Here is a 267,710-nt window from a genome sequence, read left to right as displayed (position 1 = left end):
AACGTCATGATTTACAATTTGCTCCGAATCTCAAGAAAACAACTTTCAATGGAGCATGGATCAGGACAAACTTAAAATTAACGACTTACTACACAAACTAGTGGAAGTGTCATCTAAACAAACATTAATTATTTTCGCCTTCGTTAATATTCAGCAAATAAAAAAAGGTCCAAGATCGACCAAAGAAATTTTCAAGGAAGAATTTTCAGCATTTGCTGTTTTTGCACACAAGAGACATATCAATGTACAAAGTGGATATTCCATAGGTTTTGGTTTTGACCAAACTTCAGCTCAAAGGGCCAACCTTACATAACTACCTCTACCATCCTTGAACCGACCCTTACCATAAAATATTTTAGTATCTCTACAAAAATCACAACACTATAAAAAAACTTAAAACATAATCCAATATCAGTTTACTATCAGAAAGTACGTGGCTTGAGAACAAAACTGGATTACACTAACTCCATGATTCCTGATTCTGAAATAATTGTTCTGAGAGAAACGTGGTTGAATGATATCAATCATAGAACTTGGCCTTGACGTTTGTGTGATATACAGAAGGGACTGACCGGCTAGTATTATTTTGCGTGGTGGGGTTTTTGAGGTAGTTGTCAAGAAGATTCCTACTTGCCAATCAACAATTGTCTGTGATAAGCTAGGTGATCATTTATTGGTTATCCTACATTTTAAATGTTATAAAGACCATGCGACCCAAATTAAACGAAACGTTATTTTTTAGTAGAACGAAATTCATTTCTCTGCTTCTTGAGAGCATTGAAAGCAGCATTTTTGTTTAAATTAATCATGTTTCAAAGAAGAGCATTGATTTTGGTAGGCAAGACTTAAATTTGTTCCGTTTACAAACTGAAAATAGACTTTTCAAAATAGTATTCAAAACAGTGAACATCAAGTGGAGGTTCTGTATATATTTTCCTTTTTGTATAAACTCACACGTTACCCTAATACGGATAATTTATTAGGTTTTACAGAAAAACAATGGTTTTAGTGGGGGAGGCTAAAAATCCGTTTTGTTTACTAGCTGAAAATAGACTTTTCGGTGATGTGCACCACGCATTCCTGGTGAGTAATCCCCCATTACTTCAGACGATATTTGTTTGCAGTAAAAAAGAGGTACGTGTGTCTTTAAAGAAAACACAAAGTGAATTTCATGGCTAGACACGTTGTAAAAAAGAAAGTATAGGGATGTATTCTCTACAAATCTGTTTAATATGAACAAGTTATTAACTTATATAGAAATCAAGCGTTTTGATGCAGTGGACGAGAGTAAAAATCAAGTAAGGGTCCTCATACGTACGAAAATTTTTTTTTATAAACTGACCCGTTATCCTAATTATATAAGGATCGTCAAGGATTAATCACTAAGGAAAATTATGAATTTTAAAGTAGTGTACGAAAGTAAAAATAAGTGGGGGTCCTGTTAAAAAACGGAAAATCTATTTAGGGTCATATTTCTTGCTTCTTTTATTGCTCTATTCTTTTTAATCTTTAATGCTTAAAATATTGCTTTCGAATTTTACTACACTAAATGCGATAACAGCAATTAACAGAAACAACTCGTGCATACATTCTACAAAATAACGTCTACTGGTGAAAGCCATGCAATTCCGATCACCGAAAACTTTATTTATTTTTTGGTAGAAGAAAATGTATTTCTCGACTAGAAATGAAGAATGATGGAGTGAGTGCAGTGTTCAATCCTTAAAAAAAAAGTTCCTACTCACAGTAAATTGTTTTCCAACAATCCAGATTTCGAGCCCTTCTGAGATCAGACTTCTGCAATTCATGTCGAGAGACGTGGTTGTAGAAATTCTTCAACCTGATGATGAGCTAAGGGCTCGAATTCCGGATCGTTAGAAAACAACTTACTGTGAAAAGGAACTATCTTTTTTAAAAAAGGAACCTGTTTAGCTGCTTAACTTATACAAACTGACATTTTATCCGAATTAATTAAATAAGGAAAAATTTTTTTCGTAATGATAAGGTTGGCAGTAACTATTGTTAAATAGGTATAGTGTTTACTTATCTTCAAATCAGGTAAATATGAAGGTATATGGGAATCATAGGTTTTGGTTTAGTGGCCGAGAGTAAAACACGTTATGACCCTGCAAAACGGAAAATCCGTATAAACTATAAAAGTTAAACAATTTCAGGTCATTTTATTCTCTCTACAGTGAAAACGAATCAAAATAAAATTAACAAAAGATACACAATTTTTTCAAACATTTATTAGGTTTCGTGGTCCGCTTGACGAAATAAATTCTTTTTAATTAATGAAGGTTTTTGTTGAGATAAAAAGTCAGTGTGAAAAGCGGGATTTGAACCCACGACCGTCGGCTAAATACGCCGCTACTCTACCACTTGAGCTATCGTGACTTCGATCCACTCGGACACTAACTTCCTATCTCAACCCCACGGGAAGATGGTAATTTCATAAGGAATTTCACTTCATGGATGTTGCATCGCTGTTCTCAATTGTTGCAGTTCAACTGGCTGCGGATGGTGATCGAAAATCCTTCTCTGCAACGCACTGACATGTGCTCAATGGGATTGAGGTCTGGAGACAGACAATAGGGGAAGTGAAGAGACATATGGGAAAACTCCCAAATTTTCTAAACATTGATTAACAACTCTGCCTCTATGAGGTCTGGCATTGTCATCCAGAAATCAAAACTCCCTGCCAATGAGATCCCTGGTTTGTGGGATGTATTTCTCGATAATTTACAGAACATTACAGACTGCGGTGAGTTTGCTACAACAATATGGAGTACAGTTCGTCCTCCAGTGAAATTCGCAGGCCAAGCCCATTTCACCGCCTCGTCCAAACTGAACTGAAGGGACCACGAACTGGAGCATTTTACGCCTCCCTGTTTTCGGCCTCTTCGGCGCTCTTCGGCGCTCTTCGGCCTGCTATCACTATATAGTCAGAAACGCGACTAATTGGCAATCTTAACAGCATTCCGATTGGTGTTCTCCTTTAGGCGCTCGCTGCACCATATTCTTCTGAGTTACTAGAGGCGAGCTGTAGCTGCAGGTCGTCTCAAAGAAGAATACGATGTGAAACCAACTTCCCACTAACGATTACGAATCGTTTGTGTTTATGAAGGGCTTGCCAAACCATGTCTTACTTCATTTAGGATCTGGCGGGCACTAGTTGCACTAGCAACTTGCTTGGGCACTAGCTTGCAACAATGACAATACTTCTGTCCACCCATTGCGTCGTAATGCGCTGAGATTCACTACCAGGCCACCAATTGGTAATCTCACGGAATTGGGCTAAAGCCCGGGTCACCACGCTCTGAGAAACGCCAACTGCTTCTCAACAATCTCTACTTGACGATGACCTCAATGACTCATTCTCACAATAATAATGCGAATTAAAATGGAGAAAAGTCGAGAAAAAGTGTTTGTTTACAAAATGATCATCTTCATGTTGACTATTCTTATGTATATCCATTATTAACAATGGGGATTAACATTTGTTTGTTTTTGGTTTGTGTATTCTATTTTATTTTATCCAACGAACCAAAAGATTTCGGTTAATTTTATTACAATTAATTGAATAAGAATAAATTACAAATATCCCTATTCATTTTTGAGCAGTTAGTTTGGAAAAAGAAAGTAGATTTCTCTGCTTAACTTTGTTTTTGAAATGAATCTGTGTTCTAAATTGCTTAATAAATCTTTTTTATGTTAAAATCTTTAGTTTATTTTGTTTAAGAATTTGATTCTTATCAAAATGGAGTTGCGTATATAGAATATACAATGGTAAAGTAATTACAATTTACAATTCACTACTTATCTTTTTTTTAAGTAAAATATTATTTTGGTTTTATTTTATTTTTCAAGAGACGATCAAAATTTATACAATAATGATAATGTGAGAAATTTTTAAAAAATAACATGATATTTACACTGCATAAAGAAGATTAAATACTAGATATAAACAAACACAAAACCTTATATCTTTAATTCATTTACAGTGAGCGCATTTTCTATTTCGAGCAAACTTGTCTTTTTAAGTAATCCATGGAGATATCATAATAAAAACGTATGCGTTTTTTAATTGGTTTTCTGAGCTGTAAGCTACTAAGTTAGTACTGTAATTGAGATTCCAATTTGCGTGAGTAGTCCGGTGGGAAATAAATTTGCTGAATAGATTTCAGAAAAGGACAGGACAAAAAAAATGTCCATAGACATATTCTTTTATTTTGTTAAAACAAGTCTGACAAAGATCATCTGGAGAGAATTTGTTTTCTTGGCTCTAAAGCAATACTGATAGCTAGGTGTAGTGTTCTCTTTTTGAATGAAGGGTATAATCTTTTGTGCTCTAGTTTTTCAAATAATTTGGAGATTACTAGAAGCAATAAGATCTGTCGCCTGTATAAAACGTCGTGTGGTGGTTTAGCTAGTTTTGTCATCTTAGTGATCTCAGCGATTTTCCAGATATTAGAGACATACCTACGATTTTGTTCTGTGACGGATGAAATAATTTTTCATGTTTAAGTTTGGAAAGTTAAAAATGGTGATTATGTAAAACAATATTAGAAATTAAGATGGAGATTTCTATTTTTCTCTGGAAATCAGTGTCAATTAGGTGTACATGAAGGTTCGTTTGAAAACCTTTGATTCGAGAAGATAGCATCTATTCTATCTGACCAAAAATGCAGTTGTTGACTTTTGTTTAATCAACTTTTTTAGAAACAATGAAACAGACCCGATGGGATTTATAGCTGAAGAAGTTATAAAATATTTTTTCGTAATGGAAGACTATGGTATTTTGATTTATCTTGATTTCTTCCAGTCCGCCGTCTCTAACGCTATTTCTTTTCTCTACTATTCTTTTTGTGTTTTCAAAAATATTCAAAAAACTATCTTCATAATTGAAACATAGTCTATCAGCTTCTTAATTTTTTTTTCTGGCCGACTAACTACTAGGGTCACTGCCGGCACCTCATATATATAAGCTTCTCGCGTTTTTCTTTGTTTCATTTCAATTTTATCTCTATCTCATTCACTATATCTCTTCTTTTAATTTTGTTTCCTGCCGACCAAACAGAGGAGTGTCTTGTTGCTCGTTCCTACCACCCCACACGTGGTTTGTTAAAAATACTTCAATATCTATAAACTCACTAACAATACCCACTCACGCTAAGAAAATGATTACCTAATCTACAGTTGGCAGGGCTCAGAGTACAGGTGCATGACTGAGGTCCTGCCCCTTCAACTAAATAAAAAGTCGGTATGATAGTCATAATCCTACCAACTTCCTTCCATTCGTGCTAATAAATACATTCATCCATTAGACTAATTTCCTTTTGACGTACTTGTGAAGTACTCGATATTCCTTGACATCCACGTCCATTTACACAAAACATTCACGCTAATAAATACATTCATATTGGGAAGGTCGCAGCATCTCGGTAGTATTACTACAACCTTGATAGCGGTGACCTGTCCTTCACATCAAACAACAAATATATAATCACCTAAACTAATTTGGCGGGCCTGTGAGCTACTCGATATTCAGTCACAACCACACCCAGACAGACCTCATCACCCACGCTAATAAATACATTCTATAATAAATAAATTATAGTATGTAATTATTAATTATAGTTCCTAATAAATTCTGCAAAATGGAGATATACCACGTGTGGTTGGTTAAATGTATCCATCCGCATTTATCAATTTTAAGTACCTAATAAAGATTATCTTTGAAGTTCACTGTTATGCTTAAGAACTATTTCCAGATTAGATGGTAGGTCACAACGTTCTCGGTTCTCTCTTAATTTATTACATTCCTCTAATAGGTGTCGCACCGTTACGGGGTTTCCACAGAGAGGGCAGCGTTTTTAACTTCTATCCACTAAGAGGTGACCGTGCGTGAGACGGGTGTGACCTATTCGCAACCTTGTTAATATTATTTTGTAACGTTTTTCCAAATTCTCCACGGGCCATGGACTCACCGTGCTTTTATGTATTTTTAGTTTTTCATTACTTTCGTTCCAGCGAGTTCCATTTACAATAAATCGAATTTTTCATTTTTGTTTTTAGATCCATCGGGCGAATGGGGGACTCGGGGTCAGCTCCTTATTGCAAGATAAATTGATGTTTTATATTTATATGGCGTAAATTGTTTGGCAGCGAAAGATTCTAGTCCGATCAGAACATCGGTTCCCCCGAAAAGTCATGCGGCTTTAGATTTTGATATTTCTCAAAAGTTTCATCATACTGAAACGATTTTTCTTTGGGAGAACAACAGAAGTCAAACTACTGTGGCAAGCCGCAAACAATTTGTACTAAAATCACTAAGGAACGGATAATTTTTTTTAAAGGTCTACAATTTTGTCACATCCTTAAGTTGTAACTAAAATTCGTGTTTGTAACCCCCTGGCGTATAGCTGGTGCAAACAAACTGGTTGTAATATTGATATTGATTGTCAGAAAATGGTACTGATATGGCTTTTTGACCTATCTTTGAACAAATAAACGTCCTTGAAAAATTGGTTCATTTCTGTAAAAGTTTATAACTCTAAGCTTAAGCTGAAAGTACAGATTCTCTTAAAATCGTAATGCGTACCATAATTAAAACTTATCTAGTGCAATTGTAATAAAAAAAATAGGACCCTTTTAATCGAAAATTGATGTACTGTAGTTTAAGATATGTTAATATTTTATTGAAGTTAATAAAAACGGGATCTTTAACTTCGAGGTCTTAAACTTCCTGAGGACAAAACGGTAATGTGTCAAACACGGCCAGCTAACGTGGAAAAGCGATCTGCACTAGTGAATAGAAATGTGAGTCGTTTCTCCTTGTTGACACGTGCTACCTCGGCCACCATATTCACGGACATCTGTTCCGGTCAATGAGAAATTATTTTATTTGGAAAAAACATTTAGTTCAATACGAGAAGGAAAAAAGTCCAAAAATCATGTGGAAGTATAAAAGGAAAAACTGCTCGAAAAGTAGTGAAACGGTAAAAGAAGGTATAAAAAATACAATAATAATAAAGAGGACGAGGTATCGTGTTGGCAAAAATAGCGTATATCAACATTCAATTCTACAATCAATTTAGCACTTAAGATTAAAAGTAATTAAGTTACACTTATTTCCAACAAACGAAGTTAAATTCTCTAGAAATATTTGGTTTTTGAAATTTACAAAACGCACATAACAAGCCATTTTTTCCTTAATGAAAATGGTACAAAGAAAAATATCACATACTCTTTTTGCAGCATTTATATTTAGCATTTATCAATAATAATAATTTTATAGAAAAATGCTAGAGGAAATAGATTTTTTTATATATACTTTAGAATCGCACGGCCTGTCCTTAAAAAAAAAACCTTGTAGTTCAGGGCTGATGTTTACATAATGGTATGTTAACACAATATGAAATAAATTGTTCAGAATGAAAACAAACAAAAACTAATATAATCCAGCCAATCTCAGACAAAAGTAATGGCACAAAAAAGACAAAATCACGATTAAACGCCCTGGTTGTGCAGATTATTATAACAGATTATTTTATAGTTTATAAAAATTTTGAAGTTTAAGAAAATACTCTGTAAATGAGGTTATATGTATATTTGTATAGGAATTGTGCAAAAATCATATTGTAGAGTTACAATCATGATGAAAAATAGAAAGGATACTTTTGCTTACTGAATCAAACAGTTTGATAATCCTTATTTGTAGGCTACAATATAATACGAGTTAAATTGATTAGGTATAATTTTTTTAAACTGCATGCAAGAAATTGTACAAAATAACTGTTTAATATTAAGTACCTGAAAATCAGTATAAAGATTTATGATTATTTGCAGGTCAAGAGATGAGGTCTGGTGAAAGTCAAAGATAAAGATTTATCTTAACTAGATCTTTTATTTTTGTTTAGCAATATTTGAAAATTGTATTTTCATTTATCGGTAATTTGTTAAATTCATTTTCTATAGAAACTTGCCATACTATATTCCAATATGTCACCATCGAATGAGAACAGACGTCAATATTGTAGGAGGTTATCCTCTACAGGACAAATTGAACTAAAAAGTCCATAGTGGGTCTTTATTTGATTCTCTCAAGTGAGAATCGTAGGGTCTGTGTGAGAAGAAATTCGGCAGTGTTTACTGTGTTTAATACTGGATCCATAACGCTACCCTGAGGAACTCTTGGATCGTCCCAACGCTAAGGAAAGCAAGAGGGTCAAACCCCAAACACATAAGTATCGGTCAGCCAGATAGGATTTGAATATTAGAAAGTGCGTAAAGGTAGAATGCCCTTTCTTTTCCAGCACCTGATACCGAAAAAGATTAAAAGCCTGTTCCACATCGAGAAAGGTCCCTAACCAGCACTATATATTCCGCATAGGATCGATCTTCTGTATAATCCACAAAACAAAATTTAAAAACGCACCATTCTATTAAATTTTTTATAGCACCAGGAGATTTTACGTGAAAATTACCTTTAAACGGAGGTTACAAGGGGACGACCATGTTGGTATAACACCGATGTGTGTTGAAGTTGGTGACGTTTCACCAGCAGATACAATTCTCTCTCCATTTTTCGGAATGGTCACGACAAGTGAGTTAGTGGGTGTGTTCGGTCTTTAACGTATGTAACTTGTAATATTAATGTATAATTAAAGGTAATAATAAATCTTACTTCTGTTTTTCACTTTTGCCCCTTAACAATGTGCACCAAATTTTTTAGTGATTCTTCACACCAAATTATACGTCACTTCTTTTGAATAGGCCCTTGTTTCGACATATTTTTTTTAAAGTTGAAATTTTCCGTTTTTAATATTTTTATTTCCACTTACTTAAATCAACTATGTCAATATATAATTTTACGGCATTTGTTATGTAGATTGCAATAAAAATTTAATAAAAACTATCAAAATTTATCAACAGCCAAAAAATTTCTAAAAACAAAATATTTTTCAAGTAAACTTGTTCATAAATTTTTTTTCGTGATACTAATATGAAATTCCATTTCTAGAAACCCATAAATATAAATTGTGGTTTGAATTAAAATTTATCGGTCTTTTTCTACCCCTAAATTTGTTCCGCTTTTTAAGATGTCGAAATCTGTAAACAAAGTAAAAGAAAAAATTTAGAGGTATAAAACGTTCGATAAATTTTACTTAAAACAAAAATTTATGTTTAGGGGTTTCTAGAAGTGAAATTTCACATGAGTTCTGTGGATATTAATAAACTTGGATAGCGTTTACTATATTTTTAAAGCAATTTACATTATAAAAAATGCTGTATATATTCACATAATTGATTTGAATAAGTAGTACGCCGAAATAAAAATATTAAAAACGGAAAATCTTTACTTTTAAAATTTGGTTGGCGAAACCAGGGTCTATTAACATGAAGTGGCGGATATATGTCAGATATTTTGGAGTATAGAATCACCAAAAAAAATTTGGGTCCACCACGGTCGTCCCCTTGTTTAAAGGTCACGTAGAATGTGCTAGTGCAATAAACCTTTTAATAAAATGGTGCGTTAAGCCAATCAACGTTTTTTTGGTCAAATGTAATGTCCAATCTTTGCACAAACTTTGAAAGAACTTTTTATTATACACATTTTATACGGAAAACTCGGAATTTCATCGATTTGTTCTGGAGATATTTTAGTTTCCATTTATAACTCGATAATTTCCATTTATTTTGTTAAATGGTGGGTAAAATCCTGATGAAATAAAAGGAGAAATGTAATTGAATTAAATGTGAAAAATTAACGTTACGTTTGAAGAAAAAGTTGATCACCAGGTCAGCTTAATGCTCCAAAATAAAACTAATTAAATTTCTAACACCACCAACGAATTCTATGTGAAAAATTACATTCTAAACGACGCTTAGTTTTATATATATAAAATATTTCATAAATAAAAAATCTTACATAAAAAGATTAATGAATTGAAATAAGTAATTATGTCAATAGACCACTAAATATAATGTATATATATATATATACATCCGTTGCTAATAATACTTATTTGTTACAATTATAGTATTCCTCTATTAACAATTGGAGTCTTCAAAATTCTGTTTTCATTTGTAAAAAAGAACCGTACTGACGAAATTCAAATTTTTAGGTTTTATATTATAGCAATACGTAACACTTTCATAATAAATTGAACACAATGTTAACAGTATTCTCTAGATTTGTGCCAGAAATCCGATTAAACCAGTGATGCGAGAATTTTTCTCGATATTCCAAGATATAGTTTTGAAAGTAAACATTTATCCCACTTCAAAGTCTATTTATGCGTGACATTAGGTTATTTTAAAAATGTATTAGCCTCAATTTCAGTCTCATTGCCAGACCGTAAAAGTGCAGTCTAAAACCATCTGTCCGCAGCAGTGGGAACTACGTCCGTTGAAGTAGTAGAGAATTCCTCCAAGAGTAGAAAACCTCCCAGAAGAAGTAATTTTCAGACAGAATAAAAATCGTCTTAATTTACGAAACAATCCCGATATTAAATTCTCAGATGACAAAATTTTACACCACAATAAGTAAAATTACTTGATAGTTTATAAATCTGCATATATTGGAATATTCTCTACTTGTAAACCTCAAAACGTCCTTTGAAGTAGTAAAGAATTCCTCCAACAGTTGAAAGCCGCCCAGAAGAAGGTATTTTCGGATAGAATAAAAATCGTCTTAATTCACGAAACAATCCCGATATTAAATTCTCAGATGACAAAATTTTACACCACAATAAGTAAAATTATATGATAGTTTATAAATCTGCATATATTGGATTATTCTCTACTTGTAAACCTCAAAGTACTTTTCATTGAATAAAAACTCGGTTTTATTTAAACACTTTTATTGGAAGCATTTTAAGTTTGAATATGTACAAGAATGGTAACATATAAGTCAATAATAACTATACCCTAAAAAACTTTTACATCTTTAATTTTTTTTCAAGACATTTTTGTCAATCAGCAACGGAATCTGCATACTGAGGGTATTAACTTAATATTTTTACTTTGTGTTGGACACAGATTCCTTTTGGAGAAATGCTCCTGCCATGATTCTATAGGACTTAATGTGAGAATTGATTATTATATTAAATAATATTAATAGATTGCGGAATATCTAAAATATTTTAATCTTAAATATCAGAGAGATTTTCATTTGTATTTAAGTCTTAATTTAAACAAAAATTTGCGTAGGTGAAGTTTACTGTTACTAAGTAATGAGTATCGTTACTTGCTCACAGATAGCTCTTCAGTCTCTAAAAGATATCCCTTATTACAAGTGCATATATAACGTCGAATCGCATTTATGATTAACTGTTAATGAGAAGTGTATACATTAAATCCAAATCAACGATTTCTTTGATCTATTTGACTTTTGACAGTTCCTGCCTACATGTCAATGAAATTCTGTATCCAGTTCTAACATATTTAAAGCTTGGAGGGATGGTGAAATTAGGTAAATACTTTCTGGTTGGTGCATCGTTTGTACATTTGAATTAAGAATGGACATGACCTGACGCTAAAGGATTTTTTCTTTAGAGCTTTTCAAGGAATCACGTTCATTTCATCCAATATTTAAGAAATATATTCAAAACGGAAAAAATATAAATTTAAAAATGAAACTCCAAAGTTTGGCTAAGACAGGCTTTTCCTTGATAAACTAGCTTATTAATACCAATTCCTTACAAACTTTATCCAAAAACTCCCAATATTCACTGAAAACAAAAAATAGGTTTTAGAACTTAAAAAATTTTACGCATTGCGTTTGAAAAGATAAAAATAAATTTTCAGTTGTTTTTACTATCTTTTAAGGAACATGGGGCGTCGATGGCCGCAACGGTTTAGGCGTTGACACGGCGCTGTAAAGTAAAGGTCCCGGTTTCGAATCCAGCGGCCCTGCATTCAAACCCGACATACTTACAAATGTTTTTTTTGTTTTTTTTTTCCAAAAAACACCGGCACCCTGAGAGTTTATATGACAACTGCTGTTGCAAACCCTCGTAAAAAAACACTTACAGCATTCAGTCCAATCACTTTATTGAAGAATTATAACTTAATTAAAAAATGTTATATTCTGCATAATTCATAAACTACTGAGCAATAAGGTTCGTAAGTTGAAGGCAGAAATTATATTGTTAACGCGTGAAAAAGATTTGTGCAATTTTAAAATTTAAACATTTTGATGTAAACCTATTCAATGATAATTTGATCGAAATATTATATTTAAAAATCAATGTTTTATTTCGCAATTTTTCGACTTTTATTTTGTCAATCTCCACACAGTGTAACCTAGAGTTTACACGGGTGAACATTGCATACCGGGTATTGGATATACATGGTATCTCAGAAAACAATTTTTTCACCGGAAAAAAGACGATGTTGTCTCCCCCGGTGGAAAAGGGGGTTGAATGACTAGTACCCGAGCAGCTGAGCTGAGTGATAATATTTCATAAGCGAGTAATTGTTGTGTATGGGGTAGTTTCGGGTAGCGGGGTGGCTCTGCGACAAAGGCAACTTAATGTGAAGAGGGTCGTATTTGCATAGAGGTAAGTCCACAAAAGGGTCCGCGTGGAGAACGCCCAGTCAACACTACATTATTTGCATAACCATCGCCAAACGGGGATAATTAATGGCCGTACACCCAATGGGCAAACATTTGATCCATTGTTATCCATTTTCTACGGTTTTATTAATTGCCGCCTCTTAAGTACAACGGGGTGGAATCAACAGAAAATAGAAGGGTTCGATATGTTTTATGTTTAAAAGTAGAATTGTAAAATTTTGCAGGTAACATGTGGACATGTTCTTTGTATTGGTTTTATATATTTTCCGATGAGTTGAATAAAATGTTCCGAGCCAACTGACTAACAGTGCACTGACCAAGTTCCAGGATGCCGCCATGCGTATCTTATGCGAACCAATTCACCCGGTTTTTCTCACCCTCATATCTCTGCATCCTCTTAAGATGGGCTTTTGAAATTTGAAACGTAAATTAAGCTTAGGTCGCTTAGGGAAATGAAAAATTTGAGCACTGAATATCAAGCCTTTTCGAAGGAAAGAATTTCAAAATTTGCATTTTCGTTACTGAGTGACACTACTTCCCGAATAGCTAGAAACATGAAATTCGGTAATCCGACTTCATAGTTCCGCTATGTAGTCTCACCATCAAAATTATAATGTTCTTCCCGAATAGCTAGAAACGTGAAATTATATGGTTTATATAGGAAGTAAAGGAAAAAATCTGAAAATAGCAATTTTCTCAAAATTTACGCCATTTTAGAAGGGAGAGATTGCTCTTACCATGAAAATTGTATAAGGCTCTTCCCTTATAGGTAGAACCGTGAAATTTGATATAAAGGTAGGGCAGGGGTATTGTAAGTAAAGGGAAAAATCTGAAAATTTGAAGTTTCATAAAACTTATGCCGCATTACGGGGGGGAGGAAAGTTCTAAATGCGTGAAGTCTCGTGCTCCATCTATTTAAAAAAATTAACTTTCATTTCAACGTTTCACGTTCAAATTTTTGCTCGTTCAAGTACTTGATAAGAACAGGTGGTTTTAGTGACCCATACGTCCCCCGGGAATGAATACTATTTTTAATAAATCGTGTTTAGATAAAAAGATAAATATAAGTAATAAATTTTAGACACTTCTATGATCTGTGCCAGATGATTAATTGAAAAGACTTACTAATTACGGGAGTATATGAGTACACGTGACAACGCCCAACGGGTTAATCTCTCGGATCCCTTGGCCAGCTACTGAATGAGCAATGAGGAATCTGGAACTTTTTTCTTTTATTATGAGTGCTCTACTTTCCCTCCTGTGTGAGCAAACATGGTCCTTATATTTTAATCCTCATTGAGCAATTGTCCAAATTAACCGGTAAAAATAAAAGAACTGGATCGCTCATAAAACTTAAAAGTAGGAGTGATGTGAGGTTGGCCACAATGTAGACATCACTACTGCTTTGATAGACTGACTTTTTTACTTTTTTGAGAGTAAGTCTGAAACTTCACGGTTAGGTTGTTGTTGGGATATGTTTCGTGTATACAAGGACTATAAGACCTCTCCATTCATACTTCAAGAGGACCATAAATTTGTCATTTTTAAGAGATAGTTTCTTTTTTCGATTCTATACATGTTCAAGAATTAATTTTTAGTTTTGATTGTTTCACTCCCAAGTTCTACCACAAATATGGTAAGTTCTACCATCAAATACAACGTATATAATAAATACGACAGTATACATTTGATTACATGATTACACCGTGCGTGCGTGGTGTGTGTGTGTGTGCGTGGTGTGTGTGTGTGTGTGTGTGTGTGTGTGTGTGTGTGTGTGTGTGTGTGTGTGTGTGTGTGTGTGTGGTCATGTAGGTACATATTATTATTTTTTTGTATAATTATAATTTTATACACTTATATTTTTTACACTTTTGTGTGAGAAGAGGTAAATCTCTTTCTTCGTATACAATATTAAAGTGAAAAAATCGTAGAAAGGATAAAAGAAAGCAAAATAAAATTTAATAAATGCATAATAATCATTATACATACAGACTTAATAAAGTTGCCACTATAAGGGTTTGCAACACTGTACTACATCCTTCCTTCATTGAAAGCAATTCCCTCTCTGTATATTCTTCTATACAAGCTGGTGTTCCCCAGGGTAGCGTTCTGGCACTCACACATTACCAGGTGTACTCAGCTGACATTCCATTTACAGACTATACAGAGATCCTCTCAAGTAACTCAGATCCTGTCATTTTCACTGGAAACCTCGAACAACACGTCACACTACTACTTCATGTGTAAAGAAAAGGCTAACATTTAACACAGACTAATATACCAACATTACCTTTACCTCCGTAAAAAGATTTTCCCTCCAGTATACTTAAATAATGTTCCCAACTGCGGACAAGGTGCAGCACCTCGTACTGTACATCGTCAAGCGCTTGACGTGGAATCTGCAAACACGACTGTACCGTAAAGAAGTTATAACAGTACACAGTAAGGGCTCTTACACACTTTTTGACATACGTTCTGATTACCTCACAAAACTAAAAGGCTACTTTAGAACACTGTATTTATGCTGATACGGACTTATGGCCAGGAAGTGTGAGGAACAGCCAAACATTTACCGCCGCATCCGAATTACCCGATCCTTAATCCTACGAAATATCCTTGATGCTCCATTTTATATATCGAATATAACCACACAGTCTTTAAATATTCCTTTCGTTCTCGTTGCCGCAAATTTTACAAAACCTTTCCAGCTACCGTAGAACAGCACATCCAAAAAGTCACATCCCAATAAATTCCCTTACTGACTGAAGAAACGATGATGAAACTTAACGTCATTTGTTAAGGGCAGAAAACAGAAATTGTAGCAATATGACAATTTAATACGTTGAGTTATTAGTGATAACTTTGAATTTAAGGCTATGCGGTCTGAGCACTTTCTTCTGTAAAGAACCCTTTTGTAGTCAGATATGGAATCCAGTGCTTTTGGCTGCAGAGTCTCTCTCTGAATAGAATCTTTGCCAATTCTGGTGGTTGTTCATGCTGAGAGGGTAATTACTATTTTTCAATTATTTGACGTGGTTGAGGAAGGTTCTTCTCAGGGAAATATATTCTGTGTGCTATTTGAATGCCAGGAGGATCATCATTTCCTTTGTGAATGTCCTGTGCTGGCCGAATTTCGCCAACTGTACATGGTAAGTTGCTTTCTCGCTGGTCTAGCAATTGTCAGAGAATACACAAGCCCTCAGCTTTGTAAACTTTTTGCTTGCTTTTGGGAGAAAGGCCAGAGAATACAGCTAAAACTTAATAATGGAGGACGACATTGGGTTGTGGGATGTGCAGTCATACAGACAACACAGCGTAGTGCTCAATTCTTTAATTTGCCAACGTTTCGATGGTTTTTCATTATTTTTCAAGGCAACTACTGGAATATGATTTTTGTGTCGTTTTCTGGGCGTTGTCTTGAAAAAAAATGAAAAACCATTCGAAACGTTGGCAAATTAAAGAATTGAGCACTATGCTTTGTTTTCTGTATGACTGCACAATGCACATCCCACAAGCCAACATCGTTGAATATAAATCATAAATAAAAGATATTCATAATGGAGTTTAATTATAGTTTTGTTGCTCTAATTAGCATATTAGTTTTTGTTTTAAATATTATTTCCTACATTAACTTTGTATTACTGGGTGGAAAAAATACGATAGCTTAGATTATTAGTTTCACTTATCTATTTTTTTGTTAATTAAAATTGTCTTTAATATTACCACCGTAAAATAAATTAAAGTAGACCAGCGGCGTATCTAGCCGAAGATCTGGGTTCGAATCCCGCTCGTGACATTGACTTTTTATCTCAACTAAAAACCTTAATTAATTGAAATATATTAATTGGTCAAGCGGACCACGAAACTAGTGAGTTTAATAAGTTTAAATGAAGTATACCTTCACTAAAGCTCCCCGTGGCCATTTCATTTGTCGCGAGAATCAAATAGATTACACGACATTTGAAAAATGGCAAAAAGGAGGGAAAATTCAAAAGGTGGGGTTGAGATGGGAAGTTAGTGTCCGAGTGGATCTAGGTCACGATAGCTCAAGTGGTAGAGCAGCGGAGTATCGAGCCGAAGATCGTGGGTTCGAATCCCGCTCGTGACACTGACTTTTTTATCTCAACTAAAAACCTTAATTAATTGAAAGATTTAATAATAAATGTATTTGTCTTAGATTTAAGTAGAAAGAGAAAGGGTAATTTCATATTCTATACTTCACTTCATATTCTACATTTTTGTCAGCTTCCTGGGTGAACTAACAAACAACATTCTGTATTGTACAATTGTCGTTACTATGTGTTGGGATATAGACACGAAACCATAACGCTTCAAGGGCAATTAAACAAAAGACGAAACCGGTACAGTGCCCAAGAGGAAGAAAGCCTGTTTTACATACTTCCGTTGTAATGAACTGAATATGAAATACCTAATTAAAACATTACGGTAGTCGGTACACACGAAAATTTTTCAACAGATAATTTTCTTAACAATTGTCCGTTTTTATTATCAAAATTTGAACGTGTATTAAATTTTCATCCAATAAACCAAATTTTGTGTTTTCACAATGTGTTTTCTTACATGGTGTGTAAGCTTTTTTCGACGTTACTGGCAGGAGGCGACCGTTGCACAGTGACGATTTCCCCACCTCAGCCGTTTATTGTCATGGGTGGAGAATCGGATTTTTTTACCCCTTCGCACCCGGAGGGGATTATTCCAGTTTAAGGACTCGTCAATTAAAGGGTTTAAGGAGTTGATCGGACAGGATTATACCTGTTCGACGCCCACTGACTATGTGCTTAATTGTTCTCTTTATCCTCATTGTTACGGATTTCCTCCTAAATACATTTCTTTTTGAGATGTAAAAAGAACGTAGGCGGTCGTAATGATCTCCAGTATGGCATGTTTTTAAGGTGTCTGAATCAGTACTTCGGTCCACTCAAATCATCCTAGTGATCATATCCTGCAAATTTGTTTTATATTTGGCGAGTTCTGTGTTTTTTATAGTCAAGAGTTCTTGAATGATCTGTATTTTTCAATTTACTGTGTATTTATGTAAATATTTAAACATTAAAGATGATGGGTAGAAAATAAAATGTCTTTTCCACAATAGGCATTTATTATAACAAACACGTTTCGGTCTAATATAGACCATCTTCAGTGCCTTTTTTATATAAAGTTGTTTGACGGTTTTATGTAAAGTGGTCCATTCTGGACGACTATGGACTTGGCGAATAGCCTGGCAAGTATTGTCAAGAATCATTCTTAGTATTTCTATTGTTCTAATGCATTCAGAGATTGTTTCGATATTCGTTTTTTGTCCCTTTTTTCGTAACTGCCCGTTAACAAAACCCGGCTTCCCAAAACGGACAATACCGACCTTTTAACGAGCCATAGATTAGAGATACCTTTGTAAAGTCTTCACGCTTCTCTACTCATGAATTTTAATTTAAGCCAGGAGCTTTTTGCCACCCATTGTCGAAGCTTGAGGGGATAAGGGAGGAAAAGGCGGCGAGACGTAAACTATCCATTACAGCCAATACAAAAGGGCAAAGTTTTATCTAAAAAATTCCTTCCGAAGCATTGTTGGCCGACCTACCGAATACTTAAAAATGTTACATGTTTTTCAACATAAAGATAGAAGGACAAATAGTACGTCATTGTCGACAATCATCAGAAAAATTGAATTGGAACTTGTACACAAAATGAAAAAATAAAACGTAATGCAACCTTAAAGATTTACTTTTTAAATATTTATTAATAAAACTTACCTAACTTTTACTTTTTCAAGTTTTTTCATATTAAAAAAATTATTATTAAAGAAAATAAATATTTTGGTCGACCCAAGAGTGGTTTGACAAAAAAAAAATTAACTGGTTAAATGGTTAAATTATAACTCATTAGCACACTGTTAATAAAGAATTCAAGTTAAGAAAGAAGTTAATTCTTAATTTAATAAATTATCATCTTGAATGTCGGCCACCCCACTTCAACCCTTGGGTGTTGACGAATTCTTTTTATTTCATAACCAATATCGTTCTACTTCGTATAATCAGGACGTTTTACATTTTTAATAAACAGTGGCAAAAATATAAGAACTAAATTTCATATTCTTTTGTGTAAAACTTAAAACAGTCAACGATACTCGTGTAAAAGGTTTTTTGTTTAAGGTTTTAAATCCTAAAATTATAAAAAATAAAAACAACCTTATTTAACAAAAATATCGTTTTTTATATAGAAAAAGTTGGGTTGAAAACAAGTGTGTGAAATCGAAAAATAATATTAATAAAATAGCCTGTAACGGAGAGTTTAACGACCGATGTAACAAGAAGAATCACAAAGGTTTATTTTTATTATTATTTTTTTTTAACTTAAAATTATTACATGAATGAAAAAAATTACATATTTTGCCAAAAGTAGATACATTTTCCTATGTATGTTAATTAGTTAAGTGTCCGACTCATACTTGTCTTGCTAGCGGTTCTGGGTTCGAGTCTCAGCAAGGCCCATGACTTTTTATGTAATAATGGTATGAAAAATGTATTTCACGACACCCGACGGATATTACTACAATATTACGCACATTAAAAAATAAAATAAAAAAAATAAAAAACATTACGTGTATGGTTATTAGTGACCGTTAATCGATAATTATTCAGAAATCAGAAATTATTCAGTGAGATGCGGTCTGGTGTAATGAAGGTTTCAGATAAACATTTCCTTTATCGTGCCAACGTTTCGATCTTTATTTGAGATCATCTTCAGGGCTCAAAGTGTTTGTCTTCTGTGTAATTGTGCCCCTCAACGCACTCTCAACACGACACGCAAGAATGGCACAATTACACAGAAGACAAACACTTTGAGCCCTGAAGATGATCTCAATGAAGATCGAAACGTTGGCACAGTAAAGAAAATGTTTTTCTGAAATCTACATCACACCAGACCGCACCTGGTACCGGCAAATACCTCACGATTTCTGAATAATTAAAAAACATTACATTACAAACTTTTAGCGCTGTTAAAATAAATAATCAAAATCTACAGTACTCCAGTTCACTCTTTGTATAACCAGGTCTGAATAACAAGAATTGAACTTTGCTATCAAAGATGCTTCCAAAAATATCGTAGTACGCAGAAAAATAATCTTAATATCTGAAAGAATGAGACGCTGAACCAATCTGCATGCCCGACGCACACACAGGCTTGGGCCCAAAAGTAAGTGACCGTCTGTCAATCTCTCATGGCTTAATTCTTAATCGGGTGAGGGTGACCCTGACACTACTAGATCGATCTTGATACGCGAGAGCTTCTATGTCCTCCGGCAGATTGACGCTGCCACCTTCTTTTAATCATGTTTTTTAATGCACTTTTTGCGTCAGCGGGCCGGATTGCGGTGGTTAAGTCCGGAGGTATGGAGGCCTGAGCCGACTCGACTGCCTTTTCATTACCTTCAGACCGCAGTGGCCAGGTATGCAGGCAACAACTACCGTTTTGCCAAGACGTTCCAGTTCGTGGTATCTCTCCAATAAAAGGGTCGACGAAAAACCTGTCACGGACAGCAATAATCGCACTGAAGGAGTCGGTGCAGAATATGTAGGCAGAACCAACAACCCTCGAATCACCCCAAGCGCGTGCCACATTGCACAAGTTCTGCTGTGTAAACGCTACAGTGCGGCGCGAGCGACCACAAAGGATGCACCCTCGAGATGCACGGCACACCTTCGTCAGTCTTAGACCCGTCTGTAGCGACGAGCTTAAAACCGGCGTATCTCGATCCAATCGTAGCTCGGTAAAGGTATGGCGGAGTAGACGACTTGGCTTCCACGGCGAGATCTTCCCGAGCGAGTACGGCTGGGAGGAACAAGGCTGAATCAGCCGGTTCTCCAGCTGGAGTACTGTTCTAAGCGTCATCTCCGCCCTACGGCTAAATGCTGATATTTTTGTTGAATAACACATTCTTTGAATATTTTAAAAACACAATTTATTGAATCTCGACTACGCAGCTCAAGACGTTATATATATATATATATATATATATATATATATTTCTAAAAATTGCGCTTCAAAGGCGAAAGGGGATGAAAAATTGATTTCACTGTCAATTCAAAAAACCTGCAGATGTTTAGGCCAGATTTTCCTCTAGACTGGCCTTTTTTCCAGTAAAGCGGAATCCGATCCCTGCCCCTCTGATTGACAATGAAGAAGGCTCCTGGGGAAAAAGTGTCCATCAATTAATCCCAGATGCGCATTTGTTGAAAAAAAAAAGACCCCTCGTTTTTAGTGCGTCTTTTTCACACTGCGATCAATGGATGAATGATGGAGATAATGACTGGAGTATCTGCGGTGCAAGTGGTCGCGTGTTTGCTAACAAAACAGATCGGATTCGCCAAACCGCCGGCGCGTCCTCTTCCCGAATTATACGACACGTGCACGGCGCACGCCTACTCCATCCCCACAACTTTCACACCCGTTCACCACCAATTTAACAATCATTAGCCACTTACTTAATGTCATAATTCCACTCGTGTATTCCTAATACATTTTCCCATGGGTGAGACATTTCTAAATAGAGACGCCGTTCTGATCTGCCTTTCCACTTCACCATTTTATTGAAAAGGTCGTGTGGGAGCGAATGCCTTCTGTTCAACCTTAATCCAGATGTTGCACTAGAGATTATCACACTTATTAAAACGATCAAGAGCAAATAAATTAGTTTTATCCGCTTTTAATCGCCACTACCATTGAAAAACACGTTTTCCATTAGTGCATGTTCCAAATTATTCATGCTTGCAGTTTGAAAATGGCCACCTTAAATTAAAATCTAAAAAAATGGATCGTTATTAATTTTTTTAAGGCCCAGTTAATTTTATACTACTCTACATAAATATATTGTAGATGGCTTTTCTTACTGTTGTTAGGCTAACTTTTACTTTTACCAAAGGCACTACGATTTGTTTCTAATTTTTTATATGTCTCTTAATGTTAGTGACTAATTGTCAGCTTATTAACCCAAAGTTTTTTATTAAGGTTGTTTAAACTTTTTAACAGTCATTTTTTTATTTCTAAAAATATAATACCAATGTAATTATTTTTATAGTAAATTGTTAAACCAAGCATTGTTCATTTATAAAATAATACTGTCCAGATCTGTTGATTTTTAAATCTATTTCTTATTTACATACTTAACTTTTACTTACGAATTCTTTCTTGCCTTGGATATTAGAAGTAAATATTGATTTAATCATAAGAAAGACAGCAGATTGGAAATAACTATATAAATAAATGTGAAAGAGAGAAAGGGAGGGAGCGATGGAGAGCGAGAGCGAGTGTGAGTGAGAGAGGGTTGGAGGTGGAAGAACGGGCAATAAAAAAGAAAGAGCGAGGGAGAAGAAGGCGGAGGACGGAGAAATGAAAACACAAAGAAAGAACGAAAGAGAGAAAATTGAGAGAGGGAGAGAGAGAAAAGGTCGATGTATGGAGAAATTAAAAAAGAAAGAAACAGCGAGGGAGATAACGTTAAAGATGGAGAAATAAGAAAAGAAAGAGAGAAAGACAGAGGGAGGGAGAGAGAGAGAGAGAGAGAGAGAGAAAAGTGGAAAGATGGAGAAAATAAAAAAAAAGAGTGAAGGAAAGAGAGAGAGAATATTAAAAGCGGCGAAATAGAATTAAGTTCCTCTGATGAAAATTCGTAATCGCCCTAGGAAATCATGGCAAATCTCTAAAAATGACTAGGTTCAATTAACCACATTAATTTGCATTAATGATTAAAATAAGATGTATTTGAAAAATTAATTTACATTAAACGTTTAGTTAAGATTTACTTTTATTTTTTCTTTATTTATGTTGGAATGTACGTTGACGTAATTTGAATTGTATATCACGTTTTAATTTCAAGCTTTTCGTAGTTATATTAAACCAAAATGTGCTTATTTGGGAGACAAATATATTTCCATTGCAGGTAAATATATACATAATACATATTAGTATACATATATTACGTAAAAACCACATTAATAAAATGAACTATACCCTTTAGTTATCAACGGATTCCAATATTATTTTTCTAATGACTGTATTTATGTTGAATTATTATAAGATATTTATGAGATAATGTAATATACGGTGTGATGGGCCTTCAGGTTGGCCTTTTCAGACCAATTTATTCTGTTTTCTCGCTGTTTCAGTCCGTCAGGGGCGTTTCGGTTTCTTACTGTCACCAGTTGTGAGTAAATCAAACAAAATTATGAACATAGTTCCACCATTGAAGATGGCGAAAAATTAAAATATGTCCGAGCGATTATAAGAAAAGAACGTACTATAGATTTCTAGAAATGATAAATGGTGGAGTGAGTGTGGTGTCAATCCTTTGTAAAAAGATAGTTCCTACTCACAGTAAGTTGTTTTTGAACGATCCGGATTTCGAGCCCTTTAGCTCATCATCAGGCTGAAGGATTTCTACAACCACGTCTCTCGACATGAATTGCCAAAGTGAACCGTTGATACCTCCGCCAACGCGACGTTCCCATTAGCAGCTGATTTTTTAATGACGCTCAATTTGAACGTGCGAAACGCGGAAATTATAACACAAATAAATATTATAATAGTATATACATAATATTATTAAATTACTATTAAAATAATTAGTTTAATTATTTGGACGTTTGATATTATTTATGTACATATTTAAAATGGGAGGTAGATCAAAATCTGTTATATTATTAATGCATATATCACCATGTTCAATTAGACATTTTTTAATTTCAAATTTCTCAAACCAATCTAGTTCTTTCCTTTTGTTGAAACTATGTAACCCTCTTGTATTTAAATTTGAATTGAAATTATGTTTTGTTTCTTTCAGATGGTCCTTAAATTCCGGTGTTAATGGAAGTTTTAACATCCGGTCTATGAGCCAAATGAAACCAGCAGCCTCTTGGGACCATGGGTGGGAAGAATCCAATGGTATCATAGTGTCTGTAGTTGTGGGTTTTCTATGTACGAAAACACATTTGTTGGGTATATTGATGTTATTTAATTCTTCTATCAGTTCTAAAGAATAGATTTCTATTCCTTAAAACTTGTTTGTACCAACAAAAAATAAATATTTGGCTCGAAAGAAAATATTTGTTTTGAATAAAGGCTAGTTGAAAAAAGTTAAACTGAAAGTGGCACAGAACGAGAAGAGATTATCGCTGTTGATACGGTTCATCAACGCATAATCAACCCAGCGTTATATCTCTTTGTTATGGATTTTAATAAGAACATCATTCTACAAGAAGATGACGAGATGATAATTAGAGCAGCGTTTCGACACGGAAGGGGGTCCGTATCATTTCGTTTCTCCTTTGTATATGGCAGCCCGCGTGATCCGAACCCCCTAGGCGGAGGAACAACAAAAGACGCCCGGCAGCTGTGAGATCATTGTTATTTGCCGATTCTCCCCGTTTCTGGAACCCCTTTTGTGTCGGATTTTACCAGTTTCCAGGAGCCGCAGCCGATCTGGTCAATCGCCCGGATAATCTGCTGTATAAGCACAATTGTTCGCACTCGGATGTATCATATTTATTTACTCGCGTTAGCTGTCGATGTGGCTGAAAGCGTTTGAGGGATTAAATTGCGACAGACTTTTACGGAAAACATGTTCGCAAAATATAATAATTCTGAAATACACGAAGAACAACTAATAAGGAATCGATAGCACTGAATTTGATGAACTATGATAATAAATATTTAACTATAAACCTCATGAAAAACTTGCTTTACAACTCTGAATAGTAAAAAAATTATCAATATTTTATTCCAAGCTGCAATTTGGGTTCCAGGATATGGGGGAATTTCAAGGTGTAAGTCAGTCAATATACTATATAAAAATGACCCGGAAGAACAATATATAGGCCCAGATCCGTTTCTGGTATAAACTCAACATAAGGAATTTAAAAACTCTAACAGTATAGTTAAAACACATGCTCCTGTAAAATACCGCTTGAAAAACATGGGACGATCAACAAATCACCAACTTCCATAATATCGAGAAGAGGCAGAGATAACAGAACATAATATATACATTTCAATTAATTAATCTTTGAGTAAGTTATTGATTGAAATAAAAAAGCAGTGTCACGAGCGGGATTCGAACCCACGAACTTCGGCTAAATACGCCGCTGCTCTACCATTTGAGCTATCGTGAAAAATGGCAAAAAGGAGGGAAAATTCAAAAGGTAGGGGGGATAGGAAGTTTGTGTCCGAGTAGATCGAAATCACGATAGCTCAAGAGCTTCAAGTGGTAGAGCAGCGGCCTATTTAGCCGAAGGTCGTGGGTTCGAATCCCGCTCGTGACACTGACTTTTTTATCTCAACAATACTTACTTAAATTAATTAATTGAAAAGAATTTATTCGGTCAATCAAACCACGAAACCTATTTGATATAATATATACAGTGCAACTGCCCTGCAATAAGAAAAGGCTATGGTACCAACGACGGCCATACTTGAGCAATGGACCTTGAAATCGTACTCCAGAGAAAAATTCTGTATTTCATAAAAAAAACGTAATTTTTTCAGGAAATGCATTAGCAGAGATCGGACACGATAGACGAAACTTAAGTGCTAAGGGGGAGAAATCCCTAGATTCCGAATGGGGAAAAAAACTATGAGGATACATATATTTAGAACTACTTACAAAGTCACATTGAGAGGAGGAAAAGTTCAATGTTATCCTTATATTTCACGTAACTTCACTATTCTTCAGAAATTTTGAGATGTGTTGCCTTTTACGCTAACAGCATTAAGGATGAGATCCGTTGGACCAGGCTTGCGTACGACTGTTTTAGGTGATGGAAGAATTTACTGTCGAACTTGGTACATGTATGAAAAATTAAATTTTTTAACAGGATTCTTCAGTCGTTTTAAAGGGTAGTATTGGAAACTAATATGGAACAATTATAATTGATTTATTTTTGATTGAAAGTATTACGTTGGATGATGTAAGGTTTAGCAATTCCCCCAGTTCTATACCGTACGTTCAAATCGATTGTAGCAGTGGTTTGTAGATTGTTTGTTTGTTTTTCTTAATGATAATTTGTGTTATCGTCCCATAGACTCTAAATAGAACCAAAGATAACGATCGCATATTGGCGATAGGGACATTGCAATAAAAGATTGTGAAAGATTTGCTTCCTAATATCTGATCTTAATTTTTATTGTCAACATCAGTCTGCTATAAATGACATATGTTTCTGCAGATCTTAAGTAACTGCAATAGTGAAGTCAAGGATTACTGTGTCAGTGACAAAATCTGCAAGGAGAATGGTAGGTGTATTTCTATCATTTGCAGTATAAAGAATTTAAAGGATTGGTCCAAGCACGTTGCCCTGCGGTATTCCCGGCCAGCTAGCAAAAGTTAAAATAGTCTTATCCTAGTCGAATAACAGAACAGTGTTAAATATAGGGGATTGGAAGGACACGCTTTAAATTGAAGAGGTGATCCTTGTAACATATCAAGAAAAATTTGCGATATGCGCTCTCCTACGTGAAAGACTTCCTGGACTGTGGAATGGTGATAAGAAAAGCAGAAACTGATGAGAGAAGTTTAGAAGTTTTTATATCATTATTTTATGAAGAATCTTACCGAATATTTGCATGATGGGAACGGACGATATGATAAGCTTGTTGAACTGGTATGCCCAGTTTCGGATAAAGGAAATTGTCCGAATAATTTCAGAAAATGGGATAATGGGTAATGAAGAAAACACAATTGAGTTAATATAGAGACTTGCCTGGTGTTTGTCATTCCATAATTACTTCTACAATATATGTTACTACTACTTTTAATTTGTTATATTATTTGTTTGGATTTTTATTTTTGTAAGCCTTTTATTTGAAGGTGTCTTTTAAAGAATATTCTCATTTGTGCAATGTTTCGGCAATCCCTAACCATTCTTTTATTAGTTTACTGATATTTTAATTGCAGTTTAAAAAAAATTTAAGTGTATAAGATTTCTTTACAAGTGCACTTTTGTGTAGGACTGAAGACGTTTTCATTCTTTTATTCTTTTTTTTTTTTTCTAAAAAAGAAATACATACAATGTATTTGAAAAACCACGGAAGAATATAAATAAGAAAAAAGCCTACTGCTCCTTTATCCTTTCTAAAAAAATGTTTTTTAAACCAGTCGCTTATTATCTCCGTAGATCCTTTTCAGCCCTTAAGAAGTTAAGCGGCCGGATGGATATTTATTTACGCCAGGCCCAAAGGAGGCCGCCAGTTTTTACGCCTCGTTGGCGGTTTAATAATTTATACAAGAAACCCGAGAATTTTCCAGGGATAAATTTCCCCATTGATAGCACAATGGTTATATTTTCTGGGGAGCGAGTATGTTGACCTGCAAGTGGCGGAAGTAATCGGTCGTGGTCTGCCGGAGGGATCATTGGCCAGCTGCGACCAGCAGTCGGCACACATGAAGTCATTCAATGGCAATATCAATCAGATACGATAGATACGATTCGTTTTAGCCTAAAAGCAGGGAACTAATCAGATCGGCCGGGCCGCCCCAGGGATAACTACAAAACAAATCACACTTTTATAACTTAATGGGGTCCGTTTGTTCGTCGGAACACGGCACTAATAAGACACAGAATAACGTACGGATACTAATCTGGCGGAACAAAGCTCAACAAAAAATAGCTACCCAAACATTAGGCAGCATACAAAGACTAGCAAACCTATTATCACAGGGCAATGAGAAACCTCTACAAATGCATTAGAAACTCTGCTAAACCTACCTCCACTCAATTTATGAAATATTTATACAAGGAGAGGCTAGGAAAAGCTACTTAGGCTCCAGAAACAATTAAATTGGATAGGAACTAAACAATTCGGGCATAAACCATAATCAACAAAATCAGACATCCATTCTTAGAAATGGGGACTGACTATATGATCCCGAAAACATTCTTTACAACATCCTATAAAGTTTCAACGAACTATGAAGAAGAGGAAGAACACAGGAGAGCATCAAATACAATGGTATGGTATACAGATGTCTCCAAAACAAACGAAGGAACCGGATCGAACCAAGCCCAAAACATGAGCAATCAAACTCACTAGGGAAGCACACTTCGGCCTTTCAAGCAGAAATACATGTCAGCAATACTTGTGCCCTGGAAAATCTTAAAAAAGGTTACGCTGCCAAACAAATCCTCATAAGATCTGTTAACCAAAAAGCCATTTAAGCATTAGCAAAAAATAACATAAAAATTAGTCAGTGAATGCATCCAAAATCTCCAAAACCTGAAGAAACACAACAACCTGATGATATCTTGGGTGCTAGGGCACAGGGAAATTTTGCTGAAAAAGCAGAAGTAATCTGATTCTTGTCGAATAACAGAACAGTCTTAAATATAGGGAATTGGAAGGCCACGCTTTAACTTGAAAAGGTGATCCTTTTAACATACCCAGAAAATTTCTTATACAATGTTATATTACTCAAGAGAGAATACGCTCTCCTAGGGAAAGGCTTGCTGGACTGTTGAATGGTGATAAGAAAAGCAGAAATTGATGAGAGAAGTTTAGATGTTTTTATATCATTATTTTATGAAGAATCTTATCCAATTTTGGCTTGATAGGAACGGACGATATGATGAAGCTTGTTGAACTGGCATGCCCAGGCTAGGAAAAGCTACTTAGGCTCCAAAAACAATTAAATTGGATAGGAACTAAACAATCCTCCATCGCAGAATGGATCCAAACAAAACAAAAGAAGAAATGGAATCTCTAGCGGTGCTAGACATAGTAAACTTATGATGAAACAACCCTCAAGACTGGCAAAATCTCTGCTGCAACTGGAGCGGGCTAAACTCAGAGGATTGCTAGGACTACTAACCGGTCTCTGGTATCTGAGAAAACATCTACACAACATGGGTATATACCAATCGCATTTGCAGATTATGTTATGAGGACGAAGAAACAGCCACCCATATCATCTTCGAATGCGAAGCAACAGCTCAATGGAGATTTAACCTAACATAGGGGAAAAAACTTAGAGAATCAAATTGTAGGAGCGACAGTCAATGACCTGATACTTCTAAGAACAAGGATTGAGTCTACGGCACTGAAGTAAGGAACTAGAAAGGAACAATAAGCCAAAAGGCTGCAGTGCCTGGGGAGCACAAACCCCGCTTCCTAGTATCCATTTTTACCATACCATACTATTGTTCGTCCGAATATCTTTCTGTAGAGAAAACACACTTACGAGGAGACTCTTGGGTTATTAACCTGTTCTTTAATCTTTTCAATGATATTAATCAAGATTTATATCTGTTATAAAAACATTTTCGGGGTTCTCAACAGCAGAGGTCATACAATCTCTTGGGTTCCAATGGTTTCCTTTTGGAAGTACCTTAATCGAGTAATTATTATATTTTTACGTAATTATAATAATCTTGTTAACGACGCGCAAAAGTGGATATGATAGAAAAATTATTGTTTTTGTTTAAACTGGATGAAGTTGGATTTATTATAGTATCACGAAAAACAACTTGGTTAAGATTTTCTTAGAATATATATTATTAAATTTTATAATTTTGAGAATATATAAATTACTTTTTTATACCTGATCGTAAATTGGTACAGTAAATCGTACAACGTCGTAGATCCATGGATTGAGTTCATCACATAAAGCCGTCAGACGCTGTATAAAACACTTGGCTTGTTTGCTGTCACCCTGACAAGTTGGCATCTGGCTTTCATTAGCATTGGGCAAACAATTGATTTACATGTGTATTCGGTGTTGTGTATCAGAGTGCAAAGAGTCCGCGGCCACATGCTCTATATTTAAAACCCCCCGATTCATTCCGTCCTTCTTTTTTTCCATTCGGACGCCTCAAGGTAGATTGACGGTCACGGTTGCCGAGGGTGAAGGAAGTGTGACCGGTTCCGGAAGCAAATCATAACTGCAGATGTAAGCTTCTATTTCCACCCATAATTTTAACAATAACAACCTGATATATTTACAATTCTTTATAAAATACATTGCGTATGCTTTGACACTTAAAAATTAATGCAATTATTATTATTTTATAATTAATCTAAAATGAGACATAACTGAAAAAAAATCATGTTCCAACGTTCTCAACTTTTCTGATTGAAAGCTTTGTAACTCCACCACAAAGCATTTTCCTTCTCTTTTGATTAATTTTACTAAATCATTTTAACATCTGGTTTCAGAACCTTCTATTTTGTATTCATGGCTTTAGAAAGACCCTATCGGGTTTGACGTTTTCGCTTATTATAATAACCGAATTTTTTTAAATACTTTACCGTATATTTTACGGTATATTCCTATATCCAGGATTTTGATTTCCAACAAATTTTCTCATTTTGAACTATGTCTCGTACTTTAAATTTTTTTTGAAGGTTTCTGTTTGCACACTTTTGATTTATTGCTACTCTTTATATTCAGAAGCCGTCGTAAATGGGACTTAGGGCTACGATATCTAAAAATTGACCATTTTTACTTCAACTTGTATTTTTACTACAACTTGTATTTTTACTACAACTTGTATTATTTTTGGTTTTTATATCTTTCATTTTGCACACCTATATTGTATGACAAAATATCAAATATTGTAAAATCAGTTTGAGACATGTATAGTCTGTAATGTGATGAGATATTTTAATGTATATAGTTTGGCTACAAAGCATAATCAAGTTTGGATTGTTATTAATTGCTAAATCGATTTTTTGGTGAAAAACCACAAAATAACCTTATCTGACCTTTCTATGTTATAGTATAAATCTCAAAAAATCGTATTTTCCACCAAATCTGCATAATTTTCTTCCAGTCATTGGTGGGTTTTTGTATTTTGAGTCTTTTTATACGCTTGTATTATGTTAATGGAGGAAAGGAAGTGTTGGCTGTGTCTTCATTCTTCTTTGATGTTAGATCCGCTAGGCTTTTATGTCTTTCAGTTTTCACGGCTTGGAAAGGCGAATTATGCGAGAGGAGAGCTGCTAGAGTAGTGAGGGTGAGTTGGTATGAGAGTGCAGGGAACATTACAACAACACCTCTTTTTTTCAGAGTGGTTCATTCAGTAAAATGATTTTATTGTTTTGATTAGGTCGCGACCGTTTCGGCATGTCGCCATTTTCGTGTTGGTCTTGCCGTTTCGATTTTCTATCATTTTTAAATAATATTTTCAATTGGCAATGGTTAAAAACCTTCTTAAGATGGCGAAATGCCGAACGCGTATTCAAGTACATACTAGCAAAGACTTTTTAGACAAAAATGATCGGCAACGACCAAATTATAGTTCCATTCCTCTCGCTGACCACTGGTGAAATCTCAGAAAATAATTTTCTTAAATAGTTTACTTCATTTGTGTTCTTTTTATAACATAATCAATTACGTTGGTAGGTTTACTTAGACATGAAGGTTTGTTGAAACTTGCTACCCTGGCTGACAGTTTGTAAAAGCTCGACATAACTCAAAGCCAACCCTGCAACAATAAACATTTGGCCGAAATTAACTAGGGTCGTTCCGTGGTCGGTAATTCCATTAATGCATTTGTGGAAAAAGGGGAGGATTAGCTCCGGAGCTTACCGCGAGATATTAAGCAGAATGAGTGACAGGGATCTTTTAGCCCCGTCACCTCCAACTCACCCCGTCCCGACCCTGGCGAATCGGGCAAATCTTAAGCCCAATTAATGAAAAACCCCGACCACTTTTTTTGAAAAATTGATGAATAATTTATTGCTGTGCGGATAGGGCGCGGAGCGAGTGAGACGTGTAAACACAAAGCTGCGGCAATGGGTCTTCTAATCCGTAATAAGCTCGAGGCAAAAGCTACCCCGAGCCCCGAGGCTATTAGCCGCATAAATATTCATGAAACCGACCCTCTTGCTCGATTCACCCTCTCCATGGAATAATGGCTTCGTCTTCCATCATCCATCTAACCACTGCTTTGTACCTAATTTTATTTTCACTCTTTTGTACTCTTCAGTCCAAATCTCATCTGTCAATTATAAGATTAACCAAATAAAAAATATAGCTAATACTAGCCCGCGGCAGTAATATTGATTTTCATCAAACAAACTGCTGTATAACAAATCAATTTGATGTTTTGGGGACGTAAAACTGCTTGGTAGAACAAGTGCTATTTTTCAATGTAATTTAAGATAATATATTTTATAATCGACCATGGTAAGCTTTACTAAATCATATGTTTTTCATAGAGCTTAAGTTAGCAGATCGTTCTCATCATATGCCAAAGTTTTTGTTAAATATCAAATTTAAAATTTCCAACATGTGAAATGCAATGAAATGCCTAGAACACAAAGACAAGCCCAAATGCTAAATATCTAGTCCTCATGCAACTACTAACACTCAACGTATTACAACATTATTACTCAACAATAGGCTCAACATTAATAAATAAACAGAATCTTGGAGAGAACAAAATTTGTTTAAATATTTAATATTGGTATGGCAGGCCTTTGAGACAAGACTATTCTCAAAAAACAACAGTAGCCGATAGACGTAGAATTATGGGTACCTAAATAATTACATATTTACTTAAATTTTCGTCCAATAGGTACAAGAAACATTAAGGAACAATGTTCAATTCTCATATAAGATTCTATTTAATTTTTTTGGCTTAAATGGGACAACTAGCGTCAGCATTCCATGACCAATTGAGTCAATTGTTTAATTTAATAATAATAACAAAAGTAGGTACAACAAAATATTTAAAAAAAAGGTTGATCGCGATGTTGGCTGAACGCGCCAAATTATTGTAATAACGCCAGCGGATTCTTCTTGAAACTTTTCGAACTTAGCTATCTCAAAAAAAAAGAAAAACATTCATTATTCACATTAGTGCAAAATCTCACCATTCTACAAAATATGTTCATTAAATCTATCAGAAATAACGCGTATAAATATAATCTTTATAACAATATCATCTCCTAATAAAAAAACAACTAAAAATATATACCTAATCAAGTTTGCACATGGCCCACCTATTTCTTTACTATGAAGGTTTGACGACCCCCTGGTCTAGGCAGGCTGAGGCAACAGAGCATACCCTAAGCAAATGCCCAGAAATAGCAAGGAAAATGCTACGGTACCTATGAATGCCATTCTTGAGGAATGTAGATCTCGATACCATACATATTTCCGTATTTATTAAAGAAACAAAAATCTTGCACAAAAATCGTAAGCAGAGCTCGAGTATAATTTTTTTAAACAAACACCCAATTCTCCACTCATTCTTGCTCTCGAGTGGAGCTTACTATTTTCTTCTTGAAAATATCTTACATCTTCGGTATTGACGAAATTTCAATTTAAACTATCTTATATTTATATATAAGATATTTATATATTTTTTGTTATTTTAATATATACAGTTGGCTGAATTTTCACACTGTACTAAACTCATTAATGTAATATAAACGTAATATAATATTAAACCAAATGTCAACCTAAATTTTTTTTTACCTTAGCTTTTCCTATTAGTCAACTACTTTTTTGTATCCTCGATTCCTCCATATCCTTGCTGACCCCAACTCCAGCACCAGGTCCGGCGTCCCTGGAGACAGAGAAGGATGTCAGCGAAGACATGGAAAAGGCGCTTAAGTCAAGAAACTATTATACTTTGAGGATGTAGTTACGTTTTTCCGGTAAAATCAATACATTACATTTATAAATAAAACTTAAGATTGCTCTTTAAATTTCAATATTTTGTGAGTGTACTAACATTTTATAATTAAACGGCTTTTCAATTGACTGCGTTTGATATAAAGCATTATTAAATTCCCTCGTTCTTTTGCGAAACTGGAACAGATCATTATGACATGTTCCAAGTCATCTACCACATTACAAGTTTTGCAGAGGTCAGTCTGTCTTTGGGCGATTTTTAAACAACATATACCGTGGTTAGTTCGGATACGAAAAATATTAGAGTAATCTGTAATCTTTTGGTAAAATTTGCTTGCCGGGTTATCCTTCCAGTCAAGATGCCATTCAAAAAGATTTCCGACCTAAAATATTTTTGGTGTCGAGGATCGGTACTAAAGAATTTTGGATGCTTTATCTTTTCCCAATCTCTCGACAGTTTCATTATGCCGGGTCCGGAGTGCCCTTTAACCCAAAAAGTAAACTGATACGTAAATTATTATTTATGTGAGGTATTGGTTGAGATAAAAAGTCATTGTCACGAGCAGGATTCGAACCCAAGACTTTACGGTAAGTACGCCGCTGCTGTTCCACTTGAGCTATCGTGACAGTGGTAGGGCAGCGGCATATTTACCCGGAGGTCATGGGTTCGAGTCCGGCTCATGACACTGACTTTTTTATCTAAACCAATACCTTACATAAAGATTAATTAATTGAAATCGATGAAATTAGTGGAAATCGAACCACGCAATCTAATGGATTTAATAAATTATTATTTCGATTAATTATTTTTTTTAATGTAAGGTCTTAGTTGAGATGAAAAAGTTAGTATCACAAGCGGGATTCGTACTAGAATACGAAGGTCGTGGGTTCGACTTCCACTCGTGACACTAACTTTTTCATTTCAACCAAGAACTTACATAAAAAGAATAATTAATTGAAAAAAGTAATTTGGTCATTAGGCCATTAAACATATTGGACTAAATTATTATTTTGTTATTTCGCTTTTGTTTTCTTTATTTTCTGTTCTAAAATTATTTAGGCGATTCGCAATTTGTGAATTATATTCGTCAAAGACGATCCCCTGATCAGAATTAAACATCTTAAATTTTTCATGAGACAGTAAATCCTGGAAAAACCTCAGTTTGAACAGTTGATACTTTTCCGCAAATTGAAATCAAAAAGTACGTAAATTTATACTTTGCAATAATCAATTATATTATAATTTTTGAAAACCTGAAAATAACCATAGTAAGTATAATTTTGCTCTTCTGATGATATTATATTGTCTTATTAATTACAATTTGTGATTAACAATCACTGAGCAAATTCAAAAGGTTTGTTCCTTTTAGGCTCATTGGATAACAATTTCCTAATTCAATCATGATCGTTCATTAATTACTTCAGAACCTGACTTCTATATATGTGTTTAACCAAATCCAGCTTTGATTGTAGGGGGCAGGTTTCCGGAACAGGTGTCTCCCGGGGCGATAACACCTATTGTTGCCAGATGGACTCGCACGCGACCGGGCACGCGTCTCCAGGACACTTTCATAACCAGCTATCTCAATTATAGACACGAGTTCTTCATTTTCTATTACCCGTTTAGTCTTTTTTTTCTTCTGAATTAATTGACTGTTTCCGATCCGGCAGCATTTTATTTATTCTTTACCAAGTAATTAATAAATATTTTTAAAGAAAATATTTTAATTTGTGCAACTAAATCGTTTGTAATTTAAAAGATTCAATTGAACAAATGGTGTTTTTACTACATCGTTTACACAAGTTTTACTACAAAGTTTTACATTGCCGACTCCCATCTTATTGAATCCTTTTTTCCTCATGCAATTTTACTGTATAATCTTTAAAAATTTTGCTTACTTAAAACTTAGTTTATTTTTTACCAATGTAAGTACTCTCAAATGAAGCGTAATACATCCTTCTCAAGAGAGTAATGCATTACTCTCCACTGCATTCCATTTAAAATATGAAAGAAGAAAACAGAGAATTTTTGTGCTGTTTATTGGTGAAAAAAAACAAAAAACTACTAATTATCTCATAGTCTCTCTCTTAACCTTTCTCAACCTCCTTTTATTACTTTTTCCTATATATACTTTTTTCAACTGAATAAACAATAGTGTCAGCCAAGCGGGCTCTGTGAGAGCAGATCAGCCAACATTGGTAATCATTTTGATGGATTAATAGAATAGAATACCTTGGGGGCCAGTCATTCATAGCAACGTTGTCGGTTCTGGACGGATAAGTGTAGAGGGCTGTGGCTGTAGGGTTGGGATGGATCGAAAGTTTTGTCCCGAACTTTTGCAAGTCGGATCAGCTCGTTAACGTAAGTGATAAGTTCACTAATTTCGTGATCCGCTTGACCAATTAATATATTACAATTAATTAAGGTTTTTAGTTGAGATAAAAAAGTCAGTGGCACGAGCGGGATTCGAACTCACGACCTTCGGGTAAATACTCTGCTGCCCTACCACTGTCACGATAGCTCAAATGGTAGAGCAGCGGCGTATTTACCGGAAGGTCTTGGGTTCGAATCCCGCTCGTGCCACTGACGTTTTTTTATCTCAACTAAAAACCTTGGCCATTTCACTTTTCGTCGAGAATCCAGCGGGATTACACGACATTTGAAAAATGGCAAAAAGGAGGGAAAATTCAAAAGGTGGGGTTGATATGGGAAGTTGGTGCCCGAGTGGATCGAGGTCACGATAGCTCAAGTGGTAGAGCAGCGGCGTATCAAGCCGAAGATTGTGGGTTCGAATCCCGCTCATGCCATTGACTTTTTTCTCAACTAAAAGCTTTAATAAATTGCAATAAGTGTTAAAGTCGTTATGAGGTTGGTTTTGGTAGGAAAGATCGTATGCGCTAGATATTGGATGGCACGAAGGAACTCCAAGGATTTCCAAAATTGTCGCAATAATATCTTGTACAGAGTTAGTTGTTCTGACGTTCCAAGCCGATTTAGGTTCTACAAGTCTTTGAAGTTGTCAAAGACTTATGTTATGTTGTTGTCTCCTAAGTGTTAAGTAGCTGACATGAGTGGATGTCGGTAGTTCGGTAGCTCCTGGAAATCAATATAACACTGAATATGCTATGCACTAACACAAGCACATAAAACACTTTGGAACTTGTAAGAAAGTTAAATAAGCAAAGTAAAATAAGTCCTGTCATATGGGAGGGTTGCTTGACGTTCAAATACTTGTCGGGTGTTGTGGAAAGCAGAGCTATGAGCTATGACCGGATTCAAACCCAAAACCATTATCGTGACCACTTGGGTTCCGGGAGGCTCCGGCATATAAAATGGAATGCTGGTAATGTCAAATTCTTATAACAATCTTTCATAGAAATGTATGGTTATTAGTGACCGTTTGTCGATGATTATTCAGAAATCGTGAGATGCGGTCTGGTGTGATATAGGTTTCAGAAAAACATTTTCTTTGTCGTGCCAACATTTCGATCTTTATTGAGATCATCTTCAGGGCTCAAAGTGTTTGTTTTCTGTGCACTCTCAACACGAATTGTGATGTCGTGATGAAACTTTGGCAAGATAAAGAAAATGTTTTTCTGAAACCTACATCATACCAGACCGCATCTCACGATTTCTGAATAATAATCTTTCAACGAGCTAAAAAATAACTTGTCACATTTTATATTGTTAACTAGTTGATTTCTTTTGAATTAATTTTTATAAATATTTTTGTAATATTTTATCGATATCAATGGGGGGAAAATGTTGGACTTAACAACAAGAGAGGCATTTTTTCACAAATGTTTATAAAATATTTTGCCAGAATGCTTATGAAAGATGTTGATTGAATAATTTTAGAATTTTAAGCTTGCACTTGAGTCGCCAAATTATCGACGGTCTGTTAAATGAAGTCAGGAGGTATGTTAAAGAGGATCCCCCTTCAGAGACGGAACTCGGGGGATTTGAATGGGCGTAATTTATCGACCCATAGTCCCCGGTTTCGAGAGGGTGGAAATACGCAAAGACGGTTGATGTTTGATGAAACTTCAAACCAAGAGTGCTGTTTGGAAATGATCTAAGATATTAAAAATTCGAACAATTCCGAATTTTATTAAAGTTTCTTGGACCTTTTTGTGGATTTACATCGTGTAAGGAACCGTTTTTAAAGGTGTTTCTTTCCGAGATTTGACTATGCGGGATTCGTTATGAAAGTCAAGCAGAAAAGCGGAAGCTGTTGACTCGTAAGACAAAAAGGCGAGGGTCGCGACAATGGGCCCGATGTCAGGTCCTAAACGGCTCCCTTTTATAGTTTCACAAAACCGGTCTAGTTGTTTAAATGGCGATTTATTATAGCCGTGACAGGGCAGGGGGTGGCTCGACCCCCGCAAATGCACAATGACTCGCCCATCTGCCTCGCCAGTTAGGCCCTATAGTAAACACCCTCTCGCCCCACTTGATTTTATTACTCCTACCCGTCACACTGCCCCAGACAGTTCGGCACGGTTTGGCCCAACAGATATCACCTAAATAAATATTTGGCGCACACAGGGAGGATGGTGCAGGTTTCAGCCCTAAAATGAACCCTTGAAAGATTTAAACTTGAATGACAATGCATGTGCTGATTTATATAAAACCAAAAATATGCCAATTTTGAAGGTCTGAAGTTGATGAATTTTTCCTTTCTCGATTTTAATGGGTCTACTTCTCACTCTCTATCACTTTATCCCTCTCACACCTTTACATCGTCTAATGTGTCTTTCTTTCAATCTTTCGTTCATTTTCAATAATCAACTGCCTCTCACTCTGTTATTTCTCCTTACCTTTCTCTTAAATGCAATAATGTAATATAACAACACGCGATTTTTTCATTAAGCATAAAGTAAATTGAATAATTTTGTTAGTGTCGATAGATGGATGGAAAAACTTGATACAAGCCAAAACTGGCAAATTTCATCTTCATTCTGTTTGATTTTCTCTGTGTATTTCTCTTTGGTTTCCATTTTGATATTTTCTTCCTCTAAAGGTGTCTGACTCTCTCTCTTTCTTTCTTCTGCTTTCATTATTTTTCCTGCATTTCTGTTTCATTCTCTCTTTTCCTGTAATTGTTTCTCTATCACTTATTCCATTTATCAAATTTATTCCATCGAGTTGGAGAGTCGTGTAAGAGCTGACAGACGAAAGGAGGTGAATAAACTGTACAGGACTATTAAAATAGTAAATTGCTCTTTTTTCTTCAAAAAGCGGTATGAATCACAGATTTACCTTGCATAGAACATATACCTTGCATATTTATTATTAAGTAAAGTAATTCCTGACGAACAGGAAGTGTTGACGTCCAACTAACCATAGACCGTCGCTAAAGTGTGGTCGGAACCACTTTATAATAAATATGTACAATTTTCAAACTATTCTCAAACAAAAGTTCAATGGTAATGACATGATGTGCTTATTGTTTCAAAAAAGATGATAGTCCATGTAATACATAGATAGAAATAAAAATATTAATAAAATAAAAAATTGAAGGAATGGGATAGAAGTAGATAGAAGACAAAATACTTGACACTACTCTTAAGTATCTAAGGAAATTAATTAAGGTTTTTAGTTGAGATAAAAAAGTCAGTGTCACGAGCGGGATTCGAACTCACGACCTTCGGCTAGATACGCCGCTACTCTACCGCTTGAGCTATCGTGACTTCATTCGCTCGTGACACTGACTTTTTTATCTCAACTAAAAACCTTAATTAATTGAAAAATATTAATTGGTCAAGCGGACGAAAACTAGTGAATTTATCTAAAGAAAGTTTTTTATTTTTTTATATATACTGAAAATCCACATATTTTGGGGACATTTAAACTAACTTACTTTGTTGCATGCAATAGTAACAGCATTTTTAATCATTTACCAAAATATATAGTTCAATTAATTTTATTTCTCTTAAACAACAATTAATAAAATATTTTTAAAAATCGTAGTTAGGGATGGCGTCGTGACCTTCTCTATTAAACCATCCAATTAAATAAAAGATACTCCCAGCAGTGGTTGGTTTCTCTTCCCACTGCCTCCTGGTCCGACAGATCTATCAGATTTGTATTTTACTATATTATTGGCTCAATGTATATTTTGTACTGATAGCAATAAATAAATTACAACAACAAATTGTGGGCTATTTTGTATGATTTAGTGAAGTTATTGCCGTTTGGTTGATTGGTTTTATTTGGTTATACTGGTTTAGACTAATTGTGTTACGTGTTTTTTGTAATTAATTTCCTTGTATACGATGTGATAGAACAAATCAAGCAGGACAGAGTCTAGTTTGATAAAAAAATTATTTTATTTTTTACATATTTAATATTACTGTTTTATTTTACTACAAACAAAAGTCGGTTAGAATTATTAAAGGTTAAATTGTGCCTCGACTGCTTAAAATTACAGAAATTAAACAGTTAAATTTAATTACAATTAAAATGGAACTGGTTTTCTTTAGATTCTATTCAATTGCCATCTCGCCATTTACATGGTAAGTCTTTTGTCGTTCCTGCACTTTTTATACCTTTGTAAAAATTTACGAGGTGAAAGAGGTTTGATGGCATTGTCCTTGTTCAGTCGACCTCTGAAAGAAAACAAATTGCCCACTTTCCATGTTTGTTCCGGGCGGTTTTTGTGTTCTTCAGTTCGTTTTCTTTTAATGATGATCCGTGTTTTTAATTGATAATGTATACAAATCCATCACAATGACGAAAATAGTCTGATAAGAAAAGATCAGAAATGATAGACAGAAAAAAACATTGTAACAATTAATTTTCAGGGATGCATTCATGACGCATCAACCATTTTGTTATGGTTATATTTTCCTAAGAACCGAAAAATTTTACATCTGATTGAAATTGATGGATTTGAAATTAAAAAAAAAAAACATTCATTTTTTTCAAAAACATCATTGTATGTCAATGCGATTTTACCTATTTTTATTACTACATTATAAGAGAAAAAGTGGAACAATCAAGTCAGTCAGGAAACAGCTATAAATACATTGAATGTGTATGTTTTGTTAACTGCTATGTTTTGGCAAAAATTGTACATCTCATCAAACGTAAGATCGTTACATATTGTAAACAATTTGCATATATAAATTCATCGAACTTTTTATATTTACTTTTGCTTTTTTTTATTTTATCTAAGTTTTTTTATTATTAGAAAATGTACTTTAAAACCAACTTCGCACAGGTTTCACAAATGAACCACATTTTTTCTATTTTATTTTTCTTATATTGTACATTTACTACTATTGAATTATCTGTAATAAATAAGTATGGCTATGGAACATACTGACCTGTATGATCGTGAGCGGATAAGGGTATAACCTCACTAGTCACTCGATATCACTTCAGGTAAGGTTATATAGGACCGCATGATTTGCAATAGAAATAAATTAAATTAGAATATTATTGTTTATTTATCACAAATGTTCAGGAAATGGAAATTCCGGTTGTCCATTTTTTGGTATATTTCAGTTATTTGTTTTATTTTTTCTTTTTGTGTCCTGCTTCGAGTCGTTAACGTCTTCTCCTTGCCCCATATGTGGCTGTTTGCCTTTCTGCTCCCCGAACCTGGCCTTATTTTCTGACGATGATGGTTCGGAAACTATCTCACCGCACGCTTCTTCGTTGATCCTTTTGAATTCAGCGAAAGTTATTTTTCCGGTGGCGACATCCTCAATGCCCACCGGGAAGGGCCCTTCTCTTTTAGCGTTTTTATAGTTGACCTTCTGGTAGTGTCCGTTGAGTTTAAGGTATTCCATGAACGTGATGGTGCCATTGGCTACATCGTCGATGGTTCCCGTTTTGATTTCTTCCTTCTTCTCGTTGGGATTCGAGTTGGGCTTCTTCAACAAAGATTTGCTCGAGTTCGTGCTTTCAATTTTGCTATCCGCGTTCTGCCGGAGCGTTTTCGCCTTGCCCGTAATGCCCAATGTGTTCCTCGACCCTTTAATGTCCATTTTACGAAAACAATTACAAACGAACGTGTTGAACGACTAATATACTACTGAAATTTGTAATGATAAAACAATGAAGTCAGATGTTTTAAACAAAAACACGACTGCTAAAGACAATGAACGCAGGAAAGAGTTAGACAAAAATTGACGTCACGTGATGAACGGTTTCCTTTTGAGTGGATCGGAAGGACAGGATGTGGAGGCACGTGGACCTCGTGGTGGCACACAGTCCGACCGAAGGGCGATTATTCCACGATTTCACACCTCCGACAAACCCCAAACGGCGTGACGGCCCGATTTCCTTCCCGGATCAAATTGCCCTGTGTCAAATTAGCCACATCCAGGACAAATAACTCACGCCATTTGCCGGACAAGCGGCTAATTTGATGTATAGCCTATTTTTGACAAATTCACATTATAACTTAATTTTGATTGTTTAATTAATATTGATTATTCTATAACAAAAATAAATATATCGTCAACCATAAGTGATAATGTAATTAATTACACCCTTAAGGTAACACTTATCGCATAGATGTTTGATCGGATAGATCAAATCGATTAATCGAAGGACAAGGTTTACCGACTCCAAACTTATAATTTCTCTGAATTACAATTTGGTGTTAATTGAATCTTACTCCCTCAGACGATACTTGTATTTGTTAATAAAAACTTTTTTATTATATCTTATTATTAAATGAATCTTATTGACAGACTTTATATAATTATTGTTTTGAATATGGCATGTGATTTTAATGAAGATTTTATGTTCTTATTATCGCAAATAGGGAATTATTGTTGGAAACAATCCAGTTTTTTACGAACATTCTCAACAAATACTGTAGTCTGATGTGTCCAAATTTACAAATGAAAGAATTATTCTTACTTGGGCATAGGAAAATCCTAGAATAAAATATGAAACCTACCACCAAATCGTACTTTCCGTTAATGTTTGGTGTGGTTTAATTCATAATCAATTAACAGGTCCTTACTTTTATGAAAACATTTTAAATTGTCAATTATTTAAAGAGGTAGTAGTTGGAGGATGTGCCACTACCGACAGGTGGATATCTAGCCTAGCAGCCTTGACATTTCTTCATCGGACGTTTCCAGAAAGATGGTGAGAAATAGGAGGTCCGAATGTTTGGCGAACTCCTCCGGATTTGATACGTATGATATTCTTATTGGGTTATTGGAAAAATCGAGTTCCTCATTTCCCCGGTACAATCAAAAAATTAAAGCAGCACGTCAAACCAGATTCGAGATTCGATCACCTCGACCAACAGTTGGATTACAATAGTTAGTGGATTAGTTCAGTTAAATTACACAGCCAAAACAAACTTTAATGAGAACATTTTGTAAACAAGTTTTGGGAAGAGAAAAGTACTCGTGAAATTCTATAGCCAAAATATTAAACAGGTATGAATTCGTAATTTTCAATCAATTTTCTTTATTATTTTTTGGTTAGAAAAATATTGGACGCGATTTGTCAGTCAGGGTATGATTTCTCTAATACGCTGGACAAGAATTCATATTTAATTACAAATTCAATTTCTACGCCAATAATTAAGGAAGTGGTTTCCATTTAAAATTTTTGTCAAGCTTTGCTTGATTTTGAGAAATAGTCGTGAGACATGTGGCATTCTCTTTCAGACAACCTGTACATGATATTCAATATAAAACTGAAAGAAAATGAGAAAGGAGAAGAGAAAAGGAGAGAGAAAGGAAGAGAGAAAGAGAGAGAGAGAGAGAGTGAGAGAAGAGGTAGAAAGTGAGTGTCTACGCATATATTAGCCAGTGATTTAATCATTTTTATTATGTAAATGTAGATACATTTATCATCCAAAGCAGGTTTTTGTGGACATATTGGGAGAAGCTTAATAGGGCTAGCTCATGTAAATCGGATGGGATCGGTGGAAACAAGTGTGCGCATTATCCGGGCCATCGTCTCGAGTCGAATTAGCCGGTCGAATTGAACGAAAAGCATCCCGGTCCACTCGAGAAATAATTGTTTGGAGCGGGTACATTGTGTACAAAAGAGAGAAGGAAACTTGTCTGACTCGAGTGCCCTCGATTCCCCTTTGGCCAGGGCAGCCCCAATTGATTACATTGTTTCCACCGCCCCCGAAACCATGAGGGAATAGAATACAACCATAGACGGGCAAAAGAAGAAAAATGACGCAAGCTGTGAAAGCAGGCTCGGCAAACAATTTGTATTTTGTTTATTATTTAACATTTGGCCAATTTTCGCAGATGTCATTTCCACCCCTGACTCATTGAACTGACAGGTGCAACGACTATACATATAAAATGCGTGTATTTAATAAAACAAACATTTTGAAGAAGATTGCTCCATATTTCGATAGTCCTAAGAAATCTCTCTCTCTCTCTCTCTCTCACNAAACAATTTGTATTTTGTTTATTATTTAACATTTGGCCAATTTTCGCAGATGTCATTTCTTCCCCTGACTCATTGAACTGACAGGTGCAACGACTATACATTTAAAATGCGTGCATTTAATAAAACAAATATTTTGAAGAAGATTGATCCATATTTCGATAGTCCTAAGAAATCTCTCTCTCTCTCTCTCTCTCTCTCTCTCTCTCTCTCTCTCTCACTCACTCTTATATATACAGAGTGTTCGGCTACTCGTGTTACAACTTTGCCTTGGTTCAAAAGCGGAACCCAAAAGTCCAAATTACCTAAGGTCCGAATTTCAATAGTTTGGAATTTTTCTGATTTTTTAAGATTTCACGAATTTGCTTCAAATAAACAATGATGACTCCAAATTAATAAGTTTTAGACAAACTCGTTGATCACGGTTAGCATTCGACGTGGCATCGATTTATGAGGTTGTGAATGTAATGATATGGAATAATCCATACTGCTACATCAGCGCTTATTCTTATTCCTTAATTTCCCGGCATCACTGGGCAAATTTTTACTATTTGACAACTCGTCCCAAAGGTGTTTGATAGGATTTAAGTCAGGACTTAAAGGCTGGCCATTTCAAACATTGAATTTAAGCCCGTTCCAAATAGTCAGCGACGATCCTAGCTGTGCGAGGCCTTGCATTATCAAGCATAAAAATAAAACGTCGCCAGTTAGTGGCATATAAGGAACAAATTCTTTTGATAATACATCTTCAATGTATCATGCAGCTGTTAGAGAACCCTTGATGAAGATAAAGTTTGTGCGTCCTTCTATACCTTCTATAGAAATTCTTGTCTAAACCATAACACCACCACCTCCATAGCAGCTTCTCCGGAGTGAAAATATTGTATATCTATGATCTTCTCCAAGCCCTCTCTCGGCGGTCAGAACAAAACCTTGGCTCATCTGAAAACAGGATTTTAATCCAATCTTGAGCAGACCAATTGATGTGATTTCTTGCGAAACAACCGAGTTGTTATGTGATTTGCCAAAAGTTCTGGACCAGTGCCAGGCCTTCTCACATGTAATACATCTACTGACAGTCTTCGCTTCACAGTGCATAAACTGACATTAACATTCGTAACATGTTAAAGTCATTGCATGATCACAAAGCGGTTGAATAAAACAATCATCTCTCAGATATGAGACAAGATAGTGGCCTGATCCATGCCTTCTTGATTAACCTCCATTATGTTGGTAGCGATGGAAGACCCGTCGGACATATATTCTGGGAATGAAAAGCACCCTGGCATTTGCGCTTGGCTTCTTTCATTTTCCAACAGTGCTCTAATTCTAACCGAATCTTATCACTTGAAACCATCACTCAAACAAATTTGAAACTTAAGATGGAACAACATAAAAAACAATCGTACCGCCGGAACGTAGATAGAACATTTTCAGCAAAACCAACAAGGAAGAGATTGTCTATTCAAAGTTTTATTTACAACATTGTAAACACGAGTGTGAGATTTGTTTAATTTTCTTTTAACTTTCTATGAGAAGCAATGAAAACGGCTGGTAATTTTTTTCTCATAAAAAACACAAAATACCTGAAAGTTGAGTATTTTTGATAAATCTCAGAGAATGAACAGCAAGCACTAAGTTATTCGGTTCAAGCCAACAATAAGCAGGCAGTGCTTTAGGAGCGGCATTGAAAAATAAATGGGGCCGCTTGTTTGGGGGCCTTCAAAGCCGTTGTATCAATAAATAATGGGGAGGGCTCGGCGGACGTCGGAGGCTGTTAGCTTCCAGTTGGACGGACCACACATCAAAGGATATACGATACTTGTTATAGTTCCCTGACCTAATCCAACCCCCTCCAACATTGTCTTATCTCCCTGCCGTTTCTCCTTAATCTCCCTAATGCTCGCTCCCTGTCCTGGGACACACCTTTTAAAAATTTAGGGGAAGATGAAAGGGGAAAAATCGAATTTTGGGAACTGTTGGGCGCTTAGTCGGTCCCAAGAGCAAGTGGATTATTTTAACGATCATCAAGTAAATGCATACATAGTTAATAGCTTAATGTTACTTAAAAACCTTAAAAGCATAGAAAAATTAATTATCTTTTTTTAGTAAGGAAAAAATGGTAAATCAAATCATTTATATATATTTCAATAATTTATTTTTCTACTTTTGAAAACATAATTGCTGATTCATGTGTGTGAGTGGAAAGTTGTATATATATATATATATACATAGATAGAGAGTTAATGTAAAAAGGATGTCCTTTTTAAATGACCCGTCTGAATTTCTCGTGGATTAATGAGGCTCTAAAAAAAATACATAGAGAGAGAGATATATATATATATATATATATATATATATATATATATATATATAGAGAGAGAGAGAGAGAGAGAGAGATAAACATACAGAGAGATGAAGTAGCTGGAATGTGAGCGAACATGAGAGAAGGAAGAGAAAGATTGAATGTGAGAGAGGGAAAGAAAGTGAGGTAAAGAGGCAGGAAGCGAGAAAAAGTGAGAGAGAGAGAGAGAGAGAGAGAAGAGAGAGAGAGAGACAGACAGACAGACAGACCGACAGACAGTCTGACAGACAGACGGAGAAAGGAGTTGAAAGAGAGAGAGAGATAAATAGACAGAGAGAGGAAGGAGCTGGAATGAAAGTAAGAAAGAGAGCGAAAGTGAGAGAAGCAAGGTAAAGATTGAGAATGAGAAAGAGAAGCAAAGTGAGCTAGAGAGAAAAAGAGAGAACGAGAGCGAGAGAGAGAAAGTGAGAGAGAGAGAGAGTGAATTAAAAACTGTGGGCTATTTCTTGTAATTTTTTATTTATTTACAGTTCGGACTTTAAAAATGTTCCTTTCTAAAAATGTTCAAAATTTTTAAATTTATAGACGGGACAATTTTGTAATAAACCCAAAAATTATCACACCATAAGTGATATTTTTCCCTTCCTAAACGTTTCTTAACCCTGATTTCTAAAATGGTACACAATGTTTTTTAAAGATTTATGGACAACCGGATGCGTCGGTTTGGTTTGCTTAGTTTTGGTTCCTTCGCAAAAGGAAACAGCCACTTCGGAGGAAGAAGTCCATGCGTTAAAAACCAGGAGCAAAAAAGGACACCTACTCCACCGCAAAGAAATCCCAGACGGATGAAAAACACCTTTCTAACCGCTTCCTGGGAAGCGAATGCTTACATTAGGGTCTTTTGTTTTTTTACTTTTCAAATTGCCTTTTATGTTTCGAACCATCCTTAAATCTCACGCTCCCAAAAACTTACTTTCTTTAAGCTAATTGATCTGGTTAGTTGGCCATTGTAAATCCTTGCTTTGTTCTAAATGATAAAGACGTTAATCAGGGCACGGGAAATCATTAAAATCTTAATTCACAAAGCCAAACGTTCTAAAAACACAACCAAAACTAACAATCATGGTGTCATTTCTTTTATCCTCTAAATAGAGATTTTATTATCTAATAACACATAATTATCTTTATACCACATATGAGTATGTACATGTATATTTTTAATAGCGATATTTGAAAATTTTCTTTCCTACTTTTTTTAAGCTTTAATTTATTTACCTAATATTCTTACATAGGACTCCCATACTTTTCTAAAGAGAAACGCCATTTTATAGTTTGAGGAGTAAATACAAATTTACTGAATTTTCTAACTATAACTTTTCCTAACTTTTAACCCTATTTTTACATGTAACACCAAATTTCCTTTTAGATTAATCTTCTTTTGTTCTAGAATTTCCTTTTAGATTAATATTTTTTGTTCTAAAAAAATGTCAGTCTACTTACAACATAACTGCACAAACACCATGAAACATGTGAAATGGTAATTTTGTATCAACTTCTTCCTCAATCAAACCGTCCTTACATTACATTTTATAAAGGTCAAACCAAGTAAAATTAAACTATTTATGAGCTTTCCAACGATCTAATTTCAGAATAAGTATCTTGAGAGTCAATCGTATATTCATTTTTGTCGCGTTTTTCTTAAATTGAACGGAAATAATTTATCTTCTTTAATTGCGTATTCCGCGAGTTTTACCTTGGGGTAAAGTCCTTCGTTTGTAGTTTTGAAAAAGATTTTTTTCTCTCCAAAAGATCGTTATAGCACAGTTAGAAATGTAAAAGGGCAAAACCGTGGAGTAAGGCCAAGTGAAAGCCCAACTCAAGTCCTGCAAGCCATTTGACCTTTATAGTCAATTTGAGATTTAGTCTGATTATTGAGCGGTGTAACTGTTCAAAATTTTGACAATGAAAAAACACCGATCACCTTTGCGGGTTCCTTTTATTTCAGCGGAAAACATGTACACTGCTCAAGTATATTTTGAAATAAAGTTAGCTTACCATGTTAAAAATTTCATATATTTATTGGTCAACGTTTCGGAAGTATTACTTTCTTTTTAAAGACGCAACCTGAACTCCTACAAACGATAATCAGTTTAATTTTGTCGAACAATTTTTAAACAAAAATACACACCAGGCCTGAATCACGTATATTGTGAGACCTGGTGTGGGTATTTTTCTTTTTGACGATATTATAATTAGTTTTTAAATTAACATATGTACATTAAATAGGTCGTTTTTCTCTTTTATTTTAGTTTCAATAAGTGGCTTTAATTGGTGTAGTAACTAAAACTTCCGAAACATCGGCCAATTAAGATATGTATTGAATAAAAACTCTAAGTTTTAATAATTCCTAAAAAGCCATCAATAATTTTGATTGTTCGTGATACAAAGCATTCTAAATTGCTGAATTGCTGAATACAATTGACAAACATTTTGGTTTGTTCGTTGTTAAAAAGTACATATTTCTGAAAATATTTTTATATATTAAAACCTTGAGACTTTTTTTGGTTTTTTTGGTTTATATAATTTATACAGTTGTTTACAATAATTAATTTCTTATTTAAGGCCTATTCGTAATTCATTAAGCTTCTCGCATTTTTCTTGGTTTCATTTCAACTTTATCTCTATCTCATTCACTATATCTCTTTTTTTAATTTTGTTTCCTACCGACCAAACAGAGGAGTGTCTTGTTCGGTCCTACCATCCCACACGTGGTTTGCTAAAAATACTTCAATATTTACACACTCACTAACAATACCCACTCACGCTAAGAAAATGATTACCTAATCTACAGTTGGCAAGGCTCAGAGTACAGGTGCACGACTGAGGTTCTGCCCCTACAACTAAATAAAAAGTCGGTAGGATAGTCATAATCCTACCGACTTCCCTCCATTCGTGCAAATAAATACATTCATACAGTATGTACAGACTTTCTTTCATCCATTAGACTAATTTCCTTTTGACGGGCTTGTGGAATACTCGATATTCCTTGACATCCACGTCCATTTACACAAAACATTGACGATAATAAATACATTCATTGGAGAGGCCGCAGCATCTCGTATTCAGTCACAGCCACACCTAGACATTCCTCATCACCCACGCTAATAAATACATTCACACTGCAAAATGGAGATATACCACGTATGGGTGGTTATATGTATTTTTTTTTTTTACTTTTTATTTGTTTTTTACAACTGCATTCTTCGACGCAACAAGTAAAACGGATAGTATTTACATATAAAATTATTAACGGTAGCGTGAAAGCTTGAACAATTACCATCCAGTGATGGTAGCCGTTAGTTAATCAATACGATGAGCGAGATGTACTCCATCGTAGAGACCGATGTCAATTGTTAAGGTTGTCGCGGGGCCACCGACGCTTCAGTAGGTAATGTGGTGGATGACAGGTTTTGGACGAAAGGGTTCGGATGATGGAGTAGTTTGGAATGGAACGTTTTGCAGCGGGATTGGGCTAGCTCGGTAACAAAAGGGACATTTAGGTCGGTATGGATGGTGTGATTGGATACATAGAAAGGGGCTTGTACTATTGTTCTGAGGATTTTAGATTGAAGGGATTGGATTCGATTGAGATTGGAACGCTTAGCAGTACCGTAAAGTTCAAGACCTATGTCCAAATGGGGGCCAGGAGGGCAATGTAAAGTTTTCTTTTGTTTATTAGTGAGAGTTTTGATCGTCTGTCGAGTAGTCGTTTAAGCATGAAAAATCGTATATTACAGTCTGCGTTTAAGTCGTGTATGGGGGTTCCACGTCAGTCGTTTGTCCAGGAAGAGTCCGAGGTATCGTACATGGTTCGCAATTGGGATGGGGACGTTGTTGTATATGTTGTATATATGTATCCATACGCATTTATCAATTTTAAGTACTTAATAAGATTATCTTTGAAGTCACTGTTATGCTTAAGAATTACGCCAGATTAGATGGTAGATACCGTTCTCGGTTCTCTCTTAACTTATACATTCCTCTAATAGGTGTCTCACCGTTACCGGGTTTCCACAGAGTGGGCAGCGTTTTTGACTTCTACCCACTAAGAGGTGACCGTGCGTGATACGGGAGTGACCTATTCACAACCTTCTTAATATTATTTTGTTACGATTTTCAAAATTCTCCTCGGGCCATGGCCTCACCGTGCTTTTATGTATTTTTAGTTTTTCATTACTTTCGTTCCAGCGAGCCTGCCATTTACAATAAATCGAATTTTTTATTTTTGTTTTTAGATCCATCGAGCTAATGGGGGACTCGGGGGCAGTTCCCTATTGCAAGATAAATTAATGTTTTATATTTATATGGCGTAAATTGTTTGGCAACGAAAGATTCTAGCCCGATCAGAACATCAGTTACCCCGAAAAGTCATGCGATTTTTCTTCAGGAGAACAACAGAAGTCAAACTACTGTGGCAAGCCGCAAACAATTTGTACAAAAATTACTAAGGAACTTATAATTTTTTTTAAAGGTGTACAATTTTGTCACATCCTTAAGTTGTACTTGTTGTACAACTGGTTGTAATATTGATATCGATTTTCAGAAAATGGTACTGATATGGCTTTTTGACCTTAGGCTTACAAAAATTTTGAATTTAGTCCGGAATTTAGGCGGCCAGATCAAGGATATCAGTGATATTGATGAAATGTACAATATCTAAAAAACTTTTAATACGTATAACTTATCATATGTATTTAAAAACGCAAGCTAAATATGAAAATTTGCAATACATTCTTTGTAATATTATATAATTAACGATATATATTTGCAATTATCTACTATGTAGTGTTAAACTCTAGAATGAATTATTTCTGTAATAAAAACTTGTTTTTCTAGTCATTATCTCCAATAATGCACTATGTATATGACAAATATCCAAAAAAATAAATATATTTCACGCCAAGCGCTCTCCCAATGCCATGCTTATGGAAATTATTTCTTTTTCCTCTTCGAAACATTGTCAGCTAAAGATGAGTTGTTGAAATTAACCCAAAAGGCATCCATTAAAAAATATTAATAATACTAGAGCTCTTCAATAAAGTAGTAATAAATTACATGTATATGAATTTTTTCTATAAAAATTAAAATATGTTTAAATAAACTTGAGCCCATTTTTTTTTCATAAATGTAAGAAAAATTGTAAATAATTTATAACAGCGCATTCAAACTTTGCTTGTTTTATTGGTTCAAATACATCAATACATCTAAACCCGCTATTAATTCAGGATGTCAGGGTAAAAGTGGAATGTTTTATCTTTTACTGGAAATGGAATTAAGATTGGAATTGTGAAAGGTCACCCTTGACTAATTCCGCTTATTCGTCTTCTGGAACGCAGTTAGAAAGCTGCAGTTGTCGAAATTTCTGCAGAGGTGTTTGAGGGTTATTGCACATGACATAGCATTTGTTAGGTTCTGGTCGATTTAATCCTAGAATCAGAACCGGATAACATACCAAAAACCTGATCACTGCTGTTTTTAACTATTAAAAAAAGCTCTATTGATAAACTTTTGGTAATTAAAAAATTGTAATGATATTTATAACTGTACAGGATTTGTCGAACTTACCTACATTTGATTATTTTATTCCTGTCCAACTATTTATGATGTTTTATGTTTCACTCAATCGCCATTCGGCTTCATGCTATTTTCAGGGAGGAACTAACTTAAACCTTCACTAACTCACATAAAAAAACTACCACTACCACATGTCGGGAAATATATAAATTGAAACACCATAGCGGTTATCTTTTGAAGAAAATAACCAATGGAATTTCTTTTCGGACAATTAACAATTTAAAACTTCTAAATAATGATGTCGTCCAGAAGTTATCCAGATTGCATAGTTTGCAATTAAAAATAAATAATTGAAACAGGTATGTGATAGGAATAATTATTTAAGTCCCAGATTCGACTTGTAACAAGTGTGTTATTTGTTTGTCGGGCTCGCCAACTTTCTCACAAAGTAGGATTGATTAACGAGCTGATTGGATCCGGTAATTTCATATTCTGGTCCCACGATCCCCGCGACAATGGGTTCGCAAAGGCGTTAAACAAGTGAGCGCCCATGTCTCTGAAGCAATTTTATCGGGGTGTAATTGAGACATCCACCCGAGTTTCCCATGAAACTACCCGTGGAAATCAAATGTGTCACGGGAGGAAGGGATCACGCGGCCGACGCCAGCAGCGTCCTACGCCCCAATTTGTAACTGGCCATCCCCTAACGACAACCCCCTTTGTATAAAGCAGTGTGCTGAGGACGACTGTGAATTACTGCCAATAAAATTTACTGTCTGCAAAAATGCAATGTCTCTATTTAAAACAAAATAAATACTTGGATAAACCGTTTATCTATCGATTGGTGTTTAAAATAGTCTATAATATAAACTAGCCCTTCAAATTTAACTAATTTTTTCATTTTTTGCAAAGCATATAAGACCTACCAAACTACATGCTACATAAACTGTCTTTGTAATATACGTGTTAATTAATATAACTGTGAGTAAATTTTTCGATTATTTTTCTTTGTTCACTTTCCTTGTAAACTATTAATAAGGTATATTTTGTTTTTGTATGTTTTTGGCAGACTTCATGTAGGGACCAATAGCCATGCCAGCCAATGTTTCCGAACGATATACATGAATATATTGCATTTTTTTACCATACACATCTACATATTCTTTTCTTTCTCAGCAACGCTCTTTATACACAAAAATTGGCGATGTTGGTAAAAGTGGAGCGAAATCTGCACCAGTATTAAGCAATTAACTTACTATCAGTTGAAATGATAAATAAGTAAATTAGTGATTTGTTGAAAAAGTTGGAGAAAATTTCGTTTTTTCCGAAAAACAAAGTTTGAAAATAGTTTTTTCGGATTAATTTGAGAACCGTTGCTCCAAAGTAAAAACCGTGAAATCAGCATCTAAAAACATTTCAAAAACTTATAGTTGAGGTGGATTGTAAGAATTTAGCTGATAATCATAACCAGCTGTCCTAGAGAGTTAGATTAAACCTTTTTGGCTCATGAGAATCTAGTTAAAAAATAAAACTTTACATGTCTCGAGTTTTTCCCTAAAAACGCCCCAATAAAAACATATATGGGGTCAGAAGTTGAACTCACCTGATTTCATTTTTATAACAAGCTGAAATGTCTAATGGAAACAAAAAATAGTCGTCTGCTTTTCAGTAGGTATGAACATTTAAAATAAATAAATAAATAAAAACTGAGATATTTGTGAGAAGTTCTCTGGTGCTTAGCGGGCTGATGAACCTATAATTTGATAGTTTGGTCTTCCTGTTATTTATATTTATTCTGCCAATTCATCAGGTTTGTGTTTGTCAGGTGCCGCTTCATTTACTTTTAGAAACCTAGAACCAACACTGAAGTTGACGATAAAGCACCTAACACCCGAAAGCTGCGTGTATAGGCAAACTAAACTTTTAGTTCTGTCTGTCTGTCTCTCTCACTCNCTCCGTCTTATTTTAGCACTAAGACATAAATCTGGGCTATCTTGATATTTCCGGACATGGCTCCTTCATAATACATTGATGTTGAAATTAAACCACGACCGTAAATAGTGTTTCTGAATCACATGCGAACATAAGACCGAAAATGATCAGAGATTAAATGCCCCGTTGTAGCGAAATTCGATCAACTAATGTTATATTTAATAATTTTTTAATGAGTGATGGAAAATTTCTATCAATCGTACATAATTTTTACTTTTCCCGTTGAACCTCCTCTTATAAATCCACTTCGTCAATTTTACTCCACCTCCGGCGTACTTGAATTTATAAAAAAACAACCCCCTGCTGTTTCGAAATACACAAGAGCAAGGGATATTTCATAGGGGTAAAGTCGTTTCCAATCAATGCCCCTCCGATGGAATTGTAGATGCCGTAATTCACTCTTAATCTATTTAAGGAGAAACTGGGGATTGAAGTGAAATGCACTGAGTCAACTCGACAAAAATACATCTTTTTTATTATTATCACCGTTTTTCCATCCCTGTACATAAAAATAGATATACATTTCTCAAATATACATAACAAGCTAATAGAATGACTAGACGAAAATATTTTCTCTCAACTTGGTCAACACGTAGAGGCACATTTTTTATTATGTAGGTGTATCAAATTTTTTCCAAAAATGCAAACTATACTACTTGTTAAGAAAAAAATTACAAAAATAAGTATATATAAAATATTTTACATAAGACACGTTTTAAGAATCGTTCAAGTCTATGTTCGGGTCATTGATAAAAACAATCCATGAGCAAATGGAGAGCTCTCCATTTTCACGTCAAATGAATGAAAAGAATATTAAAATTGTCAACCAACCAATAAAAAAATATATAAAACACAATTTTTTCAATAAGAGATTTAAATTGAATAAAAAACAAAAAATTATGGTTAAAAAATAGTTAATCGTCTAGATTTTATACATGCTTAATCCAATTTTTGACCTACAAATTTTGTTTATAATCTAGCACAAATTACATTGGTATAAATATTACCGTAACAACGGGAAATGTTAACTTTAGACAATTGAGCTTACATTTATGAATTATGACGAAATATGATAGTATAATTTATATTATTCATGTAAAACGTTCGATTTATGATTATCTCGAGTAATTTTTCTTCTTTATGGTGAATATTTTTTGAAATTATTCCTGAATTATAAATGGTACTTTTGTATTTAGTTATTTTTATTATAAAATGGCACGTTTGGTACTTCTAGAAATTGTATGATAAACATTGTGCGCCATTCAATCGCTCAAAATGTAAACAAAAACAACAAGAAGTTTTAGGATTTTTGTAAGTTTAGAAAAATAATTTTCAACTGAGTGTTTTAAATTTTGAATAACTTTTCCTTTGCTGTTATCATGTTTTGTACATTTACTTAATCTAAATTAAACAATGTGTTTGTTTATGAATAACAGTTAGATTGAAAATTTTAAATATTGATTGTGTTTCGTTTTCTTATACATTTGTATGTTTATTATTGCACGAGAAAATAAAATAAAGAAAAAACAATCTATTTTAAAATATATGTATATAAAAAAACAGTTCTTTTCTTTCGTATAAAACAAAATAAAATAATAATTAAACAATTAAATAAATTTAAATACAAGGAAACATGTGCCTCGTATTGTTGTATTTTTCGTATCCGTAGTCATATGGTTGGTAGTAAGGCTGGTTCCAGGGTTCTTGCTCAGTGAGCCATTCGGGTTGCCTGCAGGACGAAAATTCGTAGACGGGGCTTAGTTTTTCGCTGTAGTCCATGCTGGAGCTTGTCTCGTAACACGGCGTGGACTTACCGATCGGCTCGAATTCGAACGGGCCCGGTGCTTCGGGGCAACGCCTCTGCTGGGCGAGGGCGCAGCTTCCGGTCGAAGAGGTTATCTGCAAGAGAAATCGTTGATTGTATTTGGACGAATGGGGTGGCGGTGATTAAAAATCGATATTTTTGTACTGGGTGGTCAAGGGATAAGCGTGGGGTTGTAAATTCTAGTTAAAAGTTCTAATAAAAAATGATTTTCCAACGGCATTTTTTATAGGATTTCGTAAATTTTTTATAATTCATCAAGGTAAGTTGTATTTTAAATTACTAAACAAACTATAGAATGAAAATAGAATAATCTATCTCTGATAGGTATCAGCAGTTTGACACACACATAGGAAAAAGTCTATCGTAATTCGTCTCGTCGTATTTTTGTGTTAGGGTTACAAATTTTGCTTTCAAGCTATTTTTATCATATTTTTACAATAATACAATATAAAAAACACGAACTTTTTATCAAACAATAATTGCACGGCTCTCGTTTAGATTATTAATCCTAACCACATATTTGTCAACCCAAGATGATGTAAAAACAATATACGTATATTAAATGCAACTGTTCATGCTGAAATAATTTCATTTTATCATAGTTGGCATTAATGGACGTAAACAGCGCGAAATGGCGGACCACGCTTGCCAATGTTCAACATAGTTTATAAGATTCACTAATTTCGTTGTCCGCTTGACCAATTAATACATTATAATTAATTAAGGTTTTTAGTTGAGATAAAAAAGTCAATGGCACGAGCGGGATTCGAACCCTCGATCTTCGGCTAGATTCGCCGCTACGCTCAACCAGTTGAGATATCGTGACCTCGATCCACTCACACAAAATAGCAAAAAGGAGGGAAAACTCAAAAGTTGGGGTTGAGATAGGAAATTGATTCCGAGTGGATCGAGGTCACGAAAGCTCAAGTGGTAGAGCAGAGGCGTATCTAGCCGAAGATCGTAGGTTCGAATCCCGCTCGTGCCATTGACATTTTTATCTCAACTAAAAACCTTAATTAATTGTAATAGTTTATAAGTAATTTATAATGATTATTATTATTATGTTAATTTAGCGAAAATACTAATATTACATCCATAAAATAATTTTTTTTGTAAAAATACATTAAAAAATTATAAGGCTTAAATCAAAAACGTTATTGTTAGGAAAAATTATTTCCCAAAATTACTACGTGTGATAACCTAATAAAATTTGTTTATGATATCTCAGACAATCCGGGTTAAATTGAGAATGTAATAAGTTTAACGTGAAGATACAAAAGAGTGCACATAACAAATTAAATTATTCATCACGCAGATACGAGAAAAACTTTTAATGTTTAAATTCATTTAAAGGACTTGTTTTATTGTTGGACTTTATGTTTAAACGGATAGGATAAGTTATGTTTATAATATACAAATAAAATGATACTTACTTTGTTTCCATTTTGTCCGATGCTCACAGTCACATTTCCCAGAGTTAGCGTTGTCACTTGCTCGGTGCCTCCTGAGTTCAGGGCCTGCCCCAGGGCCCAGATATAGTTATGGGCGAATCTCAATGTTTCGATCTTAGTGAGTTTCGTATCTTCGGGGAAAGTCGGAAGCGCGCATCTAAGCCTGTCGAGGGCTTCGTTCAACATGTGCATCCTGTTTCTTTCCCTGTCGTTCGCCTTGAGCCTCCTGTGACGTTTGATGCGCATAACCTAAAAGTCAAAATAAAATAATTAGACAATGAACCGGGAATTTTCAAAATTTGTCGATTACCTGTGTGGGGCTCCGGGCTCGCGTGGACCTCCTTTTCCCTTTTTTACCTTTTCTCGATTTCTCTTCCTCGGAGTCGTCGAGGACTTCGAGACCTGAATCGGCGCTAATCGAAAGTAAGTCTTTTTCTCCTTGAACCTAGAACAAAAGAGAAAAAGCTGTAAGTCTTGACAGTCGTGACCATTTTGTAAAGGGCGCCAACTATCCTGAGTATTTTCCCCAATCAGACATGAACCGCCTTGCACACGAATTTGAATATGATAAAAGAACATTTTGAAAGTTTCACATGTTGAATTCTCCCAATACTTTCAATCACTCAATAATTCAAATTATTTTGAAATCGCTAAAAGTTTAAATCACTAGACCGGTTATACGGCTCATCTTCCAACTCATTATTTTTTTTTGTGAAATTCAAAACTATTAAATTGAATAATGAGCAACTTATTTACCACATATATATTTTATGGTTGCAAATACAAAATAGAGCAATTGTAACAAAACTGAAAAAATGGTAAAAACAGAACATTATTCCAAATTCATTGTTAATTATTTTTCTTTAACCTCAATCACTGATTGTATTATAATTAACATTAAAACCATTTATTTAATCGCTGGTTTGTTCCATCCTTCAAGATAACAAGTGCAAAATTAATTGACATAACGTTCTAAGATCATTTAAAAATTGAATGCTATTCACATGGTTTTATCTCATACTATGTGAACATACAGCATTTATTGTTGAAACGTTAAATGTTACATTTATATTGTTCGGAAAAGATAGATTATTTAAGACACCACAAACAAGTATACAGATTTTATTCAGATTATATTTTCTATGAATGAGGGTATTAAATAATTTAAAAATGTTTCTTGATTCAATTATGGAGAGATTAATTCAATTTTTACAGTAATTTATGACATGTTTTTAGAAGATTGTACTACAACTTTGAATCTCTCTCTCTCTCTCTCTCTCTCTCACTCTCCCTCCCTCTCTCTCGGTCTCACTCACTCACTCACTCTCTCTTTCTCATTTTCCTTTAATAATTCACTCACTAATTGTACTACAACTTTAAATCTCTCTCTCCCTCTCTCTCTCTCTCTCTCTCTCTCTCTCTCTCTCGCTCTCACTCACTCACTCACTCACTCTCTCTTTCTCTTTTTCCTTTAATAATTCACCCACTAATGCTCGCACATTCACAGTACTATTCAAGAAATGTTATTTTCACTCAGCTTCTTTTTTATTATTCAAATGCACAAATGTTTTTATTGCTCAAATTCCTTCTAATGACCTAGGTAGGAAAGAAGTTTAATGAAAAATATCAAAAATTATGAAATTATTTTAACATCTACTGATTTGAACAGTGTTATTTTATAAACAAATAAATATTTACTATAATATAAATTGCAAAATTGGTCAAAATGATAAAAGGATTTTGTTAGAATTTTTAAACAAATGTAATAAAAATCATCACTATTCAGTGTAAACAACCGGCAATTAGACAGTAAGGTAAATAAATAAGTAAAAATTAAGACGAAAGCTTACTGCTCTAGTAATAACTAAAGGGTATCGTAAGCACAGTATAAAAAGCAATCCATTATTACATAGAAACATAAAAAAGTCAGCTTTTTCAATAAAAATGTATAAATAGCACTTTTTATAGATTCTGTTAAAACTTTGTTTTTTAAAGTTAAACCTTCTTTAATATATTTTACCGGTTGTCAAAACAAGGTGATAATAGTGATATTATATTAAAAACACATCAAATTTAAACGAATTCTCTGCAAATATTTAATGTGAGCAATTTGTCGTTTATGATACTAAAGAAGTATAATTATTAAATTAATTGAGAAAGTAAATTTATGAGTGGGTGGAAGTGATGGGGAAAAAATATGGACACAAGGCAAAAAACATTAAACTATGTGATATTGAAGGGCCGTATAATTATTACAGAAAAGTGTTGATATATATATAAAACGTTGAGAGGATACTATTTCAAATTCATGTGTAAAACGGAGATTAAAGCAGAATAATTGCAAATTATATGACGCTGATTTTCATTCAAACTCAATTTTTTTGTAATAGAATAAAATATGTTCAAAAATTTGAATTTTGTCCCGAAAAGTTTTATATATTATAGATTGTAATGATTGGATTGAGAAACTTGTTCGCTGTTATTATTTAATAGTGAAGAATAGAAAAAGCCGACTCACCATTTCTGTAGTAAAAATTTTTAAAAATATCGCCAAGTTGTTATGAACGAGGAAACCGGGACGTTGAAATACTGGTGGCTGGTGGCAAACTGGTGGCTGGTGGCAAACTGGTGGAGTCTCACCACCGGCGGGGGTTGTTAAGGGGTGGTTTGCCTTTTTGCTATTGGTCCGTTCGGTAACGCCCCGTCACCTGTACCGGGGGCAGCTGGGGGTTTAAAGCACACGACCGTTCGCCGTCGTTTATCACGCCCAATTAAATGCCGACCGTCTACGTCCTTTAAATACATTGCGGGCAAAGTTCACCTGTCATTTTGCAAGATTAGGGCCAAAAATGCGTGAATAATGGATATTGAGCCTTTACGGCTTTGTAAGCTTTTGAACTGCCGTAAAGCGGCCGCAAGTTTAAAGGAAGAAAGAAAAAAATAAGATAAAGAATACAAGCCGTAAACTACTTTCCAAGTATATTTTAGTTTATATATCCAAGTATAGTATAGTTTTAGTTATTTACAATGCTATAAGCTTAATAAAAAGAGACTGCATACAATTTGGTTTTATAAAATTTTAATATTTGGGGACCGCGCACTACTGGTTGGGAATCCGGGTCGTATATTTGCCACAGTAGCGGTTCGAGGTTCGAATCCCCGCATAACCTATGGCTTTTTAATTAAAAATAATATAAAAAAATCTTAAAGTGGTACTAGCCCCTGTATCGCGACTCCCAGGAAACCCCTAAAAACGTCAGCAATTACAGAAAAATTATCATTGGGTCAGATCGCCGAAACATACAAAATGCGAATAATTAAAATTAAAAGTAAAAATTGAATTTAATGGGTGGTCCGCTATAGCAGGCAAAAAATTTATATTTTTATTATATTTGAGTCTGTAGTATTCGGTTTTTTAACGATTAAAAGTAAAGTAATTCCTGCAAAACAGGGAAGCTTAACGTACAACCTCCCGTTCGGTGTCGCAGAAGTAGGTCAAACAATTTTACAATACTTCTTTCACACTCTTTCATATTAATTAAAAAGCCATGGGCTATGCCAGGATTTGAACCCAGCACCGTTAGCATGGCAAATACCAATCAGTCGACCTAATCTCTTCGCTAGCGGTTATTTAATTATTACCCCATTATGTTGTTGTAAGTTCGAATTAAATCGTCCCCTTCGCTTAAAACTTTCTGATTGTTGTTCTGATGTTTTTTTGGGTTGGCTCTACCGTACTCCTCAAAAAAAGTTTTTCCAAATCGTACTAATATACTATTTGAAAGCTAATTAAATAAAGCAGTTTTTGTTAAATTCGCAATTTTTTATGAAGCTTTACAACATAGTGAATTTGTTAAACTAAGATCATCCAATGATTACATTTTATAGGTTTGTGCATGAAGGGTGTTGATGGTGGGTGTTGGTGGTGAACTCACGTTGAACGGCACTGGCTTACTTATTGGTGTCCGGCTTTCCTTACTTTTCGAGTTCCTCACTGAAGATGGCGCAATGGCGAAACGCGTTTCAGTAATTTGATAAGCAGTAAGTATGTTGATTTCATAAAAGTAATAAAACATCGCCATATATTATGTTGTTGTCGGTTGTTAACTAACAACTGATGTCGGTTCAGGTCAGGGTTTAAGGTAAGGCAACTATTAAACAAATCGTCATTGGTAATTTGTTCATTTGTTATCTAATAAGGACTGATCTAAAAATAATAAATATAATTACAACAAAATAATTAACATAAAACAAAAATTTTTAAAAATTCACTTCGGATCATTTTCATTTTTCTCTCTCACTATCGCCCCCTCTCTCTCTCTCATTCTCCCTCTCTCTTTCCCTCTCTCTCTCTCTCTCTCTCTCTCATTCTCCCTATCTCTCTCTGTTCTCTCTCTTCTCTTTCTCTCTATCTATCTATCTCTCTCCTCTCCTCTCTCTCTCTCTCTCTCTCTCTCTCTCTCTCTCTCTCTTCTCTCTCTCTCTATCTATCTATCTCTCTCCTCTCCTCTCTCTCTCTCTCTCTCTCTCTCTCTCTCTCTCTCTCTCTTTCTTTTTAACGAACGTATAATATAACTTATGGTCTTGCAGTAATTTCTAATTTTTCTAGAAACAATCTTCTTAAGTACATGTATTCATGCACATGTAAGTGTTTATTCGCTATATCTGTAATGTACAATCTACACTATCATTCTAGAATTTATTTCAAATACTATATACTACTATATTTTAAATATTGCTATAAAAAAATATAAAAAATATAAATACTATTAAATATAATACTATATTTCTATTTCAATTACTACTACTACTCTCTCTCTCTCGCTCTCTCTCGCTCTCTCTCTCTCTCTCTCTCTCTCTCTCTCTCTCTCTCTCTCTCTCTCTCTCTCTCTCTCTCTCTAACTATCATTGCTTATCTTAAAATTCTTTTCAATTATTTATCGTAGGTTTTTTTTTGAGTGTTAGAAGGTATTATGCGCATAGAAGAAAATATAGGATGATTCTTAATGATAGGTAGTAACAACGACTTATTAACCAACTTGCACGTTTTTATCGATGTCGGTTCAGGTCAGGGTTTAAGGTAAGGCTACTATTAAACAAATCGTCATTGGTAATCTATGATGTCTGATGGAAATTCAGTGCCGGCAATGACTCGTAACTGACCCATTTTCCGTGCCGTAGGCTCACAAATCGCGAGTGCACATCTGTCCACTTCGGCTCCCCTTTCCATGAATAATTATCGTCGAGGGCCACCATTAGACGCCAAGGGGGTGGCAAACGTTTGATTAAAGTTTTCTCGGCCGGAACCAGATTTGAGGAAGGGCTGGTCTCATGGGAACCGATGTGTAATGGGAGACATCGTACCTGTCTTTAAAAACGTTAGGATGGGCTCCTCGTTTGGCGAACTAGGAGTGAAAAAAGGGAGCCCTTTTCAAATATCGCCTTACAATCAGCCCGTTTTCATTCTGTCTTACCGGTATATAGGCTCTTTCTTAGTAAAATAGTCTAGAAAAAACAAAGCTATGGATAAACACAGCTGTATGGAAATAGAGAAAAGGGCAACGTGAAAATTCTTAATATTGAATCAGTTCCCAGTCATAAGATTTCTTCAAGAAAAAACCGAAAGATGTTTAAACAGTACAAAAGTAATCACGTGAAGACCTATTACAAAATAGATATTTTTTGAAGAGAACAACATTTTTTTATGTACGTTTCACTTTGAAAGAATTATGCAAATACTTGTTTACCTCTGAGAAAGCTGCATTACAGAGACTAAAAGGAACAAAACATAAAGTTTAGTCAATTCAAAATATAGTTACTAATATAAAAATATTACGTAACACAACATTTGACAAAATTTTAATAATTAGTGAGATTGCGAAAACAAAAATTTGGATTTGGATTTATATTGTATCCTACGCGCTCTCTATATGGATCCAAGGAATTTCAACCTTCAATTATGTGGGACACATCGAGCAACCTTTCTCTGCATGCCGAACATATACGCGGGCTTTGCCTCAAAAGTAAGTGTCTGTGAGCCAACCTCGCATTGTTTATTCTTAAGCGGGTGAGGCTGACCTTTCTTCTACGAGTCAGATCCTCCCAGACCACCCATCGACAATGCTCTTGTTATGTGAGAGCTGCTCTGCCGATTCGTCCCACCAACGCTCCCACTTTTTTTTAAATCATGTTTTTTTAATGTATTAAAACTTGCGCAGTGGCAATATGTAATCAATGAAGTTCTAATGATATAGGATTATTGCTAGTTGAAATTTATTTCTTTGTTATTGTCCCTAACATCATAGAATTCAAGCGAAATGAAAGTTTTTTTAACCTATACAACACATTTTTCCTTTTGATTTTCTTCCTTCTTATTCCACTTTCCTACTGTTAGATCTTTTATAGACTTACTAATTATTAATTTATTACTATCCGCAATCTCCTTACTGGAAATGGTTTCATCCAGATCCACTGTAAGTTCTTCGGAAAGAGAGTTTCCCCAATCAATGCTAAACCCTTATTCTACAGATCCAGTGAAATGTTTTGAAAAACGATTGATTGATCAGATTTATTACTCTGGTGTAGATTTAAGTGAACATTTTTGTTATCTGCTTCTTTTTGTTTTTCCTATCCTGCGATTATATTCTTATGGTACAATCTTTCTGGTTTATTTCATGCAAAGGTTGCTTCGTTCAAAAAGGGGTAAATTTTGTGTGAATTAAAAAAAAAGTGTATCCTAAGCACCACATCAATTTATGCACTACTTTTTTTTAAAGTCAAAGTAAATTGGTACTTCATATTTGACGGTTAAGCGACATATCCAATGTTAACGTAAAATAGTAGAACCGAGATGTTCACCGTTGTTGATTTGTCTGTTGAACCCCACGCACCTTGAACGGCTTCCAGCCGATTGACCTAATCCGATGTAATCCAATAAATATTTATAGAAATAGACGAAAGCGACAGAAGTTCGATTTCACGGGTTGCGATTTCTACAAATCGGGCCAGCTGCTGCCAATAATCCTTTGATATCAAAATCGACCGATATCGGCAAGGTATAAATCTTTGATCTCCTCCTGGTTTTACCCGAGGCAGCCGTGAAATCGCCGGTGTTTGTTGTGCGGACGAGCCGTGAAAACGGTGTGCAAACAGGAGAAAAGGGTTGTGAATACAGCCTTTGAAAAGTAATGAAAAGTAAAAAAAAAAAAAAAAAAATAGAATGGAAGAAAGAAACGAGGGAGTCACGGTGTGCAAGGGTTGATTTTTCATTGCAGGGGGAGTTCATAAATGGACCCTTTCACTCTTTTATGCCGGGGTTCTAAAATTACAGTACGTCCACTAGGAAGTCGATAAACAATGTTGCAGGGTAGCTAAAAATATTCCAACTGAATTTTAATACAATAAAATGTTAATATTCAATTGTTTACGCAACATGTTTGCACTGTTTGACTAGAGTCCAACAATAAACAAAATAAATCTTTTGTGATCCCATTATCATAATCCTTCTACCAGACATAACAAGTATATTAAACTGATAACAATATCATTTTAATTAAATAACACTATTGCTAATAGTAACTCACAGACCAAATTCGACCAAAATCGTGATTTATGTATTGTATCTGCGTGATTTCCCCTTTATTCAAAAATTATTTTTGGAGAAAGAAAAATATTTTTTTCATGAAAATGTATAAAAAATTGCGAACGACGAGTTGCTAAAAGTTTAATTAAGCTGTAAACTTCTCTTTCGTATAACAGTCTGGAAAAAGCCAAAACCTGCCTGACAGGCCAACACAGCGAACGAATCAAAACGGGTTTTGGCTTAATAAAAGCACGGCGATGATAGGCAGACAATTAACGATCAAATAAAATAAGATGATTTTTTAATGAAAATTCTCACTTGTATTACTGCATTTTTTGAAATGTTTCCTCTATACAAAAATGTAAAAACGAAAATAACTAATTTTGTAATATTAATTATTCTTATCCAACCAAAATTCTATGTAATGTTTTACGCTGACAGAAATTAAATGTACATACCTGTTTTATACAAATTTTTTATATAAATTTCTTTAATTTTTGTACAGACGATACTTCGCCTATCGATGGGTCGAGGTGGCCGATTGGTTGGGCGTCCAACTTGTATTAGCCAGGCTAGAGGTTCTGGGTTTCAATACCAGCATAACACCTGGATTTATTTGGGATTAATTTAGTAAAAGTTAGAGTACAAATATTTCATGGTTTTAAAAGAGTTTCAGCCGGCGATACCCATTGGATAGTAGTTTAAGCCTTCTTGTATCTCAAGAATTGCATACTTTACTTTTTATTAATATTTATTGTGTACTAGTGAAAAGTATGATTTTTAAATAAAAATTAAAAAACAAATAAACAACTTTAGGTGAATGTTGTTTATTGGTTCTGATATATGAAAAACGTATAGTTTAATATCATTTGTATAGTTTTTGGCAGAGCTCAGTTTAACATCTAGCAAGATTTTGGTTGTTTATGATATACGACACTTAAATCGGTTAAATAATATTGAGTAAGTATATTTTCATTCTTCTTTTTCAGGAGCAATGTCAACTGAATGTACTGCACCCTTCAAAATGACAATTAAATGAATATAAATAACAATTTTTGGTAATTTAGGAATATATTGATCACAGTTCTCATCGTAATCATCATGCCAACTAATTTACTAACAATATTATTGGTTTCCAGCATTAGAAATATCGATCACTTTTTCACTCAGGTACACTCTAGATCAAGGTATGTTCTAGAAGAAGAAAGCAAATTCTGTTGTTACTGCCAAGCTTTCGACCTATCGTAAAGTCATCATCAGGACAAAACAATCGTCTACAGATTGACATATTTAAGTTTTGTTCAGGCGATCTCAAATTTCTTTGAAGACGGCTCCAGTCCCAAATTTGCAAAGGAGATGAGGTCACAGCCCCTGGCAATGTGCCAATCTGTAGACATATTTAGAAAAATACGTCCAAAGCTTGGCAGTAACAAGTGAATTTGCTTTCTTATTCAGACCATACCTTGATCAAGAATGTTCGTGAATATTGGTTGCAAATTACCAATTCTTTTCTTATACATACATAAAACATCAAAATTCCACTGGCATTCTCAACACGAATAGCACAATTACACAGAAGACAAACACTTTGAGTGAGTAGAAATATTTTGATTGAATATAAATATATTTTGCATTGTATAAATTCACTTTTCCACATCCTAAATGTATTTGTTAAATGCAAACAATGTTTGTAAATCCCAGGCCCTGAAGATGATCTCAAAAAAGATTGAAACGTTGGCACGATAAAGAAAATGTTTTTCTGAAACCTACATCACACCAGACTGCATCTCAAAATTTATGAATAATTATATACGTAATATACATAACTTATACATAATATATACATATTATTATATAAACGTAAATTATTAATTCTTATGTAAGGCATAGGTTGAGATAAAAAGTCAGTGTCACGAGCGGGATTCGAACCCACAACCACAGCTATCGTGACTTCGATCCACTCGGACACTAACTTCCCATCTCAACCCAACCTTTCTAATATTCCCTCCTTTTTTCCAGTTAAAAAAAATATCTCAGCCAATGCCTTAGACAAAGATTAATTAATCGAAAGATGAAAGATGAATTTTGTATATTATTAACTTACATCTTACTAACTGCAGTTTTACTTGCTTTCGTTTTGTATACCTAATTAAAGCAACATGCCGAAATATTTTTAATTCAAAAAATAATAAGGTCATAAAACTGTTATATTGAATAAATAAAAAAACAGACTAGCTACTTTTATAACAGTTCTTTAGTTTACCCAATGAAAATTTATAGTAAGGACCTTTTAATCTATGCGGTGACATTGACATGAAAATATAAATTTATTTAGCAGCAAGATTAGTTTTCACGAAAGAAACCCTTTTAATAAGCCTGTTAGCAACACGGAGGGTCATGAATATCAAACTGGTATGACCGTGAAAAGGATTAAATATCGAACGAGAGGGTCCGAAGAGCTGAATGGCCATACGATTAAGTTGCCAGTTTAAACTTCGATTTATATTCACATTCAAACCCGGGGACTTATTTGACAAACGCTTTGCACCACGAAGAAGTAACTTCGACTTAATTTCAATCCTGTAGAGAAATCGAGTAAAACAATTCCCATTATGTTTTTCCACAGGTTACACGAACAATACGGATTGATGAAGAGAAAGTAAAAGATAATGAAGGTCGGGAACGGCCTAATTAAAAGAGTTTATTATTAAAACTTATACCGTCATCATCAAGTACATGATAATAACCTGAGAGAACCTGAGAATAACGCTAGCTAGAAAGTTAAATTTAAGACATTTTGAGAATAGGTAATATTTTATTGGATACTTTTATGAAAAGCATATGAAACATTTATTTGTAACTAATGCGTAAAATAAACCAAAAAATGTATTTGGTTACTTTTAAACAGGCTGTCTTTAAGCATTTTACATTTTTATAAAGGAAGTACCTCGGTAAAATAGTACAGTAATGCGCAAAGAAAATATTTAAAAAATTGGAAATTTTTAACTGGCTGCCTTCATGTTTTCAACATTTTATTAAAGAGTCATCTAAATAAATTCGTCTTATATTCTATTCAGTTTGTACTTTTATTTTAAATATTTGTATTTTATCAGCTTAATATTAGACATTCCACCTAGAAAATCATTGGACTACATCAAGCGAATAAAATAATGATTAGTTTATCCAATGCGATTGGAATTTTCCTTATGTGAAATCTCAGCCAAGCTGGATTATTTCATCATGTTTATCATTGCGTATATATTTTCTTTATATGGGTCAGCTGAATCTGTTGAAATATAATTTTCCGTACAATCAATTTCAATAGACGTTTCGACAGTTTATACTTAACCGTCAACCACACCGTATTTTTGTTCTTTTACTTATTTTTATATAGATACATTTAGTCATACTAATTGGTATAAACGTTCCCATTTTTCATTTTTGTTTTAATTGCATGTAATTAAAGGGCTCATGTGTTTTAGATAATGAGAAATTATGTAGAATTTTAATAATGGATGTTTTTCAGTTTGTGTTCCTTAAAATAGAATAATTTGATTTATGTTTTATGTAACTTCTTTTTCATAAACTCTAAGCAAGAGTTTTATGGTTGTATATTTATGTTTCATTATAATGATTTCTGTTATTAAGTATTTATGTATACAAAAATTGTGAAAAACAATTTTCCACTGGTGAAAAGATTTTAATAAATTTTAATCAAAAATAATTTTATATAATTGTTTATATTTGACATGAACACATAGATTCAAAGTTGATTTATGCTAATATGTTTTAAAAAGTACAGAAACAAATCTTCATATGAAATATATATTGCGTGTAATTATAAATTTAAACACTGTGTGATACTTTTGCGTATTCCATCATCAAGTGCATATAATCTTTGAAATGAAATCCAATATTTCAAGTTTACAAATGACCGTGATTCTGCAATTTTGAATTTTTGAACCTTGGTTGCTTTTTCAGTTTTTAAAACAAGCAAAAATTAATATTTGAAATATTTAAATTTATTGCTCTTATTACAACAATTTTTTTGTGCGCATTGTTTTTCCCAATATCTCTAAAGTCTAAATTGTCTATAAACATATTTTTTTTCGTTTTTTTACTTAAAATCTATACAGTAATTGTGAAAAACAACAGTATGACAACGTGTGAACGATGTTCACTCATCCCCGACACTCAACGGGTAGTTTAAACACATTATAACAATTAACCGTCCTAATTGTTTAGTGAATTGAGCTTAATACCTAAAAGAGAGTGTGAGAATGTTCATGAATTTATTCCATTATTAATAATAATTGTAACAAGCAGGTGCGTAAATAAGCTAATTAACAAGCACTTTTCAATTTTTGATCACTATTCTTTTATTATAAAAAATATTCGATTAATCTCAATCGAATTGACTTTTGATTGTTAATTAAAAATAGCACGGTATGTTCAGCAGTGATTCTAGCGTGATTGACGCACCTGGCCAAGCACCCCTCGGCGATAACATCGCGGACAAGCACGTCCTTCTGGCGCACCTGTTACCAAAACACGACGTGCGCTGTGCTGAGTCACACGCAGCACGTGCGTGGCGGCGATCCACAATTTAGGACGGAAGGGGCTGGTAATAGACGAGTGAAACTGATCCGGTTCGTTCAAACGACCCCACAATCCTTTAAATTGGGACGTCGGGAGTCCTTCATGTTGGTAGAATCGCGGAAGCTACATTGTGTCAGCATGATTTCCCTTTATGTTATTCTTCAATAGAAAATGCATGTTTTATTAATATGTTAACGAGAGTGGTTTTGGAAAAACTAAGATCTATTTTCATAGATATTAGAAAATGTCATCAACGCCCATGTAGAGATCACTTTTCGCTCGGACGTCAACACCCATAAAGTTGTAAATTTAATTCATAAAATATAACATTACAAATTACAAAAACTAAAGAGAAACTCGATTATAAACAAAAAACCAACTGCACTATAAAACATACTTGCTGATTAAATTTCAACAGGCACAATATGCCTGGACTAAAATACACAACGAACAGGTTAAAATCTATAAATCTATGCCATTGATCATTAATATATATATCAACTATAAAACTATAGCTCTGGAGAATATAGAAAAAATTAGAAAACAAAGACATTTTAGAAACACAACTATTATTAGTAGAGAAACCTCCTACAGGAATAAAACTAAACTGGACAGACAGCATCAAAATAATGAAGGACTCATGGGTCCGAGAGACGTCATGAATAGGATGTTTGAATTCAATCAAAATTTCCAAATAAACCTAAGTTCCACAAAGAATGGGAACGAGAGGAAACACCTCCTTTTAGAATGACACCATCTTTTGGTACACAGACGGTTCTAGAAGAGAAAAGAAGAGGTAAAGTACAGGAGTATTCGGTCATGGAACTAAATTCTCAGAACCCATGGGAACATAAACTAGTATCTTCCAAGCTGAGGTTCATGCAATCGAGATTCAACTTGACTAAAGGGTCCAAAAAGAAGAACATGGCTATCATATCAGATTACAAAGCAGCCATTAAAGCACTAAGCTCAAAAATCATTTGTTCAAAGGTGGTGTTTAACTGCAAAACCAAATTAAACTTATTAGGTACGCAGAACAAAGTGAGCTTCTGCAGGGTCCCCGGACACATGGGAGGAGAAGGCAACGAAAAAGTGGACACCCTTGCAACGAAAGGGGCTCCTACACCGTTGATAGGACCCGAACCCTTCTGTGGCATAGGAACCCACACTATCAATGAGTACCTCAGACAGAAAGACAAAAAGAAAATGAAGGAACAATGGAATTCACTCATAGCACACAGACAAGCATTACAACAATATTAAGGACATCCCACAACATAGAAAATAACAAAACTAGTTAATGACCTCAGTACAAAGTTAACTTTATAAAACTACAACGAACCTTCAACAACAGAAATTTTAATATTCAACTAGGACGTACACAAAGTGGGCGGATACACAAGACAACTTGCGATCAAATCAATAACATGCACATTCTTTAAAAGCACAACTTAACATAAAAATAATACGAACTGTCGAACCCAATTACTAACGACAGAACAATCAACGAAAAGTCGACGATTTAATACAACAAAGAACACGGACAAAACTTGCACAAAGAAAAGTGTTTGAAAGAGGCAAGATTGAAAAAAGCACACAGGTTTACTACTGACTGTGGTGAAAGTCGAAATGAGATCATGAACATGCTTGAATTTTCGACTTCTACCTAAACACAAGTTCAATATATTATTTTCAAATTGACTATTGCTTTGACCAACCCTATATCATAAATATAGTCATGAATTATTAATTTTTATAGTGCAAGTGCGGATTTAATCTTACATAAATCGAAATCCAAAAAAATTCTAAATTTTTATAAAATATATTGCTTTTTTAGCACAATTATCTGACTCATAATTGGCTTGGAGCCCATAGAATATTCATAGAAAATAATGTGAAGAATAAAAAGGGGCGGCACTCGACGGGAAGGTGGACGAAAATATGTCTAATATCGTAAAATCAATGATATCCACCAAATAAATGATTTCTCTTTAGAGCTTGACTGACAACCATACAAAAGAATGTTAGAAAATCATAAATCAAAATCGGGTAACCAAGAAAAAAGCAGACTCTTATCTAGATGAAAATAATTTTAATAATTATTTTATTAAAGTTCTTGATAAATATTAAACTCTATTTATGTAAATAATTTGTCTGATAGGGGATTAACCATTGATATGAGTAATAAAAGCTCATTTTTAATGCCTGTTGACGAGACTGAAGTCCTGGTAACATTTAAAAAGTTAAAGAATTCTACTGCTAGCGAATATTATGGCATGAGCAATAACTTCTTAAAAAGTTTTGCGACCCACTTAAATACACCACTAATACATGTAATTAATCTACATTTTTTTGAAGGTTATTAACCGGATGTTCTAAAGCAGTGTATTGTTATACCAGTTTATAAAGACAGTGGTAGTAAAAACGAGCCACATATTTTCAGATCTACAACTTTCGTACCAATAATCTGGAAAGGTTTTGACCCTTTGTATCATATTAGACAGCTCCTTTTTTAAACTCAAATCGGGCTCTAGTGGACCAACCTCATAAAATGTGTAAACTCTAACTTGGAAAAAAATCAAAACGTACAAATTGCGGTCACTGATCTCAGTAAAGCTTTCAACACAGTGAATGATTTTGTTCAGTTTGACAAGTTACATACTTATGGAGTAAGGAGTGTTGCCCTTGACTTCTGTAAAGTTTCCTATGAAATAGATATCAGTGTATACAATTGGAAAATAATACCACTAAAACTATCAGTAGAGCATGGTGTGCCTCAAGGCATACAATTGGGCCCGCTCCCATTTATAATATTCGTAAATGATGTAAAGAAATGCATTGCTCCTGATATTGAAATGTCATTCTCTATCAATTCGCAAACGATTCACCTGTGGCACAATGATCACCTTGTTTGGGTAAGGGTAAATACCTTAAAAAAATGACCAAATGGCTTGAAAATCATGTCCATGAATGAACTCAAATCTAAAGAAATGAGTGTCCTTTAACATTAAAAGATATCCCCCTAATTATGTAAAATATAAGGTGGTCATTATTGATAGTCACTTATCATGGTGCCAGCACGTGAAGCATAGTGTCAGTAGGTTGTCTTCCCTTTGTTTTCTTATGTTAAAAATTCGGGATACCATCTCACTCGAGGTGATAGTCTATGTCGAACTTTACCAAGGAGTCATGATGATGGGTTGCTAATGTGGGAGAACAGGTCTCATGTAAAAGATATCCTCATTATTCAAAAAAGATGTGTAAGTATAATGTTTTACCTGAAAATAAAACGAGTCCTGTAAATTAGTATTTTGTAAATATAAAATTATGACTGTGATAAACCTGTACATTTATAGCACGTTATTGCATATTAAGAAAAACATTGTAAATTAAACTATGTAAATAATGTACATGGACATAATACTAGAGCGGTAAATATGTAGTCATATCTATTCTGTAAAAAGTCTAAAATTAGTAATTAATTTTGAATTTGTTGGAGTCAAACTATTTAATAAACTAACTGTACATATAATTACATACCTGCAAGGGTATTTAAAAAAAAGATTTTATAAATGGCTAAAAACAAATTTACAATCTGAATGAATTTTTTAACGGAGAGTTTGAAATAATGTAAAATAATAAAATGTAGATACTTAAAAATGTAAAATATACGTATTCAACCAAAAATATAAATCTTGTTCACGAATAAAATTATTCATTCATTCGTTATGCCGTTCTGAACGTCAAACATCTGTTGACTTTTTACTTTTTAACCCTATTATTTTTCTTTGTTTTCTAAAATTTTAATACTTTTCAAGAAAGCACCAACAAAAAGTGGCAAAAATTTTAAAAGTCCGTAACACATCTTAAGACATTCGAACACCAAGCCACTGTAGGAAATCTCAACGTAAAATTTTATTATCTATTCTGAAATAAAAAAGTTTTTTTTATAAAACATCTTCATTTGAGAGTACACTAAAAAAATTTCCGTGTCAGGATGCACCGAATCATCAACGGATCGGAAAAGAAGCACTGATCCAAAACAAAGTTAAAGAACCATTCCGCACAAGCGGAAATGGACCAGTCACGCCGCCAGGAACGGTAGAAAGTACAAAAAGTTTTTACTTACAAGAAGTTACAAATCTGGTTTTTAAAAATCGCATGGGGGTGAAGGAAAAAATATGTATATCATTGATCTTTTTAATTTTTGGGCTTGTTCGTACTTTCTCCTCCATTATCATAAAAACAACACAAAATAACCTGTGTGACTTTTCCGACTGTGTTTAACAACTTGTGATGAACTTTATAAAATTTGTCGATTTCTTTAAACGATGAAGTAAATGAAGTGCCTTTATTTGCATTGTTTTGTTTGTTACTGCTTTATCTTATATACAGGGATACTGCCGCTAAATGTCAAGAATTTCAGGTGTTTCTTCTCACCATTTGCAACAAAAAACTACCTATAAATCCTTGTCCAAATCTCAACGGGAAAGTAGTAATTTCAGGCTTTGGTTTTTTCGGCTTAGGTCCACTAAATTGCTTATAAACTTCAGAATTACCGACTGTAGCAAAATCTGGTTTAAGCCCCCTGAAAGAAGGTTAAACGTGCTATAAGGAAACTTATTTACAATGCAGAATTGATAAAAAATTCTGCTCGAAAATTTTCAGAAAAAACAAAAATGTTTACATTTGTAATTTTTAGAAAATGTTGGATTGATAATTATTAATAACTACAAACTCCTGGAGTTTTTCAAATTCCCTCAAAGGTTCCCCCTTCAATTAGCTTCTAGCGGTGTACCCGCCATTTTGGATTGTCCTTCTGGAAAGCCCAAAAATTATGCATTTTGTTGAGGAAAAAAACTGGTGTCGATGAAGGATGGCAAGTTCAATTTTCCAGGGTATCCGCTCGACTGTTGAATTACGTGTCAGTTCTTTATTGTTCATTGTTTTGTTTTATGTTGGTCATCATTATGTCCTCCTCAGGTCGGTGATTTAAATTATGCCTTTGTTTCCTAATGAACATCTTGCTGATTTGCATTTCACTGACGGTTACTGCAACAATAATGCTACTTCTGCAGGGAGAGACAGATACCAAGCTCGTTTTCCACATCGCAACGTTCCAGCAGTCGCACGTGCCAACTACTTCATCAGAAGCTGAGGGGAACTGGTTATTTCACATGTAGATCTACATCAATCTGCTGATTGTGTTCTCTCGTTCTTCGAGTTCCCTTCAGGTGGCACAAACCAGATTTTCGTACAGTCAGTAAATCTGATGTTTATAAGCTATTTAGTGGACGTAAATCGGAAAAAATACCCCAAAACCTGAAATTACTTCTTTACAGTGACATTTGTACAAGGGTTTATAGGAAGTTTTTTTATTGCAAATGGTGAGTAGAAACACCTGAAATTCCTGACATTTATCGCACATTTATTTTAGTCACTCTGTATAACAATAAGTTTGCTCAAACATTCCTAGATTTATGTTAATTGTGCCATAAAATAAAACACTAAGGCAATATTAATTTACGTTTCGTACGTTTATTATATTACTAATTAGGAAATATATAAACTTACGCAATTTTCAATTATGATTTTAAAAAAATGTAAACTACCCCTCGACGTTTTACAATCCACAAATATTTGCCAACCACTTTCATGAGGATCGGCGATAACGTGTTTTATCTCTTGTGACACATGTCGGCTATCCATGCCAAAATTGAATGATAAGTGACGCCGACGAGGAAAGAAAAAAAATGAATTAAAGCCTATTAGGATTGTCCATTGTCCGGGCTCCACTGATGGCGAGATAAAATCATCTTCATAAATAAAAGACACAAAAGTGAATGATCATAATTTCATAGCAATTCAAAACCAGTACATAATTTCAGTATGCTTATTCTGTTCTAAAATGGCGTTAGCTTTCAAAGGAATTGCCTCAAATAAATTTTACGTACCTTGACAAAGCCATTATATACATTTACATCCGTTTGCAGATGATACTCTTTTATATGTTAACAATGCCGTAGAAATATATTTTGCCATAGACAATTTTTATTATCTGATTATTGTTTTCTTAAAACTTCATAAGAAAGCCCACAAAGAAATAAGAACGTAGTGACCGAGTGGTTAGGGCATCGTATTGCAAGCGGATCTGGGATCGTAGCCCGGCATAGTCCAAGGATTTAATTGAAAATGGTATAAAAAAATACTGTAAATTGGGACCGTGCTGTATGACAGTAATTATTTTCCTGTTTAAATACAAAGCCCACGTACATCAGAAACATTGGCATAATACTTTGTTTAATGAAGTCATGACCTAATTTATTAGGTGTATGTACGTGTTAAACGGAATGAAACTGAAGGGTTACCGTGTTAGACTTCTGTGGACTGCAAAAGTGAGAAAGAACATTTCATATTTTAGGTCGTTTTCCATTTTATCTATTTATGTATTTCGTGTTCATGTATTGTCGTTATTATAAAAGACCAAGGGGTATTTATTGACAAAAAAATTGTCATTTCTAGAACATATAATATTCGGACTGAAAGCCTGATAGCACTAAAGCTTAAGAAATTGAGAGAAATTCCATGATAAATAACAATACAAAAAAACCTAATTATTCACTTAATCATTCTCACTTTCTGAGAGCAGGTCAAGGGCTACTGCTTCTTAAGACATCGAGGAGGATTATTGGGAAAACGTCAGGAGGTAGCTTTAGTAGAGTTGGAAGTTAGTGTGGAACAGTAACAGGACAGTTGTAGCAGGAGTTTGCAATACTTTTATAAATGGAACATCTAGGTCGTTATAGACAGTGCAATTGGAAACATAGAACGAGATGTTGACGAAGAATCTAAGAATCCGTGATTGTATGGTCTGTATTACCCGTATATTTGATGGTTTGGTTGAAAACTATTTTTCGAGCCGTATGCTGATATTGTTTCAGTGTTGATTTTTGTATTAGTAACTTATTGTCGAAGGAGAATTTATCGTCTTTTTGTAGCCTTTTAAGTAATCGGTATCAGTTCTATATTTTTAAGTCGGGTATTATCAAGTGTGTGTATTATTCCAGGTCAATTGCATGACTAGATAGGGTGAGGTTATAATATATTTAGGCAAAGTGATTCGACGGGGGGGGAAGGTTATGATTGAGAGTTTGTAGTGTTTAATATGATTCCCCATTTTTTGAACCATCGAACAATGGCATACAGTTGTGTCTGGAGAGTTCGTTGAGCTGTGACGTGGTCGGAGTTATTGAATATAATGGTAATGCGCATGTTAGTATAGCGGTGCCGGAGTGGGAAGGAATGTCTGCAAAATTTACTGAATACACTACTTACAAAGGAAAAATGAAAGGATCCGATCTATTTGATAATACTCCTTTTGAAGCAATCACTAAGACAACGAGGATAAAATGAATGTTGAAAAGCAGAAAAGTGCAGGTCTCAACGTTCCAAGAAAAAGTAGAAACAGTGGTGGTGAGAGTGTCTGCAAAGAGGAATCCTCTCACCCTTGATGTGGGATGTGGTTGTGTACGTCCTCATAGGCAAACTAAATGAAAACGGGTTTATACCCAATGCTATCCGAATAACATTGTGATACTTGTCAGAGGAAACTTTGCCTCAACATTAATAGAGCTCACCGAAAGAATACTAAACATGGTGGAACAATAGTGCTCGCCATGGACTCAGGGCATACCTCTCAAAAACTACACTGCTGCAATTAAAAAACCATGTTAAATACCTAAGAATAATCTTTGAAAATAACTTAATCTGGAGCCATCACTTGCAGCACCTCGTGAAAAAATTATTTCTCTAATGACCACAAGAAGAACTAGACAAATCTTGGGGACTAAAACTAGAAGTGGTCATTGCCTCTCAGTAATAAGGCCCAAAAGTTCTGTCAGTTTTATTATACATTTGTTAACTAGTTATGTACAATGAAGTAAATACATAATTAATCTTAATCTTAATCTTTATTTAATATTATCTACATTTAATATACTTGTAACTTAATATGCCATTAGCTTATACCTTTAAGAGTCAATGAGTCATAAGTCATTGAATCTTTGAGATTTTGGGTCTAGCAATTATTACTGTTTTTGTAATTTTGGTCGTTTCGAATCATCTGCCGTTTTACAGATACAAACAGAAAATATAGGCGGATGACAACGAGAGGAAAAACCAAAGCGCTGGTTCATCACCCAACAGACCTCAAGAAAAAATCTCACATTTACTTGTTTTTAGCAATAAATTCAAATTTAGTAAACTCGTTGAATGGTCAAACGTATCCCATGAAATAAAAGATTGAGATTATATTTTATTTCAATACTTTTCGTTGTAAGATAATTTTAAATAGATTTGGCAGATTTATCTCAAATTCAAGGAAGATCAAATATAATTTGATATTGTGACATATTTAATTGGAAACATCATGGTGTGACATCCACCGACCAAAGAGGTCCTGGTCGTGTCGAATCGCGTCCAAAATTTATTTTAAATGTCCCCGTGTCGGATTCTGCCTGGTGGCAGGTGTTTGTTGGTTTAAGGGGTGGCCGCCCCGCACCCTGCAGGCTTCACTGGGCCCGCACAAAAGGCGCACGTTTAATTTGCTGAACAGTCAGTCGGCCGGATTGGCGTAGGGGGCCCTCGAATCAATACCAGTAAATCAGGGCTCTGACTCATTCCGCGCCACCATTCCTCATCATCGCTGGATTGTCTGCCCAGGCCGAAAGCACACAACAAAGACCCCTGGAGGCAAGGGTTTTCATTATTTTCTTTTGGAAAAATTAAAAACCGTTCCCTGAAATGTTATGATTTGGGAAGTCGGACGAAGGTATATCAATGCACAGTTGGTTTCTTCTGAATATATTTTCTGCCCTCTACTGCCGAATGGCTCGATGTACTGCCTCACCCTATAGATAAAAAATGTTCTGTCCCTGGAAAATCGACTTGGTAAAAACAGTACTTTTCCTAAAGATATGATAGATCTCCGACTAAAATGAAGTTATAAAACTGACTTTTAAGACAACCCGTCACCATCAATGAGGCTTTCGTCCTTTACATTGGCTAATGCTAAAAGAGCTATGTGGCGGAAAAGATATCATTTAAGTAGTATTTATATGCTAGTAATTATATGTTTTAAAAGAAAATAATCGGTCAAATAATTAAAGAACCAATTTTGGAAAAGTATTTTGGTGAAAAGTTGAGACGGGTGGAACTATCTAGGTGGTCCGCAAATCATCCATATAGTCCGTATAGAACCGTATTGGTCCACGGCCTAAAAACTGTTCTATTTCACGATACTCAAACGCAGTTGATGGTAGTAAATTTTAGTAAATGAAAAAAATTATAATGTCAAATTTGTAGGGCAATAATACCGTACTTAAAATGAATGTTTATTTCTATATAATTGACTATGGTTTAGTTAATTTTTTTGATAACCTTATAGACTTCGACATTGCATATCATTAAGAGATGTGACTGAAATAATCTCTACACATTTAGTATTTCTTAATCGACTGGTCTTGTTTAAGCTTAAATACCCTCATTGTTTAAAAATCTATATCGCGATCTGAGTATATCTCAAATCGCCAACTGCTCCTACATTACAAGCACAATCCTTGATACTGTCATTGCACAAAATAAGGGATTACACGTGTAATCCGGCTGGAAAGAGACGTTTAAAGGGAGTTATTTAAATGACAATTAAATCTGAAAGTAGATTATCCCCGGATGCGATGTAATGGTTTGATAAGGGTGGGAGGGCGTCTTCTCCCCGTGCGCAGCGGACCCTCCCTTTTCAAAAAGCTCTAATGTGTCATAAGCGCCCTAAGCCCACTTCCCTTCCCACCTGTTCAACTCTCCCTTTTCTGGGGGCCTGCAGGACGTTTGTCGTTGATAAGGAACAGGGTGTTATAAATTTCGATCATATTTGTACGCTATTAGTAGTGATCATATTTATGCAATGCATTAGTAGTTAATTGTATTGAGATAAAAATGGTCGAGAAACTTAAAGCATGTTCATCTGGTTGGTCACAGCCCTGAGGATAGTCGTTAGGGATACGGTTTAAAAGAAAAGTATCCTTACTGTACTTATCGATCAAATCGAAAGAATGGTATCATTATTTTAAAAAGTATTGAAAGAAGAGTTAAAAAGGATCTAAAAGAAATAAATTGTCCGAAACAATTACTTAAAATACATTCTATTGGATAAGGAAGAATCTCGATACAAAGTGGGTCAATTAATTATACATGCATTCTGTGGGGTGTCGAACATGTAAATTGATTGTTACCGGTTATTTTGGCCGATGACATAAAGGATCTGACTGACCAAGGATTATCAAATTACCCGATAGGTAGTTAACTTAAATATTGTCTTACTGTGACATGCATTTTGTAGCACCTTCTAGTATTTAAAATAATCCGTTCATAAAGGACAAATCTTGAAGTAAAAATTCATATTTTTCGCTTACAGTCCGTTTCTTTTAGTCCATTAACAAATTTTTGTAGTGTCTCCAAAAATCTTAAGGGTGACTTCCAATCCTTCAGTATGCAATACTGCTAAAGAGCTAGTGAGATTTCCTCCTGCAGTTAGAGGGTGATGAATTGCATTTTGATCGTAACCTATCATTTTGATCTGTCAAACCTCCCGGGGTTGGTATATCAAAAACGTTTTGGCTTTTCGCCATCATCAGTGGGTCCACGTGATTCTTCTCTTTTTTCTTTAGTTTTTGTGTCTTTATTGGATTCTATCGGCGTTTTGTTGTTCGAGTCAGTCTTTGTGATCTTTGTTTGGTTTATCTTTTTAATTTATATCGTGTTTTGAATGGTGCAAACGATGCATGTGAATCGTTTTTAATTATTAATTTTTTTTACGAGGGTTTGCAACGGCAGAGGTTATATCACCCCTCTGGGTGCCGGTGTTTTTGAAAAAAGCCCATTTATAAGTATGTCGAGTTCGAATGCAGGGCCACTGGATTCGAACCCGGCACCTTTACCTTACAGTGATGAGCGCCGTGTCAACGCCTAAACCGTTGCCGCCATCGGCGCCCCCAATTGTTTTTAGTGTTAAATGTATTGTTTGTAAATTTCTAAGTTTTAACGTATTTTTTTGGTCATTTGTGCATGTTCGGAAGTAAGTTCATGCTTGTCTGACTCGTTTAGAGTTCGTGATGGTTTTCTGTTATGTCGTATATTTTGATAATCCGTCATTGTCCTTAAAAGATTTTATAGTTGTTTGTTTCTGTCTTTTATTTCTCGTCTTGTCTGACCGATGTATTTGTCCCCTACCCGTATGTGATGGCGTTTATTCCATTCTTGTCATGTTTATATGTTTATTTCAAATATATGTATATGTAATGTTCATATATATGTATATTACACACACACACACATATATTTTTTTTATCATGTCACGGATTGAGACGTATGAGTCAATTGTCGTAGTTACCGAGTGATAACACTCCTTCACTGTAACTTCTTCGTTAATTTAGACTGGAATGTTTTCTGAGTCAATTTCACTTTAATCGCCTTGGAGGGTTTTCTGATAGGGTCGGAATTAATACCTGATGAACTGAGAGATTATTGCGCATGTTAGAGATTAACTGCTTGATATAATTTGGTAACGGGTTTCGATTAGGTCATGTACAAACGGGATGTGAAGCCCATTAAGTAGTATAATATGAAGCATAAAAGGGAGTATTTAGAAATTGACGGGGAATTCTGGCATCAATAGACCGGAGATGTCGGGAATTCGAATCCTCAGCTCAACCACAGAATTTACAACAGGTACTGGTAGGATTTTTTGAACTGTTAGCCTTCGTTCTTTATTAGCCTTATATACGCATATATTATCAGCAAACTTAAATGATTTCCACTCCTGACGTGATGATGGATTTCAGATAAATTACATAAATTGTGAATAGACTCGGACTCAAAAGAACTCCCTGCCGGACACAAACCCAATTTAGTTCCATTTATGTAAAAGACGGGAGACTGTGCGTTATAAGATTTAACACATAATGACAAATTTCTTTAATATTACAATCTGGGAAAATATCGAATAATTGACTTCGTACTCTTCACTACTGTTTAAAAATATAGCTAATGTAGTAAAATTTGAAGTGAGAGCTGAATGAATATCAACTTGTATGAGAGGAAGTACTTAAAAATTAATTTGATAAATCAATTTTTTCAATATAAATAAAATTTGCATACTTCTATCTTAAATATTGTTTTAATTGTTAGGTGTATCGAATAACCGAGATCACGGTGTGGACTTGGGAAAAAAGCAATTTCAATTGTTACTGCCAATCTTTCCACCTATTTTAAGGTCATCATCAGGGCAAAACAATATTATAATATGTCTACAAATTGACATAATTCAATTTTAATAGACAATTTCTAATTTATTTGAAGGATGACTCAGTCCTAAATTTGCCAAAGAATATAACAGAATATTAATATTTATGTAAGGTATTGGTTGAAATAAAAAAGCCAGTGTCACGAGCGGGATTCGAACCCACGACCCTCGGCTAAATACGCCGCTGCTCTACCACTTAACTATCGTGACTTCGATCCACTCGGACACCAACTTCCCATTTCCACCTACCTTTCGAACTTTCCCTCCTTTTTGCCAGTTTTAATTGCTATTAATTAATTGAAAGAAGTTAATTGGTCAATCGGATCACGAACTATAATGGATTTAATAACAGAATATATTCAATTAAATTAATATAAATATTGATTTTGAACTGGGTATTAACCTGCGCAAAGTAAAAATAGTTTTTTTTTTTTTCTGATGATGTTATAAGATTTATATATAGCCAAAAAATTCACTTGACACCGGTAAAACCTGGAAACGTACTAGTTTAATAAAGTGATAATATATTCATAATTGGATTAGCAGCACTAACCTCTTTTCACATTTTTTTAAAAAACATTACCATTGTTTTTAGTTATTATTTTGTGTGAGCCCGTATAATTAATTGAGATTGTGATCTTCTGACCCATTTTTAAAACGTTTTCACACATCAGCCCGTGGAAAGGTTTCACGCGTTTCTCATGAATGGACTTTTTCCTGTAAGGGCCGCGTAGACAGGGGAAATGACTACACGATTTGAATAGGAAATCGGAAAGAATTTCAATCAGATTGTTTTCCCTTTCTGCAATCGGTCAAATAATTAAAGAACCAATTTTGGAAAAGTATTACTCAAACGCAGTTGTTGGTAGTAAATTTTAGTAAATGAAAAAATTTATAATGTCAAATTTGTAGGGCAATAATACCGTACTTAAAATGAATGTTTATTTCTATATAATTGACTATGGTTTAGTTAATTTTTTTGATAACCTTATANATACACACACACACACACAGAGTTGGTCCTTTTCACACAATCTCTCACGCTCTAATTTTCTATCTCTCGCTGTGATAAAAAATAGTGTATTGTTTTCTCTGCTTCTCTCAATATTTGGACGGCAATAGGTTTGTCTGAATCATAAAAATCTGATCATAGTTCATAAAGTTCAATTCCAAACAATATTTTATGAAATAATGTTTAAATAATAACCTTCCTTTCAAATAAATAATAACCTTCACTCTCTCACTCTCTCTCTCTCTCTCTCACTCTCTCTCTCTCTCTCTCTCTCTCTCTCTCGCTCACTCACTCACAATCAATCTCTATCTCCATCTCTTTTTTCTGTCTATCTCTCTATCTTTCTCTATCTATCCCTATCTCTCTCCTTTTTATCTCCTATCTCTTTCTCTAATTCTGCTTCATATAACTCTCTCTCTCTCCCTCTCACTCTCTCTCTCTCTCTCTTTCTCTCTCTCTCTCTCTCTCTGTCTCTCTCTCTCTCTCTGTCCTCCTCTTTCTCTCTCTCTTTATACTCAAATTATGTAAACTTTATTTGTATGTGCGAATGCTCGTTAAATGTAAGAAAGGTGGATGGGACCTTTGTGAGCTTATAAATAAAATAAGGAATTCAATTCATTCTCTCTCTCAGTGTGTCTATCAATCTCTTTTATTTTTCTCAGCCATACTATTTCACTCTACGGCTTCAGATAAAGGGGTAAAGTGATTCATAAGATCTTCTTTTACGTGGTTAAATAAAACTGTTTTCATCTTCTTTCTCTTAATTTTATTACGATTATTGAATTTGAACAACTCTTAATAAATAAATTTTAAAAAACAATTTTTTCCAGGTATTAAGTTTTGAATTTCAACCATTCCCACAATTTCCCAAAAAAAACCCCGCCATCTCAGATGTTAATCAAATATAGTGTATTATATTTGTAATGGTTAAAAAACCTATTCGCTTTTAGTGTAAATAAATGCTAATGGTAAATTTATATAAGGAAACGTTATAGTCAAGTAAAAGAAGTAAAATATTGTTTTTAATGTAGGTATGTAGAGATTTTTGCTTTCTATTTTCAATTTTGAAACATTCTGTAAGAATCGAAAAGGATATAAAGATTATGTCGCGTAAAATTGGATCACATGCTGAAAGGGTTTTAATCAGTTTGACGTGTGTAACATAAAATATAAATAAACAATATTCATGAAGTATTGCCTTAAGAAAATTTATTGATGCTTGTTCGCTACGATTTGTTGTATCAATTTGTATTTTGACTTTTTGATTTGTTTTCAAAAATTCTGCCATGATTGATTGATTCTGTTTACGGAAGGACCACTCTTCCTCCCGTGGTCTTGAACGATAAAACAGCTTGGGTTTGGACTCCGTGCGATTGGGAGAGGAAGAAGAACAAGAAGAAAGGGAAAAGAACGGGTTTATCATTTGTTGAGCCTTACGCCAGATGGCGCGTATCCTGGCCGGCCCACCTCTTCTCCTTGTGGGGACAGTTCGCGAAAGACAGTGCCAAGAAGGAGGTGGTTCCTTCGCATGTTCAGTGCCGACTTTGCATTTTTTCCTACGCCGATTAGGATTTCTCAGAGGATAACTACATGAATCACCATATTTGAATCTTGCCATATTATTTGTCTTATAAATTAAGGTAAACATCAATTATGTTAATTTTTTTAAATATTTCCATTGTATTCTTCCTGATAAAACTTTATATTTAAACAGTAACATTCAGCTCAAGAGATAATTTAAATTAAAAAACTACCTGTCTTCACTGGATCGATATGAGTACGTTCAGTCTGCTCAAATAAAAGGAATGTGACCTGGGGTTTTCGGGGAAGCAGGTGCGAGCAAAGGGCGTGGGCTGGCTAAGTGCCTAGACCATTGAGTCAGTCGATCCGGCATCTCGTAATTACGGCGGGGGAAATAGCATAAACGAGCATAAAACTGGTTGCGACCACTCCGGCAAAAGAATATAGGCCAGTGTGCTTTTTCAGGACGGGATACTTTTAGCTCTGAGTCGTGACGTTCAAAACCAGGATGGCTTGGAGGAGTCTGGGCGAAATAATACGACCGACGATCTTATTTGGGAATGGGTTCAGTACGAATAATATAAGAAATTCCTATAATTATACAATCGTTCATTTAAACCTTATTTTCTAAATGTCATCCGAGAGGTGTGAAAGGGACTTCCATAAATGTTTTTATTTCTTTGATATAAGTTCTTACGGACAGAAAATCGATTATGCATGTATAGTGTTATACTTTTATTTTTGGTTCTACTTACTTCTCATAGAAAACAACAGTTAAATTTAGTCTGAAATATCTCAAGAAGTATTTAAATCTATGGTAGAACAAAATCTTGCATTCCACATCAATTATTTCTACGTATGAATTATTTGCGGTATTTCAGTAGTGATATAATGTTATGATGCTAAAATATTTATAGAGAAATCCATGAAATGACTGAAAATTACTATTCTACGAGATAAAATCATATACAATATCTAATAAGAGAAAAGTTAAAAATATTATATTTTGTCTTCACCTTGCTACCTCGCTGTTGTTCAGTTTCAGAGTACATTCATTTTAATCTCCATTGATCTCATCTGTTCAATGTGATCCAATTTTATTATCATGTATTATTATTATTATTTCCTCATTTTTCAAAAATAGAAAATTGCAAAACAACAATTCTACAATAAAAGTGATTTCTCTTCCAGCCACGTCTCTCATCCTTGTACAGTTATTACGAACTTGGATAGCCTGCGAGTTGATGAACTCGGCATGTAAACAATAACTCTGAAGGTCCGCTACCCTCGCTGGTTGTCTTAAAACTTCTCAAGAATATTTGTATGAACAGTCAATATCATTATGGTATAAATATATTTGTCCATGTTTCTTAATGTATTTTTGTCAAAGTAATTATTTATAAGACGGGTTTTCGTGTTATTTTTGTTTTTCATTCTGGCGAAATTTCATTGGGAAGGTTGTTGCCAAATAGGAAGGAGACTTTAACGATGGGTCGGGTGAAGTTAATGGCGCATGGCCGTTTGCCAGACACCTGACTGATTACCGCACCCTACGTGTTTTCCCCCCATTTGAGAAATCTTCTTAGGTTTTAATTTTATTACTTATCGGTGATAATTTTTTAAAATATATTTAGTAAAACCACTTGACAAAAATACATAAAGTGATGGCAAAAAGTTGAAAAGGAAATCGGAACAATTATGGACAATTACCGGTAGCCGGCCTCCAACAATTCTACCTAACGGTATTTGTGAAGATTGGAGAAGAAACAGTTCTTCGGCCGGATCTCCCCTACTTTGCCCAGAAACAGGTTTCATATTAAGATCTATACGTTATTAGGAGTTGAAATGAATTTCATGATTCGAAAGTAAACAAACGTTTACAGGTAAACGACGTTAATTATTTAACAGGCTAGGTCTCTAATTTCTACTATGCATCCATTATTTACACATCTGAATAGTACGGGCTCAAAAAGCACCGTCTACTGTGAAACAACCCAATTTTCCTACACGTAGAGAAAAACAATAGTTTGCGTTCAAATTTGTAAGGATTATAAGTCAGAAGAAATTGATATCATCGTTCACACTTTAATGTGAGATTGGGCGTTTTTATGTGTGAAAACATTATTTTCTACTGATTACGACATTGTAATTTAAACTCTTTTTCTGAAGGTAGGATGATCAGTCAAGTAGATGTGGAAGAGAAAAGAAAAACAACATTTTTACGTATGCCGAAGTTTCATCAAATTTATTGACATCCTCAGGGTGGGCTAAGGGCAGTAAGAAGTTCAGCTTTTATTCTAATTATACAAAACGCTTAACATTATTATTACATTAACACATACTACTAATTGAGATTTTCAGTCAATTTTAAGATATTATATTTAAAGGTGGAAACATGTTTTGACAAAACTCAGCTGTATTGTTATTTTCCGTAGGTGGGAACAGACACAACAGTATAACATTGTTAGTGCATAGCTGATAATTATATTAATAGTAATTTAAGAAGATATTTATCAGGACACTTCATTAACGGCTACATCTTTCGTTTATCTGCATATTTACCACGCTAGCAATTCTGGGTTTGAATGTAAAGCCCATGAAATTTGAGTTTATAATAATTTGCAAAAAGTAATGTAAAGTGGTTTGACTCCCCTTGCCCTCGACAACCAACGGACAGTTACATGTTAACGCATAATAATTACTTATCTTATTCTATAAAACGAAATATTAAAACATCTTTATACAAATCGCTTATATTAATATAATATATTGTTTGATTTTTTGATCCGTGCTTTTACCATGCATTACACAAATATTGTGAAATTTAAATTTATGATTGCCGTTATCAGAACTGAATGGTATAATTTACTACTTTGGCAAGAAGGGCGTATATCCGTCTAGTTAGTGCTGGTGTTGCAAGAGTGAGTCTTGACTTTTCCCCTTCTGATTTTATGGGTTAATAAATTGCCTTTAATTTGGTTTACCCTATCGGTTTTTGTTTCTATGGCTTGGAAAGCGATAAATACGTGATATATTTCTGCTGTGAATGTATTCAAACCATGCAATTTACTTTCATGCCTCCAATAAAAATAAAGTTTTAGATCAATGTTCAGCAGTGCCACTTTCAAAGGGGCGTCGGTGGTCGCAACGGTTTAGCCGTTGACAAGGCGCTCATCACTGTAAGGTAAAGGTCCAGTGTTCGAATCCAGCGGCCCTGTATTCGAACCAGACATATTTACAAATGTTTTTGTTTTTTTCAAAAACACCGGCACCCTGAGGGTTGATATGACTGTTGCGAACCCTCGTAAAAAAATAAATAAAGTTTTAGAGAGTGGCTGTGTAAATCCGATTTTTTTTATAAACGCACACAATAAACATATTTTGGAGAGGGTGAGAGAGGGAGAGAGAGAGAGAGAGAGAGAGAGAGAGAGAGAGAGAGAAACGAAAGACGAGAGAGAGAGAGAGAGTGAGAGAGTGCTTTGAGAAAAGAGGAACAACTACAGTTAATAGTTAGACGAATACGTGTAATGTATTTATGTGACTGACGGAATTGAAAAAATCGCCTATGCTTAACGATACATCTCATGTTTTTACAATTTTATATCAGTTAAATTGTAACTCCGTTGGTGCTAAGGTATTACTTACAAGTAGAATTACAAAAACTACAAAAAATGTATAGAACAATGTTTTTTATTTAAAGAAGAACAAAAATTTACTTTTTTGTACAAGTTTACGAGTTGTTAACGTTTCATATTTGGTGTAGGGTTGATTACGGCGCAGATCCGTCTTGGCTACATTGTACCAACTCTTCACATTGTTGTGGTGTGATTTAATTCCACTGGTCACAACATTTTCCCACAATTGCTGGTAAAGCGTTAACATCAGTGACAGATCTCTTCCGCTGGGCCCAGAGATTCTCTGTAGGGTTTCAATCTGGGGATTGTAGTGGCCATTCTAACGAATTCAACCTATTTTCGTCAAGCCATGGGTTTGTCACACGGGCGGTATGATTACGATCATTGTCCTGCTGGAAAATAATGTCAATTTTGCGTTTATTGAGCTTTCTAACCCTTCCTGTCTAAGTATGCTTTAATTACTCAACATAGTGACTGCAGACATTCTTCCTTCTATTTTTGAATGAAACTAACCCCTTCTGTCATTAAGCATCCCCATACCCCTATACTTCCACCAAATTTAATTGTTGGTTTGTCTTACCCTTAGTTTTACCCTACTCGTTATCATCAGACCCAAATCTATTAATTTTGAATTTGTCAGATCATACATTTGACCAATCATTTTCTGTGCAGTGGGCATATTTTTTTGGCGATGGCTAATCTTAGATTTTTATGTTAGCATTGGTTTGTTAAAATTTTCCCTTCCTCGCAAGCCAGTTTTCTTCGAGACACGGCGAACTCATTCAGCACTGATTATCGAACCGCTTAAACTTCCGTTGTATTTGAACGGCATTATCAAATTTGCTTGAACGAATAATGCCGACCTTGAAGGCATCTGAAAGTTTTGGCTTACGACCTGCTTTATTCTTTTCAATTCCTCTCACACGGGCTGCATTCATTTTCTGAATGTCACTAATAGTCCATACTGAGCATTCGTACTTATTACTCAAAGAACGGTGGGATGCTGCTTTTTGAACCTCATCCAGAATTGCCGATATCGGTTTCACTGTAAAATCATTTCAATTCAACTATTGTATTACATTCACATTTCAAAAGTTTTATTTATTAAATTTACTAGTTTTCGTGGTCCGCTTGACCAATTAATATCTTTCAATTAATTAATGTTTGGATGGTAATGGCAAAAAGGAGGGAAAATTCAAAAAGTGGGGTTGAGATGGGAAGTTAGTGTCCGACTGGATAGAAGGCACCATGGCTCAAGTTATAGAGTAGCGGCTTATCTAACCGAAGGTCGTGGGTTCGAATCCCGCTCGTGACACTGACTTTTTTATCTCAACTAAAAACCTTAATTAATTGAAAGTTTTATTTATCTTCAACAAAAAATAAAATTGCTTCTTAATTTAGATGATTACTGTTGATCTTATTTTAGGTGATTTAGATGCTGGAGAAATTTTTAATCGTTACCAATGTTGAATTGATTTTAATTATTAATTGTTAACGGTTGGACTGAAACCACACACTGGATCCCTGGTTTTGTGGGACTTATAAAAAGGACTGATTGTATTATGTTTTCAATGCAGTTAGGAAAGAGTTTGAGGATTACAATAAAACAGTAAACAAAGTTTTCTCACAAGTAATAAATACGTATTGACAAAACAACATATCGGATTAGCACAAATTATTGATAGTACTGCAAATTTCTGATCATTTTCGTGAGTGGTAATATGTCTGTTAGTCATGGTTTGGCCAAAGGTTTGTGTTGCTTATTAAGTATTCTGGTGTGGTCGATATATTGTTATTCATGTGATGTATGTTAATAGAGTTTTCGTATGTTTCAATTATAAATTCTGACAACACGTCTACTTACATATAATCCATTTTCAAAAGTGATACCCAATAATTATTTTACAAAAGTAATAAACTATGTATTATATCGTTATGCTCTAAATTTTACTCTTTTTGTTATTGATGTTGTTATACTTTAAATTTTTAAATAACTGAATGCATAAATAAGATTTTGGTATTTTATATAGTTGTCAAAATCTTATACGTAAGAACAAAATAATATTTTTTTAAAAATTTAAAAAACTTGGTGGTGATTTCAGGCAAACCGTATAAAGTAGAGCATAAACATTTTTTATCGCACATATCCCGTGCATTTTTCAAGAGTTTTTTTGTTTACAAAAAAATGATGGATGCACGTAAATAATTAAATTGGTTTAGAGGATAGTTGGCGGAGCGTAAGAATCCGATTCGTTTCGGATGCCTTTCTGAACTTCGAGGGAAACGGATTTAAAATAGCAGCTACCATCTTTTTTTATGTCCGGTGGTATAAAAAAATTTATAGTAATAATAAAAATAAATAAGTCACGCTCCACAAACCCAGCAGCCTAGGACGTGCAGTATTTTTTAGGGGGAAAATCAGAAATAGAACGAGATGTACTGCTTACATGTACATAGAACATTCTTTATTCTTTAATGTAGGAGAAATCCTTTTTTTCTCTATACGAATCGAAACTAAAAAACAAAAACTGTAAAGATTTCTAAACATGGATAACCTAATCATTATTAACGAATCATTACCACCTTCGGAAAAATTGAAATTTTAGTAAGTATTTTTAACTAGAGCCACGTTTTTCTATCATCTAACTGCAAATAGCGAGTTTAAAACAGTCTATGTCGACATGGAACATTATAGATAAAACGGCCGCTGTCCGAAATAATTAGTACAAATCGACGAGATATTACTGGATTACCACAACCTTGATCATGTTTAGTAAATTTTAAACGTTATTTTCGACATACAAGATATTGGGAAAGATAAACCGGAATGATAGTCAAACAGTACAAGAAATTACGGTTACGCAGAAGATATAAAAACAGATCAATCTTTACACTTGTTTATGAGAAAAATTAATTAAATCCTACACAATTCAGCGTAGAACGATTGTCACTTTCCGGTCAAATTTGGTAATGCTTAAAGATATTTTTTAGAGGTAAATGGATCTATAAACGCAATAGATTACTAAAAATTTTGCGAGCCCACTCGCAAGCCTCATACGCAGCCACCCAGTAGGGCGCGCAAGAAGCATACTATATACATACTATAAAGTANAGACAGACAGAGAGACAGAGAGACAGACAGACAGACAGACACAGAAACAGACAGACACACACACACACCACATTCTTTCTCTCTGACTCTTTCATTTGTTTTCTATCTGTCTATCTTTTTATATATCTATATCATTTAGTTTTTATATCATTCCCTCTCTCTCTCTCTTTCTCACACTACCCCTCTCTTTTTCTTGCTATCTCTTTACATATCTGTATTGATTTTCTTCACTTTTTGTGAATCACTCTCTATCCTCTTTATCTCCCCTCTCTTTACCACTCTATCCTCTCTCTTTTTTTAGCTATCTGTTTATGTATCTGTATTGGTCAAATTAAAATCTGAGTGCTTTTAGAGCAAAAATCTTTCTAAAACTTTATATTTAGGTATTCTAATAGAAGTTTGTCTATGATCATTTTTTAAATAGAAACTCTTGTAAAAAAAACTTTCAAATAAAATTTTACAATCAAATTCATTAATTAACACGTTAATTTTTTTTTGAAATTGATAACAAATGAAAGATTTACTACGACAATTGTTATGAATGTTTATTATATTTTTTTTTAGTTTTCGTTAATCACTCTCTATTTTTCTCTATCCTCTTTATCTCTCCTCTCTTTCTTACTCTATCGCTCTCTTTTTCTAGCTATCTAGATATCTGTATTAGTTTTTTAAGTTTTCGTTAATCTCTTTCTATTTCTCTCTAACCTCTTTGTCAATCTCTCTCTCTCTCTCTCTATATATATATATATATATATATATATACATATATACATATCCCTCTCTCTCTCTCTCTCTCTGTTTTCTTCCTTACACTACATCTCCCCACACCATACTTAAAAAACTGTTGGTTTTTCAATTTAGTTAAGCGGTTTTTAAGGTTGGGATTTTCCTAAGTACATTTTTATTGATTTTAACCTTCGCCAATATTGTTACTGTTACACATTTTAGATACGAATTTCTTGAGCGTGATGTTGTAAAATAAGTATACCCATTTATCAGATATATCTTTTTCTGCTTTATTGCTGCTACAAGTAATTCATTTCTGTTTGTGTTGTCAGCAGTTTGTACATAAATATTATTGTTTCCTTGCAAAAAATAAATACATCCAACGGGTTTCTAAAAGACCATTGCGATAACCCTGACCCGTGAAAGTCAAGAGTGATTTACACGGCGTTTTTCTAGAAATAAAATAAGGAGTGAAAAATAAATCTCACACCTTTGCTTAAAGAATCCTGTTTAAACTGCAAGCTGTCTTTATGTAAAATGATAACTGTCGTGATACTATTCCAGTTCTCGTGGCTCCGTTGGTTTTCTTTCCTTCACCCTCCTGACACATTTATGAATCTTTTCTGTCTCCCACGCCACAACGTCACGATGTGATGTAAATTTTTTTTCTTAGTCTTCCGTCTGGAGACCGAGATGGAATCGCGGAGCCGGAAGGGAATAATGCAAATATTTTAATTGTGGCCCGCCCAACAAGGGAAAGAAGAAAGAGTCAAGGACAGAATACATTAGAGTGCGTGTTGTGATCGTCGACCGGTTTATTCAGAGTAGAAAACATAAAATTTATTTTATAAGAGCAAAAAAATTAAATTCATTAAATAAAGCACAAAATTAATTATTCTTTTTAATAGTAGACAAAAAAGCAAATAAATTACAACGAATTAAAATTTACATAACGTTTAAATTTTTTTTGTATACAAATTTATTATTGTTAATGGAATTTACTACACTCATCAATACGGAAATTGATTTTTTTTAAATTTCTACACTTTATAACACAGCGGTATTTTCCTGTGTCGTTAATTAATGAAAAAACAGCCCTAGAATACTAATTCAAAGGTGAAAGTGGTCAACAAAAGATGAAACATAAACGGAATTGCTAAGTAGAAAATGGTATTTCCTGAAAGATGTTCATGCTAAAACTTGTCTGTGTAAGTAAATAATTAACAGATTGTTTAACAATTTGTCAAGAGGCCAAAAACAAAAGTAGGATAAACGGTTTATTTAGGCCAATTCTGTCAATAGTTCCACTTACATCCTTACAATGTAATATACTTTTATCATACTACATTTTTTGAAAATAAGTCTTTCATTTTTAAAATAAAAAAAAATTAATAGATATTATAAAAGTAACATTCACTATAACTGGAACAAATAGTGAAAATAAAAACAAAAAGGGTCAAGATGGCCATGAAAGTTTTGATTCTTGAAAATGTTTTCAATCTCAGACCACCCAACAGATCGTGACGAAAAAAATCCCTAGGCGAAATTAGATTCATTTTTTAAAGTGGGATTCGAGATGACTCAACAGAAGAACGTGACCTACCTGATCAAGACAATCTATTGTATGCCAAGAGATACTTACGACTATTGACACACTAAACGGACCCATAGTTCGGTTTATTGGCTTACGACAATACAATACCTAGGTCGACTTGCGAAAACAGGATACATTTTACACAATTCTACCCGGACTGATCACCTTTTGATAAGGTTTGTTAGTGTTTTAAAGATTATTTTTGTTTATTATGTACCGAAAATAAATTTAAGGGGGCATAATATTGGATATTTTCTTTAATCTTATGTAAAATAACTACTAAGGAAAAATCTTTTTAAATAAAAACTTGCACAGATAAACAAGTTGAAAACTCATTTTATCTCTCTCATTTTTATCTTGTTACACTCTCTTACTACCCTCTCTTTTTCATTTTTTATCAATCACACCGCCTTACACTCTCTCCTTGTTTAATCTCTCTCTCTCACACACACACNTAGTGTTGGAACGACATTTATGTTATTAAGACAGTAAAATGAACAATATTGCAAATTTTTTACCGTTATATTATAAGTTTACTGTCAATAAACATTAAAGCATTTAAAAATTATAAACGATTACATTTTCGAAAGCTGATTCAACTAGTTTTTGATAGCAATTTTTGGCATATATTTAGAAGATTGTACGACAATTTTGCTGGTATATTTGTCATGCAATAATTTCAAAAACACACTCACTCCCTTCTCTCTCTCATATTCTATTTTTTCCTTTCTATTTTCATGGATCCATTGATCCTTTCATTCTAATAAGGTTTTTTTACGTTAATCTTATCAAAGACTATTTCCTTAAAGAAAATATCCACACATGAAGAAAACGAAGAAAGTAATTACTATCCCCGGTGTTTTCTTTTACATTTTTTTCTCAATGTTTATTTCATATAAAAAGGTAAATAAATAAATTAAATAAAAATCAGTGTGTCGATGTTAGATCAGTCGTATTAAATTGCAGACGTCGGGATTTGTTTGTACAGCTATTTTATCCTCATTTCGGTTCATTATTCGGTGCAGTGGTGGTTTCCCACCTTCATAGTCATTGATTCTTTAACACTAGTGTTGTCAGTTCCTAAATATCTCGAAAGTAGACCGTGGTTCCTTTTTTTTTTAACAATCTACATTTACCGTTCTTTAGAAAAAGCTACGCCAAAACCTAAGATAAAATTTATACAACGGGCTTAATGGCAAAAAATATTTTGATATAGGCGGAAGATATTGTTTGATATCTGTGAACCAACTCGTAACGAAGAACGTGACTTACTTGATACTGTAAATTCAAGTCAGTACTGCTGTTCCTAAACGTTGGGCTGTAAGACAAATCTATCGTAGAAAGGCATTTTTAAGGCTTAAAAGTAAGGTAAAATAAACTTCAAAGGCTTGGAACTTTGGTAAACCATATATTCTGAAGTAAAGCTTTCATTGATAACTAAAACACGCGTATACCATGTTTCTTAAATTAAAATCTGAGATGCTTTTAGAGTAAAAATATTTAAATATTATAATAGAACTCTTTATGAAAGTGAATGGTTGAGATAAACAAGTCAGTGACACGAGCGGGATTCGAACCCACGATCTTCGGCTAAATACGCCGCTGCTCTACCACTTGAGCCCTTGTGACTTCGATCTGCTCGGACACTAACTTTCCATCTCATCCTCACCTCTCGGACTTTCCCTCCGTTTTGCCATTTTTTAAATGTCGTGTAATCTATTTGATTCTCGGCGGCAAATGAAATGGCCGCAGAGAGCTTTCGTGAAGATATTCTTCAGTTTAATTAGTACATCCATTACAGTTCGTAGTCCGATTGACCAATTAACTTTTTTCAATTAATTAATTTTTATGAAAGGTACTCGTTGAGATAAAAAGTATATCTTCAAGAAAGCGCTCCGCGGCCATTTCATTTGTCGCCGAGAATCAAATAGATTATACGACGTTTGAAAAATGGCAAAAAGGAGGGAAAATTCAAAAGGTGGGGTTGAGAAGGGAATTAGTGTTCGAGCGGATCGAAGTCACGATAGCTCAAGTGGTAGAGAAACGGCGTATTTAGCCGAAGGTCGGGGTTCGAATCCCGCTCGTGACACTGACTTTTTTATCTCAAACAATACCTTTCATAAAGAGTAATTAATTGAAAAAAGTTAATTGGTAAATCGAACCACGAACTGTAATGGATTCTAATAGAAGTTAATCTATGATCATTTTTTTTTTAAACTCATGTAAAAAATTTTCAAATAAAAATCTGAAATCAAATTCATTTGTTAACACATTCATTTTTGCAATTTAAATTTTCATTAATAACAAATGTAAGATTTACTACGACAAGTGTTAAATAAAACGAAAGTGTACTGCCAAACTTTATACTACAGTTAAAACATACTTTAAAACGAAAATTGAAACTATATTTTATAAACCATTATAAACCTGTTAAAATCTTCATACATTAACGCTAATATCTTACAACAAGTAATAAAACTTAGTTAATCTTACTTTCCAAATTAACAAGTTAAATAAATCCTACTTTGATAGCAAACGCAAAACCTGATATTCGTAATTATTTTGTAAACTAAATTTACATTAATTTTTGGAGGGCAAGCCTATTTACACTTCAGGTCATAAAGTGTGTTCAATATGAACATTGTTTTAAAATATCAATGTAAGAAAAACAGTTAAAGAGAAATGTCTTTTTTTTAAACCTACATGAAAGATTTGATGTGTCCTGTCACACATGATGTCAAGACTAAAAACTACAGTAGCCTTTTAAGGTTATAACTAAATTAAAACAATGAAATATGTGACTTTACCCGGAAAGTACCATATTTTGAATTGATTATGCCAAACATTCTTTTATTATATTGAAAATTATTTATATACTTTACTACTTAATTAATTCAAGTAGTGAGCCGGTTAATAAAATTGTACGAATGATTTTGTCAGAAGAAAGATTGGTTCATATCATTCTTCCATTTCATTGTTGTTATGTTTGGCATTTATGATTGATCAGATATATAGATATTGCTTTCCTACAGAATCAAGACTATACACAGGATTTTCCCCCATTGTTTTCTAATAATAATCTATCTTTGTTACTGTCCGTACAGTTGCTGGTGTATGTTAATCGTTACACCCCTTGTGGAGCCTTCCCCTTCTTTGAAAATATTTAGGGGTGGGATGATGAAGATACTGAAGGGGGATGATACTGGTATATTCATAGTACACTTTTTATACATACAAAAGGGGTTTCCGGTACAACGGACGATAAACGGACTAGCGATAAAGGCGTTGAACGGAACTTCATACGATAAAGAAAGATTTTGGATACAAAAAATTGAACTGAGGAAGAAAAAACAATCCGCGGTCACAAATGTTCCGCTTGATACCTAAATTAAAGATTTAATACGGCTCTAATCGAAGGTCTAACACGGATTAACCGGAGACGATATGTGTCAAGATGAACTTTAAGGAAATAAGAACGTGAAAGTTGCCACGTAACGGAGATGGAGTTCACAGTTACCTAACTACCCGACCCCTTTCGGAGGAGGGCTTGAGTTTTTATTGTCCGCGGCTTTATCTCTAACCCAGTACCAGTTGCATTCCTACATAATAAAACCACGCTCCGCAAACCGATCCTCAAACTACCGACATTTCCAAACTTTTTCACCGCAGGCTTTACAGATCGTAACTAGGTTTCAGAAATCAACACATAGATGGGTGTTTGTGTATGATGGGTGTTGTTTTTGCTGTTTTCCTTCTAAATGGGCTGATTTGCATTTACATCCAACAAGAGAAAATTTCAACATTCGAAAGGCTTGGTAATTCTAGCGACCTTAAAGTAGGGCAAATCTTACAAAAAATACTGTGGAATCCGCAAGTTTAAAGTTTCAAGCTTTTCTAAAAATAAATGCAATTGAAAAGATTTTCAAAACTGCAGTCGTAAATTACGTTAAACATCTTTAATATTCGGTTGATGGATATATTAAGTTATTGAAATGATTAGTAATTGAAAGCAATTTGTGCTTAACCTCAAATGAAACATATGACCGTTATTACATTAACCATATAGCCATCTACTGAGGTCGGTGTGTGTCATATATAATTATCTTCAAACAATACGTCTCAATTTAAGTAACAGTTTAAAAAAACTCAAATTAATCAGGGCCGAAACAAATTGGTAACACACTCGATAACCACAATACTTGATGAATGTATGAAAACATTAATGTTTTTAAATCCATTAGATTTCGTGGCCCGATTGCCCAAATAACTTCTTTCGATTAATTAATCTTTATGTTTGCACAATGGCAAAAAGGAGGGAAAATTCGAAAGGTGGGTTGCGATGGGAAATTGGTGTCCGAGTGGATCGAAGTCAGGATAGAACAACTGATAAAGCAGCGGCGTATTTAGCCAACGTCGTGGGTTCGAATCCCGCTCGTGACACTGGCTTTTTTATTTCAACCGATACCTTACATAAAGATTAATTAATTTAAATTAATGTTATTGATCATAACAACGTCTCTAATTCTAATTTTTCCTTTTAGAAGTGAATGAATGAATAAATGTGTTCATTTACAAAAAATGAATTAAAATAACAAAGTAATTACATCGCAAACAACCACTCACACAAATACATGGGTAGACACATCTGAGTTGATCAGGGAAAAAAACAACATATATTCTGATATAATAATTATATTATATTAACGTTGAAATACATTAACATTTATGCAGAAAATAATATTTCTAAAAGATGAGGTAAATCGTATAAAATTTATTTGATTGTCTCAGCAGGTCAGGATTTAACGTCGAGATGGGTCTAATATTTTTTGATTTAGAAGTACGGAAAAAAAGATCGAATTCGCTTACCCGTCCGCGGCCATCTGTGGCCTCCCCTTGTAAGTCCCGAATAATTTAATAAATAATAGGTCAAATTAGGGATGACTCGTTTTTGCCCGCAAGCAATTCTGGCTTCCCTATACATCCCTGCACAGCTTGGATTTTATTTGAGATTAATTGGAAAAAATATGGAAATGTTCAAATAAAAATTGGATGTCAATAAACAACCCACAACTTGGTCGAATGTGTTCTTTTAACAACAAATAATTTTTGGTTGGTTCCTAATAAAATTAAAATAATGCTTTGTTATTCAGAAATCCTGAGATGCGGTTTGGTGTGATCTAGGTTTCAGAAAAACATTTTATATTGAGTGGGCACTGTCAACACGACACGCAAGAATGGCACAATTACACAGAAAACAAACACTTTGAGCCCTGAAGATGATCTCAATAAAGATCGAAACGTTGGCACGATAAAGAAAATGTTTTTCTGAAACCTACACCACACCAGACCGCATCTCACGATTTCTGAATAATCATCAACTAACGGTCCCTAATCACCACTCATAATGTTTAGTACTATGTGGTTTTTTTATCATAGTAAGTCAAATTTTTGTAATTCTGATGAAGTTTTATTTGGAAAAATTAATATAAGATCAAGTTCATCCAAAATAAAAGAATAATTACAAAACCAATCTAAATTTGATCTTGTCGGCCGCATACACTAGTATTGTTAAATTGATTAGTTGTCCTTGAATATTTTACAGATTTGAACAACTTCTAATGATAGCAGTAGTAATTACAGAACATACCGAAAAATTATTTTCTATCATTAATTTATATTATGATATATAAACTAGAGTAATCTTTAAAGAATATACGCTTGATTGAAACAGTTTTTATTTCATAAACGGATTTTTTAGATATTGTTGAAATTGAACTTGGAGGCTTTACATTGAAAGTATATATCATCCCAAATAAAAGAAAGCCATTCCTTAAATAAATAATGGTAACCATTATTATGTTTAGGGGTCTAATAACCAAATTACTTCTTTCAATTAATTATTATTTTTTTGGTCTTGGTTGAGATGAAAAAGTTAGTGCCACAAGCGGAATTCGAACTTAGGAGCTCACGATGTTCAAGTGGTTAGAGCAGCTGCTTATTGAGCCGAAGGTCGTGGGTTCGAATCTCGCTCGTGGCCTAATTTTTTTATCTCAACCAAGACCATTCCCAAAAAGAATAATTAATGGTAACAATGTTCAATTTAGTATCCAGTCGAAACAAGATTACATAGAAATTGGTAGTTCTAGGTTATTGTTTAAATTGTTTTAAATTATAGGAATCCTGTAAGCCATGAAACTTTACTACTGAGATAGTTTCTTTCTAACAAAATGTTAGACTACTCTTTCAAAGCTAAAATTGCGTTTTCAAAACCGCAAGGAAGGAAAGTACAAAGTTGCGATTTTGTTTTCAAGCAAGAACATCCTGTCACGAAAATCCGACTAGCCTATCTGCGTGATCAAAAGTGAAAGTAATTTTATTATAAGCGAAATCCACCTAAATTCCTCTTTGAAATGACTCGGAACTCCTTCACCGAATATCCCACCGACTTCCAATGGAGAGGTAAGAGAGAGCGGATAACGGTTCCATCCAGAATGCGTTCCTCATGAACTTTGCTTCTTTTTTTTAATAAATAGAAGAAATTAAAGGTTTAGTTTTGAGAAAAAAAAATAATAATCGATTTTTTAAATAATGTTTCTCAATAACAATAAATCTCCTTATTATATCCTCGGTACGGATATTCTACCTCATCTCATTGGTTTTTATGACGTTAAAGTCACCTAGGGTAAAAGCATACTACAAGCGGCCTACACTCAGATATAATCAATTATGATGAAACCACCGACAAGTAGCTGATAATTATATTTCCGGAGTCTTGCTGAAGCGTCTAACTTTCTCTCATTTGTGGATTTTTTGCGTCTGGGAGACTTCGATGGCCACATCTTGCCTCCACCGCAAGGGCTTTCTCTTTTTTCAAAAATAAACGGGTTTATATATTTCGAAATGAAATGGTTTTTATATATGATGAAAAAAGTATGATTTTTTGGAAAATGTAATATAAAATACGAATTATATAGATTGTCGATTCCATGCTGGTTTGCGGTAAAGTAATGGAGAAGAGGAAAAAACCTCTTGAATAATAATACTTCCTGTTAAAAAGGAATCTTTTCGAAAATATAGGTATATGTATCTGTTTTATAGAGTATTTTTATTGGTCGTGCATCATTATGCGTTTTTAAATATGTATGAGTACTGTACTATAAACATGATTACAATATTTTTGTGAAACTTTGGAAAGTTCTCTTAATTAGCACGCGTTGTTCAATTTGGGGTAATGATTAATTTGGATACATGGTCTAATAAACCTTGTTTCGAAGTAAAATTAACACAGACGTTCCATAGTACGTCCTAGCATGCCCGGTGATCGGTACGCGCTTCTGGAGTAGCAATAAATGTTTTTTATTTCCATACGCAACTTTCCTGTTATGTATTCAATTCCAACAATCCTAGCATCCGTGCCGTTTTCACTGGAAGAAACGTGATATTAGCAATATCCCTGACCGCTGGTCAAAATCGAGCACTTTCAAAGTCCTTGGAAGTATCACGAAAGGCTGCGATTCCCCACTATTTCTCAGTGATTTCAACTCGCGCTCCCCATTTGATATTTACGACGCCGTTTCGGAAAATCGCCATTTAAATTTACCTGGACGAACTTTTTTTTCTTTTACAGTCTGGCTGAAATTGTTAAATTACTGGGCCACAAATCGGGCACGATGTTGTTCCTCATAGGGTATCAAGATGAAAAGTGGGCGGTCAAGGTTCTACCCGAATTCAGAAGACAAAGGAACACTGTAAATAGGCAGGCATATTCCGGTTTCATTTCGGGTTGTTTTCTAAATGGGAAGGAATCAGCCTGGAATATTTTATTATCTTTGGAAAATGAATTATCCCACGTCCACCATATTCGCAATGCCCGATGCAATTGCCTCGAACTTAAATATTTGTAAGAGATTATTGTAAAACTACTGAACGAATTTTATTTACCAAAATTTAAGCTATTACCTCCCACTGTACACTACTTTTAAACATCTTTCTTCCAGTGTTTGACTTTGGTGACATTGCAACCTCAGTTTAAGCTGAGCAGCGTGCGCCGTCTGGGTTTAAGCAGGGTGATGTACGTCACCGGCAATAATTTTACAAATTTTCCTACGTGATTGCCTCGTTCGATGATTATTTAATCTGATTTTAACTGAGATGTTTGATGTCAAAATTGGAAATTTTACTCTATTGAGGACCATTAACTTTGCATGCGCTGACAGGCCCGGCAGCAATTAAAGAGTCGGCATTTTTATTATAAGGAGGAGAAAACACGCTTTTCTTTCGTCTTGCTGGTAGCGATATTTCGCCTGTCAAGCTAGTGGCCGACTAACCGGATTCAGAACCCTTGAAAAAGAAAATCTCAGCTTGAGCAGGCAGCAGATTTTCGGCATTTCCAGCAGAATATAATTACCTGCTATAATTTGTTGAATTCGTGAGGAATGGTCAAGAATGAGGTAGTTTAGAAAAATACCTTTTCCATTTTTTCCCCGACGTTTCGACCTTTATTCGGGTTCAGGGTTCACATAAAACGTGTGCTATTTTTGTGGTGTCATATTGGATTTGTGTGAAATTGTTGTGAATACATGTTGTGTCCACAGATGATCCGAATAAAGGTCGAAACGTCGGCAAAAAATGAAAAAGATATTTTTCTAAACTATCTCATTCTTGACCGTTCCTCACGAATCCAACAAATTATTAAACAACATGTCACTAAAAAATTAAAAAAAACACCCATTATCTGTTAAGTTGTACCTTAACTATAGTCCCATCTATGACACTTGTCGAGTTGTTTATTATATACTATTGGGATATTAAAAAATATATTGTAGAATTATAAGGGTTGGAAATATCAGATCGAGTCTAATATTACCGGTGAATTACTCCCTGAGTTAGAACGTGGCAATAACGACCTTTGGATACTATCTTGGATACTATCTAAAAAAAAATTAAAAAAAAAAAATTGAACTCCACACTCACTCCATCATTCATAATTTCTATATTGATTTTTGTTTAGTAAGAATATATGTGAAGTAAATACCACTCAATTTTAAAGTTCGCCATGTGAAAACTAAAAAGTTCAGATGTATTATCAATTTTTTAATAAGGTCAAAATAACAGATATCGCTGTGTTGCTCTATTTTTATTTCTTTGTAACTTATATGGGAGAAATGCGTTCTAATCTAACCGTAATAAATATTACAATATTTTTCGTTTAATTTACACATGCCTACACTTTTTAAGGTCAAAATAATCACGCCTGAGGAATTATAATAAATTTTAGTTTAAATAAAATTCTCAAGAGATCTTATGTTTTTGTTCACTTGCATTGATAAAGATAAATGTAGACGTTCGAGTCGCTGAATGGTTACGGATTATCCCAACGAGTGTTTTGTAATCTCAGATAACGTAATAACGTGGTTAGACCGAAAAAACCATAATGAGCGGAAGTGTAGTGACAAGGGGGTACGAAAGGAGAACTATCATCTGTGGAAAATCGTCTGCATGGGACAGTGATTTCCAACCAGCTAAAAACTTCGACAGTTCATGACCTTTCCAACGGTTTCGAACCTTCGATTATTTTGATTATTGATGGGCAATTTTAGATGGAAGTTGCCAAAAACGTGGTACGGGACGTATCCTGAGAATTAAATGCACGGCCCAAGAGTTGATCGGGCCGTAAATTAATAATTAGCAAATGCATTCTGAAATTATTTATTAGTAAAGAAACAAACACTTCTTCATAATAAAAATTAATCCATTTGTAAAGAACTTAAAACTTATTAAAAGGTGAGACTAATATTAGAAAAAAGGTAGGAAGTTAAATAGTTATCGTAGGGGCAATTAAACAATGGAGGACAATTTGAAAACTTTCATTTTCATTTTTTCTTTTATTTGAACATAAGGTAAAGAATAATTTTTTTTATATTTTGATTACAATCTGTAATTATTATTTACAATATGTAATAAATTGAAAACTAAATAATAAAATACCAGATGGCTATTGACCGGCGATTTTTAGAGCAAAAATCGAATAATCTAAGGGGAAATTCTGTGCTAAATCTAAAAATGGTGCAAACATTTGGTAAATGTTACGGTAGGTGGAGAAAATTCACGAAAATGTATTTTTTAATAATCACTAAAAAAATTGAAGAAATCATTTACTAAAGTAATAAATTCGTTGTTTAGTATTACCACCAACTTATCACTATTCAAAACTCTATTAAAACCCACTAAAGAAAGACTTGCGAAACCAAAGACACATGTGATAATTGTCATTCCTTATTCGCATTCTTTTAAATAAATAATGTAAATCAACTCTAAATAATATTAAAAAGTATAATTAATTAAACTTTAAATAAATAATTATTCGGAGATCGTGAGATGCGGTCTGGTGTGATGTAGGTATTAGAAAAATATTTTCTTTATCGTGCCAACGTTTCAACCTTTATTGAGATCATCTTCAGGGCCTGGGTTATATAAGCATGGAAAACAAACACTTTGAGTGAGTACTAATCCTTTGGATGGAATCTAACATTTTCTAGTATTGCATGAATTCATTCTTTTTTAAATCTAAAATTTTCTAGCATTGTATAAATTCAATTTTTTTTAAATTCTAAAATTTTCTAGCATTGTATAAATTCAATGTTTTTTTAAATTCTAAAATTTTCTAGCATTGTATAAAATCATTTTTTCTCACATCCTACATGTATTTGTAAAATTTAAACAATGCTCTCTCTCTCCCCCCTCTCTCTCTCCTCTCACTCTCTCTCTCCTCTCTCTCTCTCTCTCTCTCACTCTCTCTCTCTCTCTCTCTCCCTCTCCCTCTCTCTCTCTCCCTCCCCTCCCTCCCTCTCACTCTCTCTCTTTCTCACTCGTTCTTCATCTCCCTCTCCCTCGCTACAAATAAATCTCACTTCAAGTGGAATCAAAAACTGGTCCATTGGGTACGGGAAGAAAAAATTCTCGCGTGAAGAATATTAACAAACCCTCTTATAACAAAGTTGGCCACATTAANTGTGTGAATAGTGAGAAAGACATAATATACAATAACGCGTACATACTTTATAGTATGTATATAGTATATTTGTTGCGCGCCCTCCTGGGTGGCTACGTATGAGGCTTAAAATTAAAAAATTAAAACTATATTTCTTCAGTCCTACCATTTATTCAATTATTTTTATTTTTATTACATTAATTTTTCACCCGTTCTTCCACTCTCTCACTCTTTCACTCTCTCATTCTCTCACTCTCTCACTCTCTCTCTCTCTCTCCCTCTCTCTCTCACTCATTCTTCATCTCCCTCTCCCTCACTTCAAGTGGAATAAAAAACTGGTCCACTGGGTACGGGGAAGGAAAAATTCTCGCGTGAAGAATATTAACAAACCCTCTTATAACAAAGTTGGCCACATTGACCGAATATTATTGATAAAAAGATTTTGTAGCAACAAAAAATCCCACTTCCAACTACCTTATTGTATGAGCTTGCACCTCAATTAAGTTCGATTAAATTCAATCAATTACTAATATACAACGCAGAATACTTCGAAACTATCAGTGAATTCCAAATGAGTCATAACGTAAATGCTGAACTCGTATTTCCCTGGGCACACAGACGGATCAAAATATGAAACTGGGTAGAAGCGACATAACTGATACATGGAACAGAAAAATATTAAAAAAATAACTTAAACTTCTTTTCTATTAAACACTATATATTAAAGAAACTTTCAGATTTTATTAAAATAAATCTGATTAAGTGTTTTGCTTGACGTCTTTTTGAGCAATTTACGAGTAGCTTGTTGTCTCATTACGTAAATGTACCATGCGTGAAGAAGCACGCGAGAATGAATTCGGCTTCCCTTTCTAGCCCGGGCCCCGTGACCATTGTTTCCTAGCGATTTGTATTTTGCGCACAGCTTTCGTGAAAAGCCCGTGGTGAAGCCTTCTACGTCATGTATGACAAAATTAGAAAACAATCGGACAAAACGAAGGCAGCTGCTCGGCCCGTGCAAGACAGTGTACGCAGATGAAACCCCGTTCAATTCAAATTTGTGGTCGAATGCCTTCTAAGAGTGAATCGATGAATTTCCTGCAGGGGGGTCAAAAGGTGCAATTTTTACAACCGCAATCGTACATTGTACGTTATAAAAGCAGAATTGTACCGCAGTTGTGATTCACACCCAATTTTCAGAAACAGTGTTATAATCAATTTTGAGAGGAACAAGATTGCAAGACTCAACTCCCAAATATATAAAGAAAGAGGGATAAATAAAACGCTAAATTGTAAACACGGCTAAGATAATTTTGTTGAAAATATTCGTGACTTTACAAGGAAAAAATGCATTATAAACAGAAATAAATGACATAGAACAATGACACAATAGATGTGCCAACCAGAGGAAAACGCAAATTGTTCGAAATAGAAATTTTTGCTTGTGACATCTCTTCAACTTTCTAGTTATCCGTAGACACGTTCAAATGATTTTAACATATCTGGAAAAAATTTTATCCAAATACCAATTTGTATGGACTTCACGCTAATCACAGGAATTTTTACCCTTTATATCACTTTTGTTGATTATTTGAAGCTGGCCAGTATCCAACTGGAAACAAAAATTTATATTTAAAATAGTCAAAACTCCTCTTTTCTTATGTACTCTGAAAAAAGTGTATAGTCCTAATATATGAAAAAAGTTACTTTTACTTACTTTTTATATTCTACAAATTGGTTAATTAAATAATAACTTTCCATCCAAAAATGATTTCAGCGTTGTCTTTTTCAGGATCTTCAGGATTGAAAATTTATCAAATTAAAATTTAATTATAAAAGACTCAGTACACAAAATTTTAAATTGGGTTGTTGAGTATTTACCTATCTTTGTGTTGGTCTGTCAGGTTCGTTCGGAATTCGCCATCTTCAGTGTTGGGTCTGCATAATTTCTGTTAGATTCCTTGGTGTGTACGTTTCTTTCCCTAAATGACATTTTTTGTGATGTCGTTTTGTTTTGGATGTGTGTGTGTTTTGTTGTCCCTGTTGGTTTTGTTGCTGTTGTTTTGTGCTAATTTTTTTATTGTTTTTAGTTCGTTTTCATATTTTTCTTTTGTGGCAGACAAATATTTTTGATGCTGCCATTTTATGTCGGTGGGGGTGATCTGTCATTGTCATTGTTGATTTTTCTGTAAATGTCAGTTTTAGGGATTGTCGAGGTAATTTATACCGTTATTTTTTCTAGCTACATAAAAATCACAAGAGCATGACATTTTATGAAGTTTAATATCTAAAATTCTCAACTACAAAGAAAAGTTTGAAGCCATCTAACAGATAAAATTTCAATTTTGACTAGCAAGGTTCCTAACACAAAACTTAAATATGTTGCAAAAATATCCAACATTATCATTGGTAAACTGTGTCCCAAAGTTTCAATATCATTGAAAGGCAAAAACATTATGTTTGATTATAATAATTCTGATGATTGTATTGCATACTTTGTAATTTATGGTAAGCAATTTTATTAAATTATTGTAGTTAAGCTATTGTAGCTAGCTAAGCTATTTGATATTTATTTTGTGTATTGTTTTTAGTGTAAATATGTTAATTGCTGCGGTCAGTGGTGTGCTATGGCTGTTCACACCCTTGGTCCAGGCTGCAGTCAACAGCGCGCCACAGTTCCTGCCTGGAGGAGACATGAGCCGGTTCGCTTTGCTCGAAGACAGCCAGGTTGGTGCACCAGTATATAGACTCCAGGGAATAGACCCAGAAGGATCTCCTGTTCACTATTCAATCAGTGGACAGCACTTTCAAGTGGACAGGATATCAGGAATCGTCTCGTTGGTCAAACCACTTGACAGGGAGGTGGAAGATATCCTTGAAGTCATCATCAGCATCACTGGTAATTATTTAAATCAAATAAAACTAATTTAGTTAATAAAATAAAACGTATTTTTGTTAATTAAAAGAATATAAATATTTGCAGATGAGTCTGTAGGAGGAGCTGAGCCAAATACTGTCTCTCTGAGAAGAGAGATCCCAGTTCTAGATGTCAACGACAATTCTCCAGAATTTCTCGGAAGACCGTATTCAGTCGTTCTGATGGAAAATACGAAACCCGGCTCAGAAGTTTTTTCCAATATAACTGTCGTCGATGCTGATTCAGGGCACAATGCTGAAATAACACTTTCTTGTATATCTGGAGGATGTGACACATTTTCCATCACCACAGAAAAAGTATGCCGTATTATTTAAGTTTTCTTTAAAATTTTCTTTGGCAAAGTCTTAAATGGGGGAGGTTTTTTTTTTAGATAAGTGAGGGAAATTACAAAGGAGTCCTTGTGCTCAAGAAAGCGCTTGATTTTGAGCAAGTATCATCTTACAGCTTGTCTTTAAGAGCTAGTGATAATAATAAAGACAAGCCTTTGCATGCAATGGCAACAATTGCGATCAGTGTGAAGGACATTCAAGATCAGCCTCCAGTTTTTCTTAACGCACCTTACTCAGCAACACTGCAGGAAAACACTTCACCGGTACAACTTGATAATATTTTGCCTGAAAATAATATATAATAATTTATATTTATAATTTGTTAGGGTTATCAAGTACTTCAGGTCAAGGCAAAAGATGGTGACTTGGGCGACTCAAGGACTGTCATTTTGTCCCTTGAGGGCGACGAACTAGGCTACTTTAAAATGTCTAGGAACAACCTTATAACTAGTCACGTCCCAATTGATAGGGAGCATCCTTTAATCTTACAAAACGGTGGAGTTTACACCTTTGATGTTGTGGTACATAACCTTTTTTATAAATTAAACTTTAATTATATGTTATAAATGACAAATAAAATGTTTTATTTGAACTAATAACATTGATTTGTAAATATTTTAGGCAACAGAACTGATTAATAATGAATTGCCTGGAGATTTCAGCCACGAGAGAGTTACAATTGTGATCACAGACGTGGATGATCAAATACCAAAATTTAATGAACGATATTTTAACATAAATGTTTCTGAAGATATTGGTAATACATCATTAAAATATATATAACATATAATTATCTTGATTTCTATACACAATATGCCAAAAATTGAATGTGAATTTTTTTAAATAAGTATTGTAATTATATTTTTAGGTTTAGGGACACCACTTCCTGGGCTCAATATGGTTGTTTCTGATGATGATTTAGGTGAAAATGCCCACTATACTCTACAACTAAAATCGCAAGACAGAAGAGCTGTTCAGTGGTTTATGGTAGAACCTGAATCAGCTTACGGCAGGACACCAGTCGTTGTAAGGCTAAAGGACAACACCAGTTTTGATTTTGACACTGGTGTAAAACAAGTCCAATTTACAATCTCCGCTTTGGTGCAGACAAAACAGGTATTAGGAAAAATATCTCTCATTTTTTTAATCAATAATTGTTTGAAAATAAATTTTAGGGCGAAAGTTTTGAAGTTTCTTCCAGTGAAGTTGTTGTGAATATTCTCGATGCAAATGACAATTCGCCTATTTTCAACCAATCTAGCTATAGCTTTACTATACCAGAAAACTTCACAGTAGGCTCTATGATAGCAAACATTACTGCTTCAGATATCGACAGTGGTGAATTTGGGACCATCACTTATTCACTAAGAGGTTTCGGAACTAACAAATTCAGTACAAATCCAAAAACTGGAAATTTATACCTTTCAAACAGTAAGCACACTTGGTGATTCAGCATGTTGATTTTAAAAAAAAAATAATGAATTAATTTTTAGAGGTGGATTATGAAAAACAAAAATCCTACTCTCTGAGCCTCGAGGCAAAAGATGGAGGCGGCAGAGTAAGTACAGTCGCAGTTCTGGTAACTTTAACTGATGTAAATGATAACCCACCGATATGGGAAATGCCACAATATCAGAGGACTGTCAGAGAAGGTGCTACAAGTTTTCAGCCGCAATTTTTCATAAGGGTAAGAAGAGAAAAACATATAAGTAAATAAAATTGCCTGATTTAATAATTAATATCCAAAGGCTTTGGATGCTGATAAAGACAATGAAAGCAAGTTGAGGTACAAAATTCTCACAAGCAACTCTGATGTTCTGGGCCTGAATGAAAATACTGGTGAAATCCTTATCTTGAGTCCTGTAAGTTCAGAGCATACTTCAAGAGGACAATATGAATTGATGATCAGAGCATTTGACGACGGTAAATTCAAGATTATTATTTTATATAAAATAAAAACACATTACTTAATAATGGAGAAGATTTTGCTAATGTAAGATTTATTTTAAGATTATTAATACTATAAATGTTCAACTAAACTGTAAAAGTCTGTACTGACTCCTTCAGCATGATTACTGGTGTCCGTGAGTAAGGACCCCTTTCATTCAAATTAGATACTTACAGAATATTGTAAATTAAAGTTTTATCAATTAGCCAGTCCATGCCTATTTAGACGAATAAATGTGAAAACATACATTCGATTTACATAATTCCCGTTATATACAAAATCAGAAACACAAAAATCAAATTGGACAGAACAGAACCAATAGTTCAATTATTAAGGTTTTTAGTTGAGATAAAAAAAGTCAGTGTCACGAGCGGGATTCGAACCACCGACTTTCGGCTTGATACGCTGCTCCTCTACCACTTGAGCTATCGTGACTTCGATCTGATCGGGCACTAACTTCCCATCTCAACCCCACCTTTTGAATTTTCCCTCCTTTTTGCCATTTTTCAAATGGCGTGTAATCTATTGGATTCTCGGCGACAAATGAGATGGCTATGGAGAGCTTTAGTGAAGTATACTTCATTTTAATTCATTAAATTGGCTAATTTTCGTGGTCCGCCTGACCAATTAATGGCATTCAATTAATTAAGGTTTTTAGTTGGGATAAAAATGTCAGTGTCACGAGCGGGATTCGAACCCACGACCTTCGGCTTGATACGCCGCTACTCTACCACTACCTACCGTGAGCTATCGTGACGTCAATCCGCTCGGGCACTAGCTTTTTTATCTCAACTAAAAACTATAATTAATTGAATGATATTTTAATTGGTCAAGCTGACTACGAAAATTAGTGAATTTAGTGAGTTAAAATGAAGTATACTTCACTAACGCTCTTCGTAGCCATCTCATTTGTCGCCGAGAATCAAATAGATTACACGACATTTGAAAAATGGCAAAAAGGAGGGAAAATTCAAAAGGTGGGGTTGAGACGGGAAGTTAGTGCCCGAGCGGATAGGTAGTGGTAGAGTATCAATTATCAAGCCTTATCAAGCCGAAGGTCGTGGGTTCGAATCCCACTCGTGACACTGACTTTTTTATCTCAACTAAAAACCTTATTTAATTGAATGACAATAATTGGTCTCACGAACCACGAAAATTAGTGAATTTAAAGAACCAATAGTTACGTCAAACTCGAACCAAAGTCAAAAGTAATAATTTGAACATTTGAACACAAATTATTAATAAATTAATTGAAAGAGTGAGGTTGTTTTAACCTGCACAGTTTGGATATGTTTGTTTTATTATTTGATAGCGGGGAACAGATGTTTGGTTCAGCATCTTTATAGAGTCAGTATTTAGTTATAGTAGCTGTACTGATAGAAAATCCGAATTTGGATACCACACCACACTGAAACACAAACCTCTTCATGAATTTTTTTAATAATGCATAACAACGTTCAATTTTACAGTTGATCTATTTCCTCTTTTTTTATTATTTTTATGTTTTATGTATGTTCAGTTTAATTAATAAATTGTAAAAATGCACATCCACTCTTCATATTTTTCTTTCCTCTTGATTATTTGAACATCTTGATGAACTTATTGTTCGAGACCCTTCAGTTTTGAATTATCCAGAATTGACTGTACAAAGAGAGTAATGAAAAAGCAGGCTTAACCTCCATGATTCATCCCTCTGATGCTAAAAGTGCACTAAAAGCCAACATATTTTATGTCTAATTTATTACAGGAGTGCCACCATTTCATGCTGATGTCCCTGTCTTTATCCGTGTGGGAGTGCCAGGGAACCAGAGACCAGTTTTCCGAGGTGTGCCATATAATGTGACCCTTCCTGAGACAGCAAAAGAGGGAGATGTTTTAGTGACAGTGAGAGCGACAGACCCTGATGGTCCCAATTCAGCTGTACACTATAAGCTTTCAAATGGAGCTGACAACTTTCAAATAAACCAGAGGCAAGTTGTTAAAATAAACTTATTTTTAAACATTTTATATAATGTAATTTGGTCATTAGTGGTCACATGTAAACCCAGCAAGGATAGGCTGACCAAAATGATCAGTAACGCCCAAATTAAGGGTTCATCACCTCACAGACCACACTGATAAATCTCTCTAGTTTAAGCTAAGTAATTTTATTTTATCTTTAGCTCTGGTGTAATAACAGTTGCAAAGGCAGCAATTCTTGACCCAGATGTTACGAAAACAATGAGGTATGCTGTTACAGTACTAGCAGTGGATAGTGGTGCTCCTATACGAGAAACTGCACAAACGACAGTCACTGTAAACATATTAGACATAAACAATAAAGCTCCTTATTTTCTTCCTGACTCAAATTATGTCCGACATATTTCTGAAAAGTCCGATATAGGTAATGCGATGATGGCATCTGAAAACATAATTATAAAAATAATTTTATAATTTTTTTAAAGGGAAGACTGTCGTTATGGTGAAAGCTATAGATAGTGATCATGATGCAGATATAGAATATAGCATCATTGATGTAAGAGCAATGCACAAAACTGGAGTTCCTGTTCTGAAAGGAAGCGCTTATGATTTTGAACATGCTTTTGTGTAAGTAGAATTTGAAATACATTAGGATGATTGTATGTTCATGTTAATTTTTATTTTTCAGGATCAATTCAAGCACAGGAGAAATAAAAGTAAACTCTCATTTGAGCCACCAAGCAGCAGCTGTAATTATCCTGAAAGTTGGAGCAAAAGACAAAAATGCTGTTGTTAACCCTGACAATCAAAGGACTGAAGGTGAAAATTATAGTTTCACAAATACATATGAATTTAATAAAAGAATGGAAGAAGAAATATTTTTTGTTGTTAGTTGAAGTCACCTTGTACATTCAAGCTTATGATGAGCAAAATCCTAAATTCACTGTGGGTGGCTGGACACCTTTTGAGCCCATCATCAACATCAGTTTTCAGGAGGAAAAACCAGCAGGAAGCCCAATATTCACGTTATCAGGAATTGACCCTACTAATAATTTTCCATTAACAAGATTCAGTTTGATACCACCAATTCCACCATCAATCAGCATGGACAGTGGAGGAAGTATTGTCACTCTGAAAAAAATTGACTACGAATCGATGCTGGACAAGGTGAAATTTTTTAAGATATAATAATAAAATTAAATTATAATTTTTGTTTTTTGTTTAGACTATTTCATTTAGAGTCGAGGCGACATCAGCAGATGGTCAACGGTCAAGTATTGCACAAGTCCATTTAAACATTGAAGACATAAACGATAACACTCCTCAGTTTGAAAAAACTGTAATTTTATTAAATCACCTTTAACATATTTATGTTAAATATTTACTAAAATTTAATTTTTTATAGCATTATAAAGGGCAGATTTATGAATCAGCAGCTAAAGGGACTATTGTGTTGAATGTTAAAGCAGTCGATGGAGATGAGTTCAATACCACCTTAGGCTATGGAGATATAAAATATTCTTTAAGTGGTGAAAATGCCGCTTTATTTAGCATTGATCCAAATTCTGGGACAATCACTGTAAACATGATCTTATCAAATGTGTCATGAATAGGACAAAATAATTTAATAAAAAATAATATTATAGGTTTCTGGAAATGGGACAATAGACAGAGAGAAACAGGACACAATGCAACTTGTCGCATTTGCTGCTGATACCCCACAAGGTGGAGCAAACCAAAGAAGAAGTTCTGTCCCTGTAATTAATTAGTTTTGCATTATTAAACCAATATGTAAATTTTATTAATAATTAATTGTCTATTTATAGATTGTTATTGAAGTGCTAGATATAAATGATAACAAGCCATTGTTTGAAATGGAAGAGTATTCAGCAGTGGTGTTAGAAAATGTACTCCAGGGTACTTCCGTGCTTAATATTTCAGCTATCGATTTTGACAGTGGAGCATGGGGGTTGGTAGAATATGAAATTGTCGACCAGCCTGAAGCAGCAGGTATTAAACAGAACTCACTATACTTTATGTAGTTGTGCTATTTATGTTTTTGTCTTTTTCTCTTATTATTCAGGACTATTTAAAATAAACAAAACAACTGGAGAAATTGTAACAAATATGCCACTGACTGGGAAAGGGAGAGCAGAATCTTATGTAATAACAGCAAGGGCACTAGATCATGGGGAGCCTAGCTTGTTTTCTGATGTGCCAGTTAGAATTTTCATCGGCGATGTTGTCACAAATGATGGCATTCCAATGTTTCTTCATCCAACCCTCAATGAAATGGCATATATATCTGAGGTAAATATCATTTCATAAAATGTTATGAAGAATTTTAAAAAAAATTAATTTTTTAAAATGTTATTTTGGTGAATACCAAAAACTGGAGGAGTTCCCCTAAGCAATGCAGCTCTATAGAGCTTATTACTCTCCTTCTTGGTTCTATTGTGGGAGTTCACCACACATGTATTGAGTGTTTAATAGTGTATTCAGCAGTGGTGTACCAAAGCACCACTTTTGTACACCACTGGCAAATGATACTGAAAATGTACCACAGTGAACAGTAAATTGCTAGTCAAAGCAGTGAACTTTTGTGTGTTCCTCTGTTCTTTCATCGAAGAAACTCTTTTCGAAGGAGGTTGGGACCAAATTCATGGTCGCTGAGTTCTGATCACACCCCAGACCTTGCATTATCGATGATTGACATGTTGTCCAGTTATTAGTCCCCTGAGGCGTTAGAAAAAAAAGTCCAGAGGCGAAGGTGAAAATTGAACCCACAACCACAGGATCAACTAGCCTAGAGATGCCATAACCACTTGGCCACCATTGTTCACTAGCATTTTTTACTTGTAAACAAATTTAATCAACAATGTATGAACCATTTGCCTACCAGTTGCCATCTTCAATGTAATTTTGTAATTCCGTCTTCCCAGAACTTTTCAAGTTTTTGGGCGATGACGAACCCCTTGATGTGTCTTCTGCAGTCCTCAATTAAAGTAAAGTTTGTTCATTAACTGAATTCACCAGAGCCCAGTATAAGTGAAAATCTGAACAGACAATGTTAGCCAAATATGGTGGGTGGGGTAGAACATACCAGGACAACAGTTCATGCAGACGCGTAGGGGCGAGCATTATCTTGGCAGAAAACAAATCGCTTTTAGATTGCGAATGCAGGTTGTTCTTGATCACTTTAATTGCTCCAATTGTGTGCAGTAAAACACTAGCATTAATTTCCTATTTTTCATGGTCCACTGCTTGACCAATTAATATCATTCTATTAATTAGGGTTTTTAGTTGAGATAAAAAAGTCAGTGTCACGAGCGGGATACGAACCCACGACCTTCGGCTAAATACGCCGCTGCTCTACCACTTGAGCCATCGTGACTTCGATCCACTCGGACACCAATTTCCGATCTCAACCTATCTTTCGAATTTTCCCTCCTTTTTGCCATTTTTCAAATGTCCTGTAATCGGCGAAAAATGAAATGGCCACGGAGAGCTTTAGTGAAGTATACTTCATTTTAATTCATTAATCTCACTATTTTTCGTGGTAAGATTGACCAATTAATAACATTCAATTAATTAAGGTTTTTAGTTGAGATAAAAAAGTCAGTGTCATGGGCGGGATTCGAAAGGTGGGGTTGAGATGGGAAGTTAGTTCCCGAGTGGAACGAAGTCACGAGAGCTCAAGTAGTAGGGTATCAAGCAGAAGGTCGTGGGTTCGAATTTCGCTCGTGACACTCACTTTTTTATCTCAACTAAAAACCTCAATTAATTTAATGATATTAATTGGTCAAAAGGACCACGAAAAATAGTGAGTTTAATGAATTAAAATGAAGTAAACTTCACTAAAGCTCTCCGTAGCCATTTCATTTGTCGCCGAGAATCAAATAGATTACACCACATTTGAAAAATTGCCAAAAGAGGGAAAATTCAAAAGGTCGGGTTGAAATTGGAAGTTAGTGCCCGATCAGATCGAAGTCACGATAGCTCAAGTGGTAGTGTAGCGGCGTGTCAAGCCGAAGGTCGTGTGTTCGAATCCCACTCGTAACACTGACTTTTTTATCTTAACTAAAAACCTTAATTAATTGGACTAGCATTAATGATTTTGTTGGGTGAAAAAAGCTTATATTAAAGCACTTATTTCTAATTTCACTAAATGCATTTCCTTCTTGGGATGTGATCCACCTTTTGGAGTTGTAAACAGGGGGTCACTGTTTTGTTCAAGATTTTTCTGTTTGAACCTCAAAGTACCTATTGAAACCCACAATAATCAAGCTTTTTAAAAATGGATCGTTTACATTGCATTTTAGAAAGGAATCCAAATACTGTCCAATTAATTGTCAACAAGGAACCATATATCGCTCTGATTCGATGCTCAGACTTGTGTGATAGATAGATATGTTAACTGTCTCTACGATGTTTTGTGTCTTTCAATGTGGGTTGTTTATGAGAAAAGCTTGAATTTGGTCATCATCAATGGTTCAAGTACTTTCAAAGCACTTTGTAACTATTTATGGTTAGTGCTTTCTCCTATACATCATACATTTTCCTAGCATTTTGAGCTTCAGTTTTTCCCTTTGAGCTAATACAAACTAGGATTAAAAATGACAAAAATGTACTTTTTTTTGTTCATTTTATCCTAGCAAAGCACCTTGCAAAAATGCGAGATGTCAAACGAAATTAACAACTAAAAAAACATTAAGTAATCCTTTTTCAGTATGTGTAAACGAAAATGGATAACTATAATAATAGAGTCTATATAAACAGACATTGCATCAAGACACAAGAGGGATAGAAACAAATTGTTGAAAAACACTGTGGAGTTTTTTTACAACCCAATTTAACAAATAAATTTGTTTGTTTTTTTATAATGAAATTTAACTATGGATTTTTGTAATAGGACTCAGCTATAGGATCACCAGTTTTTAGAGTGACAGCTTCTGATCCTGACAACCCAAATTCCCTAGAGGGTCAGGTTAGATTTAGCTTCCTGCCGGATGAAACTGATTCACAAGCTTTTAGCATTGATTCTGTAACTGGTCTCATAACAACAAAACAACATTTGGACAGGGAAATAAAGAGCAATTACACACTCATCCTTGTCGCACAGGATTCAGGCATGGTGCCACAACATGCGACAAGGCAACTTCATATAAGTGTCACAGATGTGGATGATAACAAGCCGTTATTTAAAAGATCAATTGTACGTAATTGTTTTGGGCTATTTTTCGGCTTATAACTAACTGAAAATTCTTTTAGGATGATGATCCTGTGGAGTTTACAATCAAGGAGGAACTTCCTGAGGGGACAGAGGTCGGAGTGATTAGAGCAGAAGATGATGATGTTGGAGATAATGCAAAAATTGGATACTTAATTACATGTATGGATTTATATCATAAAAGTTTATCACTGTCAATTTTTTTTTCCTGCAAGTACAAAATGAAATATTTTACAAGACAATTTCAACTCTAATAAGACATTAAATGTTCTCTTTTTTTTGTGGTGCTTTTGCCCTTTTTATCTTTTTTTTTTTTTTGATTTTTTGTTTTGATATAAAAGTCGTTGTGGTGAGGGGGGTTCTTCGACCTGACGTTCTTCTTGTTGCTGCGCTTCTCTTCTACTTGTTGCGTTGTGGTCTCGTTGCTCTCGTGGGGTACTTTCTTCTCTTCTGCGCCGCTTTTTTTTTTTTTTTCCTTTTTTTTGTTTTTTTGTTATTATTATTTTTTTTTCTCTTCTTACCTTCTTTATTTATTTGGTGTTATTGATTGTTATATGTGTTGCAATTTCTTAGTTTGGGGTTGATATTGTTGGTTATTTTTCGTTGGTTTTGTGTTTTTGTTTGCTCTAGTTTTCTTGTTGCGGCGTTTTATTTGTCATTTCTTTTTTTCGGTTTCTTCTCGTGTGTTTACCTTTTTTTTCTGATGTTAATGCGTTTGTGCTTTTTTTATTACACTTTTTTTAAAATAATTTTTCATTTTTTCATTTTTTTGGACTTTTTGTTAGTTTCGCTTTCGTTGTATATTTTCTTTGATTATACTTTTTCTATCTTGTCTTGGTTGGGCTGAGCCTTAGTAGTGTGTTGAGTGGGCTTGTAACTCATTGGTTTCAGCTGAATTTTCTAGTGTTTTTTTTTCTTCTTGATGTCTTTATGGCTCTCGTTGAGCTGCAGGTTGTGGTTTCGGTTCCTGCTTTGGCCGTCGCTTTTTCTTTTTTTGCAAGGTCTTATGTTACGTTATGATTTTTTTTCAACGTCGCTCGTTGAATTCTGCTCCATACATTCATTTCTTGTGTTGTTGTTTTTGTTTCTGTTCCTATATCTTATTTGATTGTAGGTGTTGTTTTTCCTCTTTCATTCATTTTGTCTATTTATGTATCCTAGCTTTTTTCTTTGTCATCTGTGTTTTTCCTTTATATTTTTACGTTTGTTATTGGGTTGTCCGTGAATTTGTGTGGTTTTTTCGGTTTTTATTTCACTATTTCTATATCTGCTTTTCTGTTTACTTTTACAGGTTTTTTATTGGATCTTAAGGTGAGCAAATAAAAATAAATAAATAAATTAATTAAAAATAATAATAAAAACTATGTTTTAAAGGTTACAAATTATTTTTATATTATATATTGTTTGCAATTTGATTATTTTGGTCTGTTTGATCTGCCTAACCCCGTTGGATTAGCTTTATCTGGTTGCTTCTCATCACCTCATTAGCTAGTTATATTTTTTAACAAACCCCTTTGCTTCGTAACAACCCTTCTTAAATGCCATTTTTCATTCAGAAGATGAAAAACTGTAAATATGGCATTTTTCAGCCAAATTAATCAATTTTTACAACCAATTTAATAATTGTCTCATTCAATTTAATAATCGTCTCACCAACTTAATAATTGTCCCTTTCATGATTTAACAGTCAGGGTAGAAACTAAAAAGAAGGTAGTGGTTTTAAAAACCTTTATTTAAATTTAGACATATTGGTAATATGTTAATAACCCTCCTCCCATCATGAAATTCGACATTCCCAAGATTTGAGTTGATGATGGTTTGGTCTAGTGCCAAAACGCATTTGAATAGCTCAAAAAAACCGGCGAGAGGAGATAAGTGACACTCTGCTGGTTCAACATGATTTCCAAGGTTTGTGGGACAACTGGACCAACAAGTGATTGGATTTAAAAAAAAAATCATCAAAATTGGTTAATAACTGCGGCCTGGGCATTGCACACAATATTTTATCACTCTCTCTCACACTCACACACACTCTCTCTCTCTCTCTCTCTCTCTCTCTCTCTCTCTATCTATCTATCTATCTATCTATCTATCTATCTATCTATCTATCTATCTATCTATCTATCTATCTATCTATTTATCTATCTATCTATCTACCTACCTACCTATCTATTTATCTTTCTATTTATCTATGTATCTATCTGTCTATCTATTTCTATCTTTCTCTATCTCTGATTTTTCTAACTCAAATATCATTTTCTATATTTCTGCATCACTAGTTTAAAACCATCTTGGGACTTAATCTTCATATGGAATGAATATTACAAACCAATATGTTTAAATTTAGGTAAAGGTTTTTGCAATTTCTAGCTCGTATTTAGTTTCTCCCTAACTGGAAAATCCCGAAAAAGGGATAATTATTAAATTGTGTGGTGATTAGTGACCGTTTGTCGATGGTTATTCAGAAGTCGTGAGATGCGGTCTGGTGTGACGTAGGTTTCAGAAAAAAAATTTCCTTTATCGTGCCAACGTTTCTATCTTTATGGAGATCATCTTCAGGGCCTGGGATTTATAAACATTGTTTAAATTTAACAAAAACATGTAGGATGTGGCAAAAAGTGAATTTATACAAAGCAAATAATATATATATATATATTTTATAGCCAACGTTTTTTCCCCTTCGTCGGCTCTTTTAACTTCAAAGACGCCGACTCCTTACACAAAAATGTCTTTTCTATACCGACTTCCTTCCCCAGCCCTTCAAAATCCAACTTATATAAATATAAAACAGCAATATCTCACTGGTTAGGGATGCATTGTATATATTCACTTTTTCCCACATACTAAATGTTTTTGTTAAATTTACACAATGTTTGTAAACCCCCGGCCCTGAAGGCAAGGAAAGACAGACCAAAATGATCATTATCGATCAAATTGCAAGATCATCACTCCATAAACAGCAGAGCAAAATCTCACAATTTCATGTTCATAACTTGTAGGTATACGTCGTGCGAGATCGAGGGCTTTTGAAATTTGTATTTTCTCAACCCCCTGGAGAAGTCAGAGCGAATTTAGCTGAATTTAAAAAAGATGTTGAGCAGACGCTAGCACTGCCAGCGTCGCTCAATATTTATGATACTCTGTTTTTATCCAAAAAGGATGGCAGCCTTGACTTTAGCGCTACAATGTAATTTTAAAATTACATAAATTATCAAAATTGAAAAAGCCTCACATTTTTTTTCTTCTAGTTCATGTTTTCAATTAGTCGGGGCTCACATGTTTGATGTCAAAGAAACGGAAAAATTAATGAGCCCTCAGAACAATCCAGACATTGCAGAGATTTACAGGAAGTACAATGTGCAAGGTGTTGAGGTGAGATTATAAAAGAAAAAAAAATTAAAAGCCTGTGTTTATGTATGTTTATTTCAAATCATTTTCTATTTTTATTTTTCTGTATCTTTAATTTTGTAACTCAAATATCATGTCTATCACTTTGTTAGTAAAGGATTTATTTCATAATCAATTGTAAATATAGTTATGCTGATAAAACTAACTGAATACTCTTAATAATAATCAAATGGAATGTTCCATTTACATAGAATGTTTTTAATAATTGTTTGTCCATCAGAGATGTGCTCCACAAATAGCACACGCTGAAGTCACCTGGGTGCAGCTCTGTGTGCTCGGTATAGCAGCTTTTATCGGGATTGCATCAATGATCTCCGGATGTGTACTTTGCTGTTCATACAAAAAGTAAGTAGTATTATCGTTGTGCCTATTTTGTCAGTCTAATGGTGTTATTTTCATAACAGATGGCATAGGATTAGGTGATAATAAATCAAGACTGCATGCAAGATGCCATAAGCTCGAACGAATCAAATATGGAAGCTTTAAGTATAGTGAAATTTTATGAGTAAACAGGTAAATATTCACTGGACAATTAGGGGGGGGGGAGTTCTTACATCTATAAGACAGTATTTATTGACAGTTTTGTAAATTTGTAATAAATTTTGTAAAACTTTTTGTAAATAGAATTAATTAATTTTGTACATAAATAATTATAATAGAAAAAATTGTGATAATAAATATACATTTTTTCCTATAATACATGTTTTTTTTTCTATTAAAGCTCATGATTATAAAAAGTATTTCATATTCAAATTTATACTGTAAGATATAGTTGTTGGATACAAAAAGATAAACTTGAACATAATAAATTAAATATCACATTGAGCTAAAAAAATACACTTTATGCTAAAAGTATACAAAGTGATTATATTACATACATTTAGATGTTATTATTAATGATTTTAGAGTTTTTTATACATAAAAACTGATTGGGCAGTAACTTACTCTAATACTTCTTTTTACTCTAATAATTTGTGACTCTTTTTCAATCTATTGAATAAAAAATTGCGATTCCAGAAGTAAATTTATTTTAACATTGAAACATTTTGTGACATCAAATCTAGCCTATTATTTGTATATCTCAATACCCAACAATTGGGGTGATATGTAATTAACATCCACTAAATTTTTTATTGTAAACTATGAAGAATACAACAAACATATATACAGGTATTTTTTATGTACAAAGGGCGAGGTATGTATATGTACATTTATGTCTATTCTACCATTGACAAATATGAGAAATAATTGTCAAGAATATGTGAAAAACCTTTTGCTTGAAACCATATGATAGCATAATATAGAATTCTTGAATATTAAAATATTTAGCAAGTCTTTTATCTACATATATTCATTTCAATTATGGAGAAGGTAATTTTTTATGTAGAAAAATAACTAGACACTAGGCCAACATTTCATTTATGGAATAAATTGCCATTTGGTAGTTTCGGTCATATTGGACTATGTGTATTCCCCAAAATGTTCTTTCAACCATGTTTTAGATATTCAGTTTTTGTATTTTATCAGTCTGAAAACCAAATCGTATTGACATAATAACAGAGAAGCTCATGACTGAAGATGGAGCCACCTGACATACCAAAACAGCAAGGATGGGCACATTAGGATGATCAGACTACAGGTTCATCATATCCAGATTTCGAGAAGCAATTTTTAACTTAATGAAAAGCAGTGGTCACAATGAAAAAATAATTTTCATATCTCAATATAAAAAATCTATACAACCATGTATCTATAAAAAGCAAAGATTTTTCCAAAATACACTCAACCTCATTAATTAAGGACAATTTATTGAATATACAATGGTGAAACATTAGGAACTTATACATAAAAGTTTAAGATTAAAACACTTTCAGAAGAGATCATAGTTCTAGTTTAGACTGATTGTACAGGGTTTGAGACCGTTTTTCATTGTTGAGGTCCTTTTCCAGTCGAAACGCGTACTCTCAAAGCCACTTAACTCCCTCGTCAGGGGGTCTGTGTGCTGTGAGCTCTGCTTCTTTATACAAGGGGCTCTTAGCCTCACTTGAAATTCCCTTTTGAACTTTTCCTAAAATGAAAATATTCAATTAGCTGCTTTAATTTGCACAATTTTTTTTATTACATACGTTGTAGATGGCATAGATGAATGGGTTGCAGCAGCTGTTGCTCATGGCGAGCCAGTCGAAACCGAAGAAAAATATATTGATAAATCTATAACTAAATACAGAAAAAATGAAAAAGTTTGTAAAAAAAAGTTGACTCAATATGAGCTTACTCGTTAATATCTGTGATGCCCTGGAGTACTTTATATGTTTGCAATGGTAGCCAGCAGAGGCCAAAGAGAACAACGACGATAACCAACATTTTGATGACCTAACAGCAAATACATTTTTATTGTTCAAAAGAATCACAATATAAATTATACTAAGTTCTGATTTTTTTTTTAAATTAGTAGAATGTGGTATCAACCACAAACCTTCTTTTTGTTGCGCATTATATTGGCATCTCGTTCTGATTGAGCGTTGCCAGGGGCTGTTGCACCCCAAAGTGACAGGGACATCCTTGTGTAGGCGAAACTGATAACTATCAGTGGTATCAAGTACTGCAAGAGGAAAAGTGCGACATGGTACCAGAACCACACCTCCTCTGAAATATTCACATTGTCGCAGAAAGGTTGGCCATCTGCAAGAAAAAAAAACTTTATTATTAGTAATTTATTTATTTATACACCATTTTATTACAATAATTACAAAAATTAAAGAAAAAATGTATTGAAATATGAAATATTCTGGATTTGAGATATATTGGTTAAATGGGTAGGACCACATACCCAATAAATTCTCAAATTCAGAGTGTATCAAAATTGATTGATTACAAAATAACATATTAAACTTTCAAACAAAAATAATAATAACCATTATAATATGATTATAACATAAAGTATAATTTAGATACAAAACGTGAGATGCGGTCTGGTGAAAAAGGAGGGAGTGACATCATATTTTATGGATATTATAGATAATTGATTCTTGTTTTATTATTATAATAGGGATTAATAAAATTAATAGTGAGTTTTGGTTTCTTATATACAATTTTTCATTAGAAGCAACATTTGATATATATAAATTATGGTTTTGCGTGTATTAAACTAGTTTTTAAAAGGAATACTATTTCTTACACAGCAAGCAAATACAAAACTGGAATAACCACTTCCAATTAGGGCATCTTCGGTCTATACTCGATGAAAGCCCGAGACGGATTCAATTAAAAATATTAATATTAGCAAAGGCTTCGGGATGTAATGAAGGAGGGGTTTCTTGGATGTGAACACGTGCAGATGTGATAAGGGAGGAATGTGAAGGGTTGCAACAGATAAGGGTCTAGCGTGTACGTAACATATATGAATAGAACTAACATCCCTCTTAATATAATTATTATTACAATATATGAAAATAGGAATGAGCTGATTAAACCAGTTAATATTCTAATGTGAATAGATTGAAAAATTAGAGTGATCCCTATTCTCAAAGAGTGTTTAGATTTAATAAAGTAAATTGAAATTAGGAGTATTATAATTATGATAATAATTAATGAGATATTAATATCTTGTATTAAAGCTTTAAGGGTTCAAACCCTATCTGCGATTTTTAAAATCACCTGCTTAAAGCATGCATTACTATGTATTGTGTATTTTACACTTCTCCAATTTTTTTCCTCCTACGGGGAAAAATTATATTTTTCTTTATTTATTTTGGTTTTAGTTGCCAACAAGTAGTTTAATTAAAATATTAGTTTTGGAGATTAATGTTTGACAAAAATTCGTCTTTTGTTGAAGTTTTAAAGGTTTCCCTATCTATGATTTACAAGATCATTATTTTTTTTAAACTATTAAAACTAATTTTTGTTTTTTTATCATATTTATTTATAGTTGGTTTGTTTGCTTATTGTAATGTTTAAAAACAGACCGCATCTCACGATTTCTGAATAATTATCGATTAACGGTCACTAATCACCACACATTAGATACACAATTTGAATACAAAAATATTATTTGGAATGTGACTACTAAGTAAAAATAATTATAAATATAATTAAGTAATTATGCATACATAATTTGAATGTGAATGAATATGAATATGTATACAGGGTGTTACACTGTTAAATGTAACTGCATAAAAACGTAGTACAGGGCTACCAGAAGGAAATTTTTATCTTGACTCATTCCTGAGATATTAACATTTTTAGACTAAAATCACATTTTTCCAAATAAAATCGTAATTCCTCAATTTTAGCGTCATTAAAATACAAATCTGACCTTTATTTCGCAAACTACATTAAATTTTCCGCAAGATAACATTTCCGTTGAAAAATTCGCGCTTCCGAATACTCAGCAGGTGCTCAAAAAATAACAATTGGCAAAACCCAGGTTTTTTTAAGTACTTCATTGTGGCTCGTGCAATGATTTCCATCAAACTTTTCGGGGATTTCACCTAAGTTGCCTTATTTTATAAGTATTCCAAGGATATACCCCCTTTTACATTTTTTAGAACTTTTTTTAGTGAAATCTCCTTTGCAAGATTGAAAAAACGTGATTCGAACCCATGGTGGGCAGAATCCTAAGAACATCGTAAAAGTCATATTTATAATAAAAATGATTATTTGGTGATCTTGAGATGCGGTCTGGTGTGACGTAGGTCATAGTAAAACATTTTCTTTATCGTGCCAACGTTTCGATCTTTATCGAGATCATCTTCAGGGCTCAAAGTGTTTGTTCAGTAGATGTGTCACTATTATGTGTCGTGTTGAGAGTCTCACACATTTAAAAAAACATTTATTAGTTGATAACAAAAATCAGATCCATTTCCCTTCCTTCTGACCCTCATGCCATTGCACCTGATTTCAATTTTCTGTATGAGCTGTTCCCTTGTTCGATGGGTGTGCTTTCAAAGTTCCCCACATGGAAAAATCTAATGGGTTCACATTAGGTCTAGTGAGGTACTGATCACATCTTATTGGACATTTAATGTATATTCAACGGTATAAACGGATTTGTCTAAAACCTTTTAGTTTTGGAGTTATCATTGTTTTTTTTGAAGCAAGGTCCTGAAATCTTAAAAATTCAGAAAAAGTGAAATAACCCCGAAACTGCTGAGATAAGGACCATAGTAAATTAGTACTTTTTGGTTCCTTTTTGAATGTAGAATCTACTGGCAAAGTTTGTAACACGAGTAGCCAAACACCCTGTATAATCGTGAATTCCTCAGTAGTAAATCAGTATTAGAAAAATAATCAAATAAGGGTATAACAACTTATCTTTATTTTCAAAATAGCGGAACAATTAATCAAGAAATGAATTTTAAAATATGTTTGTGTTGCTCGTACTCCATTCAAACTTGACAATTGCATATTGTACGCTTTGTTTAATTTGATCTAACAATTATTATTTATATTTTACTTAATTAACTGATTTCTGATACTGGATTTGAACCCTGGACCTTTACCTGACAGCAATGAGAACCCGAACCGGCCGCTGTCGCTCTCCCTAAAAGCTGAATTCTTATTAACCGAATTATTATTATTATTTTACATTTTCGCAAACACGGCACGTTCTCCACATTTGAAGTTGGGCAAGCACTTTATCAGGGGGTCAACAAGTATAACATTTACACAACCCCTCCTCCAGCCAATAAAGCCACAAAACACACTGATGAGAAATGAAAATATTAGTAGGTCCTTTCGGGGAAAAAAGGTCTTTAATGCTATTATTACGAATGAACATTAAATCAAATGTATTCGAAACTGACCCGCATCGCTGTAGCCCAATTTCGCAATTCAAGTTGGACATGTATATATTATTTGTACTGGTATCAAATCATCATAACATGTTTATATAACATATTGTAAACTTGTTAATAATAAGTTGAATGAACGTAAAATGCACGAGATTCGTGAGTTTTATTCAAAGTTATTTAATTATGATGGCTTGAAGTGTTTTATAATTAATAAATTATAGATAATAAATTTTAATCTATTGCTAAAAGAATTTCCCGTGTTTTCGTAAATTTTCTTACAAACCATAATAATTAAATCCTTTTGATTAAAACTCATGAATTTCTGATATCGTTTAATTTGGTTTACATTAAAATAGATATGTGGTAATTAATTGAACGATAAAAATAAATACAGTTGTAAATAAAAAACAATTTTTTTTCCTTGAATGTATAATGTAGTGATATGACCCCTCATCTGCGACACCTAAAAATTAGTTGGACGCTACCTATAATCTTTTGATGCAAAGATTTAATTATTAATTATAATATTTATATAATATATATATTAATAATTAATTATAATATATAGATTAATTCATTGTGGTAGATAGAGTTTTTTATTCAGTAAACAGATTTTGTCTGTATCCAAAACCTAGCGTTGGTTAAGTTCGACTTGCTCAATCTTGTTAGATATTTTTGTTTCAACATAGATTTATTTATAAATATACAAGTTTTTTGAACAATTATAGATTGTCGACTAGTCCCTCGATAGCGATATGAGTTCAAACTCCACGCCAGTGCCGTGCACGATGCAGACGATCAAAACAAAAGGGCCATTTAAGGGTGCCTGCGGTTGGCATCAACGTGTTCTGCAAATTCACAACGGGAACAATCACGTCATAAATCCACCAAAAGTTCAGATGGCGTTGACCGATAAAGACGTTAATAAGTAGTCGTTCGCGATATATCGAAAAATTAATTGGCGGTTACAATTTATGTACAATAATTAAAACGATAAAACTCCGGGTTCAATGGGTAGATTAGATTTCCAGATCTACGATGTGGGCGAGAGGGAGAGAAAAAAAACGAACATTCGGCCAGTGTCGCTTTGAATATTAAAACTTCAATCGACGTCTAAACTTGATTTGGTACAGATGAAAAACGGCTTCACCCAAATTATTATCGATATGAGTTTCCTGTTGGCTTTTTCAAACAAAAACGGATGTCTATAAAATTTCCATCTATTAATACTATTTCATAATTTTTTATTTTTAGGTTTAATTTATTTGCAATTAACACACTACATAAGATTGTTTTAAAGGGTGCAGATTGTTTTAAATTTTGTTTTTCAGAAGTCAAATACACTACAGCAATTAAAATAATGTCATCAAAACAGTAAACCATTCAATGGTGCCATATAACCTCGTAGTTGAAACACCCTCGAAAAAAACCTTATTAATAAATCTTCACATCGTCATAAATATATATTACTCAACGAATTGCTATGAAATGCGATCCCTGAATATCGTTGAAAAACTGAACAAGTCGTTTTTATCAAAAAAACCTTAGATTCGATGTTTAGGAATTGATTTTTTTTACTACTAGACTCTTGGTGTAAAAAAAAGGACAAAATTTAACACAGACAAATCCACCCACATTACCTTCCCTCTCTGCAAAAAGATCTACCCCTTGTTTTCTTAAATCATATTCCCCTCCCAACTGTTGACAAGGTGCGGTACTTCGGACAAACGCCTGACGTGGAATCCTCACACGCGACTGAAACATCAGGCCGTTATGAAACGATATAGAGGTCTCGCACGACTTCTTGACAAACTTTCTAATTTATTTCTCAAAAATAAAAGGCCGCTTTACAACACTAAAGTTAAGAACTGGATGTGTGGGTTCAGCCAACGTTCCGACATCCACCGTATTCAAACTGCCCAGTGCTTAATACTACGAAAAATACTAGCTCAATTTTATGTATCAAACTTAACTACACATACAGACTTACATATCCCTTTCGTTCAAGATGAAATCCGTTCCCGTTACCGTAAATTTCATAAAAAACTCCAACTACCGTAAATCAGCTATCAGAAACGACTCTCCTCAAACCCCCCCCCCCCCGCCTACTGAACAGAAAATCGCCGCGAATCTTCTAGGAAGTGATGATGATGATGATGATAATGAAAGTGATAATGACACAAGTATCAATTAAATAGGCAATATTTTAGTAACATTGGAGTAATACCAACGGGTGTTTTCTCCTCTCTTCCTTTTAATTTTGTATATATATTATCTAGCTCACGGTTACTTGTTGTACTTGAAGGTAGTTTCTCTACATGTTTCTCTACATGCAGAACACATATGCGTGCTTTGGCCCAAAAGTAAGTATCCTTGTTTGAAACTTGCATGGCATATTCATAAATGGGTGAGGTTGACCAGGGATGAATCCTCTTCTACGAGTCAGATCCTCCGAGGGCCATCCATCAGAGACGTCAGAAATTGCCTGCCACTTTCTTGTAATCATGTTTTTCAATGCATTAAAACTTGCACAGTGACAATATGTAACCCATGAAGTTTCTTCGCGATTATTGCTTGTTGAGACTATTTCCTACTGAAAAATAAATTTATTATCCTTAACATCATAGAATTGACGTTAATGGTTACAATATTTTTCAACAAAAACAAAACAAAAATGAAATTTGTGCTTTTTGTGTCCAAGTGTCCAAGCAAATGTGCCCACTTTTTTTTTCTTTTTTTTTTTTTGTTCTACAATAAATAGGAAAAAAGTATGAATTGAGATGACAGTAGTTTGTTCATGTAAGGTCCATTTATTTTTTTCGACCTCGATTCGACGTAAGTGGAATTCAAATTTTTAATTTTAAACGAGAACCCCTTATTTTCACATTTTTCTTTGAAACTAGATTTTTCCGCGAGAAAAATGAGCACTGGGTTATTAAAACCGGTCCAATAGAACCGGAGATATTATTTTTTGAAAAGAGCCGGAATGGTCTTCTAGTGCGTTAGGTCGAAACCACTTTATTTTGCCTTCTACTGCAAATATTTTGAAGAGGAGTGGAAAATCAGCCAAATTAGAGAGAAATGTCCGAAAGCTTACAAATCCCATAAATTTCGTATTTTGTATCGTTTCCTCGACCAATACCTGATCTTACCCACGACTCATTCACCGAAATACCTTGGTTGCGGTTCAAATCCCTCCACCCTTCTCAACCGGGGTTGGGACCAGCCCAGCGGAATTAACAATTAGTCATAACTATTGCTATCGGTGAATAAAAGGTTAAATAGCAAATCAAAGGAATGTAGGAACTAAACGTGTTAATGATGCTTATTTCTCGTTTCCAGCTTGGATATATATATATATATATATATATATATATAAACTATTGTAATATATATATATATATATATATATATATATATATATACACATTAAAATTATTGGATTTTTTCTCATAAAAAGATAGGATCTTGAAGAGAAATTTACCGCAAATCTGAAACCGAATGACTAAACATTTGGATAGGTTGTTCGTTTGCCTTCCATCTAAACGTTGGCTAATTATCGACAGACTGTTTATACAGCACGGTCTATTAATGGGAATGTTGAGAGAATAGACATTTCTTGTTTTTTGCTTACATAATTTTGTAAACCAATTAGCGTGAATTCTACGATGTTAAGGATAATAATTCAGTTACAGACTAAAACAAAATTGTAGCCATATAGAAGAGGTCAAATAAATTTGGATCAGGTTTTGAATGCCACGTGGTGACGGATAAACAACAGAGGGTACCTTTAGCTTTAAACACCCAAGGAATTACCTACTAAATTTTACTAAAATTTGAAATGAACTTAATTTTTAATCGGACAAAGACATATTGTTGGTGGATCTGCGAATTGTCGAAAATTTTTCAAGTTTGATTGTGTCTCTTCCAAACACTGAACACGCCTTAGCAAGTGATTTGAAATATGGTCGGTAGTGATTATCCTGGTATATTAGATGGATTATCGCCACTGTGTTCAGCATTTCGCCATCTTAAAGCGAGGATTGGCTGACTGGAATGATCTGTAACGACCACCTGAAAGGTTAATCACCTCACGGAAAAATCTCACAAGTGATTTATAGATAAAAACCAACCAACAACACAAAAATGTGTGGTGTTTAGTGACCGTAAGTTGAGGTTTATTTCGAGATCGTGAGATGCGGTCTGGTTAGAAAAACATTTTCTTATCGTGCCAACGTTTCGATCTTTATTGAGATTATCTTCAGGGCCTGGGATTTATAAACATTGTTTAAATTATACAAATTCATGTAGGATATGAAAAAAATGAATTTATACAATGCTAAACATTTTAGACAAGTATTTGTACTCACTCGAATTGTTTGTTTTCTGTGTAGATGTGTCATTATTGTGTATCGTGTTGAGTGTGCCAGTGAGATATTGATGTTTTATGTTTATATACGTTGGATTTTGAAGGGGTTGAGACGGAAGTAGGGATAGAAAAACATTTTTATATAAGGAGTCGGCTTTTTTGAGATGAAAGGATCCGAAAATGGGAAAAAATGCTAGTGGTTCGGCCTGATTATTCTTTCAGAATTATTTAGACGGGGATAATTGGGGAAAGGAAAGCCAAATTATTGAAGAATTAGACTATGTCGAAATGTTTGATGTGAGGAATGTAGTGTTTGGTTTATATGTTTTGTGTAATTTGATGATCATATATCTATATTATCGATATTGAATTTGATTAATGATATTAGCGTAGCTGCGGCTGAGATTACGACCGTGTGTCCGTTCTGAATTGATGCTGTATTTATCCCTGTTGATGTAAACCATTTCTAAAAAGTTACGTTTATGTTTGTTTTGTTCTGGGTGTAATATTTTTGGATGTTTTTCACATCCTACATGTATTTGTATAATTTAAACAGTGTTTATAAATCCCTGGTGCTGAAGATGATCTTAATAAAGATCGAAACGTTGGCACGATAAAGAAAACATTTTTCTAAAAGCTACGTAACACCAAACGGCAACTCACGATCTCCAAATAATAGCCAACAACACAGAATTTAAATGGCAGGATTATTTCCTTTTTGTTTATGGCATTAACAACATTACATATATAATTTAAAGGTGAAAATAAGACATTTTGTATTTATTAATATAATATTTTTATGGATAAAAGTTGACAAGTCCAAACGTTAAACAGTAATTTGATACGACTCCAACGGGACCAGTATCATTATAAATTAATAAGGCCAGATTATAAAAGTTAACGTGTGTCAAATTAGTAACTTTTAGGTTTCTCGATCGGTTTTGTGAATACGCAGTCTGAGAGTGAGGCGCGTACATTAATATCTCAACATTTCTAAGCTGTTGAAAAACTGTCTAAGTTTGCTTTATTAAATCACAGAGTCAGGTGTTTGTGAGTGATGTCAATCGAAACGTTTAACTTCAACGGCAGCCTTACCTTTGTCGACGACTCTCAGAGCGTACATGAATGGGGCCCCCATGATTCCGCCTATTATCCAAATGAACGTGATGACCATTTTGAACTGCAGCCTCGAGACACGTGCTCTGCACCTGAAAACGTGGAGTATCAGCTCGGAAAATCATGATTTACAAGCTAAACCGCGTTTCCATGAGCAATGAATTAAACCAATGTTTCCAAAACTTTTTTGTGCCATGTCCCACTTAGACTTTTACCCTTCTGCCCCACCCATCAATCACAGCGTACATAATTTATAATATTAAAATGCGCACTAAATAAAGTTAAAATTTATTGGGAAAATCGTTACAGAATAATAGGTAAAACACAGTAAGCAAATATTTTTAAAACCCTGAAAACCATGTTTCGCGTCTAGGGCGTCGGAACGAATATAAGAGTTAATAAATTATTTGATCTGGAACTCATTTTGCGATGTTCTTAAATTTTTGAAATAGCTTTCAATTAATTAAAGTTTTTAGTTGAGATAAAAAGTCAGTGTCACGAGCGGGATTCGAACCCCGACCTTCGGCTAGATATCGTGACTTCGATCCACGCGGACACTAACTTCCAATCTCAACCCTACCTTTTCAGAAAATTCCTCTCCTTTTTGAGATCCATGTTGTATATACTTTTGATTATATATTTCATGATGTGCTCAAAATCAAAATTGTAAAATAAAGTATTTCTATAAACTAAAAACACACTTTCATAAAAAGTGCTGTTTATTTATTTACAAGTATCGATTTCGGGGACCTGACCGCTCCCCCTCTTCAACTGCTTTTACTTAAAACTAAACCAAAAACCATTAAATATTAAAAAACTTTTCCATGAAACTGGGCAAGTAGGAAGAAGCCAAACGTGGAGCCCTTTGGGGAGGTTTGCAAAAAGCGGGTAATATCAAAAGAGTAGTCACGAGTCAGTGGGCAGTAAGTTGATGGAAAAAATCATCAAATAGCGAGCTAAACCTTTGTTATATTTTTATGAAGTGACTGAAATTTGGAAGGGGAGTGTGGCTTTGGCTTAAATAACCTTTAGTAGATTTTAAACAGTAAATAAACATTGTTGGGGAAGTGTGGATGATAAGAACTCCAACGTGTGTATAATAACAATTACTCACTCTCAACACGACACACAAGAATGATACATCTACACGGAAAACAAACCTGCAGATGATCTCAATAAAAATCGAAACGTTGTCATAATAAATGAAATGTTTTTCTACGTCACACCAGACCGCATCTCTCGATCTCCGAATAATCATTTGCTAACGGTCACTAAATACCACACATTTCTTGGATACAAAGAAAACCCAGAGAGAGGACTTGTAGCAACGACAGGCAATGACCAAGTTCTCCTCGAAAGAAGGATCGCATGCATAGAACTAAGGAGCTAAGAAGGTACAATAAGCCAGAAGTCGGCAGAGCTTGGGCAACTTAAATGCCCACTTCCTACTCTTCTTTCATTGTAATCATCAACATCATCATGGGAAATTATACAAATCGGCTTGAGTTATAAATATAATCCGTAATCTCAAGCTCAAGTCCATTTGTATTTTTTGTGAGGTAACAAATTTTTCAACTATTCGCGGATCATACAAACCCCAAAAGAATGGGCAAACTTCCGAAATTCCAAACCAAAGTCACAACCTAATAATAAAAAAAAAGTAGTCTTTTGACAGCAGAACTAGAAATGTCTGTACAAAAGAAAGTGCTAAAGGGTGCAACTAAGAACGAATAGAAGAATAAAATCCATTTTTTGATATGTATTATTAATACGAGTAAGTATAAATTAATTCTCCAGCACCAAAGTGTAATGTTGTTGGAAGAGAATACCATAATAATTATAGACATATTATTACAGAATCAAATATTATAAATGATTTTTCTATTGCCAATAAAAAAGTATTAGAGGTTTCTGAATAATGTTTAGCTTGTTAATTTCAAATTTTGGCAATCTGATAAACCACCGGCTGCGGGAAATTGAAAGAACGATAGCATCACGTCCTCGAGGGGTGTCGAATTAATTTCCAGAGGGCAAGGCAAATCCCAGTTTTTGGCCAAGTTTGGCGCAATCTTAACTTAGACCAAATGTCTTATATGAATTAAACCATTAGCGATAAATTGAGAGCGGATCAGTGAGCCCGATCCCTCGGGTCAAAAGATCCTGCCACCCTTTGACATTAGAATTCTGTGGAAATCCAAAGGAAAACCCACTTTGGCGAAAGCAACGTCTCCTCCTTAATGACGCCAACCCAATTTCCCGTCAGCCTAATAACCAACCTTCAGCCAGCTATTTTCAGTCGTTGTCGATTTTACCTCCCTTCCGGTGGTTACCGGATATTGTTTCTTACAAATTGCGAGCTTGTTTCAGGCCGAATTGTTACCAAACCGAGGATAGACGTCTTTTAATTTCTCCCTAATTTGGAAAATTCAAGTGATTAGGGTCAGGAGATCAAATTTTACTATCTGTTAAACTTAATTTTTAATTATTCAGTATTGTTAAACGTTGAACATTAATAGAAGTTAAATCCATTACAGTTCGTGGTCCGATTGACCAATTAACATTTTTCAATTAATTTTATTTATGAAAGGTATTGGTTGAGATAAAAAAAGTCAGTATCACGAGCGAGGTTCGAACCCACGACCTTCGGCTAAATACGCCGCTCTTCTACCACTTGACGCTATATCCGCTAATGACGCTGATGTCCTTCTTTTTCTCTTTGTTCGAGCGTATTTAATGTATTAAACTGCAGCCATTTGAGCGTCTCGATCTGGTTATTGACTCTCTGCTTTCAAATGTATACTACATTAATATCCTAAAAATGGTAGCCTCTTGTTTGTACCCCAGGTAGTCAAATACAGAATAGTAACAAACACATAATATATCACACATCATCACAAAAATATATGTCTGGTCACATTCACTCACCCCATAGTACTCCATATTCCTCGGGGCGGGGTTATAAGCAACCCCTTCCATTCACGCTAATAAATTACATTCATTTCAATAAATTAATACAAACACAACACTCAATAGAAACATAAAAGTCTGGCCACATTCGCTCCCCCAGAGTACTCGATATTCTTCGGGGCGGGGTTAAATAACCCCTTCCTTTCACGCTAATAATTACATTCATTCCAATTAATTAAAATAAAGCCAACACATGAGGTTCCCCCATACTTGGTCATCCTAAAAAGGAATCTGAGGATCTTTAATGTCCGTACCTAGCCTATTCGGCCTTATCGGACGTTTTGAGTCTCAAGATGAGACCTCACGTACCTCCGCATACGACAGGATGGTGTTATTGCCGTAGCATTGGTGTAGAGGCAGCTCAGCCCCGAAGGGCCAAAACAACCTCGCTCCCCGCTTGCCCATTCCTAGTGGCCGGGTCTTCATTGAGCATCAGACCGTATGCCGCTCGCAAAGGGTTACCTAAGCCGAAATACATCAGCTCGCCCTCCCAGCACAATTATCGCGTCCCCAACGCCTATATGCTGCCGTCCGATCCACCGTATCCCGTGAGGCCGGGAGTATAACGGTGGTCATATGCAAGTTTCGTGCGAAGGTCACAGGTAGAAGACAGCCTCTTCTCTATGTTCCCACCAGGGGCGTCACCACGTACCACTACGAATCCATTCCCAGTGTAACAGGGGCAACCAAGGGTTGGGAGGGGGTCACAGGATGGAATGAAGGAACCTGGATTGAGAAAGGGATGTGGATGAGGCCTCGAGGTGGACCGTTTCGGGTCTCGAGCCTCAACCACACTATACCACCCGTTGTCGCTGTAGTTCCACATTGAGTGGGCCACAACTCCCTGGGTGGGTGATAAAGCCAGCACAAACACAACAATCACACATGAAAAACACTGTATACATTTAAAAATCCCTATAGCCCTGAGGTACACGAACAGGGATCTGTGCCCGCTGCCGTGCCCCATGCAAAGGTCCAATGATATGCAAAAATATTGTCTATACGTCAACCCTCCTACAATTGAAAAGGTGCTCGACCGTTATTCTAATAAAATAAATAACGGGCACCTACGCAGTCACTATCCGGACAGAAGGGGTTCGTGCGTTATTCTGGTCTGACCTATGCGTAGTCTGGTCAGTATCCGCATCTTTCTTAACCTGCTACAGTTTAGCAGCTTTATTTCTATTTCTACGAGCCCAGCGGTTTTTCCATTCTCTTTTTGCTGAGATTGAAATTAATAGTTTTAGGTCCGCTCCATTCTTGCGAAAAACTTACATTTACTCTCCAGACGTCACAAACAATCACTTCAGAGGTTTATATGAAAAACTATTAATGACGTTGGAGCACAAGACGGCCTATATCACGGGTCGATCCGAAAATCGTTAGCCTTTTTATTAGTCCATATATAATTTTGCAACCTAATAACCAACCCATTTTAATTATTAAAATAAGAAATTTTGTTCTTTTTTGTGGAAACTTTTTACGAAATTTTGTTGTGTCTATAAATTGTTTAGCAGACTTGGATTTCTTATTGAGCCCAGTCTATAATATTTTCAGACATGGTAGAATTTTATGCCATTCTTTGTCAATCATTAATAAGCATAACAATTTTTAGACATAAAATGAAAAATATAATAATGCTAAAATATCTTTCTCACTTGAGAGGATGCAATATGGCCTTGTAACGATCCAGAGCGATGGCTGAAAGCGTCAGTACCGACACGGATATGCTTAGGCTTTTGACGAACGGGCAGAAGGCGCACATGAAGGCAGGCAGAAGCCACTTCTGAAGAAGAGCCGCTTGAAACTGTAACATAAATATATTACATAAAAATTATGATTTTATTTTTTACATAGGCGTTGAAGTATTATTAAAAGTAAGGGAAAACATCCTAGTTATGGAAAGCAGGCACCATTCGTATATCTCCAAAATATATTAAATTGTCATTAATTTATTTTGTGAATTAAATATTAAAGCAATCTTGGAATGCCAATATCAGATTCGTCCTTCACCTTTGTTCGTTAAATTAAGTAATATATTAATTGTATGTTTAAAAAAATATTCCGTTTGAAAAATAAGAAATGATGTTTGAGCTTATTTAAATTACGACACACGTTGGCTTTAAATTCTACACCTGAAAAATTCTTATAAAATAGTTTTCTTTTTCTCCATAATTTTTTTATTAAGATTTATTCAATTAAGTTTTATTCAAATACCTTGTGGCAAATTGTTTGCAAAAATGTTTACTTTGTGATAAATTTACAAATGCATAATAATTAAATTAACCCAGCACCCGCGGGTATAGGCCGTGAGAAAGGGGCCGTGGACGGTACTCATTATCAGTTTAGGTAATTTGAGGTAAAAAAAAGTATATATATATATATATATATATATTATACACGAATGAGACCAAGAATGCTTCCTTGTGCGATGTCGACTCGTGGCGGTTTGAATTTGGAGACTCGTTGCCGTACCTCTAAGAACATAGAAGTTTCAAAAATGGAAAATTTCTCGTGCTTACGTCAGGTGTGAGTTTATCTTTCTTTACTTTATATGATTATTCGGAAATCGTGAGATGCGGTCTGGTGTGATGTACGTTTCAGAAAAACATTTTCTTTAGCGTGCCAACGTTTCGATCTTTATTGAGATCATCTTCAGGGCTTGGGATTTACAAACATTGTTTAAATTTAACAAATACATGTTGGATGTGGAAAAAAGTGAATTTATACAATGCAAAAAATATTTTTTATATTCAATCAATTTCTATGTACCGAAAACTAAATTTATTCGTTTAAAAATATGTTTGTAGGTTCATGAATTTTTAAACAAAACCTAGTTGATATTCGTTAGATACACCATATTATATTGTACTGGCACGGTTTGGCGATTTTTCTTTGGCTTGTGTTGGAATAGATTAGTAAACCACAATAATGTCTATATAGAAATTTTTCGTTTTATTTCCAACTTCAATATTTTGTACATATTGTTAAGTGTTAAATTTTGTTCTCTGTCCATGTTTGGAGGATGACAAACCGTTCAAGTCGGACGTTAAAATAACTCGGCTTAAAATTACTCGTCGGCACTAACGTTGAATTATTCATGTTGACTTTAGGACAATCTGGATGGTAGATAAAATTTAAATTGGAGAATGTCCACTAGCTACTGTTAATCCAATAGTGGCCGGACTGTGTTTTCGATGAATAAACATAAAATTTATAGTTTTCCTGACAAACGTAAAACTGTCACAGCCGTAAAAATAAAAAAATGAAATCGTCAAAGGGTGGAACTATTAAAAGGAAACTTAATCCTGTTTTAATTAGCAATAGATCGCAAAAAATAAGAGCGTACAAAACAGTTAATTTTAGGATATTAATGAAATCTGTATTATTAATTTGTAATGATAATCGACAAAAAAAGAGTGTACAACACAGTTAATTTATAGGATATTAATGAAATCTGTATTATTAATTTGTAATGATAATCGATAAAAAAATCAAGCTAAGTTAATTAATCAATCAAAGTAAATTTAATAACATTGAACAAAGTAAATAACAATTTTTTTCTAAACTTGTTATTTACATTGCCTCTCGTTTATATTAACTTTTTTTTAATAAGGAAAAAACATCATCAATATTACGTTTCTAAAGATTTCCTAAAGAAACTTTATGAAAGAAGATATTAGATTACTTCAAAAATATATTGGAAAACTTATTTTCCTCTCTGCCTTTAATACCTGTCAACCTCAAATAATGTTTTTATTTTAAAAATAACAATTAAAACTGGATCACTATCTTGAAAATTTAAATATTGATAAATTACCTATAAATCAAGAGTTGGCATATATAAAAACTAGATAGTTTTGAATGTGATAATTTCAGTATTTCCCTCTTGTCTAGTTAAATATAATTCCATTTCTTTCTAATCTTCTTCTTGCTAATAGATTTGTGATTTTGTGATCATGATGGTCTTTTAAAATAAAATGTTAATGTTGATAACTACTAATATCAAAGATATACTTTATTTAATCATCGGATTTTGGTTAAATTTTTTTAAATTAAAATTATATATAACTTCGATCCACGTTGTGAATTCGCTTATCACTACGTCTGTCTTTGTTGGAATACGCCCAGTGCGAACAAAGTCCATCAAGGTATAGTCTTGAAGAAGAAAGCAAATTCAATGGTTAATTTGTTACTGTCAAGATTTCGACGTATTTTAAGGTCATCATCAGGGCAAAACAATCTTAAATATGCCTACAGATCGCAAATTTACTTGAAACACTGACCAAGACAATAACTCAATAATGTTACAGTCCTTGGCAATGTTTCTACTGTGTTCGTCTTCAAAGAAATTTGAGTTCGCCTGTAAAAAAAAACTTAAATACGCCAATCAGATTGTTTGTCCTGAGGATGACCTTAAACTACCTTGTTACTTTGCAGTAACAACTGAATTTGCTTTCTTCTTCACGACATACTTTGATCTAGAGTGTTCGTGAGTGAAAAAGTGGTCGGTATTTCTAATTCCGACAACATTCAACATGTTAGACCGAAATACATACAACGAAAAAATCTGAATCGCGATGCTTTTATACACAAAAATTAAGATTGAAAGAGCTTTTCAGGCAGAGAAAAATAATGCAATGAATACGGTTTCATGCGTCAGGCACACCAAAATTTATTGTAGATATCAGCATACGTGTATTAGGTTTGGTGATCAACACGAATTAATATACCAAATAGTTATTGTGATCGTATGCATCAGTAATATAAATATATTAAATAAAACGACTTTCTTTCATTCATTATCTCTCTCTTTCTTTCTTTCTTTCTTTCTTTCTTCCTCTCGTTCCTGCTAATAATTTCTTGGCTACTGGGATTTATTTATAATTATCAATGCAGCGATAATGGGATCACTATATTATCTAACTAGAAAATAAAATAAACCTACAGTAAATTGTAATTTTAAAACTTTTCTTTTTAACGGATATTTTACTATGGTAATGAAGAACATTGTTTTTCATTTCTTGCCAATTTTCTTTCTATCCTTTTAGGATTCAAAATACACGCTAATTAAAGTATGTCAGATAACTAACGATGTTTTTGTTTTGTGCAAAGACGTACCACCAGATTCCCGCTTAACGCTCTATTCCCCAAACAAGGCGATCGATCATAATAATTTAGGGGCAGTTTGGGACACAAATGACCTGCGCCTTTCCGGGCCTCTATTTGACTCCGACTAATGGCATCGGACATCTTAACACCAGTGCCGGTGCCCAATTTTGGACCAAGTTAGTTGGGAAATCCCTTGGGATTAATATCGCCGTCAACTGAATTGATCAGATTTTGGAAATAACTGGGAAATTATCGCTGAACAGATCCAACTTATCCATCTTCGTGAATAATTATAATCTATAAATTCAATTGGTAACGAATGTGTTGGTTAGTTGCAATTTCAACATATTTGAATACTGTATTTGTATGTATGATGCGCCTAGGCGTGTGCTAATTTGGGCGTTAATTTCGCCGACTTCAATTTCTATCCAACTAGATTGACCACCCCGCGAGGATAGACAGACAAAAATGATCAGTCCAAATCACAGGTTCATCAGTCACAGACCACTCAAAGAAATTTTAAAAAAATATTAGTTGAAGTTTTATGAAAAGTAATTTAATCGTAGTTAAGTTTAGGGCAGCAATTTTTTTTTCTCCCGGTCTTACCAACAATTATGGTTGCAGGAACAATAAATACCCAGAAATATCCTAGCTGGATAAAACTCTTACGTAAATCCCAAATCCTCCCCCTACGTCCATGAAGCACTCTCTAGTTTCTAGTGGGAACCGGATGTATGTACCGAATGAAAAGTAACAACCACCAACAAAAACAAACCTATTACAGTTCGGGTAGTAGTGAGGGTTCCATCGACCAAAGTCATGAAGACTAACTCCCTTGAGGGGATAGCTAATATCTCAGCTGAAAAGGTGTTTTATGCCCGACTATCGGCCCTACTTAAGAAAGGAGTGAGTACATTGAGACCAAAACTTCCTTAAGACAGCTGCCCAACCAACGCGCTTGTCAACTAAACTCCGTGCATAGTGTGCATACGGAGAAAGGACAATTATGGAATGGACATGGACGATAAGTCCCTGATAGAGCTGAAAAAGCTATATATGTCCCCTTACTTTGGTGTCAGAAGACCTAAATTCAAATTTTAATTTAAAATTTATATAAAAAAAGAGGACGATGTAGAGAAAGCGAAATGCCAATTGTTCCGGTTGTAAAATAGGCTAATGTTAGGCGAAAGGGTAGAGGAAAGAGGAAAGCACAGACACTGGATTACATCAGCCCACTGAAAAGTCATATGCCCAGAAGTGAATAAAACAAATAAAAATACAAAATTACTCTTTTGCCTGGTACCAGGGTACACAAGAGAGTGGGCTGATAATTTGGCCATGGAAGGTATTTGAGGACACTTATTGGAACAGGATCCTTGGTTCCTTTTGTAATATACCAAACTGCCAAAAATATGGATTCATCAGATAATGGATTAAAAGTAAGTCCTTCGTTCAATGGCAAAATAGCCCAGGATAGAGGAATGCGAAAAAGTTGATCAAAGGACTAACACAGATACTAACGACAGAACTAGTAAATCTAGGACGTGGTAGAACTAGAATGATAGTTGGACTGCTAACTGGACACTTCAGAGATATATGCAAGAGACCCGGACTGTACACAAACGTGGGCACATTGCCAGAAAGAAGAAGAGACAGTGAACATGTCTTTTGATAGTAGCGAAGGCTTTGTAACCCTGGTTCTGATGGATACTGAGAGTTCTTGAGAAAGCTGTGGGATCTGACAAAATGCCGGTCGCGGTGTATCTTTCTCCATCAGCAGTGCCACGGTTCCTTATGGGATTGGAGGGCCGCTTCTTGCAGACCCCCATGACAGTCTTCACCACTTTCTCCACCTGCACCTGGCCTTGGCCTTTCTTATATATTTTGAACTTCATTTTTCGGCTGTGGAGAGTGTTGATCCACCCACGTCTGAGCGCTAGCACCTGTTTGGGAGGGCACTCCTCGCTTCACCCAAAGGCCACTCGCCTGAGGATTTTGCCCAGGTTGCGAGACTAGGAAAAGAGGATCTAGAGGCGGTAACCCTAGGGTGTGTAATGTTGGTGTTCTTATGTCAGTGAGAGTGTTTTGTGTGGTTTGCTTGCTTCCCTTAGCTCGTATGAGAGTACCCACAGCAAGCCGAGAGCGAGGTAGTGAGAAGCCCCCGACCCGAGACGACGCCGCTAAACGGACCAGTTCATTTACGATTAAATTTTTTCAAATTGAAAAGTAGCGAGTGTTTTCTGATTCGAAAATGTAAGATACAAAATTTGGTAGTTTCTAATAAGATTTGTAACATAAAAATATATGTAACTTTACATGACCTTTGAATTGTAATTGTGATGTTAATATCGGTATGTGATGGGAATATCGTCGATGGGTGTCGGCATAAAGCAGACGGCTTCGTATCCTGGCCAGGTCGTCTTCACACACTGATTTTAACATCACAAATAAAAATATAAATGTATTGATCAAATGACGAATGCTGAAGATTGTAAAATACAAACTTAGTCTTACCTTAAAAAAAATAATTAATTCATAATTGGTCAACAAATCTGATTGGTCGCTATAAAAAATACACCAGAGAATAGTCAAAACAGGATAGAACATAAGGAAAAATTTGTACGAAAATATTATTCGTTCATTTAGAAATAAGTGTTAAGGGATGGATCGATCTTGTGTAGATTTGTATATGTAATCAGGTATTAGGTCACAGAAACAGTGAAACTCCCAACCTCATGTCAATTTGTAAAAATTTAGAAATAAGTATGACAAATTGAGCTGGATCTAGAAATGTTTGTCTCACAATATGGTGTTGATTTTTCCAATTTTTGAAAAATTTCTTCCTGTTTATACGTTTTAATAATAAACTTTACGTTCAAAATTTTAATCTAGAGGTGTAAAGAACGTCTTACGTAATAAGGAAATCTCGCTAATAAAATAAAATAAAATAAAATTAATTCTAGAGAGAAAATGAAATGAAAAATAAATTAGATAAATAATTATTTGTTTAACTTAATTTCATAATTAGATTATAAAACTACATAATTTTTAAAATAAAACTGTTTGAAAAAAGAAGGTGCTAAATTAAATGCCAATTTTACACTACCAGAATGGTCTTTACAAGTAAGCAAGTTGGTGCTTCGTTTCAATTTTAATGTCAAATAAATATTTATTTCACTATTTATTCACTAAAACCCTGGTTGGAGAGTTGAGTTTTTGCTTAAAGCAAGAAGCGCGTTAATTATGCCAATTGGACGGTACGAATATTTATGCAAAGGCGTAAACATTGAGAAATGACACCCCCTTACGAATATAATTAAGAACAGACTGAAATACTGAATGCAAAAAAGGTTTGATTAACATCGGAATGAGTCAAGGAAAAAAATAAGTAAAAACAAAGACTCTATGAGAAGAGTGACCTGTCGTTAAGATTAATACCATTTTGGTTTTATTATCACTTATTACAATCAATTATTCTTTTTATCTATGGTCTTGGTCGAGATGCAGAATGACCCTAACTTTTTCGAGCAGAGCTATCACCTTCGGTTCGTGGGTTCGAATTCCTCTCGTGAGGCTAATTTTTTCATCTTAACCAGGACCTTCGACAACAATAATACTTGGAATGAACCATATGAAATAATTAATATGGTCAATTTTGACAGCTAAACATATATGGATTACTTATTTCATTCTCTTTATTTGTCATGTCAATAAATAATTGCATTGAAATGTGTGGAGTACCTAAGAAAAACATGTATACCGGGTTACTGGCGATAAGTGTCGAAAATTTCAGGAGGTGTTTCTACTCACCGTATGGTGGTATTATGGAACAAAAATCTTCTTATAAACCCCTGTCCAAATTTCAACAGTACAAAAGTAATTTAAGGTTTTGTTTGTTTTCCGTCTTAGAGTGATTAAATTGCTTATAAAGTTCAGAATTACTGACTAGTTTGTGCCAGCTGAAACAACGTTAAATTTGCTGTAAGGAAACCTATTTATATTGCCGAATTGATAAAAAAATTCTGCACGAAAAATTCAGAAAAAACATAAATGTTGAAATTTGGAATTTTTTTTAAATGTTGGATTGTTAATAACTACAAACTCCTGGAGCTTTGCAAATTCCCTCTCCATTCTTAATGTTTTCCATTCAATTAGCTTCTGAAGAGCCCAAAAATTTTGCATTTTGTTGGAAAAACTTGTATCGATGAAGGGGGGCACGCCAAATTGTCCAGAAAATCCGTCTGGCTCTTGAGTTTCGTGTCAGTTCTTTTATAGTTCGATTCAATAAGTTTGTTTTACGTAATCATCTGGCAACCTCCTCAGGTTGGTGATTTAAATTATGTCTTTGTTTCCCAATGAACATCTGCCTGGTATGCATTTCATTTACGGTTAGTGCTACTGCTGGAGGAAGAAATATCAAGCTTGCTTTTCACAACGAGACGTTCTAGGAGATCTCACTTTTCAACAACTTCATCAGAGGCTGGGGAAAACTGGTTCTTTCACTCGAACAACAAGGGAAGACAATCATCGAATTGGTGTAGATGAGGAAATTTCCTACACCAACTCGCTGATTATCTTCCCTCGTTCTTCGAGTGAAAGGATCGGTTTCCCTCATCTATCAGCAAACTGATTGAATCGAACTATAAAATTGAAAAATTGGGCGTGCCCCTCCTCGTTCATCGAACAATGTAAAATTTTTGACCTTTCAGAAGCGAAATCGAAAAAGTTGGCTGTACCGCTGGAAACTAATTAAATGGAGAGGGAATTTGCAAAGCTCCAGGAGTTTGTAGTTATTAACAGTTACGAATCCAACATTAAAAAAAAATCAAAATTTTAACATTTATGATTTTTCTGAATTTTTCGTGTAGAATTTTTTCATCAATTCTGCAATGTCAATAGATTTGCTTATAGCAAATTTAACGTTGTTTCAGATGGCACAAACAGTATTCTAAAGTTTATAAGCAATTTAGTGAATTAAGACGGAAAAAACCAAAACCTGAAATTACTTCTTTACCGTTGAAACTTGGATAGGGGTTGATAAGAAGTTTTTTGTTGCATATAGTGAGTAGAAACACCTCCTGAAATTTCGACACTTATCGCCAGTCACCCTGTATAGGCCATTTTTAATCTTTACTGAACTACATCTATATAAATTAAACACCCAATCGCAATTTAGCAAAATTTGATCTAAGGAACGATATTAATTCAATTTTTCAGTCGGTTATTATCATCGGCTGACAGGAAACATTTAGCGTTGCCCACAATTAATCCCGATAAATGGGGAACATAGGTAAAGAAATAAGAAAAAAGTCAATAAGTTTGATTGTTGCTTTTTTTAGCGTTAGGATTTTAATATTGCAAATTATTTTCTCTTTTCTCATTATTTACAATTTTGCTTAAAAGTTTCAGTATAATGCGTGTAAAAGAAATAAATGAGGGTAGTTTTTTTATTATTATAAAAATAACAAACATATGCTGTAATAAAATAATATATTAAAGATAAATTGAAGCAAAACAAGATAATTGTAGGGAAAAACAAAAACTGGTTTCCCTATGTAGATTGTTTCCAACACCAAACATTTTACAGCCGATAACGCCTAAAGGGGAAAATGAAATTATGTTTTATGGAATTTCCGTTTATAGACAGCACACACATCTGTGTTAATGATTGTAGCTTTAAATGACGTTGAGGTCGGAGTGTTTGAAAACCATGCAAGGACACGTTTACAACATTAATTGTTTTATGACATTATCCTCATAATCCACTAAAGCTTAGTAACGTGTGCGAATTTGTAACAGTTAGGTGTTGATAAATGGCAGTAAGATAGATGCTTGTTGTTTTTATTTTTTTTTCAAAATGTTTTTCATTATTTAAAAACATAAAAAAAGTTTTAATTGATGATGAAAAATGTGGTTCGTTACTCGTCTTTCTATAATTAAAATACACTGATGAACAAAATTAACGCAATATCCTTAAATGTTAATGTATTTAAGTTTATTCAGATATTTGCATTACAAATTGCAAAATAGTTTTGGACGTTAAAGCAAGACGTTTAAAAATAAAACAATTATTGCCTAATTATAAACAAAATAATTATTGGGAAAAGAGCGAAAATAAAATATAAGTAAATAAAAATTCTAAAAAAACTTTTTGCTGCCCTCGTATTTCCACCTCTGGCACGAATCACATCAGTTAAACCCTTTTGCAGTCCCTGTAAAATATTTTCGAAAAATCCTAAGGACTTCTTTCACATTTATGCAGAAAAGCCATTTTCAATTCTTCCAGGGTGTTATCTGTGTTTCGCCGTTGTACTGTTCACTTGGTCCCAAATGTGGTCGATTGGGTTCAAATCTGGACTAAGAGCTGGCCACACCAAGCAGTCAGTTCCAATTGCATTTATGTAGTCATCAATACGTGCTCTACGAGGCCTAGCATTATCCTGCATTAGCAAGAATCTCTCACTGATGTGGGGGCAAATGGCACTACATGTTTTTCGATTATATCTTGTAAGTACCTCTTGAAGTTATAGATCTTCCTTGCACAACAACCAAGGAAATGCCACCCCGGAACATAATGCCACATGAGGAACCATACAGCAGGGGGGTACCTTTCTCCTCAGCGTCTTCATATGAAATTACGCCCATGTGAAGAAGGCCGACTCTCACCTCAACCGTAGAACACTCGTCCCCAATTTTCCATGCAAATTGAAGCCTGGCCACTTTCATAGCTGTGGTACGAAGAGTTCCATGAACCGATGCCGAGCCCTAATGTTATTTTCATCGAGCCTTCTTCTTACAGTCCTGGAGGAAATCGGAGCATTTAGGACTTGTCTTATCATATTTCTTATCTTATTTTCCGTGATGCTGCGGTTTCATAGAGCCTGATGACAGATGAATCTATCGTCACTCTCTTCTGTAGACCTAGGTCGACCCTGTTCTGCCCTTCTAGCGTGAAGACCTGTTTTGTCTGAAGCGCCGAAGAACATTTCGTAATGTAGAGAAATTTACACTCAATTTCCTGGCGATTTTGCGCTGACTGTGTCTTTCCGCTAATAATGTTAAGACCCTGACACAGTCTAATAATGTCATACTCACTGAAATGCCTGATTTGGGCTATTAAAAACGGTTCTAGAATAAAAATATATCAGATGAAATCTACGAAGGAAAAATATTAAATGAAAGCGATCTTTAGGCTTAGCAGAATGGAAGGGGGAAAATGCTAATTTTTGTTCAAATAAGATAAATCAGTAATTACAATTACTTAATTACAAAGTAAATAAAGAAAATAAACAAAGCATTATTTACTATTTATTTTGGTTACATCTCCTAATTAATTACCTGTAACTAATGTAGAAAGTAAATAAATTACATTTCAAACTAAATAAATTGAGTGGTGTGTTAAATTTGTCCATCATTGTAGTTAAAATGAAAAAAGTACAAATAATACAATCAAACATTAGTATGAAGTATTGTTCAACTTATTGGACTAACTTGGACGGTCTCTAGATGTGAAATGATATAATTCAATATAAATATAATTGGTTGAATAATTCCACATTGACCAGAACATTCATTCGGTAATGTTGAGGCCGTTATGAAAATAAGTATTAAACCAATTCCCTGCAACGAAAATTATATTTTTTTAATTTCATGAAAATCACCCTTTCTTAAGTAATAAGAAACAGAATCTTTGGGTAAAATCTAGTATCTTTTCGCTTTCTCAGTTGTATTTTTATGCACACAAACCCTTTTTCATCCTCCGACACTGATCTTGTAAGAATGAAGCTTGGCCTTTTGAAACTATTGTACAAGGATTGTGGCCTAAATGACTTTAAATTTGTAGGATTTCACGACTTATACGTAAGCAACGTAGATGTGGCACTTTCTGACGCTGGGAATCTAAAAATGTTATGTTACGGACAACATAATAACCTTGACATGAACTGAGTATATTTGAAATGCAATCGTTACAATAAATGACAAAATGTATTTTCAATCAAATTTTTGAACAAGTTCACAATGTAAATTATTTTCTTATTTATTCAGGAAAGTATTGCGCAATGGCACAAAAGAGTACTCCAAGTAACCAACTCTAGCAAAGCTAGATATACACTAGCAAAAACTATAAACACAAAATAAATCTATCAAACTCTTAAAAAGTTTATTGTGATAATAGTGTGATGGCACTCCAATGGTATTTTATTTACGTTTAATCATCTTATTGTGACTACGATAGCGCCGAGGTAATTGAAATAAACGTAGAAATCAATGGATTTATATTTGTAAGTAAATAAATTGAATGTTGTGTTAAATTGTCCATCGGTGTAGCTCAAGTGGTAGAGCAGCGGCGTTTTAGACGAAGGACGTCCGAATCCCGCTCGTGAAACTAGCTTTTTCATCTCAACTAAAACCTTAAGTAAAGATTAAATAATTGAAAAGAATTTATTTGGTCAAGCGGGCCATGAAACCTAATAAATATAAATATAACACTTACACTTAGCTTATAAAGTAAGCTAACCTTGTAAAGCTATATAGGTAGATCTATTCAGAGATAGATAGTAAGATAGATAGGTGGGTAAGTAGGTTGATTTGTCTGTATATAGTTTCATAGATAAACCGGTACCTGAACGATAGATATGTAGATAAACAGATCGATAAATCAATAGATGGATAGAATATAGCAAGATTAAACAGAGATATATAGAAATAGAGAGAGAGAGAGAGAGAGAGAGAGAGAGAGAGAGAGAAAGGAAGACAGAAAAAAGAAAAAAAGAGCAGATAAAAAGTGTACATTTTTATTGTCTTATATATAATACAGTATAATATATATCTTTTTTCTGTCTTGCTCTCGCTCTCTCTCTCTCTCCCTCTCTCGCTCTCTCTCTCTCTCTCTCTCTCTCTCTCTCTCTCTCTCTCTCTCTCTCTCGATATATGTACACAAAATCTTTGACTATCTTTTTATATCTCTATATTAGAAATAGAGTATAAATACCCGCGCAAATGGCAAGGATGACTTTGGATATAATTAATTATTTAATAATTCTAAAATATTAAAAAAATATGTTGATAGACACGTTTTTAAAATCTATAAAACCGATCATTTCTTTATTTGCTTTCTTCCAATAAAAACGATTAAACTCCTTCAAAGAAAGTCTGCTAATAAATTCTTTTGATATTTAACTAGAATTAATTCAAAGCTTTAAACCTTGATGAAAACACGCGAAAAGACTAGACTAATTATGCCCGATTCGATCTCACAAAGGCTTCCTTAGAAAATACCATGTGTATTTAAAGGGGGTAATTTTTTTTATAATAACCCACAGCGATAAAGCATGTCCGACGTAATGGATCTTCTTTCAATTTGACCCTATCCGCAAAGTAATATCTCATCGTCAAAGAAACGATAATAATTTCAGCCCAATTTACTGTACAACTTTCACTTTCTTTTTCCCTTCATTTTTCTTTTTCATAAAAATATTCGTCTGGTGCCAATGTTGGTTAACAAAATAGCGTATAATATACACTACTAGTGTGTATCATTATATTATGCCTTATTACTATACACTGACTATTTTATTATACACTCAAAGTTTAAAGTCCGACCTTCGTAATTTGTTATTTATTTCAAACTAAAAATATTTTTATCATTATAATAATTACAACATAATTCCTACTGGCTCCAAAACCGACAAGGGTACAGGAGCTGGGGTTTTTGGGATGAACCCCAAGACCGAATTGACGTTAAACCTAGGCAATTGGGATACAGTTTTCCAGTCTGAAATCAGGGATTGAACAATGCGCCAGAGAAATAAAAAGGCTAGGAATACATTCTCGGAATAGGACCATTTTCTGTGACAGCCAGGCAGCTCTCAGGGCCTTAGCCTCATGCGAAGCGAAGGTAAAGAGTGTTTGGAAATCCATGGAGGCCCTGACGGAAGTCAGCGACACTAATGACCTGACCCTAGCATGGGTCCCTGGACATTCGGGGCATAGAGGCAACGAAAAGATTGACATGTTGGCCAAAAAGGGAGCCAACATGGACATCTTGGCCCAGAGCCCTACTGCGGCTTAGCCTGCCACTTAAGAGGATACATCTTAAAATGGATCCGTAATTAATCCATAACCTGGTGGAACAATACCACATATTTAAGGCACGCGAAGAAGTTCATAGAAGGACCATCCGCAAAACTTACAAAAGAATTACTGGAAGGCAACCGCAACCGAACAAGGATTCACAGTAAGCATACTTACTGTGAGTAGGAACTATCTTTTTTTAAAAAGGATTGAACAGTGCACTCACTCCATCATTCACCATCTCTATTAAGAACCAGGATCTGGTTGGATTTCTAACAGGCACTCCCACTTAAGAAAGCACATGCACCGGAGAGGAGTGCAGACAGAAGAAACACTGGGCAGATACTGCCAGGAAGAGGAGGAGACTGCAGAACACATTTTATGTTTCTGTGAAGGTCTTTGTCGGTGCAGGTTCTTGCAACTAGGACAAGAAAAACCACAAGCAAGATCCTATACTAAGGAACTGCTGGCAAAACCGTGGAGGCTGGTTAATAAGCTGAAGCTGGCCGGTGAGTTATAAATAGCAGAGAAGCACAATAGATCTATTTAGATGGAGGTGCAGCAGGCCTTGTGGCCGCCTCTCTTCTCCCTATCCCTACAACATATTTATTTCAATGTAAACCAAATTAAACGAGATAAAAAATTCCTGAGTTTTAATAAAAATGATTTAATTGTGGTTAATTTGAAATAAAATTCCCCAAAACTAAATTACAGTTTGAAATTAAAAAAAATACGTCCTGTTTCCAGTTTTTGTCTTTGTGTGTTAATATTAAAAAGTATACTGATAAAAAATTTTAAACTGCAATTATTCCTAAAGGAATTAGAGAATGGAAAACCGTGTAAACCGTTATTATAGTAAATATGAAAAATGAAAAAAAATTCATAAAATTTTTGAACAGTCTGTAGCGTTTTATAAAGATTATCAAATCACTTCCTCTTCTCCGATATTGAAGAGGCTATAAAACGATCGACAAGGTAATCCCGCCGTAAAACTGTATGACGGCACTTGTGCCTTGTCATAAAGATAAAATAAAAAGAAAAGAAAAGAAGAACGACTCGGCGTTCGAAAAACAAAATTGTACTTAGAAAGAGCAATTTAAGCAAATCAATGTTAATGATACCAAAAGATTGAGCCAAGTGGTTAAATGGTTGTACGGTTACAGAGAATTAAGAATCATTCTCGTACGGTTTTTGTGTTTTAAAACTAATTACTATAGAACAGACGCTTTATTTAAACAAAAGCTTTCTTTATTTATTATGACTGTATATATAAAACTGTCTCTATTACTAATACTATTAATTTTTACTTATTGAGTATCAAGTAAGTTTCAAATATAGTAACTAAATATTGAAAATATAAATTTTATAATTAAGTTAGTTTATTAGAATTATACCTAAAATGGGAAAATTCAGTTCAATAGCAGTTATTATAATTTATCCGAATGACAGCGATATGAAAGGCAATCGTTCCTAAATTCGGAAGTCGCTGACTTATTTTGGGTATAATTCGACTGAAGTTGCTTCAAGGCAGTTTTAATCATTTCTAAACAACTTATTGGATATACAACAAGACCCCTTTAACTGAGTCATCAGTACGTTTGATATCTCAATTCCCTGAGTCGACAGATTAAATTAAGCACGAAGCACAAAAATTCAAGATTAAAACTGAATAAATAAACAAAATAGTGGTATTTGTTAAGTACGAGGGAAGTGTAAAAAAAATCGATTAATTAAATTGTTTAAGCATTATGAGTTGCCTGTAGGTCACCCAACAGAAAGGAATGATATGATAAATAGGGTTACAAATGAATTTAATACAGTAATTACATCTAATAAATATGAGGTAATATATATAATAATAATTAAATTTAGGGTTAAGGTCAGAACAAGTTGTTTAATTTTTCAACTTCAATTTCCACCTGTTCGTTAGTTTAGGGCTTTTTATCAAATCCCAAAGCTTTTTAAGGGGATAGGACTCACTACCAACAAATGTTATGTTTTTTTTCCTGGCCATATCTGCACAGGGTTGTTTCTGCTGCTCAGAGTCTGTATAGGTATATGCCTCCGGATTCTGCAGTGTCTACTTAGGAGCCATGCTTCGGTCAAGTCCTAGCACTCCTAGGTTTAATTGTTATACTTTTAGCTACAGCTATGATTGTTTGATGGACTTGTTTGCATGTCTCTCTTTTGGAATTCAATTCCATTGAACCGAGTGATTATTCTTTATGCATTCAGATGGATTTACATTTAGGCAATTGTAATTTGACCAATGTACCTTTGGTAAATAAATAGAAATAAATAATTTAGCATGCTGCAAAACAGTTCAGGGCCGATTTTGTGCCCTCGTTGAATTTTTCTTGGGCAAATTATCGGTCTCTTCGCGGTCCCTCCCCTAATTTCTAAGCACAGATATCAAAACAAGGGTAATGTTGTTCCCAATTCATTAGATTACGTGGTCCGATTGACCGAATAACGTTTTTCAATTAATTAATCTTTATATAAGGTTGAGATAATAATAATAATAGATAACAATAATACAATTAGCAATAAAAATTTAAAAGAAAAATAAGTTGTGATGTTCATAAAAATAACTTCTTCACATGATAAATTATAGTACATCAACCAAAAATCTATAATAGTAATTAAATAATAATCGACGATATAATATTTTTCGCAACCTTAATATTTGTCAATTAATTAATCTTTATGTAATGTATGGGTTGAGATAAAAAAGTCATTGTCACGAGCGGTATTCGAACCCACGCCTTCCCAATTGAAGAACTGAAAAATGGCAAAAAGGAGGGAAAATTCGAAAGGTGGGGTTGGAATGGGAAGTTGGTGTCCCAGTGGATCGAAGTCACGATTGCTAAAGTGGCAGAACAGCGGCGTATTTAGCCGAAGGTCGTGGGTTCGAATCCCGCTCGTGACACTGTTTTTTATCTCAACCAATGCCTTATATAAAGGTTGTTCCCAATGTATAACAGGGCTTCAATTCATGCTGGCCGAAAAGACTCTGGACTTTAGTTACCAGGAGATAGTTGCTTTTAATGCTGCCTGGCTGTCCGAATATATTGCTATTCTTTTGTTGAACAGGTCACTTAAATACGAAAAGAAAAGTTGACCCTGCATAGTCTTCAACATATAAAATGTACTAAAAAGGGAATAAATTTTAAAAACCCGATGTACTCAAAGTTAAACAGTAGCTTTGACTATTAGGGTTTAGACTTGCTTCAGATTTTGGCAGGTCTTAACATTTTGTCGCCAATAGGAGCAAATTAGTGCCTCACTAGAGAAGGAAAATTAGAGCAGAAGCACTAAATGTTCGATGACCTTTATGTTTAATGCCTTCTAAGTCTTACAGCATATTTACTGTTGAATTTCCCAATAAAGGATGAACATTTTTTTTTTAAATTCTATCTTAGTCGTCAATTAGCAGTTTTATGATATAACATACAAAATAAATTCAAATTTTCCGAAATTTTATTGATAGAAGATATCCTACAGGGGTTCGATATCTAAATTTTGAAGGCTATAAATATAGCTGACATTGTCAATTTTAGATTATAAATTTTACAATTTATAGCAGTAGATTTTTAATTTTTTTATCTGCTAATTTCGTTTTATTTTTGTAAAATAACAGAAAGTTGCGTAATATGCGAGGAAGAAACTAATTTGAACCACCTTGGTCAAAGCAAACATACTCAGAAAAAAGATATTTAAATCCTATATTACTTGATTTAAAAAAATTATTTTTAAGCATCCTAGAATAGCATCCTATCCTTCCATAAGTCGAACTTTGTAATGTATCAATATCGATTGTCGGGGTAGTACATTAAAAGTAAAAAAAAGCGTTTTCAGAATCCAATAATACAAGAAAGTACATTTCGTTAAGAAAATATTGACAGTTAGATAAGTGGCTGTAAGTTATACCTGACGACAATGCGAAAAACGACTCACAGAAAGGAAATTACATTGAGCGTTTGGCAAAATTGGACTTTTTACTAATAATTCATCCCTGAAAATAAGACACTCTTTTTGCCAATTTGACACACTAATTTTCTTTATTGAGAAGCAATCAAATTTATTTGAAAAAAAAAATTCGTTTTGTACATTCTAGCTTCCTATGATCTACTTTTCACCTTATCCTTGAATCCTGTTTAACTGACCGCTGCTTCAGAGTGGCGGTGTCTTACAAGGGAGAATTTTTTGGTCCCACCCAACCTGCCATTTATATTATTGATTTCCCACTACATTCATCAATACCACATTCAGATGATACATCCGTATTCCTCCACTGAATAATAAGAAGAGGAGATACTGATTTTCATTCCAGTCAGATAGTTAGGATTATGCCTAGCCCGGAGCCTGAGGTGGAATCCCCACACCAGAGATAACATAACATAAGATTGGATATGCGCAAACACATTTAGGGCTGAAATTTGTTTTGCCGGTCAAAACTCAACTAACTCTATACAAGACATTACTGCAACCATTTTGGGCATATGAGGAGTAACTGGGGGGGGGGGTAATTCAGCGTTGGTTGGTTTTACATAAATGTATCCTCTAAGTGCAGTGTATGCCATGGTGTCAGTGTTGTGATCGATAGTAAGCAAAACATTTACATACATATCATACATATTTGTACTAAATAACCTATTTATATACCTATATTTTATAAACCTACTTAAATACCTATGTACATTTAATATACAGCTAAGGTGATATCCATGATAAAAGGAGAGATTTTTATACCAGCAACCTACAACATAAATATTTAGCTACATTACAAAGGGCTGAGTGGTTAAACGGTTTGACTCGTATTGCATTTGCTACGCTAGCGGTTGCGGGTTCGACTTCCGACATAGTCCTTGAAATTTTTATTTGTGATAATATGTCAAAAATATTGTAATTTGGTTCTTTAAATAATCAGTAATTAAGAGTCAGTAATTATAACAAATTTTAGTTTTGGTTTAACCCCACTTTTGCACTGTATGTCACTACTTTACTTAACTTCAATTTTTAGATTTGCTCCTATTCAGAAATATAATGGGTCTTGCGGGAATGGCAATGCACGAGCTGTATTTTTACCTCAAAAAGGTAAGGGAACAATCAGTATAAACACTGTAGGAGAACACCAATATAAATTTTTTTTATATATACATAAATTTTTATATTGGTGTTCTCCTACAGTGTTTATACTGATTGTTCCTTTACCTTTTTGAGGTAAAAATTGTATATTTAAAAAAAAGAAAAAAAATACAATCTCTTTGAGCACCGGTGTACAGTGAAAAGAGCAAATCTTTGCATCTTTACTCAAGGCAGAATTAATAAATAGCAAACCAAATGACTGTTTTTCACATTTTTTGCGATAACATTGTCATTTTTTGAACAATTTAAAATCCGATTGCACCGTTTTTTTTTTCATCGTAAAACGTTCATCCTAAAATTATGTGTCAGGATGGACAGGAATGTATTTGAAATTTTGAAGTTAAACTGGGCCTGAGGTTCGCTGTATAATTTTTCTCCAAAAAAAGGTAAACATTTAAAACTAGACCTTTTTTCTTTAGTATCATTGGTTCAAGAGAAATTCAGCCGAGTCATCTAAAAACGACTCCCTGTATGTATTCGTTAATGGTAGCTCTCATGTAACTCCGTTAGAGAAAAGAAATGTTTTATTTTCTAGATGCTTTATATAAAAGTCGTATAACAAGGCTTTTATCGTGTGAGGCTGTAATTCCTTGTCGAATACAATAAAAAGTACAACTTTCGAAAAGAAATAATCTTTCTGGTAAAACCTTTTACGCTTAAAAACTTTTCATTTTAATACTTTTATATCAAGTTTAATAATTATAACGGGAAGCTTGATATGGTCACTAGGACATCATGTATGATTTTATTCTAGTACAAAACAAACAGCTCTTTTGCAAGAAAATTCCAGAATGTTAGTAATTTTTTAAATACAGGCTTTTACCAAAACAGTTTCATTGATGATAGGCCCCAGTGCCCCAATGTTATTGCAAATGTTTGCCCCAAGAATTTATAAAACGAATTATAACGGACAATTAATCTCAAATATGGATGTGATTTCTCGATGAAAAGGTTCGTTACCAGAGCTGAAACTGTAACTCGTGACGCAGTACAAGGAGTGATCATTAAAATAGCGTCTATTGTACCCATTCGGTTGTATTTTATAATAAAAAGTGACTAGAATGAGATCGGATTTTTAACGTTTTTTAATATCACCGTGAATGTAAGAATTGATAATATTGTTATGTTTGGCGGGGTGTATTGAGGTAATTGGATTTGGTGAAAAATATTTCTGAACTTAAGCGATATTAGGGAATGTGAGAGGGTTTCGTCAATGATGATAACAAGCCAGTTTAATTTTACTTCACATCCCACAAATTAATTTTCTGTAATGTTTTCCCTTTTAAAAATTGTTAAGAGAAAAGAAGAAGTATTTTTCTCAATAAAAGTTCTTCACAACCCTCTGAAAGCGTGTGTGGGAAGAGAGCGATTTGTGAAGAAATAATTGGGCAAGGAAAATGGCAAACGGATTCGCCGGATTCAAAAGCCATCCAATAGATATTTTTGCGAAAGATTCCACGAATGGCCTCTTTTCTGAGTAGTACATTTATTCGTTTGACGTCATAAAATACATTTTACTTTTGTCGGACAAATAACTGACACATTCTAGCTACAATAAAAACAATGTTGGATAATTCGAAGGATTAGTATTTATCACAACATTTTAAACTTTAGTTATTCAGATATCGTGAGATGCGGTCGGGTGTGATGTAGGTTTCAGAAAAACATTTTCTTTATCTTTATATTTTGCATTTTATAAATTCACTTTTCCACAGCCTAAATGTATTTGTTAAATGTAAACATTGTTTGTAAATCCCAGGCTCTGAAGATGATCTCAATAAAAGATCGAAACGTTGGCACGATAAAAAAAATGTTTTTCTGAAACCTACATCACACCCGACCGCATCTCACGATATTTGAATAACTATCGATTAACGGTCTCTAATCTCTACACATTTTAAACTTTTCTTATATTTCAACGTTTTGACTTATTGATTAAGAGAAGTAATTTTTAGTTTTTACAACGAGTACTTTTCACCCTTGTATGAAGGGTCAGAAAAGACCAACGGCAAAGGGAATCGAACCCACTACGTGATAAACCGAGAACCGATGTTAATAACGCGCCCAACTCGGCCACAGCTGCCCTCCTTTAAAAATTTGTAGCACGAATCAAGTAAATTGGATTTGTTAGCATAACGATGTTCCCTGTTCATTATGTTCTATATCGCGAAACGTAAAAATTGTGTAGAAGAAAACCACTGCCGAACTTCAATTTTATACACGCACGATAAATCTGTCAAATGTCATCTTTAGCTTATTTGATTCCTGATATGGTATTTTAGTTTGTTCTTGTTTGAAAACGTTTTGTTTTTTATTAATCAGATTTTCACATGTTTTTTCATAAAATGTCAAAGTGATCCCCTTTTCGTTTAACATTCATCTTTAACGATTTCCATGAAACACCACTCAATCATTTTCACGTCAAAAATTTTGCCAACAGTCCCTACCTTGGTATCATATCATATTTGAAATATATATTATATCAAAAATATATTGTCTACTTTACATGAATGCATTCAAGAAAGTCACTAGTTTCGTGGTCCGATTGACCAATGAATATCTTTTAATTAATTAAAATTTTTAGTTGAGATAAAAAAGTCAGTGTCACGAGCGGGATCCCGAATCAAATAGATTTCACGACATTTGAAAAATGGCGAAAAGGAGGGAAAATTCAAAATGTGGGGTTGAGATGGGAAGTTCGTTTCCGAGTGGATCGATGTCACGATAGCTCAAGTGGTAGAGCAGCGGCCTAATCGTGGGTTCGAATCCCGCTCGTGAAATGACATTTTTATCTCAACTAAAAACCTGACTCAATAGAAAGGTATTCAACAAATGCTTTTAGGAATTTTGGTTCACGACCTTTTATCGTTTTACTATCTCTTTTGCCAGTCTAGATTTTATTTTGGTGAATCCTGGCTAAGGTTTCTACTATATTTCTTATATAAGATGGAGGAAAGCTTCTTTCATGCATTTGCCTGATAACTATTTCTAAGACTTTTTGGACAGAGAATACGCATTGTTGAATAAAACCTACGCATACCATTTTTAATTGGTGGATAAATATTTATAACCTATGAACTCATAAAAACATAAAATTTCGAAAAATGTTTCTGCAATGACAGCGCGCACATTTCATCGTGTACTGTTTTAAAATTTATTGTAATTGTAAAGCAAAGACATTTCAGTCGTATGGAAGAGCTTAACATCAAATCTTCAAAACGTGGACGAGAGTTGAACAATTTAATACTACAAAATGAAACATTTGTACTTCTTGTTCTTCATCAATGAGTACAAACAAGCTTTGCATGTCTGAAAATGATTTTTAAAGGATGTCTTTTCATTTGTACAAATCCATGCCCAAAACCCATTATAAATTGAAGAACTATCGAAGGCAATACTAATTTTTAATAATACTAAATTTTTACTGTTTTCTCTCTTTCTTATGCGGTACTTTAAATCAATGATATTTTATTTCACTCCTGGGTGTTGATAAAACCAATATTTTTTTAATGGATCAGTAAGTTCATGCAAACAAACGGACTTAGTTTATTTATACACGCGTATTAAAAGAGATTTGGATAACTGTAATCCGTGTAGTCAGGACACTGTAATTTTCGATAATCTCTGATGAAATTTCTTTTTTCAGGTTTGTCGTGTGAGCGAAAAGTTAACAATCCATTGCTTAAATCAACAGCTAATAAATGATAACGTGGTAGCATTTTTAGCAACATTTTAAGACTGTTTAAGGTTGTGGAATACACAACCTAGAAGCATGGTACCTACTGACGTCTATTTGACTGATATGTAAATATCTTTCTTGCTCTTTTGTATTATCTTTTCAAATAAATCAAGTGTAGAACATTACTTGAGCACTATGCAAAAAATTATCGTTCGTATTTGTTCAATTAGAAAGTTTAAAAACTTACCTCGAAAGGGATGGCAAAGAGGCCGATGGCGATATCAGCAAGTGCGAGATTTGCGATGTAGTAGTTGGTGACATTTCTCATCCTCCTGCTTGTAACTATGACCCAGATGACCAGGCCATTGCCGACGACTGCAGCAACGGATATGGAACCGTAGCAGAAAGAAAGAAACACGATTAAGGACACAGGCACGTCGTACAGCAGCTCCTCATCCAGGGGGAGAGTCTCGTTCGAGATGTTCATTTTTTCCCATCACACCTCCACCTCGGGAGATAACAGGACGCTTATCTCTCTCTCGACCCTCACCTAAACCAGATTAAACGTTTGTTTTTTATCTGTTGATAATAAACTTGGCCATTAAGATCAAAATTCAAAAGGGACTAAAACTGAACTTCATTTTTTATATTTAAATTTTTTTTTAGTATAAATGAAACCAATTCAAGAAAAAAAAATGTTTATCTGCACTGAAACTTGTTTAACGTTGCTCTCTTTCTATAAAAGAAAATATTTATTTTTTTGTAGAAATGTCTTTACCTTATTGAAAAACAAATGTAATTTGCAAGTAATTAGTCATTTTATTTTCATTAACGTAATTAAAAAATTCATTTGTACAATTTTTTAATAAACTGCTCAAAAATCAATCGGGATATTTGTAATTTACTCTTATTCTATTAATTTTAATTAAATTAACGATATAATTTTGTTTGTTGGATAAAACAAAACAGAAAATACAAGCCAAAAACAAACAAATGTTAATCATAATTTTCAATTACGGATTTATTTAAGAATATTAAAAATGAAGATAACTCATTTTGTAAACAAACAACTTTTCTCGTCTTTTATCCTTTTTAGTCCAGTTGTATTCTCTTTAAGCATGGTAAGACATCATCTTAGATCAGAAATTCGCAATATTATTGTGAGAATGAACCATCGAGGTCACTGGCAAATGGATATCGCAGAGGCAGGTTTTCGGTCTCAGAGCGTGGTCTCCCGGGCTTAGACCCGATTCTGAGAGACTAGAATTGCCTATTGGAGGCCTGGTAGTCGATCATTACGACGCTAAGGAAGGTCATTAATACCCTATCTATAGTCCCCGCCAGATCCTAAATGAAGTCAAGATGTTTTGGCAAGGCCTTTGTCGATTACGATTAAGAATCGTTTGTGGGAAGTTGGCCTCACATCGTATGCCCCCTTGGAGATGACGTGCAGGAACATCCCGCCATCAGAAACTCAGAAGAATATGGTGCAGCGAGCGGCTAGAAGAGAACAATTGGAAAGGTGTTATGTTTACTGATGAGTCGCGTTTCTAACTGTATAGTGATAGCAGGAGCCGAGACCGGGGGATGTGCACAATTCCCCAATTGGTGCTCTATTCAGTGCGGTGCAATGGCCTAGGCTGGGATTTACACTGCAGGACGAACTGGACTCCGTATTGCGGAAGGCAACCTCACCGCAGTCCGTTATATTCAATAAGTTATCGAGGAATACTTCCCTCAAACCTGGAATCTCACTGGCAGGGATTTTCCATTTTTAGGTGACAATGCCAGACCTCATAGAGGCGGAGTTGTTCATCAATGTTTCAAAACCTGGAAATTTCCCATTTGCCACTTCCCCCATTGTCTCCAGACGACAATTTCTTTGAACACATGTGGGATGTGTTGCAGAGAAGGCTGTTCACTCACAATCCGCAGCCAGTTGACCTGAAACAACTGACTGCAGTGCTACAGCATCTATGACGTGAAATCCCTTATAACATGACTACGTTATGCCTATCAGGTGCACACCTTTAATAATATAATTAATTATTTAAAATTATTTAAAATAATTTAAAAATTATAATTATTTAATAAATTATTTAAAAAATTTAATAATTATTAACAATTAATATAATATATTAATTATTTAAATAATTATTAAAAAAATTATTGTGTCCAGTAAACAAAATTATCGAATTAAAACCTTTTATTTTGTTATTTTTCAAAATCCCTTAATTAATTTCTGTTCAGCAAAAAACGTAATAATTTTGATTACATTTTAAATCATTTTTAATAATAATGCTAGCGAAAGTAAATACTGCAAAATTGCTAACATCCATATTAATTTTTGAGCAGACTATATTTTTGGCGTCCATTAAAATGAAAAGAAATATTACCCTTCTAATTAGCGCAGTCCAACCAATTTTTCCGCCTATTACCTTTCACGATCTAACAAAAGTGTGTAGTGCTTAATCGGACTGTACATAAGAAGTTTTCCCTTTCAGCGCTGCTTAACGCTTAATTAAGTTGATCAACACAACCTTTGCAGAAAATTAATGAAATATCTTCTTATCTCAGCTGTTTCAACCTTATGTAACAAAGAGAGGAAAATAAGAGAAAGACCGGAGGTAGAGGAAGAGGTAAAGAACGTGAGTGAGTGAGTGAGAGAGAGAGAGAGAGAGAGAGAGAGAGAGAGAGAGAGAGAGAGAAAGAGGGAGAGAGAGAGAGAGTGCGAGACAGAGGAGTATAAAAAATATCCGGCATCAGGGACCAGGTCGTAGATTAAAGGAATCTCCTTTTTGTTTTACCAGGAAAGAGAATTTATGATATTTCATCATTTAGGAAAAAGGCAATGCAAAAATAAAATTATTATATTAAAGTTACATAGAAGCTAAGAGAATTCTTATTACAAAAGATAAGAAAACGTGCATAATGCAGGATCGTATTAAATAAGATTTGATATATATGAAAAAAATACGGAAAGAAACATACAGTAAAATAGGTCCCCCGTTTATGGAAGAATGTAAGAAGAATCACATTCTTTCAGAACACGGGAAGGTGGAGGTGGCTGCGGTAACGATGAGGTAATGAAATATCTTATAAATTAAAAAACTGGTTGTTTGAGTTCCATAAAATCACACACCATCTACAATACTGCAAGAACAACTTTTAACGAAAAATTCTAAAATTCTCATAATTTACTGAAGAAAATGAACACAAAATATTAATTTATTAAGCTTTCTTGTCTCTGAACACAAAATAGATACTGTCCAACAAAAAAATAAAAATAAAAATAAAATAAAATAAAACCCTCTCAGATCACATACGCTATTTGAAATGAACCTTTACCCTTAATTAATTAAGGTTTTAAGTTGAGATAAAAAAGTCAGTGTCGCGAGCGGGATTCGAACTCTCGACCTTCGACTTGATACGCCGCTACTCTACCACTTGAGCCATCGTGACTTCGATCCCCTCGGGCACTAACATCCCATCTGAACCCCACCTTTTGAATTTTTCATCCTTTTTGCCATTTTTCAAATGTCGTGAAATCGGATTGGATTCTCGGCGACAAATAAAATGGCCACTGAAAGCTTCAGTGAAGTGTACTTTACCCTTAACTTCTCCTCCAAAATCTATGACTCCAAATGAAATCGAAAATTTCAATAAAAACAACCGATGTATAATTAATAAATACATAATTATTTTAATAAAAGTACATAATGTGCAAAATGATAAACAATTATACAATACGGGTTAAGGCCTTTTCCATGTAAATGGTGAACTGTCAAAATTTTTTTGTCAGGTCATATTACAATTTTTCATAGGTATCCAAATATTAATTATTTTTGAATAGATTCGAGATTCTGCATAAATATTTCTTATTTGCTACATTGTAAATTTCTAGTTTTTTGTAACTTTTGTTTTTAAAATGACAATAAACTAAGAAAATCACAAAAAAATGTTATTTTTACACTGTTCTGCGAATTAATTTAAAGAAATACTCAGTTACTTTGAGGGGGGGCATTCATCAGTACAGTGAAACAATAGTTGCTATTTTAAAAACCTTATCAATTATAAATTCTATTCACAAATATAAACCAATGGGTTAAACAAGTACAATAATAAAGTAAATTTACATAAAAACAAAACAGCTAAACTTGTACTTTGTAAAATCGTACGATTGTAAGTTTACCTTCTAAGGTATACTTCTAAAGATCAAATGCCCTTTTCGACTAGAATGACCTGAGAAGTTTTTCCACTTTTTCTTAGGAACCAATAGACGTAAAAATCAATTTTCCGTTTAAAACGGGCTTTTTGGGAAATTCACCCGTGTTGAACCACATGGTTTTTCCGACGGAACAAAGTTTTCGTAAGAGCACACGGATCAAGTTGAACGGCTCGACTAACCTTTCAGAACGAAGACGAATTTAGAAAGTGCTAATTTTCCCCTACCTCCTCTTTTGTTTTGCTTCTTTGTTCTAATTGAGAGAGTGGCTAATCACTTTACAAGCTCTCAAAATTTATACATTTTCTAAATAATTTCTCTTTTTTTCAAGTTTTAAAACAAAAAATATAAACAATTTTCTTTGAAAGAAAGTATGATGTATGGACTGTTTATGTATCTATCTTTCTAGGAATAGAAGAGCTCAGGATTGACGAGTCACTCTCACTCTGCGTGGATTTGAAGAACCCGCGACCTAAAATATTAACGCATCTGTTTAACCGTGAAACGTGAAGTTGTATAGTTGTAGGCGGAATAAATAAAGGAATGACTTGAGCATAAAGAATCTCAAGAAAAAACCCTGGTAAATCACACTACACTGAAAATAGACTAACTCAGAAATAGCCTATAGTCGGTTATTGACAGGAAAAAATTTTGTTTCAAGGCTCAATCTATTTGAACAGAAGAATGTTTTGTTCGGCATGTAACAAAATATTGGTCGAGCTTTACTGCAATATTACACATAAAACCATAGTTTCTGCTCAGCAAATTAAAAAACACTCGTATTTTATAGGGTTGTAATTTTTTTGCGAAATTGTATATTTGTTTCAATAAATATATTTTACATTAAACTTCTAATTCTGAAAAATGAACTGAAAAGCTAACTAATATTATATGTGTTATGCTATTAATTTACGTTTAATGTGTTCAATAAATTTTTCTTCTGTGGTCTAGTAAATATTAATTTTCAAAGGAAATATAACATAAAAATCTTTCAACAAAAATCATAAAATTTAAATTGTCATTCGGTTCATGATCTGAATTAAAGTTGGTAATGTTATACTTCGTTTTAATTATTAAATCGATTATATTTCGTGGTCCGATTGTCCAAATAACTTCTTTCAATTAATTAATTCACGTAAGGCATTGGTTGAAATGGAAAGTCATTGACACGAGCGGGATTCGAACTCACGACCTTCGGCTTGGTTTCCGAGTGGATCGAAGTCACGATAGCTCAAGTGGTTGAGCAGCAGTATTTAGATGAAAGTCGTGGGTTCGAATCTCGCCTGACATAAATTTTTCATTTCGGAAAAACCAACATGCTATTTTATAAGATGTCGAAGTTTCCATTTTTGGTATTTTTTTATCAAAGGAAACAGGAGTGAGACAGACTAGTTTTGTCATTCAAGTTTGGCCACTTATCCGTAATAAATAATGTTTTAGGAAAGCTAACAAACAACACCTACACGATTTGTAAGTAGGGACATAAAATAAGATGCCGAATTTTTCAAGGGTGTGTGCGATGCGCTTATGCGCCAGTGTGTTAACGTCTTTATTCCTGGAATGTTCACTGATATCCGGGTCCAATTTTATAATACTATTTTTTCCCGACTCTCATGTTTTTATTAGTTTAATTTATTTTAACTTTCTAAAGTAATCAAAATGTTTGAAATTCCCAATATTCTTCAAATATACAGAAATGTCAAAATAAAATTTGCCTAGGAATATGCAATTGTATTATATATATATAAGCTGTATTATATATATNTACATAGCTCTAATTACAGCATACACAGACAAAATATGGTTTAATAAATTATTCGTTACAAATTGTGTGGGCCAGGAAGCAAAGTAAAATTGTGGTATTATAAATTTAGCGATAATTCTGCAGCAAATTTTATGTTTACAAAGCCGAACTTTTGTTAAAAATTAATAATAGTGGTTATTATTGGTATCAACACATTTGGTAAAAAATACATTTATTATTATCATTATTTCAAAGAACTGATAAGTAAAATGTGATTAAAGAAGTGAATGGAAATAAATAAGGAAAGGGCGTTTTAAATATAAACAGTATTTAAAAATTAACGCAAAAAGAAAAGTACTTGACTTAGAAATTTAAACGGTCATAAAAAGAATTTGAAATTGACCATGAAACTCATTATTCCATTTTAATCTGATATATATATTTTATTTAAAAAAAAATAATGCTATTTATTTACTGTTTGATAAAGGTTGTGCTAATTGTTTGAGAAATAAAGTACAAATAATAAGAAATTTTGTGATTGGATAGAACTCTTGTTCAAAAATATAGCAATTGAAAAAATAAACATATTAATGTATTATTATTATTATTATTATGTTAATATATGTGCGGAAGGTTGACAACCATTACGTATCCTGTTTTGCAGGACGGTATAAGCGAAGAGAACAAGGAGCTTCTGTACCATTTCCGAGGAGAAACAGAGTAAATTAAGTCAAGTATTCTAATAACACGAACGACACACGAATACGTGGCAAATGAAATTATCAACTCATTCAGAATGAACTTGAAAAGCAGCGCATTGTTAAGTACACAGAAAAAGAAGTGGAGAATTTCGTTTTCACGTTAATACTTTCTCACCCTCTTTATGTCCCTCTATCTATCTCTTATCTATCTAACTATTGCTGCCTTTTTTTTTGCTTTAACTATTGTGGTATTTCTGGACGAACATTTGCTTTAAAACGTACAACGTAAGGCAAAAATGTATCCTGAAAAATAACCACGTACTAAAATACAAGGCTAGAAGTGTGGGCTTTGCACTTTTCTGTATAATTTATTGTTAAAATATGGGTTCAACTCCTTGTATTCCTGCATATTGTATTTTTTCATTTCGGTAATAAAACGTTATTTTCCTTCTGAGACCCAAGCTGGGGAGAGTAACTCTTTGCCAGTAAGATAGCCTGATCAGATTTAGATTTTGTTTATTCCAATAAATGTGTGTAATCTTCAATTGTCAAATTTTTCCGCAAATGGGAATAACCTGGATTACGTTGACAAGCATTCTGAGCCCCTCAGGTATTTGAATTCAACGAGTAATAATATTTAATAGAATATTTTACTTGTAAAACTTAAGTTGTTGAGAGTACATTATTCCAGTGATTGTTGGAAAGTGTTAATTGGTTATGAAATAAAGTTTACTTTAAAAAGAAAAAGACAGCTATTATTGGCTAAAGAAACTCGTTGATGTTTAGTATATAAAGGCATGCAAAAATTTGTTTTTGTTTAGGTTTGTGGCCGTTTATGGCTTTGGAACATTGGAAAAAGTATAAGGGAGAATTTTGCTTTTAAATTCTCTGAACATTCTGAGTTTCTCTGTTTATTGCAATTCAAAAATGGTCGAAGAACAACAAGAAACGGATTGTGAAGTTAGTATCTTAAACGAACATGATCTTACAGATGTTTTCGGGAGAAAGCGACCTGCACAAATTGCTAACAGGGACCTGAGGAAAGTGTCACGTATCCAAATTACTGCGAATACTCCAATCCTTACAAGCAATCAATTTCAAATATTTCCGACACGAAAACGTCAAATAAAAATAGTACCGAAACAAAAGATACGAAATCTCAACAGATTCACATTAAAAACGTAGTGAATACTCATTCGCTAACAGAAATTTCAGAAAAGGCAAAAGCATAGGAGGCGTCAATTCCTTCATCATAAAAAACACTAAAAATTCTTGAAAACTACTCGCAAACAAACAATGAAGCATTGTGTCGATAGTATTTCATATGAAGGACAATTTAAAAATTTAAAGGTGTCACTGCAAGACGAAGATGCTTCGCAATATCTCGATTCTAGACGTTATTTAATTTTGAATCAATTTTACTCAGAAGAACAATCACATGGATCAGCGAAACCTGTAGAAAATAAGGACAAAACTCCCGATGAATTGGAAAGCAATGGTAAATTAATAAGATTAGTCAATGTCCTAAAAGAAAAGTTAAATTATAGAGAAGCCAATCTGGCTGATATAGAATAAAAACTTCTCGAAAAATTTCGGGGGAACCAAAATGCAAATCAAAGGATTGAAAATGTTTAAAAAGAATATGAAAAATATAACACAATAAATAAGAAAATAAGGATCTTAACTTAAGCCTTTTTTTACAAGGAAATGTACAAAAGTGGTACAGCTTCAATTGAAACAAACAAATTTAGAGGATTCTTGCAATTTTAGGTGCATAAATAGTTTAATAATTGATTATGGTTTAAAAAAAGAGATTGCTATTGAAAGCGCAAAGCTAAAAAATTTTATTATTAGAATTTTTTTAAATTAACTGCTTTTTTCAAACGAAATTTATGATACATATTTTTGTATCATAAAGAGCGTTCAAATGTTTGAAACACATTACGGGCCAACCTTATGGGACAGTTATGAAATAAGTAGAAATAACCAGGGGCTTCTCTTAATCTCAAAAAGAATCAAATTATGTTTATTTATTCTATTATTTCAATCAACCAACACATGTATGCGTCAAAAATAATTACATATTCAGGATGAAATTGTATTTTATTACCATTGAAACAGAACAAAGACAGATTGTGCCGCTGTTAACCAACTAACACGAGGCAACAAGTTATTTCCAACTTGACGGATTGCTGGTTAGCGATACGATGATACGATCCTGAAATAGAGCAGTATGTTGTACTAACACACATCGGGTAAAGTCTATAAAACAATGCAAAAGTACAGACATATTGAGCATTATTCACAGTATGACATTAGTCAGAGTTTATGTATATGTTTTTAAATTCATATATACTAAATGTTTGAACATATTTTTTAAGTCTTCATTCAAGAACTTTCTTCAAAATAATGTTCAACTTTTCAAAGCACGGTTTAGAGTCACCCAGACCTAGGCGGCAACGCTGACATAAAGCTCTTCTCTGTCTGACAGAGGCACTTCGACTATAACTTGATGATTTATTTACCTTTTTATTTATTTATCTGACAATTTACTTTTTTAATTAACTGTATATTTGTTGTACTAATAGGTTAAAACATAAAATAAAACCATTTACTGTCTTGCTACATAGTTACATTCTATCGTATTGATATTGTTTGATGGCTCGATTATCAGAAATCAAAATATCACATTAATTTGGTAATTGATTACTTTATGTTGAAAAAACAAAACAAAACTTAATTTAATCATCATGATTTGATTGAAAATCATTAATTCTTTAAACCAAATCTCTTAAAGTGTACGTGGTTTTTGATTATAAAATAACAATAAAAAATTTTACTTCTTCTCAGCTAACCTTAAGTTAATGTATGAGTTTGATTTTATCAACTAACATAAATAAAATTATTGGGCCGATGGGAGATAAATAAGTTTTTATAGAATTGAAAAACCTGCAATTTTATTGAATGATTAGAGATAGGTGCATTGTTAACTTGATATCGTTGATAAGTCAGATTTAGTCTAACATTGTCCTTAAACTATTTTTATGTTAACTTAGTTCATAAAAGAGACAAACACGATAGTATGTTTTGTTCCGGAATTTGGAGGTATAAACGTAAAAGAAAGGACGAAAGCACAAAATTGTTTTATTTAGAACAGTCATACCACTGTAGGGGTACACATTACGCGTATATCTGAACTAAATAAAAAAAGGTTGTAATAACTCTAGCAGATTTACGCAATGCATGACAGAGTTTCTTATAAGCCAAGGGATTTCGTATTACAAGAGATTATCCGAGTTAGTAGGACTGTAAATTATAGAGGTTAATTAACTGATGTCGCAAATAGCATGAGTTTGATAATTTAGTTAGAAGGGAAACGGGAGGATTCCATGAAGACCATGGATCGGAATAATGTATGGATTCGGAACAGGATTAAAATATATGAACTTGAAAAATAGGTGGAAACTTCCACGTTCTAAGAGCAAGGAGCATTTGGTTGAGTAAGGAAAAAATTGTGAACTGCCGATGGGATACCAAATGGAGTCCGCTAGTGCGATACATACTCAAGCCCTCAAATAGAAGAAATATTTAGTTCACCATTTTAATTAAAAATCTTATATATTAATCAAATCACACATAGTTAAAACTAAAAATACTACTAGCAATCACAACAAAAACAATTATAGTTCTTTATTAATTTACAAACTTGATAAAATGAAAACTCGACAAACAACTATGACCATTGTCTGTTTACATGCTTATATAATTTGTAAACAAATTGTAAATATATGTCAGAAATGTAAATGAAGAAAGGTAATCTATCTGTCTAAATAAAAACGAGTTCTGGAATGATGGGAAAAATAAAAATGAAAGAATAAAAAGTAATGGGAGTGCTCACTGGATAGAACAAGTCTGAGGTGAGTATACAATTTATCACCATAAAAAATATATATATTGACGATTGGTGGCCCCGAATGATCACTCATTTCCTATTACATTCATTCTAAGTTTAAAAATCGTAAATATGCGGGGTTGTTAAAACAAATATTTTTAATGAAATGTTTTGGTAAATATAAAAAAAATTCTAATTTTTTGGATTAGGATCAAATCAAGAATATGTAAATTCTGATGAACTCACTACTTCAAAACCATGTGTTTATTAGTCATTTGTTTGTATTAAAATAAAATTGGTGTCAACGATCATTCACTCAACTTTAATATTAATTCTTTCTTCCGCATTTATTACACGACAGATTTAACAAATTTTTTAATTTCCGTGTTTGATAAATATTGAGTGCGTTTTAATTGCAGGATTACAAGCCATGATTACTCCTCCGAGATAATTAGTTGTTATTATCCCAGACTTAACAGCGTTCAATTAATTAAAAGCCTTCTGGTAGGGCTTAGATCTAATATTGCGGACTCTTTGATAATTTCTTGAGATTCTAATTCGGTAATATAAATGTGCAGCCTACATTGTACGCGGTCATGTAAGCTTGATTTTATGACTTTTTGCATAGCGCGCAAAAGCAAAGCTGCCATTAATTTCCTTGGATTAAACAAACTAATTGACAAATTCTGGTATGAAATAAAAAAAGTTTAATATTTAACTAAGTGCTATGAAAACTTGGTAGTTAATTTTTGTATGCACGATTATAATGCACTGACAACTTTTTACAAAATGAACCATCATTCAACTTTAAACATTTTTGCAATATAAGAAAGATCTCTCTCTCTCTCTCTCTCTCTCTCTCTCACTAATTTTCTCTTTGTACTAAGCAATTAAATACTTGTAAACGTGACAAATTTCTGTTCTAAAATAAATTTGCTTTGTACGTAGAGGACATTTGAATTAAATTTATCATATTTGAACTTATGTTGCCAAAATATGTGCCTAAGTTGGTCAGATAATGTGAATTATTTTCCATCTATGACGCGTTTTAAGAGTAAATCTTTTATAATTACTCTTTTACTTGAAATTAATGTTTAATTGTTTAAAGATAATTGTTTATCCTCAAATATTGGCAAGATATTCCGCAAATGAACACAACATAGATTACGTTAATGTATTCAACACCCATCATGTTTTTGGCCACGAATTTTAATAATTACAGGTAATATTTTAAGAATCAAAACTTTATTTGTTCATGTTGGCGTATTCCGATCAAATTGATTACAGCATGTCTATTGTAAATTAACAACTAATATAAATTTTAATCTTATTTATTGTAAACATATCGTAAAATTTGTTTTATAGAGGGAAACTTTTGCACCTTTCATAACAACTTGAAGGGTGAAGGTATAAACGTAAACATGTTGTTCAATGATGTCGAAACATGGCGACAAATGGTGTAAAAATAAACCGAGTAATAAAACCGTTAAACAATTTTATTTATTTTGATAAATGTTCAAATAAACGTGGTCGATCATTTAATCGCTTTAATGTACTGTAATATAATTTTTATTCAGATATCATGTCTTGGCTACGGTGTTTAAGCTTATAGACGATAAAAGCATAATTGATAAAAAATGTGATAAAAGAAATCAATAGGTGATTCGACTACAAATAACATCAATTTAATGTGCTATTATCTGTATTATGTTATGTTTATCAATTTACAAGTGCCGACAAAGAACCCACAGCCCTCAGAATAGGGCTTACATGTTTACTATACTAACACTACATGTACCATAGGCACCCGCAATGCGAAATAGTACGCATGCCTGCCAATTAGAAAAATATTGTTGAAGGCAGAAGCTACCTTTTTAAAAAAATAGTTCCTACTCACAGTTAGTTATTTTCAACATTCCAGATTAACCATCCCTAAAAATACAAACTCATACAAAAACTCATCATCTTGAAGGTGTTTACAGCCACGTCTCACGAAATGAACTGCAAGACTGAACGCTCCAATTGGCGCGCAATTATCAGCACGCAAAAAGCGGGAATTATAACACAATTAAATATTATATTAATAAATACTGTAAGAAAATAATTATAAATTAGCGATTTATTTATATTTATTTTTATTATTTAGTTCAATTTTTGAAATTAATTAATTGATTTTTATTTATTTACTTTTAATTAATTAATAAAAGCTAAAAATAAAAAGATACATTATAATAAATTAGTAAAAATGATAAAATTACATAATATCTATTATATTATTAATGCATTTATCTTCATATTTCATTTTACATTTTTTAATTTTAGATTTCTCAAACCAATCTAGTTCCCTTCCTTTATTGAAACTACGTAACACTGTTTTATTTAAATTTAAATTATGTTTAGTTTTTTTATATAGCTCTTAAGTTCCGAAAAATTTTTGATTTAGGCAAGTGTTCATTAATTTAAGGAAGTGATGATGATGAGCTTTAAGCTTGAAATCCGATCGTTGAAAACAACTAACGGTGAGTAGGAACTACCTTTTTTAAAAGATTGACACAGTCACTCCAACATTTATCATTTCTGTGACAGAAGCAACTGTCTTCATCCCCTGTTGTGACAAAGCATTGTGACTGTAATAATAACACAAGTGTCCGTTTAATTTTGTTATTATTACATACTTATTTGTGCTAAATGAATGGCATGATTGTTGGTATTGTTAAAAAAATGACGTTTAAACTACCTTGTCGACCCTTTTTTCATAGTGAATCGTGGGATCACCAATTTTGATGGATTGTTTTGGTAATACTAAGTCGAAAAGTTTTCCAACGTGCCCTAGTTTTCGTTCCAAAGGAACTTTATAGACCAAGACTCTAATATTTTAAGCTATTAAATTAATATAAATCTGTTTTACTGTCAATGTTGCGTATTTCAAAGTATACATCAGGCGATTCATTTTTTGGGCACACTAAAAAAATAATATTCAAGATTTTAAATTAGTTATGATATAAAACGTTTCAGAATTCAAAGGACTCTTTCAGTAAAAAGACCCAAAAACAATTTTGTTGAAAAAACAAATCCGTATAAAACATGTCAAATTAGAGTAGCTTTACGCTACTTAAATTCGAAATTTCGTAGCAAACGATTTTTTTTATTTTTTTTAGTCGGACATTTTTTAAGTCTATTTTAATATGCATAAGACCCTTGGCTTATCCAAATCCGCCGTTATTGCAACCGTTATAAAACTAACAATTCTTGTCTTGTAGCGTGTACCAACAAGGTTTAGAATTTATCCCATTATACGTCAGAGAGATAAGAATTGATTGCCCAGTAGAATTTTTTGATCCCGTAAAATTATTCCTGTAGAAAAGTACCGTCGTTTTTGTCACTATTATCGTGATTTTTGAGAAAAATCGAAATCATTTGAAAGGCAATCATTATATTCAGGGTTTGTTTGAGGTCCAGAAAATACGAGACTCTCTACTTTTTGAAATATTTTAACTTACTTTGTTGGCTCAGCCACATCTTACTTCAATAAGTTACAAGTGTCTTTATTGTAGGTTGTATTGGATAAAGGTAGAATATCATCGATGATCTATAGGAAACAGTACTTTATTTGAATGAGTGTATTCAACGATATACGCTTAAGTTTCGCATAATTTGTGTCAACTTAGTTTAAGTGACCTAGTTTACTATGGTCTTAGAAACCAAGTTCAGTGTGTTTGATATGCTACACCTAGGTATTGAGATACGCCGAGAAGATAACTGTAACTCGACAGAGTTCTATAATGTCAAAACTACAAAAATTCATAATCAAGTTTGAATTACACTATTCAAATTTTCAAACATTTTTTGTATTATGTTTGTATTTGTACAAAACATAGTTATCGAACTAGCGTATTACTAGTATGAATTTATTGTGCTTAAATCTTTTCAACGTCTGAGTTTCTGTATTCCATTACTTAGTTCGACCAGGATTTAATAATAAAAAATAAGTTGGCAAACGCTCAATTGTTAATAAATAATTAATTATATATAAACAGTTAATGAAAAGTCGTAAATTTAATAATGTAGAGTTGGTTTTGGACATAAGTTAAAATAATATAATTATTAATACCAAATAGTAATATTGGCTTACGATATAAGTCAAATCCGTCTCTCGATTAATTTACATCCTAACGGTATTGCTTCTCCCGTTATTCTGTAAATGGCCGGGGTCCTTCGGAAATTTCAACGATATCAATGACCTGTGACAGACAGGCAGTCTGACAGCCTGTAACAACTCGTATCGTGAAATTTCGAAACGCGATAAGTTATCGCTGACAGTACGATTCTCGACTTTTCGCAATGGCTTTGTTTATTTTTGAATTTTCCGTTTTCAACGTGGCTTAAAAAAAACAGGAAGGCAACAATTGTTTCCTTTGACGCAATCACAATACGAAGTATGTTTTTTAAGCTTTACGACTACTGTCTGTCTAAGGGTCGCCCGCTCGTGCTCATTTCCCGAACGTTTTGACGTTTAACTGGATCTTCGTCTTATTCTAAACTTTACAGCTACATTTCATTAATGAAGTGCTAGAACAAGCAGACTGTACTTTTTATTAGTTGCCGCAGTTATATTGTTGCATCATAATATACGAAGTTATTATTGATATTGTTGCTAAACACAGCATATTATTGCTACATTGTATTGTACAAACGAATTCCTTTTTAAAAATGAACCTGAACCATACGGTGTCTCCGAACATTTTGATCTGCCTACCTTTGGGGTATTCGTGTGCCAAACGCGTATCGGTATTTCGTCATCTTCAAAGGTAGATTTCTAACATAGAAACTTATAAAATATATACAAGAGTGATAAAACAACACACATGGAGTTGGCGTAGGGCCGAAACGGATAATATCAACGTAGGCAGATCGTCGGGAAGAAGAAAACTGTATCAAGGAGGTTATAGTTTAATCAAATTAGTCAATTTTCCAACATATTTTAATCAACTTTGTCAATTTTCCAACATATTTTAAGAATAAAAGGAAATATGTATGAATAAGATATTTGCACATCGAACTAAAAACCGTTTTGCAGCTTCATTTAAACTCTTCATAACTTAGCAAAACCTCATTTTAAGTCGCTAAGCCAATGATTTGCTTTAAAAAAACTATTTTAATAACCATGCTAGATAAGAGGATTCTCAATTTATGAGCCCTCTGTATATAGTTAATAAAATTGGATTATAATTTCATGTTATTAAACCGGACACATTTAAAGTAAGTAATTATAGTTTATCGAGTAATTATGTAGACGTTCACTTAGCTAAATATATACAAATGTTATTTATTTACACTTTTTGTAGTACATATATACTTTTCATACGTTAATTCATTATGAATATTTCATTTATATAACCACCTTGACGGTTACGAGTTTTAAGACTTACTGTTTTTTTATAGCTTGGGTTTGTTTAAAATTTGTTTATTAAAGAAAGTTAATATTATAAGTAAATAAGTTCATGGATTGACCATCATAGTTTATCCATCAAGGTCCAGCCACAGAACGGCTTCAATTTAGGTATAAAAAAGATCTTTAAAGGTTAGATGTACCCACTTATTTTTTACCCACGAATAATTTGTATCTTGGTATGGTCTGGATTAAAATTTTTTCTCCAGATCATACCGAGATTAAATAGATCTGAATAGTTTATCGTTTCATATTATCTCGGGAATGTATAATTATTTATCGACTAAATTTTACTCTGATAGAAATAAGATCAAAACTGTTAAAAATATTAGCGCCACAATGGGATTTTGGGTGAAATGAGGTACCAATAGGAAATACGATGAGGGTCAAGTAGTGTCCTGGGTTGCAGGAAACAAAGGTTCTATTTTCCTGGACGCTCAGATAATAGAATTAACATAATTTTAAGGAATTGTTTCGTTCTTTATTTCTTAAGCGCATATCTTAGGGATAGATAACAGATAGCGTATAAATCTAAAAATCAGAAAAAAATTACCCTCGCCTTTATCCCTTGGACTCTTAGTTTTTCACCCACACCCCTATTAATACTAATATATAACTATAAATATATAATTACTATAATTAAGTATATATTTTCATACATATTCATCAACCGTTTTCTGTCCGTCTACTGTCCGTCTTCTGTCCATCTGTCCGTCTTTCCGTCTGTCTCACTCACTCTCTCTCTCTCACTCTCTCTCACTCTCTCTCTCTCTCTCTCTCTCTCTCTCTCATTCCTACTTTTGCCTACAACACATTTGACCTTCCTTTTATAGGGAAAAAACGTTCTATATATTTTCTACTTTTTATTTAGTTTTCCTTAAGTAAACAAGTGTGGAATAGAGTGGGTAATATGACTTAAAAATAATTAATAAAACCTGTTAAAAAAAAAAAGAATAACAGTATTATCAAGTTATAATAAGTTTTTATTAAGTAAACTATTTTTTCTCTATAAAAAGTGGTCCTTTCTTAGGATTGCACATCTGACCTGTAGAAGGAATTTAAACAATCTAAGATTATGGATTGATGAACATTATTTTGAGTATTGTTTTCGGTAGGTTCATACAGTACGGTTCATGGACGTTCTTTCCTGCCATACCATAACTGAATGTCTTTGTAAAGGCCGTGACTATGTATTATATTTGTTGCAGGGAATATGTTTTGTATGTCCATTTTTGTTTAAATAGTTTGATTTTTGCTGTACATATTTCCTCTTTTGCCAAACCCTTTTCAGATGTCTGTTTTTCGCGTTTTCTTGTTAACTCTTTTCTGCACATTGCACGATTTTTTAGTACGTAATTATTTTCTTTTTATCACGGGGCATTTAAAAAAAAATTCACGGTACATTACGCAAGACATGTCACAGTTTGAATACTGAACGCTTGTATCAAAATCCCCTCGTCAGAAATGGTTCTCATGCAAAATTCTTTCCCCCCTTTTGCAAATACACGGTAAAAACCCTATTGAATGAGATGATTTGTGACGTAGGGGATTCTCGGGACGAACATACATTCACAATCAGAATGAGGAGAACGAGTGGAAATTAATTTTTTTTAAATATAGAATGTACGCATTTCATTACTCTTCTCCTTTGGAACGTAGTAACAAATTAACAACATCGAAAACATTAAATCAAAAAATTTCAATAAGCTTTCGTTGATGATTGGAGAAAAGTTGAATATTACTATTATACATAATAAAAATTCATCTGAATCTTGTCGTTTACAACTAATTAGCAACTTTGTTATATATCAGAAATTACTGTACGAAGTTTCACTGACTGAAAAAATTATGATTAGTCGATTACCCACCAGGCACATCTCAAGTACGGAAATAGCTTGAATTACTTGACAAGAATTTGATTTTCATTAGAAGCGTGAACCTGAAGTTTCAAGCAACAAGTTACATGAACTACAATAAATCACGTCAAAATAGTCCATAAAATCCACCATTTAATTATTGTAATAAATCGTTCCAATAATATATATATATGTATAGATATATAGATAGATATAGGTAAATAGATAGATTAATACTGTATTTCAGCAATAGCTATTACAGGGGGGAGCCAAATGGCAAAATAAAGATATATACATCATTAAAGATACCTTTCAACTTAAATTGACATGACACTATTTACAAAAGTAACTGATAATAATAATAATAATAATTACATGACACTTAACTTAAAATCAATAATTACACGACGCAACAATAAAATATCATTCATTTACAATAAAAGCTCTCAATTTATGTGCTTCATAAACAAAATTGCACATATCTATTGCCTGATTTCTTGCTTCAAATTTTAGCGAGAACTCAAGTTTTTCTAAATTGTACACGTATCTTTGTACTTCTTTAAATAAAAGGATTTTTGCGGTTCGTAAATTGGACAATTTAAAAATATATGTTCCACGTTCTCCTCTTCAAACCATTTACACAAAGAGCACATTGATTGTGTGACAATTACATATTTGAGACCATTTACAAAAAAATTGATTTGCTTAGCACTAAACAACCTTAATTGTATAAGTAATCCTTGCTTATTTATTGACAAATTTAGTTGTAAATAGTTTTCACATTTGTACAAGGAAGTGATTTTTCTATAAAAATGGTTAAATTTTGAGTTTAGCACCTTTTCTAGGTCTATTGAGTAGAGATTATATTTCCACTTCGACAAAATACTTTCTTTTTCGCGTTTTAGACGTACAGGGTCGTAAAGGCACATAATTTTACAGTCTATACCAATCAGTAACTTTTGCAATTGATAGAACCAGTCCCTATAATTTACTTCTAAATCACATGCTGATGAATTAGCCTTACATAATATGTATATANTGAGTATAATATCACTCATTTTTTATGTTTTTCAGATGATTCAATGTATTCTCTCATATAAAAGTTTGATCTTTTCTAATATGTTTAAATTTGATTTCAATTCGGTAGATGTGGTTCTATTACAAAGACAGATTACTTTAATATTTGTATGTTTTTTATTTTATTTTTCATTAATGGCCAATGATGTTATTTAATCGATGCACTAAATTTTTATTTTATTCGATGCATTCAGGCAAATACTCTAACCCCTTCTCAGCTGACTGTGTTTCGGTCCATATTTGCCTGTTCGCTTTATCTTTCAACAGCGTCATTAACAATAGTTGACAGTTTTGTGAATTTGTGACAAAATTAGGTACTTTTAATCTCAGAATTAATTTTTGTAGAAAAAATGATTTTTTTTTCTATTTGTTGTTTTTGAAAAAAATCGTTCGCTACGATTGTTTTTGTATTATTTCTATAAAAAATTAAAATACAATCGTTTCATATGTTAAAGAGGGTTTGAAAAAAATGGTCGAAATGTGAAAAACCTTTTAAAAAAACTGATTTTCTGATCAAGCTTATATTTACCTACTGACGAGAATTTAAATTTGGCATATACCAAACTTCCAAAGTCATCAATTATAAATATGTTTTTCGAAGAGAGATTAGAAGAATGGAAAATATTTTTTCAAGTACAAATAATGAAGGCAGACAAAAACGTTCTTTCCCAAAGATGCCGATAGTTTCCAGCAGCACATCCAACTACGCGTACGACTAACTCACATCTTAACTGAACACGGACCAAACAACAACTATTTTTTCAGCTTTCATCTAAAGGAATCCTCATCATGCTCCTGCACGTCAAATTTCACAGTAGAACAAAGCATAAAACATCTAAAATATATGGGTGTTCTATCTATACACTAATAGAACAACTGCATATGCTTGGATACGGAAGTGCCTGCTGCAAGGCCTGCAAGTGGCAACCTGATGAGAAGGACCTCATGAAGAAAGGATATTACGAACATTTTGACACATTCATCAAAACAATAAATTTTAATATGATTTAGTTAAATGTTAGGTTACTTGGTTATTAAGTTTGTAATTAGTTAAAAAAGTGAGCTTATTCATCCTCGCGTTAAATGACAGCGGTATAGGTTTACACATTGAAAATAATTCAATTAATAAAGGTTTTTAGTTGGGATAAAAAGTCAGTGTCACGAACTAGATTCAAACCCACGACCTTCGGCTTGTTACGCCGCTACTCTACCACACTTGAGCTATCGTGACTTCATTGAAAAGTCAGCCTGTGATGAATTACTGATTTTCTAATTTCAAGCAAAAGTTTCAAATTGTTAAATTAGTTGTATTGTGACAGTTATGAATTCCACTTTTAAATTTAAATTAAACCCCACTTTTTGAATTTGAGATGGAAAGTTAGTGTCCGAGTGGATCGAGGTCACGATAGTTCAAGTGGTAGAGCAGCGGCGTTTAGCCGAAGGTCGTGGGTTCGAATCCTGCTCGTGACACTGACTTTTCTATCTCAACTAAAAACCTTAATTAATTGAATGATATTAATTGGTCAAGCGGACCACGAAAAATAGTGAATTCATTGAAAATAATGCTATAGTACGTTACTATTACAAATTTCACATTCTCGGAAAATTCCACAAAACACGGGATTAATAATGGTAATGGGGACGTCTGAAAGGATCATAAGATCATATGGCATGTTTAGCATGGATAATACACGTGATAAATTATCTTAATGTCATATACTCGCGATACAGCGATCAAATCTAACTTGATTTATGTCCATCAGGTAAATGTACACTGTTGTGAAAATTATGAACTGCATTACAGTATTTTGGGTTTGATCGAATGATGATGTTCCTGCCTTGAAGATTATCATGCTTGCCTAATTAAACCATTTTTCCTATTATTTATTTCCTTCTTTAACAAATGCATTCAACATACAACGAAGAAATGTTAGAATATGTAAAAAAATTTTATATGCACAGACATTCATGAAACTTTTTTGAAATTTTGTTTCTAAGTGATTAATTAAATGATTACCACATAGGCGTAGATTCTCAGTCATAATAAATAATTCATTATTTTAAGTGGTCTATTGACCAAATTACTTCTTTCAATTAATTAATATTTTTACGTAAGGTTTTGGCTGAAATTATTCCCGCTCATGACACTAACTTTTTCATTGCAACCAAAACCTTACGTAAAACGATTAGTAAACGCTGTTCTACAAAATCTATTTATTGAAAACAATAACCATTTTATTTACCTATACAGATGTTAAAAGTCAGATGAACTTTAAATTTTAAATAATCAGTGCCACAAGCGCGTTTCGAACCCACGATCTTCGGCTTGATACGCCGCTGCTGTACCACTTGAGCTATCGAGACCTCGATCCAGTCTGACACTAACTTCAAATCTCAACCCCACCTTTTGAATTTTCCCTCCTTTTTGCCATTTTACAAATGTCGTGTAATCTGTTTGATTCTCGGTGACAAATGAAATGGCCACGGAAAGCTTTATTGAAGTATACTTCATTTTTCTTATTACATTTATTAGGTTTCGTGGTTCGCTTGAGCAAATAAATTCTTTTCAATTTATTAATCTTTAATTAAGGTTTTGGTTGAGATAAAAAATTCAGTGACACAAGCGGGATTCGAACCCACGACCTTCGGCTATACGCCACCACTTGAGCCATCGTGAGTTCGATCCACTCGGACACCGACCTCCCATCTCAAATTCAAAAGGTGGGGTTTAATTTAAATTTAAAAGTGGAATTCATAACTGTCACAATACAACTAATTTAACAATTCGAAACTTTTGCTTGAAATTAGCAAATTAATAATTCATCACAGGCTGTTTGAAATTCTTTGAAAATTGTTATTACAAGTTTCCCAACTATTCAGAGAATTATTTCAACTACAGCAAACCTATTCCTTTTAATGTAAACCGAGATGCGGTAGGTGAAAAACCTTGGAAAACTACGATGGGCGAATAAGTTTCAGTTTGGAGCTTGAAAGGTCAACAATAAGTGGTACGAAATTAATTGCAGATATAATTGCGCAATTAAAAAGTAATATTAAATTTCGATAATTTTGATAAAGTGATTCTTTGATGAGCTAAAGTTAAATCAGGGTAACTCCCGAAAAGTAATTTCAAATCGAGTGCCAATATATTAGAATTATGATGAAGGGGTGGCAGTAACGGTAGAAAGGATAGCTGTATCGTCGGCGTAGGTAAAAGTTAATGTATTTTAGTCGGTATCGATTTTAGTCTTCATATCATCGCAGTTTCTATAAAACTCGTTTCGACATTTTGTCATCGCCTATTGCGTTTTCACACTGTGAGAGGTCAACTGTAAAACGTGTACAGCAAGGCAACATTTATGCTTCACTGGGGAATAATGTATTGAACATTATTGACATTAAGCTTTGTACTCTGGGTTCAAAAGGATTTATTCGAAATTAGAGCAAAATGTTGAGAACATGATTGTAACACAGGGATAGTGTTCGGAAAGAACACTATCTTATAACTTATAACCCGTATGTCATGCCAACTGGCTATAATATTTGAGGGCATATTTAAAAAATTTCGATTTAATTAGAAATGATTTGAATGAAGTCGAAGGGATAATTTCATCAAAAATTTAAATTATTTCCTGAAAATTGAATGGTGTATCCGAAATATTTATTAATATATAAATTTATATTCTTCTTATTATAAATATGTTTGATTCTCCAGAACTATATTAATTATAGAAAAATTTATGTTATATAAATTTATGTGGATAGTGCAAAATTTCTTCGATGGTGTAATTGGCTGAACGGTTTGCAGGGAAACAAATCTAGGAATCCCAGTATCGAGTTTCATGGTGATAATTTTAAAATGAAATGTGAATAGATTGGAATGATGTTCCAACATTTCACCATGTTATTAATTTCACAAATTTCGTGGTCCGCTTTACCAATTAATATATTGAAATTAATTAAGGTTTTTAGTTGAGATAAAAAAAGTCAATGGCACGAGCGGGATTCGAACCCACGATCTTCGGCTTCATACGCCGCTGCTCTACCACTTGAGCTTTCGAGACCTCGATCCCCTCGGACACCAACTTCCCATCTCAACCACACATTTTGAATTTTCCCTCCTTTTTGTCATTTTTCAAATGTCGTGTAATCGGATTGGACTCTCGACGACAAACGAAATGGCCACAGAAAGCTTTAGTGAAGTATACTTCATTCTAAATCATTAAATTCACCAGTTTCGTGGTCCGCTTGACCAATTAATATATTGCAATTAATTAAGGCTTTTAATTGAGATAAAAAAAGTCAATGGCACGAGCGGGATTCGAACCCACGATCTTCAGCTTGATACGCCGCTGCTCTACCACTTGAGCTTTCGTGGCCTCGATCCACTCGGACACCAACTTCCCATCTCAACCGCACCTTTTGAATTTTCCCTCCTTTTGGCCATTTTTTGAGTGGATCGTATCAAGCCGAAGATGTGGGTTCGAATCCCGCTCGTGCCATTGACTTTTTTATCTCAACTAAAAACCTTAATTAATTGTCATGTTATTAATGTTCATTCCTTTACGTCTGTTCTCGCTGTTTATTTATTTTTAAATTGAAAAGTAAATTATTCACGTTTGTCTTTAATTTCCTACAGGATTTTTGAAATTAACAATAATATGCAATGAATAACTACAGATCATTTTTTGGTAAAATGCGTTGTTTCAAAATAGATTTTCATAACGATCAAATCGCTGACTGTATTTTCTGTTCTATCCCAATCTTCCTTATGTACTTTGTACTGTTGGTTTACGCCCCGTTTATTTGCCACCATCCCCTGATTCACTTTGTTTCGGAAGGAATGTACTAACTTGAAACAGAAGGCAAATTTGACTTCTCAGTACGCAGTAATAGTGTCGTATAATAATAATGATATATTACAAGATAAATATGAATGAAAAGACAAAGAAATAAACCCAGGATTATTTTATTTTTTATTTTGCTGTACAATGCTGTACTGATCATTTTTGTCCGAAATTGTTTAGTGTGTTTGTGTGATTATATTATGTCAAGTCTCTTTTGTAAATTATGAATGGTGTAAACGATGTTTGTGTAATATTGTTAATTGAGTTATCTTTCTATATTTTCACGATTTTCGAATATGCTCAGTACTTACTGGAAATTCACTTTCTATTTAGGACCAAGGCCAGGTCTTTGTGGTCGTCGGGTTTTTTCATTATTATTATAAATGTTTTGAAATGTGTAAACGATGTATATGAGCTTGTTAAATGTGTTATGTTTGTGTATTTCTAAATTTCCAAGAATGTTGATGTTTGTCCTATTTGTGCGTTGTGAAGTAGTTTTATATCCGTTTGTATCGCCGATGGTTTGTGATTGCTATCTATTAGGTGAGTCGCGTAATTCTATTTTCCGTAGTTGATCCTATGGTCTTATATATTCTTTCTTTCTGTATTTTATTTGTTAGTGTTATTAGATGAGATTATTAGATATTAGATGTGTTAGTCTTCACATTCTCATGTTAATGTGTATTTTCAGTTTTTTTTCCCAATGGGTCGATCTTGTTGATGTTTTTCCTTAGTAGTTTTGTCCAAGTGATTTTAAGTGCTGTTTTACGCCAATTTCTTAAAGAAGGCTGTACTTGTCTATCTCTATGGATGTGCTTGTGGTCTATTTAGTGCATGTTTTTGTGGTGTTATTTTGATTTTGTGTGTGAGTTTTGTTTATTCTTTTGTTGACAGTGTCTGTGTGGTAGCCGTTATTGAGTGACCTGGTTTGTATTCTTTTTATTTCTTTTTCGTACTTGTATTCGGGGGTTAGTGGGATTGATTCAGTCTGTTATGTACTTCAGTGCATACATTTTGAATGCTGTCTGTCGCTGTTGATTTTCTGTATAATGAATTGTTCCTTATTGTAAGTTTAAGGACAGTTAGATCTAGGAAATTTATAACGCTGTTCTTCTATATTCCAGGAGTAAATTGTATGTCTTTTATAAAGAGTTTACGTCTGCCAGTATGTGGACTATGACGTTTGTGGTTAACGTCTAGTAATGGTAGTTTGTTTGTCATCAGCAGATGTGTGTGTGTGTGTGTGTGTGATGTGGTTTCCCCTAATTTCTGAAATATATTTCACTATGAGCTTGGTTGAAGATGTGTTATCTATACATCTAGGATAGTTAAACTTTTAGTGTGTATATTTGCTCATGAAATTTAAATAGTTTTGTTCTGTCTTCGTCTGTTCTATAGGTTGTGCATATTCGTATTCACTGGTTTTGCGTAATTAATGATGTACTGTGCCCATTGTTTTACTAGAATCAATGGCTATGGGTTTGTTATGTCGAATGATATTAGTTGTGAAGTAGTTGCAATTCATATATCTCTAATTTTGTTATTGGACTTGGACATTCACACTGAATGGTTTCACTCGCCATTGTGCTGACCCTAGGGATCTATACCTCAGGACAGTTCATTACCCCCATTATGCGGATTGGTCGTTAGTATCTCCTCAAGCCAGATGCCCAGGAGATCGTCGCTTCCAATGAAGCGTCAATTTTGTTATTGTCTACAACTTGAGATATTACCTGTATATATTTAATAAAAGATATATTTTGCTTTTCTTATTACAATAACAATAATAATAATAGTAATATTATGAGGTAAAATTGGCTTTAAATTATATTTCACAGAAAAGTAATTATATTGTTTGGGACTTTAATTAATCCGTGAATGTAAAACGAAACAATTTTTTTATTATAATCGAGGATGATGGTTTATTGAACTAAAACACCAATTCATTAAGGTTTTTTAGTTGAGAAAAAAAGTCAATGGCACGAGCGGGATTCGAACCCACGATCTTCGGCTTGATACGCCGCTGCTCTACCACTTGAGCTATCGTGACCTCGATCCACTCGGATCACGATAGCTCAAGTGGTAGAGCAGGGGCGTATCAAGCCGAAGATCGTGGGTTCGAATCCCGCTCGTGCCATTGACTTTTTTCTCAACTAAAAAACCTTAATTAATTGTAATGTATTAATTGGTCAAGCGGACCACGAAATTAGTGAATTTAAAACACCAATTATTTTTTCTGCCATATATTTCAATCGCGATCCATTTTATTTATTTTTTTTTTCAACTGAAAGAACAGGTTTGAAGAAGGACCAGAGACATGGCCCAAATATTTACCATTATAAATATTTTATCAAATATTTTACCACCAAATTAAAATATTAGAAAGAACTTGATTGACCAAAATATTTATTTTGAAAATTTTTTAATTTTAAAAATAGGCTAATAAAATAGTGAAAAATATCCTAACGAAATCTACGTAGAGAACGTTTTTTTAAATAAATCCGTTAAAATGAAGTATAAATGTAAAACCAGAGTGTTGTATTTACTCAACCGTTCAAATTAATACAACTGATTGCATTTAGCTATTCTTCACATCCGAATCAAAAGCAGGACAGTACAGCTACAACGTTCAAATCTCATTTATCTCCTTCAATTCATTGCAGGATTGATAGTCCTTGAATAAAGCACATTCGGAATCACTTAACAGTTTTTCGTTTTGTCAGCAATCTTGTCGGTACTGAACAATCAGAGCCATTTATTCTCTATACATCTGTATTGTTAAACCTTTGTTCACTCATTTTTAGTATTTGTTGAAATTAAGATGAAAAGCTATCTTAAATATATTCGTCATGCAAGAAAATCGGCAATTTTGCAATTTTTTGTTCGTATATTACTGTTAAAAAATTGTCATATTTGCAGTATTTGATGATGTTGAATGTAGCGAAAAGAAAAGTAAACTAAAATTATCAAAAAGAAAAGAGAACCTTTTTTCATGAGGATATAAAATACAATAGTTTCACTGTAAAACCGAACCGTCGTAAATAACTTTTGTTAGTAAAACTATAAAAATGTAAAATTTATGGAGTCAAGATTGAATCAAAAATATATTCTCGTATTTCTAACGGTCTGCAATAAATTCTGCGATAGGTTGCTACTTTACACATATAGACCATGAATCTTGGCTTCGAATTTCCGGTCCTTTGGATGCGTATTGAATGGACTATGCAAATCTTAAGGCGGATATAGCGGCTTTTATACGATTTAAGGGAATAAAATGATAAGATTACATTTCGATTCAAATGTGTTGACGAGAGGAAAAACGTATGTCGGATTAGCTATTTCAGATAAAAAAAAGTTTAATAATATCAATTTCTAATATTTATAAAAATCATGATTGCATCATTTAAAAAACCTCTAATAATAGATGAGTTTGCTAATTTCTTAATGATTTGAGTAGCAGGTACATTAGTTTAAAAGACCGATTGTTACAAATTTTTTACAAACTCATGCACTTAAAAGTGACCCTTCGTTTTTCAATTGTTTTAAAAACATAAATGTATCGGAATTAGCCTAATTTAAAATGTAAATAAGTAAAGTAAATAAATAAGTTAATGTAAATTAATAAAAGTAAATTAATAAGTAAGTAAATTAATTCTTTATGCGTATATTAAATTTAGAGTGGTTGTCGGAAGGATTTTAAACATATTAAAAGCACCTAATTGAGAAAAATTATTTAGCAGATAGAGGTAAAAAATGTAAAGAACAGGCAATCCCACTTAAACTCAATTTTAATTTGCTATTTAAGCATTAATAATTTTCATTTATTTTACATTCAGCATGCATGCTCAAATAATGGAGTTATTAATTTGTAAATCAAAATTGTAATAAAATTTGAGAAGGAGAAATACATATGCTAGCTAGCCAGCTTGATAGATAAATAGTTACGTACATATAAAGATAGAGGTTGATAGAAACGGAAAAAATATATAGATAGATACATATGGATAGATAAATATATAGATAGAAAGATAGATAGATAGATAGATAGATAGATAGAGAGAGAGAGAGAGAGAGAGAGAGAGAGAGAGAGAGAGAGAGAGAGTGAGAGAATAAGAAGGTATAAAGATATTGTGGTAGAATGTTTATTTATTTGTGTTTAGTCTACTCTCAAAACACTATTGAGGCTGAAAGTCAAACAGTGAAGTAAAAAAGTTGTAAAAATGAAGAGGTAAAAGTTTTGGGAAACAGGTAAGAAGCTCGGAATATGTGTGTGTGGGGGGATGACAACTTTCCAACGATCCAAATTTTGCAGAAAAACGTAAAACAATATTTACGACTCTATCTGGGTAGTAAATCGGCATATTTGACCCGCAAGTATATTTGGCACAACTTTTACTGTCAGAATATCAATTTTCATATCCAATTTACATTGGTAATAATGACGATGGAGCCAATCGTTCCCGCACTGTTGTTACTAAATCGACTATGATAAATTACCACTGGCGAGAGAAGTTTCCTATTCTCCGAGACATTTAATCAATTGAAAATGCTATTAGAACTCGGAATTAAAGTAACGAGATCAACACTGCCGAAGAGAGCCAGGTGCTTAAATCGAATGAACAACTGTCCGGTCCAACTTCAATTATTTCCCTATTTTGATGTTCCGACCTGTTATTTTTCTACCCTTGAATAATACCACGCAATTGGGCACATACGAGACTTTTTTTAAATATTTCGAAATATAATACCAAGGAATTAAATAAACATCACTAGTTTTCGTGTTCCGTTTGACCAATTAATATCTTTCAATTAATTCAGGATTTAATTAGAGATAAAAAAGTCAGTGTCACGAGCGGGATTCAAACCCCGCTATCGTGACTTCAAGTGGTAGAGCAGCGGCATATCTAGCCGAAGGTCGTTGGTTCGAATCCCGCCCGTGACACTGACTTTTTTATCTCAACTTAAAACCTTAATTAATTGAAAGATGTTGAATAAAATAATGGTTCAAAACTTTAATCAAATAAAATAAATTATAAATGTTTGATATTTAAAAATTATTTTTTAATTTTAAATCTAGAATGTGGGTTATTTCAATAAACATATTTACTATATTGTATTTTAGTACAATTCAGTTTCAATTTAAACTAATATATTTCAGTTGCTTATATATTTCTGGCCACGTTCCTGGTCCCTCTTCAGAGTTTGCTATTTAGCTAAAATGAACTCTTAATAGTTAGTTAGTAGGTAGTTCAATTTAGATAAATAGCGAGCTCTGAAGATGGACCCCGGCCGTGACCCCAAATGCGGTGACTGCAACTGAAATATATTATATAAAAATAAAATGGTGTGTTTATATAAAAAAAAACCAACATCCTAGATTTAAAATATTTTTACAACAAATTAAATTAAAAATATCAAATTTGAATTTTCTTTTTAATTTAATTGTAAAAAATACTAAATGTATCTAGGATTGAAATCTGCATGCGTTGGTGGCTAAAACGACGAAGCTGCTGACAGCCCCTGGAATTCGGCGTCGGGACGGACCTTGCTATAGTTCATCATATTTTTCATTCTATCTCAGAAAAAAAATCACCAAAATAAAAAATAACCATATATAGATTAAACATTTTACTTTTTTTAATTAATGCCTTTACGATCGTAATTAAATAATATATTTCAATAGTTCTTTGATATAACATATCAGAAAAGTTCAGATTGACTTTTATTTTTTTTTAAATCTGGCTGTTAATGGTAAGTCAACCAAGAGAATGATAACGTTCATCCATTATTTAGTTATTTCGAATTCTCATACTTGGGTTGAATTTATTACACGAGCACTTTAATCTGATGATTTCTAATTTATTGCTTTTTTACGATTCCGCTTTTATGGGCAACATTGGTCGAGTGGGACCTTTAAACCGGCCGATAGCAGACAACCGGGCAATGATTTCCAAGTCACTAAAACAAAAAAAAAAGGAGATCCATGCAAAATTTTAATTACAATTTCTATTAAAAATTTTGCACTCCATTCCAAAATAGTCAAGAATTTTTCAAACACAGAAAAAAGGTGAATATTGCAAAACCGATCAATAGGAAACTGCGATACTTAGAATGGAATAGTGATGCTAACGAATGGATACTATAAAATATGTTACTTTTCCAATACATATATATAAATACATATACTGTGTGAATTTCTGTAAATGACATGGCCTTTTCTGTTACAGTGTTTATTTTATGGTAACATTACGTATGGTTCCGAAGGTATAATTTTTCACGTAGAATCTGCTGGTGCCATTGAAATTTTGAAACGTAGAGATTAGATTTTAAAACCTTTTATAATCTGAAAAATGATAACAGAAAATATGGCGATATCAAAGTTTTCCTTCAGATCTCGATAATTACATTTTCTAGTGTAACTGGATAAAAAAGAGATAGCAAATTTATTAGAATAAAATTTGATAAATTTAATTTCTGTTGATTTTTCTAAACATAAATTTAAACAACTACAATCAGTTAATTAAACGATAAATTGGACATACATATTGAGTTTGGAAGAAAAACTTCAATATCTCCAGAACAAAAGTTTCACGAACATAATGCAATAAAAGAATAGTCATTAGTGGTTAGCTTTTATTAGGGCAAATAACAAACATTCTTTACAAATTTGAACGGAAAACTGCTATGCTGCGAATGCTTTTATGAGGTCATAATTCGAAATGTATTGTTCTCAATATGAATTAATAATAGCTCAAATCTCTCAATCTGCCAAGCCAGTGTCGATTTTCAGCGGAATTCATCAGATTTCCCGGCATATTCGGGCTGCCCACGCGCTTACAAATAAAATCTGAGCGCGTTTGCAAAATTACCCTTTAAATCGATGGCAGTTCATACTAGACGTACCCATATTGCTTTGGCCGAGTTATTAATCGCTGTTCTTTGCCATTGTCATGTATAAGAGGACCATATGGAAAAGTTTAGCTTTCATGGAATTAACGTCGAGTTTTTATTTTTTATTGATTCTTCAATAATAATTTATTTGAGTAAATTGAAAATTGAAAAGGTAAAACGTAGGATGTTGATAAACATTAACCAATTTGCATCGGAAACACCGAGAGAAAATTCCATAAAGAATGATTAATGGCATTTTCATGAAATTTGCTCGAAATTGATCTTTATTGATCTTAGAAGTCTGTGATTTCTCGCTGTTACCCTCGGGCAAACTCGTTCCCGTAAATTCATTTAAGAAGTATGCATCGGCTTGCACTCCGCTGAAAAGGAAAAATTATTAAAAGAAAGAGATACATCTTTTGGACATCTCATAAAGTTGGTCTGAATGGAATAATAATGTTTATTTGGAGATCGTGAGATGCGTTCTGGTGTGATGTAGGTTTAGAAAACATTTTCGTACCAACGTTTCGAGCTTTATTGAGATCATCTTCAAGGCCGGGGATTTATATACATTGTTTAAATTATACAAATACATGTTGGATGTGAGAAAATGAATTTATACAATGCTAAAATTTTTAGACTCAATCAAAGTACAAACACTTTGAGTGAGTACATCCAGCATTGCAAAATTCACTTTTTTCACATCCGACATGTATAATAATGTTTTCAAAAACGGATTTACGGGTACAGAAATAATACACACACAAATCCCTATCTAAATCTTTTAACTTTTGAACGTTTGCAAGTGTTACTAATATAATAAACGTGTTTTATAATAGAAGAATAATTAATAATTATTAATTTATGAAACAATGGATGATTATCGACATGAGATCACTTATTTTAAGGAAATGTTTTTGGTAATATTATGTCAAAGAATATTAACTTGTTCGAGCGTTTTCTCCCTTTGTTTTGCATGTATTTCAAGGTTATTATATATCGATTTTTCGTTTACGTAAAATAATAATATAATATATAAGATCGTAGTAAATAATATTACTTGTAAAAAACTCAGGAAAATGATTTGGCGATGAGCATTTAACTACCTGAAATCCAGATAAGTGCCAAAAACAGTTTATAAGAAGATCCATTTTAACTATTTGGCTGTCAATGAATCAAAAGAGAGTTATTCAACTAGACTAACCACAAAAGAAACAAAAAGGTTTCGTCAAAAATCCTTGTCTAAACATACAACGTATCTGTTCCAATGTCGAACAAACCTATGATTATTGCTGGTCTTTTGATAGCCAGGAAACTTCTGAGTCAAAAGAAACATGGAAATATTTACGTAAAGAACTAAGAAATGGTACTGTAAAGAAGAGTATACAGCAGGATTATTTGAGTAAAAAAAAGTATTTTGTGCTAATGGGCAAAGTCCTTAATCCAGCAAAATCATTTAGGCGGCTAATAAAAGACCTGAAGCTAGATAGCAAGTTAAATGAGAAACACAAATATTCTACCCAATGTACACAGTGAAATAAGGCTTCTCCTTCGTCTAAACAACCAATTACCTAAGATACTTGATATTATGTTTGATAAATTCCCTCATAATGATAGCTCTTCATCTTTACAATATTAAACTGTTTTTAAATAACAAATTTAAAAATAATTTTAAAAAATGAGAATAAATTTTTATAATAATATTTACATTTATAACAAACATTTATAACAATGTGTATTCTGATGACAAATTTGAACATTTTTTAACATGATTTATTACCAACCATAGTAATTGGTGTATAACATAAATGTATTAAAACATAAACGATAAATGCTGCCAAAAAATCAATTCGGGTCTATCGCAAGCAGATAACGCGATGACGATAAGTGATTAAAAAAATGTGTTACCGAATATTAAACGATAAACCTTAGATTATAAATTACGTCGAAAGGAAGCTGGAGGTTTTTAAACAAAAAGACTTCTTAATTAGGTCAAATTAATGGAGGGCGTCAAAAGAGAAAGAAGAAATAAAGTTACCACAATGGATGGCGTTATGAAAGGAGTTTTATTCTGAGTCTCCCATCGAATAGTGAGGATTGTTTCGGGTTTTTGCACAACAGTACTGACGTTCTTTCACACTTTGCAGATATACGACAACGAGTAAACAATGGGGGCATTTGAATTTATGGACTTTCGAGACAAGCGGTTAACCTTTAATATCGCCTCATCTCATACCGAGACAGTAAAATATTGTTTAAAGTCCTCATATTTTCATCAGATATTTTTTATAACTAACCACATCAAGCAGTAAAATATTTAAAAATATACAGTTTTAATAACTATAATATGCATGCATAGCGTAAAACAATTTGAAAGATAGTTATTTCTCTGTTTAAATTAGAAATAATGGAGATAATATACAAAGTAAACTAGAAAGACAGTACTCTCATGGCCAACTGTCCTTCTAAGGAATGCATATCGTTTATATTATTATGCTGCAATTGTAAATATAAAAATAGGTTTATAAGTTTTACAAAATGTAATTCAATAACTAGTACAGAGTAGGGGGCGTCGGTGGCCGCAACGGTTTAGGCGTTGACACGGCGCTCATCACTGTAAGGAAAAGGTCCCGGGTTCGAATCCAGCTCCCTGCCATCGAACTCGACATACTTACAAATAATTATTCAGAAATCATGAGATGCAAGAATGGCACAATTACACAGAAGACAAACACTTTGAACCCTGAAGATGATCTCAATAAAGATCGAAACGAANTTATCTCAATCAAATGATCTCAATAAAGATCGCAACGTTGGCACGATAAAGAAAATGTTTTTCTGAAACCTACATCACACCAGACCGCATCTCACGATTTCTGAATAATTATCGATTAACGGTCACCAATCACCACACACACTTACAAATGGGCTTTTTTAAGCGACCTCTGCTGTTGCGAACCCTCGTTAAAAAAAAAAAAATAACTAGTACATTTTAATCTCAATATTGTTGATTTATGTATGATGGTTTGAGAAAATGTTGCATCATTCTTTCCAGGTCTTCCTCCCGGTTCAGGATGACAAAATATTTCCGACCTTCACATTTTTGTGCCAAATATAAAAGAAAATACCTATGCGACCTGTCCAATTCCTCCTCGACTGATAAGTATTATTACGGCTAATTGACTTAGCTTAACGGAAAACGTCCTAAAGGTGACAACGTCTAATTTGTTAATCACTACAAGGAATGGATTGCCTGAACTAATTGTTTCCCATGCTAATTATATTTGACTTTGATTCAATATTTATAATTTTGACGTGTGCTTTATCCCTGGCTCCATATTTTGGGGGAGGGCTCGCAACACAAATGTGGATTTGAGCCCCCGGTGTGCCGGTGTTCTTCCATCGAAGAAACTCATATTTGAAGTGATTTGGGACCAAATTCAGGGTCACTGAGATCTGATTCCGCCCCTTCCATTGATGAGTGCCGTGTCCATTTCTTTTAATTGCGGCCACCGGTCTTCTTAGGCGTCAGGAAAAGTCCAGAGGCGACGGTGGGGATCGAACCCACGACCGCGGGCTCTACTAGGCGAGAGTCTGACGCCTTAACCACTCCGCTACAGCGGCCACCTCAATCATCAAAATTTAAAGAGGAAAATCTTATTGCAAAAAAAAATTAAATTTACTTTGGTAGCGAAGTTTAATAAAATTCTTCAATTTTTAGTTACAATGATTTCTAGTAGATCTGTCAAATTTTGTAAATGCAATAGTACCGAAATGCCCCAAATATACGGCAATAATAATAAGACACAAATTATCCTATGGCTCACTAGCTGGGTATACCTTGCTCAGAAAAGCAAGCTACCCAAACATTAAGAAGCATATAAAGACCGGCAAACCTATGTATAACTGGGCTAATGAAAACAACCCATCAATTCTACTAGAAACCCTGCTAAACCTACCTCAAGCTAGGAAAAGCTCCAAAACAAGACCCGGATCCGGCATTTTCTGTACAAGCCCAAAATCTGAGCAATCACATTCATTAGGGAATCGGTCTTTGCAGTTGAAATACATGCCATGAACGCCTGTGCCTTAGAAAATCATTTGATCACATAGTCCAGCAGCTTCTAAAGCATTGGAAAAAAATAAAAATAATAATTAAGTAATAAAATAAGAAAAAAATCAAAAAAACTAGTCAATGAATGAATCGAAAATCTCCAAAACATGGGAAAACACAAACACCTGATAGCAAGGGTTACAAGGGAATTTTAGGTATCGAAAATCTATAGGTGCAGCTTATGGTAATCTCAACAAGAATGGGAAACTTATTGCTACGGTTAACTCAGAGGAGTGATAGGACACCGATCATTGTCATCTGAGAAAACAAATACATATCATGGGTATTTTCAATGATGACCTCATTTGTAGATATGGACTGAGGGAGAAGAAACAACCACCATATTATCTTCGATTGTGAAGCAACAGCTCAATGGAGACAACCTGGGATTCAAAGAAAACAGTCAATAACATATTACTTCTTAGGAGAAGGATCAACTCGATTGCACTGTACAAAGGAACTAGGAAAATACAATAAACCTGAAGGTTGCATTGCTTGGAAAGCAAAAAACACATACCCTCCCGGTATCCCTCATCATCAAATGGAATAACTAACAATTGAATCGTCCATATAATTGCCAATTTATCAATTTAAAGAACTTTCACTTTTAAACTATTTTAAAATTAACTAACTATGAAAAATATATTGCTTAAAATCCGTAAAAATGCATTTCCCAAACATAGTAATCACAGGAACTTATGATGCGTCAACCAGTATTATATTAGTCTTCCATTTAGAGCTATTTACCTGGCTACGCACCGTTCACTAGCTTGTTTACATTTAATTAAATTACATACACATACTTTACGGTTGGCACCTTCAGTTATATTTTAATTACAAATTTGTTTTTAGCTCATTCTAATCTGTACAATAATATTTATAACATTACAGCAATATATAGCAGACAATACAAAAAAATATAATATAATATTAGAAAATAGAATATTTACAAAACATAAGATTATAATCACAATATTATCAATAGATAATCACAAAACAAACAATGAAAAGCACTTTGTTTTTATTTTGTACGTAATCATTTTAAAGTGTGAAAAAAATGAATTCAAAGGATTTAAACACAACGGTTAAAAAATATAAGGAACGAGTTGGAATAAAGTTTTCTTCGGCTTATAAGCTTATTGCGGTGGCAAAAATTTTTAAATGTACATAAGGTCAAGAAATAAATGGTTCTAAAGAAGGACATTTGTCGTCTTGCGAGGGGTGGTCGTCTCATAACAACCCATAAGGAACAAGAAAATTTACATATATTTTACACTCTCAATTAAAAACAAAAAATTTCTTAAATCAAGGGAAAATGAATAAAAGTGATTAAAAAAATTCAAAATAAATCCCATTAGCAAAGGTACTGGCTATCGATTGGAGCTTTGAGATGGAGGAAATCCATTTTCAAGGATGAGAGAAGATATGCGAAAGGCGGTTACGATATAATGCGTACTCGTATTTTAAAGTGGATCAAAATATTATGGCCAACCGTATTAAACGCCAAAATTTAGGATGAGGTTTATATTAAGTTATATTGTTGGAAGCAATTGCGGCCACTGGAGAAGAAAAGTGCCAACAGCCAATCATACTTAACCCTGTTGCGTGAAAACGTCGGTCTTTGGATAGACAATTTGTTTCGTGATAAAAAAAAATCAATTTATACAGAACAAGTCATATTTCTGATGTCACACACTAGGAGTGGCTGGATTAAATATAAATGAATATAAATGTTTTAGAATGACTTTCTCGTTTATAACTACTGGAAACATTTGCCCGAAGGAAGCAGGAAAGTTTTTCTTTCGGATAAAAAATTGTGGAAAGCAATCCAAAAGTTGGCCATATGTGTAAAATGTAAATATACAGAATTGTTAAAATTAGGTTGTTTAATTTTTTAATGGAAAAAAAGGTCTGTTAAAATGAACAAAAACAGAAAAAAACTAATTAATAATTAAANTATATATATATATATATATATATAATTTTTCAGTAAATAATAATTGTATATATATCGTACATTTTTATGCCACAGGTTTGGTTATTTAAATTATTATGCCTTTTAAAAAAATTATTTTTATACTTCTAAGATGTTAGTCAGGGCCCAAGATAGAAGGGCTGCCATTATTGAAGTACGGCTGGTTTTATCTATTATTTCACTTTTTATTTTTTGCTGTTTTGTACATCTAAATTTTCTTTTTATTTATTGTTTTCAACCCTACTTGGTTACCCGAACGAATGAACGGTCACACATATTTTTTTAAGAGTGTACTCAATCAATCCAATAACAGGTCCTCAATTATTTTCAAAATATTTATTTCACAAAGCCTTAAATCAATCATTTAAAAAAACGAGGAATATACATTTTTTTTCTTATTTTACACGGTATTCAGTACTATAAATCTTTACTGCTTTTACTAATTTGAGAAAATATCGTTTTATTACAAAATCAAATCATATCTTGCTCAATATAAATGTTTTCGTTTTTGCAATTAATATTTATAAAGCGGGAACGTTTTTTTTTTTTATCAAACAAACCTCAAGTTTATTTTCACGGTGACCATGTTAAGTTGATATAACTTTACTGAACATTTCTGTTTTTGTATTTATTCCTCAGTGAACTTTTTTTTTAATGAATATTCGGAATATTCCCATTCCCAATAACTTTCAGTTTCAAGATTAATTTTTATTGTTGAATTTTCGAAAAAATTGCAAATGACGCCAAAAAGAAATAAGGCCATTTATTCGGATTACTGGTGACTTTCTTCAAAAAATTTACAAGGCCTAAAACATCTATTGCGGAATTTAATTTTCTTTATGTCCAAACATCAGAGAATTCACTCCTTTGAGATAATTAGGCACTTTCCAAGGTTCCTCTTCGCTAATTTCTCTATGCGTCAGTGTCGCCTTTCTGAAGTGGCTGTACCGTTTCTAGGTTAATGCTTTGTAGTCACCAGGACTTGTTCCGATGCCTCTGCTGTTTCATGACTGGTTTGCCAAGTTTCTGTCTCAGTTTTTCCCATTTTTGAAGGTAGGAACTGAATTGGAAAATGGTCTATTAAAAATATAGAATAAGGGCCTCTTATTGTCTTTAAATCTTTACTGCTGAGAGAAAGAGATGGCTTCTTGGTTGAGGATATATTGAAGAACTTCTTTGGTATTTTTGCACGTAAATGATGGTGAATTCATCCAGGCATTTCTTTCTCATATACTTCTTCAGTTTCGCTTTTAACGAGTTTTTGAGCGTGACGTTTAGCGGTTCTGGTCAAGATGATCCGGTGTGTGCTAGATTGTCTTTTCGTGAATTTTCCTTCAGGAAAAACATCACGAAATATAGGACTAGTCTACTGTTCCCTCCCTTACATTTTATTTTTATTGGAGTGTTTTTGGGGAATAATTCCTTCATCAATTGAAAAATTGTTGCAAAGTTTTTCTTTCAGAACCATTAGCAATTAATGTGTGGTGTTTAGTGACCGTTAGTTAATGATTATTTGGAGATCGTGAAATATGGTCTGGTTTGAAGTAGCATTTAGAAAAACTGTGTCATTATTGTGTGTCGTATTGAGAGTGTCCAGGGTTGAGTAAGGAAGTCATCATCAGGTAGAAACACACATCTACACGGAAAACAAACATTGAGCCCTGAAGATGATCTCAATAAAGATCGAAACGTTGGCACGATAAAGAAAATGTTTTTCTAAAACAAGACCGCATCTCACGATCTCCGAATAATCATTCAGAACTATCGTGCCATTTGAAAGAGTTAATACAAATAAAATGTGTAGATACTTGTAATCATTAATGTATTTTAATTTGTCAAACTGTTTTCCATCTTTCAATCCATTTCCCCATTATTTGAAGGATTTATGAGATGCTTTAACATTATTTTACGGGATGATAAGGGATGTTAATGATGTTAAGAGTATCTATAATCATAAACAATCTGATTCTCCTTATGATCGTGAAAACAGATTCATTTGTTACTACTGAGTTGTCGACTTATTTTAAGGTTATCATCAGGACAAAACAAACATAAATATGTCAATTTGTAGACATGTTTAAGCTTGTTTTGTCCTGATGATGACTTCAAAACAGGTCGAAAGCTTAGCACTAACAAATAAATTTTTTTATCAAGACCATACCAGTATCCAAATTATTCATTAGTAAAAAATGATCGTTACATCTACATATTTAGAATTTAGTGTCTTTTATAGGCGGTTTTAAGAAAGCAATTTATTTTTTATAAAAATTGTAAATAGAGAAAACTTTCCATATGAATGGTTAAGATCAAGTAAAAAATTCATGTAACCATTTTTAAATAATTACCAAATTATGTACAATGATAATAAAATTTAAAAAAGGTTTTAGATACCGTCAAAAAATAACATATCCTAGTAAACCTTACTTAATAGTACGATACAAAATATTTCTTTTTTATTGTAAATTTTTTTAAAATTACTTCTTTTGTTATTTGGAAATAAGGATTTTCGAATGTTGATTGTGTCGTTGAAGCGAAGTCTATACACTGTAACCTCGTCATTAATGTTCAAAAGAAGGTCTCGAGTACACTTTTGCTTCAATTGTTCCGGAGGATTTTCTGGTAGGGTTGGAAATAAAAGCTGTTGTACTAGGTGATGATTGTGGTTACGCAGTATTGGTGATTTTTTTATAACTGGTGTTGATTAATCTTGTATAAACGGGATGAGATTGTCGTCATGAATAGCATGATTTGTACATAAAACATAGCATTTATATAATTTGGCGGAGCATTGGACAATTTGGGAATGAATCAGTTAAGGTAATCAATAAAAATTATTTTAAAACAAAATTGGAAGTTATGTATAAAAATGGAAAGTTAAAACGCAGCTGTGAATGTCAATTAGTGTGAATGTAAGCAATTGCATCGCATACAATGTCCATTTTACATGTAAATTGCTTAGAGTGGGTTTAATTGCATAACAATTCCGTGTATGGGTTAATTTGATTTATGTTTCATCAATGTATTCGCGAGAGAAAAACCTATGCTAAGAATATATAAATGATGCTGACTACTTTTTTAGCTTGATACGTGAAGCTTTTTATTTGCCTTTAAAAATGAGGAAAAATAGTGTTTTAACATTTCAAATTGAAAATAACTTGGCAAAATCCCCTAAAATTACTTTAGTTGCATAACTTTTCCGTGGTAATTTTATTGTTACGAATGTTCACTGCTGTCTGCCTTGAACAAAATCTCCCTTTCGAAGAAGTTGTTGGACCAGAGGAAAATTTACTTTAGTTATGGACGGGACAGATATACCCATACTACTCGGTAACAGGGTTCGTATTTTTCATCCCAACCGTTAAAAACACCCTCCACCCGAAGAATCCCGAAACCTTTTTAAACTGACTTCTCTGTTTATTCCCCCTCGGGACTCGGAGGTTGAATTAATTGACCTAGGATTCGTAAGCATGAAATGAAATCTGGATGCAATTTCCTTGGCGACATTTTTCTTTGTTTTGTTAATATTTGGGTCTCAGTGTTTATTTTGACTTGTTTCAATAGCACGCTTTGTTTTCCGTGAAAATAAAAATAACAAAAGCAATGTTCTTTCTGATTTTCATTACATTCTTTCTCACTTCTCTCTCTCTCTCTCCATTTTTCCCTTTTTCTCTCGTTCTCATTACGTTATTTTGATATATACATTTTTACACAAACAGTTCATTACACTCTCTCGCTCCTTTCTCCCACTCTCTTTCTCTCTCTCATTCTCTCGTTCTTTACTTCTCTCTATTCCTTCCTTTCTCTTCTTCCACTCTCTATTCTAGTTTCACTCTTTCTCTCACTCACTTTTATTGTCTCTTTCGCTCTATCTGATTATCTCTCTTTTTCTCTCTCCCTCGCTCGCTGATCTGCCCAGTGTGTGTGCTTCAGCGTCTAAATGAAGTATATCTCACTATGTNATATATTGCTTTTTCTTTCGACAAAAATTGTAATAAATGAAAAAAAACCACAAGATTTATTTAAATGCATATACATTTTGAAGGGGTAATGCATTTTTATTATCTACCGATATGCAATTAAAAAAAAGGAATTTCAGTCCGTAATCTCATTTTCAGTCGGCTTCTCTTTGTTTGTAGACAAACTGAAAATGGAACACGCTTTGAATTCAAGTCGCTCCTCCAGCCAAGGTAACTTGTATATTCATTTGAAGCCTGCATACGTAAAAGAACGTCGAAAGAACACGGTATTACATTGTGCCCAAAATATTTTCCTAAATTCAACTTTGTGCCTTTTCACCTATGTTTTTTTAGCGTTCTGTTAACGATGCATTTCTGAATAACTAGGTGGACCAGGACTATGGTTAAATAGTATTATTATAAACGTAAAGGTCCAATTTAATCAGAAAATAATTAAGTATAGCAACAATCAGCGGATTTGGAAAAAATGAATGAACTCTGATTTTTTTCAATATCTAAAATAGTTTTAACTCATTCGTGAAAAGCAGGCAAGTAAGTGATTATTTGAAAAGGCCTATATTTATAAAATTAGTGCAATGTGAAAAATAATATATTCTTTTCGATCAAAATTCTAATTCACGGCCACCATTGGCGGAGTATAGGCGTATGTGAATATATATTAAAGAAGAGCGATGAACGCGAAAACATCCTGTAGGCTAATTCATGAATTATTTATAAAACGATATTTGCTGGTAAGGTTGGAACGAAAATGAAAGTTGAAAATACAGCCGATCACGAAGAATGGCGTATACCGTTTATTCGTGTGATTTGTTTTTGAATATTAAATTATCTAACGGACTTTGATTCAACTTGTTTGTAACAAAAATCAAATTAAATTAATGACTATTGTCCTTTTTATACATATTCTGATACGTTGCAATGTTGTACAACGGTTAAGGCATCCAACCTGCCAATATTCCGATTTTATTGTTATAGCTCTCCATCTATCACGAACAAGTTTGGTTCATTATCTTATGGGTTAATATGATTCTTAAAATATCATCAATGTCTGGGATCTTTTCCAAACTGGCTCTACGTACAACTAAGGGACAGTGTCGATGTGCCATGAATCTCTATAATTCTCAGAAAGTTCAAAAAATTTTCATGAACAAAACGAAAGTTTTAACAAAATTAAAAAAGGTTTAAGAATAGCTAATATGATCCGGGCGCACAACATTGCTTGCAATTTAAAGTCATGAGGTAAAGAATAATTTATTCGTTTCAATAGGAACGTATTCCAGGCCAGGAGCGTGTCAAAAAAGTTTGTTAAAGTTTCATCGCAAAAACTTACGGCGGAGAAAGAAACTAATAAGTATGATAAAGTGACAGAAAATGATGAAGAGGGAAATACATACATAAATAAATAAAATAGATATATAGATTTATAGATAGATAGATGGATAGATAGATACATAGGTAGATATATTGATAGAAAAGATAGAAAATGATGTAGAGCGAAAGAAAGTAAGAGAGAGAGAGAGACAGGGAGAGAGAGAGAGTGAGAGAGAGAGTGAGAGCGTGAGAAAGTAAGTGATAGAGGGAGAGGGAGTGGTTTAATGGGAGTAATCTACGGACCTACACATACAAGTAAATTGACACAGTTTAGCATGACTTACAAGCCATCATGGTTTAGGATAATTGGGAGCCGTGGAATAACGTGTAGTTTTCCTTTTTACATTAATTGCAGACGCAAGAATCAAATATTACATTAAATCTTACTTTTTTGTTAATTGTGAACAATTAATCATTCAAGCTTTTAAATATTTATGTAATACGTCATACGTACGTGAAATACTACATAATGAAAAGGAAAAAAACTGATTGGTAGCATGGAATATCATTATTACTGCGATTAGGAAAGGATAAAACAGATACATTTTTAATTTTCTGAATATTATAAAACGAAGAGCGTAACATAATGTATAACAATATTAGGAGCCGATTTAGAAGAGTATTGCGACAAGTGGAACCTTAAACTGAATTCATTAGTTTCGTGGTCCGCTTGACCAATTAACCTTAAATTGAATTTGCAAAAATCCCAAATTATTGTCTGTCGGCAGGAAGGCGGAAGATTTAAGAAAAATGAAAGATGGTTCTTCAAAAATGAAAGAGTGTACTGCGTAAACTGGTACAAATACCTTGGTATCAATTTCACTGAGTTCTTGAAGATGAAGCATCACTGCAGAGAGAAGGCCAGCAGCGCTAAGTACGCCATTAATATTCTGTGGCGCAAAATAATGACTAATAAGAAGATCTCACTAAAGAAAAAGATGGCGATATTCAACAGCACCCTGAGGTCTGTTGAATAGGTACGTTATGGTGCGCACGTCTGGGGTTACTTATACTTGAAGGAAATATAAAAGGTTCAGAAATACTTCATCAAAAAACTGCTCTGCCTGCCAATTAGCACCCCAGATTACATTTTATATATTGAGTGCTCGGTCACGCCACTTTACAGTCACTTTGAGCCTTCTTTTGAAATATATTAGGAAAGTACTGAATCACACACCTGACAGACTGATGCAGTTTTTGGCCGACGTGGTAATAAATAAAGGCATATTATGTCATAAGCAGCTGTCAGAGTTAGGTAGGCTGTACGGTGTAGGAGTAAGTATGGAGGTACTGAAGTCCTCTAATACCACTCACCTGATTAAAAAGTAGGAGGCAAGCAACAGGAAAGACCTGGTAACCCGTGCAAGAAACAGCTTACATCACAATTTGTACGCAAGACTGGATTTTGACTTAGGGCGAAACTACATGGAGTGCTCTAATATGACAACCTATGAGGTGTCTCTGGTCTTGAGGGCGAGGGGTGAATTGCTTCAGTTGAACTCCTAAAAGTGAAGGCAGGACCGCGCCATCATTTGCTTCTTATGTAACCTCAACGTCCCAGAGGACACTCTCCACTTCATGGTATTATGCCCCGTTCTGGAGAGTTCCGCGAAAGGTACTTTGGGAAACAGAAGCTGGATAAAGAAGAAGTTATTGCAATCCTTAACGGAAGGGATAACTGGAAGAAGCTTGTGGGGTACCTCACTCACACCCTTCGGTACCGAAAATACCTGAATGACCATTTCAATTTTTAAAATCAAAGGTCATACTTAAGTTACAAAAATATGTATAGAAATTTATAAAGCAACTCGACAGACGGCTAAGGCCATTGTCAATTAGCTTTGCGAAATGTAAATTTAATGTATATACTTTTGTGTAAATAAAGCTTTCATTCATTCATTCATATTTGGAGCCACTATTGTATAATGTAATTTTACATAAAATATTTGTGTATTAAATTATTAATAAAATGTGGTGATTAGTGACCGTTAATCGATAATTATTCAGAAATCGTGAGATGCGGTCTGGTCACGATTTCTGAATAATTATTCTTAATAAAAATAAACACAATAACTTATATTTCAGCAAAGCATAGTACGTTCGTAATATACTAATCGTACAAAATTAATTAATTAAAATGTTTCAATTTTGAAATGAAGTAGATTATTAGATTTTGCATTATAACTAACTGTTATAAATGATAACATTTTTAAATACTAACCGTAAATCATAATTGGTAAGTTTTCCTAGTTTTGAAAAAGTAAAGTGGAAATGAATGTAGAATAATATTTTGATCTACAGATAAATGCATTTTGAAACGAAAGGGAAGTGTGGGATCTAAACTTTTTTAAAAATAAACATGAATATAGAGTACGTGAATATCTGAAATATCGTTGATTCGTGTTTATAAACTGGCACAAATGTTTGTGTACACTGTTAGATTGTATGTTATGTATTTGCCCCCATATTCGTTCCAACGTTAAGAGTAATGGAATTTTTAACCTCCATTCTTATAATTGATGGTGGATGTGTTCTGCCCATAAGAAAGGCTTCTACTAGAGAGGCCAAGTTTATTAGGATGTACAACACAGCCTTCTAAGCGTCGAAAAATATCCTAGGGGAAAAACAAAAAGCAATCTATCCTTGGAACACGTTAAGCCGTGTAAGAGCTAAAGCCCACTCTTAAATCTTTCCCTAGGAACTTCTTTTATAATAAAATAAAAAATTTGAAATAAGTAAGCCCTAACGATCTGTTTACAGTTTTCAATGGCTATTTGCATGATCAAAACACAAGAATATAATTTGTTCAAATTTTATTCTTTTAAAATTTCAACAGTAATTCACAATTATGGGACATGGGAAGTTAGTGTTCGAGTGGATTGAGGTCACGATAGCTCAAGTGGTAGAGCAGCGGCGTATGTAGCCGAAGATCGTGGGTTCGAAACCCGCTCGTGCCATTGACTTTTTTTATCTCAGCTAAAAACCTTAATTAAATGTAGTAATTCACAATATTCGTCAAGCGCACGATTTTTGAATTTAAATTTTCACAAATTCTATATATTTTGATCAAAAGAATAAAACGAATGTTAATGATCTTTCTATAAAACGGAATATTACACTTCAACCGAACTAAAAATTATATTTTAAGTACCACAGGGCAATGCGCAATGCCCATTTCATTAACTTGACTTCGATCGATTTCCCTGAATTTTAAATATCCTTAATTCATTCTAGCCCAGTTTTCTGAAAGGGTAGCAGCCCTAACCTAGGTTAGTGGTTGTGTAGACTCTGAAAACTTCAACTCAAGACCTTGTGTAAAAACACGTACTGTCATAAACCCATCCTATTCCTACATCCCAGAATTCTCCAGCCAAACAACGTAATAAACAATTAATACAAATATTTGAAATTAAAATAATAACATTTTACCTAACGTGATCAACGCAGCATATTACGTAAAGAATGATGACTTGAATTGAGATCTTAAGATTTCCTTAGATCTCTGTTAACACGAGATCTTTGAAGCGACAAAACTAAATAAAAAGTAAGCAATTAATGTAAAGAATTTGACTTCTTGTACAAATGAAACATCATACAAAGATTAATAAAATCATTTATCCGTCCAAATTATTTATGCACGATAAATCAGGCAGAACGCTCACGTTGACAATACAAATAGCAAAACAAAATAACTGATGACTTTTACCTATAAAGGCCATGAATTCTTATGCCATTATTTTGAAAAATATAGGAACGTCTCACTACCAAACCTGCATCTCAATCCACTTTTGCCTGACACAGCAACGGGGCTTAGGTGACATCAATCTTGCACCCAACAGCCGCACTGCGTAATCAATAACGTCGTTAAAAACTATCAAAAAAAGACGGTACTTCTTTGAATTTTTCTCGGCACAGAAAAGTCTTACAAACGGAGTGGTATTCCAGGATTATATACATACTATGCAAAAATACTACTTCACACATATCCCCTACTTCCTCACAGGCCAAAAATTTGCAGTAAAATTTCAGAACTTACTCTCCATTTGTTATTGTATTTACTCAAACAAGGCAGCGCAGTAGGGCCATTCTGTTAGCTGTTTACGTAAGCAACCCCCTCACCCACACACACAGAAAAACAACACCCGACGTTGTTGGGTCCAAACTCTGCTATATGTTTTGAACAACTCAATGGAACTTCCGAATAAATGAACTGCTCGTTTAAAAAAATATATAGTGTATTGGATTTAGCTAGGATACATTGAATCATTATTAGATAAAATAGATATTGTAATAAAATTGTAATTACATTTGCATAAATAATAAAGTTACCTGGTTATTGTTTATTAGTTTATAGGTTTTGTTAAAACTGTCAAAATAATTTTTCTCATTATTTAAACATAATCATCATTATTGTTTGTTTAAATTAGGGGTTCTTTCTTGATACACTTGTGGTTGATATATTAAAACAATAAATAATTTTCTCGCTGAATTAATAACGAGCGTGTTCGTTTTCTACACATTTTTCTCGTATAATCGTTATTCGATGCATATCCGATATTGACGTGATTTTCTCCTACTAAGAAAAACCGTCGGGTCCATTCAACTGTGCATCCCGATAGACTAACAGACTGGCACAAATTCGACAATTTTTCGAGTTACGATAATTTACCAACAATTACTATTTATAGGTGATTCAATTAAATAAATAATATTCTAATCTACGTGTTATTGTGGTTAATTAACAGTAGCTTTTAAAGTATTTTAAAAAAATGTACGCGTCTCTTTTTTATTTTTGCCGTAATTTCATATTTACATAAACAATTTATTCATTTTTTATTCATTAAAAATAAATCAATTCCAAAATAATCTATGGTTTCACTGCCAACCATTTCTAACATAGGCAGTTATGTAATTGTAAATATAATGGTAAAAAGTTTTAGCATTAACCATATAATTAAACTTTATGTAAGATATTGATTGAGATAAAAAAGCCAATGCCACGAGCGGGTTGGAACCCACTACTTCGGAATTGGAATTAACTATATAGATGTGATTTTTAAAGAAGGATAAATTAATCGTGTAATTTCTAGGTTCAAAGAATTTGATTTCAATTGTTCAAAAAAAGTTTGTAATTCATTTTGAAATATATATCAATCTCGGGTACTCGATGGTTTATAATGAACCCAATTAAAGTTATTATTATCCATACAATTTGATGAAAACGGTCGTGAAGGCAGACCAACTGTCAATCATTATAATGATATTCATGTCCTGACCTGACGCGGTTTCCAATCAAATTACACAAACCGTTTGTCGTGTTGATTTATATCGCGGAACCATCGCAATTCTGATGGTTTTCGAAAGTGAAAACGTTGGCATTCATTTGTTGTTATATTTTCGACATCGCTTGTCTTATTGTTATAAGAGGTAAATTTGTTTTAGATGTACACGAGAAAGTATATTTTTTTAACAAGACACATGCTTTATATACACCGATATATGGTGGTAACCAGAAATAACAAGATTCTTAACAAATTAAAAAATCGAGTTGTTTTATCTATTTATCACCTTGGAAAAAGGATCTTCGGTGAAATCACAACAGAACGAAAATTCTTTAAGTTTTCGCCGAGCTTTCGACGATTATATCGGCATCATCAGTGCCTATTTATAATAAGAAAATATAGCAGTTAGAACATATTGTATAATTTAAAAACAAAATTAAAGACAATTATATTTTTCTTACTTTAACTCGATGAGTGTTGAAATATGTCTTGAGAAAAAACTGCTTTTATAGTAACATTATTTAAAATTAGGTGAAGCTCAGTATCTCAATATAAACAAGATGAAATATAGTATTAATTAAAAACAATAAAAATTACATAATATAAAATATATTTTAAAAAAACAACGTGGACGTATAGGTTACCTCGGTTAAAATATACATATAAGTACATGCCTCTTTTTTACTTTTTTCAAGTACATTTGGATATCACAGTTTCGAATAATTAAGATTTTTAAAAATTAACTATATATAGATAACTTAAATTGCATTGCTATCTAGTTAAATATAGGTCGATCCATCATCTCATCTTTAATTATATATTTATGTTTGCATGAAAGAACGTTAAATGTTATTATAGATTATTTCTTTGATATTTTTTATTTATGTTAAATAAATTAATATATCTGTAATTTGTACGGCCCATATGGCCTCCTAAATTTATGAATTGACGTTTGGAACATGTGATCAATCAGTGAATGTAAGAAGACAGAAACAATGAAATATTTATTTCTAATAATTATTCAGATATCGTGAGATGCGGTCTGGTGTGATGTACGTGTCAGAAAAACATTTTCTTTATCGTGCCAACGTTTCGATCTTTATTGAGATTATCTCCAGGGCCTGGGATTTACAAACAATGTTTACATTTAACAAATACATTTCGGATGTGGAAAAGTGAATTTATACAATGCGTAGAAATACTTTGATTTAATATAGAATATACTTTGCATTGTATAAATTCGCTTTTCCACATCCTAAATGTATTTGTTCAATGTAAACAATGTTTGTAAATCCCAGGCCCTGAAGATAATCTCAATAAAGATCGAAACGTTGGCACGATAAAGAAAATGTTTTTCTTACACCTACATCACACCAGACCGCATCTCACGATATCTGAATAATTATCGATTAACGGTCACTAATTTCTACACATATTTATTTCTATTGTTTTAGGTACAAATTCATTTTAATGTTTATTAATAGCATACACTTCTGTGATTATTATAATACTATTGTTTTAGCAATCAGCCAATTTTACTGCAGAGTTACATATATAAGTAACTAAGTAAAAGTCACATAAAATTTCAAAATAGTATGTGGTGTTAATGACCGTTAGTCAATGATTATTCGGAGATCGTGAGGTGCGGTCTTGTGTGACGTAGGTTTCGAAAAACATTTTCTTTATCGTGCCATCGTTTCGATCATTATTGAGATCATCTTCAGGGCTCAAAGTGTTTGTTTTCCATGTAGATGTGTCATTCTTGTGAGTCCTGTTAAGAGTGCCAAACATAAACACTCTGAGCCCTAAAGATGATCTCAATAAAGGTCGGAACGTAGGCACGATAAAGAAAATGTTTTTCGAAAAATTATATCACACCAGACCGCATTTCACGATCTCCGAATAATCATTTCAAAATAGTACTATAATGACCAAACCGGTAAAAAATTATTTATGGTAAAATAATTACACTAATTTGTTACTTGGTATATTACCTAGCACAGATAATGGAATGTTAATAAACTTGTTTACGATTTTTAATTTATGGGAATCAGGAACTAAATTATTTATCAATCGATGTGACAAAATTGCTGTCGGCTTACCCCGTCTGGGGATTTGGGGATTGAGGAACCTGAGCTTCCTCAAATAGCTCAAATAAATTTCTTTATACAGCAAATTGCCTTGTTATAAAAGAAATCAACTTGAATCCGTATTGAAAAAAAGGCTTAAATGATTACTGTTTCTCATTTTGTGAAACACAATAAATTCGCAATCATGATGAAAAGGTGGAAAGTCGGCTATAATGCGATTAGAGTAAAATACATTTGTTAATAATTTATTAATTGGGAATGTTGCTTTTTTGTATAATAAATTAAATTGATATTTTCAATTAATTTTCCAGATGAAAAAACATAGAATGTGTTTTATCTCATGGGTGATTTCAAAGAAACACTCATTTACTAAACTAATATAATTTGAATATTTTGCTGTATTGTCCGGCTTGACAAAAACTTTTTTCATCACGTTTCTTTCGTATTTACAACAACAAATATTTTATTAAGCAACCATGGTCAAATATGAATTTATCATTTGAGTTTCTTGTAGGTGAAGTTGCCTCTGAAACCTCCTCAATCTTAACTCAAAGTGAAGCTCTCGTGGCCACTTTCCCTTCAATTGATTTTCAGGATATTCGGGTAGTGCTAGAAATGAAAAGTTAGATAAGGAATTGTACGTAAGGAATTGAGTTCCACACTTCTCAACTGTATGACCGAAGATATCTTATTATTGTCTTCTCAATTAAAAATTTGTTTTCAATGTCCAATTTTGATCGTGAGACAAGTAGACTTTTTAATAATTTATTATGTCAGTTTTTTGCGTTTTCAATCTTTTGTGAGGATTCCAAGTCAGTCGTTTATCCATGAAAATTCCAAGTTATCACATAACGTCAGTGGTAGGCAATGGCGTTCTATTTATATTGTCTGCAGGACAAATATTTTTACGTAAGGTAAAATTTATCTGTATGCTTTTCGTTAGGTTTTTCTTCAATCCCACTTGGTGAACTTGACAAAAAAATCGGCAGATGAAATAAATAAAAACATATTGAGCTAAAGAGACGAGGCGATACGTAAATACGAACATTTCCAGATAATCGAAAGCTTCAAAATTGTTGTTTTCATTCACTCAGAGAGAGGTTTGGTTTTTTCAAAACGGGACAATCCTATGGCGGAGTTTTAAAACAATATGACTATGGGGTAGACTTAAACTTTTTTTATCGACTGTTTGAATCAATATTTATTGAGAATTATAACATACGTGTGGTGTTTAGTGACCCTTAGTTAATGTTTATTTAGAGATCGTGGGATCGTGGCACGAAGATGAAAATGTTTTTCTGAACCCACATCACACCAGACCGCATCTCACGATTTTCTAATAATCAATATAACAATCATTGATAAGGAATACCAAATATAAACATACGTCACATTAATCCATTTACGTTTTAGTGGTCAATTTACCAAGTTACTTCTTTAAATTAATTATTCTTTTTATGTACGGTCTTGGTTGAGACAAAAATGTCATTGTCACAAGCGGGATTCGAACCCATGACCTTCGGCTAGATACGCCGCTGCTCTACCACTTGAGCTATCGTGACTTCGATCCTTTCGGACACTAACTCTCCATCTCAACCTACAACCGTTCGTATTTTCCCTATTTTTGTCATTTTCAAATGTTCAAATACTTCACATTTGTGATTTGGTCGCTACCGATCAGGAGATCTCCCTATGATCTTCAGTGTTGGGTAAAAATGAAACAACGCTGAAGATGCCAAAACGAGACTGAAATACCAACATAACGATAATAGGCAAAATCAAAAGGATCAGTTACGACCAAATTAAGGGTTCGTCATCGCACAGAGAATTCTTAACATCCATCAAAATTAATTAAGTAATTAGAATTACAATCTTACGTTAGGCCTCGTAATGTTTCTTTAAATTTATTTACAGAATTGATTCGAATATTGATACAATATTCGGAAAAATTAAGTAATTCTTTCCACTGTTACGTGCATACACTATATTGATTTTTTGTTTTAAACTTATTAAACCTGATAATTTGAACATTAAGGACAACAATTATTCAAAAAGATTAAAATTTTTAGCCTGTAAAATTAGAAAAGTCGATTAACCAGCTTTAAAGGTATACCTTTCAAACTTTTAATCAACCGATTGATAATGACATCATCAACTGAGGACATTGGGCTATTTATAATTTGTTCAGATTTTATCTGTTACTTCAGTCAAGTTTAAACAATCTCTAGTCGTAATATAAGATTTTTAAACTATATCCGTGATCAATAATATAATAAACCTTACAATAATAATATTCGCTTGGATAAAATTTATAATAAAAGTCAAATTTTAGTTTATTAATCCGAAATCAATTATGCAATTGATAATAACTGTGTGCTCAATAGACTGGAATTCCATGGATAATTTAACTAGCTCTTAAATACTACAAAAGATGATGATGGAGGATAAATTTTTAAAAAATTAATAATTTTTATTAAACTTCTATACTTTCATCTATCTTTCATTAAAAAAGTAAAGAAAACAATAAAAAATTGGTATAACAAACCCTAAAATCGCTACAAAGATCGTAATTTTGCTCATTTCTTTATTTTAAAGTTGAATTGCGGAAAAATAATTGTAGAGATCTCACGTAAAGTTATATAACATTTCGAAGTAAAAAAAAAGTTTTTTCAAATGCGAAAAAAATTGTAAACTCCAATTTTTAGTAAGAATTTGGCACACGAACGTAAAAACAAATTGCAGAAATCAGGGTTGCAGAATGTGTACCAGCGATCCAATTAATTTCATAATAATTTCATCACCACCAATGGTTTATACTTGGTTACCAGTATAAATCCATCAGCGGCACCAAGAAATAGTCCTCAAAATGAAAAAAAAGGTTGTTTAAAACACTATTTCTAACTGTAAGAATTTACTACGCTATTGGAAACCTGCTGTAAATCACATCTTAAGTGGTTTAGTATCCAATTTGTTAATCAAATTACATATTGTAACCCAGAATTGCAGACTGTAATAAAATATTTTTTTTAAGTGAGACAAAATCAAAGGAAGGTCCTCGCCTCGTATCGGTTGTTTTTTTTCCCCCCGGCTAACTACCTGGGTCATCGCCGGCGCCTCACATATAAACCTTCTCGCATTTTCTTCTTATCTATCTTATGTGTATATTCTTTTCTGAGTCTTCTTATGCCTCAACTAAACAACTGTTGCCTTCCGATTCACCTAATTCATCTAAAAGGGGATTCGTTATCTTGTTTGTTGTTACCCTTCCACACGTGATAAATTAAAATAAATAGATATAATATTTACACATTTTCATAATTCACATTCATACTAATTTACTAACCTATACTACAACTAAATTGGAGGTCGGAGGATTATCGTGATCTTGCGGCCTCCTGTTTGTTTTCTGTTGTTCATACAATCTAATTAATGTAATCACATGTGGTTTATTCAGTTTTTGTGGTGAATGTGACTATGAAAGACAAACTGCACAAATATTCGGAAAAACAAAGAAGTACAAATAGTGATGGTCTGCTCACTTCAAACAAATATGGCATAATTTTAAAGAGGATCTTCTCCTCACCAATTAAAAAGAAAACTTGGAGAAAAGACTGATAATATAGAATAAAATTATATTTATCTTTCCGCAAAATTTGCGAATATTTAACAGACCGTTTGGGCTTATTCCAAGTTCCAAACATGCGGCTTTATTTGGCAGTGTGAAAAACAGGAGAAAAAAACAGAGATATAATTATAATAATCTAAATGAATGCACTCTTGAGGAAAAAAACGTAATTTGTGAAAAATATCATTAGTTAAAAGTAAATTTCAATGGTAAATATTTTTTAATTTATTACTTGTGTGGAATTGTTTACCATATTAAAGGCTAACACCGTATTTATGTAGACTGTATACAGTTTAAGTTTGCTCATCACCAGATGGGTCAACAACTTTGATTAAAATTGTTATAACTGAGGGTTAATGTAAGCCAATTATATTATTTAGTTAATGACTAATAATATTGTACCATATCAACATTATAATATACATATCTAAATAAACAGGCCTTGAGGATAATACTATGTATACAAAACTTAGCGACAACTCTAACTTGTACAGTCTGACATAAAATTTCTAAACTGGACATTTAATACATAGATGTACAAAACTGAGCCTATCACTTCTCGCAGTTCACCGGCAATTCTATCTTTTTGTAGTTTTCAATAAATTACTTGCAGGGGGTGTTGAGGGGATGGTAGATTTGGCCCCGGGTGGTGTTGACACTCCGGGTTCAAACCTCGGTCTTATCCGTCCATTTGTCGATGTTGGACTCGAGGGCAATTCGACTAATCAAAAGCTAGGGCAGTTCAGCCCCAACGTAACCATTCCCTAAAGCCAAACTCGTTCACACTCTAACACACTCATGAATATATTTTTTCTCGTTTACATACTATTCGCTCAGGGTGGTGGAGTATTCGATATCCTTCCAACGCCTACATCTATTAAATAACTAGCATAATTGAAGGTGAGAGGAGTACTCATTATTAGTTCATCAACCCTCTCGCACTGCACATTCAGGAGAATGAGTGCACTCAATTTCACAAAAGCTTGGTATACAACAGTAACAGTACTAGATGCAATAAAAAAAAGCAGTTTCTTCCAAAAATCGGAATAAGAGTTCAAGATGCTGCCGTGCTCAAATACGATTCTCATCGTGTGGCATTCTTTCGCGCAGTAGCATTCTTCAATTCGGTGGGATACATCGACCAACCTTTCTTTGCATCCCGGTCACTTTGGAGAGAAAATACCATGAACATCCACGAATGTAGAAGCTATCCATTGATATTGCACTCGTTATAACGACAATACTTTTTATCTCTCTTATATCAGGTCGCTGGTCCGTGACCTTTTAGTCGTTTGAGTGTATGTCAAGAAAGGATCTGAAGGTAAAGATTATGATTTTGGTTTTTAGTTTAAAGCTCCGTTTTATAAAGCGTTGCTCTAAGGAGTAGTACGATTCTGTAGGCTTCCATGAGCTAAATGAGAATTAAAAGGTCAGAATTAGAAGACATATCGGCAGTATACACCGTATATAATAGTTCATATTGTGTTTATATTCATAATCTGTGAAAATCCGGCAATGGAGTGGAAAAGTATCCCAACTAGACTCTGAAGTATTTATTAGCAATAGAGTATTTAAGGATTAAAAAGTGTGTAAATGCTCTTTATCGACCAGTGTAAACCCTGATGCCAAGACTCAATTGAAAGCCAATTTTAAAAAGAACAATTGATCATTTTCCGTTAATGCAGGCCTAAGAAAATAACAGCATTAATTTCCAGCAAGCCAATGAATTTATTTCATTTGCATTCAATTATCATAATGACTATGAAAGCAAATCCCAATCAATTGTGGTTTGATTTTATAAAATATGAAGTAAGTCAATTGCTTGTGTAGAGTATATAGAACTAATCAATGTAACAACTCAAGTGGAATAAGTGACTGCAATAATGAAAACAACATTTTCATCAACAGAACGCAGTGTTCAGAAAATAATTTTAAAAATAAAATCTACATATCGACAATATGTCCTCGACAGTAAAAATTAAGTCTTAAAGATTTAAGTTCATCGGATTTGTTATCATAAAACAGTCAGTTAATGTTGCCCCCGGTTTTTGTCTTTTTCAGAAAGAGGAGATCAATTTGTCTAAGTGGTGGCAAATGTTTCGTCTATTTCACTTAATTCCAGCCTGGGACCGGTTATATTTGTTCCCGAGTTGTGCCAACTGTCTTTTAAACGATTTAGGGTGTTTGTAAATTGTTAAGCTGCTCTGTTTACAACTATACGTTAAGGAGTTTACATCTCAAACATTTATTTAAGACTTTCTTAGCTCCTTAAGCACACCATTTAACTGATTATGTTCAGAAAGATTTTGTGTAAAGTCAGCCGTCGCTAAAAGCAACTCCCGGGTTTTACATACAGAACAATGAATTTGTTGAATAAGGATTGATGCTTTTTGATCAAAAGAGCGTTACTTAGAGTTTTTGAAAAGAACATTTGAGTTGACAAAATCTAACTAGATTTCATTACGTTTACTAAGTATACAAGACCAAAGTTTATCAACATTTTTAATTATTTCAGATCCTATAATTAAATATTTATGTATTTCGTGTTAAAATATTTGTAGTACGTAAGGCAACCAAGGTCGTTTGTAAAAAAATAATTTCTCTTTATATGAAAGGACATAACCCATTGGTTTCGATCAATACTATCATATTGGACACATAATAGAGAACCTTATCATCAATGACAAGGTTTTATATTTTTCTGGTGAAGCAGTGAAAATGGTCACTTTTTGTTGGGATATGACAATTCAGCTATTCATTCAGTTTTGTCTTTGATATCGCCATTATTCATTTGATATTGAATGAAATGTAAGAAATTTCATAAAATTAAATAATTAAAACCAACCGTTATATAGGTGATATTTACTGATTGATGATGTATTTAAAAACAAATCTGCACATGCATAGATAAATACATTCATTCTCAACACACTAATTGATCGGACTTAAAAAAATCTGCTTCTTTGAAAAGTCGTAACAGGGAATCCAAATACTCGCCGCAAAGCGGAAGCAAAATTCTTTTATCGGGTATGAAGTATCCTTCGCGCTCTCTATAGGGAGCCAAGGACTTATACCATTCAATCAAGTGGGACATGTCGTGCAACCTTTCGCTACATTCTGCCGCCTTTGGCCTAAAAGTAGGTGTCCGCGTGTCAATATCGCATTGGCCATCCTTAATCGGATGAGGAGTCTACGAGTCAGATCCTCCTAGGCCCACCGACGCTGCCACATTCTTTTAATCGACAGAGAGCCTGATCCCTGTGGTTAAGTTTGGCGGTTGGGACATGCAAGTTGATGACAAACAGTCATACATGTACGACATGGTACACAGATATATGATGAGAGAGACAGAGAGAGATCAAAGACACAACTGTATTAAAATAATTTACTGGTAATTAAGTATCTTATAAAAAAATGGAGGAATATAGTGAAAGTCACTATAGCTCAAGTGGTAGAGTAGCGGCTTATCTAGCCGAAGGTCGTGGCTTCGAATCCCGTTCGTGACACTGACTTTTTCTCAACTAAAATCCTTAATTAATTGAAAGATATTATTTGGTCAAGCGGACCACGAAAATTAGTGAATTTAATAAGTTAAAATGAAGTATATCTTCACTAAAGTTCTCCATGGCCATTTCATTTGTCGCCGAGAATCAAATAGATTGCACGACATTTGAAAAATGGCAAAAAGGAGGGACAATTCGAAAGGTTGGGTTGGATGGGAAGTTAGTGTCCGAGCGGATCGAAGTCACGATAGCTGAAGTGGTCGCGCAGCGGCGTATCAAGCCAAAGGTCGTGGGTTCGAATCCCGTTCGTGACACTGACTTTTTTATCTCAACTAAAATCCTTAATTAATTGAAAGATATTAATTGGTCAAGCGGACCACGAAAATTAGTGAATGTAGGAATAAAGTTGAGAACGGTTTAATGGCATGTTGTTTGCTCTCATTGACGACAATTTTTCAATAAATTGTTTAACTATTGTACAAACAATAAGTTTAATAAAAAGTTATATTTGGGATAACACAGATTTAATATTAATAAAATAAAAAGTATATTGAGTATAAAGATATGTACAAATGTATCAAAATAATACATAAAGAGATTGAAAGGCAGAAAGCTTGGTTTATTGATGGATATAAAAATGTTTCGCTTGATAGATAAGCTAGACAGATAGTGAGAGAGAATTATAGTAAAAAGAAAAAGAGAGGCAGACACTGAGAAAGAATTAAGGAAATAGGAAACAATAAGATAGATCATGAAACGAAATTCGTAAAAGTAAAGTCGGGAAACATAATAGAGTATTGTTTTTTCATTCCATTTTATTTGCTCGAAGTGGTGAGGAAGTATATAGTAAATACAGTAAAGTAGAAATACGAAACTAGTAACATTATAAACATCAGATATCTATTATGTATTATAGTATGAATATATAAAGCGAAATAGCAAAGAAAAATGTAATCAGAGAGAGAGAGAGAGAGAGAGATTGAAATTAAGTAGGGGAGTGAGGTACACAGACATGCTGAATAAATGGTAATAGCGAGAGATATATTACAAGTCAACAGTTAACATAAACAATAAAAATGAGAGAAGCGAGAAAAAAAAGAGAGAGAGAGAGGGATGAATAGAAAGAAAGAGTGAGGGTGAGAGGAAGAAGGGGTGAAACATTAACGTAAAAATGATAAAACTAAATAAATATAAAGTTTTAATTTTAAAATTTTAAAAATTGTGTTTCTTTAATGTTTGTATTGGTGTAAACTGAGAGAGATAGATAGATAGAGAGAGTGAGTGAGAAAGATGGGGGAGAGAGAGAGAGAGTGAGAGGGAGAGACAGAATCAGGGAGATAGTGATTGAGAGAGAGGTATTTTGGCTTCCAAAAGGAAATTATGCCCATTGGGACATCCAGCTTCTGGATTTAGAAACAAAAATCGTTTTGGTCCGAATTGAGATTTTTTGTTATCTGACATTGCATCATTCTTTTCTCACACAGCTGGAATTGAAAAATAAAAGGTTCAACCAATAATGGAAGGAATTGGACCTTAATATAGGAGAAGTGCGTTAATGGGACCTCCGGATGGAAAAGTGCTTGTTGGTCAATACGTTATGTAAACCTCTTTAGCTCAGACCCCTCTTGGCGTAATTCTGATAGCCTACACTACACGACTTTTTGAAAGGAACGATAATGCTAAAGTACAAAAAAAAAACACACACACTAACACTTTTTCATATAATATTGAGTTGAGCACTAGATTTGTCCTAGATCTTGATTAAAAAAGTCAAACAAAATTAATTTTAACGTAGTACATGTTTTGTCAGTAGTTATTAATTTCATCTATACAGATATTTTAAAATTTTTAATTCATTTAATCTCTCCTTATGATTATCAAAATTGATGTAAATTATTTATATTACACTGCATTTATTATTCTTTTTGTTTTTCTATTGTTCTCGAAACCTATTTTATATTTAGAAAATTATCAAAGTTAATATAATATAAATATATACTTTCTTTAAACGATTTGAAATCAACAATGACTGGCTGCTATTTTTACCTGAGCAAATATATTATTTGTAAACCAAATGAAAAGTTGATGAGCAGCTGGTTGTATAAATCAAATGAAATTACTACATTAGTACCATTTCATTTCTTTTATGTTGAACTTAGAGACACGACAAAATGTATATTTGTGTATACACGTAAAATATACATCTGCGATTGGGTTTGGAGTTTTCAATCAAACACAAATTTTACCTGTGACTTTCTTTGCATTTAGTGGTGAATTGACAAGTTATTATTACTTTTTTAATGGATCATGACAATAAGCTGAAAAGCTTGGAAATACGTTTTTAAAAAATATTACTGTAAATATCTATGTAGAAACTTAATTGTAAAATATTGAATCCTTTTTCTAAGTTTATCGTTGACGAGTTTAACAGATACAACTTCTTTTTAAATTATAATTTTGTGCGTTTTTTAAATAATTAAACTTTACATCTACCTAATTTTGAGTAACAAGTAATAGTGAACGAGAGTAAAGAAACAAACTAAAAACAACAATCAGAGTGTAGAAGCCTCTCATTGGTAGCACTTTAAGTTACGCAAATTTCATCATGTTTCACTAACACGATCTTCACTAGATAGGATATTTCGCGTCTTTAGCCTAGGTGGATGGTTTGTAGGGATTCGGTGGGATGATGTAAACGGTTTCTTTCCATACGTAGAAGGGAGCATTTAGGATTTTTGTAAAGATTTAGGATTGGAATGTTTGGATTGTCGTTGAATTCGGCTGAATGATTGGCAGAACCGCGCAGTCTATAAATCCAGATGGGATTTAAAATACTAAATTAGTCGTTTGCTAGTGATGTATTTGTTCCTTTGCCAAGCAGAGTAGAAAGAATAACTTCTCATCATCCTCACTATCCCTAAAGTATTGAATGTTGAGTTTGAGTGTTGCAATTTAAGCTAGTAGTTGAAAAACTTTACTTGGAAGATTTTAAAATCAACCTAAAAATTATTATTACCAATAGTCACGTAGAGGTTTTAATGAACCACTGCACTTGGTGTACATTAATATTGTTTCACATTTTTAACACTGATCATTTATTGCGTGAGTTTTTGTTTTATGTGCAATCCTATTAAATGTAACAGCAATATAGTTTGTATATGCAGTAAACAATCTCTGTAGATCTGTAGTTTAATTATTATGTGCATGAAATTCGTTAAACACGAATAACACGACATCAATAATATTGATTTAATTAATCTTAATAAGTTTATCCGACCACTCTTAAAAAAAATCTAGATATATATAAATATTTATATATGTATATATATACTGTAAAATATATCACAATAATTTTCTTTCTATGACGTAATCGTTTACGAGAGAATACATGTTACATCCCACAGTTTAAAATCAAATTAAACTTTTTTTGGACAGTTGAAATGGACAGACAAGTAGAGTTTGTGTAATTTAAGTTTAGAACTTTACTCCATATCTAAACTCACTTCAATTCGACTGAAAACTTTGTACGTGACTCGTTGGAGGATGAATGGTTCTCAAACGTTACTAAGTTCAAATTTAGTACAGGTTGCTTGTGTTGGTTAATTAAACCGAAATCTAAAATTATAAAAAAAATCAATTACATTTCGCAAAGTTTATTAACTTCTATTTAGGTTTAACAAACATTGTTTGTACAAAATATTGTGATTTTCTTAGACTTACTCATTATTTTATTAATGTTTTAATTGTTTTTAAGTAGGCATTCTTAAATTCATCTAACAAGAAAATTCGAAGAACATAGGACCACGGATTTTGAAGTAAATTTAAACATTTTTTTTTTGGGGGGGGGGCACTAGGTCCAAATATACGAGAAACGTGTCTAAGCGTTTGTGCCAATAGAATCAGTTATTTAATTAGTTTTTATTACTTTGCTTTTATGCCTTTCATACACTTTAATGTAATATGTAGTAATTTTTGTAATTTTTATGGGATGATAAAATAATCACAATCGTACAAACTTGTAAATAGGAATTTTTGTCACAATAAAGATAAACATTTTTGGGATGGATTTCTAGGAGGCAATTTCTCTTTGCCCGATGTCCGATTTTCTAAAAAATCATTACACCTCACTTTTTTGAAATTGAATATATATACAATCCTTTGAAAATAATTTTTTTCAGCCGTGCACCAACAACGTTTAGATTTTATGTCATTACACGTAAGAAAAGAAGAAGTTACAAAAAATAAATAAACAGTTTAAACGTTTTATTTCATTTCTCCCGTTCCAATTTATTACCCGTTCGGCCAGTAAAAGGCTTTACATATTTGTAAACGTTTCCGGTGAATGAGCGGATTTATTTTAAAATCTAAGTCATTTTTGTAATTTTTGAAAAGAATCAAGAAAAACAAAGTTCAAATAAACATAAAATTAAACTATTGCCTCTGGCGAATACTGCCCACAAATATCTATTTGTATTATATGTATAACTATTTCATATTATAAATAAACTACTTACATACGTTCGGACATGTGTCTAATATTTTTTGACCTTGTATCATCAAAGTTCCATTAAAATAGGAGATCTCAAATCTGTAGTCTTCCCTTGTCTGCTTAATTTTTATATTGTTTAATCTGAAACCAGCCAAAACGGCTGGATCCAATACTATATTTGAATAAATTAAATTAATTAATATTAGAAGAATTTTTATAAATTCAAAGATAATATTATTAATTGCATTTAGCCCAACTTCTTGTCACAAATTAGTGCATAACATTACTTCACGATTTGTCAAAACAACTTATATATAAATCGAGATAATTGTAAATGTCTTCATAGATTTGTCCAAAAACCTGAAGATGTTCAAGAAAAAAACCTTTATATATCAAACTGCCACAGAATGTTAAGGTAACATTTTCGACAGCCGATGTTCTTGTAAGGGCGTAAAAATTCATTGCCATGACAGTACTCCCACACCTGCCAGTTTTTCTTTTTCAACCCGATCACAACGAAGCCGAACTGGAGGGCATCGCAAAATTCTGCAAGAAAGGAGACAATACATTTCGGATCGTCATCGTACATATATTATTATGACAAACTAACTAAACTATAATTGTAACTGTTAATCGATTTTTAACATCTCAATTGTTAAACCACAGATAAATTACCGATTTATAAAGGATTTTTATTTGTAAAAAAAATATGCAAACCCCAAAACATTTGTAATGATGATACTTAAAACCTCTAAATTTTAGAATTATGGTTAATTTACTGAAAGAATGTATACATTTCGTTGGGGGTGGATCCTAAAATATTCAGCCTTCGGTTGAAAAAATCATACATATATCTATAATAAATTGTGTTATACAGACGTACAATTTTTTAAGAAATCTGATTTTATTGTAAAATATAATTCGTTCACTAATATTTGGAAAATCGTAATTAAGTAAAAAAATACAAATTAAATTATCTAATAAAACAAATTTTGATTTTATGCCTTTTTGTAATTATTACAACCGTTTGTCTGTGAAAATCTAATTAGTCATGATCATGTTCATTTTGTCTGTTTGTTGAAGTAAAGTTATATTTAATCAAATTGCGTATACTATTAGAACAGAAAAACAAAATTGCTTCTGATCATTTTTAAATTGATTCTTTTTTTAATGTCAGCGTGTTTATTTTATTTACCAGAATATTTTTCGAGAAACTAAAAATGCACAAACAGAAAGCAATTCAGTACGGTAACATTTTTTTTCTTGTAACGTCTTTCCTATAGATAATTAATTTTTACTTTGTGTTATTAATGGCACGGATTTATACAGAAATAAAATACTTGCATAATTTGTGAAAATTCATTTGGAGTTATGAGATTGCTTTTTGTTTAATTTTTTATTTTTATTGCAAATGCATTTCGAGCTGGAGGCTAGACATCCAGATTTTTAAACATGTCTTACCGTTCAGATCATGTAACTTGACAAATTAATCACAAAACCTAAGTACAGGAAGCAGAATTATATGTTTCATTGTTTAATAGCAATGATTTTTCTTTAATTTTTTCCAGTTAAATCGTTCGTGATCATGTCCATTTCACTAGTACTTTTCATAAAAATCGAGGCTTTTTAATCTTAATCCAAAAAAGGTTGACATCATTTGTTTTTTTATTTTATATATATATTTATAAATACTGTTACCATGAAAAATACATAATTTTTAAATACGTAGTAATTTATAAGTATGTATGTATTAAGTAAACTATTGTTAGCATGTCACATCGTTTGGAGCAATAATGTTTAATGTTACACGATTATTCTAATATTTATTTTATAGCATTTTAGTACTAAATTGTACCGCAGTTTCGAACTAACAATAAATAAATTTTGTATTAAGAAAATAAGGAAAAGGTCAATATGAAGAAAAACCAAAAACTCAGTTTAATCATCAAACGTTTGAATTTATTTGTAAAGGATTTAGGGGAATATATTTCCTTCATAGTTCATCGGAACATTGGTAATGCTCAGGATAAGGGCCTTCACATTAAATTGAAAAATCCTAATCGTAGATTCAAACAAATATATCTTCTTTATTTATCACTAATAAAAATTAATATTTGTTCATCATTTAAATCGAATGAAATAAAATTAAATTGAAAAATTTTAAAAATGCAAAAAGGACATTTTCTAGCCATTTTCTGTTTCTTGTCTTTGATATTGAAGATTTGCCTAAAGATTAAAATTTGACTGTCAGTTTTACTGGGGTTTACATTTTAGGCCTATAAAAATAATAAGAAAGCGATAATAAAACGATTATTTAAAAAAAAAACAGTTTTAGTATTAAAAAACAACAATCTCTCAAGTATTACATTTATCAGACAATTTACCTTCGTTTTTGACAGTTAATTTTCCAGTCTTTGAAAGACGCGTTTGGAATTTGGTTTGGCCGGGTAAGGGATGAGCGCTACACGGCGTAAAAGGGGCGACTGAGGGTTGTTCGCCTCCCACGACCAATCCTGATTCGGTGGAATGACGGGAAATTCTACCCTCTACGCATCCCCTTTTTACCAGTATTGAAAAAATCTGGGAATTTTCTCACGTGGCCAATTACGGAAAAGAAAATTTTATTATGGCCCCTTAATTTTAGATCTGGTAATGAAATAATTGTAAATCATGAACTTTACAGGTCCTTTAAGTATCAATTATTAGAAGAAAGGATTTGTTTGAACTGATAGATTTCAAATTTTTTAAATTTACGAATGACATTTTTGTCCGCGTTAAAGAGATTAGGTAATCTTAATTTGAAATATTAAGACACGAATCTGTCAATTCATTCTATCTCCATAAACAGTTTTTAGGAAGGATTACAAACAAGTTTAGATAAACGAAATACCAAGCTTTCAACAAAAATTAAGAATTTATTTTTTGAAGTAAAATAAACTTTTCGAATGAATACTTTCTCTCTGAAGATTAGAATACTGCAATAATTTAAAATCAAGTACATACCGTTTATGTAAGGTGTTAACTAATGTATCTTGTAGTATTTTAAAAAAAATGCAAGTATGACGTATAAGTTGTAGCTCAGATCTCAGCTAACTGGTTCCCCAAAACGAAACTAAATTATTAAATATTTTGCCATTGAACAGTAATAATATTTATCATATTTTCTTACTGGAGAAATCTCGAGATAAGCGGCTTTAATTAAAATTTCCGTGTTTTTGCCATTGAGTCCAATGATCCGTAAAAATATTAATCCAACGACCGACGTCATAATTGTACATAATTTGTTGTCGATCGACGTACCAAAATAAGTTAATCTTGTTTAGTAAGATTAGTAAGATAAAACGTCTGCCAAGAGTTTTTGACAGCATTCCACTTTTTGGAATACTTCAAAGAGGTCTCAAGATATAATACGTTATAAAACGTAACTGCAATATTCAAAAAATGTACGAATCACATTTTTGTCCGTGTTAAAGAGATTAGGTAATCTTATCAATTTAGTACTAAAATGCTATAAAATAAATATTAGAATAATCGTACATCATTAAACATTATTGCTCCATAACGATGTGACATGCTAACAATAGTTTCCTTAATACATACATAATAATGTTTTATTCAATTCTAAATAAAAAAATTTATCGATGGAAAATCTGCCTGGATTAATTCGTAAACAAAGTAACTATAAATGTTAATATAACATGGTTTGTGTATTCAGTAAGAAGACTATAAAATACTTTAAAAGAAGCTATAACAAAATTTTACAAATAGATGTTAGTCGATTGCTAAAGTATTTTATTTTTCACAGAATTATATGCAATTATTGAAGAAAAGAACAGCATACAACCAAAAGAAACATTACAATAAATCCGTACCCAAACCAATGGAATTGGATAACAGTCAATATATCCAAAATAAATGAATATTAAGTTATTAATTTAGGAGACCATAGAAGCCTCACAAATTACAAGATATAAATCGAAATGATTTGAGGTGGAATGAGTGTCCTTTCACTTTTTGCAAAAGATATTTATTCGAAATCCGAATAGCTGCCTAAAACTACTGTTATTACTATTTTGCGAAAGTTAGATATAAATATTCTGAAAAAGTGTAAAGATTAATTAAAAACAATAGTTACTATCAAGGTAAAGTTAGTTACCATATGATTGAAATCAATAGAAATTACAGAATTTTTAATTAGAAAATGAAGATGATTGAAAGCTCTTTTTTACTGATCGTATTCTGTATTTAAACGATGTATTAAATGTTGGTAGTAGTTTTTATGGTAGCTTTCGTGGATGTTGACATATGTATTAGCTATTTATCCTATTTCAAGATTTACATTTAGAAAACTCACATCACTTTTTTATGATTCTAAAAAATTCGGTTTAAAATGCTAGAAATATCAAAGTTGAGCAGAGTAGAGCTAACGACTCTTTTGGAAATATAATGTATGACTGTAGGTTATTTATTTATTATCTTTTCCCCTGAAAAATAGATAGCGTGTCGCTTCGATTACTAACAGCATCACCTACCTGGACATAATATTAAATGGTTTTAAAAACCGATTTATTTTGATTCCCATCTGCTATTCAAAGAAAGGTTAGAACTTTACCTTTCATTGCTGAACGCACGGCCCTTGTGGCCTTTTAGTATGAGCTGTGGACTCTGGACGAAATCCTGCGATATTAAGACCTCTTTATCTGAGGACATCGTTTATGATGTTGACACAACGCATTTTATTACCTTAAGAAATGTATTTGAAGACGGGCCTTTTTCACGGTCTTTCTTCGATTGTCTGTGTTTCTAGAGTTTAGGTGCATGTTTAAATTAAGTTTATAGAGAAAATAAAGCATAGTCCTGTAATTAAACCAACCATAATATACCTAATATACAAATATAATTTTCATAATAGATAACTCATTTGGGTTGATATATTCGAGACGGAGGTTACACTAAATTTCGATTTAACATATGAATTGATTAAATCTCAAAAAAATTATAAACTGCTATTTTCCATTAACAACATTTCACAAACATTAAGATAATAAATATGATTATTACATATAAACTGTCTATACTGATTTAAAATATTAAAAACAATAGTTTAGCTAAATAACTAAGAAAACTATACATGCCATATAATTAATATATTTATAGAAACACCTTCGATAAATAGATATAAAGCTTCCCATAAAAAAACAAGCGTTATATATTACTTGAACTTTTATTTTTATATAATGCTTTCGATTTTATTTATTTCTCATTTCGCCTAGAAAAGCCATGCTATACTTTCTAGAATTGGGTCCAGCTTTGTTCTGTTCAATATACCTAACGAAGACAAATGGAGTCTTATTCCAAGCTTTAAGGTCAATTTGTAATATAAAAAAACACGTTAACGTACATTTGTACAAATTGTAACGTATTTGCAATACAAGGAGTAAATATGCAACTGTCTACAAGCTTTTCAAACCCCACAAATATAACTATTATTAGAAATTATAATTTATTTATTATATGTAGAAAGTTAGAAAACTTATACAATGGGAGGAGCCGTTGGAATTATTTATACAATTGAGATTGCTTATCAAAATATTTTTTCTATATAAAAATTCATATAATTTAACTCAATTATCCATGAAACATTACACATTTGAATCAGATAAGTTCACCATTGAATTCTCTATGTACATGATATAAAAACCAATTGGTTGAATCAAATTTAATTAGAATTCAACATTTATTGTAATGTACAAATAGATGGGTTGTAGATCTCTGGTATTACGCTAATAATTAAATCTTTATAAATATAATTTTTATCTCAACCAAAACCTTAATTACTTGAAAAGAATTTAATTTGTCAATCTGACCACGAAACCTAATCGAGCTAATAATTAAGTTTACTAGTAATTAGTAAAGTATTATTAAGCTCTAGTAAAGCTAACCTCATAAATTCGTTAGTGTTGAAGCCATAATTTGGAGGTTGTCATATTGTTTGTACATGTTTATATTTTTCAACTGTCCAAATCAATTATAAATCGATTCAGAGTGATGATGAAAGGTTTATTTTTCTCGAGTTTAACGAAGTAATTGGTAGTCTTTCTTATTGGGTTGTCCGGAAAATAATGCAGGATTTTAAGTTTTCATTAAAAAAAATCTATATAAAATATTCTGTTTACGTTTACAGGATTACTCATTNTTTGATTAAAGAACATTGCTTTAAAGTAACTAGTTTCTTTTTTTTTGTTTAATACCAAAATCCTGCATTATTTTCCGGACAACCCAATACTTTTGAATTCATTTTATTCTGATTTTTTTGTGTACATCTACAATTGGAATATTAAGAAGGCTATAATAAATAAATTAAATTATATTTGGATAAGAAAAATATAAATGAACAGTGGAAGAGAGAACAAAAGTGAAATGGTTATGTCCCGAATTTTATATAATACAAATAAATTGAGGTCACGGGAATTTCGCAGAATACCTCTACAAGTTTAAAAGACCCAACCGCCCGTTATGCTCACTGTCCATCGGCAGAGAGAGAGAGAGAGAGAGAGAGAGAGAGAGAGAGAGAGAGAGAGAGAGAGAGAGCGAGTGAGTGAGAGAGAGCGGACTTTTATAACTGTAACTCAAGGCTTTATTCACAGATGTCACCAGAACTGAAGGAAATGAGAAAAGTCGATTCAATGTTTTTAAATCTTTCAGAGCAAACATCATGGTTAGTCTGACTTGATTATGTAATTTGGATAGATGTTGTCAGGTCAGTTTAGTCATGCATGTTAATGCTTTTCATTTATTACCAATAATTGACTTATTCCTGTATATAGTATATTTGCGTAACTATTAAATTATTTATTCAATTTTTGTATAGTATTTAGTGAATAATTAATATGTACGGGCACAAGTTAGGTAAATCCGGGCTAGTATTTGTAGGGGTGTTCTTTTCCAGAACCAAATTTTTAGTTAATTGACGCGGTATAGAGTCTCCCTAAGGTACGGCGGGGTGGTGGATGTGCAAAAACTATATAAATAATAAAAAATAAGTTTTTGGGAACCAAGGAGTCCGAATAGTTAGGGCTTCTTAATCAATAATTGTTGCATCCATTACTACTGAGGATACTAATCCCCATTTTAGTCGGCAATAATATGAGAAAAAAATTTTTAATTCATTTTATTGCAGTTAAAACGAGTCAAATAACCCAAAACAAAACACTAAATAGTACAAGAACATATATAAAAATTTACAATTTACAATCTTAACATTTAAAGCTCGTAAAATCTTATCTTCTTTTTGAAAACCGATAAGGAATCAGAGAAAGAGTCCGCGTCCTCTATATCGATTATTGTATCGAACTATCCGAGAAAGACTAGATTCCGGTCCATAATTTTTCTATGTTGGGAGGCATAGATTAGCTCACGGGAGCGGAGTCGGCGCCGGGGGATCCTGATATCAATGCTAGACAAGATCTCTGGGGAATCAACCTTTTTTTTTAAAAATTATTTTCCAAAAAAACAAGGCCGCAGCCAAAATTGTTCTGTCTTGGAAAGAGTCCAGTCCAACCAATCTTCCAGTATAAGGGAGCTCACTACAGTCATGTATATTCATGTTGAACAGCAAATATTTAGATGCCCTCCTTCGTACCCACTCAATCATGAACGATCCGCTGTTTGATCAGGTAGTTCAAACAATACTTGCATACTCCAAATGACAACGAACAAGCGATTGCTAGAGGATTTTTATGGCAAATAAACTTTTTTCTTCATCTATCTTCTACCTATTGAAACTCAAATTTTTATATTATTTTAACAGCTTCAAAGTGGTCACGGAAAGGCAAAGTTAAAAAGAACCCCAAGGTTCAAGATGGAACCAATGTCAACAATGGGTCAAGCTCATTTGAGAATTTTTTCTTGGAAAATCTTACGACTTTACACTTATACAGGGTGAATTGCTACTCGTGCTACAAACTTCTCCAGTAGATTCTTCACCCTAAAATGAACAAAAAAGTTCATATTGTCCATGGTCCGATTCTCAACCATTTCAGAGTAATTTCGCTTTTTATCGATTTTGAAAGATATCACGTCCTGGCGTCGGAAAATCGTGATATCTTTTAATCTAAACATTTCTCTGAAAATCTAATAGCACCGTTGAAATTCCCGTTAATTTTTCAATAAGAAGATGACGGTGGCAAAATGTTTGGGCTAATTTTTTGTGTTTTATTTCAGCCAGAACTACAAAAAGAGTGGAAAATTGTGTAAATCGGAAAGTGTATAAAGTAATCCAGAGTTTCTAATTTTAGTCTCAGAAGGCAGCAAATTTGAGGAAAACTACCTGATTTAATAACGCTTCCAACGCACTCGTCATTTTCTTATTTAGTGGTTGTGAGACCAAGATGTTGATGACAAAAAGAGAAAAAATGGTGGTTCAAGGATTGCTAATGTTTGAGAGTGACTTGCTACTCGTGCTACAAACTTCACCAGTAGATTCTTGACCCTAAAATGAACAAAAAAGTTCATATTGACCATGGTCCGATTCTCAACCATTTCAGAGTAATTTCGCTTTTTATCGATTTTGAAAGATATCACGTCCTGGCGTCGGAAAATCGTGATATCTTTTAATCTAAACATTTCTCTTAAAATCTATAAGCACCGTTGAAATCCCCGTTAATTTTTCAATAAGAAGATGAAGGTGGCAAAACGTTTGGGTCTTTCTTCCTTGACCTTCTAGCTGTTTGTAAACTTCTTAAGCATTACATACTAAATGGGCATTAAATTAAATTAAAAAATTTCAATGGAATTATGATTTTGATTCTCTCTAAAAATTAACGGGGATTTCAACGGTGCTTATAGATTTTAAGAGAAATGTTTAGATTAAAAGATATCACGATTTTCCGACGCCAGGACGTGATATCTTTCAAAATCGATAAAAAGCGAAATTACTCTGAAATGGTTGAGAATCGGACCATGGACAATATGAACTTTTTTGTTCATTTTAGGGTGAAGAATCTACTGGAGAAGTTTGTAGCACGAGTAGCAATTCACCCTGTATTTGTTTAATTTAAGATTATTATTTGTGCACCGCGACTATACAACGTCCGGATCCTCCTTCAGTAAACTGTATTGTTCAATTGAGAAAGTAGGGCAACAGATTTTAAGTCATCAGCTAAGCGAGAAAATATAGAGTCAAGATCAGAAACAATACTGGTCCTAAATTAGAGCCCTGGGAAACACAGGAGTTAATATAACAAGGGGAGGATAATCCTTAACCTAGAAGATTCTTACTATAAAAAAACTCTCCAACAAAAAATAATCGATGCACCCCAGATGAGGTCCTAGCTTACTACTTACTCGCCAAGGTTAAATGATCCACTGTGTCGAAGACTTTAGAAAAATCTGTGTTAATAGAGTAAACACAATGACCGTTTTCCAAATGATTCGGAATGAAACCCTCGTAAAGAATCAGGCTGGTTATGCTGGAGCGTCCTGTCATAAAACAGTGCCTTTGCTGCCACAATGACATCCGTAATCTTAGGTTTTATAGAGTGAATATGGAAAGGGTGATAGCTTTCGATGTTCCTACTGTTGTGTGATGATTCTACAAATTTTTACTTCACCAGCAAAGCTCTTGCTACAATTTTAATATTTTTGAAATAGATGTAGCATTGTTTTTTGGCGATCCTGATGAACGTTACCAAATGCAAGAATCCGACAGAGTAACTGCTATATAATATATTTTCTATATATTATATTCTATACTTATATTCTATACATTCCTGGTTAGTGCAATTATGCACAGTTGATAGTACTCAGATAAAGGTTTGTTTTTATGGTTGATATAAGTAACAAGCTGTATAAACGTATACATAGACATATAACCATGTCTTTATTTTATTTATCATTATTACTACTACAGAATTTATGTAAGGTTTTGGTTGAAATGAAAAAGCCAGTGCCACGAGTGGGATTCAAACCCACGACTTTCAGCTAAATACCCCGCTAGCTCTGACTCTACCCATTGTCACGATAGCTCAAGTGGTAGAGCAGCGGCATATTTAGCCGAAGATCATGGGTTCGAATCCCGCTCGTGGCACTAGCTTTTTCATTTCAACCAAAACCTTACATAAAAGGATTAATTAATTGAAAGAAGTAATTTGGTCAATAGACATCTAAATATAGTGGATTATTATTATGTTTTCATTTTAATGTATTTTCCCACACAACAATAAAACCGATTATAGTTTTCAGGGCACTTGGTAACTATTTACATTACAATTGTATACCATTTGTTTTTATGAGGCTAACAGTTAGTAAAATTTTGGTATTCTTGCAACATCCATACTAAAATTTCCACCATGATAAAGATAATCCATTCATTTGTTAAATGATTCTTGTGGTCCCTGTCCGTTTTGAATGTTAAATGCTTTACATGTGCTCTTAGGAAGGGATACAAAATATTTATTACTATTTACAAAGTGATGATTGTATACCAGGTTAATCAATTTATTATACATTATAACACCATTGTAAAAGTCTTATTAAATTTTGTTAAAAAACAAATTTTGCTACATTTCCGTATTTGAGTGCATATTTTATATCATGCAGGGGATTATAAAACTATTTGGTTGTCGTATGAAGACCGCAACAAACAAATTCACTCTTGATCACATAATTGTTAATATTAAATTTTTTCAATATAAAAACATTAATATCTAATATTTTCTTTGGTGTTTGATCAGCCTTCTCAGTTTAAATATACTTTCCTAAAGGTAGATTGGGGATGAGGCCAGGAAGACAGAAACAACATTTATTTTCTTGTCGAGCTTTCGGCAGAATATATCGCCTTCATCAGGACTCTGTATTAACAAATTAACATAAGTAAATTTACAATTATACAATTTTTAAATTTTCCTTAATTACTAACTCGAAAAAAATCGTTATATTTATGAACAGGTACATGTGTGTAGATAACGGATAGCCGGTAGAGCCCACCTTCAATAAAGGAAGGTAATAAATATTCGTAACGCGACAGTATAGTTCTATCCTTAACCAATAGCTTTAATAGTATAATATGTACCTGAATGTTTATATGTGATAATTAATTTATTTTAGAATTGTTTCAAATTAATTTATAGTTTCTTTTAATTGTATAATTTGAGATATTTGAAACGAAAATGTTAGGGAATTTTTAATAGATTGAAGATTGAGCCAGTTGGCAATACTGTCGCGTTAGGAATATTTACTACCTTCGTTTATCGAAGGCGGGCTCTACCGGCTATCCGTTATCTACACACATGTACCTGTTCATATAATATAACGATTTTTTTCGAGTTAGTAATTAAGGAAAATTTAAAAATTGTATAATTGTAAATTTACTTATGTTAATTTGTTAATACAGAGTCCTGATGAAGGCGATATATTCTGCCGAAAGCTCGATAAGAAAATAAATGTTGTTTCTGTCTTCCTGGCCTCATCCCCAATCTACCTTTAGGAAAGTATATGTAAATATCTAATCATAATATGAATCTCTTCATATGTTTGCAGTAAATATTATTTAAAGTCATTCATCCGGTACTTAAAATAATCAAATGTAACAGAAACGTGTAAACTGAGTTCAAACTGCCGCAGAAACAATCCGAGTCGTATTGAACAAACAAATCCTAATGGTATTTTAACGACACACAGACGATGGAATCCATGATTTTATGGTTCAATTATAGCTGAGCCTTATCATTCCCACGTTTTGTATCTTAAGTAATTTATGTTTGTGTTGGATTTAGATTTGTCGATTTAATGGAACTGACTAGAATAACATTCAGAAAGGATTATGTAAAACTCAGCCAGCACGTTGTGAGGAACGAATTCTTTCAATTAATTATTCTTTGTTCGAATCTCGCTCGTGACACTACTTTTCTATTTCAACCATGATCTTACACATAAAGAATAATTAAATGAAAGAAGCACTTTAATCAATCAGATCACTAAATATAACGGATTTATAATTCATAATTAACAGCAATTTAAAGACTAAACTGCTTTTGGCTATAATACCTTATTTACATTTTATATAAAAAAGTAAATATTATAAAAAATCGATTGACAGACGAAATATCGTTGAATATTTGTATAAACAGTATTTTAAGGAACTTAAAAAGAAAAGAATTATCTTTAAAAAAAGGGCTGAAAATTGGCTTTATGGATATGAAAAGAAAACAGTTAACGATGCCATCTTAATATAAATGTTAAAAATAATTTTAATAAGTCACGTCGTTATTTGAAATATTTAAAGATAATTATTGAAATCAATAATAATAATAAATTTTAGCTTTTTATTAAAAAATCACAGATAATGCTAATTTGAACATAAATAAAACATTCAGTTCCTTGACAAACTTTTGAGACTACATCCCCTTCATCAACGCTTTCTTAATTATTAGTCATTCGCAAGATTAATAAAGAAGGACTACTTACATTAAAAAAACTTACGGTTTCAAAAATAGTTAATTTTCGAGCCGATATTTGAACGAGACATACATCATGACCATTCTATATCAGAATTGTGATTTTTATTTCAAATTGGCCTTACCCCTGTTTTTAATACAATATTGAAATATACATAACTGACATTAATTATATCGAGATAAACTCTATAAAAATTAATTATGCGGATTATGAAATATCAAACCAAAACATTGGAATTTCTTAAGTGAACCTGGTTAAACTAAGATAACCCAAACGAATGAGGTAGTTTAAAAAAGCAACTTTTTTTTGCTCATGTTTCGACCTATATTTGGCCTTCTTCGGGGCGTTGGCTAAATTACAAAAAATATGTTGAGTGGAAAAAATATATTACAGATGTAAATGTAAATTTTGAACCTAGAATTTCATACCCACGTAAGTGTGGTGCTATTCTGGTGGTGTCATATTTGTTTTGTGTTAAACTTTTGTGAAACGTGAATTTGTATACTGCTGTTTTATATGATTGTGACAGGGTGGAGAACGCGGTAAATCTGGGAAATTTTCTTTGATCACAGGCGGTTTAATTTAACTCAAAGGAAGTCGTGGTAACAGAGGAAAGGGACATATAAAAATAAAGTTTATAATAGTTATTTGCTTTATATGTTGGCGTAGCTACGGCTGAGTTTGTACGTATCTATTCTGTACATAATTTTCTGTCTTAATGTAAACCATTTCTAGAAAGTTGCGTTTGTATTTGCTTTTCTTCAGTGCTTAGTATTTGTATTTTATCGAAAACAAAGTTCTGTTATTTTTCGAAATGGTGTGTGGCCAATGCTGTAGGATTGGTGTTTGCCTATACATTCTTTCTCCATTCACAAGTCATAGATATGTTGTTTTTTCGTTTTTCCAGATATTGCGATCTAATTCCAATATTTGTTGCTGGACAGTTCATACAATTAATTTAATAATTAATTTATAAATGACATAGAATGTGTAGGCTGTTAGTGTTAGGTCTTTGACTTTGAAAAAAGTGTTTTTAAATTTTGATGTGTTCTGAGGAGAGAAATTTACGTAATTTGAATGACAATGTGTGGACGAATGGAATGGACATGTATATTGGTTTTTCTTTGTGTAATTGGGTTAATGATCTGTTGTCTACTGTGAGGGGTGTTGTTTTGTCTAGTGCTAGATTAATTGTTTATGATTATGTTGATTATGTTTTTAGGTTTGTGGTTGTTATGTAAGATTTGTTTGTATGTCTGAATATTTTTAGGTGAAAGGTTTTGGTTCAAAAGTTATATTTTCATCTATATTGTGTTTTTTCCAATCAATATATGTTTTGTAAATTACCCAGGCCCTGAAGATGACCGGAATAAAGATCGAAACATAAGCAAACAAAAAAGGTGTTATTTTAAACTACCTCTTTCTTAACCGCTCCTCACCAATTATGAAACAACCAGTCATTAAGAAATACACGTTATTTATTATTATTATTATTATTATTATTATTATTATTTATTTATTTATATATTTTTTGCCTGGGGCTTCCGACATCTTGGTCATTTCAGCCCCCAACTAAGTCTATATTCTATTTACCCTTTCAAACACTACATTCATACAAATAAATACATTCATACACATAAATACATCCATACAGTATACTCATTCCGGTCGGTGGAGTATTTGATATTCCTCCACCGACCTATACTCAAACTAATCTAGATTGGGGTCGATGGAGTACTTTTATAAATATTCAGCCATCGACTCCGAACACACACTCATACGCTCTCAACGTTCGAGGGGCGATGATGACGTTATATTTCACCATCACCCCTTGCCATTCACGCTAATAAATACATGCCCTCAGACAAAACATATAGACGCACAACACTTAAGACATATTATATACAATAAAAAAAAACAATTTCTCCTAAAAAGCGGAACAGGGGACCCAGAAACCCGCTGCAGTGCTCGAGTACCATTTTCAGATTGGATGGCATGCATACACGCTTTGTCTCATTATTAAAATTTACATAGCCCTTTCTTGGCTATATTAGATATTACTAATATATANTATATATATATGTATATATATAATATATATCTCTATTGTCCTCGAGGATTTCTAGATTTGTTGGTCCACTGATTGTCTATATTGGTCCAGTAAACCTAATGATAGGATTAGAATATTTATTTTAAATTCTAGTTAAAAATAAGCATTTAGGGGACAGAGCGGGAAAAAGTTACGAGTTCCAATTTGTATTTGCCACGCTGGCGGTTCTTGGTTCGAATCCCGTCATGGCCCATTGAATTTTAATTGAAAATAATGTTGAAAAGTTATTGTGAAGTGATATGCTTCTTCGCACATATGAAATATAAATAAAATTATTCATGCTTTAAACGCATTTCTTTCCCACCCTAACCTGAAATATTAGCATTTTTGGTGTAAATATTTTGTGCAATCTGCTCGCAAAGGCTTTGCATTGGAGGTATTAAGATAGTGTTTGTAACTATTAGCTTGTTCGACATAATGGGCCTAATTTCTCCTAATTGAATATTAAACAGGACCAAAGAGAGTTTATGTAGTTAAAAAATAAAAAGAAATCCGCTTTGATCAACCGGAATAAAGCAACAACAAACGACAACACTGACAAAGGCGGAATTAGCAGAATTGGAAGGAGTCATCTTCTCGCCTTATAACCCTAACATCGCGACATTCGCCTACGCCTTTTGTACTTGCAGCCATTAATAACTTTAACGACGAATTGTTGTGTTAAAACATGTCACGCATTATTACCATGAAAACCCAAGCTCTCACGTTTCAATTTCACGCGGTGGATAACATTTTTCAAAAGGACACAAATAAAGATCTGCATGTTGAAAAACAAAATGATTTTTTAAAAAATACTTTTCTTTGTTTAAATGCATCATTGTACATTGATAAACAAACGTTTACGATTTGCATTTTTTCAAAACTACTGTTGAAAAGTATTTGACTAAATATCGATTCTAAAATATGAATTCATACACCATTAAACTTCACTAATAATATATACACCATTAATAATAGTAATTTATTATTATAACTCAATATGTAAAAGTTCTCGTCTCGCAATGACAAAAAATTATATACTAAAATCAAAGCGTCAGGATCAGGGACGATGATTTTATTTTTATCATGGTTTCAGCATAAATCTACTTTTCCAATACTAATCTACATCTTTCTACAGGTCTTCTCGTAATATAAAAATATTCCAATAGCAGCTATGATTAGGTGGGATGCAATCGTGTTTCTGAAGAAACTTTAATCAAACACCGCTCCAACAAGGCGGGATTGCTCTTTAAGAAGGCTGATTTACACGAAGTACAGATTTTATTCGAGTATTGCTTAAATTTAACAAATAAATTGAACTTACTGTTGGTTTTAATCGCTTCGAAACCTTCGTTTTACTTATTAAAAGTTTAATTATTATTACGCTTGAAGTTGAAAAAAAAAACTTAACAGAGTTGTCCTTTCAAAAAGTTTCTTTTTTCTTTCCGTAAAACGATTGAGACGTTATAATATTTATTTTCTTTTTCTTTCATCATTTTCTATTAAAGAGCTAAGTCCTTTGGAAGCGGCTTTATTGTAACGCGGTGAATCGATCGGAATTCTCGTCCCTCCGAATGCAGACACAAAGAGAATCCGTAGTAATTAAATAGCCAGAGGGACTCATAAGTGTGGCTTTGGTGGAACTTATTTTAGTCACATATCGACTCATATTTTGGAATGAAATCAATTCCTTGAAAATATTCCATTGTTCTACTTATTTCGTCATTTCGCGACCTTTTTATAGTGCTTTGTTGCCCCAAATAACGTGAGGCATAAACTTTTCGACGTACTGAGATTATTGATTGTTCGTATTATTGAGGAATAAATACATTGATTTGGTCGCTTTTTGGTGCCTTTTTAGAGTGAAAATGAAAAGCCGTAAGGAGAATTGTAAAGTAAATCCACAAGATTATCCATGGGGAGAAAAAGCATAAGCGCTATTTAAGCAAATCGCAGACTAATAAAATCTATCTTTAAACCAAACTAAAATAATATACAAAACGTTTCTAGATAATCAATAATATATATCGAAGTTGGATTGGTAATACTATTCAGGTAATTATTACAATTATGATCAAAGTTGAGTTACTTATAAAAACAGATATTTGTGACTATTATTTACCATGTCTTTAAATTGTTGTTGGTAATGTATAGACAAAAGTTAATTTTACTAATTTCATTTAATTTCAATGGTCAGTTACTTATACTAGTAGGGTGAATTTCAATTCTGCTTACCAGATCTTTCAGGTCCCTCAACCAAGCAACATTATATTTTATTGATTCTACAACTATTTTGAACCAGCGATGATTAGACAAACTCAGAATTTTCGTATACCATCTGTAAGTTAATGGTATATTTATTCAGAAATCGTGAGATGTGGTCTGGTGTGATGTAGGTTTCAGAAAAACATTTTCTTTATCGTGCCAACGTTTCGATTTTATTGACATCATCTTCAGGGCCTGGGATTTACAAACATTGTTTACACTTAACAAATACATGTGGATGTTAATGGTATATTCTAATTTTCGTTCTAAACATAAGGAGACTGAGAGTGACCAGAATAAGAGTTTGAATAATTTTGTAGTAAAGTTCCTTTGCAATATTTCACTAACCCTGAGCATAATACCACCCGACACACCTAATCACTGTAACAAACCAACGTCCGGTAGATTATGTTACAAAACTTAGGCTTGTAGGAGTAATACCCTTATTGCCGAAAAATTGATCCCACGGAGTATTTATTTCTCGGTTGTCTTTATTTATTTTGGTACATGACAAGATATGAGGGAGGGTCATACATAAATATGACTATTTATCACATCTATTTTTTCCAACTTTACAGAGCACCATTGTTTATTTTTAGCCAGCTTACTACTTTTTTTGGTAATTTAGATGGACAGGAATGTTCAACATATTGGCTTAAAGAGAAATATATATGATTATTGAAAACATGAATATAAATTAGGAAAATGATTAATAATTGTGTAAGAGCTCAAAAACCTCAACCAGCATAGTCAAATTTGAAAGGTTAATATCCCAAATTAACGAAATATGTAAATGTATAAATTGTTTAAAGGAAATTTCAAACGCCAGTTTTCTGTGGAACACACAGCTGTATAGAATAGCTGTATCTATTTTATTTTCTGAGAAGATGGAAATTATGTTGCTAAAACTTGCAAGCAAATTCCTGGTGTTCCGATCGGGAATCCACAATAATCTCCGATAAAGTTTCCATTGGCGGATCGGATCCATTGCTGAGGGAAACAGGTGTCCTTCCTTTGTTGTGAAGTTCGTGCCGTCAGTTGAAACTTAGGAAAATCAATCGCTTCGGAGCTTAATTAACCGGAAACCGTTCATTATAATCGGATTTGACTTCACCGTCCGGCTAAAGCCGCTTCAAAACGGGGATTAATCGCTAATTCATTCATATTAGGTCACCACTTTTCAAATTACTTTTCGTAACTGTTAATTCCCCTTTCATCTAATCTACGTTGACTAAATCAGTTTTGAAATAATTTTTATGCTTAAAGTGTAATAAATAGTTTCGTTTATTTAGTTTTTATTTAATTTTTTTAAAAAGAAATAATGAAAAAGCATTGAAAACACCATCGGTCCCCGCCCATTGTCCGTAAACATTATTACCTTAACGTAAGGTAATGTAAGTATATATAAATATTTAATTAAGATGATTTAAATAATAATTTCTATCGAAAAATTCACGATGAAAACTAAAGTGGTTTTAAAAATTATTTGTGTTCTTTAGCTTTAGTATATACTTTTTTCACTTCTTACCTGCTCACCATTCACTTTTGTTGCCTCACACTCTCACACACTTTCTCTCTCACTCTCTCTCTCTCCCTCTCTCTCCCTATCTCTCTCTCACTAATTTGCTCTCTGTACAAAGCAATTACATAGTTGTTATAACAATTTACTCCCAACAAATAACAACTTGGCAGATGACACAAGCTCAGAATTGAGAACGCGTCCAATTTTTGTTTTGTAAAATAAATTTGCTTTTTAAGTAGAAGACATTTGAATTACATTTCTCATATTTGAAGTTAATTACCAACCAAATTATTTAAATACAGATGTTTCTTCTCTCTCTCTCTCTCTCTCTCTCTCTCTCTCTCTCTCTCTCTCTCTCTCTCTCTCTCTCTCTCTCTCTCACTGTTATGGTTTTTTATGTTAAGTCGCCAGTAATGTGATTGACGTTAAATTCGTTTGTCCCAAAGCCTAATTGTGTATGCACAACTTAGTTAGTTATACTATTCATTGTGTATTTGTCTTTTGATGCCCATGTGGAAACTTGAGTAATTTCCTCCAGGATTAGAACCACCTCTTGAATCGGAGCCTCTCTTTTATCTGGACAAATAACGTAATAATATTTCTTGTTATGTACTATTTGTTTGAATTAAACAGTGTTATATTGCATTGTTTTGTTAATAGGCTAGAAATTTTATCTGCCATTCCTTACATTAGATTTTCAGGACATAGGCGTGAGTTCCGTCTCTATAGAAGTTGCGTCACCTCTCGAATTTTAAATTGGAATAGGTATGAAAAGAAAAAAAAAGAATTTTGCTCATTGGATTGAACATTAACACGGAACACACCACTTTAAGACTTTTTTTCAAAAACATCGATTGTTGAAATAACCTCTGATGTAAAACCCCTCGTAAAAAAATGAATGACAAGGATACATAAATTATTGTAATTTAACTCGTAGAAACTATTTTGTAGTATAAGATTAAATAAACAATTAAGAGAACCAAACGTCTTTTCTTTCTGAATTCCATGACGTTTTTGCTATTCCGTCCCCTCCTTAAACGTCTTATTGTACAGATACCAACTTAACTAAATAATCTTTCGACAAAATGACTGTTGTTTTAATCTTTTGAAAGCAAATCATGATTGCGGTATCCAAGAGCCGAGATTATATGCCCAAGTTACACTGAATGGGATATTACTGTTCCCATATTCACGGCGTGCATCTCTCATCAATCTTGAATTATAACCCGAGAAATTTTCAAGGGAAAACACGGATGGCAAAACCAAAACTAACTTTCAAGCTATAATAAACTTTAGATTACGTTACTTTATCAAGAAAACACGGTGTTTTCTATTGAATTTGTACAACTGTAAAATAGTCTACACAAAAAATATCTACTTTTTTAATAATTCATTAAAACCGAACTACATAAAATAAAAAAATAATAGCGATATAACAAGGTAATAATTTATTTTTGAATTAGATTTTAAATGTATTTGCCAAATACTATTCATTTATTTTTATTTTTAAGTTAGTTTCCTTTTATGGAACAAATATAAAATTTTAATCTGGAAGTAAATAATCTGTTGAATTTGTAGTATTTTGTTACTGTTAATTAAAGACTATTTAGAGGGGGGTTTAGAAAAAAATCTCTTTATCGTGCCAACGTTTCGATCTTTATTGAGAACATCTTCAGGGACTGGGATTTATAAACATTGTTTAAATTTTACAAATACTTGTAAGATGTGAAAACGAATTTATAATGTGATGTAAACAATATAGAAATTTTAGGTTTAATCAACGTATTTTTACTTTTTCATAGTGGGTGTTTTCTGTGTAGATGTGTCACGGTTGTGTGTCGTGTTGAATGTGTTAGTAAGACATTGATGTTTTTTGTATATATATGTTTGTTTTTCAAGGAATGGGGAAGAAATTAGGGATAGAAATTCATTTTTTCTAGGAAAAAAATGAATTTGTACCTTTAATTATTTTCAAATAGTTAGTAATTGAGTATTAAAGTATTTGTCCCCCTTTTTTCACAATAACCCCCCCCCCAAATTTGAACACACATATATGAATTGTCACATGGCTAATATGCATAGTTCATAACGAAAAAAAAAAAAAAAGTATTTGTCAAGTAAATTATTTTTAGCATGCCACATCGTGATTGTTCCATAATATTACATAATTATTCTAATATTTACTTTTTACTATTTTATACGAATTTGTAGCGCAAAATCGACCAAACAATAAATTTTGCATTAAAAGTAAGGATAAGGCTAATATGAAGAAAAAACAAACACTCAGTTCATTCGTAAAAGTTTCGAATTAATTTTTAAAGGATTTCTAGAAATATATGTTGTCTTAGATAAAGCCCTGAATAAAAACCTTCCCATTAAATTACAAAATCCTAATCAGAATTCTGATAAATGTATCATCCTTAGCTAATAATTTTTTGTTATATANGTTATATATATATATATACTCGAGCTTTTGTGTTGTAGAGAATCACCCACTTAGGTGTTTTGGGAGTCAGGGATGAGTCATCGGTCTTATCCATCTTGCCAGCTTAGTTCAGCTCCAGGAGATGTCAACTGTTAGGCCATTTCAGCCCTAACTCACGCAATGTTTACTAAACGGAGAAGCACTATCATTCGCTCTTAAATAAATTATTTCCAATTTACACCCCATTCACTCAGGTAGGGCGGTGCTCACAGAGAAAACATCTATTGCAATGTCGAGGTACTCAATATTGTACAATGGCCCGTTGACATCGCATATTCATTATAATAAATACAACCTTCAATAAACAATACTAAATACAACTTTCAATATACTCAAATGGGAGATAACAAGATAACAACCACTCCAAAAATCAGAACAGGCGACCAAAAAAACTTGCTGCTCAAGCACAATTCTTATATTTGTATTCCTACTCGCTCAATATATGGATCCACTGAAGGGCATCATTAACTTGGGACGCGTCGAGTAATCGAGCAAATTTAAGATCCACGGAAGTTCTTAAACACATTTGATTGTACATCATCTAAGAATATTTACACGTATAAACATTTTTTAATGAATTTTGTTCCAAAACATTTATTGTACAATAAAATTTGTGAGCGAATAAAGTATGAATAATATTTTAAATATCTATGTTCTCAAATTTTACAATAATTATTCGGAAAATAAATTGGTTTTCTAAATAACTAAATGTTAGTTGTAGTAACATTACTAGTCTCGAATAGACAACTCAATATGTATTAGTAATTTTATAAAGACATTTATTTTTTTGTTTATGTTTTCAATCACTTTCCTCAGATCAATGAGAACACAATTTCTTGTACTTAGTTTGATCGAGAATCGATACTAAAAAAATTAATTATAAAACAGGTTAACTCAATTTTTCAGTTATAAATATTTATTTATATATCTATTTTTTTTACATAATTTAATTTGAACTAACTGTACTATTCGTCACTTTCATTTTTTCAAGTTCCATTCCCAATAGCCTTTCTTGCTCTTCATGGTTTTCCATGTCCTCTTGCTCGAAAACGTAATCGCCCATTATTTCAGGATCTTTTTCGTTTCGAACCTCATAAACTTCAGTCGCTTTTTCTTCCTGTTTATTCAAAACTGATTCTGTGGTCAATTCCTCTTGAAAAGAAGGTTCGTCCATTTCTTCGGTGGGGTACCCAACATCACCCATATCAATCCTGGAAGCTTCCCCTTGGAATCGAACCGTCCTGTACTCATCGTCGATTTCCCCTGAACCGTCTGGAACATTGTTTATTAGAACAATTCAATTTTTTCCCACTATATATATGTGACCCCAAGTAATATTAACTATAATACACGAAAATGAAAAATTGGTGAATAAATGAATAAATCTAAAAATGAAAAAAACGTTATCTAGGCATGTCTAGGTGTTAATTTTGTTATTAACTTCTTTTAATGGCAATTGTATATTTTGTGCGGTATTATAGATATAATTGGTGGTTTGTTGCATTTTTGATTGTAGTTTCATTTTATACAGAATTTCCGTATCAACAGTTTAGTCAGTCATTTTGAACAGTAGTTTCTGAATTAATTTATTCATTTCATTGAGGGTTTAGTCAAGGAGTTAAGCAACCAGGCCCACTGACGCTAAGCTAGCAGTAAAGAACATGATAAAAGAAAGATGGCAGCGTTAGTGGGCCGGGTCGTCCGAGAGGCGTCAAGAGCACGATTCGTAGATGGCCCCCCGAGAATCTGAGCCGGAAACAAGGAATCATCCTTACGCGATTAAGAATAGGCCATACGCGGTTGACACACGGGCACCTGTTCTTGGGCCAAAGCCCGCGCAGGTGCCCCTTATGCAGAGAAAGGTTGCTCGAAATGTCCCATATACTGGAAACATGTCATGCCTTGACTCCCTACAGGGAGCGTTTAGGCATTCCACCCAGTCTGAAAATGGTACTCGAGCACTGCAGCGGATTTCTGGGTCCCCTGTTCCGCTTTTTAGGGGAATTTGGGTTTTTTTATTGAATATAATATGTATTATGTGTTGTGTCTATATGTTTTGTCTGAGTGAATGTATTTATTAGCGTGAATGGCGAGGGGTGAGGGTGAAAAATAACGTCATCATCGCCCCTCGAACGTTGAGAGCGTATGAGTGTGAGTTTGGGGTCGACGGCGGAATATTTATAAAAGTACTCCGTCGATCCTAATCTAGATTAGCTTGAGATTAGGTCGGTGGAGGTATATCAAGTACTCCACCGGCCAAACGGAATGAGTGTACTGTATGGATGTATTTATGTGTATGAATGTATTTATTTGTATGAATGTAGTGTTTGAAAGGGAAAATAAAAAAAAAAGAGTATAATATTATTTCAATATATGAATCTTTCCTTTTGTTTATAAAATTAGTTTAGTTGTTTATTTCAATTTCACACCATTTGTGTAAAATGCTTAATGAAAGATCTTATACGTCTAACCACTCCTGTAAGTTATCGCATTATGTAAAAACAGTAAATAAAAATCTAATAATATTTTATATAGCTTTATTTTTTATTATTTTATTTATATATTTATTTATTTTTACGAGGGTTCGCAATAGCACACGTTATATCAATCAACGGGGTGCCGGTAAAAAAAAATTAAAAAAAAAAAAATTTATAAGTATGTCGGGTACAACTGCAGAACCGCTGGATTCGAACCCAGGACCTTTACGTTACAGTGATGAACGCCGAGTCAACGCCTAAACCGTTGCCACCACCGATGATGCCCCTACAACTTTATTCTTAAACTATGTACAGCGTTTAGTTTGTATCCATTTTCTAGGGTTACTGTTTTATTGCAATTAATATTTCCATTTGTTTATAAAAAGCATGCAAATAATTTATTTATTCTACTATCTTTTTTCTTGAAATAAACAACTGTATGCATTATCAGGAACAAGGGAACTGAAAACTCTGGAGGCATAAATAAACATTTTTTAATTATGGAATTCTTTGGTTGTATTTTTCTTGTATTTAATTTTTTTACAAGAGTTGATAAAGAAAAAAACAATAATACTCATCCTGCATAGTTTTGATCCTAAACGAAAAACGTTGAATCACATTCTTTGAGAAATTCATATCTCATAACTTTTCTTAACTTTCAAACATAAAAAACCTTTGGTTGTTTTAGTCTTTGGAAAGTTAGAAAAACGCATATTATTCTTAATGTAATTAATTTAGGTACAAATTTTTACTATATACTAGAATATAGATAAGTTTTGAGATAAGAGTATCTAGGGATGATAGGGTTTTATTTTGCAAAGTAACTAGATAAAACTTTTATAATCAAATTTAATATAATAAAAAGCGGCCTTTGTGTAATTTTCCTCAGCTTGATAATGTTGCTCAGAAACTAGAGAAATATATCATGACAAGAGAGGAACAGGGGGATTTTAAGAGGAACAGTAAATTAGATAAGCTTGCTTTTAAAGGCAGACGTTCGAGAAACCAAAAGAAAACGAAATATATATTAAAAAAGTAATTCAAAATTTTACAATGAATAACCTAGGCTGATACAGGGTCTGCCATATTTATCTGTAATATTGCAAATTAAGTTACACATTGTCAACACCCAGGGCTGTATATGTTAAAATATTTCTATTCTGTATTTCTTTAGTTATTATTGGAAAAAACTGGGAATATAAATTACATGTGTTTCTATTATTCTGAAAAGTAATTTAAATTCATCTCTTGTTTCTCAGGCCTTCGACAAAGTATGGCATGAGGGATTATTGTACAAATTAAAATTATTTTTACCCCAGGCCTATTATCTGATTATACAATCATACCTTAAAGAGAGATTTTTCGCAGCAAACCAGGATACGGAGACTTCTGGGATTGAAGAAGTGCTTGCAGGTGTGCCACAAGGGTCAATACTTGCTCCGCTGTTGCACACAATTTTTACTTCTGATATGCCCACAAATGAGAATACACTCACCGCCACATGCGCAGATGACATCGCCATATTAACAAGCCATCTCTCTTCTACACAAGCTTCACTCGTGTTACAAAACCACATATCAACAATTGAAAAATGGAGCAATCTTTGGAAAATAAAGTTTAATCCCTCAAAGTCACAACATATCACCTTTACACTCCGTCGTGAGACTTGTCCTAGTTATACAATGAACCTGTTCCTCAATCCGACAAAGTTAACTATTTAGGACTTACATTTGATAGAGGACTAACTTGTAATCCACACTCACGATTAAAAAAACAGACAATGAACAAACGATTTAAAATTCTTTATTACCTTTTCAACCGACAATCAAAATTACCATTAAAATCAAAGCTTTCGACATTCACATACCTACTCAAACCTATTTGGATGTACGGGTGCCAAGAATATGGATCGGCGAAGTATTCCAATATTCAAAGATTACAAAGTTTTCAATCCAAAATTTTAAGACAAATTGTTTCTGCCCCTTTTTATGTAAACAATAATACACTTCACAGAGATCTTCAAATCCTAACAGTTTTTTCATCCATCAAAACATATTACAGACGTTTCCATAGTAAATTACAAAATCACACCAACACACAAATACGATTACTCCATTCCCCACAATTACCCCGTAAACGTCTGAAAAGAATATGGACAAGAGACCTCTTAAATGATTAATATCATTTCATTAATCCAGAGCGGCTGCCAATGGGTCGCTTTCTCTATAACGCCCATAATGCCAAACACAATCTGAAATCTAATCTGCTGGTTGTATATAATACATGTACAGTTGTAGATACAAATAAATGAAGTAAAAAAAAATTCATCTCTTTGTTTGAAAAAAAATTGAACAATGTAAATTTGAGTATTAGGATAACTTGATTATTGATACGTACGTACACAATAGATGTAAAATCTTTAAAAAGCAAACGTTCATTCTTTTTTGAAAGATTCGTACACTTAACAGCCCTAACAAAAGATAAGTTACACTTGTTCATTTTAAGTTAAAATTTTACTGTCAGTTCTATAAGTACTACAGCATTTTCACACTGATGATTTTAAATGCTTCTGCGATTTCCACATAAGCTTCCATTTCAAATTTAAGTAAATTTCATTTTTAAGCTTGTGTAAATATACATATTCAAGGTCACGGATCTCGGCATAGTTTTAAATTTTAATTTTCATATAGATCTCTGTTTAAACTGATAAAATATGGTTTTGAAAGACAAACGTTGAAAACCGATAGCTCTTGCATATCAGGTGCGTCGTTTTAATGAATGTCTCTTCAGTTTTCACATAAAGAAGATGTTAATAACAGTGTCCTGAGTAGTTACCCTTGCGGTTCACTTGATTTCATTACTGAAATCAAAGTTCCTGAGCCATGGCTCAATGAACAGTTCTTATTTTACATTAAGGAACCTATTGCTTATGTGATAAATTATTAAAATCAAAATCCTAAAGTAAAAAGTAAAATACGAAATTGCACGTCATTGTTCATGTCCAAAAGATCATCTAAAAACACCCCAGTCACGTATGATTTCTACAAGGGTATGAAATTATGTAATTAATGGTTTTCTGTTTCAATATCAGATTATTATGATATATAATTCAATAATTTTAAATAACCTTACCAAACATGCGTTCTTCTAAATCGCCTCCACCAGGAACCAGAGACGTCAAATATTGCGTTCTCCTGCATATAAAACAGAATTGGTATTTTGTGTTTTTATAAAATATAGCTATTATTTATATAATACATTTTTCGTTACACGATTATCCAACTTTTTTAGTTTATTCGCCCCTACTTTATCTGCGTTCATCTTTCAGAAAATAAGATTTTATTGTAATTGAAAAATTTACATTTGGATGTATAAAGTTTAGCTTGTAGCAAAATACAATTTTAACTTTAAACTTTTAAATCCTTTCAGTCAGCTTGTCAGTTGTTTCGTTTGTATTTATTACAGACGTTCCTTTTAAAGAAAACCAAATCCCTTTTTCAAGAAAATCACTGATTTGATAAGAAATCCTGACGAAAATAGGGTAATTACCAAAAAGTAAAACAAAAGTGTGCAGAAAATATTGCATTTAAAATGAATGTGTCATAACAAAAAATTGTCAATTTAAAATATAATACATAACAACGATATTCCATCTTGGTACGCTCATTAATTATGCAAGTAAAATCAAAAAATATTTTTGCTATGTGCTACACTTCAATGACCATTATTGGTATAAGTGTAGAAAGAACACTCATGAAATATTTAACTTAACTTAAAGCGCATGTATTATACCATCTCGTAGACTGTGTCCTGGTTTTGCAAGTATTTCGAGGTTACTGTTTTTTTGTTTTTTCGAGGGTTCCCAACAGCAGAGGCCATATAAGCCCTCAGGGTGCAGGTTTTGTGGAAAATACAAAACAATTGTAAGTATGTCGGGTTTGAATGCAGGGCCACTGGATTCGAACCCGGGACCTTTACCTTACAGGGATGAGCGACGTATCAACAACCAAACCGTTGCGGCCACTAAAGCCCCCTACTTTGTTATATGTCAGTGAATTAGTTTGTTACCAACAAAAAGAGATAGTATGCAAATTTTATTAAATTATTAAATAAATGGTAAAATTTGGAAAAACCTAAAGCCGAATTCAGTAAAATCGGCCATAAAAATTATTTATGAAAAAAAATCGGATGGTTTTAACTACTTAAATAAGAATTCATTAGATGTCGTGGTCCGATTGGCCAAATATCATCTTTCAATTAATTGAAAAATAGCAAAAAGCAGGGAAAATTCAAAAGGTGGGGTTGAGATGGAAAGTTAGTGTCCGAGAGGGTCGAAGTCACGATAGGTCAAGTGGTAGAGCTGCGGCGTATTTAGCCGAAGGTCGTGGGTTCGAATCCCGCTCGTAACACTGATTGTTTTATCTCAACCCATACCTCAAATAAAGAATAATTAAATACGAATATTTATACAGAACAAAAAATAGATTTTTGGCTGTATTAGCCTTGTGGATTTTTTTCCATAATCAGTGTTCCAGTTAAGAATTTATAACTTCTCTCGACTTTATTTAATCACCAAGTTATTACAACCGTTGGAAAGCTGCATTTCTCATATTTTGCTTAGATTGCCTTATGGTGTTTTCTTATAGGTTCAGGGCCTATATATATTTTTCCAGATAATCCTCTGGCCTGTGGGTCTGCTTTTTCGTTACCCAAAAGTCGTGTGTAAATTGCAAAGTCATACTTACTTTTGCTTTGATTTTTTTGGATACAGATTCAAATGAACTATCATCCTGTTGCTGTTAGGCTGTACGGTGGTTGTATGGTATGATGGCTGTTTATAGCGAGTCTTCCTTCCATGCGGATAAACCTGGCCTAAAAATGAAAAACAATAAAATTCACTTTATGACTACAATCATAGTTGCTGCTCACCATGCTCTACTTCTCGTGTCACCGGGTAAATATCTAGCAAGATTTTAAGAGGCTTTTGTCTTTTATCTGGTCTCGAAGTTGATAGTGTTTCGAAAGGATGAAAAATAGCCTGGGTGATCTGCGTCTGGGACGGTATTGTGGCGGAATCCTTTGGAATTGTCGTTGGCCGGACGATTTTGTTGGAAAATCTAAACATGAAAAATGTTTTTGTTTTATATATGATCATTTACCACTTCAATCTGATTTGAATAATGTTTCAAATTTTTTCCGAGCTCAGTGGTATTTGCTTATTACTCCTCTTAGATACAAATTCTCATATATTTAGTAATGGATGAATGTTTCAAACAATATTAAATGAGTAAATTGGAGATTCTATGAAGTGTGTGTTTGGATTTTCGTTGTCGAGGAAATTCCTCATCAAATTGAAGGAACAATTTAATAAAGAGTAATATTTCTACACCTATTGATAACTTCTGTATTGCCACGATTTTACATTTAGTGCATATTCTAATTCATCAGAATGTTGTAATAATAATTAGTGTGTCCATTTTTTTTAGATCAATAGTTAGTAATAGTTGCAGACGTGTATGGACTTTTTGAACGTTTTGATATAATTTTATTAAACATTAATAAGCTTGGCATAATAAAAAATGTATCATATTGCCCAGCTAAGATAAATTAGAATAGTAGAAGTGGATAACTAGTTGGTAAGCAGAGTCGATAAAAAATTCGTTGACAAGGCACTTTCATATTTTTAAATATTACCTAGGTCCAGTGTCGAAATCTGATGAAAAAGAGGCGAGGTTGTTTATCTCTGAGGGATGCGACGGTTTATAATGTTTGAGTGGGTCTGAAGCATACGGTTGCCCGTTCAACGACGGATTTTGCGGGTTTTGGTTGAAATTTAATTCCTCATAGTCGTCATCTGGCGTTTTTAAGTACACCCCTGTGAATTTGACCGCCGGCCGTCCGTCGGGACCGATGATCAGGTGAGGCGTCTTGTGTACGTAGCCGATAACGTCCTGAACCCTCTTGAAATCGTGTGTGTTCTTGTAGTTCTCCAATTGAGGATATAGATCGGAATAGTGGTGTGGGGTAAAAAAATGTTGTTTCCCTTTTTGCCGTTTCTGGACTTCCATGGTTTTGCCTCGTCTAGAAACAACGATGTCGCCGTATAAGTCAGTTTCTTCCTCTTCCCCTTCTGGGAACTTGATCTTGTTGTTTCGCTCTTCGGGAAACTTAAAAGCTTTTACATGCTCTCTCTGCTCTAGTGTGCTTTCGTCGATTTTCCGATCAATCATCGTAGTTTTTGTAGTTTGAGAAAGAATATTTGACTCATTTGATCGTTCCCATGCTTTTTTTCTCAAAGCTTCTATTTTGTTGTTCGATCTACTTTGAGTGATGCTTAGAGTAGTAAAGCAAATCTGCAACAATTAAAAATATGAAATATAACATAACTGATCGACTCAGAACATAACATTCTAACAATAGTAAAGCATAAGTCATAAATAATATCCTATGTTCTTTCAATTTTTTTATGCTTACTAAATAGTTTTCGCAGTATATGCTGAGGTGCTAGTTGTTAATATAAAGTCCAATTGTTAAAGTATTGGTAATATTTTTAAATATTAATAGTGCTATACTTACTAGTTTCTAATACAAAAGTTTTTCAAAGGATTTTTTTTCTTACGAGAGTATGCAATTACGAGGTTATATGAACCCTCGGAGCCTGTGTTTTTGAAAATAAAAAAGCCCATTCGTAATTACGACAGGTTAGAATAAAAAGCCACAGGATTCGAATCCTGAACGGCTACGGACGCCGACAAAACAAATACTATTGTTATAAAAAATGATAACTACTACCCGCGTTTCACATTCACATATTTTTTCTGTTTATCGGCTAAACATAAAATCATGGATAGGTAGCCTAACCCGTCCATAACTCTATATTTATCAAACCTAACCTAATCACTGCCTAATCCTAACTTACCTGCAGTTATTTTCAAACCTCAGCTCTACCTAAGATATCCGTCATTAACCTAACCTTACCAAAACTCTAACTAACCTATCCATTGTCAACCTAATCTTCTAACCGCCTTTCCCTGCAAAATATGGTCGTACAAAACAAATTTGTATAACAAAGCCCAAAGCATATCCACGTTAAAAATAATTAATTAACGTTAATATATAACATTAACTGTGAACCTTATTGACCTGAAGCAGAAAAATATTGATGACAAAATGGTAAGGTAAGTCAGTCGCATAATCATCACATCAAAAAACCCATTAATGTATATTTATAAATAAACAGATCATAAGGATTACATTTAAAATATGTCGCAACTTTGACGACAACTTCGTTATGCCCATTTGGAATTTCGCGCCCAAAAAATTATAGTTTGAATGTTACGGGTCAGAAAAATTCGAATTTATTTTGTAACGTGAACCTCTTACTTTATTACTATAAATATTATTTTGGACTCCACCGTGTTACAGAAAATTTGTGTTAATAATGGTTGACTGGGTTGCGCCTGTACGCATAAAAATTTCATCAAATCATTAGGCATTACTGAAGTTTAAATCGTAGAATTGTTCGATATAATTTATTATTACCCACGGATTATCAGATTTCAAAACAGGTATGCCCTGATCTAATTTTAGAAAAATAATTTTGTGATTTATCGGGAGTTTTCGAATGTATTGTTGCTTGTAATAATATCACAATTAGGAGGAGGTGAGGGAGTGATTTGCAGGTCGTCGGGATCCTCTGTGCTGGAGGGTGACTTGGCTAGATTGCTATTCGAGATCATCCTCGGATTAGCCTGAACCTGTTCAGTCAGGGCTCGTAAACCCCTTTAATTTTTGCCAACAATATTTGATTTCTGACTTATACTGTCGACTGAATTTTTACAATTGTCTCAATTCCATATCATTCGGACCCTATTACTTTTTATAGGCCATTTTGCCCATGACCGGACATTACCGTATGTGTAGTGATGATGTTTATGCAAATAGAACAAATAGAAATTTCATTTGGACAACCCTTTTTTTGATAGGCGAGGTAAAATGTGGAGGGATGTGAATTCTGGATTCGGCCATGTTTCCGTAAATACATGTCAAAGTTAAGGTAAACAGTTGAAGAAGTACCAGGAAATCGATTGTAGGATGGATTATCCGGATTACAACGAATTATTACAAAACAATTTTATCTCATCTCCATCATACCTTTCTTAAAGATTATTTATGATTTACTCATGCAGTTATTTACAGATTACGTAAAAAAGTTGCTGAGAATTAAACGCTCTGTACCAGTTTTTTTCACATTAACTCCACCTGTTTGCGACCAACGGAGGTGGAAATAGAGAGTGTATAAAAGATTAAGGAAAAATAAAATAAAAAGAACAATCCTCAGTTACAAATGAATTATAATTGAAATGTAAATATTAATATTTTTTCCACCAATTAAAGAAAAATATTAGCTAACTTAAAAGTATTTCTTTGACCAGCTTTAAATTTTATTCTCAAAATCTCTTTAACTCAGTTTCCGGTTGGAGGTGTTTCTGACTTCTTCCTTGTGTTGCGGTTCACGAGGACAAAATAGTTTGACGCCCGATTGTAGTCCTGGTTTCCCGGGAATTTCTCCGCCACCGCTGAACGCCAGTGCGAAATTTACCACTAAAAGTAGCAACTTTATTTGTACAGTAACACTATGTCCCGAAAATCTTCTATATCTCCGGCAAAAATAACTCTAAAATACCATAAAACAAATATTTCAACGATCATTAAATAAAAAATTAATTAGGCCAAAAGTATTGTCTAATTAAATGATAACTAAATTTGAAATTTTTCCAAGAAGCTGCTCAAGTTGTACATGTCAAAATATTCATTTTCCAAATAGTTTTCACTAAGATGAACATTCACGATGAAAAGTAAAATGAATTAATTTTGGCAGTAGATAATAAGGCTTGTTTTATTTATAGGGATTAAAATTATTGTAACGTCATCAAGGAGGTCTTTGATGGCACGAGTGAGGTTTGGACATAAAAAAGAGCTTAGTCCGATATTCTTTTGGTTATCCTCCCAACAAACAGAACTGGGATGTTCATAAAAAATGCTAGATGAAAAAAGAATGTTTTTATGACCGAAAAGAGAAATCCGATTTTTATCGGACAATGCTCCTTTGAAAAAAGCGAAAAACGAAACACTCAGCATTGTGTTCGTTCAATAGACAGCGATTGAATCATACGTAGATATTGTATTAAATTTTCGTTGACTACTTACATTCTTAGTAAAAAACATTACTGTCTGGGAGGTTAAAAGAAGATTCTAAGCAATTAATATCAAGTTTATAGGAGCAAATAACGTATATAGTACAATTATGTTATAAATAATTTATTACAGAAATATCAAAAATCTTTATAGCATTCAGTAATGTGGAATGAAGTAAGATTTTTTTTTAAAATTTATTTTCCTTTCCACGATTTGTTATAAAGTAAATTATTAATGAAAATTTATTTTCGTGCCAATTTATTTTGATTTAATAATCATCACGGCTACAGAAATAATTGTATATTTGATACAAGATAATTTAAATAATATTTACATTTTACATCTGTTCACAGAGATTTATAGTTTAAAATTTCATAGATTTTAATTTTATAATGTTCGGAATTAATCTCGCACTACAACACTACAAAAGGCTTTGTTTTTAAAACAGCAACTCTTCATTTATACCTTGATAACAAATCGTGGAAAGACGAACTAAATGAACATCTGAACACCTATATCATATGTAAATACCCACAGCTATAAGTAAATACACACTACCAAAATAAATAAGAAAACGTGAAAATATACCAAAAACGTATAAGACATTTTAGGTTTACAGTTTAGGACAGTCGTATTATTCAATCATATAAGAAATTGTATGATAATAACTTTGTAAATGGTTTAACTATTTTAGAGACATTAACTTTTTCAATATACGCCAATACAGTACGTATTGGTAATTTCGTAATGTACGTCAAAAACAAAAAGCATTCGTCTTTCTTCAATGTTTGTTCGAGTTAAGCAGAAAAGTTGCCAACACAACGGTAATCATAGAAGGGACAACATAGCGCCCTAAGTAATTCGGTTATACCATTTTGCACGACAGATCCGCAATGCAGTTTAATCGTTTTAGACTCCTCGTATTAGTCGCGGTTTTAGTAGTTAATTATTATTTAATTTATTGCAAGCTAAAAAACAGATCAAAATAATTTTTTATATTTAATAAATAAATAGGTCATTTGCGNTAATTAATAAATAAATATTATATTTAATTTGGAATTCAAAAATAGATCAAACTTAGGGTAATAAAATTTGTCTTTTCTTTGTTCAACCACCTTTCCGCCATTCAAGATGGAGACCATACCGGCAGACCACGGCCAATTTATTAAAATTAAAACCTATGAAAAGGGTAAATGCTTCTTTAACAGGATTTATTTAAGAAGCGCGCATAAAGGAAGCGTCACTTTTCTTTTTTTCTTAGAACAATTTCATTTTAAATATACTACAAATAAGCTTCCTTTCCTGCGAAATAAGAAAATACCGCGCTAGCCTCTTCTATTTTTATATAATTTTCCAGAATATATAATATAAATATTAATAAATAAATAAGTAAATAATAAATAGACGATATGTAAATGAAGTATTTCTATATCATTTGATTACACAGAAAATAAATAATTTTATTAGATGTTATGTGAAGTTATGTATCTGTAATTTTAATTAATACACACAATATCTAACAAAATTATTTTTTGGATGCTTTGATATTGTTACAGTATCCCATTTCTCACAATATCACTTTATTTTTCTCACTACTCAGAAAGCTATAGAAGTGATATATTCAACTTACAAATAAAACAGTAGCAGACAAGCAGGCGATCACAAGCAGGACTTTAGATGCTGGTTTCATGCGCGGTTTGGGCACGTCTCGGAACACGCCAAAACTTCTGCTGCTTCCTAGCCGATCCATTTCTTCCCATCTGCTTCTTTCTGACATATTTATGGCATTATGCCGTCTGCCGAGCTGCTATTGTTCGTTCTGTGTTAGTTCCCAAAAGTTACTCACTGTTTAAATAGTCAGATTCAATCAAATATAAAAACCACAATTTATTAATGTTCTAATCTTCACCTGTTGTGTATGACGAACTAGTGGTTACACACGATTCTGTAATTACAAAATCAAAAACACTGCAATCAAAATTTAATGATATGATTTTATGTAGGGTTCCTTATCTTATCTTCGTAGAGGTAATTAGACAAGTGAAAAAAAGAATAAATGCTGGGTTCACCTAGCTTTCGACAACTTATATTGCTTTCATGAGGGCTTTCAGAAGGATGAAGACAACGATTAACATGGAAAACTATTGTGCAAGCGTTTTGGGTTTAAGGTTTAGAGTACATGGCCAGCATAATATATTTTTGACGGTGAAAACAGACATCTCGCTAAAAATCGATATGACTAAAGGTCCAACTATTTTTGTTCTGACTAGCAATTTATTTCAGGTAGTTTTGTGATCACAAAGAATATTTACAGATTTACAGTTAAACTGTTTTTTTTTTAAATATTTAAACTAAAACTACAACTATTTAGAGAAGCTATGTACAAAGGATAAAAATTAATGAGAGAGAGAGAGAGAGAGAGAGAGAGAGAGAGAGAGAGAGAGAGAGTGGGAGAGTGACGACGGGGGATGTCTGTTTTCAACCTTAAACGCTTTTAGCATAATTTTCCATGCTAATCGTTTTCTTGAACCTTGGGAAAGCCCTGATGATGGCACTATAAGATGCCGAGGGCTAGATGAACCCAGCATTTAGTCTTTTGTCACCTGTCTAATGACCTCTACAAAGATTGGAACACTACGTAGATTATCTGCAAGTCGACCAACGAACACCATATCAAATATGATTTTGGGGGCCGCGGTAGCCGAGTGGTTAAGGCGTCAGACTCTCGGCTAGTAGCTCCCGCGGTCGTGGGTTCGATCCTCACAGTCGCCTCTGGACATTTTCTGACGCCTAAGGTGACCGGTGGTCGCAATTGAAAGAAAATGACACGGCACTAATCAATAGAAGGAGCGGGATCAGATCTCAACGACCCTGAATTTGGTCCCAACCCCCTTCAAAAATGAGTTTCTTCGATGGAAGAACACCGGCACACCGAGGGCTCAAATTCACACTTGTGTTGCGAGTTACAGTTCCTGGTATGCATTGCAAAAAAATGTGATTTTAGATTAACGAAATTAAATTAAATTATTTTTCAAAATTGGAACATACTCTCTTACAGTGATCCTGTATTTACTTACAATTTAAAAATGAACTGCTTGGTTAAAGGTGTGAATATGCATGTCAATATTTTATTTACCTATATGTTTAACAACCAAGTAATGACAAATAAAAATGTGTTTTTCACAAGATATATTTATATTGTGTACTCATAAAATGTTAATACTTCAGAACGATACAAATAAGTGTTGTTCTTTAGTCGATTTGATTCTATGAATATCAACCAGTCTTCAAGATTTTGCTTCATTAGTTCGCCATTTAGTGTTCGATAATGCAGAAATGCTTGTGAATGTAAGATAAGACCTTACTCATGTTTATCAGCACAAACAGCGCTCAGACCTTTTTTAGAGCTTCACATCGCAAAAATAAGTCCGGAATATCCTGCCAAGATTAGATCCTCACGATTTCACAGAGGCCAAAACAGTTGCGGTACCAATTTTCTGCAAATTCTAATTATAACTAATATAGTATGATTGATACCTGATGAAAGGTAGTTTTATTTTTAATCGAGAAACTAATAAATATGTATAATTTGAAAATTACCTTGTGGAAATCAAACAATATGGTATTTTGGCTCTTTGGGCTATTTGTAGATGTGTTTATTCTTGCATACTTCTTTCAATTGCTATGTTCTTGGATAGTAGGTATTAATTTTACAATTTACTCTCAAATCAATACTTCTGTTTAGGATAAATGATTTTTTTAAATTATAAAATTTGTTGTGAATTTATATAGCGAACCAGACTTTTCCACCTATTACTCTTTAAAAATTTCAATTATTAGGAATATATATATATATATATATATATATATATATATATATATATGACCATTATTGCCAATACAAAAACTACCAAAATGTCTCCGTGATAAGGCAATACAAAGATTGAGAGAACAACATTTAAACAAAACAAACTAAAAATAAACAAGAATGTTTTGCTGATTTTTTTGTAAATTAATACCTTTTAAAATTCAACTATTTAGAATTAAATTTATATTTAAAATTACTTAATTAGTTAACTACCTTTAATTTCTATTCAACCAGACTCGATGTAAATTTTGTAGCGACCTGTAAATTGAAGCAGTTAGCTGGGTAGATATCCTTTTCATGAGTAATTTGATGCTTATTTTCTACTGGCCATAACTGATAGGATGACATGATCGCAAATGATATATCAATTTAAACAAAAATTTAAGCTTTTATGTTACAAATGAGAAAATTATAACAAATGAAACAATTTTTAAAGCTGAAAAATGATTTTAAAAAAGACAGATAAATAATAAATCAACTAATTCTCTTTGTTCACGCCTTTAAAATCGTTCGTCTACTTTAAACTTAGTCACGACTTATTTATCGATAAGATTGGAAAGGGAAAGCTGTTCCATTTCTCAGATTTAGACTCACTTGAGTCAGGATGCTAATCTGAGATTCATATGTAACCTTTTGGCCGCGTGTAACTTCAATAAACTTTCTGTCAACTAAACAATGAATCTTTTCTTCGTTGACTATAAATTACATTTTTAAAAAATGAGAGAAGAAAAGAAGGCAAAGTTTATTTCTACATGACTTTTTGACAAACATTTTATCGAGTGAGGTGTCAATGTAGAAAAAAAAATTTTGTTTTTACATTATAACATTTTTATATGATATTAAAGAAAGTCGAAAGAGTTAATGTAAAATCTATACATCGATCTATATATCTACAAGAAGTCAAAAAAGAATAATAATCCCTTTATTCAATCTGTCTTTGTATTGCATCGGACAAACCCATTCGGACATTGTACACTTTTTTAATAATTACATATTACTATTTAGTTACATTTTAATAATAATTACAATCAGTTTAGGTAAGTATAATCTAATGATACACATAAAACAGTGTTTAATACCATTTTCAAACATCAATTCTACTTGTTTTATTATCGATCTCATTTCCCTTTTTCACGAGTATGGTAAGTTTGTTAATTGGTTGTGCTGTAGGTAAACTGATGTTAGATATAGATCTATAAAAACAGAAAGAGAGAGAGTTTGGGGAAAAGTGATGAGGTTTAGAGAACATTCTGAAAATACTACAGCTTCCACAACATTGCGAGATAAACTATAACAAAACCGTAAAACTTTTTTTAAATTTTGACTTAGTAGAAAACAGAAAGGAAATACACTGCGTAAAGAAGGGAAGAGGGAGACATGAAGAAAAAGAGAGATAAAAGAGAGAGAGAGAAAGAGAGAGAGAGAGAGAGTGAGATCGACAGAGAGAGAGAGAGAGAGAGAGAGAGAGAGAGAGAGAGAGTGAGAGAGAGAGAGAGAGAGAGAGAGAGAGAGAGAGAGAGTGAGAGAGAGAGAGAGAGAGAGAAAAGACACAACTGTATTTAAATAATTTGGTTGGTAATTAAGTTCAAATATGAGAAATTTAATTCAAATGTCTTCTACTTAAAAAGAGAGAGAGAACAATAAATGAATAGTGAAATATTGAAAAACATAGGTAGAAGGCGACAACAAAAAATTTTTAAAAAATTGAAAAAAATAAAGAAATTAGAAAAGGAGTGAGAGAATATAAAGAAAGGAAAATAAACATAGTATTTGAGAATTGAAATATAAAGGTAGTATTTGAGAGCGAATGTGGCACAGAAAAAAAGTTAGCAAAACTGAGTGAATGAAAATAAAATAAAAAACGTAAAACAAAAATATAAGAGAGATACAAAATTGATGTAGATAGATACAGATAGATAGATAGAGAGAGAGAGAGAAAGAGAGAGAGTGAGTGAGTGAGAGAGTGAGTGAGTGAGTGTGTGTGTGTGTGTGTGTGTGTGTGTGTGTGTGTGAGAGAGAGAGAGAGAGAGAGAGAGAGAGAGAGAGAGTGAGAGAGAGTGAACAAGGAACAGAGTATTTTTTTATCTCTCAAATTAGCACTATTTCTAATGTAAGTTTAATAAAAAAATTATATTATAGATAGATAGATAGATAGATAGATAGATAGATAGATAGATAGATAGATAGATAGAGAGTTTGAGAGAGAGAGAGAGAGAGAGAGAGACAGAAAGAGAGTGAGACAGACAGAAGACAGAAAGACAAAAATGAAGAAAGAAGCAATTTTCAATTTTATCCGCAACAAACAAATTTTTTATGGGTTAACGTTTAAAATTTAATTTTTGTTTTTTTATTTTATTTTATATACTACTGTGTATGCATTATAATCATCCAGCAAATGCGATTTAAATTTGACATGGGGCAATAATTAGTATTATTGAGAAAAGCAAGACCTTAAATAAAAAGAATAATTCATTCAAATAATTGTACAGAAAGCTACCCATTGGCAGCCGCTCTGAATTAATAATTTACGAGGTATTTTTAAAAATTTTAGATGAGGGACCATGAGTTGCCTCCAGTAAATTTGGTCTAATAAACGTCGACAAATTTTATGATGTTAAATTAACTGGTAAATGTTATTTATTATTTTATTATTTATTTAGATTTATTATTGAACTTTCAATAGAAGGATTATTATACATACTATTTTTTTAAACTTAAATTTAAACTTTGTATAACATATATATTATTTTTAGATCGTATTTTTTCCAAATTTTCAAATATATTATAGTTATTAAAAGCAAAGAGAATTTAAAATCGCTGACATCACAAATGGCTTCCTTTTTATAGATTTTATTACTATTATAGAAATAAATTAAAACAGAAACAATTGGTTTATTATATACATTTTGAAAACTGAATGAAAAGCACAATTGAAGATCAGTTAAAAATGTTAGACTAGAGCCTACGTAACATTTTCGTTCGACATGGATAAAAACAAAAGCTGAAATATAAACAGACTAAACACTCCCAAATAAACAATGACATCCCGACCAGTTTGTTTTACTATACAAAAGAATGTGTTACCGTTTGATATAAATTGAATAATACCAAATACTTAGATAAAATCAATTTCTAGTTTTTAAATTTTTAGTTATCAGACATCCATGTTGTCGTTACTCAAATCATGTACACTTCCCTTGAACATATTAGAAGTACAACAACATAAAAATTATTCACAAAATTGGCATCAAAACCGAGAAAAAAAGTTAATAAAAATGTTTTGACAAAAATAAAGACAGTGGTTATTATGTTTAAAAATTTAGTTTCCCAATTTATTTAATCATTTTGAAGCTTGGTTGTTTAGAGAAATTAAACTTTTCTTTGTGAAAAAAACTTTTTTTTTTTAAATGTAACAAGATTGATAAATTTTGTTAACTTACTCTTGATCCGATGAGTGTTCGATGCGAGGTGACAGGCGTTGAACTGAAGTACGTGTGATGCCGACTTGGCACGGTAAACGCTCTGTTTCCTTTCGGCGGCCCGGGCTTAATTGCTTTTTGACTCTTCCCCTCGCCGCTGGCAATTTTCTCTTCACGCTTTGAAAATCTGTCTGAGGGAAAGCATCTGCGGTGGAATATCAGAATTGAAAAGGAAAAGGCGGACAAAAGAGGACGGAAAGATGACTTTTTGTTTATATACCTACGGCTATACGAAGCGAATTCTAGCAAAGATGATAGATCTGAACGTATGTTCTTTGAAGAGATGAGTATCATGGAAAAGGTAATTATTTGTAACATAAACGGACCCTAAAGGTCTAATATCTTTCCCGTCTCGGTTATTTTGTTGCTGTGATCTCCCGCGGGCTAGTAATTTTAAAAGCAATTAATCCATGTATGAAAGTCGGGATCAAAGACAATAAATGTAAAAGTGTGTCAGTGTCTCATGAGACCACTGGACGGATGCAAATTATTAAATTTAGTCTGGAGATAGAGCGTGGCTAACATGATTTCTCGCCTCGGTTCATGGATAATAATCATCATCAGTGAAAAGCCTGAAAAAATTGAAGCTTTTTGATTATGAAACCTGATACAAGAATATTTTTGGTTCCACAAACAGTTATAAATATGGAATGCAAATCATTTATGACTTGTATCAAGTTACAATAATACTGATAAGTAAAATTGTTGAAAGCAATTAATATTTACTAAAATCTGCTAATGAAAACCCCGTTCGAATTAGTTCAGTAATGAAATAAAACGAGCAATAGACTTATGAATTGGGTTTAACTGAAACGGTAAACAGTTTGGTCAAATTACTACACTTTTTAATAAAAATGGTCTTTAACTGATTACTGATTTAAATAAGCTGAAATCTGCAAGCACGTGTACAGACATAAACACGTGTGTAAAGGTGAGCCTATCTCTGGCAGTCCATCGGCAATTCCAACATTTGTTATTTGCAATAAATTAACTATCAACCAAAATTGGTCAAAACCAAATCCACTCACTCTTAAATACAGTTTTCTCATTTACATACTATTCACTCAGTTAGGGTTAGGGATGGTTAGGGTGCTCGTAGAGTACTCGACATTTCTCGACCGTCCGCTACAAACTAGGGGTATTCACGATCTTTGTGTTAACCCTATTAAGTCTGTTCGTTCCTGTTAGATCAAAAAAAATTATGACGTAGACTTGAAAGAATCGACTAGTTAACATTGCTCGATTTAACAGGCGTGGGCCAATGCTAGAAGTTAAGTCGAAAACGTAGTCACATTGCTATCCGTTTAGGCGTAGGCAACCAACATGGCAACCATGAATTTAACAGCTGTTTTTTGTTAACACGTATTTTTATTCTCAAATACACATTAATTAAATTAGACCAATACATTTCTTTTGTTAATTTCTGACCTCTCCTTATACGCTCCTTCATAATAGATATATCCCCTACCCTATAAAGTTATAGGCTGTTAGACGTTAAGATACAAGTAGTTATGTCGGCAAGAATTGAAGCGTGTCGTTTGTCACTTTTCGAGTGCATAGATAACATTTTGAATTAAAGAGTTGATTAAATTTCCTTTTTTATTAACTTCTGTCATATTACAATTTTACACAAACACTAATTAATCTTACAATCATCGTGAATACGCCTACTATGTAACTAATATAATAGGGTAAATGGAGAACTGAATATTCAGCCATCTACTGTCCCACACTACTCATTCACACCAAAAAATACGTTCACTCATAACACACAATAAAGGCATAAAACTATCCATACTATATCCAATAAAACAACTCCGTTTCCTCCATGAATCGGAACAGGAGATCTAAATATTCGCTGCCGTGCTCGAGCACAATACTCATATCGGCGGACATTTCTGCGCGCTCTATATATGGAGCCAAGGAATTGCACCCTTTAATCATGTGGGACACATCGATCAACCTTTCTCTACATGCCGGAACATTCGCGGATTTTGGCCGAAAAGTAAGAGTCCGTGTGTCAACCTCGCATGGCCTATTTTATGATATTTTATGACTTAAGCATGTGGTGGTGATACTTCTACGAGCCAAGTAACCCGACGGCCACCATTCTATAGTGCCCTTGATTCGTGAAATCAATCCTCTCTGCTGAACCGGCCGAATTCGTAGACGCACCATAATTTTACAATAATATAAATTTAATAAATAATTAAATTCACTAGTTTTCGTGGCCCGCTTGACCAATTAATATCTTTCAATTAATGAAGGTTTTTAGTTGAGATAAAACCGTCACTGTTACGAGCAGGATTCGAACCCACGACCTTCGGCTAGATACGTCGCTGCTCTACCACTTGAGCTATCGTGACCTCGATTCACTCGGACACTAACTTCCCATCTCAACCCCAATTTTTGAATTTTCCCTCCTTTTTGCCATTTTTCAAATGTCGTGTAATCTATTTGATTCTCGGCGACAAATGAAATGGCCATGGAGAGCTTTAGTGAAGTATACTTCATTTTAACTTATTAAATTGACTAGTTTCGTGGTCCGCTTGACCAATTGATATCTTTCAATTAATTAAGGTTTTTAGTTGAGATAAAACATTTGAAAAATGGCAAAAAGGAGGGAAAGTCCAAAAGGGGGGTTGAGATGGGAAGTTAGTGTCCGAGTGGGTCGAGGTCACGACAGCACAATTGGTAGAGCAGCAGCGTATACGAAGATCGTGGGTTCGAATCCCGCTCGTGACACTGACTTTTTTGACTAAAAACCTTAATGAATTAATAAATAATTTATACATTTTTATAAACCCGTTGTTTTTAATAAGATTATCATTGCTCTTATTTCACTAAACAATTACAGATTATTTTATTATTTTTAACCTTGTGACATTGCTCGAAGAGATTTTTCTATTTCTACCGTGTTTGGAATCTTAAGATCCTTATGCACATCTTTGGTCCTTACATACCATGGTGCATCGTCATGTTACGTAGAATTTTATTTTAAAAGAAAATGAAGCTTCAAAAATATAATGTTAATTATTTCCAATAATAAAATACACATTCATATACATTTAATGAAAGGTGATTTGAAGGTAAATTTATCAGTGAAAACCGGTTTATAATATGAAGCAATAAAGTAGGTTGTTTGCGTAAAACTCTTTTAGAAAATTGTTTGCAGAAATCGAAATATTCGAAAATTTCTTCTTTCCAAGAATCAATGTATTTATTTAGCATTTAATTGAAGTAAAACATGATTTATACAAACCATCGTTATAAAACTTATTAAAGGCACTTGCAGCATAAGTACACTACATTCGACGAATTCAGACACCCTAATTGATAGTAAATACATAGATAAATTAGCTGTTATGTCCATTTTAGAACATTAATATTAATTGATTTGTTTAAATTATATAACTGCGTTAATTACGCGGAAAAGTTGAAAATGAATACATAATTTATTGTAATCATTTACCATAAATTATTTCTATAATTCTTGAAGATACGTAACCGAAATACCAATTACTAGACAGCTAATATGAAAATATTAAGCAACTGCATATATTGTGTTTATGTAATGTTTGAAGTACAAAAAATAACAAAATTAATTTCTCGTATTACGTAAATTTAAGAGATCCATTTAATATGAACAATTGCAATATCACTTCACAATTGTTTCATTGCCTAAGAAAAGTTTTCAAAAAATTTATCAATGATTATAATCGTGCAGCGTATTTCTACACCACGACGTATATTATATAAAATTTTAATATATTAATTATAATTTTCTCATGAATGTGACTGGGTTTCATACTGTTAGTCCAAACATTATAAATCAGATTTCTATTTCCATTTGAATCACCAGACAAAAATATTTATACATGTGCCATATTAGATACCTCTACCTCTAAAGTCTTATTTAAAGATAAATGTACCGAGTTAATTCTTTTTCAGAATAAGAAAGATACGTTTCGACTGTGAGTTCCAAAGTGGGTTCTTTAAAGAGAAAACTTCATCCTTTATTTATTGTTCTTTTTTCCCTCACCGGGTGTTCACTTGTGATAGTATTGTTCAATAAAAAGTGCTGCAAATCCGTCACCCACGAAATATGTCCAAGGAGCTCCGCAGTATTCTCAATAATTTAGTGATTGAAATAGACACTTTTCTATTTTACGTGGAAAAGGGCTGTGTAGAAACAAATTCTTCTATAAATAAATAATTTTTGTTCTGTTATTTACAGAAATATTAAAATGTAAAAATTAAAGATATTTTCTGTTATGTTCGTATGTTCAACTGTTAATTTATAAATCGTTGTTTTAACGAATTAGACGGCAGCCGTCGACTGCATTCCACCATTGTTAGAAGATCTTTTGTAACCTGTAATATGACTTAAACTTTCAAAGCAATTAATAATAAAGCCCATTAACAAGCTCGATAATTTGTCTTCTTCTTTCTAAACTATTTGGACATCCTTACCCCTTCGGAGTCCGTTTGTTTATTTTAACCACAACCTTGTGAGATTTCGTAAACGAATTACGAATAAATTAACTTGACAGAAGACATTTCAAAATTTTAGCTCGTGGCATTTAACTGGATATTTTTTGAAGCACACTATGTAGAAATTATCCTAGGATCAAAAAATAAATCATCAAAAAACCAGAGCATAGCAAACTATTGAATACATTAATATATCATTCTTATAGTCCGAATGATCTCAGAACGAATCATAATAATACAATTTGTAAAATAAAACCATTTCCGGCACCTAGTAAAACATGTTAAATCAATAATAATTCAAATAGCTTGTAAAACAGTAAGTTATATATAATAAAATAAATTTTTATAAATGGAAAATTATAATTTAATCGATTAAATACTTACTAAAACAGTACAACCAAGTGTATCTTAAGAATATTTGTAAAGCAACTAATAAATATTTTATCAATGCAAATCGTAAAATCTTTTCAAGAAATAATCTTGTGGGAAAATACCTTTATGCGTTACTTCCTAAAGCTTTTTCATTTACACCTATTTTTTTCTTCTGATACTACGTTGTTTGTTTGTGTGTGTGTGTGTGTGTGTGTGTGTGTGTGTGTGTGTGTGTGTGTGTGTGTGTGTGTGTGTGTGTGTGTGTGTGTGTGTGTGTGTGTGTGCGTGAAAAAGAGAGAGAGATAGACATTGTAGGAAACGTTTACAATGGTTCTGAGGATTTTGGATTGGAAGAAATGTTTTCTTTGTATGTTGGAAGGTTTGGCGGTACCCCACACTCCTAATCGTTATGTCCAAATAGGTTTCAGAAGTGCCTTACAAAGTGTTAGTTTATTTTTTTGTTGATACGTACAGTGTTTTTGAAAATAATTTGTACAGTAGCCCGAATCGTCTGTTAAATTCTTTTCTTTTTGTCCGAGAGTCGTGATAGGATTCAAGGTAGCGAATTTAGTCAGTTTTTGGGATAGAAGTATTATTAGGGAATACTGTACAATTGATTTTGTTTCGGACGGTAGAATTAAATATTATGGGTGCATTTGCTTCCATTTTTTCTAAGGCGCTATTTAAAACATGTGTACCTGGAGCTCCTCTGAACCATTTTCGGAATAACAAGATGATGCTAGCAAAGGAAAGTAGGTAAATGGAGGATTTACTCGGTGTATTTGAGGTGGTACAGGATTGGTCCGAGAACACTGCCCTGAGATACTCCCGCTCCCAGAGGGCAATATTCGACGTAGTCCGGTTCTTAGCGAACTCGAAAGAATCGTTCTATTAGGCAGAAGCGAGGGATTAGACACAATGTATTTGGAAGGATAAGTTTTAATCCGTAAAGGACAACATCATGCCACACAGTAACAAACGTTTATGTGCTGCTTATGTACAAGAATGGTCCACATGCAGTCTTGTTTACGCTGAGGGATGAGGACATATCGTCCTGCTGAGATGTGGAATGTTGAGGACGAAAGTCAACTGGTGACCTGAAAGAAGGTTGAGATAGGTTAGTACAGGGATCAATCGATTTAGAAGGCAGTTCTCCAATATTTTTGAGAAGAAAGGAAGTAATCAGCCAATAATACAGCAAAAATTTCTTTACAATCTTCAGATACTTCTTAGGGTATTAAATAAAATGGATAACTGAGTTGGTTCGCTTTTCAGCGTTTGTAATTTAGCATGTTGTAAGCATTTCTTTATTGTTTGTATTGATAAGTTGCATTATTTAATCTGTATCCTATTTTTTCAGCAAGTTTTGTAATAGAATCTTTATTTGAATCATCGAGTTTTAGCGTATGGAATAAATAAAACAAATAAAGGATAAGAGTATGGTCAACACATGGAAATCGTTTTATTTCTGTTTCCTTATGTTGACTATCCTTTCATTCGTTTTTACGTGAACTTTTTATATATTATATTTGTCTAAGTTTTATATTTTTGTTTGGTATTTGTTCACATTGTAATTATTGACTATGTATAACATGTAAAAACTAAAAAATAACATAAAAATAGTAAATGTATAAATAAGCAACGAACTGTAAAAAACGGTTTACGTATAGACTAATAAATCAAGTTTATAAAAATAACAAGAAATCATTAGTTTTTTATACTTTTGAATAAGCTGGCAGTTCGGTCGTAAATTAATACAACACCGATAACAGTAGCCGCGTCGGCGTGATGTAATTCGTACCAATTCATTAACAGAGGAGTCAAACTGGCCGTTTGCCCGTCACCCGATTGAAAAGGTCACTTCCTAGGACAAATTTCAAATTCCGACTTTATTATTCTGGGACACCTTTCTCTTTTCGTATTGTCGTCGACTTTCTAGTTGCAACATGCCTCCGAGAAGAAGCGTGACGCTGCCATTCTTCTGTGCCCAACGAGTCGTGTAAATGCCCCTGCTTTAAAATGCCTCTACCATTTGTAATATGAGCATGAATCGACTACAATTGTTTCCTACATGCTGCGCCTTTCTGAAACTTTTAAACGCTATTTGTCGGTCTATTTAGCATTTGTTCTACTTGTATCGAACATGCAATGAACTGTTTACTATTTAAATGTTATGATAAATGTATCGCCCTATAAGCTCTTATTAACTCACGCCATGAATTTCAGAGAAAAATCTGGTGGTCAATTCTGCATGAGCTTAAGAGGTCATGGACAAGATAATAAAAAATCTGTATTTATGTACATTTTAGTTGGTTCTATTTAACCAAGATCGGATGATATAGGAGCCGGCCTTTTACCGACTTGTGCACCCCGGCCCGTATTGGTCTATTGTGCATCCCTAGTTTTTTTATTTAGCACTTTGTTAAGCTTAAAGCTTTTTACCAGACCCAACGCTTTTTAAAGGGCTCCCGTGTGTATCCTTCAGGCCCTGGCTTTTCCTCTCCCAGGATTAGGAATTTCGCCTACATAGGCCTTCGCTCCAACAGAGCACGTGTCCCGCTGTCTCTTCTTCTTGTTCGCAATATCTGCACAGGCTGGTTTCTGCCACTCTGAGTCTATACATATGCCTCCGGAGTCTGCAGTTCCTAGTTAGTATTCCAATTATTACTTTAGTCCTAGCGCAACCTAGGTTTAGAAGTTCTGCTCTTAATTTCTCCGATAGTCCTTTATAAATTTTTTCGCATGAATCTGTCCTGGGCTACATTCCCATTGAGCGGAGGAATTATTATAAATCCATTGTGTAACGGATCTGCGTTTTTGGCAGTTTGGTAAACCACAAAAGGGTTCAGGGCCAACAGGTGTACCCATTGAACATTCCTTGGCCAATTTATCTGTCTCTTCGTTGCCCCTCTGCCCTGTGTGCCCGGGCACTCAGACAATATATTTAACAAAAGTAATTATTTAAATTGATTTATGATTTTTATGTAACGTATGGCTGAAATGAAAAATTAGTGTCATGAGCGATACAACAACTAATGACCTTCGTCTAGGTACGCCGGTGCTCTAATCAGTTCAGCAGTCCAAAAATTTCGGTTGAAATCGGAAATTGGTGTCCCGGGGGATCGATGTCACAATAGAAAATTTTTCATGAAATTGTCAAAAATAAATATGACAAAATTTTGTGTCAGGTATGATCCTTATAAGAATTAGGTTTCTTGAGCATTATTTCAAAAATTAAACAGAGGGAGTAGGCTCATTGGACGTTTTCTGGGTCATATTTTAATTTGGTTGGTGTATGTGTATCATCACTAAAGGTTGTATCAATTTTGTGCAAAGTAAGAAAGCCTTTTCATCATTAAAGCACTTATGCGATAAATACTTGTTTTCTCGGCAGGGTTGCCAAATGATATCGTAACCCGAAGATGTCTTTGTCATACTTTGGGTAATCGATTCCCAACCCTGATTTAGTGTGGTAATCGAGGTGAGTGGTTTTTGGGGAATTGTTTCTTCTTCACCATATCATCATTAACTAGACTTTAATTGCATCAGTCAAAATTCATCTCTATGATAAAATATCAATAATTTCAGAATTTTAGATGTTGAAATTTCGTTATTCATTCAACTGTTTTACATGGCAATGATTAAAAAACAAAACAAAAATAGATCGAATTTTATATTCTTAAATTAGTTTTAGAGTAGACAACTTCTCGTGCAATTCCTTTCAAAATTTCAAAATAAAAGTCAAAATGAATTGTTTAGGAAGTATTTTGACAATGCAATATTATCCAATAGCCAGTTCCATATTCAACATGCTTAGCTTGAGAGATATCATTAGTTGCTTTCTCGTGTCTCCCGAAGTGAGGAAAATATCCAAGATCATAATGTTGAAGAGGTTGAGCGCTCGAGACTGGGCAGAAGTTTCGGGC

The 267,710-nt window shown here is 33.3% G+C and overlaps 4 protein-coding genes across 8 annotated transcripts; 1 reads left to right on the top strand and 3 right to left on the bottom strand.

The window, feature by feature from the left end:
* Nucleotides 1-55,060: 55,060 nt before the first annotated feature.
* LOC106668981 (basic helix-loop-helix neural transcription factor TAP) lies at nucleotides 55,061-59,383 on the bottom strand. Its single transcript, XM_014398208.2, has 4 exons — nucleotides 59,295-59,383; nucleotides 57,087-57,221; nucleotides 56,759-57,025; nucleotides 55,061-55,399 (listed from the first exon to the last, which is right to left on the bottom strand). Exons 1-4 carry the CDS (start codon nucleotides 59,295-59,297, stop codon nucleotides 55,118-55,120), a joined length of 687 nt encoding a protein of 228 aa, XP_014253694.1. The 5' UTR covers nucleotides 59,298-59,383; the 3' UTR covers nucleotides 55,061-55,117.
* Nucleotides 59,384-83,799: 24,416 nt separating this feature from the next.
* Nucleotides 83,800-120,182, top strand: LOC106668955 (cadherin-23-like). The gene is made up of 27 exons (XM_024229806.1): nucleotides 83,800-83,967; nucleotides 106,494-106,801; nucleotides 106,886-107,136; nucleotides 107,211-107,432; nucleotides 107,496-107,690; nucleotides 107,791-107,926; nucleotides 108,038-108,285; nucleotides 108,345-108,600; nucleotides 108,663-108,856; nucleotides 108,918-109,092; nucleotides 110,865-111,087; nucleotides 111,280-111,500; nucleotides 111,562-111,703; nucleotides 111,765-111,895; nucleotides 111,969-112,243; nucleotides 112,302-112,415; nucleotides 112,482-112,655; nucleotides 112,723-112,833; nucleotides 112,903-113,086; nucleotides 113,160-113,386; nucleotides 115,989-116,291; nucleotides 116,348-116,534; nucleotides 117,598-117,617; nucleotides 119,306-119,493; nucleotides 119,555-119,678; nucleotides 119,935-120,059; nucleotides 120,119-120,182. The coding sequence occupies exons 2-27, from the start codon at nucleotides 106,501-106,503 to the stop codon at nucleotides 120,135-120,137; spliced, it is 4,746 nt and encodes a 1,581-aa protein (XP_024085574.1). The 5' UTR covers nucleotides 83,800-83,967; nucleotides 106,494-106,500; the 3' UTR covers nucleotides 120,138-120,182.
* Nucleotides 120,183-120,283: 101 nt separating this feature from the next.
* Nucleotides 120,284-221,547, bottom strand: LOC106669009 (neuromedin-K receptor-like). Of its 5 annotated transcripts, none has more exons than XM_024229807.1 (8): nucleotides 221,464-221,547; nucleotides 158,219-158,521; nucleotides 135,617-135,765; nucleotides 130,971-131,083; nucleotides 122,191-122,396; nucleotides 121,990-122,087; nucleotides 121,841-121,931; nucleotides 120,284-121,782 (listed from the first exon to the last, which is right to left on the bottom strand). In XM_024229807.1, the coding sequence occupies exons 2-8, from the start codon at nucleotides 158,456-158,458 to the stop codon at nucleotides 121,603-121,605; spliced, it is 1,077 nt and encodes a 358-aa protein (XP_024085575.1). In that variant the 5' UTR covers nucleotides 158,459-158,521; nucleotides 221,464-221,547; the 3' UTR covers nucleotides 120,284-121,602. The 5 variants fall into 5 exon arrangements, with proteins under 5 accessions (XP_024085575.1, XP_014253739.1, XP_014253738.1 ...); XM_014398253.2 differs by lacking the exon at nucleotides 221,464-221,547 and adding an exon at nucleotides 172,666-172,750; XM_014398252.2 differs by lacking the exon at nucleotides 221,464-221,547 and adding an exon at nucleotides 162,164-162,369.
* An 18,776-nt stretch (nucleotides 221,548-240,323) lies between these two features.
* Nucleotides 240,324-258,910, bottom strand: LOC106668986. Its single transcript, XM_024229805.1, has 10 exons — nucleotides 258,880-258,910; nucleotides 253,481-253,516; nucleotides 253,202-253,416; nucleotides 248,068-248,726; nucleotides 247,303-247,490; nucleotides 247,119-247,245; nucleotides 245,506-245,567; nucleotides 240,858-241,168; nucleotides 240,704-240,760; nucleotides 240,324-240,437 (listed from the first exon to the last, which is right to left on the bottom strand). Exons 3-10 carry the CDS (start codon nucleotides 253,346-253,348, stop codon nucleotides 240,324-240,326), a joined length of 1,665 nt encoding a protein of 554 aa, XP_024085573.1. The 5' UTR covers nucleotides 253,349-253,416; nucleotides 253,481-253,516; nucleotides 258,880-258,910.
* Nucleotides 258,911-267,710: the final 8,800 nt, after the last annotated feature.

Source organism: Cimex lectularius, unplaced genomic scaffold (genome assembly GCF_000648675.2).
Source record: "Cimex lectularius strain Harlan isolate CLEC.00 unplaced genomic scaffold, Clec_2.1 scaffold247, whole genome shotgun sequence".
NCBI classification, from domain to species: domain Eukaryota; kingdom Metazoa; phylum Arthropoda; class Insecta; order Hemiptera; family Cimicidae; genus Cimex; species Cimex lectularius.
This window is presented reverse-complemented; position numbering and strand designations above follow the sequence as displayed.

Coding starts and splice junctions, on each gene's coding strand:
- LOC106668981 (XM_014398208.2), bottom strand. Junction 57,026..57,086: donor GAGCCCGGAGCCCCACACAG/GTAATCGACAAA, acceptor TTTGACTTTTAG/GTTATGCGCATCAAACGTCA. Junction 55,400..56,758: donor TCGGACAAAATGGAAACAAA/GTAAGTATCATT, acceptor TTTCTCTTGCAG/ATAACCTCTTCGACCGGAAG.
- LOC106668955 (XM_024229806.1), top strand. CDS start 106,501: ATGTTAATTGCTGCGGTCAGTGGTGTGCTATGGCTGTTCACACCCTTG. Junction 106,802..106,885: donor AGTCATCATCAGCATCACTG/GTAATTATTTAA, acceptor AAATATTTGCAG/ATGAGTCTGTAGGAGGAGCT. Junction 108,857..108,917: donor AGCCGCAATTTTTCATAAGG/GTAAGAAGAGAA, acceptor TAATATCCAAAG/GCTTTGGATGCTGATAAAGA.
- LOC106669009 (XM_024229807.1), bottom strand. CDS start 158,458: ATGAACATCTCGAACGAGACTCTCCCCCTGGATGAGGAGCTGCTGTAC. Junction 135,766..158,218: donor TCTTTGCCATCCCTTTCGAG/GTAAGTTTTTAA, acceptor TTTATGTTACAG/TTTCAAGCGGCTCTTCTTCA. Junction 122,088..122,190: donor TAATGCGCAACAAAAAGAAG/GTTTGTGGTTGA, acceptor ATTTGCTGTTAG/GTCATCAAAATGTTGGTTAT.
- LOC106668986 (XM_024229805.1), bottom strand. CDS start 253,348: ATGTCAGAAAGAAGCAGATGGGAAGAAATGGATCGGCTAGGAAGCAGC. Junction 248,727..253,201: donor TGTCTGCTACTGTTTTATTT/GTAAGTTGAATA, acceptor TAATTGTTGCAG/ATTTGCTTTACTACTCTAAG. Junction 245,568..247,118: donor CCAAAAAAATCAAAGCAAAA/GTAAGTATGACT, acceptor TTTTATATGCAG/GAGAACGCAATATTTGACGT.